We start from the raw sequence: 288358 nt of genomic DNA on the forward strand, positions 1-288358 counted from the left end.
ACATTGCTGGGGGGTACAGAGATCGGACCCCCTGCAATCTCTTACTTTCCCCTATCCTGTACATTGTACTAAGGAAATAAGCCTGAAATGCCTTATGCAAGTTGGAATAAATGGCTTGGTAATTTTGGGGTGTATTATACAGAAGTTCTGGATAGGTATGTAGCACCAGGAGCAAGAAAAGGAAAAATAAAAACGGCAACACTCATTATCCAATGTCCAATAGACATAAACTTTGTTTTGGGGCTTCTGATTCAATGAGAAGTAAATTTCACATTACTTGCAGCATATTTGGTTTCTTCTGGCCAAACACACCCTCAATGCTGTCGTATTTTTTTTTTTTTTTTTTTTTGCAGAAATCAATAGTCCAGGCGATTTTAAGAAACTTTGTAATTGAGTTTACTAGCCAAATATGCCATTATCTGCATTTAAAAAGCCTTTTCCCTGGCCCCCCCCCCTCCTTCCTCTTTTCCATCCACTGCAAAAAATCTGAAAATTGTGACTTGTTGCATCAGACGTACTCTGTCTGTTCTAGGGAGAGGGGAGGAGGGAGTTAGTCGACAGCAGAAAGCAGATGACAGAGGATTACAGGCAGGAGCTGGGTGACAGCTGTAATCAGGCTCAGAGAGGTCAGTGCTGACTGTCAGAGGAGATACAGGGTGAGGTATTTGTAGATTAACTCTTTGTTGTCCTGTTTTGGTCTTTTATTTAGCTCTCTCCATAGGAGAACAATGAAGACAGGGGGGAGAGCTTCAAACTGCTTTTCATGATAAAAATGCATTTTTCGGCTAATAAACCCAATTAAAAAGTTTCTTAAAATTGCCTGGACTATTGATTTCTGCAAAAAAAAAAAATTCACGACAGAGACATTTTAAGATCTGTAGTCTTTGGGGAAAGGATCTGACCTGTTGTGTTATAGTCAGATTTGCAGAGACTGCAGATATGATTGTTGCACAAAATGGCACCAATACCAGTTATGTTCCTAATAAACTAACATGGCAGTACCTTATTTAACCACACAGGGGCAAAATACTATGTAAAGTACTTTCAAATGCAGCAAAAGAAATAAACATTATGAGAAAATTAATAGTTCCACAAAATTTATTTATAGAAGATGAAGTAGAAAAAAAGGAAGGCATTCATTTCATGTATATTATATGGATCAAAATTGGTGTTTTTATTTTCTTCTACCCCTCAAAGTTCTGGGTTTTCTTCTGTTTCCCTGAAACACAGGTTTGGCTGCTACTAGCACTACTGCATCTTCATTGTCACTTGAGCTGCTCGTTTCCAGCGTTTCAGGCTTTACACTTGAACCAACATTGCTAGGTTTGCTTGGTTTTGTTGCCTTGTAAGTGTCTGTACATCTGTTGCATTCTTGTGTATCCTTGCCATCACCAAATGATTTTTCATTCTTAGGTGACAAAGATTTCCCTCTAGGCCCAAGAAAGCCACCTTCAACATTCTCAGATGGAGGACTATCCAATACTTTTTTCTTCCCTTTCTGGTTTGCATTTTTCTTTTCCACAAGTGCATACTCTTCCTCCATTAGTCCAGTGGCCTCTTCTACTTCTAGAGCTTCAATATCTCTTTCTTTTCTTTTCATGCAAGTCACTGCTCTGCGCAGTCGTTGACTCTTCACACCTTGAGACTCATGTTTCTCCACCCGAAAGAATGAATCAATCCGGAGCTGGGTCTGTTAACAGAGATGCCAGAAGAATACATCACCTGATAAGCATAAATGAGCACTGCTACCAAGATGGTGCAACTAAATGTCAGAATAATTTAATGATAAAAGGGATACTCTGAGCAAATCTACACAGGGAAGGCAAAGGGTGTGGGAACATAACAATCAGGTTATGCTTACCTGTCCTGGTGCCCCTGCTGCCACAGTGCCACTGTTCACAGTCACCCTTTGGAATCTCCTAATTCCTGTGTCTCCATGATCCCACAGTAACTACCCAGCCAGTCAGTGACTGCAGAGGTGTCCTGCCTGTAGTATCTAATTGTCTTCTGAACAGGGCTGTTACATCATGGAACCAGAAGATACAGTAGACCAGCGGGTGACCGTGAACTAGGTAAATATAACTGCATTTTTATGTTACCACCACCCCTTTCCCTTCCTGGTCTTTTACGTTTGACTGGAGTAAACCTTTAAGATCCTCACTTTTTACTACAGAAATTTTTTAGTATGTTCCCATATGATCTGGGATCTGGTAACACTCTTAATGGAATTGCTGAATACAACCATTTTAATTAATCCCAGTCCCACACCCAGAGTCCCCTCCAGAGTTATATAGGCTAAATTGGGTATGGGGATAGACCTATGGGCACCCATCAACTTGCTAAACAGAAAACAACACATGCATTATTTTTTTTATCCGTCCTAGCCATGCAGGATGGAGGCTTTGCTGGCTTGTTGGACATAACTGAATTCTCCTTAACTCTATTCAAGGTAGCAAATAACTAATGTATTTTGTTCTTGGTTTAGTGTGCAGCAATTTCAAATTTGGCTATGTATTTAAAAGAGCCACTATAAGCTACCAAAAATTCATCATTCATGACCACTAAAAAACTGAATGTGGTCTTGGCAGTATATTTATTAGCATACTAAAATCTAGGCTCTACAGTACATATACAGCAGTATGAGGGAATGTTCACACAGCAGTCTTTAGTAAACTTCCACTGCTGTTGGTTTCAGCAGGTTCATTAGAAGGCGAGCACTACCTAATAAATCTACCACTGTAGCTGATGCCTGCATGGTACATGTAAATATCTATGCCAGCGTAGATTTCCACACTAGTTCTTGCCAATTACTGGCGTAAAACAATCAAAAAGGTGTAACTCTAAGTGCAAATTCTCCCACTATATGTCTAATCAGGAAGGAATATACGAATAACTAAGCCATATCCTGCAGTGTAAAATCTACACAACCAAAATAATAAATAGATGTTTTGGATCCCTGTTGACACCATGATTTTTTTTTTTGCTGTCTTAAAATGTGGAGGGAACCTAGCCTAAGGGCTCTATTACACATAGCCTTTGCCTATGTAATAGGACTATCAGCACATTCGCAAGCAGATGCTTGTTCTTGTGGTTTTGACCAAAGAAAAAAAAACAAAAAAAAACAAAACAAAAAAAAAAAACACTGTAACAGGGGATATGTACCTGACAGCTAATAGTGGCAAAGGGCTGCGCGGCCCATCTGGCATAACTTTTGGGGGAAAAAAAATATTTTTCTAAATCAAAACAACACATTTAATCCACATCCAAAGGTCTCTAATAGGGGAATATATTTTGCAGTGAACAAAGATTTACCTGTTGTGTGTTTAACTGCTTCATCACTGGCAGTAAGATGTCATCAGTCTTGGATCGATACCAGCCAAAGTGGCTCTCGCAAAATGTGTTTGGAGTTAAGAAAACTGATTAACTTTAAGTAATATTTTTTTTACTATTAATGCTAAATCTATCTAACCAGTTATTTTTTGTGAATGCCATAAGTGGATTTAGCAACAATCTACCAAGTCCACAAAACAGAACATTAAAAAGGTCCATATGCTCCATCAATTTCACCTCATATTGTGAAACTTTAGGAGAGTTTATCACCTTATGGTCATGTTAGATAAAGGTAACTGTGCACGTGGGTGTGGTGCAAACTAAAGGAACTGCAGAGATTGGAAGAATAAGGGTCTATTTACACAGAAAGATTAGCTGACAGATTATCTGCCAAAGATTTGAAGCCAAAGCCAGGAATATATTTGAAAAGAGCAGAAATCTCAGGCTTTGCTTTATGACCTGATCTCTGTTTATAGTCTGTTTCTGGATTTGGCTTTAAATCTTTGGCAGATAATCTATCAGATAATCTTTTTATGTAAATGGACCCTAAGGAATTGATCTGCAATTGAATTCTAATGGGAGGTAAGGAATAAAAGTCCCCATACACAATAGTTTGGCCATCAGTTACTGAAAGTCTATGGGGGCTGTAGTAGAGAAGGGCATTTAACCCCCTAATAAACATGCCATAAAAGTAAAACCTACAGTAACCTTATCAACAACTACCCTTGTAAGATGCAGACACTGGCACCACTACCTCCATCCGGCAGGAATAGTGTGGAGGATGGGTGGAGTATTGCACTCAGTGAATTTCTAAGTGCACTAGTGGTGCTCTCTTGCAAGAGTTGTAGTATCGTAATCACATGAATCAATAGAGAGAGAAAAGGAGGCAATGGTACTCACCGTTACATGCTGTATACTTTATTTAGGGTGTAAACTTCACTTTCCATAGTTATTGCAGGTGGTGAGAATGCCAGACACATCCAGCAGACAGCTGTTTCGCGTTCAACGCTGACGAAGTGTAGAACGCAAAACAGCTGTCTGCTGGAAGTGTCTGACGTCGACGCCACCTGCAAAAACTATGTAAAAGTGTAATTTTCACCCTAAATAAAGTCTACAGCACGTAACGGTGAGTGCCCTTGCATCCTTTTTTCTCTCTATTGATTCATCTGATGAACTACATCTTGCATTGTAAAATATGGTCCATTATGTTGAAGAATAAAATACAAATATAATGTCATGTGAAATGAACAATCTCAAAGTGTTCCTGTCAATTCAGGTAGGTTTTAGGGACAGCTCTTGGCTGTGTACATGAGGGGTAGCCGGCTATTATAACTTCTCTTATTATCTCCCTTTGGAGTCTTCAGCTCTGAATTTTAAACTCTCCTTAAGATACTGGTTGAAGACTAGCTGCCAAGTCTTTCAGAAAAAGCACACACAGTAGTGGAGAGCCTGCTCCAATATATCTCTATAGTACACTCGTAAAAGCAGCAGTAGCATGGAAGATAATATAGAGCAGCACTAAGCAGTGGAAGCTGTGAATCAAGCACTGGGGTTAGATACAGCACTTACTACAAGTGGCAGACCTATGTCTGTGTGTGCCTCTCTCCAGCCAAGCTACTTCTCCCATCTCTATAGACCTCTATAGGCAGCTGTAACCTTAAAATACAGGAAGCTGATCAGAGATGGAGCCATCTTTGCAGAGTTTAGAAGTGGTGAGTGTTAGAAAAGAAACCTAGTAGGTGATAAAAGACATATACCCTACAGTTTCTTACATTCACCTGTACCACGGACTACTGCAGTCTACTAGTACCTATATATAAACTTCTCATTCAGAAATATTCTATTACAAAATGTAAATAGATAAAGGATATTCTCGGATTTCATCCAGGTCTGGCCGTCCCCAAGCAAAAGCTCCACTGGAATCATCTACCACAGGCTTCAGATATGCATCAGCTACAGCTGGATTAGGAAATGCAGGATGAAGCTCTAGATTCCGCAATTTCTTCTTCACTTTGGTATCGTGTGGATTAGGTCGGATTTTCTTATTCTCTTGTGCTTCTGCCCACCATTCCCTGCAAGAAATGTAGTCAAGACTTACTAACTAATTGTCTACCCTAACACTTTTCAAGACTGAAGGTACTTAAAAATTGACACTGTCACCACTTTTTGCATTCTGACTTCTTTACACAGGTGTAATGGGTAATATTAGCGGTTTTCATACCTTATTTTATATCATACGTCATGGTGCTTGATCAAGTAAAAGTGATTTTTTTTATCAACTGCAGATTGTGCTAAGTGGGCGAGGCTTCACAGCAACACCACTTATCCCCGCCAACCGTGCCACAGTTGACCCTGCCCCTCTGTGACATCACAGGCACATAGGCCCGCCCCCATAATGCCCATTGGTATGGGCCGACCTAGAGGGGGTGGGGCCTAGACCTTTAGTCCAGCCTGTTCCAATGGTCCTGAGGGGGCGGGGCCTATGTGGGGTGGGTAAACTGTGACGCTGTGGGTGGGGCTAAGTGTTGCTGTTGCCGTGAGCCCCGCCCACTTAGCACAATCGGCAGTTGATAAAAGATCATTTTTTACTTGAACAAGCACTATGATGTATGGTATAAAATAAGGTATGAAAACTGCTAATTTACCTTTTACACCTGTGTAGAGAAGTCAGAATGCACAAAGGGGGTGACAGTGTCACTTTAAAGACTGTTCACACATTGCATTTTTTACGCAATTGAGGGGAAGCTCAATTGATTCTTATGGAGCCACGTCACAGGGGGGCTGGGGTCTCCTCCCACTGGTGGCAGGCCAGCCCGCCTCCAATACGGCCTTCAAAAAAAGGACCGCTGATTTGTCTCTTTCCTTTTCTTGTCTGTTATATGTGATGTATTGTTGCATTTCATAATGTTGCTTACCTCTTCTTATATACGGCATACATTTCTTGCCATATTCTGCGGTGTTGTACTTCTACAGATGATGGTCCTAAATTGTTCATCTTACAGTATGTGGACTTTTTTAATGGACTCAATTTACTGTATGGACAATCTTATTTACTATACACAGACTGAAATTCATCTAATTCTTTCATGATTAGTATTACTTTGTATATTTTATCATTTACTATGGTACTGTATGTTTTCTTGTACTTTATACTCATTTTTGGGGGGTAAGGACTGTGGCACTGGCACCGTTCTATTCACGTGCAACACTTACAGCAAATGTACCTGATAGTACATTCACTTTACTATACTACATTACAGTGCTTTTCGGCATCTGTTTTTTTATTTTATTATGATCCACATCTGGTCTTAGCTTTACAAATTCATCACAACACGGCAACAAAACTGCTCTGTGTAGAAGCACCCTTAGAATAGATTGACGCAAACAGCCATCAACTTAGTTGTGATCTTTGAACAGGATTGGTGGGTGTTTGCCTCAGAAAAAACACAGACTATTCTATTAACTAATTCCATTTTGCAAACCGGTTTATATTTTTTGGCATACAAAAAAAACATCAAAAATGCAATTCAGCTGCATAATGAGAACACAGCCACAAAACCCATGCAGAAGCAGAACACATGGAACTGTAAATGGATACTAACAACACAATTTCAGGTTCACAACCTTTGCAAGTTTGTACCACCAAATTAGTCACAGCTTCTCAACTATGTCTCCAAGCGTCCTCTATAGCCTCCCCCCCACTGAACCAAACACTGTAAATAGTTTCATAATAATTTTTTTCTGACATCTGATATACCTATTATGTTTGATTTGTCTTAAAGGGAAACTAATTTTGATCTCCAGAAAACAGTACAATATTACACTAAAATCTTATCAAGCGATTTAATGATGAAATTTAGCTCACTGATAACTTAATTCAGATTAAGGCTTGGTTCACATGTCGTGCATATGCTGCAGATGTTATGTTATGCTCAATTATTTATATTGACTTACACAGCCTAAAATGTGCAGACAATAGGCAATGTGTGTGAACAAACCCTATAAAGCCTGTTTACACAACCATAAGATTATTGTACGAAAAAGGACTTACCTGAACTTTATCAGAGATTCTAGACCATGCCCAGGAAATTCATTCAGTATCTCCATGGCAGAAACATAGCCGACTGAGGGTATTCCTTCAGTATAGTCACTCCCCATCAGGTATGCTAAATTAATAAGTTTAGAGCGATCTAAGCCTGTAAAAAAAGAGGATTACGGTTAATGGTAAGAGACATAGGTCCTGACTGCAGAATTAACTACAGGATCCCAACTGCTTTACAACATTACCTTAAGGACTGTCTTACAGATAGTCTCTCTCTATAGGGGCTCATGCACACTGAGCGAAAGGCGAAGAATTGAAGAGGAATCCACTCTTAATTTCTGCTTGAAATTCCTCCTGTAAAATATGAACAGAGCAATGTCCCATTGTGTTTAATGGGATTTCCGGTGTTGTTCACACTGCAGAATTTTCAAGCAGAATTTTCTGCTGTGGATCTGCTTTTTGCCCAAAGGCCTCATTCACACAGAGCAAATGCGGTGGAACTCTCCGCTCAAAGAAGTGACATGTCATTTGCCCTCTAAATCACTGACAGCAGGACACAGTACGGCGGGATTCCGCAGTGGAGAGCTTTGCCGCATTTGCTCAGAGTGAACGGGGCCAAAGTAGTAACATGTCACTTCTTTGGGCCGATTCTGCAAGAGAAGTCCTATAGAAGTCAATGGGGCTTGAATTCTGCATGCATTCTGCTCGAATTCTGCTCAAATTCAGCTCCTATGCTACTCCTATTCTGCCAGAGCAGAATAGAAGAGGATTTTTCAAGTAGAAATCTTTCTTCTTCAATTCCTCATCTATTGCTCAGTACGCATGAGTCCTAATGGAGAATCTGCAGAAAGGTCTTCTATCTTCACAGGTGATGTAAAAGATAGTACCATTGCATTAAAATCTGTGCTTGACAAATGCCAAGTTCATGTGTTTGCCTGAATATCACCATTTAATTTATTTATTTATCAAGGACATACAGAATTGTATGTACTATAGTTCAGAGCCACCTCCCAATTTTGCAGTTACTGGACACACAATGGACAGTGGACTTGTTGGCAGAGACAAGCCTGCTGACTTTCTAGAATATAGTGGGGCAGTCTTTCTTACATTAGACTGCAGAGCCCAGAATGCAAATAACTAGAAAAGGCTATAGAAAGAACTCTAGCTCTACAACCTACAGAATTTTGAATGCCCCTATTACAACATAATCATATAACACATCAGAAAACTGATTACATTTATGTGCAAAATTATTTTATGTTTTATATAGATTAAAGCTGTATGTAATGTCTAATACCTGATTTTTTTTTTCTTGGAGTTAAAGGGAAACTAGCATTTTAGACATGCATATATCTGTGCTGCCAGTTTCCAGTTACCTATCACATGAGCATGGTGCAGGTAGCCTTAGCGATGCTCTGTGATCTGATGACTTTGTTTTCCGAAAAGTTTTATTAATTTGTCTAAAACCAGTTGGTATATGAACAAACAATTCCGGGCAGACAACATTAGCCTGTTGCAGCAAGTGAATACAGTTACATATCGAATAAAATGTATAAAACTCAGAACATTTTGTGTCACTCTTATTGCTAATAAACACAATAACTCCCATCATACAATAGCTATCAGTAGTCCGATTCCAGAACCAGAGGGCAACCACCCTTCTAACATCAGCCCAACTTCATATAAACTAAAACTTCTAGTTCCAACTACAAAGTGGAACCGAAGTAAAAGAAGAGAAAAGACGAGAGGAGAGAGAGAAAAGAAAGAAAAAAAGAAAGAAAAAAAGAAAAAAGGGGGGGGGGGGGGATTTTGTAAAGTTCCCTCGCACCTCCTCATGGGAGCTATCTTCCAAAAAGGCTATTGTACTGATCTGTTGTTTTTGGAAAAAAAAAACCCAAACATACTTTATTTTGCAGTGAGAGTGTCATAGAGGTGCGTCTATGACACTGTTGCTCCTGCCCCACTCTTAGGCCATGGCCGTCTCCAGGCTGTGCCTCCTTTTTCAAGAATGTGACAGCCGACTCCTTTTCAGCTACTCTAAAATCCAGTGCAGAATCAAGAATCATTCTCGGAGGAGGAGGGTGCAGCCCGGGGCGGGTGCAAACGGTGTCACAGATCTGCCTCTGTGACATTGTCAGCCCGAAATAAAGATGGCTTTATTCACAAAGCATTGCTAAGGGTACCTAAACGGTGCTCATGTCACTGGTTAGTGAAAGTGGCGGAACAGATATGCATATCCATACTGTTTCCCTTTAAACATCTATGTATAATACATACATAAATTACCATAAACATCACGCAGCAGTGTTAATGAATACATAATTAGGGACAATGCTGAAATCAGAGTATTTTACAAGACCCAAATTCATCATATGCAGAAAAATCCTGTTTAGATGTTGGCTCGAATTACAGATATTTGTTCAGCAGAAAATAAGAGCCCATAATGCTGCATGGACAGATTCAGGACAACAAGGTAAAAAGTGGGAAAAAGATGTTATTCACTGTTTCACATAACTCATGCAAAGAATCGGCTCTGTTCTTTACATGCAGACATGTACTAATTTTGTATAAGCTGCTATGTACAACACACAGTACCCTTCCAATAGTTACATAAACTGTGGATTTTGAATATAGAAAGAACTGGCTATGAATAAGGACTCTAGGCTAAAACATGTAAGCCAGGTGAATAGGTTCTGTGCAATAAATTCTAGCAATGGAGACCTAATAAATATTGTATTTTATAAAGAATACATCTCAGAGTGGGTCTATCCCCATTAGGGTTTGTGTGAAGACCGGGAGCCATACTTTACATTGTGTGCACAGTCTATTTCATGCAGCCGCTGTTCACAGAATAGCAGCCACACAAAATAGACATGACTGTTTTCTGTGTGGCCCCATAAAATCACGGCTATAATATATACAGTGTGTATACACTACAGCTGGCATTTCACAGGGGTTAATGCAATCAGCCGCTGTTTGCAACAATCGCATTTGTTTAATAAAAAATACATTGTGTGAACTTGGCCTTAAGGCGTAAAAAAAAAAATTCCTACTTCGAACAATGGTGGGTGGCTTCAATGTAAAAGGGTGTGGCTTAGGTGTAGTAATTTTTTAGCCAAATTATATGCATCTTTTTAAAAAGTTTAAAACATTTTGTGCAGCTAAACTCTATTCAATAGGTTGTGTTTAAACCACACGTAAAAAAAAATGTGTACATTTATCATACGTTGTTATATATTAACTGGCAGAAAAGTGCAAGCTTGAAAAGGGTTTTAAAAAAGTTGCAAATGATAAATGACCCCCATGACGTACTTAAAATGAGATTTTGCTTGACAGTTTGCACTGCCTACTGAATTATATGATGTGTGCATTAGGGTAAGCACTGTAGGAAGGATAGTGTGCAGCCATCCAATGTTTTAGTTGTTTATTTTACATAATATGGATTCACTAAATCCTAAAGCCTTCAAATGGTTAACAGTTAGTAAAGATCCTACCAGATATACATCTGTTTGGTACAATAAGCTAGCATCAGCTAGTAGAGAGACAATTTTGTAACCTTCCCTTGCTAAGATCTGGGCTCTGTATGCATTATAACCATTAGAACAGAATAAATTACCAATAAAAGGGTTGTTTCTTCTTGATGTTTTTGTCTCTTGCTACTACATTAACTATGTGGTAAGAAAACTTTAAAATCTATTTTAAGAATGAATGTATTCAAAAAGTAGTAAAATGCTTGAGGGGTGTTTTATCTAAAAAGCAATGTTTAACATACGATGGTGCTACACATACAATTAAATAGCAGGAGAAGTTAAGCAGGTAAATATATAGTTTTACAATGTACAAGTATACAATTATTATGTACAGTGTACAATTATTCAGCTTTTGTTGGAAATCCTTGCTCACTGTGGGTTTTGGAGTCCAGTGAGCGGTCCTAATCTACACAGATAGCTGGAAGTCGCTGATTAGGACCACCCACTGGACTCCTAAACCTAGAATGAGCAGGTATTTAAATTAAAACAATACATGTCATACTGAATTCTCCCCCATAACACTACATATAAATTTCCTTAGCATCTCAGGCTTTATAACAATGCTGCCAGATCAGACTGCTTGTTCAGTGTGACAGGTTCCCTTTAAGTATGGCCATAAGCAAACAGTAGCTCAAATGTAAACCATAAACAATACAAAAACTTAAGACAGAGCATGCCAAATACCACTAATAAAGATTTACACCACGAAACACAGTGCCATTTTACACAACAGCTGTTAGTCTTAGCAAGATTTTGCTTTGGATAAATGATATCCTTGGCCTATTTGCTAAGCCCCTTTATAATCAATGCCAACAATTTAGTGACAATGATGTCAAACAGGAACTTCAAAGCATGTCTTCAGTATACACATCATGTATATTTTGTTGTTCTGTAAATAGACTCTGTGATTATTTGATCTGGGACTGGATGCTTTTCCAAGATATTTATTAACAGGTAAGAATACCAATACCAACTTCTCTGCATACCACTAGACTGAAACATGACTAGGAATATTTTAGCCAAAATAGGTACCCGAATAGCATACAGTATAAAGTAAGCAGAGTTAACACTTGGTTAACACAGTCTAGTGGCCGCAGCCAAAAGTTAGAACTCCATCTATTAGCTAGACTTCCATGAGATAAAGTCTGAGGCATAAACATCCATGCACCATTTGCATGTACACCACCCCTCTAAGGCGTGAATCGGTAGATGTACTGTATGTGTGAACACACTGTAGCCCGTTGTTTTTCTTAAAGAGGTTGGCCACTTTATAGTTTAATTGTTCAGTGCAGAGCACTTACTGACAGTAGCTCCCTGTGTAACTCATAGAGCTAAAATCAGACTCCCCTCCTCCAGAGTGTGCTGTCCTGCTCTGTGGTGAGTCTATCCATAAAGTCGAAATGGAGGAGCATGTGACCATGCCCCGCCCCCCAGTGTCCACCACTGACCCTGTATATGCCTATGGAGGACACTGGGGGGCGGGGCATGGTCACATGCTTCCCCATGTCAGCCATCTTATGGATAGAATCCCCACAGAGCAGGGCAGCACAGCCTGGGGGAGGAGAGCCTGATAATAGCTGTATGAGGTACACAGGAAGCTGCTGTCAGTATATACAGTGAGTACAGTTACTAATACTGTACACTGAGCAATTTCACTATAAAGTGACCAACCCCTTTAACAAATACCCAAAATTGCAATAAATTAAGGTCATTTGGGGCAGTGGACATTACTTTTCTAAAAGCATGTACTTACCTAGCTGACTCTGGATATCAGAAAACTGAAAATATTCCACATATTTATTCTGAGAAAAGAAATTCTTGTAGACATGCCGTGCCCCAAACAGCCAGATATCACTATCATCTGTGATGGTGCCTGAGGTTTGGTCAGTCAGGTCTAAAATAGCACATTGAGCTTCTGCCTCCATAGGAGCTACAATGTACGGAATACCAAACAGACGCAAAAGTTCCTAAAGAATATAGATAAAGATATAAGGAAACTTTATTTTGGACATTTAGAATTATATGTAACCTGCTTCAAAAGTTGACATCTTAAAGAGGACCTGTCACCCCCCGTGCCGGGGTGACAGGCTCCCGACCCCCAGTTAGATCCCTTTATACGGACCTCATCCCGCCGAGTCCCGCTGCCGGAGCCGGTCCCGGGACGGAGATATCTCAGTCAGAAGCCAGCTCCATTGATTCTCTATGGACGCTGGACCTCTCTCCAGAGTGCGCGCCCGGGCTTCTGACCAGGATATCTCCGTCCCGGGACCGGCTCCGGCAGCGGGACTCGGCGGGATGACAGGTCTCCTTTAAAAAATTACATTTTTTTCTTTTGTTCTTTAATGAAGTATTCCCATCATGACTGATATACTTACACTTGTAATGCACATCACATTAAATATATTTGCAAACACATTCATACAGAAATCACCCCTCCCCCCCATTCCCGCTCTCCAGTAAAAAGTATCTGCCATGTAGGAAATTCTCCAGTAGGTAGTGCTCACTGCCACCCCCTCCCCCGGGAAATAATATCCTCCAAGTTGGTAATTCCCCTACTGGTAGCCCTCCCCTATGTAGCCAATTGTTTTTGTGAAGACTTTAGAAGAAAAGGATTTAGGGGTAGTGATTACTGACAGTGCAGCTCAGGGATAGAGACCATGGAGCACTTAGTATGTGACTGTTTATTTACAAAACAGGTCTGGGCCACACTGTCCTATGAGTGACAGCTCCCACACCTCAGAGAGCAGATATATGCCATGATAATGTATGGTCTGTTTTCTGAGGTTCTTACTATGTACCTTGTATGTTATTAATGCTGTGCGTATTGACCATCTATGGGGGGCCCGATGCCACCTGACAATGAGCAGAGAGGATCTGTCTGTAAGTACAGTCATCCAGAACATCAAGAAATCTCTACATGGGGTATATGAGACGAATAAAAAGATAAATTCTGACAACGTGTTCTGGAGACATGTTCACACCTCAGCTTTTGTTTAATGGCTAAAGAAGTTCTTTGATTTCCTTACTAATTTATTTTGAATATTTAAAATATTTTGTAAATATTGTTACAAATTTTCAAGAAAAAGACTGACTACTGACAGTCACAATAAAAAAGAGAAAATATATATATTATCTCGACAATCTTCTATGTTTTTATACAGCAGGGATACTGCTGGTGAGTTAGAATGACATGTTTTGCTGGAGTGCTTAATAAAGCAACCACAAACTAGTTTGTAAAGCCACAAAAACATAGATTATTAATAAATGAGTAAACATACTAACCTGGCTTTCTAGGTACATCTGTCCGGTCACAGAAGCAGCAACACGTTCCTGTTGCTGCCTCTGTGCCTGAAGTGACGTTTGCTGAACCAACAGATTGTTCTCCAGTGACTCTAGTTCCTCCTGCAAGAAAATGAAAGTTTTTTTTTAGCAATGTAATATAACACAATGGCCTAGAGTTATCAATCTACCTGAAACCAAAATGGTCTCGTGTTGCCCATAGCAACCAATCAGAGCTTAGCTTTCATTTTACCAAAAAGTCCATTCCATGTCATTCTCTATATGAGGATTTAACTAGTAATGTCTTTTTGTTTTCTTACATAATTTGCTGCCATTTTTACTCTTGGAACACAACTTTCACGTTCAGTAGAGATCGAACACAACATATGCTTATGGTTATGACATCTATAGTCATTCAGACCTTCTTCGGTGTAATGCCTTGTCCGCAGACAAAGGTATAGTGAAACCATTACCAGACTTATGTCTTGCCATTCATTAGGTTCGGCTTTCCTATCTTGGGATTCCTCAGCTTGCTGTGGTGCAGCATTCTGGACATCTGCCTGCTCATCTTCTTTGTGGGAGTTTTCTACCTGTGAAGTAGACATGGATGCTGCCTCCGTGGACTCATCCACTTGCCTTTCCACAGTATTCATGGGAGATTTAGTTGGTTGTACTAGCTGTGCATTGCTATCATCTAAATCACTTTCCACTTCAATGAAACTACCTATGAAAAAGAAGAAATATACATGTTTACAGGCATCTTCTTTAACACTGTTAAATTCTGATTAACATACTAAAAGGGTCTGAAAGCTTTCCTATAATGGAAGCTAATTTATTCTAACATGAGAATTAAAGGGGGTTATGTGGTTAAGTAAAATAGATGTTTAATAACATATAACATTTACGTTAATATAACATATAAAATTAATAACAATCTGTTCAATAGCTGTTTTTCAGTCTCTTTCCCCAGGTTCTGAGTGCGCTCCCTTCTGCTCAAGACACAGAAAACAGTGTCTGAGCATTCCTCTTTGTCCTGCCGCTGAACTCCCTCTTCCCCCTCCCTTCGGGAATGCTCATGTGGCCTTCAGGGTCAAGTTCCCAATTACCCCACTATGAATAGCTCTTTCTGGCATCACAGAGTGCAGAGACAGCCGGACAGGGATAATGGTCATATGAGTGTCCCCGAAGGGAGGAGGGAAGAGGGAGTTCATCAGCAGAATAGAGAGGAATGCTCAGACATGGTTTTCTGTGTTTTGCGAAGAAGGGAGCACAGTCAGAGCTCAGGGAAGGAGACTGATAAGGTAATAACTATTGAACACATTGTTCCAGGAGCGGGGAATTATTGAACATCTATTTTACTTAACTAACACTTTATCTGTCAAAAAGTGATCCCATTGGGCCCATTCACTTTCATGGCCTGAATGCAGCAAGCGACCAAACGGGGCACGTTCCACATCTTTATGTCAATGTAGTAGGATTAGACCTCACTAGAGTCCTGCTAAAAAAAATGTATACATGACGGATTGGACCTTCTGCAGTAGGCTGTGGTATATGTCAGATGCTGAAGAATACCTAGGATGCACTGCATTTGCAGAGTGTGAACACAGCCTTCCACTCTTGCTTGAGAAAGTAGTTGCATCTACAGTACAACAGCAAACCTTTCACTGTAAATAATCACAATCCGGATGTATCATATACACTTACATACTTGCATCATTCAAAAACTTAAAAAAAAAATCTCCACCAACTTAAACCTATAGCCTTAGTGTTAATCAACAAGAAGGGAAAAATAAATAAATAAAATATAAATATATATGTATGAGGCAGATGCCAACTGCTCCACAATAGGGGGCAATTTCCTTCCTAACTCCAAATATGATAATTGAAATAAATCCCTGGATCCAGAGACTTACCATCTGAGTCAGAGTCCATTTCTTTTTCTCTGTCCGGTTCTTCATCAATTATAGGTATGCTTTCGGGAGTCATAGGGACATATCTGATGTCTGAGACATTCGCAGCAGATTCTTCTTGGTTACTAGCTTCTTTCTGCTTAGTGGCTTTCTGCTGTGGTGGCAATAAGGCTTCCTGTTCCAGAGCTTCACAGGCCACCCGCACAGGACTACTCTGCATCAATAGTGATGAAGACTCTGAAGATGGTGAAGCATTAATGGTGGCTTCCTTTTTGCTGGGAGTAAGCTCAGCATCCATTTCTTTAACTAAGCTTGGTTTAGAGTTCTCCACTTGGGATGGAATTGGAGTAACTAGATTTGAGGCTGTATCCTGAAGGCTGCTCTCAGGTAAGGGTTTTATAGAATCTGGTAAATTAACGGGGCTGGAAATAGGCTTCACAGGTTCCCCAGCAGGTATATCGTTAGAAATTAAAGGCACCATATTAACCTCCTGCACATTCATGTCTTTTTGGCTTGTATGTAACGTGTGTGACAGCTCACTTTGCTTTGTATCAGGTGACTTATCATTGGCACTTGTATGTCCAATTGTAGAGCTCACTAACTTACTACTTGTCTCAAATATAGCAGGGGCCATTTTATCTTCGCTCTCAATAATCAAGGCATCATCTTCCTCATCTGAGCTACTAATAATCAGCACCTTGGCTTTAGGTTGGTCCATCTTTAATCCATCATTTATCTGAACAGGCCTTTTCCTCCTCAAACCTATTTCCTCTTCAGTAAGAGCCTCCTGAATTGCTTGCATGGTTCTGGGTGAGACACTGCCATCTATGGCCCCAGCAGACTCAGATGCGCTCTCATAGCTTTGTGCTATTCCACCTTTATGAGGTTCCTCATCAGAGCTGCTCTCCATCATTGCTTCTTGTATAGCAAATAGTGTTCTTGGCGAGGGTGGTGCCTCTTCTGGAACAGAATCCCTTGCTTTCTTAGGTTTATGGGCAGAAGCCAGCTTCTTATCAAGGTAGGTTTTTGGCATATCACTAGAACTCGAGGGCACTGCCTGCTCGGGCACCTCATCTTTCTTATCATCTGGCTTTGACTGAATTCCTAAAAATAATAAAGAAAAAAAGCTGAACACATTGCTGTGCAATTACTGTTACAAACAATGTTCAGAATAGGGCTGGGCGATTAATCGAATTAATTTGATTAATTCGCCCAGAAGGTTAGAATCGATTAGATTTTTTGTGAAAATCGTAAATTCGATTTTCACAAAAAATCATTGCGGGCAGAGAAGCGCGGAGAGTCAGTCGGGCGGGCGGACAGGAGGTGCAGGTGCCGGGCGGGAGATGGAGGGCGGGCGGGCAGCACTGCGTGGAGGTGCCGGCCGGGCATGAGGTGCAGGTTACGGCCGGCGGGAAGTGAGGGGGCGGCGCTGCGTGGAGGTGCCGGGCGGGCGGGAAGTGTGGCGAGGTGCAGGTCGGTCGGCAGTCCCCCAGAGCCGCGACCGACCTTCCCCAGCTGTACACATAGCGTTCCGTTCCCCTACCGGCCACACATGCAGGTCCCGGTCTCTGCAGGAGGCTGCAGGGACTGTAGTGGTGATAGCGTCGCTGCCATTACTGGAGCTGTACAGCAGGATCTTCACCCCTGATCCCGCTGTACAGCTCCAGTAATGGCAGCGACGCTATCACCACTACAGTCCCTGCAGCCTCCTGCAGAGACCGGGACCTGCATGTGTGGCCGGGGTGAGGGGAGGAGGGCTATGTGTACTCCTTTCCCAATCATTCCCAGCTGCCCCAGCCCCCCCAGTCCCCCTCCATCACCCCCAGTCCCCCTCCATCACCCCCAGTCCCCCTTCAGTCACCCCCAGTCGCCCTCCATCACCCCCACTCCTCCTTCAGTCACCCCCACTCCTCCTTCAGTCACCCCCAGTCCCCCTTCAGTCACCCCCAGTCGCCCTCCATCACCCCCACTCCTCCTTCAGTCACCCCCAGTCACCCCCCCATCACCCCCAGTCCCCCTTCAGTCACCCCCAGTCGCCCTCCATCACCCCCAGTCCCCCTCCATCACCCCCAGTCGCCCTCCATCACCCCCAGTCCCCCTTCAGTCACCCCCACTCCTCCTTCAGTCACCCCCAGTCGCCCTCCATCACCCCCACTCCTCCTTCAGTCACCCCCAGTCGCCCTCCATCACCCCCACTCCTCCTTCAGTCACCCCCAGTCGCCTTCCATCACCCCCAGTCCCCCTTCAGTCACCCCCAGTCCCCCTCCATCACCCCCAGTCCCCCTCCATCACCCCCAGTCCCCCTTCAGTCACCCCCAGTCCCCCTTCAGTCACCCCCACTCCTCCTTCAGTCACCCCCAGTCGCCCTCCATCACCCCCACTCCTCCTTCAGTCACCCCCAGTCGCCCTCCATCACCCCCACTCCTCCTTCAGTCACCCTCCATCACCCCCAGTCCCCCTTCAGTCACCCCCAGTCGCCCTCCATCACCCCCACTCCTCCTTCAGTCACCCCCAGTCGCCCTCCATCACCCCCAGTCCCCCTTCAGTCACCCCCAGTCGCCCTCCATCACCCCCACTCCTCCTTCAGTCACCCCCAGTCGCCCTCCATCACCCCCACTCCTCCTTCAGTCACCCTCAGTCGCCCTCCATCACCCCCACTCCCCCTTCAGTCACCCCCAGTCGCCCTCCATCACCCCCACTCCCCCTTCAGTCACCCCCAGTCGCCCTCCATCACCCCCACTCCTCCTTCAGTCGCCCTCCATCACCCCCACTCCTCCTTCAGTCACCCCCAGTCGCTCTCCATCACCCCCACTCCTCCTTCAGTCACCTCCAGTCGCCCTCCATCACCCCCAGTCGCCCTCCATCACCCCCACTCCTCCTTCAGTCACCCCCAGTCGCCCTCCATCACCCCCACTCCTCCTTCAGTCGCCCTCCGTCACCCCCAGTCGCCCTCCGTCACCCCCTAGCTGCCCATCTATACCTGTACTACTACAGCCCTCATCTGTACCTGTACTACCACACCCCTCATCTATACCTGTACTACCACACCCCTCATATACCTGTACTACCACACCCCTCATCTATACCTGTACTACTACTACACCCCTCATCTATACCTGTACTACTACTACTACACCCCTCATCTATACCTGTACTACTACACCCATCATCTTTACCTGTACTACTACTACTACTACACCCCTCATCTATACCTGTACTACCACACCCCTCATCTATACCTGTACTACTACTACTACACCCCTTATCCACTATACCTCCACTACTAAACACACAAAGAAGATCTCCTATAGTTTATAGGGGGGCCCAGAATGGCACACAGGGGGCTTGTCTACTACAGGGGAGCACTGTTACAGTGAGAAGCAATACAGTTGTCTCAAATGTCATTAAAATAGTATCTGATGCTGCAAGGACAAAACTATTCTGTTTATTTAGCAAAAAGGGAAAAAAAAAAAAAAAAAAAAAAAAAAAAAAATCGAGATTTAAATCGAGAATCGTCCAAAATTTAAAAAAAAAAAAAAAAAAAAAAAAGAGATTTTATTTTTTGGCCATATCGCCCAGCTCTAGTTCAGAATTTCACTAAAATATTTTGTTCATTTTTAATTTCTATCATCGTGGTAAAAATAACAGCGTTTGGAGTGTCTGGAACCAACAAAATCAAAGTCTGTATTTCAAATAATTTAGGGCTGTTCAGTAAAGTAGAAAATGTCACCTTCTACCATATGATGCTGTGCAGCTGGCAGCGTTCACATCAAGCATTTGCTGCCACATGTACCGATACCTTTAATTAGAATATAATGAGAAGTATCCTCCGAGACCAGACGGCGAGTTTCAACCTCCTTCATAAATCCCCCTTCTGTCTCAAACTGCGCACGGAGCTCCCCTGTGTGCTGCTGGTTCATCTCTTTTCGTACGTTATTAAGGCACCTGTTCAAGTTATTTTTTTTCAGCAGTCCTTTCAGCTGATACTGGGAGAAGTCATTGGAGTCCTAAGAAAAAGCAAATCAATGTCACCTCTGTGTGTGATGAAGGTGCAACTTCTTACCGACTGCTAAATACTACACTGAAACAAAACAATACTGATAATAAAAATCATAGACAAATAGGGGGAGATTTATCAAACTGGTGTAAAGTAGACTTGTCTTAGTTGCCCCTAGCAAAGAATCAGATTACACCTTTCATTTTTCAAAGAATCTATGAGGAATGAAAAGTGGAATCTGATTGGTTGCCAGGGGCAACTGAGACAATTCTACTTTAAACCAGTTTGATAAATCTCCCCCATAGAATATCTACCAATTTAACACTACATTGATGTGTGGACAAGGCTTAAAGTGTCACTGTCATTATAACTTTAAAAACCCCAAATCAACAGTAGACGTCATATAAAGCAAGGAATCCAGAGAGAAATGAAAACACGGACTGGCACTAATACTGACACGCACTGCGTCCTCGGCACACTGTGACTGACCTCGTGGGAGGCTGGAAGTGTATAGTGAAGATATAGGTGGTGCTCTGAACACAGCAAACAGTTCATGGATCAATATGGCATAAAGAAAATGAACATGCGGCATTCACCCGAACTCATCTTCAATCTTTATTGGGGTTCTTTGTACAAAACAATCCACTAGGACATCACGCAGGTGAGGGAGGACGAATAGGGGTGCATAAAGCGACAGCCTGCGATCTCAGCCTGCGCACGAAACGGCCGAGATCTGAGATCGTCTGACGTGTGTTAGTCGCAATGAAGTGCGCCTGCGCACGAAACGGCCGTCGCTTTATGCTCCCCTATTCGTCCTCCCTCACCTGCGTGATGTCCTAGTGGATTGTTTTGTACAAAGAACCCCAATAAAGATTGAAGATGAGTTCGGGTGAATGCCGCATGTTCATTTTCTTTATGCCATATTGTCATATAAAGCAAGTTTGAGACATAGGAAGTCCCATCTTTCCCAGGTCATCTGCGCTCACAGAAGGCAGTCATGTGATTGATGGACACATTGAGCAATGACACTCTGAACTGGCCAGTACATTGTGTATGTAGTCTCTTTTTTCAACCAGTACAAGCCTAAAAATCTGCCTTCAGGAGACTGAACCTGGATGCAAGTTAGTTCTGCTTTGTTTTATAGCAGCGGTGGGGAACCTCCGGCCCGCGGGCCGCATCCCGCCCCTGAGACCCCCCGATGTGGCCCGTGGCTCGCCTGTGATGTGCGCGCCACTCTGGTAGGGCAGGAGCTGGCATTCACAGCATCTTCCTCATAGGAGGATGCTGTGAATGCCGGCCCCTTCCCCACCAGAGCGGGGCAGGGACATGACTGGGGGGGGGGGGGGGGTTAACTAGGCTACCAGGGACATGACTGGGGGGGGGGGGGGGGGAGGGGGTTAACTAGGCTACCAGGGACATCACTGGGGGGGTTAACTAGGCTACCAGGGACATGACTGGGGGGGGGGGGGGGGTTTACTAGGCTACCAGGGACATCACTGGGGGTTAACTACAATAGCAGGGGCACTAGGGGAACAATACTTTGCCTTACCCCGGGTGCTGCAAAAAAACATGGCTTATTTTATAGGTTTTCCTTTTTGTGAGATCAGACATTAGACTGGGTCAAGGAATAACATTCAACCATCATCAAAACAGATAGGATGACACTGTGATCTGGTTCATACAAGCAAAAACCACTCTGACAGGACCACCTGTAATCAGTGTGGATTTTGAGTGTGGTACTCTCAGCACAGCTACGCTATGGAATGCCCTATTGCCCCCTGCCTCCAGCCTGGGCCCCTCTCCTGCTCTCTCACTCCCTGCCTTTCATGACTGCCTCCTTGCTGGGTCCAGCATCCAGACCCTGGCTCTCCTTGCTCCACTAGACTGGATTGACTGGATATAAACCAGGTCATTGAAATGAAAATGTATAACTCAACATCACCAGCTTCTGTGTGAGTCCTGTGCAAAGCTGCAACACAAATGCACAAAGGGTTACAAATGCACACAAATCTTTTTTTAAATAAAGTATACCTATTTAGTTATTATGGACCAACTATGTTATCTGCCTAAGAGCGTTGTTTCACGGAGCGTTAATCTGCCAAAATTAGCCTGATTCGGCAGATCATCGCTCTGTGTAATGGTGCGTTTACACAGACAAATTTATCTGACAGATCTTTGAAGCCAAAACCAGGAACAGACTATAAACAGGGATCAGGTCATAAAGGAAAGACTGGGATATATCCTCTTTTCAAATCTATTCCTGGCTTTGGCTTCCAAAATCTGTCAGATTAATCTGTCTGTCACTGTCCTGGTGATTGGCTGAGTGGCCTGTCACTTCAGACACTGCCAGAAGCGGGCCGAAGCTAGCAGGACATCAGGGAGCAGAAAGGTATGTATAGTTTACTATACAAGGGCTGCTAACGATATCTGTGAAGCCCGTGCTGCATAATTATTGGGCCATATATAGGCTCAGTAAGCAAGCACCAATCTAGCAGATCGGCACTCGCTTACACCAAGTTATCGGGCCATGTAATACGGTAAGGCTGCTTTGGTGTGACATTATTAATGCATATGCAAGTGGAGCCATCTGGTGGCACATTATGTTTTATTTGTATATACACAAAGCAACCATAACATTAAAAATGCTCCTTGGTGCACTAAACAATGATTATCTGGTGACAATGGCACTTGTCAAGAGGTGGGATATACGAAACAGCAAGAGAAACAGCTGCCTTGGCCTAAACTCCCCAGATCTCATCTGGATGAAATATCTGTGGGATGTGCTGAACAAACAATTCTATTCTCACCCACACTGAATTTACTGATCTGTTGCATCTGATGCTGCCTGTGAAATCACTGCTTGCAGGCGTAAGATGTAGTAAAATCTGTGCAGAGGAGGCTGTGCTCCCTTCACACCATGACAGCCCCAAACCCGCTCACTGGGCAAGCATGGCACAGACACTTTGTTTACACAAAATTCTGCAACTTTCTGACAGGATTGTGCTAGGCACAGCTTTGTTATCCAGCACTACAATAACATGGCCACTTTCTTCCAGAGACAACATGACTCTTGTCTCCAGTTCAGGGGTTGTTTTGCAATTAAGCTTCATTCACTTCAATGGAACGGAGTTGCAAAACCCCACCCAAACTAGAGACAAAGGTAATGCTCTCCACTGCAGAAAGTGACCATGTTTTTCTAAAGCAGGATAACCCCAATCTCCAATACGAGTGTAGAGTTTAGTTTTTCGTTTAAACGAAATGAACAGCATGCATATTGCCCATACCTCTGGCATAGCTTCATATAATGTCCTGCTGCGTTTTGCAAACTCCTTCATGTCAGTTAGTATCTCATGCTTTACCTCTGGAGGGAGATTATTAAAGTCTTCAGATTCTATGTCCACTGAGTTAGGATTAGCCAAGATTTCGTCCTGTATGAGAAATAAAATTCTGATTGAGCTGAATTACTACAAAGCGTTGTTTTTTTTGTACGGTTCTTGTGTGTGTTTTCTTTTGGCCAATAATGGTGCAGCGTATGTTCTTAGTATATTAGTATATTAGAAAATGTGTTAAAAACACTTACATAAATGAAGAATAAAAAAAAAACAAGCCTGACAGTTACACATTAACTTGACATGCCCTATGAGTGTACATGCTTTAGATGAAATGGGAATATCCCTTTAACCCCTCTTCACACCCTGTTGCTGGCTCGGGCCATATGAACACAAACACCATGAGAAGTAGTGCTTTGTTACAGAGGATAAAAGGTGCTGTATGATACGAGTTGATGGAGTGGGACAAGGAAACTAGAATGATAAATGACTGTTTTCCCCAGTGTTGGGGGATTTGTGTCTAATAATATACACTGCACTTGAAGCTGTTCCTCTTTTTGGCATGTCAATATAAAACTATTAATAAAAAAAAGCTGCATCAAAAAGCCTGAAAAATACCTGAAGTAGCCGTTTATGATCCATTCGTTCTTTCCATTCCCTTTCTTCTTCCTCTTCGGAACTAAAATGTACAACAAATACAACAAATTAAAATAATGAATGGAATAAAATTATTCTGTGCTACTGAAACAGACTACAAAAGCCTGTTACTGAATCTGGTCCAAAATGGATACTTAGTATGGCCTTGTTGCCACCAGTCTGAGCTATAAGCAAATCCAGGCCTGTTTGTTGACTAGGTGATGTTTTTTCTCAATTTCTCTGCTCTTTTAGAAATCACTTTCATCACACAGCAGTTTTCTAAGTATGTTAAGGGTGCGTTCACACGTACAGGATCTGCAGCAGATTTGATGGTGCAGATTTGCTTTGAATCTAATCTGGGCCTCAAATCTGTTGCGGATCTGCTGCAGATTCAAATCAGCACCATCAAATCTGCTGATCTGCATATCCTGTACGAGTGAATGCACCCCAAAGAAGTGGAAGATGGTGCGAGTCCAACTGCCCTGTGCTGATAAAGTTGACTTCATTACAAGGTATTTAACATGTAGGGGACAGAGGTTGTAAATGACTGGGTATAATACTGGGCTATCTTTGGAAGTCCCAGAGAGTTAATACAGCAAAGCCTGAGCATGTGCACTACAGCTCCAGCCACTTGTTGGAGTTACAGTAGTCAGACCCCCACCGATCAGCTACTGATCACATAGGATATCATAGGTGGCAACTTTTAATCCTCAGATAACCTGTTTAATAAAGGAGACACGCTTTATGAAGCAGTAGATGAACAAAGTGAAGTAACAAAACCGGGATTTATTGTAATCTACCTATTTCTTTCAGTCTCCTCCAAGGGGGGCAAGGCATAAATATCTTCCTCTTCCTTTCTCTGTACATGTGAGAGGCTGGGAAATTCTTCATTCCTTATAAAAGACAAAACAAAGAAGACAATTATTCGCTCAGTAAATATGACAACAAGGTGATCTAAGGGCTCTATTACACACACAGATTAGTGAAGCCAAAGCCAGAAACAGACTATAAACAGGGAACAGGTCGTAAGGGAAAGACTGAGACTTTTCAAATCCATTCCTGGCTTTGGCTTCAAAAATCTGTCAGCTATGTGTGTGTATAAAAGGGCCCTAACAGCCCTGTTATGGTATATACCTCTGTTTGTTCCCCGACAGGGCAGCTTGAATAGCTTGTCTTTTCAAGAACGTTTTCAGCAACTTCTCATTCGTTCTCTTGGCCTCACTAGCAGCTGTATCTTTCTTCTCTCTTCTTTTTGCCTATGTTTACAGATTAAAGGAAAGCGACTTTTTCTTCAGCAGAACTTGCCATTTGGGTAAAGATTTGTTTCCTTTTTTTTAGCACCAATGGAAAAAGAGATACTTACAAGTGTTTGTTTCTTTAGCAGAGGTGCTTCACCATCAAACACAAAGATGGGGCGTATTCTGAAGAACAGAAGCTTACACAGGCGATGGAATAAAGTCAGCAGATGAGCATTCTGCATAGCATTCCCATGCCGATCTCTCGCTCCCTTTACTGCTTGATTTAACCAAATGCTGATATCTTATGAAATTGTTAATGGAATAAAATACATATTTTGGACTGATGATATTTTGGACTGATTACATATGGTCCACCCTACCATATTTGCTTTTTCATTAACATTGTACATGCAGTATCCTTGCTGTTCATATTATTACAATGAATATTAAAATATATACTAATGCGTGCAAGGAATGAAGATTACAGATTACTAACATGGTTCAGTTGTCTAGGAAAAGAAGGTTTTATATAGAAGTGCCACATACCAAGGTATTCCTCTTTGTATTTATTCCTATTATGTTTTTTTTTTTTTAATCTAATATTTTTTATTAAAAAACGACCAAATATATATAATATATAATCGTCTGTCAAGTAGTATATAGGTTACAGAATATTTAAGAAATATATCAAATGTATCAAAGGGGTTATGGGGACCACATCAGTTTCTGTTTTTCTAGTTCTTCCAAGTTTGTTTCACTTATAGGACATTATAAGTTTAGGGGCCACTTTATGTAGATCTTTTTTGGACTACGAGTCATATCCTCTGCCTGTATCAGGCTAGGAAGCGGCAACCACTGCATACTGTTAATTTCCACACACTTCAAGTTGTTATTTAAGGGGTTTTCCGGCATTAGGAAAACATGGTCACTTTTTTCCAGAGACAGCACCACTCTTGTCTCCAATTTAAATGGGGCTTTGTAACCCAGTTCCATTAAAGTGAATGGAGATTATTTACAAACCACAACTGAGCTGGAAACAAAAGTTGTGCTGTCTCTGCAAGAGCGTGGCCATGTTTTTCTAATATTGGATAACCCCTTTAAGCACAATCACTCCAGGTTAGGGTCCGTTTACACACACACGGATTATCTGACAGATTTTTGCAGCCAAAGCCAGGAATGGACTATAAACAGGAAACAGGTCATAAAGGAAAGACTGAGATTTCTCTTTTTTTCAAAATCATTTCTGGTTTTGGCTGCAAAAATCTGGCAGATATCTGTCAGATAATATGTGTGTAAACAGACCCTAAGTGTGCTGCATCTTGTTTTTAACCAGGCATCGCCATTTATTTTTTCCTGACAGTCATAAAGGCCTCCTTATGTCACTATATTACAAGGATACCAACAGCAAGAATTTTTCCTTCTAAAGTCTCTGGATTTATAGGTCTTCCAGAACATTCAAGAAGCTTCCAAAGTCCTTGAACTCCCATGCTGACATTATATGTGGGGTCCTTCCAGATTTATCTGAAAAGAAAGCATAGAGTTACAAAAGGTTTACAGTATCTTTCCTGTCCATCTGTAGGTGAACTACATGTCCTGACACAAGATGATACAGTACAGACCAGAGGAGACTTTGTATCTTGATCTTGTATTTTACACTATACGGCATCAGTAAGGTACTTCTGTAGGCCACTATTTATATGGCCATTGTAGAGAATGGTTTATACAAACTCTGCATGGATCTTATCCTATGTAAACTGTTTAGCAGTATGTGGCACTAGGTTTGGTGTTGGTGGCAGTGTCCACATACCACAATTTACAGGGGTTATCCAGCAAAAACACTTTTCTTTCAAATCAACTGGTTTCAGAAAGTTATATAGATTTGTAATTTACTTCTATTTAAAAAATCTCTTCTTCCCATACTTATTAACTGCTGTATGTCCTGCAGGAAGTGGTGTTTTCTTTTCAGTCTAACACAGTGCTCTCTGCCACCTCTGTCCCAGACAGGAACTAACCAAAGCAGCAGCAAATCCTCATAAAAAACATCTCCTGCTCTGGACAGTACCTGACATGGACAGAGATGTCAGCAGAGAGCACTGTGTCAGACTGAAAAGAAAGCAACATTTCCTGCATGACATACAGCAGCTGATAAGTATGGGAAGACTTGAGATTGTGAAAAAGAAATAAATTATAAATCTATATAACTTTCTGAAACTAGTTGATTCGACAGAAAAAGATTTTTGCTGGACAACCCCTTTAATGTCTATTACATTAGAGGAATTCCAATGCCTCAAAATCTGCTGTATTGTTTATTGGTCCCACTAGTTAGAATAAGACTCATGCAGCATACTCTCTAAGTGTCTTGGCAATGTGATCTGCCAGCATTTAGCTATGTCTCTCCATGCCCAATGATCATACACACCTCCAGCAGTACATGTAGCAGCCGGTAAGATCATACACAGCCCCAGCAGTACATGTAGCAGCCCCTATGATCATACACAGCCCCAGCAGTACATGTAGCAGCCGGTATGATCATACACAGCCCCCACCCCCCAGCAGTACATGTAGCAGCCGGTATGATCATACACACCCCCAGCAGTACATGTAGCAGCCGGTAAGATCATACACAGCCCCAGCAGTACATGTAGCAGCCCCTATGATCATACACAGCCCCAGCAGTACATGTAGCAGCCCCCTATGATCATACACAGCCCCAGCAGTACATGTAGCAGCCGGTATGATCATACACCCCCCCCACCCCCCAGCAGTACATGTAGCAGCCGGTATGATCATACACACCCCCAGCAGTACATGTAGCAGCCGGTAAGATCATACACAGCCCCAGCAGTACATGTAGCAGCCCCTATGATCATACACAGCCCCAGCAGTACATGTAGCAGCCCCTATGATCATACACAGCCCCAGCAGTACATGTAGCAGCCGGTGTGATCATACACAGCCCCAGCAGTACATGTAGCAGCCGGTATGATCATACACAGCCCCAGCAGTACATGTAGCAGCCGGTATGATCATACACAGCCCCAGCAGTACATGTAGCAGCCGGTATGATCATACACAGCCCCAGCAGTACATGTAGCAGCCGGTATGATCATACACCCCCCCAGCAGTACATGTAGCAGCCCCTATGATCATACACCCCCCCAGCAGTACATGTAGCAGCCCCTATGATCATACACAGCCCCAGCAGTACATGTAGCAGCCGGTATGATCATACACAGCCCCAGCAGTACATGTAGCAGCCCCTATGATCATACACAGCCCCAGCAGTACATGTAGCAGCCCCTATGATCATATACAGCCCCAGCAGTACATGTAGCAGCCGCTATGATCATACACAGCCCCAGCAGTACATGTAGCAGCCGGTATGATCATACACACCTCCAGCAGTACATGAAGCAGCCAGTATGATCATACACAGCCCCAGCAGTACATGTAGCAGCCGGTATGATCATACACAGCCCCAGCAGTACATGAAGCAGCCTCTATGATCATACACAGCCCCAGCAGTACATGTAGCAGCCAGTATGATCATACACAGCCCCAGCAGTACATGTAGCAGCCGGTATGATCATACACAGCCCCAGCAGTACATGTAGCAGCCGGTATGATCATACACAGCCCCAGCAGTACATGTAGCAGCCGGTATGATCATACACAGCCCCAGCAGTACATGTAGCAGCCCCTATGATCATACACAGCCCCAGCAGTACATGTAGCAGCCAGTATGATCATACACAGCCCCAGCAGTACATGTAGCAGCCAGTATGATCATACACAGCCCCAGCAGTACATGTAGCAGCCGGTATGATCATACACAGCCCCAGCAGTACATGTAGCAGCCGGTTTGATCATACACAGCCCCAGCAGTACATGTAGCAGCCCCTATGATCATACACAGCCCCAGCAGTACATGTAGCAGCCAGTATGATCATACACAGCCCCAGCAGTACATGTAGCAGCCGGTATGATCATACACAGCCCCAGCAGTACATGTAGCAGCCGGTATGATCATACACAGCCCCAGCAGTACATGTAGCAGCCCCTATGATCATACACAGCCCCAGCAGTACATGTAGCAGCCGCTATGATCATACACAGCCCCAGCAGTACATGTAGCAGCCCCTATGATCATACACAGCCCCAGCAGTACATGTAGCAGCCAGTATGATCATACACAGCCCCAGCAGTACATGTAGCAGCCGGTATGATCATACACAGCCCCAGCAGTACATGTAGCAGCCGCTATGATCATACACAGCCCCAGCAGTACATGTAGCAGCCGGTATGATCATACACAGCCCCAGCAGTACATGTAGCAGCCCCTATGATCATACACAGCCCCAGCAGTACATGTAGCAGCCGCTATGATCATACACAGCCCCAGCAGTACATGTAGCAGCCCCTATGATCATACACAACCCCAGCAGTACATGTAGCAGCCGCTATGATCATACACAGCCCCAGCAGTACATGTAGCAGCCCCCTATGATCATACACCCCCCCAGCAGTACATGTAGCAGCCGGTATGATCATACACAGCCCCAGCAGTACATGTAGCAGCCCCTATGATCATACACAGCCCCAGCAGTACATGTAGCAGCCGCTATGATCATACACAGCCCCAGCAGTACATGTAGCAGCCCCCTATGATCATACACCCCCCCAGCAGTACATGTAGCAGCCGCTATGATCATACACAGCCCCAGCAGTACATGTAGCAGCCGGTATGATCATACACAGCCCCAGCAGTACATGTAGCAGCCAGTATGATCATACACAGCCCCAGCAGTACATGTAGCAGCCGGTATGATCATACACAGCCCCAGCAGTACATGTAGCAGCCGCTATGATCATACACAGCCCCAGCAGTACATGTAGCAGCCCCTATGATCATACACAACCCCAGCAGTACATGTAGCAGCCGCTATGATCATACACAGCCCCAGCAGTACATGTAGCAGCCCCCTATGATCATACACCCCCCCAGCAGTACATGTAGCAGCCGGTATGATCATACACAGCCCCAGCAGTACATGTAGCAGCCCCTATGATCATACACAGCCCCAGCAGTACATGTAGCAGCCGCTATGATCATACACAGCCCCAGCAGTACATGTAGCAGCCCCCTATGATCATACACCCCCCCAGCAGTACATGTAGCAGCCGCTATGATCATACACAGCCCCAGCAGTACATGTAGCAGCCGGTATGATCATACACAGCCCCAGCAGTACATGTAGCAGCCAGTATGATCATACACAGCCCCAGCAGTACATGTAGCAGCCGGTATGATCATACACAGCCCCAGCAGTACATGTAGCAGCCGCTATGATCATACACAGCCCCAGCAGTACATGTAGCAGCCCCTATGATCATACACCCCCCCAGCAGTACATGTAGCAGCCCCTATGATCATACACCCCCCCAGCAGTACATGTAGCAGCCGCTATGATCATACACAGCCCCAGCAGTACATGTAGCAGCCGGTATGATCATACACAGCCCCAGCAGTACATGTAGCAGCCGGTATGATCATACACAGCCCCAGCAGTACATGTAGCAGCCCCTATGATCATACACAGCCCCAGCAGTACATGTAGCAGCCGCTATGATCATACACAGCCCCAGCAGTACATGTAGCAGCCCCTATGATCATACACAGCCCCAGCAGTACATGTAGCAGCCGGTATGATCATACACCCCCCCCAGCACAGGTTACTCACCATTCTCTTATTCCCTAGTCATAATGCACACGGACAACACAGGAAGCTACAGTACACGAGCTGCTGTTATTATTATCATTGACACTTCCTGTATATCTGTCGCTCATTGGGTACTTTCAACCCACGTGATCATCGGGTTGGAAATGACTTCTGGGAACTGTAGTTCTGCACTGAAAATAAATATCACTTAGGGCGCTCTGCCAGACTACAACATCCACAATCCGATCAAATGACTGCTGTCTGATATAGTGTAAAAGCTGTAATGGCGGACCACGTGAACTCGTTTCCATAGTCTGTGATTTGACATCTGCCTTGTGTCTTTATTCTCCACAGCGCCCTCTATAGGCTGGGCTGACCTATAGCTGCCCACTGACAGCAGTTGTTGGCTCTGTGTCCGTGCACTTTATACCCGCGCGGTGCGATGTGCTGCAGGCAGAGCTGACAGTCCAGCACTGCTCGGGGCTCCTGTACACAGCACTGTGCGCTATCATGGCCGAGCAGGTGACAGTACTGAGTGGAGGCCTATCTACTGAGCTGGAGGCTGCTGGACTCCTGATACAGGTGAGCGGCATCCTCTCATCGCTATTATGCATCTGCAGATTGCTTTCCGACTGATGGAATGAATTCTTATTGATGGCTCTTGTAGCTTATTCCGGGACAGTGGGCATGCACATTCTCCTGTCTGACTGCAGGATGGGAGAGGAGAACAATATCAGAATACTGCAGGTCCTGGGACAGTTTCTGGGGCACCTAGGACCTGACAGGTTCTCTAGCCCCTCTGCTATACTTAAAGGATTTGTCCAGGATAAAACAAACGATAGCCAAATAGGCTGTCAATCATTAACTGGCGAGCTGCTATTACCTGGCACCCCAGCCCATGCTGTTCAGTGCCCCTACTATGATGAAAGGGGAGTCAGGAGCATTTGGCACAGTTACCTGTGTAAACAATAGGGTCATGGGGCCTGTGATTAAAGTGACTCTGTACCCACAATCTGACCTCCCCCAACCACTTGTACCTTCGGATAGCTGCTTTTAATCCAAGATCTGTCCTGGGGTCCGTTCGGCAGGTGATGCAGTTATTGTCCTAAAAAACAACTTTTAAACTTGCAGCCCTGTGCCCAACGGCCGTGGCTTGGAGTATCTGTGCCCTAACTTTGCACCAACCCTCTGTCCCTCCTCCCCGCCCTCTTCACCATTTTTCCGATTCCTCTGCAGTGAACATTGCACAGGAGCCCTAACGATCCAGCCCATGTGCCATGCTTACACAGGTGAGGAATAGTAGAAAATCTGCCTGGAGCATTCCTAATGATGAAGAGGGCGGGGAGGAGGGACAGAGAGGTTGTGCCAGCCTAATGCACTGACACTCTAGGCCACGGCCGTTGGGCATGGGGCTGCAAGTTTAAGTTTTTGCTTGAAAAAGATCTCAATGAGAGTCTTCACTTTATGCTGGAGTGCCGCCTCGTTCTACTTGTTGATGGTACAAGTCGTTGGGGCGGGGGGTGTCAGATTGTGGGTACAGAGTCGCTTTAAAGAGTGGAATTTCCCTGCAGATTTTCAGCCGCTCATTAGGTTGTGGACTTATGTTTTCATCACTTTCTGTGTACAGGGGTGAGATCCATTTAACTTTTGCTGCATGGAATTTTGCTTGTGGAATCAGTCGGAGTGCCTAGGGCGGCACAAGCTGTAAATAGCGGTCTGGCATACATCAGTGGTACAAGCACTTCCTTAAAGTGCTCTCTCCCCAGCTATATCTCCGGATCACAGCAGATCTGTGATCAATTCCTGGCTCACTAAAACAAGGAGAATTCCATTAATATTTCCTATTTCCTTTTTATTGTAGGGAGATCCACTGTGGAGTGCGAGACTTCTTCATACTAATCCTCAAGCCATTAAAACCGTACATACTAAGTAAGTATATGTTAGAACAACCATTTACTGTGTTTGTATCTTAGATTTCTTTTTCCTATTATAACAGGTGTGGAATGCTAAATGTTAGAGGGTTTAATTTTTTTTTTTTTTAGGTAAATCACCTTAAAGGGGAACTATCAGCTGGTACGATGCTGAAGAGGAAGGTATGTGTCTTACCTTCCTTCTCAGCGTTGGTCCTGCGCTGTTAGTCGAGGTAAACTCCACTGCAGAGAAGCGTTAGAAACACTGCCGCATCATCTGGCCTGCCCCTTCTAATGGTAATCAATGGAGGGGCGGGCCAGATGACAGGGCAGTGCTCCTAAGGGTGCTCCGTATCGGCGTTTACCCCAACTAAAGGCACGTAAGACACATACCGTCCTCCTCAACGTCCCTTGCGCTATAGGGTACAATCAGATTCGTCTAACTTGCTGATAGTTCCCCTGTAAAGGGTAACTGTTGTCTCATGAAATGTCTGACTTGATGTGGGGGGTGCTGTGACCCACACTGATCAATAACATGAACAGAAGCACTCCGCTGAGCAGTGAGTCTCTTTGACTGTGACCTGCTTGGAGAATTGATCAGAGCAGAGTGGAAGCTTATAGTAAGGCTCCTTTTACGCCATCTGATATGGGGCCATGCTAGCGACGCTGATCAGAGATATAGACACTTGTTTGCAGAGTCTGCAGAAGGCATGAATAAGTGCACGGACATTCTGCATGAGCGATCACTGTATCGTCTGTGAGCCCATTTAAATATAATTGTTATCAGCCGCAAGGCATTTTCCTGCTCCTTGGCTGATCACTGACACAGACCAATTGGCCGTGTAAAAGGGGCTTAAAGGGGTAGTGCACCCAAAAAAATTTTCTTTCAAATCAACTGCTGCCATGAAGTGCCAGAGACTTGTAATTTACTTCTATTAAAAAATCTCAAGCCTTCCAGTACTTATCAGCTGCTGTATGCCCAGCAGGAAGTGGTATTATTTCCAGTCTGGAGAGCAGGAGAGGTTTTCTATGGGGATTTGCTCCTTCTCTGGACAGTTCCTGACATGGACAGAGGAGGCAACAGAGAGCACTGTGTCAGACAGGAAAGAAAACACCACTTCCTGCTGGACACACAGCAGCTGATAAGTACTGGAAGACTTGAGATTTTTTAATAGAAGTAAATTACAAATCTCTGGCACTTCATGGCAGCAGTTAATTTGAAAGAATTTTTTTGGGATGCACTACCCCTTTAAGTCTATAAGTTTGTACAGTGCTAACCCCTTCTCTCAGAGTGGAGCCAACCACAGCCAGCAGTGCACAGCGTTCTGCTGAAGGATTCTGCTCATTTGCAGGAACAAAGTGTGATGAAAGTGTGATCGCCTGTACTCCTAAATAGATTGATGTAGTGTATGTACTTTTCAATTAGTAAAACTTCTCATTTAATTTAGTTTCTGCTTTTGTCATTTTAAATAGATTTTTGACCTTTAGAAAGTGTAGTCAGTGACCACTCATAATCTCAGTGTCTTAGAGTGCAGGAAAGATACAAAGAGGCAGAGAACATGCCGGCTACACATGATCTGCTCTTTTTTGTGTGTAAATTTCCTAATGTGTTGCTTAGGATTGATTCTCGTTTGTTCAGCTTTCTGAAGAGTGGTGCTGATGTACTGAGCACAGCAACGTACCAGGCCACTATCCAAGGATTTAGACAGCATCTTGGGCTGGACTTTGATGAAGCAGCAAACCTTTTTACTGTAGCCGTACGTCAAGCAAAAGAATCGGCTGAAGACTTCACAATCCGCTCCCCAGGTAAAAATGAAATGGAACCAATCTGCATAATTGTGGAGATTAAGTTCCCAGCAGCACCTAATAGATTATGTAAGAAGCCCCCTACCACGTCTGGGGATACTTGTCCAGTAACTTCATGTCAGGAGAAAACGTCTTTTAATGTGGCGCACGAGGCAGGACGTGCTGCAGTCCTCTCAGTGCTTCTTCTGATCAGTACGGGTCTGAACACTCAGACTGGGACTAATCAAAACTTTTGACATGTCTCTACGAAACGACAGGTTTCTAAAATGACAGGTACAAGTTAAGCAACAGAACTAAATATAATTTCATTACTATGATATACTGTTCATTTAATAAACACATGTGGTCTGTAAGTGAGTGAGTATTATTTTGACCTGACCCAAAAATAAACTTGTGATCCTTTGTAGAAAAAAGAAAGATTCTAGTTGCTGGATCAATAGGGCCATATGGAGCATTCCTCCATGATGGTTCTGAGTACACAGGAAGTTATGTGAAAGACATGAGTATTGAGGTAAGTTCAACAAATTATTGGCTAGTTTCTTAGTATACCCTCAGTATATTGTTACATTAATTGACATGTTGGCCCGGGTTTCCTCTATGTAATCCAATAATTTCTCTTGTGTCATTTGGAGGCAGGAGTTAAAAGATTGGCACCGGATACAGATGACGTGTTTGGCAGCGTCCGGAATAGACTTGTTTGCTTTCGAGACAATACCCAGTCAGAAGGAGGCAGAGTCCCTTGTACAGCTCCTCAGAGAGTTCCCGAATGAAAAAGCTTGGCTTTCTTATTCATGTCAGGTTTGTTATCAATAACAGACCAATATTGTGTGTATGCCATTATGACTTATTAGTTTCCTGGTTTAGAAAACCCATGTACCCATATCCCCTATTAGGACATTTATAACAGAAAGGGGGTCTTCAGGATCCTCATCTCAACAGTGAAGGGTAGTTACAGAAATTGTCTTCATCTCTGGAGGTCCTGTTTTGCGTTACACAGACAAGCCAGTAGGCACTGTATGTAATGGTATGTTCAAAAAAGGAAAACCTAGATGGCTTTTGGTACAGAAACTGCATTGATTTCTGCTTCAGAAACCCCGCTCTTGTTTTCTGTTTGAAAAAGAAGTGACATGTCCTGCATGGGTATGCTCTGAAGCACTGCATGATGGAGAACGCAGTTTCCTGGACAGCACCTTCTTGGATATAGACAGGCTTTTAGAAAAACTTAACTCAGGGGGACCTGGTGAGTAAGACCAGTTAGTTTTGGGGCATTTCATTCTGTAGCTCTTGGGTGGAATACCCCTTTAGGGTGCGTTCACACCTACAGGATCTGCAGCAGATTTGATGCTGTGTTCAGTTATTTAAATGAAATCTGCTGCAGAAAATCAGCTGCAGATCCCGTAGGTGTGAACGCACCATTAATCTTGATTTGCTCATCAGTGGGGACACTTTGTGAAGTTTATTGTCCAGGTACCCTAATAACAAGTAGGAATTGTCCACAGCGGAGAACCCCATAATGCCACACATAAAATGGTAATTTCTGTTGTGTGAAGAGCAGCTCTATGTATAATATATGCAGTCTGTGGCTATGTTCACACTGCGTATATGTCCGGCCGCATATTTTCGCGGCTGGACGTATACGCGGTAAACTCCTGCCGGAGATTTACGCTACTTGCAGCCGGCTACGTACGGACCGCGAACTTATGCCCGTAGTCTACTTACTCTTCCCGAGCGCCCTAGGTAGCGATCTGACAGCGGTCTTTTACTTGGATATCTTCGGCTAGCCCCGGACACCCCACAGAACCTTTTGGATCGGCACAAAAAGCTGCAAAAATGAAGAAATCACCACTACGTACGGGACCGCATGTAACGCTACGGGCGTAAGTTACAACATTTTCGTCCTCAAACAATGGTCTGGTTCATTTTTTACGGCGCCGCGTACGATCCGGGCATAAGTTCGTACGTAGTGTGAACTGTGCAGCCGTACATCGTATACTTTCCATTGTACGCAAACTACGTAAATCACCGGCCGCTTATTCACGGAGCGCGCTACGTCCGGAGACTTACGTAGTGTAAACATAGCCCGTGTGTGCAAATTCACTTAGCACTGACACTGTTCTTCATAATCCAATCTAGAATATATCAATGACAAGCTTTGGAGATAAGTTTGATGAAGCAGTAAGCATGGCAGCAAGATCCAACCAGCTGGTCGCTATAGGGGTGAATTGCTGTTCACCTGATTTTGTCAGTCCACTCCTAACATCCGCCAGCAAAAAACAAGGTCGAAAGATTGACTGGATTGTTTATCCCAATAGTGGAGAAAAATGGGACCACAACCTGGGGTAGGTACCTGGAGCAGGAAAAATATCAGTATATATTTTTTGCATAAGAATTTTCAATATACAGTAATATTTTTTTCTAAGTATTTTAATGGACAAATATTAAGCCATGCTTCTTAGTGAGTCACTGATGTTATGATAACATGGTGCAGATCAAAAAGTATGTAGTCCATTATACAGTAAGCATACTAAGTACATGCTTTCTCTTTATGCATGTAAAGTGATTTTCACATATTCCTTAATATTTTCTGTATTTTTTTCTATAGTTGGCAAGGCTCCAATACAGATAAGACACTATCTGAATATGCTTTAGAATGGGTTCAACATGGTGCAAGATGGATTGGTGAGTAGTCAGGTCTCAATAAACTGAGAGCCGTCTATAGCGCAATTAGCTTTACATTGCCCCCAAAAAGGAGGATCTATTTGTTCTATTATAATGTGTTGCTACCTTTGTACAATTAGAAACAAAACATAAAAGATTGTCAGCTGAAAAACACCACTGGGTCCATCTAGTCTGCCCTTTTAGTATTTCCCTTCTTCTTATGTTAGGATATATATACGTTTATCCCAGGCAGGTTTACATTCAGTTATTGTAGATTTGCCTACCACATCTACTGGAAGGTTATTCCAAGGATCTACTACTCTTTCAGTAAAGTAATATTTTCTCATGTTGCTTCTGATCTTTCCCCCAACTAACCTCTCACTTTGTCCTCTTCTTGAGTTCAGGTTTTTTTTTTTTTCTAAAAACACTTCCCTTCTAAACCTTATTATTAGGTCTTTAACATATTTAAGGATTTTGATCATGCCCCCTCTTTCTCTTCTTTCTTTCAGACTATACAGATTAAAATCCTTAAAGGGGTTATCCAGCTAAATTTTTTTCTTTAAAATCAACTGGTTTCAGAAAGTTCTATAGCTTTTGTAATTTACTTCCATTTAAAAATCTCAACTCTTCCTATACTTATAAGCTACTGTATGTCCTGCAGGAAATGTTGTTTTATTTACATTCAGACACAGTGCTCTCTGCTGACACCTCTGGCCGAGACAAGAACTGTCCTGAGCAGGAGAGGTTTTCTATGGGGATTTGCAACTGCTCTGGAGAGTTCCTGACATGGACAAAGGTGTCAGCAGAGAACAGTTTCTGAATGTAAATAGAACAACATTTCCTGCAGGACATACAACAGCTGATAAGTATGGGAAGACTTGAGATTTTTAAAAAGAAGTAAATTAGAAATCTGTATAACTTTCTAAAACCAGTTGATTTTAAAGAAAAAAGATTTTTCGCTGGATAACCCCTTTAAAGGGAACCAATCACACTAAAATTGGGCATAAAGCTAAGGAAACGTGCTGGTACATCAGCCAGCACGCTTCCTAACCATCCCCCTGTCCCATGAACATTCAGCCTGCATAGTTAGTTTAATCGTGTCCGGCGCTCTATGCAAATTACCATACAAGTAGTCACGGTGGACGGGACGGCTGTTCGAGTAGTCACGGTGGGCGGGGTCTTCGTCAAGTAGTCATTGGGTCCTGGGCCGGCTCCTGCGCTGTAATCACGGCCCTCCGGGCGTGTTGTAAAGCGGCGCCTGGTGACGTCACTCGGGGGGGCGGCATTGCACGTCGGCCACACCGACGTCTTTACTAAGCTGCGCATGCGCAGTGGAACCTGAGAAGACGCTGCTGTACTGCGCTTGCGCAGCGTAGTACAGCAGCGGCTTCACCCACTGTACTGCGCATGCTTCATAAAGACGTCGTCGTGGCCGACGTGCAGTGCCGCCCCCCCCCCCGAGTGACGTCACCAGGCGCCGCTTTACAACACGCCCGGAGGGGCGTGATTACAGCGCAGGAGCCGGCCCAGGACCCAGTGACTACTTGACGAAGACCCCGCCCATGGTGACTACTCGAACAGCCGTCCCGCCCACCGTGACTACTTGTATGGTAATTTGCATAGAGCGCGGGACACGATTAAACTAACTTTGCGGGCTGAATGTTCATGGGACGGGGGGGGGGGGGGGGGGGACGGGGGGGGGACAGGGGGATGTACCAGCATGTTTCCTTAGCTTTATGCCCAATTTTAGTGTGATTGGTTCCCTTTAAGTCTTTCCTGATATGTTTTATGCCTGACACCCTCTACCATTTTTGTAGCCCATCTTTTGACCCATTGGTCCAACCCGTGGTCCGGTTGCCTCTTGGCGCTGTAGCGAGAGGAGAGAAGCTTTGCAAGCCTAGGGCAAAGATGCCTTAGACCCTGCTTCTTTGACCCCATGGTGCCAGATAAAAAAGATGTTTTATTTTCCAGTAATAATGGTACCAGGCATGGATTGAGTCACGCTGTAGATCAGAACCAGTGGCTTGGTTGGTGCAGGGCTGGGATGTTTACAGATCCGCTTCAAGTTGCATGTTTTGTATTTTGTTACAAGTTTGAGGGCCAAAAACGCTGTATGGCTATGTCCCCACTTCAGGAACATATCAGGCAAAGGTCATGATCATTATTAGCAACCAGCTATATAACAAGATGGCTGCCTTCCCCCAATATGTTCCTAAAGTGGGAATGTAGCCTGTTTGTGAAAAAGTATATTTGATAACATGCAATTTACACATTTTAACCCCTTCCCGCATGAGGGCGTAATTGTACGTCCTCGCGCGGGTGGGGGTTAAGAGCGGGGCCGTGCGGCAACCCAGCTCTTAACCGCCGTAGTCCTGGGTGCCGCATGCAGCCCGGGGCCGCGGCTATTAGTGGACATGGTCCGATCGCCGTGCCCGCTAATTAAGTCTTCAGATGCAGCTGTCAAAGTTGACAGCTGCATCTGAAGACTTCAGAGCAACTTATGGTGTCTAGTGACTCGGCATTCGGTTGCTTCCGGCTGCACAGTGCCGATCTCATATATCTATGCAGAATAAATCTGAATGAGAGATCAATGCACTTATACTAGAAGTCCCCCAGGGGGGCTTCTAGTATAAGTGTAAAAAAAAAAAGTGTCATTATTACTAAAAAGCCCCCTCCCCTAATAAAAGTCAGAATCACTCCCCTTTTCCCATGTTATAAATAAAAATAAATAAATAAACATGTTTGGTTTCGCCGTGTGCGTAATCGCCCAAAATATTAATTTATCACATTCCAGATCTTGTACGGTAAACAGCGTAAGCGCCAAAAAATCCCAAAGTGCAAAATTGCGCATTTTTGGTCGCATCAAATCCAGGAAATCTGTAATAAAAAGTGATCAAAAAGTCACATATGTGCAATCAAGGTACCGATAGAAAATAAACATCATGGAGCAAAAAATGACACCTCACACAGCCCCATAGACTAAAGGATAAAAGCGTTATAAGCCTGGGAATGGAGCGATTTTAAGGAACATATTTGTTAACAGTGGAATTTTTTACAGGCCATCAGATACATTGAAAGTTATACATGTTATATATCGTTGTAATCGTAACAACTTGAGGAACATTAATAACATGTCAGTTTTTCCATAGGACACACTGCGAAAAAACAAAGCCCCCCCCCCCAAAGAAAAAGAATAGTTTTTTTCAATTTCACTGCGCATATAATTTTTTTCTGCTTTCGCAGCATATTTTAAGCAAAAATTCAGCCTGTCATTGCAAAGAACAATTAGTGACGCAAAAAATAAGGGCTCGTGTGGGTCTGTAGGTGTAAAAATGCAAGTGCTATGGCCTTTTAAGCACCAGGAGGAAAAAAACGAAAATGCAAAAACGAAAATTAGCCTGGTCCTGAAGGGGTTAAAAAGTAAATGTCAGCTAGCTTTTTCCCCCCCTAGAAGTAACTATTCTCAGCTGTAAATTTCAGCTCAAATAAGGTTGTTTGGATTGGGAACAATAGTGCCTTGCATAGTTCCGGGTTCAGTTTACTGAAATGTTTTAATCTCTATTGTGAATGTTCAGCACTTAGAATTCTATGTGTATTTATCTAGGAGGCTGCTGCCGGACCTCTCCAGCTGATATTGCAAGTATACGAGACATTTTGCGGAGAAGTCATTCATGATCATTTCTGCTTCTCAAATAAAGGGCTGTGTTTTATAAATGATGTGTATTTTTGAGGTAATAAATGAAGCCTACATGAAGTCTATAAATATTGGAATTAACTACAATACAGTGATCTATTAATATATTAGCCATTGGTATTGCAGGCAATATTGCAATATTGGAACCATAAGTCCATGTGCGGATGTGACCGGTTTGCTGGGGAATCTGCACTGAAAAATCCAAATCAGAAAAAACTTTCACATATCAGAGAAACATAATCAGAGATTATGTTTACAAATCTGCATCTAACCTGTATTTTGCTGCAGACTCTAGATTATACTAGACTGATCATCATATTGTCACATATACATAATATTGTATATAAGAAATTTAAAAAATATGAAAAGGGTTAAATAAACTAAATACACTGCAAAAATTATTTTTCTACCTTTTTCTTTTATGATCCTTTACCACAGTCATAATAAAATGGGATATTTTACAGCAATTGCGCAATTTGCAGCAAAATAGCTTAAAAATTGTGGAAAAATGCATCGGGGAACTCAATCGAAAAATAATTATTATTATTTTTTTCTTCAAATCAACTGTTACTAGAGAGTAGTGTGTTCTTTCCAGTCTGAGTGTATGTGCACACTATGGAATCCCGACGGAATACCCATATACTACATTCTATGGTTTGACAGATTTCGCCGTCTGTCCGAAGAATGAGCGGGTTCATTCTTCGGGCAGACGGCAGAATCTTCAAAACCAAAGAATGAAGCCTATGGGACCAGCGAAGATGCGCGCAGCTGCCTGAGTCTGTGAGCGAGTGCAAGCTGCGCAGTCCACAATGGGTATTCTGTCGGGATTCCGTAGTATGCACATACCCTCACACAGTAATCTCTGCTGCCACTTCTGTCTATGACAGGAACTGTCCAGAGCAGTAGCAAATCCTCATAGCAAATCCTCTCCTGCTCAGGACAGTTCCTAACACGGTGGGGTCAGCAGAGAGCACTGTGTCAGACTAGAAAGGATACACCACTTCCTGCAGGACATACAGCAGCTGATGAGTACTGAAATACTTGAGGTTTTTTTTTAAAAAGAAGTAATTTACATATTTACAAATATAACTTTCTGGTACCAGTTAATTTAAAAAAATAAATACATTCTCTGGAGTACCCATTTAATGCAAAATAACCCCCATGTGTGAACACTGCTATAGACAGGGCCAGATGATCCTTTTTGGCTGATTATTGTCATGTAATAGGACCCATGTAATAGGATCAGTTTACACTGTCTAGCTGTTATACAGCATTGATAAATCTGGGCCACTGTGTTTCTCTGAAGATTGGTTTGGGAAACCAGTGACTTGTACTACATGAACAAAATGTAAGACAACACCTGATGGTCTGGACTATCTAGTGGACAAAGTTTTGGCCTACAAATGTAGTTCTTCATTTAGGCATCTCTTTTCTGAAGATTATGAAAACACATTTTAATATTAAGTATATTATTTTAATGACAACCATGGATTAGGCTTTACTTTATTGTTTCCATTCTGAAAGAAAACGACATGTTAACTCAGGGTCTTGCATTTATAGATTTCATAAGGAAAAATATGATACAGTATCAAAAGGAAACAGATACAGTAACCAACTGCAACTACAAAAGTAGAAAATAAGTTTTTACTAGTAAGTAAAGTCAGTAAATAAGATATTCCAGAATAAATAACATACCTAGATAAATAGTTTGGTACGGTAACTACTTGCATGTGGAAAGATTTATAAAAGTCCATATACAAGTCTGTGAATGGAAAATAACCTGTCCTTGTCTAGAGGACTGTTTATTCCTTTACCAAATGTCTGGGTGACAAATGAAAAGGCCTCTATTCCTCACCAGGAAACCATGCAATTCAGTGTCATGCTGGGTAACAATATCAGTATATAGATTATATTCTTCACACACCTAAGCAATTCTGGCCTTAGAACAAAATCAATGTGAGATGAGTTACTATGATATCACAAGTGATAGAAATGTGCTTATCTGCTGTCTGATGAATCACAGTGTATAGAAAATATAAAGCTCATTTAAAGTCTTTATTCTGGTGTGTATGGCTTACAACCATGGGATTGCGTTCTACAATCCAGATTACAGGCAGTCCAGATGCTTGAATCCGGCTCTCTGCACACAGGCAGATGTGCTCAACGTGTACAGTACTGCTGAGTTACAACACATCCACCATCTTTCCTTCTATCTCATTTTTTTGTGGTGCAGTTTAGACAAAGCAATTATTGGCCATACTTGGCCGATTATTGGCCTTTCCTTCTGATAATCTTTTGTGTAATAGGTCATGTTTTAAATCAACAATCAGCCGACACAAAAATTGTTGATTTAAAACATGACCTAAAAAAACCAACACTGAAAAAGACAGTCTGCTGGCCGTAGCTCTGTGTTATAGGAATAATGGCAGCAGACCACCGCTCTCTCTTCAGGGCCACCCACCAGCCGCATTAGCAGCTCACCGTTGCCCCCCACTACTCTCTGCTTTGTGTCTGTGCGTGTAATAGCACAAACAGTGAGTGGGGAAGGAGGAGGGCTGAGTGGGGGTCGTACTCAAGAATTCAGTAGCCTTACATGTCACTGTCATGGGGCCTCCTTTTCGCAGAAGTCATCTGGTAGATCTTCCCTGGTCAACGTAAGTGCTATTACTTGAATTGGCAGTGTCTGGAAGTAGCAACAGCTGAGCCACAAAGTGGAATCCCTTGCAAATTCATAGAGTGGTGTTACCTAATGCTATAGTGCATGGTGTATATTATCTGTTGCCTCAAAAAGTGACATCAACAGAAGAACTATGCAGGTGAAGCTTCATGAAATGGGGTCCATAAATACATGGAAGAGAAACTTAAGTGGCCTGCACAGAGCCTTAGAACACCTTAATATGAATGGGATTGCCAAATTCTAGCCAAACCTTCTCACCCAACATCAGTACCATACCTTACAGATACTCCTTTAGCTGAATTTCCACATTACAAACTTCCCATGACAGTGGAGGTTGTTATAGCTTCAAAAAGAGGGCCCGACTCTGCATTACTATGCATAGTTTTATAGTGATGTCTAACAGGCTTAGGCTTCCACATATTGTGTCCCATCTTCCATATACATGGAAGAGAGATAAGATAGTGTATTATTGAGTTATACAATAACACAAATAACTTCAAAGTTGTTTGAGACCTCAGATCTTGATGATTTGGGATGCAACAATTTTAAGGGGTTGTCCACTTCGAAAAACTCCCTTCCAGTGACTCTGTTCCCCAGAGTTACATGCAGTTCATGGAAGTAACATATCCAGTACATATGCTAGTCATCTTAAGCTAGAGCCTCTCATTATACTGACTCTGATGTATACCTCAGATGCACTACAAGCATAAAATTCTAGTAGCCCTGCCATCTGACAATACATGGGTATTCTTTAAATCTTTCAGGAAAAACTGTAGGCTATTATTGCAATACCATCCAACATTGTGTTTGTTCTGGTTGTAGATTTGTGTGATCCTACACTATTCCAGCTCATAGTGATTGATACGCTGTGAGCTTAAAGTGAATGTACCATCAGGCCCAGGTTGAAGCACTGAGTTCGGCCTACCTCCAGTGCTACAGCCCGGGCCTGATAGTACATTCAGTTTAAATCACACCAGCTTTATAAGCTGATTTTTGCATATACACATCTTGATCACCTTGTAGCCATTGACTGCAGCAAACTCTTACCTTTTAGTCCACAGAAACCTACCAACATCATACAGCCGTAATATGAAAAGGTTACAATACCCCTTGTGATGAATGTTTAGCTGATCACATAACAATGAGTATATGTAGTCCCGAAACAGTATAGAACTGGTCAAAAACATCATCGGCAGAAATAGGGGAGGTATTTTCGTTTACTTCACATCCCTGGAATGCTTGTTCTCCAGTTCAACACTATTGCTATGGGCCTTAAATAGAATGATGGATTTTACTGGCATTTTATTGTTTCAGATTAGTCAGTTCCTTCCCCATCCGTATCACTTTCTGGAGATCCACTACCCCGTCTCTCACTTATGTTTCGGATTCTTTTCCATGCAAGCTCTTGCTGAAAGCTTGCACTGAATGACCTCCCTAAACGCCCATGCAGTTTCTTTGAGACATTATCTTCACTTTCTGATTTAGGAAGTCTTCGAGAATGAACAGGGGGTTGAGGTTCAGGTCTCAGGTTTCCAAGCTGCAAGGTCCATGGACCAAATCTCTGCCAGCTAAGTCTTTGAAATGCCAAAAGACAATGAAGATTTCCTCCAGCCTGAAAAATACAAGGGTAATATTTACAATAAATCTGCAAACAAATACAAATGTGTGAGTTATGGAATGATGTAAAATGGGATGCAAATACAAATCATATTATATGTAAGCAGAGATACCCCCCCCCCCCCCCCCCCAACATTTTTTTTAAATTTTTTTATCTTAATAAAATGGTTTATTTTAAAGTTTAGGACACGTCTTAGGATAAAAACTTACCTTTTTTGTTTTCCTGTACTGTAGACCCCTTTCTGTATGTCTTATATCAAAGAATTCAGGGTTTTGTGTGTTCAAATCAGTAACAATATCTGCCCACCTAAAATGTCATAAAAATAAATATTCAGAGTGGAAACAAATTATATACATCTAATTACCTATATACTAGTTTCTGCTTGGGTAGGCTATCAATCGTTTAGCGGTGGGGTACCGACTTTAATTGGGAGCTCAGCTGCAGTAAGGGCGGGTTCAGACTACGGAATTCGCGCGGATAAAATCCGGCGGATTCCGTTGCCCGTACGCGCTCACGGCCGTGCGCCTTTCTGCCGGCTCCATAGACACCATTCTATGGGCCAGCCGATTCCGCTATCTGCCGAAAGAATTGACTTGTCAATTCTTTCGGAGGAAAGCGGAATCCGCCCGTGCATAGAATGGTGTCTATTTTATCCGCCCAAATTCCGTAGTCTGAACCCACTCTTACCAAGCACAGCCACTGCACAGTAAATGGGGTTGATGTCTTCAAGCCCCGTTCTTTGTACAGATCCAGCCGGGGTGTGGGGTGCCAGTGCCCACCACCCAGCAGTGAGGCCTATCCTGAGGATAGGCCATCAACCACTTTTGCCTGAAAAAAACCCCCACTTAAGGCTATGTTCCAACATAGTATTTTGGTCAGTATTTTTCAACCAAAACCAGGAGTGGATTGAAAAAACAGAGAGCCTATGTTCACACACTGCTGAAATTGAGTAGATGGCCGCTATTTAATGGCAAATAAAGGCTGTTGTTTTAAAATAACTTAATTAAATGATGGCCATCCACTCAATTTCAGCAGTGTGTGAACATAGCCTTTCTGTGTTTTCAATCCACTGCTGGTTTTGGTTGAAAAATACTGAGCAAAAATACTGTGTATGAACAGAAGAGGACAACCAGCATGGTTCTATAAAAAGCATTTTACACTAAAATTTTAAATAACATATACTGTATGCTTGCTCCTTATCAGTGGCTTAGACTTACAGGTCATCATTCCTCAGCCGTAGGCCATATTATAGGGAGGACATAAAGGGTATTTGGCCACTACACATTAAAGCGACTCTGTACCCACAATCTGATCCCCCCCAAACCACTTGTACCTTCGGATAGCTGCTTTTAATCCATGATCTGTCCTGCGGTACGTTCGACAGGTGATGTTATTGTCCTAAAAAACAACTTCTAAACTGGCAGCCCCGTGCCTTATGGGCGTGGCCTAGATTGTATATGCATTAGGCTGGCACAACCTCTCTGTCCCTCCTCCCCGCCCTCCTCATCATTAGGAATGCTCCAGGCAGATTGTAATTTTTTTGCTGTGGCACAAGGATCCATTAGCAGAAGTGCATGGTAACACATTTCATTCCCCGGCTGGTACCGATCTCCGTCCGGGTAGCTCTATTACAAGTCTGTAGGGTGGCCTGGACAGAGATTGTCGATAGTGGTGAGTAGCTGTGCAATACTGCATGTGTCTCCTTGCCTGTTCTCCTGTCCCTGTGACATGACAAAAGTTTTTTTTTTTTTTTTGGTGACATGTATGATTTAAATTGTTGTCCCATCTCCTTGTGGCCTTTGTCCAATGTCTTGTCTAGTTCAGGAGTATCAAACTTTTGCCCTCCAGAGTCCAGCTGTTGTAAAACAACAATTCCCATCATGCCTGGACAGCCAAAGCTTTGTTTGTCCAAGCATGTATTGTAGTTTTGCAACAGCTGGAGGGCCATGAGTTTGACACCTGTGATCTAGTTTAAACCAGTCATGCTTTATATGATACTGTTATTACGTAGGGGACCATAATACTCTGGTACATACTTTTTACAGTGGATTGTTGGATGCTTCCTGCTTGGCTCTCCAATTAATATCCAATACTCAACTTCATGTTGGAACAGTTGACCCCTAAAAAGCATATAACACTATTGCATTAAAACTACAAAACACAGGTACATCTGAATAGATTTGCACAAGCCACAATATAATCCTGGACACCCACCTGTATGCTTTGCAAGCTTTTACTGGAGTGGCTTCAAATCCGATAGGGCAAAAATAATGATTCTGGCAATGATAAATGTAGGCCATTGAATCATCTTTTAAGCCCTGAGTTAACTTTGACAAAGCACCAACAGCTGAAAGCACAAATTGGAAACTGGGTCAGGATGGCACATTGTAATTATTTAGGTGAAACATATTAGGGTCCATTTACACAGAGAGATTATCTGACAGATTATCTGCCAAAGATTTGAAGCCAAAGCCAGGAATGGATTTGAAAAGAGGAGAAATCTCAGGCTTTCCTTTATCACCTGATCTCTGTTTATAATGTTTCTGGCTTTGGCTTCAGATCTTTGGCAGATAATCTTTCTGTGTAAATGGACTCTAAGGGAGGCATTTATTAAATCCGGCGTTTTTTACGCCGGACTTAAAAATGCCCCCGCAGCTCCGGCGGTACGGGGATTTATGTAGAGGCGGACTGCCTGTACATAAATCCTGTGCGCGCCGGTGCGCACCGCCGAAAACCTACGCCAGCTGAGGACTGGAGTAGGTTTTCGGCGTACATTTGGGCGGAACGGATGATAAATCGCGCAGACTCTGAGTCCGCGCCCTCCGTTCCGCCCACTTCCCGCCTACTTTCCGCCCCCTGGCGTACTCGGCGGAAAGTGCCGATTTGCGATTATTTTATTCGCAAATCGGCCATTTGCGTATAAAATACGCAAATCGGCACTTTCCGCCAAAAATCATCCGTCCGCCGGATGATACATGTGGCCCTAAGACTTCTTGCTATCGCAAAGAATGCAACACATTTATCTGTGTGTACTGTATATATAAAAGCTATATAAATATTGGAGTTACTTAGTATTTTTAGAATTAAAATTTACAATACCAAGGGACACAGCCCAAATATTAAATACTAGACATAATACAGCCAGTAAGAAAATCCCCCCCCCTCCCTACCCACCCAGCCCGAGATGCGCGGGAGAAAAAAAGAACACAGGGTTTACTATTCTATTGTCATTCAGACACAGATTGATATTACTGACATTTCTGAGAACAGCCAAAGAAAGCAAAGGGCATTATACTTGCTATAAAAAATATGCCTACTAATACAATTCTGTACTTTGTCCTCATCATTCAAGTTGGCAAAACTTCTATTAAGCTGTTTAATCATTTATTTTTAAGAAATCTGAGATATAACCAATAAGAATTCCAAAACACATCCATGTAAAATTGTCATCAAACTTTTCAGACTACTTAATGGCAGGTCTGACTAGGGTTGGGTTCACACTAGTGTAATACTGACACAAGTCCCAGCCTGACTGTGGGTCTGATGACTAAGTGACTGCTCTTTAGATCTACAGTCAGTTTGGGAGAAAAATGCATCCTTTTATTTGAGTGTGAACCTAGCCTTATAATGCAGTGCAGGATCATTCTGTATATGATCTGCCTATGTGAAAGGTTTTACTATTATGATCATGAGATCAGATCCAACTCCATTATTTTGACTTGTATCTAGTAAATCTAAATGATTTCCATATTACAGACACTTCCAGGAACATTAGCCCTATTTCATCAACAGACAAACCTTACTTACCAAACCCTCTATGTAACTTACAAAGATATTAAAAAGAACAGGTTCCAAAACAGAGCCTTGTGGCGCGCCACTTGTAACTAGTCTCAGCTCGGAATACACTCCATTAACTATGACCCTCTAATATCTATCCTTTTTTAAACTGCACATGCAGTTTTTGTGCCAAAACCAGAAGGGGATTCAAATGGGATGGAAACTATAAAGGGTGGACTTGTACTTCTCTATCCTGTTGGGTCCACTCCTGGTGTTTGGCATAAAAACTGCAGTGGCAGTTTTTCCAAAAAAACTGCCATGTGGGAAACATCTGAGACACTGGCCTTAAAAACAGCGGAGCTGAATCCATACAACTGCAGGCAATGCTGTGTCTGGCCATATTGTAATTGTGAATCTTTTCCCCTCAACTTCCCACCAGGAAGTGAAGTAAACTCATTCTTACCTAATGAATGTTGACCCCAGACTGCTCTGTGGAAGCCATTTTGTGACAATGACATCATCAAGAGGGAGGCGGGTCTAAGCCCTGTTAAGCCAGCCTTGCTTTGTCAGATGACTCAGGTTGCTCAGCTCTTATTGGCTGAAGAAGATGTAAGCTATCTAACAGTTTTACAGAGTCAGACATCACAGGAGACAAAGTGCATTATAGGAAAGCCCAAACCAGGAAGTAAAGAAAAGATGAAGCCACCAACTGGAGCTTCAGGGACCTGCAAACAGCGGGAAATTCAAACGGAGACAGACTCCAGAGGGATAGTTAATGTAAAAACTATGTTTGTGATTGATTGTTTTTTTTTTTTTTTTCATCAGAGCCGGAGTACCCCTTTAAAGGGAACCAATCAGCCTAATTGGGCTGATATGGTTCCCTGGAGCACTGTATAAAGCTCCTGAGCAGCCCGCAGTACGAACCGGCCTTGACTGCAGCAGAAGTTATATACTGGAGAATATGAAGTTATAATACCAGGGAGCGCGGCAGGCAGAGGTGAGCAGGTAGTTATCTGGGCAGCTCCCAGCCCGTGTGTAGTCAATGCTCTCTGTCAGCGTGTTCGGAGGGGATAAATGACAGGCAGAGAGGCCTGGTACTGGCCAATCTTTGGCTGATCGGGTCTTTAGAGTTTGATTCATAGTTTGTCGTCATTGGCCACACGTCTCCCCCGTGTAAACAGGGGATGTGGGGCAGATAACATTCAAGGCAAATTGACAGCACGTTTACATATATCAGTGCTGTCTGTTCCCGGATCACACAGCAGTACTTTCTTACCTAGTGCGCTGCTAGAGTGATCTGGCATCTTTTTCTCCAACTCCTGTCTAGCTGCTGTATGTTCAGGCCTCCCCTTCTCCAAAATGACTGACAGCCAGAGGAGACGGGGTCTGAAGACACAGCGCTGAATAGGTGAGCGAGAGAACAGGACGCTGGGTAAAGGAAACAGCGCACTAGGTAAGTGCAGCGAGGCTGCTCAATTGCATTTATGTCCCATATAAAATACTCACAGAACGTAATTTTTAGGCAAAATGACGGCCGTTGTTTGATAATGACGGCCGTAATTAATGTTCATGATTTTTATAGACAGCTGCCATTGTGAAATACCAGCCTTTATTTTAAAAACAACAGCCGTTATTTAGCATAAAAAGATAAAAAGATTGTAAACGTAGCCTAACAGTGTATTTTTGCCCTGTCAACCTTTATAATGGTTCACTCACCAGATTCTCCTGCAGTCTTATTCTTCCCATGAGGTTTGTAAAGGACATAGGAACACCCTTTCACATGAAAATGATCATTGATTTGCCTGAACCATCTGAATAATAAAGAGGGACACAAAAACATTAAGGTAAATTCAGGTAAAATACAAACAAACACATAAAAAAGGAAGTATGTGACGGATGACTGACACACCAGCCAGGCATACAAAATATTATGCAAAATACCCAAACCCCTTTAAGCAAGATTATGCATTATGGTACATACAGAACAAAGGTCTGTACAGCTTTGTGTTCTCTATTCAACTGTGCTGGACTAGTCATTAGGAGAAGGACCTACCTCATTAAGGTTGTATTTCCAGTAAATGGACCAAAGCGAATTTCTTCAAAAGGTGGCTGGAATCCCAGAATGTGTAAAGCTTCCTCTTGAGTTAATGGTGGAAGACTTAATATGAAATTTTTATTAGAATAAATTGCAGTTGGCATATTTTTTACAGTATTATAACGATAAGTCCAATGTCTTAATAAAATTCATCTACAGTACCTTCCTGATCCAAGAGTGCTGTACAGAAAGTTCCAGCAGGACACCAAGGAGGAAATACCACAGGATGTCTTATACTGGGGTCGGCTTATGCAGTACCTTTGTAGACAAGCAGAAAAACAATTTTAAAATAGTTATACACAGAAACAAGCAGACCATAAATGCATACTAGACGGAATAGCCATCGCCTGTCAGCCCACACAGGTTATAACCATATTATCTACTTAGGAAACAGTTTACCCTTGAAAAGAAAAAAAAAAGACGCCTCATGCCAACTTTAAGAGAAAATCCCAATAATGCTCAAAGGAATACACAGTCAGACCATTTGTGTCATGCCGAGGTTGCTCTTGGCTGCAACTCTCTGGAGTGGCTTAGAATAGCTACATTCCTATAAAAGTCATCAGGGACCTAGAGTTCTATAGCATTGCATTATGGAGATATCTTCTTCAAACGGCATTTAGTAATTCCTATTTTTTAATTCCTATGTAAGGTGACAGAAAAAATAGTTATGGCTCAGTATAACATTGGAGGCACAGGTAGTAACAGTAGGGCCATAAAGACTTTTATGAGTGCCATATATAAACTCTGTACACCTCAGTGGTTGTGCAGAATGATAATGCTTAGAGCATGATGAACACAGTTATGAGAGCTCATTCATAGAGAATGTTCTCAAGGTGCAGCCTTTTCTCATGCTGATACTAAATGTGACAAAGGTTAAAAAGAAGTGATAATCTATTTTTCTGATGCAGATGTAACTCTGACCAACCGTACAGCAACCAGCAGAAATGTGAAGGCTTGCCTCGGATTCCTGCTGTTGCTTCTGTGATGGACTTTTTCAACAGAACAAGACCTTTAAAGGGTTATCCAAGCTTAGAAAAAGATGTCTGCTTTCTTCCAGAAACAGCACACCTCTTGTCCTCAGTTTGGGTGTGTTTTTTTTGTCAGTTCCATTGAAATGAATGAAGCTGAATTGTAAAACCATACATGACCTGAGGACCCAACCCCTTTAAAAAAAAGACATGCACCTCTGTGCCCATCACATGATCAAGTGATGGGCACATCATTTTTCACACTTACAATATGTCTACTATGTCAGCATTATTTGGTAAAGGTTAGAGATCAGTGAATCACAAGCATGCTCTGGTCCGTCCAAACAGAGTGTGCAGCATTTAATTTACAATGGCTGAAGAAATTGGATGCCGCCTTAGGGAGCCCTGAAAAACATGGATACCCCCTAGGCGTATCCATGTTTTCTAGCCAGCCCTAGGACTGCATCCAACTTCTGCAGCCAACGGTAATCAAATACCACACACTTGGTCCGCACGCTCCATTGTGTGCAGTGGGGAGTTCTGATTGGGGCATGCACAGATGCGCCCGCATCAGAACTCAGCGGCGGCAAAGATCATCCAGCCGGTACTGCAGTACTGGCCGGGATGATCTTTTCTGAGACCGGCCGATCCGTGACCCGGCCAGTCACGGAACGTCCGGTCTCTTACGAGGTCTGAACATGGCCTAAGATGGGAATCCCCTTTTATGGATTTAGCACAGGAAGAAAATTAGATTTTTCGGCTGTGAGGGTAAAATTCCTATGAAATAGTTTAAAATTATTTGTAAGGTGTTGTAATAATGCATGGTGTGTACCATCGACGAAGATCAAGAACCTTTCGCTGCTTAATGTCATCCACAATGAAGTACTGGCTGCAGTCTCTTAATGGCTTCACCTTTCTATCTGGTTTCTTCTTGGAGACTTGCTTATTAACTGCTCCTGCAAAACACAGCAAATGGAAGAAACAGATACATTAAAATACACTGCAATGAAACCGTCATCTTGAACAATACTAGACCTGTACATCTAAATTAAGAGCCATTAACTTACAGCAGTTATAACTCTGGTCTTCAGGATTCCCAGTATTCATAACATTAACTGTCTAGTGAAGATGAATTAGCTTATCAGTGATGAATACATATACTATTAATTGTCAGCGATAAATTATTAAAGAGGAAGTCCCAAGAAAATTAAATCAAAACCAGGAGGGGGGGATAGTGAACAAGTGAACTCACCCTTCCTCGTGCCTCCTTTACACCCCTCCTTGCGTTCACACATCATGTACCCAGCTCTTCCAGCTGAAATGTCACGGCCCTGCTGGGTAATTGTCCGCTCAGCCAGTCAGTGACTGGAGTGGTGTCCCATCCCAGTCACTGACTGGCTGAGTGGGATGTGAACGGGACCCCGGAGTGGCGCTACAAAGCACAAGTTTTCGTGGGACTTCCCCTTTAAATACTCTTACAAATAATAATACAGTGCAGCCTTGGATTAATAGCATAATTCGTTCCGGGACCATGCTTGTAATCCAAATTCACTCTTAAACCAAAGCAAATTTTCCCATAAGAATTCATTGAAGTGCAGACAATTGGTTCTACACCCCCAAAATAATGATTTTTATATTCTGAATTACATGTAAAACAAATGAAACAAACATTTATAAACAGCAGAATACGTGATTTTATAAGTTACTGTACAGTATAGCCATCAGCATGTTGAGTATAATGTATAGTAAGTGCATAATCCTGAAAAAACAGCAGCAGTTTGTAGATAAAGGATGGAACTGCAGATCCCCATAATGTAGTAGCGTAGTACAACAGGCTAGACTAGAGAAGAAGGGCTGCTGTCAGAGGTCTGTGTGGTCACATGACAGCAATGGGGAAGGGGTGTGTGTTCAGCATGGACCAATCAGGACTGACAGAGATGCAGGTAGCATAAAGGAATGAGCAGGACATAAGTGGGCCATACATGCCTGGGGAGAGAGGGGTTACAGATATGAAGAGATTATATCCACAGTCCTGTCCCCTAATGCAAGCCCCAGCTTGAAGTGGATCTGCTATGATTTGGAAGGAAGGGAGACTTCCTGGGTCAGAGTACAGTGCTGTAAACCCCGCTATGCAGACCATGCCCCTCCTCCACTCGCCCTCCTACCCAGTACAGGGAACTCTTAAACCAAAACAGTGCTCTTAAACCAAGTCACAATTTTGAAAAACTGCGAGCTCTTAAACCAAAACGCTCTTTAACCGAGTTACTCTTAAACCAAGGTACCACTTGTAATTGTAATATTTCTATCATCCAGTCTATTGTATTGTAACCTGCATTCTGTCCTGAATGTTTGCTACACTATATCAGTTATTAGACAACCCAAAAGAAAGTCCTGCCTAAACAACATACAGTGCAACAAAACCATATAAAAAAACGAAGAAAATTGCACAATTATTTAGAAGTATAACAAAGTCCTTTATTTACATGTACAAAAAATTTATAAAAACTAGGGAATTTCATGGGAAAAGACACAGATAACATAAGGCCAGAGGGGGAGAAAGATCTCAGTGTGGTAAACCAATGTAAAATTAGAAATTATAAGTGCTGCAATATTATGTGTACCAATTGCAACACTACCATCTAGTGGTCACTGAAATTATGGCAATGACAAGTGTTTTAACCTGCAATGCAGTGACAACATAGATATAGTATAATATGATATAGTATAATGGAGGAGAGACTGTTTGTAACCCCTCAGCGGCTGGTCAGGTAATGAATAGAGCACCACAAGTAAGGCCCTACAGATTCCAATTCCTATACGACCACACAAGTCAAACAAACCAACACTGAGATCTTACCCCCGTCCAGCCCACCAGCCCGACGTACGTTTCGCTCACTTCATCAGGAGCTAATGAGCTAATTAGCTCCTGATGAAGTGAGCGAAACGTACGTCGGGCTGGTGGGCTGGACGGGGGTAAGATCTCAGTGTTGGTTTGTTTGACTTGTGTGGTCGTATAGGAATTGGAATCTGTAGGGCCTTACTTGTGGTGCTCTATTCATTACCTGACCAGCCGCTGAGGGGTTACAAACAGTCTCTCCTCCATTATACTATATCATATTATACTATATCTATGATGTCACTGCATTGCAGGTTAAACACTTGTCATTGCCATAATTTCAGTGACCACTAGATGGTAGTGTTGCAATTGGTACACATAATATTGCAGCACTTATAATTTCTAATTTTACATTGGTTTACCACACTGAGATCTTTCTCCCCCTCTGGCCTTATGTTATCTTTGTCTTTTCCCATGAAATTCCCTAGTTCTTATCAATTTTTTGTACATGTAAATAAAGGACTTTGTTATACTTCTAAATAATTGTGCAATTTTCTTCGTTTTTTTATATCAGTTATTAGATGAATGGGCATTTCCTATGTGACTAGATAGGACCAGAAAAAAAGAAAAATTGGTTGGAATGACAGTGGGGGATTAGTGATTTTTTTTTCTTTTTGTTTAACTCAGTATGTCGACCCCTCCCCCCCCCTCACAGAGTTTAGCCTTGATGGGGTGCTGAAATGGGATCTGAGGAGTATTAGGCTTGTATGAATGTTAAAAGTGTTTTTCAGGATAAACTATGTATCTAGGCTAACATCGCCGCATACTTATCATTCCCACTCTGCCACAGATGCCGTTTCCTGGGTTGCCCACTGTCCATGTTTTGACAACATTTGCTGACGTACCACTCCCTATGGCCTCACGTAAAGGGGACGCAGCCTATGCATGTGCCACATTTACTATTCACCCTAAAAAGTGAGTAAAATCTATGCAAGGTCTAAGGCCGGGTTTACATATGTCCGGCAGTGCGGCGGCGTTTACCTCCGGCGCAGGAGAAAAGCGCCGGAGGGAAATGCATCTTTGAACTGATCCCATTGTTTTCAATGGGATCGTTCAGAATGTGCGGCGGTGAACTAGTGGCCGCCGCATCGCCGGACCGTCGGTGCGTTAGGACGCCTCTTGCAGCGTCCTGGCGGACCGCCGCTCCGGTGGTGCGGCGCCGCACCAATTCAATCGAATAGAGCGCCGGATGCCTCGCCGGGCAGGACGCATGCCGTTCGGCTCTGGCATCCGGCGTTCAGGCAAATAGTAGCACAAAATAAACATATATCTCCCCCTGTGTGCTCTCCCCCTCCCCTATAGTCCCCCCTTGGTCCCCCAGTAGTATATCACCCCCCCTGTTTCTCCTCCAGTAGTATATAGCCCCCCTGTTGCCCCCCCAGTAATATTTAGCTTCCCTGTGTGCTCTCCCCCAATTAGTATACAGCATTGCTGTGCGCTCTCCCCCAATAGTATATAGCCCCCCATGTGCGCTCACCCCCTCCCATATAGCCCCCCTGTGCGCTCTCCCCCTCCCATATAGCCCCCCTGTGCGCTCTCCCCTTGTAGTATATAGCCCCCCTGTGAGCTCCCCTAATTTAGTATATAGCCCCCGTGCGCTCCCCCGCAAATCCCATTGAAAATGACAGGAAAACATACTGGGGAAAAAAATGTCAACTGATGAGCGCAACTTGTGACAACTGATGGGAACTGATGGTTTTTAATGAAAAGAAGGATAGAAAAACTGATCACAACTGATGCATTCTTCACATCAGTTGTGGTCAGTTTTTAGGCAAAAAACGCAACTGATGCCAACTTAGATATGTAAACCCAGCCTAAGCCGACAAAGATTTCATTGCATGTGCACAGGGAGGCTCCAGTGTGCATAAGATTTATGTAGAGGCATGCTACTCTAGGGTGAATTTTTAAGACCAGTGTGAGAGATGTTGGTCGTAATAAATCTCCTCCCATAGTTTTATGGTCAGTATTTTTTGCCAAAACCATAAGTGGAACAGACACAGATTAATACTATAAAAGAAAAACTTTCACCCTTTTTTGTGTTTTGGAGCAAAAAAATATCATTAACATGAATATACTACATATTTCACCTGGTTTGGTCTTTATCTTTGTAGTCATTGTGTTAAAGTCAGATGTGTCAATTTCCCAGGCAAGAGGAAGAGTCCCAAGATCACTAGGCAATGAATCCAAATGTGTGTCTTCATTATAAATACTCTCTGACTCACGAGCCTGATGATCAATGTAATTTGAGGTATTGTTCAAGACAGGTTTATCCTGAGAAGTACTTATTGGCCTTGGAGCTTTGCACAGAGATGTTGCTTGGTTCAAGAATGCATAGTCTGAACAGACAGTATAGAACTTTTCCCTTGTGTGGGTCACTGGACATCCCCAAGGATAATTTCTTTCTCCGCCAGAACCAAGGTTTGTAGAATCACCCAAGCTGAAGGACTTTACATTTTCCTGTAAATGATCCCCTGGAGACTTCCCCTTGGACTTGAGCTGGGTGCTGGAGGTACCATTAGCTTCTCTGTCTGCCTCTACGTTAGGCATTGAATGAAGAGGCAAGATGGAGGTTACCAAAGGCTTGAGATTAATAGATATTGCTTTGGTGAATATTTTTCATATGATAAGCTTCATACTGAATACATAACGCCTGTAAGATATAAGAATATTTTTTCAAGACTTACATAAATATATTTATTTATTCTGAATTCCTCTAAATCAATTCAACTGATACTACACAAAATATGTAATTATAAAAACTACACTGAACAGTCCATGTGGTTTATGGCACATATACTCACCACAGCTGATCGGTGTCCAGCGGCGCTGCTTCGTTCCGGTCCCGCAGCCTTCAAATCTGGTGCGTGCTTACATCCGCCTCTGCTGTGACTCCTCTTCTCTGTCCTGTCATTATACGCCGGATCTCACACGTTTCCATTTACTCTCTATGGAAGCGCGTGACTTCCGGCGTTCAATAACAAGGCAGGGAAGAGGAGTCACAGCAGAGGCGGATGTGAGAACGCGCTGGATTTGAATGGCACCGTGGATCGGAAGGAAGCCACGCCACTGGACACCAATCAGCTGTGGTGAGTATATGTGCCAGTGGTTACCCGAGGGGGCAATAAAAGTTTTTTGTGAACTGCTTTTTAAAAATCTACATTGGCTCTGAGCTGGCGCAGATCTTTTCGCCTGCTGAGCAGCAGCCTCCGCTACACTGAATTTACCAAGAATCGTGCACTTCTTGATAAATCCATTGGTGGGAAACCAGGGAAATGTAAAATTAGACATGTGCAAAAAAAAGCACATATTGATAAATGGGCCCCTGAATTATTTATTATTGTCATCTATCATCATCAATATTTATTTGTCTGGCGCCAACAGATTCAAGTGTTTTTTGTGGCACAATACAGGGATTACATTACAAACACAAACACATTACAGAATTAAATAATAAAACAAAAAATAATACAAAAGGAATGACGGACCTGCTCACAAAAACTTACAGACTGGGAGGACTGGGGGTGACACAGGAAGCAGTGAGTGCTTTATTTGGAAATGGTCCAGCTATTGTACATAGAATTAGAAAGTGCCTATAAGTGTGGGGAGAGCCAGTACAGGTACAGAGTGCATAGAATCATCAAAGATGCAGAGTAATGCTGCGTTTACACTGAGCGATAATTCACCTGATCGTACGATTAACGATTTTGAAGTCCAGATTTTTTTTTAAAACAATCAGCGTTTAGACAGAACGATATGTCGTGCGGAAAAATCATTTTGCGTATTAAGCCTATCTCGCACATAGGTTAAATCAGTGAACGACTGTTTACATGGAACGATCTGCGATTTTTTTTGCGAACGACGATTTAACAACATGCTGTAAGATCAAAATGAACGATTTCGTTCGCTGCGTTTACACGTACGATTATCGGTCGAATTCAATTGTTATTGTGCAAATTCAAACGATAATCGTTCCATGTAAACGCAGCATAAGTGTTAGTATTTAGTCTAATTTCTTTGGGTAGAGCATTCCAGAGAACTGGTGCAGCACGAGCAAAGTCTTGGAGGTGGGAGCTAGAGGTTCTGATTATCTGATTAAATCTGAAGATGTTAGTGAAAGATCATTAGCGGAGATAAATACAATAATTATTTAACCAAAATATCGGAACGTTTCTACTTTTCTCCTACCAAGTACAATGATTCATGTGTAAATGTTATGAAAAGTAACCATGATAATGACAGTCAAGTATTGAGCATACTTCTGTATAATCTGGCACTGGTCACTGTGTCTTGTGGACAGTGAATAGTTTTATTCTATATCTTCATCTATCCTCACAAAACTGTATTTTATTTTAACTGACCATTTTTAGTGTAAGAAACTTGCAGATTTTCTGGACATATTAAAGAGGTTATCCAGGATAGTCCATCACTATTAGATCAGTAGGGATTTGACTCTCAGCATCTTCTCCAGTTTATAGTTGGAAGCATCTGTGACACTTGTCTGAGTAGGAACAATATAAACAAAGAGGCACAGAAGTGGCTGCAGTGCTTTCCTGGGTGTCACAGCGTCTTCAACCATACAACTGGCAGGAGTACTGAGAGTTGGTCCCCAACCAGTTTCATATGATTGGCCTATCCTGATGATTAATCCTACAATTTAAAAATATTTTTATTTACCCAGAATAACACATCTGTGCCAGATGTGAATATTACTTTATAAAGTAGAATCCACACGGATGCCATGTGGAAACTGGTAATACAGAATCTGACGAACAGGAAACCGGAGAATCTGTAGGTAAGTCTATGTTTACACTGATATCCTGACTTTACAGAATACATTAACTATATAATTATAGGGTGGATCTATTTTGATCCAATATGGTCCATTTAGAAGCATATATTAGTTAAGTTTGCTTAAAGGGTAAAGGTAAAGGTGGTAAAGAATTATTCACAGACTAACACACATTACAAAGTTATACAACTTTGTAATGTATGTTATGTCTGTGAATGGCCCCCTTCCCCATGTCCCACCACCCCCACCCGTGTACCCGGAAGTGTGGTGCGCTATACTCACCTGTCACGTGCCGACACCAGTCTCCGATCTTCAGCGAGTGACGTCTTCTTCGGGCGGCTGGCGAACAGCTCCGACTGTCCTGAATGCCGGCCGCCCTCTGCAGCGTCATCCGATGCTCAGGCGCGATTGGCTGAGCATAACTGTGCTCAGCCAATCGCGGCTGAGCACAGTTGTGACGCGGCGGGGGGGGGACGGGCGGCAGCGACTCGGCCGTCCGTCCGAAGATGACATTTGGCACAAGATGGCGGACGGCCCTTGACACGGATCAGGTAATGTATAATGCACCACACTTCCGGGTACACGGGTGGGGGTGGTGGGACACGGGGAACGGGGCGATTCACAGACATAACATACATTACAAAGTTGTATAACTTTGTAATGTGTGTTATTCTGTGAATAATTTCTGAGCGCCGCACTACCCCTTTAACTAACATGTTTTGTAGGAGTAATCTATTACAGAAATGCAGGGCTTGTAAACCAACAAAGGAGCAAATAACCCATTTTTATTATTTTCCTATTGGTACAGTGCATTATGATGTAAATTTTAAAATATTATAGTAATTGTACCGTACAGCTTTCACAATGTATATAGCATCAGCCATAACATTAAAACCAACTGCCTAACATTGTGTAGGTCCGTCTTGTGCTAACAAAAGAGCCCTGAACAACTAAAGAATGGACCTCACAAGACCTCTGAAGGTATCCAGTATTCATTTCTTTCAACCCCCGCCAGGCTATGGGATCTCCTGCACTGCGGAAGTCACAACCTAGAAGATGGACTGGCCGCTCAGCCAGTCAGTGACTGGGACGGGACGCTGCTCCAGTCACTGATTGGCTGAGTGGCCAGTCCATCAGTCGTCACGTCATGACAACTCAGGGGAAAATGCCTTCCAGTGAGGGTCTTGTGGCCAGTCACGCAGTGGATCACAGACACAGGGAGAGGTAAGTAAGGACTGGTTGTTATGTTTGCCCCTACCAGCTGTTAGATTTTAGCCAGGGACGGATTTCTCCTTTAAACATGTCAGTACACCCTTTTATTTCAGAATTGAAAGGTAAAATTACATCTGGATACCCCAGCAAGAGGGGGCCTTGCTAAGCCTAATAATGCTATGTTTGGAGCATGGCTGCTATCTTAAAAGCCGCCATACTGGATCAAGGGCAAGTTTTTCCAATTGGAAAGTGGTCATGTAGCATATCAAAGACCAGAAATGTCTCAGAAATCGAATGCTGCAATCATATCTGCAACATCTCTTGTGGTTCAAAACTTTTCAACACAGAAATTTGCAACAACAAGCAGGAACATTACCGATGATGCACAGCTATTTGACTTGTTCATGGTGCTAAAAAAAAAAAAACATAGCTGAAGCTCAACACAAAGCAACTTTCGTTGTTAACTTTTGAACCACTACAGAATCTGACTTTGGCAATTGATTTCTGAGACAATTGTGGTCCTTTAATATGCTACATGACCACCCTCCCATTGGAAAAAAGTTTCCTTTGATGCAATATGGCAACAATATTCCACATACAGCTTAAAAAATAGGTCCATTATATGCTGGGGTATTCAGATATGTCATTTTCCCTTTCATTTCTGAAATAAAAGGGTGTGTAGAGACTTTTGACTCAAACCAGCTGGGTCAGTCCTTGTTTCCCCTGCATCTTTGACCTCTCCTGACCCAGTAGCCAGTCAACCAGGTGGGCTTCACTGAATCACATTTGGTAGGTACCAACTACTGAAGAACACCCTACAAGACCTACTATTGTCAGCTTGCACTGGCCGAGTCATTTAGCCGTTATAATTTCTCCCATGTCACACCCGCTCAGATCTTTACACTGCCCATTTTTTCTGCTTCTAGCACATCAATGTTAAGAATTGACCGCTTACTTGATGCTTAATATAATATATAATCAGTGTTATTTAATGAACCTGCCAGTGGTTTTAATGTTATGGCTGATCAGTGTATCTTACAATTACAGTAGAATGATTACAATGTATTTATAGACCCATACTAGTGACTAAATATTTTCTATTTCACAACTATACACATTTATTTGCAGGACGAAACAGGGTAGTAGAGTAAAATTTATACTTATATATACTATATACTATTTTTTTTTAAACAGATGAACTACAATAATAAACAATTGTTATTTAATAGTCAAGATGTATACATGGGGTTATAATCTACATCATTGCTCTGGTTACATTGTGTGTAGTTCCATGTAAATCAGAATTATTAGATTTTCTGAAATGTGACTATTTAAAGAGTGACAATGTAGCAGAAACAATGAGATCTAGCAGCAGAATCAGGATATGAATAGTGACGGAATAAGCAAAACATGGATGAAGGCCTGCTTCAGCAGCACCAAGACAACCTCACCACAACAAAGCCTGGGCAGATGGCTGATCCAGCCACCATTGTGTGCAGAAGGGATCATGCAGCAGCAGCAGCACTGCAGCCTAGTGACAGGGCCACTCCAGGCATCCTATCCCACCCACTGTGTAAAGCTGAACACTTACACCTTTCATCTTCAGCTATAAATGAATTCTAGCATTACACATAATCCATCTTACCTCCCCTATGCTTGTAGGCGCACAGCAGAGCTCAATAGGAGTCCTGATGTCAGATGGGATTGCAGAACAAACCAAGGCAGCACCTCTCAGCCCCTGTCCTCTTATCCCAGCACTCCCCACCCCAACAGCAATAACAAATCCTGCCCTATTCTTACAGAAAATCATCGCCACCTACTGTAGGGAAGACCTCATCTGTTAACTCTTTCAGTCCTGCCTTTATCCACATTGTAATTAGATCCGATTAGCTAATGACTGTGGTTATCTCAGTCATTACCATCTAATTTCTACTACAGCTTCTTCCAGACTAATGTATGATTGCTAAAGAAATGCAAGTCTATCTAGACTACCGGCGTTTGCTATAGTATTAGAGGATGTGTATTACATGTTTATTCTGTGGATTTGTTTGCCATTATTTGTTGGTAACCTATTGTGTGGTGCTGCACATACCAACTACTCCCTCACAATGGGCTCCATCCCTTTTTCAGGATATATATTTACTCATTTTATTAGAAAACCTTTTAGGCTAAAGCCACACAACAACACGAAGAATACAATGTCTTATTAGGATATCAAATCAATGAGATATCAGATTTCCAATGTGGCCATGATGCGACTTAAAACATAATGCGACTGTAACAAAATGGACACACAAAAACCATCAAGCTTTGTAAACCCTTCACAGAATTTAAAATAAAGTGAAATTTAAACGGGTAGTCTGCCCTTTTCTGTTTTTTTTTTTTTATACTGCTGCTGACTGAAATGGGCCAGTGATTGGCTGAGTCTCGGTAGTAGCGGCAGGAACATACAGTGGGGGACCTGACAACATTATTGGAAGACCCAGGGGAGCGTGGTCAGGTGAGAATAAGATGTTTCTCATTTTCTATGCAAAAGCAGCAAAATATAAAAAAAAAACATAACTAGCTGGAGTACCCCTTTAACCCTTTGAGGACCAGGCCCAAAATGACCCAGTGGACTGCGCAAATTTTGATCTTAGTGTTTTCGTTTTTCCCTCCTCCCCTTCTAAGAGCTCTAGCACTCTCAGTTTTCTATCTACAAGCCATGTAAGTGCTTGTTTTTTACAGGAATAGTTGTACTTTGTAATGGCGTCATTCATTTTCCCATAACATGTATGATGGAATTCCAAATATATTATTTATGAAGATATAAATAGGTGACATCGAAAAAAAGAATGCAATATGGTAACGTTTGGGGGGTTCCTGTGTCTACGTAATACACTATATGGTAACAGCGACATGACCCTATTATTCTATAGGTCAGCCCGAACACAACCATATGCAGGTTACACAGATTCTCTAATGTTATATATGTATTTTTTTATGAAATCCTTTTTTTGGCAATTAAATATTAATAAAATGGGCCTATTGTGACGCTTATAACGGTTTTATTTTTTCACCTACGGGGCTGTATCGGGTGTCATTTTTTCCGCCATGATCTCTAGTTTTTATTAATACCATATTTGTGAAGATCGGACGTTTTGATCACTTTTTATTGATTTTTTTTAATATATAACGTAACAAAATCGGTAATCTGCGCACTTTTTTCCCTCTTTTCATGTACGCCGTCCACCGATCACAATGACGCTTGTTATATTTTAATAGATCGGACAATTACGCACGCTACGGTATATTATATGTTTATCTATTTATTTATGTTTTATTTATATAATAGGAAAGGGGGGTGATTTCAACTTTTATCGGGGGAGGGGCTTTGGGGTAGTGTAATAGTGTTTTGAACTTTTTTTTTTTTTTTTTTTTACACATTTGAAGTCCCTTTGGGGGACTTTTACATACACTAGTTTGATTTCTACACTGATGATTGCTATGCCATAGGCATAGCATTGATCAGTGTTATCGGCGATCTGCTCATTGAAACTGCCTGTGCAGGCTCAGTGTAGCAGATCGCCGATCGGACCGCACGGAGGCAGGTGAGAGACCTCCGGCGGTCCGTTTCAACTATCGGGACCCCCGCAGTCACACTGCGGGGGTCCCGATCGGTAAGTGACAGGGGACTCCCCCTGTCACTTACACTTTAACCCCTGCGATCGCAGCGTTTAAGGGGTTAATGACACGCGGCAGCGAGATCGCTGCAGCATGTCATTACCGGTGAGGTCCCGGCTGCTCACTGCAGCCGGCCCCCACCTCCTTTGAAGCGCGCTCTGCTCCGGAGCACGCTTCATAGCGGGAGAAACACCCAGGACGTAGTTACATCATGGGTCGTCTGGGGACAGACTTCCATGACGTAACCCTACGTCCAGGGTCGTCTAGGGGTTAACATTTTTATTTTTTTGCAAATTTTTTATTTTATAAATTTCATTCTGTAACACAGAAAAGTTCAAGTCAAGATTTATTACCCTGATTCAGCAGTTTAAGATATACCCCATGTGTGTCCATGTGTGGAATTGCGGTGTAAAGACATAAAGACTACATTCTTATGGAATTTTTATAGGGGGGAGTGTGTTATTGACCTCCACAGAATTTTTATATAACTTATAGGAATAAGGACATAGAAATAAAAAACATTTTTTAAAATAAGGGTAGCTTCACACGTAACTGATCCGCAGCAGATTTTACACTGTGAATTTGCAGCGAAATCCACTGCAGATCCCTTATCAATGATTTTGAATGAAAAGATATACTCACAGCGGGGGTTGACATCACGCTGCAAGTATGTATGTCCCGGCCTCATTAACCCCCTGCCCCCAGGATGATACATTACCTACTTCATGATCCGGCTGCATCTGAGGCTCAGGGCTCCCGGGCAGCCAATCAGTGACTGCAGTGGGGCCATGCACTGATTGGCTGCGTGGGACCTCCAGGAGCCTCAGATGCCGCCAGACTGTGAAGCAGGTAATGTATCATCCCGGGGCAGGGGGTTAATGGGGCCGGGACTTACATTGTCATCACGCTGCGAGTATGTCTTCTCATTCAAAATCAAGGGATCTGCAGCTGGTTTCATAGCGTAAAATCCGCTGCGGATCCGTTAGGGTCCTATCACACTGAGCTATTGTTTATCGTTAACCTGAAATTGTTCGCCATATTACACGGTAGATATGACCGCTATTACGAATGTTATTGTGATCGTTTATTCCTTCTGATCTCAGGAAAACAATGGGCAATGTGCTATTACACTAAACGATTAGTGAAAAATACGGAACTTGAGCGAACGAACGTGGAACTTCAGCGAATGATTAACGATAATTTTAGGTTCAGATCTAAATCAACGATCAATGACATACGAACGATATTTCGATCGTTGCCTGCAATTTATCGTTTAAATTCGAACGATTAACGATTTTTCGCACGATTATCGTCCCGTGTAATAGGGCCCTTACGTGAGAAGCTACACTAATATGTAGTTTCAGCTTATATGTTCTCAGGCTGCCATGACAGTTCCTCAGAAGGGAGCCAATCCATTTATCATTGTTCTCTGAAAAATGTAAAAATCAATGTTCACTGACAAAGAAAAAACATTTTTTTCTCTCAATTCAAATGTTTTTAATTCCATAGCCAGGCAAGGGGGCCGAGTCACATAAAGTGCAGTCAATGTAATAAACCTCTGGAATGCAGTGTGTTGTAACTTTACCACTTGTGACTTGTTAAACAGGATATAAATGACTGTGTATGGAAATAGTAACCTACAGAGATATATATATGTTTAGTATTATTTTAGTTTACCAGTGTCACCAATGTGTGGTAAATACTTTCATAGTATTTTAGTTTACCTGGCACCAATAAAATCTTTTTAATCGGTCGTGGTCTGAGAGTTCAGACCGCCAGTGGTCATGATGAGTGGGGGAGGGACCCCTCTCTCCCTACTCTGTATATGTGTGAGCAAGATGGCCCCCATAGACTACCATCATCCAGTCATCTCAGTCACATGTCATGGGAAAGAATACGCTAAGTGCTGACTGCTCCTGGCTTCTTCTTCTGACTTGTTCTCCTGATTGGTTGTGATCATAACAGTCAGACCCAAGAAATAAAATCTTTTGGCACAGTTTTTTTTGTTTTTTTGTCCCGCTGCCCATTTAATCTATGGATTGCATATAACACCTGGTTGAAGAGGAAAGGAATGTAGGACATGGGTCAATAAATACAATGCAGAGCATTTGGCTTGTACTGTCTTGACAAGTCATTAGTAATGGTAGGGTAGGGACATTCACAAAGTAGTAGAGTTTATTGCACATGTGCATCACAGCCGTATTGCTACTTTTTACTTCTTTTAGCTCCTAGTTTACAGTTATTTCCAATATCTAAACAGGTAGGGTTATTCAAGAGTGACACCGCACATATAGTAGTGATATCCATGCTGTTATATGTAATGCCCCAGATGATGGAAACCTTTGTTTGTCTATTGGGGTTTTCCACTTTCATTGAAAAGCAAAATCAACTCTACTTTTCATTAGTGACATAAAAAACTGTACACAGCTGTTTCTTTAGTTGTAGGGCAAAAGGCCACATCAATAGCATGAAGTTTTCCTATACAAAACCTACCAGGGCATGAGATGATGTGTTTTGATCCTCTTTAAAGCCAGATGTTTAGTGTTAAAGGCATCCATGAATGTGGTGTGGAGAGCCATGGTGTGGGAGTCGGGATGGTACCTAATCTGTACCTAGCTGGTTTCTGACTGGTCAGCATAGGGAACGTTGCCCAGCATAGGGTGGCTGACGCTTAGGGCAGATCGTCTAAGTAGACAAGGATAGTGAACTGGATTTAAATGGACACTGTCATTACCAATAATGATAAATCATCAGGGGAGGTGATACACTATATTTTGGTCATTTTCATTTGTTTTCTTTATGAAGTATAAGGCTATAAAATCGGCAACTGGGTGTCTCACTTACTGGAAAACTGCAGTCCGGGCTCCATCACTAAGGACATTTGGTCTAAAAGCAAAAAAAAAAAAAAAAAAAAAAAAAAAAAAAAAAAAAAGAGATGCAACGCAGCAAGTGGTCTCAGTGTCCCCCGCTACTCTGCAGACCTCTGTACACTGCTGCAGATGAGTAAACCTACTGATCTAAAGCTGAAGCCTCGGGCACAAAGATAGACTACCAATATTACTGATATTGCACTGCAGTATTAGGCTATGTTCACATCTGGAATGAGACCGGCCATTCCGTGACCCGGCCGGGTCACGGAATGGCCGGTCTCAGAAAAGATCATTCTGACCGGATGATCTTTAGCGCGGCTGAGTTCCGATGCGGGTGCATCTGTGCACGCCCACATCAGAACTCCTCACTGCACACTATGGATCATGCGGCCAGAGCCACTCGCTTCATAGTGTGCACTGACAGGGTTTCCTGAGGCCGCTATTCAATGAATAGTGGACGGCGAAAACTGACATGTCAGTTTCTCGTTGGGGATCCCGGACGGAGTGTATACCATGTGTATACGCTCCGGCTGGGATCCCATGGCCGTCATTGCAATCGGCAACAATGGCCTTACTTTGACGTATATATATATATATATGAACATGGCCTTAGCCTGTGGATATAACTACAAACTACACAGGGGATGAAGGTAAGAAACTTACCCTCATCCTCAGCACCCTGAGCACATAAAGGACATATCAACGGGATATAGTCTTCTAACCTGCCGAGAATTTCCCTACACCTCCCCGGCATTCCAAGGAGAGGGATGTAACCTGCTGCTATGTCCCTATAGAATAAAGAAAGAATAGGATGGAAGCTTATACTGTAAACAATAGTGATATATAGGGAAGGGGGGGGGGGGGGGTCTATGTGCCGGAACTCCCCTATGTGAGGACCCCCCCGTGTGTGTGAGGAGCCCCCATGTATGTGAGGACCCCGATGTGTGTGTCAGGACCCCCCTGTGTATGTGAGGAGCCCCGTGTATGTGAGGAGCCCCTGTGTATGTGAGGAGCCCCTGTGTATGTGAGGAGCCCGGTGTATATGAGGAGCCCGGTGTATATGAGGAGCCCGGTGTATATGAGGAGCCCCCCGTGTGTGTGAGGAGCCCCCCGTGTATATGAGGAGCCCCTGTGTATGCGAGGAGCCCCTCGTGTATGTGAGGAGCCCCCCCCCCCGTGTATGTGAGGAGCCCCCCCCCCGTGTATGTGAGGAGCCCCTGTGTATGTGAGGACCCCCCCTGTGTATGTGAAGAGCCCCCGTGTGTGTGAGGAGCCCCCGTGTATGTGAGGAGCCCCCGTGTATGTGAGGACCCCCCTGTGTATGTGAGGAGCCCCGCGTGTATGTGAGGACCCCCCCGTGTATGAGGAGCCCCCCGTGTATGTGAGGAGCCCCTGTGTATGTAAGGAGCCCCTGTGTATGTGAGGAGCCCCCTGTGTATGTGAGGACCCCTGTGTATGTGAGGACCCCCCCTGTGTATGTGAGGAGCCCCTGTGTATGTGAGGACCCCCCCTGTGTATGTGAGGACCCCCCCTGTGTATGTGAGGAGCCCCTGTGTATGTGAGGACCCCCCCTGTGTATGTGAGGAGCCCCTGTGTATGTGAGGAGCCCCCCCGTGTATGTGAGGACCCCTGTGTATGTGAGGACCCCTGTGTATGTGAGGACCCCTGTGTATGTGAGGAGCCCCCTGTGTATGTGAGGAGCCCCCTGTGTATGTGAGGACCCCTGTGTATGTGAGGACCCCCCGAGGAGCCCCTGTGTATGTGAGGACCCCCCCTGTGTATGTGAGGACCCCCCCTGTGTATGTGAGGAGCCCCTGTGTATGTGAGGACCCCCCCTGTGTATGTGAGGAGCCCCTGTGTATGTGAGGAGCCCCCCCGTGTATGTGAGGAGCCCCCCCGTGTATGTGAGGAGCCCCCCCGTGTATGTGAGGAGCCCCCCCGTGTATGTGAGGAGCCCCCCCGTGTATGTGAGGAGACCCCCCGTGTATGTGAGGAGACCCCCCCGTGTATGTGAGGAGCCCCTCGTGTATGTGAGGACCCCCCGTGTATGTGAGGACCCCCCGTGTATGTGAGGAGCCCCCCGTGTATGTGAGGAGCCCCCCGTGTATGTGAGGACCCCCCGTGTATGTGAGGACCCCCCGTGTATGTGAGGAGCCCCTGTGTATGTGAGGAGCCCCCCTGTGTATGTGAGGAGCCCTGTGTATGTGAGGAGCCCCCCGTGTATGTGAGGAGCCCCCCCTGTGTATGTGAGGACCCCCCCTGTGTATGTGAGGAGCCCCCCGTGTATGTGAGGAGCCCCCCGTGTATGTGAGGAGCCCCCCCTGTGTATGTGAGGACCCCCCCTGTGTATGTGAGGAGCCCCCCGTGTATGTGGGGAGCCCCTGTGTATGTGAGGAGCCCCCCCTGTGTATGTGAGGAGCCCCCCTGTGTATGTGAGGACCCCCCCTGTGTATGTGAGGAGCCCCTGTGTATGTGAGGAGCCCCTGTGTATGTGAGGAGCCCCCCGTGTATGTGGGGAGCCCCGCTTACAGCCCATCCACAGCCTCCCTTCCCTGCCCTGAGCGGCTGTTGTGAGACTGCTCGGGGGGCGGGAGGCAATGTCTGGGATCTCTCCCACTCGTTCATGATGGCAGGCCGCCGGGATTAGCGCAGTCAGCGCAGTCACAGCGCCTGTGCAGACGGGATGTCCTCCGGCAGCAGGACCCGAGAGACGCCTGAGCCCGCTCCCGCCGTCCCTCCCATCTCCTGTGTAGACGGCGCACATCTGGCGCACAGTAGTTCCTACTTTCTTGGCAGCTCCGGTCCCGGCAGCAGCGCAGCACACAGCCGCATCCCCCTCATGTCTGGCGGCCGCCTCCGCTGAGTGTTGTCAATGTTCTGGCAGCTCCTGGTAGTAGCCGCTATAGCAGCCCCCCTGCGCTGCGCCCAGAGCCCCCCTGCTGTCAGTGCGGAGCTCAGCCGGGTATGGGGGCCGGGGCTGCGGGGACAGGCTGCCCTGCCTGCCCGCTACTTCTACATCCAGGCTGCGGACCCCCAGGGGAGCAAGTGAGTATACAGCTGTATACAGGGGAGCACGTGAGTATACAGTACATGGGGGAGCTACAGGGGAGCAAGTGAGTATACAGTACATGGAGCACACAGCTGTATACAGGGGAGCAAGTGACTATACAGCTGTATACAGGGGAGCACGTGAGTATACAGTACATGGGGGAGGGCACAGCTGTATACAGGGGAGCAAGTGACTATACAGGACATGGGGGAGCACACAGCTGTACACAGGGGAGCAAGTGGGTATACTGACATGGGGAAAGGCACAGCTGTATACAGGGAAGCAAGTGACTATACAGTACATAGGGGAGTACACAGCTGTATACAGGGAAGCAAGTGACTATACAGTGCATAGGGGAGTACACAGCTGTATACAGGGAAGCAAGTGACTATACAGTACATAGGGGAGTACACAGCTGTATACAGGGAAGCAAGTGACTATACAGTGCATAGGGGAGTACACAGCTGTATACAGGGAAGCAAGTGACTATACAGTACATAGGGGAGTACAAAATTGTATACAGGGAAGCAAGTGAGTATACAACTATATACAGGGGAGCAAGTGAGTATATACTACATAGGGGAAGGCACAGCTACGGAGGGGGAGCAAGTGAGTGTACAGTACATGTGAGAGTGCATAGCCACAGAGGGGGGAGCAAGTGAGTATACAGTACATGGGGAGTACACAGTAAGCAGTACATGGGGGAGTGCACAGCTGTATATGGGGCAGCAAGTGAGTATACAGTACATAGAGGAGTATACAGTACACGGGGAAGCAAGTTGGTATACAGTACATGGTGGCGGAAGTGAGTATACATCACATGGGAGAGAACACATTATACAGTACATGGGAAAGCAAGTAAGTATACAGTACATGTGAGAGTATACAGTGCATGGGGAGGAAGTGAGTATACAGTACATGGGAGAGTACACAGTATACAGTACATGGGGGAGCAAGTAAATATACAGTACATGGGAGAGTATACAGTACATGGGAGAGTACACAGTATACAGTACATGTGAGAGTATACAGTGCATGGGGAGGAAGTGAGTATACAGTACATGGGAGAGTACACAGTATACAGTACATGGGGGAGCAAGTAAATATACAGTACATGGGAGAGTATACAGTGCATGGAGAGCAAGTAAGTATACAGTACATGGGGGAGTATACAGTGCATGGGGAGGAAGTGAGTATACAGTACATGGGAGAGTACACAGTATACAGCACATGGGGGAGCAAGTAAATATACAGTACATGGGAGAGTATACAGTATACAGTACATGGGAGAGTACACAGTATACAGTACATGGGAGAGTATACAGTGCATGGGGAGCAAGTAAGTATACAGTACATGGGGGAGTATACAGTGCATGGGGAGGAAGTGAGTATACAGTACATGGGAGAGTACACAGTATACAGTACATGGGGGAGCAAGTAAATATACAGTACATGGGAGAGTATACAGTGCATGGGGAGGAAGTGAGTATACAGTACATGGGGGAGTAGACAGTATGCAGTACATGGGGGAGCAAGTAAGTATACAGTACATGGGAGAGTATACAGTGCATGGGGAGCAAGTAAGTATACAGTACATGGAGTACACAGTGTGCAGTACATGGGGGAACAAGTAAGTATACAGTACATGGGAGAGTATACAGTATACAGTACATGGGGGAGCAAGTAAGTATACAGTACATGGGAAGTATACAACTGTATATGGGGGAGAAACTGAGTATACATAACAGTACAGAACACACAACTACCCAACTACCAATGCACACAGTGATACAAGTGAGTACACAACTATACACAATGGGTGGGCTTAGCGGACGGTCGTGGCCCCCCACAGTCTGGCAGATGTAACATAACTTACCCCAGATAGCTCAGAGCTGGTGTAGTGTTCTTGTACTCCGGGGGCATATCTTTTACTAATATTATTTAAAACTGGGGCATGAAACAATGATCCTAAGAATTTCCCCTTTAGTGCACAATTACTTTATCCATAAGGAAACAAGTAGGTTCACACCTATGGGACAGCAAACCTCCGTACAAACTGCTGCTGCCAGTAAGGGACTGTGACCATGGCAACCACATGTATACAGCCTAGAAGTATGAAACTTTATACGGTAGCATGCCTCACCTATAGTCATCCAGATAATCAGGGCAGTATGTATTTCCTTTCCCTATGTCTCTGAATTCACAAGCTAGTCAACTAACTATGCTTTTCAATACAGCGAAAAAATAATAATAATAAAACAAAATACCAATGCATGCCACGTGGCTTATTTTCTTTTCTTGATTTCAATAGGGAAGAGAACATTTGCAGTAAAATGTATTGTTGGGGGTTTGATTACAAATTACATGTGAAACCACAACACTATTAGCAAGTGCCGATTTCAAGACTATTGAAGTTTTTTCTTTCTTTCCATAATATGCCGGAAAAACCATAGCGCCAAATACTCACCAAAATCCACAATATTTGGTGTTGAATTGTCTTGCAGATTTCTGCAGGAATTTTCCTCAGCAAATTTGACCCTTCAGCTGAGTGGACACTAGTATACTATGGACGAGGTCTAAAGACCCAAACTGACAGCTGGGTGGGGGTAACCAGTCCTCCAGGAATTTTGGAACTTACTGACTTTTTGGAACTAACTTTCTTATATACCTGCTGTAGAAAAACATTACCAAGAGGCAGAACTGCTGTGGAAGAATCCACAATAAATTTGCAGTTTCAATCCAATGGGTGAAATCTGCGGGATCTGCAGTAGAATAGAGCGGACTGCCGCTTTGGTCTCATTATGTGAATTAGATTTCTTTCTGAATCTCATTTACTATAATTGCACATCTGGCCGTTACCGTAAATTAACGCTCCCGATTTCATTTCCATCATGGAGAGAATTTTGTCTTGGTAAAACAGTGACTAAATGTACTAGACTGCAGGGAGATGCAGATGTACTATTGTATATGTTCACTCTTCTTCTGTCTTCTTCTCAGCTTCACATCTACTCCTCAGAGGGACCAGTTTCAGGTCTACATCACTGCACCAGGAGAGCAGTATACCAGAGTGGGGGTACAGTTACTTGACAGAAAAGATGGCTCCTTCCTTGTAAGATACCGACTGTATGCCAGCTACAAGAGCCTTCAGATTGAGGTCAAAGTAAATGGCAAACATGTTGCAAAATCTCCTTATTTTCTTCAAGGTATTTTATGTTCTGTATAACCTGTATAGCTCATGCTCCTAATAAGAATTCCCTTTTTTCTTCGGCATTTTAGATTGCACCTGGCCATCAGATTACTGTGAAGCAAACCCATCAATTTTTGGCGGTATTGGCCAATCATCTAGTGTGTATGGTGGCATCTCTCCTTATAGATGTCATATTACCTGTCATTATAATTTGCTGTCTTAGGTCATGTTCACATGTCATAAGAGACCAGCCGTTTCGTGACCCGGCCGGTCTCTGAAAAGATCATCCCGGATAATCTTTTTGGCCGTAGGGTTCTGATGTGGGCGCATCCATGCGTTGTACAATGCCCGTGGTTTTACGAAATATATGGTGTGTGAACATAGCCTTAAACAGAATAGTAGATAGCATCGTAATGATAGATTTGCTTTAAAGGGGTTGTACAGGCAAAGCAAAGAGTGAAGGACAGCAGGGGGTGGTGTACACATAATAAACATTAGTCCCTCCCAGTCCCCATGCTGCTGCTAGTTCTTAACTTGTCCCCTCTACCTCCCTATTCCTATGAAATCACATCACCACAGAAACTACCTGCTCAGCCAATCAGTGGCTCAAGTGATGTCACTGCAGAAGGTGGTGTAAACATAATGAACATTAGTTATATATCCCTGTACTGGTCCCCACAAACACTGCTGCTGCTCCAGATCCTTTTCTGGTCTCTGTCTCATGGTTCTCACAGTAACCATTTATTGGCAGAGTGGACATTTCCTGTGCTTATGTGAGGTCACGGGAACTGGGAGATAGTGGAGCCCAGTAAAGCACCAGGAGTGGAGGGAATCAGGATGGGTATGTATAACTAATATTTATTATGTTTACACTACCTCAGCTATCCTTCATTTTATTTTTTCTGGATAACCCTTTTAATGCAGGAAAAACTGTTTATAAGTGTTTAAAACTTAAGAGGTCTTTTATTTCTGGGAGAAAGGTGGATTGAAAAGTAGTTTAATAACACAGCAGATTTGTTGGGATTTTATTGTATTTCTGCTACAATAGAGGATGTTGTAAACCAAAGCATGCAAGCAGCTAACGGAAAGAGATATAGACTGCTCTCATAGCTAAAATGAGTTAGAGTAGTAATTTTCTGTTACTTTCTGTAAACGGCTGATAGATGAGGGGATGCCTTAAAGGGCTTGTCCAGCGAAAATATTTTTCTTTCAAATCAACTGGTGTCAGTTGTAATTTACTTCTATTTAAAAATTTCAAGTCTTCCCATACTTATCAGCTGCTGTATGTCCTGCAGGAAATGTTTTATTTTCAGCCTGACACAGTGCTCTCTGCTGACATCTCTGGCCGAGACAGGAACTGTCCAGAGCAGCAGCAAATTTCCTGTCTTGGTCAGAGATGTCAGCAGAGAGCACTGTGTCATACTGAAAATAAAACATTTTCTGCATGACATATAGTAGGTATATCTCAAGTAGACTTGAGATTTTTTAATAGAAGTAAATTACAAATTTATATAAATTTCTGACACCACTTGATTTGAAAGAAAAAGATTTTCCCTGGACAACCCCTTTAACTTTGTTTTCTTGGATTCTATTTATCATGGAGAGTAAAGTTTGGCCATACACTTTACATTACTGTAACCAAAACTCTTATCATTTCAGTGGTAACAGCTGGCAATCTAATGGGTATGGTGGCCTGGATCTCCCAGACACCTGCTATTTCTGCATGCCTGATCCTGTTGTTTTTGGGAAGATAACCTGTCACCAGAGAGGTGTCTGCCTTTGACTTTCTCCCCTCTCGCCTTCAGAACTCATGTATGCTAGGCCCCAGTGTATATGCCCAAGGAGCCATTAGAGAAGATAGCTCACTGTTTCTCAAATTAAAGAATGTAAATATGCAAATTATATGTAAATTATTTTATTACGGTCACATTAAGGATTAAAATCACAATGCTACCAGAGAGTTGTCAGCTTATGTGCCTGCTATAAAGACACCTTAGTAGGAACCAGTCACGTCTCTGTGATGCTCTGCCTGGTAATCTGCAGCGGGGTGGCATTTAAAAATAACACTTTCTTTGCCACTGTCTTCTCTAATGTACTGTGGCACTGACCTGTCTAATGTGCATTGCCACTGTCCTCTCTAATGTACTGTGCCTCTGGCCTCTTTAATGTACAATGTCACTGTCCTCTTTAATGTACAGTGCCACTGTCCTCTTTAATGTACAGTGCCACTGTCCTCTTTAATGTACAGTGCCACTGTCCTCTTTAATGTACAGTGCCACTGTCCTCTAATGTACTGTACCACTGTCCTCTGATGTACTGTACCACTGTCCCCTCTAATGTACTGTGCTGCTGTCCTCTCTAATTTACTGTGCCGCTGTCCTCTCTAATGTACTCTGCCACTGTCCCCTCTAATGTACTGTACCACTGTCCCCACTAATGTACTGTACCACTGTCCTCTAATGTACTGTACCACTGTCCACTCTAATGTACTGCGCTGCTGTCCTCTCTAATGTACTGCGCTGCTGTCCTCTCTAATGTACTTTACCACTGTCCCCTCTAATGTACTGCGCTGCTGTCCTCTCTAATGTACTCTGCCACTGTCCCCTCTAATGTACTGTACCACTGTCCCCTCTAATGTACTGCGCTGCTGTCCTCTTTAATGTACTCTGCCACTGTCCCCTCTAATGTACTGTACCTCTGTCCCCTCTAATGTACTGTACCACTGTCCCCTCTAATGTACTGCGCTGCTGTCCTCTCTAATGTACTGCGCTGTTGTCCTCTCTAATGTACTTTACCACTGTCCCCTCTAATGTACTGCGCTGCTGTCCTCTCTAATGTACTCTGCCACTGTCCCCTCTAATGTACTGTACCACTCTCCCCTCTAATGTACTGCGCTGCTGTCCTCTCTAATGTACTCTGCCACTGTCCCCTCTAATGTACTGTACCACTGTCCCCTCTAATGTACTGTACCACTGTCCCCTCTAATGTACTGCACTGCTGTCCTCTCTAATGTACTGTGCCGCTGTCCTCTCTAATGTACTGTACCACTGTCCTCTCTAATGTACTGTACCAATGTCCTCTCTAATTTACTGTACCACTGGCCCATCTAATGTACTTTGTCAAGTACTCTGCGCTGCTGTCCTCTCTAATGTACTCTGCCACTGTCCCCTCTAATGTACTGTACCACTGTCCCCTCTAATGTACTGCACTGCTGTCCTCTCTAATGTACTGTACCACTGTCCTCTCTAATGTACTGTACCACTGTCCCCTCTAATGTACTGTACCACTGTCCCCTCTAATGTACTGCACTGCTGTCCTCTCTAATGTACTGCACTGCTGTCCTCTCTAATGTTCTGCACTGCTGTCCTCTCTAATGTACTGTGCCGCTGTCCTCTCTAATGAATTGTGCCACTGGCCTCTCTAAAGTACTGGGCCACTGTCCTCTCTAATGTACAGTGCTACTGTCTTCTCTTATGTACTGTGCCACTGTCCCCTCTAATGTACAGTGCCACTGTCCTCTCTAATGTACAGTTCCACTGTCCCCTCTAATGTACTGTGCCACTGTCCCCTCTAATGTACTGTGCCACTGTCTTCTCTAATGTACTGTGCCACTGTCCCCTCTAATGTACTGTGCCACTGGCCCATCTAATGTACTTTGTCAAGTACTCTGCCACTGTCCTCTCTAATCTACTGTACCACAGTACTGACACAGCTGTGAATTATGGCGCTGGGAACTCCACATTCAATTCCCCAGCACATCATTCATATATACGGACTGTGCATGGAATGTGTGAATGCCCCCTTTGGGGGTTCTATAGAGACAATTTCTAAGCTGAGGGGTATTTATTTAAGAAACCTCCTTTTAAAAAGCGCTCTGACATCAACAACAGAGCCTGGCACCTTCCCCTGCAACAACAGAAAATGCAGCACATGTCCCCACATATTACAAACAAACACAATCCGCATCCCCAATACACAGCGGGACTACACAATTACCAATGCTTTCTCATGTACATCCTCCAATGTGGTCTACATGATAAAGTGTACACAATGCCCCACAGGGATTTACATTGGGGAAACAAAACAGAAGCTACAAACTAGAATGAACTTACATAGACATACAATAAAAAGAAGTCTCAACACCCCTGTAGGCCAACATTTTCTTAGGACTGGACCATAGAATAACAGATTTAAAGGTTATGGTCCTTAAAGGTCACTTCCAGAGTGACAGAGAGAGGAAAGTGTGGGAATTCAAATTTATAAAAACATTCCAGTCATTAACACATGGATTAAACCTGGCACCTGGATTTATGACCCACTACATGGACACACTCTACAGATAAGACTGAACTGACCAACAATCTTGGACTTCCAAATAAGCTTTAATTTACAACAAGTCCTTTTTATTGCCCTGGCTTATCTATGTGATGTATATACCCCCTCACCCCCCCCCCCCCATTCACAGATGTATCTCCCTTCTTGCTTGTAACATCCCTAAAATGTTGTGCTGTTTCTGTAAGTCATTCATTTGTAAACTTGTCTGACGAAGGGATCTTGTGAATCCCGAAAGCTCACAGCTCTAACAATTTTTTGTTGGCCAATAAAGGTATCACTCCTAAAATACTTTGATTTCGAGTATTTACCACGATATAAGCTGAGGGGTAAAACTATTCAGAGTGTCACTCATCCAATTTTTTATATCCTCTGTTACAATGCAAATTAGGTCTAGGTATTTAGCAGGCAGAGTGCTTGGCTACCTTCATAGTGCATGCCTGACTGCATAAAAAAGAAAAGCTTAGAGTGACCTCTGCAGGCCAAGTGGAGATACTACATAACTTCTCCCGCTGTATAAGCTTGTCTGCTCTAGTGTCATCTGTGTATGTAAAATTTGAAATAAACTAAACACAGAGAATAAAACATTGTCATTGTTGTATTGTCTGTTTATTCCAGTAACTGAAACACCACAGATAAAATATTGAAGACAGGCCACTAATATTAACATCCTGGAACAGCATTTTATGTTTTTAAAGGGGTACTCTGGAGAATAAAAAATGTTTTTAAATAAACTAGTGTCAGAAAGTTATACCGATTTGTAAATTACTTCTTTAAAAAAATGTCATGCCTTCCAGTACTTATCAGCATCTGTATGTCCTGCAGGAAGTGGAGTTTTCTTTCCAGTCTGACATGGTGCTCTTTCTCTCTCAGTACGCCTAGACATTGCACTTTATAGGAAGATTTACTAAGACAGGCATCTCATACATCAGTCTTAAACTGAATTTCATTGGAGTGATATGCCCCAAGTGTATTAGGAGGCGCTTGTCTCTTAATAAATGTTGCACATTTTACATTGTGATAAAGCCAGAAACTGAAATCTGCCCCTGCTATGAACAGTAATACATTTGCAATTTAATAAGCAAGATTTTCTGTTCATTTTGTCAGAAACTTGCCAGCCCACCTCCTTCTGGCTATTTCTACCCACCCTGTAAAAGTTACAAGAAAACAATGCAGGACATAATATGCAACTTTTTTTTTACACTGCATATGTAGCACAAATACTTTTAGAAATTCTAACCTGTATGTTTCACATGTTTAACTTCAGGTCCAATTTACAGTGAAGACTGTCACTGCCCTGAGCCTGTCAGTGATATCTGGTTAAGCCAAATGGGATGTAATGACTCCATTCCTCAAATTAAACGTGATCTTAAACATTTTCCAATGGTTGATCCTGACAAGATTGCCATAGAAATCCCACAAAGATTTGGTGACCGCCAAAGCTTGTGTCATTACACCATCAAGGACAATAAGGTATGCTCGGTGTAAGGGTCTTTTTAAACTGCCCAGCATTGGGACATGCAAGAACGAAAACAAGTGCCAATTAGCTGCTGTGTGATCTGGGATCCCCCTCTCATGTCCTGCTTTCCGGCCTAAAGATATAGAGACGCCCATAAAGCAGGACGGAGAGTCGGATGCTGGATCACACAGCACTGCAGATGGTATGTATGCACTGCTCGTGTGATCTGGAAACTGACAGCATGGATATATGTATATCTGTGCTGTCAGTTTCCCTTTGCTATGGGCTGTACAGTGGCCATGCTGAGCTGAGCTGTGGTATCTCAGCACGACCACTACATAATGTACAGAGCTGTCTGCTTCTGGGGCCATTCTCTTTTTATGCAGGCACTTTGGGAAAAACAGCTGAGCGGCAGTGGTCAGAATGCGACTGATAAGATATTAAAGATAATATCGTTTGTAATACCTTTTGTCACATTTTTTAGACGTGTCAAAAAATTAAGATCAGGTCCTGAAAGTAAATATGTGAGCTGCAATTCATGTTCCAAACTGCTGTCACTGTTATACAGCTGTTGGGTCAAAGAGACCCCAGGTACCTTTCATATATCCCGCTATGCTACCAGAATTCTCCAGTGCAAAATGCTTTTATTCTCTAGTGACCATCGTGAAGGGAAGCAAGGCGACATTCCAGTTTGCAGAAATTCAAAGGCTTAGCAACAGGAAATTAAAAGCATCTGTCTACAAGCACACACACAGTTATATGAAAGGTACAATTTACCTGTGAAAAGGTGCCTACCTTTACATACATTTAGAATAGACTCTAAAGTGAGTCTTTTGTTGCAGTATTGTGAATATAGCAGCAATGTTTTCTGTTCTTCTCTTATATCACTCCAGCTATCAGTGAGGTTGGTGACAACAGAATTAGGTGTACTTTAAATTTTCTATATATGCTTTTTTTTTTTTTACTTAACACTAGCCACTTAGATACTCCCATCTAGTGTGTTGGACCTCTGTTGACATTTAGAAACACAGGACTTGCGTCATAGATTCCACTAGATGCTAATATTATTCTGTTGGAATATGGACAGGCTATGGACAGTATAGCTTCTAACAGTTGCTGCAAATTTGATGAAAGTACTGAGATGTTCTAAACAACCCCATTCCAGAGATTCTCTATATGGTGAGAGGAAACGTCAAGGTAACGGCCGGTCTCAGAAAAGATCTTCCCGGCCGGTAATGCAGTACCGGACGGATGATCTTTAGCGCCACAGAGTTCTGATGCAGGTGCATCCGTGCATGCAAGCATCAGAACTCCCCACTGCACTCTATGAAGCTAGCGGCTGGAGTCTCTCTCTCCACAGTGTGCACTGGCAGGGTTTTCTGTGGCCGCTATTCAATGAATAGCGGCCGCAGAAAACTGACATGTCAGTTTTCTACTGCGCCGCTAGGGATCCCAGCCATAGTGTATACTATGTGTATACACTCCGTCCGGGATTCCCTAAAAAGGCAGCACTACCTAAGTTCCGTGGGAATCACGGCCATTGTAACAACGGCTGCGATTCCCCTGGAACTTACTTAGCCCTAAAGTGATTCACACTGAAACTGATCCACAGAAAACGTATCTGATTTTGTTGGATTCTGGGGTCACAGTCTGGGATACACAGTGGGTACAGAAAGTATTCAGACCCCTTTAGATTTTTCACTCTTTGTTTCATTGCAGCCATTTGATGAGTTGAAAAAAAAGTTCATTTTTGTTGCTCATTAATGTACACTCTTCCCCCCATCTAGAAAAAAAACAAAATAGATATTTTTGCAAATTTATAAAACAAGAAAATCGAATTATCTGGATAGTAAGAACTCTACCTAGTAGTACAATTGGTATTGGGGGTGTATTGTGAGTGCACTACTTGGTTGGCACCGGAAAACCAATAACTATATGTATTTTTAGTAGGCTCTCTAGCATACCCCCTTAGAACGGCTAAATCATAACTCTTTAGTATTGCGTAGATCAATATATATTATCTTATGAAACAATATGGCGTTACTGTGCTAGTGTATAAATGCAAACAATACTTGTAAATATATCAGTAAAATTTACTAAAGCGTATATCACACCATATACATGCAAAAATTATCACATAGAGCAAAAAAATTATTAAAATTATCACATAGAGCAAAAAAATAATTAAAAAACGTATAGGGTCACCTGTTTTGTCCACATTGGATGCACTGAGAATACCTCCATCTCGGCAGCAGCTACAGGAGAAACGCCCAGCAAAGGGTGATTACCTGGCCACACTGGGAGAGGCAGTCAGATTCCAAACACACTGCCTTGAATCTAACAGCTCCCAACATAAGAACTCTGCCGTACACCCTAAAAGAGAGCTCCTACCGAGACATCTACCAATGGGGGGAGCTGCAAATTCATCTATATGCTCCCCACAGTCTACGGCCGTAGACAGTGCAGACCTAGAGCCACGGGACTGGTGAGAGGTTGACATCCACCAATTCTTTATATGATATACATCTTATTTATTAACAGAAACAACAATCATTAACCGTTACAATATATACCAGAATATCAAATAGTGGACTGAGAACTAACCCAATACAAACACAGTGGTCATAAACATGGCGACCTGCAAGGGCCCTGCAAAGTCGCCAATAGATAAAACTATGTATTTCTCTATGGACATCCCAAGAATCATGCTATAGATATTTATTTTTTATACTTTACAGATACGTACGCTTTTAACCCTATATGTTTTTTAATTATTTATTTGCTCTATGTGATAATTTTAATTATTTTTTTTGCTCTATGATAATTTTTGCATGTATATGGTGTGATATACGCTTAAGTAAATTGTACCGATATATTTACCAGTATTGTTTGCATTTATACACTACCATAGTAACGCCATATTGTTTCATAAGATAATATATATTGATCTATGCAATACTAAAGAGTTATGATTTAGCCGTTCTAAGAGGGTATGCTAGAGAGCCTACTTAAAATACATAAAACAAGAAAAACTTTGCTTAGTATTGAGTAGAAGCCCCCTCCCCTTTAAGCTAGCCATGAGTCTTCTTGTGAATGATGCAACAAGTTTTTCACACCTGAATTTGTGGATCCTCTGCCATTCTTCCTTGCAGATCCTTTCCAGTTCCATCAGGTTGGATGGTGAACGTTGGTAGACAGCCATTTTGAAGTCTCTCCAGAGATTCTCAATTGGGTTTAGGTCAGGGCTCTGGCTGGGCCAGTCAAAAATGGTCACAGAGTTATTCTGAAGCCACTGATTTGTTATTTTAGCTGTGTGCTTAGGGCCATTGTCTTGTTGGAAGATGAACCTTCGGCCCAGTCTGAGATCCAGAGCACTCTGGAAGAGGTTTTCATCCAGGATATCTCTGTACTTGGCCACATTCATCTTTCCTTCAATTGCAACCAGTTGTCCTGTCCCTGTCCCCATTAGCATGATGCTGCTACGATCATGTTTCACTGTTGGGATTGTATTAGGCAGGTGATGAGCAGTGCCAGGTTTTCTCCACACATATCGTTTAGAATTAACACCAAAATGTTCAATCTTCATCTCATCAGACCAGCAAATCTTATTTCTCATAGTCTGGGAGTCCTTCATGTGTTTTTTTGGCAATCTATATTCAGGCTTTCATATGTCTTGCACTGAGGAGAGGCCTCCGTCGCCACACTCTTCCATAAAGCCCGACTGGTGGAGGGCTGCAGTGATAGATGATTTTGTGGAAATTTCTCCTATCTCGCTAGTGCATCTCTGGAAATCCACCACAGTGATCTTGGGGTTCTTCTTTACCTCCCTCACCAAGGTAAAGATGCATGTGGCCAAGTAAAGAGAGATGCTGAATAAAAACCTCTTCCAGAGTGCTCTGGACCTCAGACTGGGCCAAAGGTTCATCTTTCAACGAGACAATAACCCTAAGCACACAGCTAAAATAACAAATCAATGGCTTTAGAACAACTTTGTGACCATTCTTGACTGGCCCAGCCAGAGCCCTGACCTAAACCCTATTGAGCATCTCTGGAGAGACTTGAAAATGGCTGTCCACCAACTTTCATCATCCAACCTGAGGGAACTGGAGAGAATCTGCAAGGAAAAATGGCAGATGATCCCAAAATTCAGGTGTGAAAAACTTGTTGCATCATTCCCAAGAAGACTCATGGCTGTACTAGCTCAAAAGGGTTCAACCCAATACTAAGGAAAGGACCTGAATACTTATGACCATGTGATATTTCATTTTTTCGTGTTAAATAAATTAGCAAAAATATACATTTTTTTTTCTGTCAGGATGGGGTGCATTAATGAGCAAAAAAAATAAATTTTTGAACGTATCAAATGGCTGCAATGAAACAAAGAGTGAAAAATTTAAAGGGGTCTGAATACTTTCCGTACCCACTGTAGCCGAATGCAAATGTTAGCTAGAAAGCAAAGAATGTATAACTGGAAAGTTGGCTGACTCCATTATATGATGGTTGAGATTTATCTATGTGACAGCCTCACAAGTGTCCTGACACGATCTTTCAATTTGATTTTTATAGATTTATATAAAAACATATGGAGAACATGTTGGCTTCAGGATTTTCATGGATTCTCTCCTGCTTTCCTTAACAAATAAAGTGAGTACCTGCGGTAAACCTTGACTATTCTGACCATCTGATGATGAAGTGTAAGTATAATTTAGGGTAGTAATGTCTTTTAGATGTTATTACTGTCATTACAGAGTACACAACAGTACACAGAGAGATTTATCTGACAGTTTTCAAGCCAAAGCCAGGAATGGATTTGAAAAGAGGGGAAATCTAAGTCTTTCCTTAATGACTTGTTTGTAGTCTGTTCCTGGCTTTGGCTTCAAAAATCTTTCAGATAAATGTGTGTAAACGCACCTTTAGAGCTGTTTGTATCACTCAGGTGGCATAATACATTTGAAAGGGTTTTCCAGGACTATAATATTGATGGCCTGTGTTAAGATGGGGTATCAGATAATTGGGGCGGTGACTCCTGGCATTCGTTCCAATCCATGTTTCTAAAGGAGCTATGGTGTTTAGTGCTTCATTTGCAACAAGGCACCAGGCTGTTCAAGAGTGGTTAAACTTTATTGTAGTTAATGGGACTAAGCTGCAGTATGCAGCTTCCCAGGACTGGATCCATCTTTTCCCAGCAGCCTGGGAGGAGCGCTATAGAGTGGAAGTCAGTTAAAGTGATACTGTCACCTTCTTTCTGTATGAGGACTTTATAATAGATTTCTTGGTGCTTTTTTCATTGAAAAATGCTTTTTATCATTGGTGGATTGTGCCACCTGGGCAGGGCTTCACGACTGCTGTGCCACTTCACCCTCCCCATATCAGTGATGTTGGCCCCTCCCCGTGACATCTTCGGTGTCTAAGCACTGCCCCCCTGCGGCCAACAGAATGGGCTGACCTAGAGGGAGTGGGGCCTAGACCAGTGACCGATGAGGGGCAGACCTAGATGCTGAGAACGTCACGGAGGGGCGGGGCCTATGTGGGCAGGGCGAAATGGCACAGTGGTCATGAAGGCCCGTCCATTTGAAAATCCACCAATGATAAAAAGCATTTTTCACTAGACCAAGCACCAAGAAATCTATTATAAAGTAAGGTAAGAATTTAGGCTTTGCAGCTGTGTAGAAAACTCCTCATACAGAAAGGGGGAGACAATATCCCTTAACATGGAAGCAGGCAATTTTATTTATATAATGCTCAAATATTCTGCAGAACTTTACAATTCTGGGGCTTCATATATAGACAACATCAGACATTACTGAAATATCCATTTAAAAATCAACTGAAACGTGAGAAGTAAGGACCCTGTTCGCAAGAGCTTACAATCTATAGGGGTCAAAACAAAGCGCAGAGGAACTACAATTTCTACAATGGTCCAGCCATCTTTGAGTTCTCACACAATTCCATAAATATACTGAGTCGGTTTCCGGAGTTGGCAATATAGCAGCAGGTGTCAACTATAATGTACAGGCGGAACCCCACCGCAACAGACAAAATCGAGTTGTTTAAACCCTTAAACTCACCTTTCAGTAGTGACTGTGGCACCTACTGTAAGCCCATCAGCACCCCTACCGTGTCATTATGCCATGGGTTGCCATGGCAGCAGGTGGCCTTAAAAAGGCCCCAGATCTGCCATGAGTCAGTATAATACTAACTGGCAAAATACAGTGGATTACCCAAAGGATATGTTCACACTACGTTAAAAAAAAGAAAAGGCGGACGCTTTTTCTATTTAAAAAGACATCTGTTATTGCCGCAATTTAATTGATTTCAAAGCAATGCATTGAAGTCAATGGAATGACGGAGGTCCAATGCAAATAGTGTATGCCGACGTCAAAATAATGATCATGACAATTATTTTCGGACATCTTTTACAAACATCGGATATTATTTTTTAGTTGTTCACACAGTTTTTTTCTTTTTTCAACGTCCTTTGACCGTTCTTACTATTACGTTCAATGGACATTTCAACTAAAGACATACACAAAGGCCACTTAATCCACCTAAACTAGAATAATGTTCCAACAGCAGCCAAACAGCGAAATGACGGATGATGTTTTGAACTCAAAATGACGGACGTCATTTTGTCTTTTCCAAAACGGAGAGAAAACAACTTAGTGTGAACATAGCCCAATAGTTTATGTAAGCGATTAAACTATTACATGCTAAAGTCCTCTGGCTGTTTTTAGTCCATTAAAGGGGTAGTGCGGCGGTAAACAATTATTCACAGAATAACACACATTACAAAGTTATACAACTTTGTAATGTATGTTATGTCTGTGAATGGCCCCCTTCCCCGTGTCCCACCACCCCCACCCGTGTACCCGGAAGTGTGGTGCGCTATGCATACCTGTCACATGCCGACTCGTCTCCGATCTTCAGCCTGCGATGGCGTCTTCGGACGGCCGGGCCGAATCCCTCCGAGCGTCCTGAGTGCCGGCCGCCCTCTTCAGCGTCATCGGCTGCTCAGCCGCGATTGGCTGAGCATAACTGTGCTCAGCCAATCCGAAGATGACATCGCAGACTGAAGATCGGAGACGAGTCGGCACGTGACAGGTATGTATAGCGCACCACACTTCCGGGTACACGGGTGGGGGTGGGGGGACACGGGGAAGGGGGCCATTCACAGACATAACATACATTACAAAGTTGTATAACTTTGTAATGTGTGTTATTCTGTGAATAATTGTTTACCGCCGCACTACCCCTTTAAATGGGTTATCCGGTGAGGGAAATTTTTTATATATTGTTCCAAGTATGTGAGAAAACAATACAAAAGCTATGCTTACCTCTTCGCGCTCCCCTGCGTCCTCCTATGGGTCTCCTGGTCCCCTGCTGAAGGATCCTACCTCCACTTCTGGACAGCTCCCTCAGCCAATCACTGGTCAGTCCTCTCCAATATGTAAGTGTGGTCACCAGCGCTGATTGGCAGCTACCTATCTATACTGTGTGTATATATAAACTATACTGTATAGCAGCTGGGGTGGAGGGAGTGGCACAGTTCAAAGGCCATTCTCCTGCATATCAGGAGAACAGCTGAACAGAATGATTTAAGTAATACTAGTTTATGCTGCCCTAATTTAAGCCAGCATGAACGTGGTGACGGATTTCCTTTTAGAGTGATATTGTCACCCCCCCCCTTATTATACTGTATGTGCAGTTCTCTGCACCTTTCACAACCTAAGATGCTGCACATTTGATATATACCTATATAAAACTTTTCTGCGTCTCTCTTCTCCAAAATTGATTTATTTACTCGGTTGACAGTGTCAACTAGGCAGAGTTTCAGCGCAAAATGTGCACGTATTCCTATAAACCAGTGCTTCTCAAACTTCTTCTACTGGAGTCTCACCCAACAGACCAAGGCAATGCCTGGGCCTCACCAGACTGACCAAGAGGGTTCCTTGGCCCCACCAAAGTCCAATTAAAAGCTGAAAATAATGCTAGGGCTACCTGTCACCCATCTGCCAAGCTCTAGATACTAATAAAGCAAGTACAAAATAAATAAATGTTGTGGCTAAAATGGATATTTTTGCAAACAGCAAAAGGACTGTGCAGATCATAGTTACTTTTGTAAAAAATGCCTCCCCAGCTGGGCCTCACCAACAACTAGGGGGCGCCTTACTGGTGAGGCCCGCCTCACAGTTTGAGAAGCACTGCTATAAACTGCAACCATCAGTTCACTAAAAGCTGGTGTCGCCCTAGCGTATAAGGATCGCCATTAATACCTTCATATATATTAACCCCTTCCCCCAATATCATGAAAAGCAGTGTCAGAACGCATCATGACGTCCCTGGACGTCATGGCTTCCCTGCCTCCCCCCGCTGACCCTATCTAAGATCGAGCAGCAAGAGGAGGCTGTGTGACACAGCCTCCTCCTGCTGCCTCTGCCCGGAGGGGAGCCGCGCTCCCCCCGGGCAGTTAACCCCATAAACGCCGCGGTCAATGCGACCGCAGCGTCTATGGGGAGATTCCGTGTCCCCCCGCCGATCGGGAGGCGGGGGGAGGCTGCAGATCATTGCCTCCCCCCACCTCCACTAACAGTGTGTCCCCCGGCCCCCTCCCCTCGTCCTACGATACCGGCGGATCGGCGCTATTACCGTTATAGCGGCGATCCGCGGGTACCGGGCATTACCGGCGCCGCCTTACATCTTCCCCCACCGTGAGTACACGGTGGGGGGAGATGAAAATGTATCGCCCAGACCCCAGATCAGCCCCCCTAGTAGGCGATCACTATCCCTCCCCGGGCGGCCATCACATCCAAGATGGCCGCCCCCATCCCTGCGAACAAACGATGTTTGTTCGCAGGGATGGAAATGAATAAATGATCAAAGCCCCATGCTCTCCGCTACCTCATGGGGCAGTGATCGGGAACCCCCGTGTGGTCCCGGAGCAGGCGATCAGCGGTATATACTATATACCGCTGATCGCCTGTTCCCAGTGCAAAAAAGCACTTTTTATCCCCTGTCACCATAAATCATTGGTGACAGGGGATAAAAAGTGATACAGTGTCGCCCCCCCCAAGTCGCCCCCCACCCCCCCAGTCACCCCCGTCCCTTAGTCACCCCCCTTCCCCATATACATTACCTGATCCTGGAGCTCCGTCCTCCTCGGCGTCCAGGCTGATTCTGAAGTGCGCATGCGCTCCAGAATCAGTTATCTCGGAAAATTTTAAGTGACAGAGACCAATTTGGTCTCTGTCACTGAACTATGATTACTGTGATAGAAAATATCATAGTAATACAGTGAAAATGAATGTATAAAGTACAAAAAGTGAAAAACATACAAAAAAAAAAAACACACACTTTTTATTATAGTAATAATTGCAGTTTACTCCCAGATTACCCCTAACCCCCCAGGTTGCCCGTAACCACCGCAGGTTGCCTGTATCCGCCCCAGGTTGCCCGTAATCACGCCAGATCGCACGTAACCACTGCACGTTGCCCATAACCACTGCACGTTGCCCATAACCACCGCACGCTGCCCATAAGCACCGCACACTGCCCATAACCACCGCACGTTGCCCATAACCACCGCAAGTTGCCCATAACCACCGCACGTTGCCCATAACCACCGCATGCTGCCCATAACCACCGCACGTTGCCCATAACCACCGCACGTTGCCCATAACCACCGCACGCTGCCCATAACCACCGCACGTTGCCCATAACCACCGCAAGTTGCCCATAACCACCGCACGTTGCCCATAACCACCGCACGTTGCCCATAACCACGGCACGTTGCCTATAACCACCACACTTTACCCATAACCACCGCACGTTGCCCATAACCACCGCACGTTGCCCATAACCACCGCACGTTGCCCATAACCACCGCACCTTGCCCATAACCACCGCACATTGCCCATAACCACCGCACGTTGCCCATAACCACCGCACGTTGCCCATAACCACCGCACGTTGCCCATAACCACCGCACGTTGCCCATAACCACCGCGCGTTGCCCGTAACCACCGCACGTTGCCCGTAACCACCGCACGTTGCCCGTAACCACCGCACGTTGCCTGTAACCACCACATGTTGACCGTAACCACCCCGAATTGCCAGTGACCCCCTCCAGATGGTCCGTAATCAGCCCCGATTGCCCGTAACCCCCCAGTTTGCATGTGACCACCGCACGTTGCCTCTGACCACCGCACGTTGCCTCTAACCACCGCACGTTGCCTCTAACTCACACACGTTGCCAGTGACCCCTTCCAGATTGCCCGTAACCACACCAGATTGCCGTTACCACCCAAAATTACATGTACCCGCCCCTGATTACCTATAAGCACTTCAGTTTATCCGTAACCACCCCAGATTGTCTGTAACCACCCCATGTTGCCCGTAACCACCACAGATTGTCTGTAACCACCCCATGTTGCCCGTAACCACCGCAGATTGTCTGTAACCCCCCCAGGTTGCCCCTAATCACACGTAATTCCCCCCAGATTGCCTCTGACCAATGCACGTTGCCCCCGACCACCGCACGTTGCCCCCGACCACCGCACGTTGCCCCCGACCACCCCAAATTGCCAGTGACCCTCTCCAGATTGCCCGTAACCATGCCAGATTGCCTGTAACCACCCCAAATTACAGGTACCCATCCCAGATTACCTATAAGCACTTTAGTTTATCCGTAACCACCCCACGTGGGCCGTTACCACCCCACGTTGCCCGTAACCACCTCAGATGGTCTGTAACCACCCCAGGTTGCCCGTGACCACCCCAGGTTGCCCGTGACCACCCCACATTACCTGTAATCTCATTTTTTTATTGTATTTTAGTAACTGCGCTACTCTAATAACTATTACTAGCTGCGGTTTTGCTCCAGCAAATTGGCGCTCCTTCCCTTCTGAGCCCTGCTGTGTGCCCATACAGTGGTTTATGCCCACGTATGGGGTACTGTTTTACTCAGAAGAAGCTGCGTTACAGATTTTGGGGTACGTTTTTTCTCCCATTCCTCGTGAAATTGAGAAATTTTAAACTAAACGAACATATTATTGGAAAAATTAGAGTTTTTCATTTTTACTGTCCTATTTTGAATACTTTCCTCTAATACCTGTGGGGTCAAACCGCTCCCTGCACCCCAAGATGAGTTCTTTGAGGGGTGTACTTTCCTAAATGGGGTGACTTTTGGGGGGGTTCTATTCTGCTGACACTACAGGGGCGCTGCAAACGCACCTGGCGGTCAGAAACTTCTTCGGAAAAATCTGCACTGAAAATGCTAATTGGCGCTCCTTCCCTTCTGAGCCCCGCTGTGTGCCCATACAGTGGTTTATGCCCACATATGGGGTACTGTTCTACTCAGGAGAACCTGCGTTACAGATTTGGGCATGCAGCTTCTCCCCTGTTCCTAGTGAAATTGAGAAATTTCAAACTAAACGAACATATTATTGGAAAAATTCGAGTTTTTCAATTTTACTGTCTTATTTTGAATACTTTCCTCTAATACCTGTGGGGTCAAAATGGTCACCACACTCCAAGATGAATTCTTTGAGGGGTGTACTTTCCAAAATGGGGTGACCTTAGGGGGGGTTCTATTCTGCGGACACTACAGGGGCACTGCAAACGCACCTGGCGCTCAGAAACTACTTCAGCAAAATCTGAACTGAAAATGCTAATTGGCGCTCCCTTCCTTCTGAGCCCGGCTGTGTGCCCATACAGTGGTTTATGCCCACATATGGGGTACCGTTGTACTCAGGAGAACCTGCATTACAAATTTTGGGGTGCGGATTCTCTCATGTTCCTTGTGAAATTGAGAAATTTCAAACTAAACGAACATATTATTGGAAAAATTCGTGTTTTTCATTTTTACTGTCTAATTTTGAATACTTACTCTAATACCTGTGGGGTCAAAATGCTCATCCTACCTAAAGATAAATTCTTTGAGGGGTGTACTTTCGAAAATGGGGTGACTTATGGGGGGATTCTGTTCTGCGGACACTACAGGGGCTCTGCAAACGCACCTGGCGCTCAGAAATTTCTTCAGCAAAATCTGCATTAAAAAAGCTAATTGGCGCTCCTTCCCTTCTGAGTCCGGCTCTGTGCCCATACAGTTGTTTACACCCACATATGGGGTACCATTGTATTCAGGAGAACCTGCGTTACAGATTTTGGCATGCTTTTTTTCTCATGTTCCTTTTGAAAATGAGAAACTTTAATCTAAACGTATATATTATTTGAAAATTTTCATTTTCGATTTTTTTACGGCCTAATTGTGAATACTTTCCTTCAGCCCCTGTAGGGTTAAAATGCTCATTGTAACCCTAGATTAATTCTTTAAGGTGTCTATTTTCCTAAATGGGGTCACTTATGGGGGTTTTCAGGATACCAGACTTCTAAATCCATTTAAAAAAAGAACTGGTCCCTAAAAAAAACAGTTCTGGAAACTTTCACAAAATGTGATAATTTGCTAATAAATTTCTAAGCCCCATAATACCCTAAAAAAGTAAAATATGTTTCCCAAATTATGCCAGAATAAAGAGGACATATTGGTAATGTGATTTAGTAACTAATTTATGTGCTATGACTTCCTTTTTTAGAAGCAGAGAATTTCAGAAATTCATAAAATGCAAAATTTCCTAGTTTTTCATGATCTTTTGATGTTTTTCACAAAAAACACACAAAGTAGTGACCAAATTTTGCCACTAATATAAAGTGTCATATGTGACGAAAAAACTATCTCAGAATCGCTAGTATACGTTAAAGCATCACTGAGCTATAAGAGCATAAAGTGAGACAGGTCAGATTTTGAAAAATTAGCCTGGTCATTAAGGACAAAACAGGCTGCGGAGGCAAGGGGTTAAATTCTGTTAAAAGGGAATACATTGAAAAGAAAAATGCAGTAGCTGCATTTAGGGCTATAACCTTGATATCTATTTACTGTCTTTGCTACCAGCTGTTGGTTTGCATTGATAGTTGTAATTTCATGATATTCTCATTGATGGAGATTAGATAAAATGTACATTGTATGCTAAAGGCAGATGAAGAGATATACTGCTTGTAGATAAAGCCATGACACAACATATAAGCTGTCACTTTACTTGCTGCTGCTTCCAGGACTCTAGAGTTCTCTATATCCTTTACATGAATGAGCTGGGAAGATATTTCTTATAACTGAATCTAGTAACTAGCGTGGCCAGGAAATAAAAGAAACAATTCCTTTGCTTTAGAACCAGGGCAGTGTACAAATGGTAAGATTATAGGTTTAATAAGAATAGAAGGCCCCATGGAAAAGATGTCAGGATGTTTTAAAATAAATAATGTTCTGACTGTGCCCAGTCCCCTCAGCTCACTGCTTTCCCTGATGTTTCTGACATCAGCCAATCACTGGATGCAGCAGTGACGCACAGTAATTGACTCAACAAGCATTCCCTATGTGATGGCAATGTTAGAGGAAGTTGTAAGCAATGGGATTATGGCACCACTTAATGTCCATACCCTGAGAATCAAACAGATGACTATGCCTAGTTTTATTTTTAGACCACCCTTTTACAATGATTTCCCTTCTGGGAAAACCCCTTTAAAGCCTACATGTATATACTGTACTGAATATATGTATGCTTATTTGACACTTACTGCAGGGTCCTATAAGTTTATGATTTCAAAGTTCAATCTATGATATGGCATTACAATAGAGTTCAATAAACACCAGGACTTTGGCAGCAAATCTAAATTTGGTGTCATATGACCCATGACAAAGATTAGTTTCAAGGATCATATTGAGTATCTACATGTGTAAAGCCTGGAGAAAACGTACTAGTTCTTTTTGCATATCTCTGTCAGGCAGAATGGCTCGGCTTACATGTACACAGCTGGCTTTTTTTTAGCCACATAAACCACTTCAAAATCCACTCTATTCCAACAGATTCCATGTTGATTATGAGGGGCCTCTTTACAGAGTGTTTTTCTGTGTTAACATGTGCTCACAGGTGGTAAGAAGTCCCAAGTCTTTATGTACTTTCAATGTGCTTTGCATAAAATACCATTACATTATAAGTGAACAAGGTAATAATCATTGGTAAAGGGGTTATCAAGGCAAAATCAAAAGGCAGAGCAGCAGCGTGTGGATTAAACATAATAAACAAGTTATGTACACTTGTCTTGGTCCCCCACAGCCTCTGTTTTCTTCTGGTCTCAAGTAGCTTACAGTTCCATTGATTGGCCGAGCAGGCAGTTCCTGTAATGACGTGACATCCCAAGAACCAGGATATAGAGAAGACCAGCAGGGGACCAGGATCAGCAGCATGGCCGCTGCGGGGAACTGGAACAAGTGTGTATAAGGCTAGGTTCACACTGCGTTTTTGCAAATGCACACAAATGCATCCGTTTTTTTCATCCGTTTTTTGCAAAAAAACATGATAAAAATGGGTTGCAAAAACGCAGTGTAAACCTAGCCTAACTTGTTTGTTTTTGTTTAAACCACCCACTGCTGCCCTGCAACTTTAGTTGTTGCCCAGATAACCTCTTAAAGACACCTATTATGTGTTGGCAAGTTCTAGCTTACTATTTGTGCTGAGAGGTTCCTTTTAAACCTGCAGAGGGGAATACTAGTAAACAAGTTTAAATGTAACCCTTAGTGACTAAGTAATTTTCTTACTTTTTTCTTTGCTGCCCTCCAAGAGTCATACCGTCGATTTATTTTTGACAAAGTAGCCACATGAGGGCTTGTTTTTTGTGGTACAAATTTTACGTTGTATTGGGGCAATTTTGGGGTTCATGTAACTTATTGATTAAAGGGAAACTATCAGCAGGTTAGAAAAAGCATTATGCTGACATCTACACAGCCATGCCAGAGGCATGTGTAGCAGCATATCCATGACAGGCCCAAAGGCCTTCAGAAGGCACTGGGACTGCCATGGAGAAGGGTCAGAGACCAGACCTCTTTGCTGGACTCCTGACATAATCACCGGCGTATGAGGACCACTTAGGACTAACTAATACTTAACCTTTAATGATGCATTAAAAATATACAACAAAAAGGTCCACACAAACAACAAAAAGAATATCCACTAATGTGCTCTATGTACAGTGAAGTAACCTGAAAGGCCAGCATGCATATCTGGGAGATTATCCCATATCCCCGAAGGGATACTAATAGTTAGGGACTACAGGCCAGGTGTCAAGATACATAAAATACCGTCTATGAGAAAGGGAGAAAAAAAGAGGAGAGTAATGGTGCACCCTGCTCTCTATCCTGATAACCTCTTACCCTGCCTTTTGGGGAACCCACCTCCTTAATAGGGTGGCCCCAACCACGATGACGGTCCCTTCCTAATTGCACGTGCCCAAGAGGAAACAAGAAACACAGAAGACAGAAAAGAGTGAAAAAACAGTGTATACTCAAAACCACCTTAAAAACAAACAGCAAGAGATATCCTATTACATAGGTTATACTAATTCATACACAGCACCTATTTTATAAGCTGTGTTCGTTCCGACGCGTTTCAGCCATCCCAGTTGTGGACGGATTCATCAGGGAACACATATAGCACTCCAAAGGATGTGCTTAAGCCAATTCCTGCTGTGAAGGATATCCTCTCATCACAACAATATTCATGGACCTCTTAGGAATGGTACAAATAATGCAATGATAAGTCACTAGTACTCAGCATGGTGACAACAGATAGAAAAATGACAGGAGAATAGCCCCACATTAAGGCTGTTGTTATGCTTAGCTATACAGATAAACTCGGGCAATAAATAGATAAAAATAAACAAATGGAGCAAATTGTTGTACTTAGCTATACAGATGTACTAACGCGTGGCGTCCTTCACAGCAGGAATTGGCTTAAGCACATCCTTTGGAGTGCTATATGTGTTCCCTGATGAATCCGTCCACAACTGGGATGGCTGAAACGCGTCGGAACGAACACAGCTTATAAAATAGGTGCTGTGTATGAATTAGTATAACCTATGTAATAGGATATCTCTTGCTGTTTGTTTTTAAGGTAGTTTTGAGTATACACTGTTTTTTCACTCTTTTCTGTCTTCTGTGTTTCTTGTTTCCTCTTGGGCACGTGCAATTAGGAAGGGACCGTCATCGTGGTTAGGGGCCACCCTATTAAGGAGGTGGGTTCCCCAAAAGGCAGGGTAAGAGGTTATCAGGATAGAGAGCAGGGTGCACCATTACTCTCCTCTTTTTTTCTCCCTTTCTCATAGACGGTATTTTATGTATCTTGACACCTGGCCTGTAGTCCCTAACTATTAGTATCCCTTCGGGGATATGGGATAATCTCCCAGATATGCATGCTGGCCTTTCAGGTTACTTCACTGTACATAGAGCACATTAGTGGATATTCTTTTTGTTGTTTGTGTGGACCTTTTTGTTGTATATTTTTAATGCATCATTAAAGGTTAAGTATTAGTTAGTCCTAAGTGGTCCTCATACGCCGGTGATTACTTCAGTTTGTTTAGACCACTGGACCTCATGCCATTATGGTGTAACGGCACCTGTATTCCCGTTACTTGGATTTTTGGACTCCTGACATGTCACACTATCAGAACCCGTCGCATGCCACATTCATCATTTGACAGCGGTATGTAATTCCTTAAACTACCTGGTTATACTGTTGCTACGCTCTGGGTAGTTACAGCGGGAACCTGGCTATTATAATGACAGCTGATCTCACATGATGCGGCATATCCTTATTCTAATACTGCTGTGAAAAGTCATATGTATCAGAATCGGGCCCAATTAGTCACCGCCGTAAAAAGTCATATTGGTGGTTAACAAGGGGTTAAAATAAACCATTTTATGAATATATTTACAGTTAGGCTATGTTCACACTCAGTAATTTTTCAACCAAAATCTCCAGTGAGTTACAAATACAGAAACTGTGCACACCTTTCTAGTATAATTTTTCTCTGTTCCACTCCTGATTTTGGCTACAAATACTAAACAAAATACTGGCGGAAATACTAACCAAAATGCTATGTGTGAACATATAACACCTTATACTGTAGGTACGATTCCTGCATTTTCCCACAAAGCTGTTCTCTAGGTTCTCTGCCTTACAGTCCCTGAGTGCCTGTCAATGCATGTTACCCTGGCCTTATGGCAGTAACTCTCTTAGGCTATGTTCACATTATGTAAAAACAAAAATAACACCTATTGTTTGCACAACAACAGCTGCTGTTATGAAATACGGCCATTGTTTTTACATAGTGTGAGCATAGACTTACACTGGGTTCAAATGGTGGTCGATCCAGCATTGTTGCCATCCAGCATATTTTGATTTAGCACAACTACACCACAGGGCAATTATGCCAGATCATAGGTAGGTCTGGCACTGTGCTCCATATCAGACTTAAGGGCACTAGATGGGACTTGGTACAATGCAATGTTTCCTGCTTGTTGCCTCCAGCATTCCCATATTGGCCCTAGATAGCCAGACGTGTATGCTTTTTGAGAAATTTCATGGTAGTACCATCCATGTTCTCCAGTTTTCATGACAGCTACATGTATCTATTTACTTGAAATGAAACTTAAACCTAAAAAAATATAATGTAACATGGAAAGACCAGATCTACAGTCCTGACCTACAGGGCCTTTGATATGGTATTGGTTTTTCCTTAGGGCTACATGTAGTTCACATGACATTGGATGGAAAAATCTGGTGTAATATGTGTATATTGTAGCATTATTTCCTTATCCTTGTAAATACAATGTAACATTTCAGCAGGTGGCAGCAAACACCATTGTATGCACTGCAGAACATGCCTTGAGTATGGTAGGAATGTACAGTATGTGTAGTGTATGGTATAAATGTTACTGATTTGGAGGCTGCTCAGATTAATTGTCTATTTTTCCATTACCTAGCAGATTTGTATGACAATTATAATATCCATTACTGTTTATCTACAGCAAATATGAATTAATCCCAATGTATTCATCTTGCAGGTGAAAGTTCCAGATGTAGAATTTTTTGTCAATTTAGGGGACTGGCCATTAGAGAAGAGGAAGGTGGCGCCCTTTCACCCCATCTTCTCCTGGTGTGGTTCTCTAGAAACAAAGGATATTGTCATGCCCACATATGACCTGACGGATTCTGTTCTGGAGACCATGGGAAGGTAATTTGGTCCTGAATGGAAGTGTAAAAGAATTAGACTAGGATTTATGAATCTATTGGAGACTAAATTCAGACACATTTTTACCGCAAACAAATAGCAACCAATCACAGCTCAGCTTTCATTTCTCAAAATGGAATGTAATTGGTTGCTATCTGTCTAAGACAAAAAAAATGTGTGGGTCATTATGTGAACTTAGCCACATAGGAATAATTTCTTTGTTTGCTTCTTTGGTTAACCTCACTTGTATATTAGGAAATTATGACTGTTGCAACTATGTTTACACATAGAAAGTTTAAGTACATTTAGTACGTGGGTAAATTCTATGCTGCTACTAAAAAAACAACTTGTCCTGCAAAAACGAGCCCTCATATGCTTGTTATGGCAGTGATGACTGGAACGGGTTAACAAAGTAAATCCATTATAGACATTTATGGCAAGATATGTTATATTTTTATAATGGGAATGCCCTTTTAATAATGTAAATTGTTCAGTTTTATGTGTTTATTATATAATAGAATGTTACCCGCTTTTTATAACGTGTTTTGTTTCTTAGGTACTCCTCTTTTTCAAGCTATTTGTTTGTTAGTAAATCTATGTGGTAATCAATATGTTTGAGTCAAAAGACAAAAGTATTATGAGAGTGATAACCCTATTGGCAAACTAGAAAAATACATTTACAAACTTACAGAACACAGAGCTTAAAAAGGTATTCTATGCTAAAAATTATACAGGTCAGCAGCTTAGGCTGCTGTCAATTAGAAGAACAACATATACTCACCTTCCTCCATTCTGGAGTCCCATTTCTGCTGCCAAGTACTTCCAGGGTTGAGTTCCACACTTGGAATTGCTCGCTCAGTCAGTCAGTGGCCACAGTGGTTTCATGTCTCAGCCACTGATTAGCTGGGTGGGCAGTTTCACCCTGGAAGCGCTGCACACTGGGGTAGCAATGAAGGTAAGTATATCTTTTTATTCTATTTGATATCCTATAAACATTTTCCCTTGAAATGCCTCTTTATTTAGGCAATTTTACAAATGACAGGTAAGATAAACATTTAGTGACAAAGATGTTGGCTGATCACATGCGATGAAAGTCCAGGGAACCTCCTGACTTCTTGGCCTTTATGTTGGACTCTTGACTCTCCCCAGACAGATGTTGGAGCAGAGAAGGGTTGAGGATGTTGGATTTCAGCTGCTGTTCTCAGACTAACAGTGTCTAACAGTTGCTTACCTCTTAAGTGTTTTTGTGAATGTGAGGATCGGGCACTGTTAGGATAAGTTAAAGCAGGTGAATCTGTAGGCACTCTCAGCTCCCCTTAACCCCCATCCAGTAAGATTTCATTGCCATGGTCAATCCATGTCTGATCCTGGAATTGAAATATCTCCTGGTGCCTTCCTTTTTATAAAAAGACTTTTAATGCAACGTTGCGTCAATGGGGCGGGACCCAGAGCATCCAGGCCTAGGGCATGGATGCTCTGGGCCCTAACTCATAGACACTCCGCCGCTGGATTAGAAGAGTGTTTTTATAAAAAGAACAGCACCAGGAGATATATGTGGACCCCAGGACCAGACATGGATTGACCGCGACAACGCAACAGTACCAGCAGTCTAGGGGTTAGATACACTTTAAGATGGAAGAGCAATAGAGGACCTAGAAGGTCAGTAATTTGGAATCAGTCTGGTATAGGGCTGTGAGGTACCCCCATTTAATTGCTCATAAATCCAGGTATTAGAGTACTTGTGTCTATGACTGGAATTTTCTTAGCAGCTTTAATTCATAGACTTTTTTTTTATTTTCCTCAGTTACACTTTCTCTTAGGTCTTCCAACTTTACAGCAAAAAGTAGAGTGGTACTTTGTAGTCAGAAAAATCTATGTAAGGGTGTGTTCACACGTACAGGATCCGCAGCAGATCCACAGCAGATTTAATGATGCAGATTTGGTGCTGCGTTCAGTTATTTAGTGTCAAACATATCAATTTTTATTGTAAGCTTAGGACAAAGCATAATACAAGGCAAACGGGCCTTTTCGGCCACCAGAGGAAATATGAAGGAATAAACAAATAATCAACATAACAAACAAATACAGTGCAGTGTGACATCAGAAATAAAAATGGTTAGCGTACAGTGCCGTATCAGGTAGTAATATAATATGAGATATCTCTCACATGAGAAGAAGTGTACCAGGGTCTCCAAGTCTTCTCAATTGCATCTACTTTTTCCGCTCTAGTCGCGGTGATTTTTTCAGACAACATGATATCGTTCACACAGTCCTTCACCTTATCTAGGTAAAGATTAGTTTTTTTTCCAAGAGGAAGCTATATATATTCTAGCAGCCATTAGGATAAACTGAGCCAATTTAAATAATCTGTAAGGCATACGTGAAGGTTTGACTCCAAACAGACACATCTGGGGTGTTTTAGGGAAGGAATGGCCTACCCCGTCCACCACCAATTGGACCACTTGTGACCACAAAGTTTGTACCACTGGACACGACCACCAAATGTGGTGCATGTTACCAATGGCTTGACAGCCACGGAAGCAGAGGGGGGAAACATTGGGATAAATTGTATGTAGCCTAGCTGGGACATAAGATGTTCTATGGAGGATTTTGAGGGCAGTTTCAGTGAGCGCTACTTGCCAGCTTCCTTTGCTGAGTAATTCACTACTAGCTTGAAGGGGGGACAAGGTAATATGTAAATTTGACTCCCATTGGGTCATGTAAGGGAGTTTATGGTTGGGAGGGAGTGTATTCAAAAACCTGTAAAGGGTAGACAACATTCCAACCCTCTCAGAGGTATATAGGGCTGACCTCTCAAAGTCGGATGGGGAGATCTCAACTCCCACCGCTTTAAGGGAGGAAAAGAGTAAATTTGTTGTAGTCGGTATGTTTCAGATGGAGGTGGACTTAATTGGCGGACACACTCCTCCACAGCATATAATCGTTTTCTACACAAGAAATCCTGGAGTCTAAACAACTTGTTGGCTTTACACCAGGTGAACTGGGACCGCAGTAAACCAGGGGGAAAGTGAGGGTTACCAAAAAAGAGGGGCAACGGGGAAACAGCAGATTGCAATTTATACTTAAAGCGCACCTTTCTCCATAGTGCCAGAGAATAAAGCACTACCTGGGCTGAAGCATATATATGAGGCAAAGTGGGCAGACAAGACCACATCAACGCTGGTAAGGAATAGGGCGAGACTAAATCTGATTCCAATTGGACCCAGCTAGGAGCAGTGTTCGTGGCATTGATCAAAAGTAATTGGGCCAAGCGTGCAGCATTATAGTAGTTGCGTAGGTGTGGTACAGAAAGTCCACCCGAGCACTTGGATAAACATCATCCTTTTAGATATTCATGGCCGTCTGCCATTCCAAATGAATCGCAAAGGGTCACGTTGGAGGCTCGCCAAATCAGAGTTGGTTAACGGAATGGGCAGACAACTAAAATAATATAAGACGCGTGGCAACAGCACCATCCTGACCGCATTTATTCTGCCTATCCAAGAGAGATGGGGGATATTCCATTTCTTGAGGTCTGCACGGATAGATGAAAAAAAGAGAGGGATAGTTGGAGGAGTAAAGTGTAGAAAGTAAGAAGGAGAGCTTTATTCCCAGATAGGACAAGGTGCGAGATTGAGGTCAAAAAACAAAATTTAGATTTATCAATTGTTGTTGTGCTAGAGGGACATTGCAATATAAAGTTTCAGATTTAGATTGGTTGATCCGGAGGCCGGAGAGTTTTTCAAAATCACTAAGGGTAGCTAAAAGATTTGGGAGGGAAGTTAGGGGGGAGGTAAGAGTTAGAAGTGAGTCATCAGCAAAAAGATGTATCTTGTATGAGGAGTCAGCCACATCAACACCTTTAACCCTTTGAGGATGGGGCCAATTTCAATTTTTGCTTTTTTTTTTTTCCCTCCTTGTGCTTAAAAGGCCATAGCACTTGCATTTTTTCACCTAGAAACCCACATGAGCCCTTATTTTTTGCGCCACTAATTGTACTTTGAGATGACCGGCTGAATTTTTTCATAAAGTACACTGAAAGAGCAGGAAAAAATTCAATGTGTGGTGAAATTGTAAAAAAAAAAACACATTTTTTTTTCTTGAAGGGTATTTTTTTTACGCCGTTCGCCCTGGGGTAAAACTGACTTGTTATATATGTTCCTCAAGTTGTTATGATTACAACGATATTTAACATGTATAACTTTTATATTATCTGATGGCTTGTAAAAAATTCAAACCATTGTTAACAAAAATATGTTCCTTAAAATCGTTCTATTCCCAGGCCTATAACGCTTTTATCCTTTGGTCTATCGGGCTGTGTGAGGTGTCATTTTTTGCGCCATGATGTGTTCTTTCTATCGGTACCTTGATTCTGCATATGCGACTTTTTTATTACAATTTTTCTGGATTTGATGCGACCAAAAATGCGCAATTTCGCATTTTGGGATTTTTTTGCGCTTGCGCCATTTACCGTGCGAGATCAGGAATGTGATTAATTAATAATTCGGGCAATTACGCATGTGGCGAAACCAAACATGTTTGTTTATTTATTTTTATTCATAACATGGGAAAAGGGGGGTTGTTCACACTTTTATTAGGGGAGGTTTTTTTTTATTAAGGGGGTAGTGCGGCGCTGAGAAATTATTCACAAAATAACACACATTACAAAGTTATACAACTTTAGGCTATGTTCACACTATGTATGTGTGTGGCTGTATTTTTTATGCGGCTGGAAATGTGCGGCTGAAACTACGGCCGTGGGAAAAAATAGACATGCGGCTGAAAACATACGGTCATTTACTTGGAAATCTGGTTCAACTAAAAATAACAAATAAAATCTTTAGAAAGTGATGCAAACACCTCTGGATGCATCTGGGAAAGCAGGGAACACAGTTTACATGAATTGCTATTACCGGGATTTGCGATCCTTTGCAGTAATGCCGATGTCTCTCATGGTTAATATATTGAATTAATAAAACACATTTTCGTTGTAATAAAGTCCCTTTCATTGTTCAATAATTAAATTTAAACGAATCCATCATTTTGCAATTAAATATACTGTTAAAATAAAAAAAAAAATATATATATATATATATAAATAAATGTATATTTATATATATATATTTATTTTTTGACAGTATATTTAATTGCACAATGATGGATTCGTTTAAATTTAATTATTGAACAACGAAACTGATTTTATTACAACGAAAATGTGTTTTATTAATTAAATATTAATTAGTACAGGAAGCTCCAGTAAGCCGTTAATTCATATTTCCGGCAATAGAGCATTCTGTACTAATCATCACTTTACTTTAATTAAAACATCAAATGTTTCTTCTAATTATGTTATCACAATAGCATTATTAGAAGAAACATTTAGAATTATATGTGCGCTCAGCTGATTGGCTGATCGGCTGAGCGCACGTATAATTAGCGGGTCCGCAGCACAGTGACTTCATTGTGCTGCGGACCAGCGAAGAGACAACATCGGGGTGAGTACAGAGCTCTCCCCACCCCCTCCCCAGCACTGAACCCCTCCCAGCAAGGAAGGGGGGTCACTTAACCCCTTCCTTGCTGGGATGGGTGCAGTCTGACATCAGTCTGGCCCCCAAGGGGTTAAGGGGGATGCAATACATCCTCCCTTAACCCCTTGGGGGCCAGACTGTAAGCAGCGATCTGTAAAGATGCTGCATACTGTTAGGAGCACAACACCGCTCACAATGATGGGTGTTGTGCTCCTGTTTGTGTGTTTTTTGTGTGTTTCTCCCTTTTAGTTTTTGAGATATCGGTATCCTGTGGATTACGTCGGATTCCGTGGACTACGTCGATGACCAGCGGTTGTTTGGTGTTTTTTTTTAATAAAATGGTCAATGAGGGGTGTGGGGGTGTTTTTATTTGAATAAAAAAAAAAATTCACTTGTGTGTTGTCTTAATTTCTTTACTTTATAGACGGAATCTATTACTAAGTTGGGGCCTAGTGTTAGCCGGTATAAAATGGCTAACACTAACCCCCCATTATTACCCCAGTACCCAATGCCACCAGGGGTACTGGGAAGAGCCGGGTGCCAGTGGTCCCGGAGCGTCAAAATTGGCGCTCCTGGACCGGGCGGCAGCAGGCTGGTAAGATTTAGGCTGGGGAGGGCCTAAACCAATGGCTCTTCCCACCCTGGTGTTACCAGGCTGCTGTTTGGTTTTTAACCCGTCTGGTTATAAAAATAGGGGGGACCCTATGCGTTTTTTTTTTTAAATAAATAAATATTTAAAAAATCGCATAGGGTCCCCCCCTATTTTTATAACCAGCCGGGTTAAAAACCAAGCGACAGCAGCCTGGTAACACTAGGGTGGGAAGAGCCATTGTTTTAGGCCCTCCCCAGCCTAAATCTTACCAGCCTGCTGCCACCCGGTCCAGGAGCGCCAATTTTGACGCTCCGGGACCACTGGCACCCGGCTCTTCCCAGTACCCCTGGTGGCATTGGGTACTGGGGTAATAATGGGGGGTTATTGTTAGCCATTTTATACCGGCTAACACTAGGCCCCAACTTAGTAATGGATTCCGTCTATTAGACGGCTTCCACTACTAAGTCTATAAAGTAAAGAAATAAAGACAACACACAAGTGAAATTTTTTTTTTATTCAAATAAAAACACCCCCACACCCCTCATTGACCATTTTATTAAAAAAAAACACCAAACAACCGCTGGTCATCGACGTAGTCCACGGAATCCGACGTAATCCACAGGATACCGATATCTGAAAAACTAAAAGGGAGAAACACACAAAAAACACACAAACAGGAGCACAACACCCATCATTGTGAGCGGTGTTGTGCACCTTACAGTATGCAGCATCTTTACAGATCTCTGCTTACAGTCTGGCCCCCAAGGGGTTAAGGGAGGATGTATTGCATCCCCCTTAACCCCTTAGGGGCCAGACTGATGTCAGACTGCACCCATCCCAGCAAGGAAGGGGTTAAGTGACCCCCCTTCCTTGCTAGAAGGGGTGCAGTGCAGGGGAGGGGGTGGGGAGAGCTCTATACTCACCCCGATGTGTCCTCTTCGCTGGTCCGCAGCACAATGAAGTCACTGTGCTGCGGACCCGCTAATTATACGTGCGCTCAGCCGATCAGCCAATCAGCTGAGCGCACATATAATTCAAAATGTTTCTTCTAATAATGCTATTGTGATAACATAACTAGAAGAAACATTTGATATTTTAATTAAAGTAAAGTGATGATTAGTACAGAATGCTCTATTGCCGGCAATATGAATTAACGGCTTACTGGAGCTTCCTGTACTAATTAATATTTAATTAATAAAACACATTTTCGTTGTAATAAAATCAGTTTCGATGTTCAATAATTTAATTTAAACGAATCCATCATTGTGCAATTAAATATACTGTCAAAAAATAAATATATATAAATATACATTTATTTATATATATATTTATTTTAACAGTATATTTAATTGCACAATGATGGATTCGTTAGAATTAAATTATTGAACAACGAAAGGGACTTTATTACAAAGAAAATGTGTTTCATTAATTTAATATATTAACTATTAGAGGCATCGGCATTCGGCATCATTGCCGGCTATTTTGGAAGTACTCCGTACGGACCGCCTGTCCACGGCCGCATTTCCAGCCGCAAACAATGGTCTTGTTTATTTTTTACGGGTCCATTTACGATAGGGCCGTAGATTCATACATAGTGTGCACTGTGCAGCCGTATATCGTATACTTTCCAGCGTACGCATGAACCGGAAAAATCCGGCCGATGATTTACCGCCCGCAATACAGCCGCACAGATACAGAGTGTGAACATAGCCTTAGGCTGGGTTCACACTACGTATATTTCAGTCAGTATTGTGGTCCTCATATTGCAACCAAAACCAGGAGTGGATTAAAAACACAGAAAGGATCTGTTCACACAATGTTGAAATTGAGTGGATGGCCGCCATTTAATGGCAAATACAGTATTTGCTGTTATTTTAAAACAACGCTCCTGCTGTCCCTCATGCCCCCCCCCCTCTGCCGCGTCATAACTGTGCTCAGCCGTGATTGGCGGCTGAGCAGCTGATGACGCGGCACACGTCGACACAAATCAGGTATGTATATTGCACTTCCAGGTCCACGGGCGGGGGTCGGGGAACATGGGGAAGGGGGCCATTCACATACATAACATACATTACAAAGTTGTATAACTTTGTAACGTGTGTTATTTTGTGAATAATTTCTTAGCGCCGCACTACCCCTTTAATAATTACACTTTTTTTAAAAAACTTTTACACATATACTAGAAGCCCCCCTGAGGGAGTTCTAGTATAAGCACTCTGATCTCTCATTAAGATCTATGCTGTATAGATACACCCCTGGCGAGTTCCATGTGCTATATGGATGGGTTGTGCGTTGGAGGAAGGAAGTTTAAGATAAGCAGAGGGATTAGAATATAAAAGGTGAAGTAAGTGAGTAAAGGACCCTCCAAATCCTATGTTACGTAAGACTTCAAAGAGGACACACTATCAAAGGCCTTCTCAATATCAAGACCCAACAACATCATAGGCCGTGAGTAAGCATTTGACCATTGGATAAGGTCCAATACTTTGCGTACGTTGTCCGGGGCCTGCCTCCCTGGGATGAAGCCCACCTGATCCTTATGTATTAAGGAGGGAAGGAGAAGATTTACACGAGAAGAAAGGACTGAAGTAAGAAGTTTAGTGTCTAAATTTATAAGCGAAATTGGGCGGTAATTCCCAGTTCACGTGGAGTCCTTATGAGGTGTAGGGATTACCGTGATCAGGGCATCAAGAAATTCAGAGGGGACAGAGGTCCGATCATGTAGAGAGTTATAGAAAGAGAGGAGAAGTTTTAGGAGAAGGGGTACAAATTTCTTATCTGTATTCAGTTATTTAGATGAAATCTGCTGTGGATCCGAAGCAGAAAGTCCGCTGCGGATCCGGTATGTGTGAACGTACCATAATGCTAAATTCTTTTGTGTAAAAAAAAAAAAAAAGTCTGAAATATTATAGTAATGAGACCTTTATTGGTAACATTTCATAATGTAAATGTTATGCTCTTTTCTGTCATTCATCTGTTAACTTACCTCAGGGGGACTCTGTGCTTTAGGGGCTAAGGCTATGTTCACACTACATAAGAGTCCGGCCGTTCCGTGACAGAACGGCCGGTCTCTGGCCGGATCATCTTGTGTGAAAGTGTGATTTTTAATGTTCATGGGCCTCTTTTGCAAAAAACTGTGAAAAACTTGTGGGGTCAAAATGCCCACTGTACCCCTTGTTACGTTCCTTAAGGGGTTTAGTTTTCAAAATGGGGTCACTTGTTGGGGGTTCCCACTGTCTCAGCACTAGGGGGGCTCTGTAACTGTAACATGGTCTCCTACATTTATTCCAGCCAAATCCACGCTCCAAAAACCAAAGGGTGCTCCCTCTCTTCTGAGCCATGTTGTGCGCTTGTGCAACACTTTATGTCCACAAATGGGGTATTAATAAAAACTGCAGATTCAGAGGAATAAATGTTTTATTACATTTTACTTTTTATAGCTGGTTTGGTATGAAAAAATAGGATTGAATTGGGATCTCTGCAAAGAAAGTGGAAATTTTTACTTTTCACACTTTCTTTGAAGTTATTCCTGTGAAATGCGTAAAGGGTTAAAAAAAACTGTATGAATGTCAATTTGAATACTTGAAAGGGTAAAGATTTAAAAATGGGGGGAGTTATGGGTGTTTTCTAGTATACAGGCCTCTAGAATATGCTTCAAAACTGATCTGGTCCCTAAAAAAATCTGAGTTTAAATTTTCACAAAAATTTTGAAAGTTGCTACTAAACAATTACGGTCTCTAAAATCCAAAAAAAAGTTAAAGCATGTTCACCAAATGCTGCCAATATAAAGTAGACATGTTATAGATATGAATTAATCAATAATTTATGTGGTATAACTATCTTCCTTATTGGCAGAAACTTTCAAATTTAGAGAAATGCAATAATTTTTACATTTTTCACAACATTTTGGAGTTTTTCACAAAAAAATGCTAAAGGTATCGATCCAAATTTACCACTAACATAAAGTAGAATAAGTCACGAAAAAACAATCTGGGAATCACAAGGATTGATAAAAGCATTTCAAAGTTACAGAGGCATAAAGTGACACATGTCATATTTGAAAAATTTGGCTGTGTCATAAATGCCAAAACTGTCTGTGTCCCCTAAGGGTTAATAGATACATGTTATTTGTTTAATCTTTTCAAATTAAAAAGGTAAAATCTTACTAAATTTTAAACAGTCAAGTGTCTGATACTGCAGTATATCTCATAGCTCAGATACTAAAGTGTCTGATACTGCAGTATATCTCATAGCTCAGATACTAAAGTGTCTGATACTGCAGTATATCTCATAGCTCAGATACTAAAGTGTCTGATACTGCAGTATATCTCATAGCTCAGATACTAAAGTGTCTGATACTGCAGTATATCTCATAGCTCAGATACTAAAGTGTCTGATACTGCAGTATATCTCATAGCTCAGATACTAAAGTGTCTGATACTGCAGTATATCTCATAGCTCAGATACTAAAGTGTCTGATACTGCAGTATATGAGGGCATCTCATAGCTTAGATACTAAAGTGTCTGATACTGCAGTATATCTCATAGCTCAGATACTAAAGTGTCTGATACTGCAGTATATCTCATAGCTCAGATACTACAGTGTCTGATACTGCAGTATATGAGGGCATCTCATAGCTCAGATACTGTAGTATACTTTACCAACCTAAAAAAATGCTGTAAATTTGTGCTGTGCAATGTTCTCTGCATTATGGCCTTTATATTCAGACTGTGTGTTTTGTATTCAGTAGTTAAGCATATATTTTCCTCTCCTCACTAAATCCTTACAAGCATTCTTTTGTTTTCTTCTCAGAAGTAAATTATTCAGAATGTATCAGACAATAAAACATTGTTATAAAGCATTTATTGTTATGTAGAGACTAACTAATGTGAACATATTTTCTATTGCCATCTATATCTTTTTATTATGTTTTTGTGCCTCGACACTTAGATGCTTACATTAAACACCAATGAGGAAAGCAGTTTTGTTAGGATGAGCTATGTAATGACTGCATTGAATTGGATACATTTAACCAGTCGTTATTAAAATTATAATAGCCCTGCATATGTCATCAGTTATGGTAAGGAGCTTGTTGTACCCCCATAGCAGACAAGCATAATATGGGCACTGAGATAGATCTTATGTAACTGGTAGTTCAGTTACTTAGCACCCTTCTTGACAGGGCCGGGACAAAGAGTAGGCAGGGGTAGGCGATGGCCTAGGGCGCCAGATGACACGGGGCGCAATCTGGATGGGTAATTAATCTGTTTACCCATCCATGCTTCCCCCCTGCAAGGCTGGCACCCACGGCCCGCCCACCCCCTGCACTGTTACCAGGAGCGTAGGCAGAGGGGGCAGCTGCCCCAGGCGAAAGTCTCCCCCGGTTACATAATGCCTTCAGCAGCAGCTTTATCCTGACAGAGAGGAGGTGTGTTGGAGCCCTGCATGTACACAGCACCCTCGCTGTAATACTTCTGATGCAGGGGTCGGGTTGTAAGGAGCCCCCAGTCCCTGCTCTGTGCTCCCACTGTGAGACGGAGGCAGCAGTGATAGGTGAGTAGCTGCCTCCATCTCACACTGCAGTTCCCTGACAGAATGGCCTCTGACCTGCCTAACTAATCACTTCCTGTGTCCCCTGCTGTGAGGCCCCGAACTCAAGATACTGTGGGGCTGCAGGCAGCTACAGTCCACACAGGGTCCTGAGGCTGATCAGCATGAGGACCCCACAGGTGACTTTTCAACTTCCTGGTTAGTCCATCACCATTATAGAAGCAGAACGTATGAGTGCAGGTATGTGGCTGGTCAGATGTGTGATGACAGGGGGAAGGTGTGTGTGTGATGACTGGGGGCAGATGTGTGTGTGATGAATGGGGGCAGATTGTGTGTGTGTGTGTGTGTGATGACAGGGGGCAGATGTCTGTGATGACTGGGGGCAGATGTGTGTGTGATGAATGGGGGCAGATGTGTGTGTGTGTGATGACAGGGGGCAGATGTGTGTGATGACAGGGGGCAGATGTGTGTGTGATGAATGGGGGCAGATGTGTGTGTGTGTGATGACAGGGGGCAGATGTGTGTGATGACTGGGGGCAGATGTGTGTGTGATGAATGGGGGCAGATGTGTGTGTGTGATGACAGGGGCCAAATGTGTGTGATGACTGGGGGGGCAGATGTGTGTGTGATAACTGGGGCAGATGTGTGTGTGTGTGTGATGACAGGGGGCAGATGTGTGTGTGATGACAGGGGGCAGATGTGTGTGTGTGTGATGACTGGGGGCAGATGTGTGTGTGATAACTGGGGGTAGATGTCTGTGTGATAACGGGGTAGATGTGTGTGTGTGTGTGTGTGTGTGTGTGTGTGATGACAGGGGGCAGATGTGTGTGTGATGACAGGGGACAGATGTGTGTGTGTGATGATAGGCGGAAGGTGTGTGTGATGACAGGGGGCAGATGTGTGTGATGACAGGGGGAAGATGTGTGTGTGTGATGACTGGGGGCAGATGTGTGTGATGACTGGGGGCAGATGTGTGTGTGATGAATGGGGGCAGATGTGTGTGTGTGATGACAGGGGCCAAATGTGTGTGATGACTGGGGGGGCAGATGTGTGTGTGATAACTGGGGCAGATGTGTGTGTGTGTGTGATGACAGGGGGCAGATGTGTGTGTGATGACAGGGGGCAGATGTGTGTGTGTGTGATGACTGGGGGCAGATGTGTGTGTGATAACTGGGGGTAGATGTCTGTGTGATAACGGGGTAGATGTGTGTGTGTGTGTGTGTGTGTGTGTGATGACAGGGGGCAGATGTGTGTGTGATGACAGGGGACAGATGTGTGTGTGTGATGATAGGCGGAAGGTGTGTGTGATGACAGGGGGCAGATGTGTGTGATGACAGGGGGAAGATGTGTGTTTGATGACAGGGGGCAGATGTGTGTGTGTGATTGGGGCAGATGTGTGTGTGATAACTGGGGGTAGGTGTGTGTGTGTGTTTGTGAGATGACAGGGGGCAGATGTGTGTGATGACAGGGGGCAGCTGTGTGTGTATGATGACTGGGGGCAGATGTGTGTGTGATGACAGGGGGCAGATGTGTGTGTGTGATGACTGGGGGCAGATGTGTGTGATGACGGGGCAGATGTGTGTGTGATGACAGTGGGCAGATGTGTGTCTGATGACTGGGGGACATTGATGGGGCTGCAGTCTGTTGTCTATTAATAATAATCCTGATCCTGCACTGACCAGAGCACCATGGAGCACATAGACAATAAATCTCTGTATGCAGACACCTCATAGGGCTGATATTACAAGCTCCCATGGGTGCAGTGCAGGCATCTCATCATAGCACAAATGAGGGCAGAACATAGGTGGCTATATACTACTGAGGGCAGCACACAGGGGGTCTATATACAACTGTGGCGGTATTATTCAATGGTATCAATGTTGATATCTTTTGGTTTTGTTCAGAGGCAATATGTAATCACTGTATGGTGGTAAGAATGTTAAGGTAACTACCAAATGTATTGGGGCTCATAATACAGTGTGGGGGCACTTTCAGGGCATAATACTATCTGTGGCACACTGATTCTAATAACACTGGGTTGGGGGGGGGGGGGCACCATTTGCCTTCTCTGCCTAGGGCACCAAAACTCCTTGTCCCGGCCCTGCTTCTTGATATCCATAGAATAGGGGATAACATGCTTGATCAGTGGAGGTCTGACCGCAGGGACCACCACTGATTCTGAGGACAAAATTGTCCCTAGAATGAATGGTGTAATGGTGTATGACTGACACTTCATTCATTCTCTATTTGGTCCCTAAATATTTTTATGTTCAGAATTCAGAAATGTTTGGTGGCCCCATAGTATATAAATAGTACGGACTGCATGCGTGGTGGATGGATAATTGTGTCCCTGTTCTTGAAAATAATGGGGGTCCCAGCTTGTTCTCCCCAATTCTATGGATAGAGGATAACAATTTGAAATGGCAATTTATCCAACCAAATCATTGTTCTCAGTTGAATTAATTTACCAGCATACAAACATGACTACAGTGGCATGAACTAATTTGCAGAATGTCTGTATTCAGTTTGGCTAAAGTTCAGAAATGTCAGATTGGTTCTTAAAATGTATTCTAATGGGAAAACAATTGTGAAAGTCTGTCCTTTATATTATTTCTATAGGGTGAGTCTAGACATGATGTCTGTTCAGGCAAACCATGGCCCTAAATGGGAAGAGAAGAACAATACAGCCTTCTGGAGAGGACGGGATAGCTGTAAGGAGAGGCTAGAACTGGTGAAATTGGGCAGGAAGCATCCAGACATGATAGATGCTGCATTTACACACTTCTTTTTTTTCAAACATGATGAGAAGCTTTATGGTCCAATTGTGCAACCCATACCATTTTTCGATTTCTTTAAGGTGAGTTAAGAAAAAATCAGTAGATTAAACATAACTAAAAGGGTTGCTCAGAACTTTCCCCTGTCACCCAGGATGAAGAGCTGCTTGATAAGATCAGCCTCTGTTCTGGCAGACTCCAGCTGTGCTTGAATTATAGATTTCATTAAATAGTTACCATGTAATACCATGTTTATCCTCTATTGGCTGCTGCATCCTACCTCCATTGGCTGCTGCAAACAGACTCGGAGCATCAGAGCTTGAAGCCAAGGTCTTTGCAGCTTAGGCAGTTGGTTGGTTGTAAAGCAACTAAACATTTACCTTAAAGGGTACCTGTATCTTAAAGAAACTTCTGAATACCATGATAACAGTTTTGATTGGTGGGAGTCCTGGCTTTGAGATGCTCACATTTACAAATATCTGCTGAGTGCTGTGCTTGCTTAGTTCTCTTTGGGACTGCTTGGCTCTGCTCCTGAGTGTACAGTTATTCAAAGGAAGTCAGTAAAGTTTCTGTTGACTTCCTCTGAATATCTGTACACAGTGTGTACAGCAGTGCTAAGCCAAACATTTTTGTCAAATTGCTACCATATGATATGTAAAATAACTTAAATTTGTTAAAGGAGAAGTCCAGTCATTTGAAAAACTTCACAGCCTGCAGGAGCAGGGAGGAACATCAAACAATCATTGCTTACCGCCCCTGCTCTGGGACCCCCTTCGAAAGTCATTTTTTCCCAAGTTCTGATGATGTCCCTGCTCATGCATTGCCAATCAGTGACAGCAGCGCTCTCCCGCCCCAGTCACTGACTGAGTGAGTAGGCAGTCCATCAACCAGGACGGGACATCCCAGATGTTAGAGATCCCAGAGCCTGGTGGGGTCCCAGAGCGTCAAACCAGCGAAGCTATGGTATGAGGAGAGGTGAGTTTATGTTCCACCCTGACCCTGACGGATGTAAAATCTTTCAGTTGGCCAGACTTCTCCTTTAAAGCAAGGTTTCCTTTGCCTTTACTGTTACTTTATATTACAGACTTTTCAATTGTTGCTTGTTCAAATGTAAAAGTAAAATCTACACCTTTCCTATCTAGAGATCTCTCTACATTTTCTAAAGGTGATTGTATTATCTTTATTGTGGTAGTAAAACTTAGATGCATAAACCGATAATATAACACTTTCGCTATAAAAGATAGTGTCATCTTGGTTTATCTTAATAGAGATGTAGTATAACAATTATCAGCTGTTCAACTCTTGAGGGGAAACTGGCTCATAAAGTGGTGTTAAGGTGTTGCACTTACACAATGCAGACTTTGGTCAGTACCCTTAAAAGACTCACACTAAAGTGTACTAGAGAAAGTGGCATTGGGACATCAACAATGTGTTTTCCTAGTTTAAAGTTTTAAAAAAATAATAACATTTCTACAAACAGCTGGAGAATATTGGTGTAAGATCTGCATCTGAGTGAAAGAAAAGTTAATGACAGTTATGTCATTATGTGAGGAGTATCTCACTATATGAGGAATACTCACCGGGTATCTACCAAATGGCAACCGAACGTTTTATGTTGTTTGGCTGCTGAAATGCTGAATCTTGGAGGGGATATCCAGGATTAGAAAGACATAGCTCCTTTCCTTCAGAAACAGTGCCGCTCTTGGCCTCAGTTTTTGTGTGGTATTGCAGTTCAATTCAATCAAAGTAAATGGAGCCAATTTTTAATACCACACACAGCTTATGGACAAGACTTTTTATAAGAAAGCAGCTATGTTTTTCTAATCCTGGATATCCCCTTTAAATGGGTTTTCTATTTTATAGTAAAATAGTTCAGTATACAGTATATTAGTACGTGTACTCACTGTATATACTGACAGCAGCTCCCTGTGTACCTCATAAAGCCACAATCAGACTCCCTTCCTCCAGGCTGGGCTGTCCTTCTCTGTGGTGAGTCTGTCCATAAGATGGCCAACATGGAGGAGCATGTGACCATGCCCCACCCCCAGTGTCCACCACTGAGCCTTTATATATCTCTATGGAGGACACTTGGAGGTGGGGTATGGTCACATGCTCCTCTATGTCAGCCATGTTATGGACAGACTCACCACAGACCAGGACAGCACAGCCTGGGGGAGTCTGATTTTAGCACTATGAGGCACACAGAGAACTGCTGCTAGTACTGTATATACAGTGAGAACATATTTTAATACTATAAACTGAACTATTTTACTATAAAGTGGCCAACCCCTTTAAGTAATCAGGGTTGTGCAGTGGAGATAAAATCATTCCTCTAAAAGTAGGTATAGTGTAAAATATGGAATTAGACTGGTTGTCTGACTTTGGACAGAAGAGTTTGTTTGGCTCCCACTTTGTCCACTCCACTCCTGTTAGTTAGGGTTATGCCTCTTAGGAAATGCTCTCAGTCCAGGGAAGAGGCTGGCATGTTCAACTTGTGGGAGCCAAGTAAAAAAACAAGCAAACACTGTAATGCTGGGAGCAAGGCTCAGAATCTTAACAGCTATTATATGTGTAAGGCCAGATTTAGGCTCCTGTTTTTTATTGAGGGAATGCAAGTGAGTAGAAAGAAGTAAAAATTACAATCTAGCATTGTTTATGTAACCCTGGCCACACGATTATTAAAGGATACCTGTCACACCCTGTGCTGGGGTGACAGGCTCCCGACCCCCGTTAGAGCGCCCTATACTTACCTGATCCCGCCGGGTCCCGCTTCCTGATGCGGTCGGGTGACTGAGATTTCAGCTCCCGAAGCCTGGTGCACGCGCTCTCAGGAGAGTCCGATGCCCATAGAGAATGACAGAGCATCGGACTCCTCATTCATTCTCTATAAGCGTCGGACTCTGCTGTGTGCGCGCGTCGGGCTTCAGGAGCTGAAATCTTAGTGACTCGAGCGCATCCGGAAGCGGGACCCCGCGCGATTAGGTGAGTATAGGGGGATCTAGCAGGGGGTCAGGAGCCTGTCACCCCAGCACGGGGGGTGACAGGTCCTCTTTAAGCCTTGTAACAGCCTCTGTAAGCAAGCACTGATCTTGCAGATCAGTGCTCATATACAGTGCGACTCGGTATATGTTCAAACACAGTTGAATTAATTTACATGCTAGAGAAAGATCATTTGTTTTCTACCCATGCTTTTAAAAAAAAAAAAAAAAAAAATCATGTTGTTTCCTAAAGTGGACTTAAGTGAAAAAACGGGATTAGGCTGGAAAACACACAGAACATTTGCTTTAAAAAATAGCCCAAAAATAACATACTCTCTAAATGTTGTTTTTTGGGGGGCCAAAAATGCAGCCAGATGGGGGTCAGGAAATACCATACCTACCTGATGGCAGGGGGATGCTCAGTGTCCCTTCAGTGCTCTGTGTCCCTCAGTGTCCCCCTGCCATCATCCTCCCTGGCAGCCACAGCCCGCACAGCTCTGTGAGTTGGGTCGTGACATCACTATTTTACCCAAGAAGTGAAGCCTTGATGCAGTAGTAAGTGCAGGGAAAAAAGCACTTTATATGCATTTCCCATAATAAGTGTATATTTGTGATTTGTATAACTTTTGGGGAGCAATACAATACTTTTTGCCGGACTTCTTTAACCTCTTAAGGACATATGCAGTACCCGTACTGCATATGTCTGGAAGAGGAGTTCAGAGGGAGGCCGCGGCGCGACCCCGCTCTGAACTGCCGCGATCCCAACTGCTATCTGCAGCACGGGACCGCAGCTATTAGCGGGGGCTGGCCGATTGTCAATTAACACTGTTAGATGCAGCTGTCAAGCATGACAGCTGCATCTAAATGTGTTATTTGCAGCCCATCCCTGGTGTGATGCGATCGCGGAGGGGGGATCCCTTGGTCTTATCAAGCTGGGCCTCAGCGATGAAATGAGTCTGATCCCGCCTCGGTATTCTATTGCAATGGTCTGCAGGAGACCATAGCAAAAGAGCACCGATCTCATGGATCGGTGCTGTTTTATACAGCTACACTGATCTCTATCAGAGATCAGTGTAGTTGTATTAGAAGTCCCCCAGGGACTTAATGTACAATTTAAAAAAAAAAGTGTCTTTATTCATAAAAAAACCCTCCCCTAATAAAAGTCTGAATCACCCCCTTTTCCCATTTTCTAAACAAAAATAAATAAATAAACATGTTTGGTATAGCCGCGTGCTTAATTGCGCAAACTATTAATTTATCACATTCCTGATCTTGCACAGTAAATGGCGTAAGTGCAAAGACCTGCCAAAGTGCAAAAATTCCACATCCAATCCAGGAACATTGTAATGAAAAGTGATCAAAAAGTCACATATACTGTACGCAATCAAGGTACCGATAGAAAGTACACATCATGGCGCAAGAAATTACACCTCTTACAGCCCCATAGACCAAAGGATAAAAGCGTTATAGGGCTGGGTTCACACACAGTATATTTCAGTCAGTATTGTGGTCCTCATATTGCAACCAAAACCAGGAGTGGATTGAAAACACAGAAAGGATCTGTTCACACAATGTGGAAATTGAGTGAATGGCCGCCATTTAATGGCAAATATTTGCTGTTAATTTAAAACAATGACTGTTGTATTGAAATAATGGCAGTTATTTACCGTTATATGGCGGCCATCCACTCAATTTCAACATGGTGTGAACAGAGCCTTTCTGTTTTTAATCCACCCGTTTTAGGTTGCAATATGAGCACCACAATACTGAGTAAAATATACTGTGTGTGAACCCAGCCTAAGGCTGGGAATAGAGCAATTTTAAGGAACTTTTTTTTTCAGTAGAAGGTTTTATTTTTTTCAAAGCCATCAAATAATATAAAAGTTATGCAAGTTGCATATCATGTCAGTTTTTCCTTAGGACAAGCGGAGTAAAAACAAAAAAAACCCAAAGAAATTTCACAGCGCATATAATTTTTTATATGCATATTTTATGCAAAAAGTAAGTCTGTCATTGCAAAGTACAATTAGTGACGCAAAAAATAAGGGCTCATGTGGGTTTCTAGGTGAAAAAAATGCAAGTGCTATGGCCTTTCAAACACAAGGAGGAAAAAACAAAAAGGCAAAAATGAAAATTGGCTCTGTCTTTAAGAGGTTAATAAAAAAAAAAGTAAACCAAGCAATCAGTTTTCCATTGAGGTATTTCCATGTCTCTAGATGTTCCAGACAGGGTTAGGGGGATGACTAGCAAGGTTGCTGAGCCTTAAAACTGCCTTGTAACAGTCTGCGTTTACAATTGCTGCTTATTCCAGGCATATCCACACAGAACACCTAATAATGTAGCTGAGGAGATGTACATACTGTATTTCCAGGTATGAGCTATCAATAAGTGTTAATAGGGAGTGTTAAAAGAAAACTATCAGTAGGTTAGAGGCATCTAACCTGCTGATATGTCTCTATAACACACAGGGCGCTAAGGATGATGGTAATTCTTCTACTGTAATCCTCTGCCCCATTTTCTGGATATTAGCAGCCTACTTGTTATGCTAATGAGGTGGATCAGTGCACTGAAGGCGCTAGTGCCACTCCCAGTGCACCAAAACACATCATCAGCATAATTATTAAACTGCTAATATGCTAAAACGGCTCAGAAGATGAAGGTAAAAGAATTACCATCATCCTTAGGGCCCTGTGTGCTATAGAGACATATCGGCAGGTTAGATGCCCCTAACCTGCTGACAGTTTATCTTTAAGGCATTAGCTGCTCTTGGCCAGTAGAGATTAAAGGTAGCCTGATAGGTAGCCTGATTAGGAGCTCTTGGCCAGTAGAGATTAAAGGTAGCCTGATAGGTAGCCTGATTAGGAGCTCTTGGCCAGTAGAGATTAAAGGTAGCCTGATAGGTAGCCTGATTAGGAGCTCTTGGCCAGTAGAGATTAAAGGTAGACTGATATTATCATGGGTGGTATTCTTTACATCCAGGGTAATGTCTTGTTGCTAAATGCAGTTATTGTGCAGTATAGTTTATATGTCGTGAGAGGACATAAGCACAAAAAGATCTAAATGGAGAAGCTTGTTTGTTTGTGCTGATTTCTCCTTGAGAAACAAACTTCTGTCCCCGCTGTCAGATGTGAAAAGTTCTGGGGTCAGTGACCTTTTTGAAAGCATTTAAACACAAACTCCAGAATAATGACTAAACAAAACTTGTCTTCTGTTCCCCAAGCCATAAATCTAAATTGGTTCTTGGAAAATAAAAGAATCATTTACCCTTCCTTGAAGCAACACATAATTCCATTTTATGTTGTCAAAGCAGAGTTTGCTGACGTTTATAGATCAATATAGTCTTCTTCAGCTGAAATGCTTTAAGCTGTGTCATAATAGAAAAGATCAGTATGGGGAATATCTGCCTAGTCTGTGCTCATAGATCATTTTATCTGTCAGTATCTCAGTGGCAACTCAAGTCACCAAGGCTGATTTTCTGTCTAAACGGCTGCACGTTTTATGGGCAGCATAGAGTATCTTTGGTAGCATTGAATGGGATGTTATTATCACCGCCATGTCTGGAGCTCTCCAGTTCATCAGTGCTGCAATCAGGGTGCTGCTAAATTAACTATATAAAATCCAATTCACTCGCAATTAGGCGGAACTCATTTCTATGTAGATTAAATTACCATCTGAACATTGTTGTCCTAAGGATGCATGCTGTTTACTCGTGATTCTTCCAAGAGTAACAGGTACTTCAAGCTGAGATGCCAAAACATGGGGAGCATTTAGCAGTCCTGCTTATGTAAATGTCACCAAGGTTGGTCTATAAAAAGGAATGTCCCATTTCAGATCTAATTTGTGCACAGAGAGTGCTCCGCACTCACACTTCTCATCCACATTCAAACTTTTTCAACTTTGCTGCTAGATATACAAATCAAACTACAAAACTTTTTAAGCACATAGGGCATATGTAACTATTTTGAGTTAGAATGCATGTCATTGGATAATCATACTTTGTGATCAGTCTGTACAAGAAAGTGGTTGTCTTGGTTACTGAAAAGGATACTCTGGCTGGGACCCCTTTTTTCCCCAGGGAGAGGGTGGGTGAAACTGCCCACTCAACGAATGGCTGAGTAGGCCACCTCTCAAGTCCCATCTTAGATGAGCAATTGAAGGTAGGGTGGGCACTGCTATTCTAAATAATGCTGCTGGGTGCTACTGTTAACCCTATAGCATTACATGAATGTACCAAAACAAGAAGATAGAGGAATATAGAGTAAGAAAGCAACAGTGCTTAGTTTTGGTAAATTCAAGTCCCATCTCAGACCAATAAGCGACTGGAAACAAGGTGACTTGATGCAGGCAGCAGTGCTGGAGCCAGGGAGGTAAGTGGGTGTTATTGTTTCCACACACCCCCTTGCCGGCGATTGTGAAAAAAGAGGCCCCAACCAGAGTACCCTTTTAAGTAAACTAGCAGAGTATAAGTTAGGTATCTGTTGGGGTTCATGAACCCCTTTATCACATGATCACATAATAAAGGGCTTCTAACATCAGTTTTATGCTGCCTAAACCACGGACTGCATGAAGCAGGGGCAGACTTGCTTTATTACAGCTGTGTATATCACTCTGAAATGCTGTAGTGTTTTGTAGAAATTATAGTTGTAAAAAACATTTTTTTAAACAGGAACAGAGTTTCATGTGACCAGGGGGTCCCAATCAGCTTCTTTCGGATCCACAAGACCTGACTATACACAAGCAGAGAGATCTTTCAATTAACTTGTAGACTTTAGACAATTATTTCTTGTAAAGTTTTCCCTGCTGCGACCCCCAACAACCACCGATAATCTCTGAGAAATGTGGTTGTAAGATTTGAGTTAACCACAGTGGGGAAAATAGAGCATTACATGGCGTCTGACTAAATCAATAATCTGCCCATAAAATGCAGGACAGCACAGGTCTTTTAGATTGAAGGATGCTTTTAGGGTCCATTTACACAGAAAGATTATCTGACAAAAATTTGAAGCCAAAGCCAGAAACAGACTATAGACAGAGATCAGGTCTTAAAGGAAAGCCTGAGATTTCTCCTCTTTTCAAATCCATTCCTGGCTTTGGCTTCAAATTTTTGGCAGATAATCTGTCAGATAATCTTTCTGTGTAAATGGACCCTTAGATAGTGCTCTTAATAGTGCTGAAGAGAAAGGGATCATGAACAGATCCCCCCTTTTAAAGAAGTAAACAGCACCAAATCCACTGAACTTGCTAGTACCATGCAGTACGTTGTTGTGCCAAAGAACCAAAGGTGTATGCTGTGCCCTTTTATTTGGGACAATTTCCTCCAACCGCTGTGGTCGGATCCCCACGCTGAGTGTGTGTTCCCCTATCATGTGGACTTTTGATGTTGGGAACATACTTTTTAGTAGTGGCCATTTGTTTATTATGCCATAGCATTAACCTCATAAAAAGTTATTATAGAAGAACGTGCATTGTTAGGTCAGTAATATTTGTTGCCACACCCAATGGTATTTTTATGCAAGCCCTACCTTTTGAAGAATGTAATAGAGTGGCAATAAACTGCAATTGGAACATACTGTAATCATGTTCATGACCTTCATTTTTGTTCTAATGTATTTGTCTGTATACTGTATGTGAACTGGATCCAAGTCCAATAAACTTGTGAAATACCTGCTCTGTAGGTTGTAGAAATGCATACTTTCTGCTTAAAGGCACTGTAACAATTTTTTTAAATCCCTTAAGGACAGAGCATGAAATGGCCTTAAAGGGGCAGTGCGGCGCTAAAAAAATTATTCACAGAATAACACACATTACAAAGTTATACAACTTTGTAATGTATGTATGTTATGTCTGTGAATCGCCCCCTTCCCGTGTCCCCCCACCCCCGCATGTGTACCCGGAAGTGTGTGGTGCATTATACATTACCTAATCCGTGTCGAGGCTGTCCGCCATCTTGCGCCAAGCGTCATCTTCGGACGGACGGCCGAATCCCTGCCGCTGTCCCCCCTCCGCCGCGTCACAACTGTGCTCAGCCGCGATTGGCTGAGCACAGTTATGCTCAGCCAATCGCGGCTGCGGCCGCGTCATCAGCTGCTCAGCCGCGACTGGCTGAGCATAACTGTGCTCAGCCAATCGCGGCTGAGCACAGTTATGACGCGGCGGAGGGGGGACCGCGGCAGCGATTCAGCCGTGCGTCCGAAGATGACGTTTGGCACAAGATGGCGGACGGCCTCGACACGGATCAGGTAATGTATAATGCACATCACACTTCCGGGTACACGGGCGGGGGTGGTGGGACACGGGGAAGGGGGCGATTCACAGACATAACATACATTACAAAGTTGTATAACTTTGTAATGTGTGTTATTCTGTGAATAATGTTTTAGCGCCGCACTACCCCTTAAAGGACAAGTGCCATGAAAAACTTTTTCCCAGTAATTGAAGCACATTACAAAGTTATATAACTCTGTAATATGCTTCAATCACCTATCTGCCTCCCTTCCCTGTCTTTTCCCCCCACCACCCCCCACCAGGAAGTGTCCTGACTCACACAGACCTGATTACTGTTGTCACAGTCACCAAGCTGTTCTCTCAGCTCCTTCTCCTGTGACACTAGCCTCCCCCCTCCCCTGCCTTGTCAGGTGACAGGCTTGCTCAGCTCCCATTGGCTGAACAACTGCAAGCCATCACTTGTCACATCTCACTTGCTTATCTTCCCTCAGACTGACTCCGGCACATAGGCAGCTCCCCCCTCCCCTAATACCCTCTCCTGCTGCCATGGACTCAGTGAAGGAGTCATGTCACTAGAGAAGATAAGCAGAGTCACCTGACAAGGAGGGGGAGGGGGGGCTGGTGTAACAGGACCTAGAGCAGCCCTCCTGCTGATGACTCATCCTCACAAGAAGGAGCTGCTGGTGACGGTGACGACAGTAATTAGGTCTGTGTGAGTCAGGACACTTCCTGGTGGGGGTGGAGGGGGGAAAAGACAGGGAAGGGAGGCAGATAGGTGATTTAAGCATATTACAGAGTTATATAACTTTGTAATGTGCTTCAATTACTGGGAAAAAGTTTTTCATGGCACTTGTCCTTTAAGTACCAGGCCAATTGTCACTTTTGCGTTTTTGTTTTTTCCTCTTCGCCTTCTAAGACCCATAACTCTTTTATTGTTCCACCTACAGGGCCATGTGAGGGCTTGTTTTTTTTAAGGGGTTATCCAGCGCTACAAAAACATGGCCACTTTCTTCCAAAAACAGCACCACTCTTGTCTCCAGCTTGCTCAATTCTATTGAAGTGAATGGAGCTTAATTGCAAATCACACCTGAACTGGAGATAAGAGTCGTGTTGTCTCTGAAAAAAAGTGGCCATGTTTTTGTAGCACTGGATAACCCCTTTAAGGAACAGGTGTACTTTGTAATGGCATCTTTCAATCTCCCATAAAATGAATGAGGGAACCCCAAAATATCATTTATGGGGTGAATTTGGGTCAAAAAATGCAAATTTTGGGAGGGGTTCCATGTTTACGTAATGCACTTTATTTAATGGCCCTATTGTGACTCTTATATGGCTTTTATTTTTTCACCTACGGGGTCGTATGGGGTGTCATTTCTTGCACCATGATCTCTAACTTTTATTAGTAACATTTTTTTTTTTAGATCAGACGTATTGAAATTTTCTATACATAAAATGTGATTTAACAAAAGCAATGCCTGCGTTTTTTTACCTCTTTTTGTTTACTCTGTTCACCGTGCTGCAAGAATATTGTTTTATTTTAATAGATGGGACGATTACACACGCTACGGTATATTATATGTTAATTAACTTTATTATTTTTATGCGTTTTATGTATAAAATGGGAAGGGGGGTGATTTTCACCTTTATTGGGGGAGGGACTTTGGGGCATTTTTTAAAACTTTTATTGATTTTTTTTTTTACACCTTTTAAGTCCCCTTAGGAGACTTTTACATTAATACATTAGATTTAATACACTGATCACTGCTATGCCATAGCATAGCAGAGATCAGTGTAAGTTGCGATGTTTTGATAGAGCCTGCCTGTGACCTGTGGCAGACAGATCAGAAGATCAGACTGCACGGAAGTAAGCAGTATACCTCCATCAGTCAGGCAGGGTGATTGGGACCCTCTCAGCATGTCAGTAAGATGCTCCTGTCACTTACACCCTGCCATTGAGGGTGAGGGCCTGGCTGCAGATAGCAGCCGGTCCTTGCCCGCTATGGAGCAAGCTCAGCTCCTGAGCCCGCTTCATGGCCCTGGGCATACATTTGTGTCCTCCTGCGCCAAGGTCCGGGCTGCGGGGGGTGTAAATGTACACCCATGGTCCTTAAGGGGTTAAAGGAGAAGTCTGTCTGATGTTAAAATCTGGCAACCAGCAGGAGGAAATTTGATTAGAAGTTTGAACTTACCTCTCCTAGTGCCAGCGGTGAGCGGCCGGACCAGCCTCGGGACTCCAGGCGGGCTCCGGGATCTTCGGCACTGAGACATCATGACCTGGCTGATGGACTGGCCACTCAGCCATTCATTGCTTGGGGTGGAATGCTGTTGCATTCACTGATTGGCTGAGCAGCCAGTCCATTAGCTGAGGCAGGCATTTTCCCCCGAGCCGTATCAAAACTTGGGGGAAAATGCCTTCCGGCGGAGGTTCCAAGTCCGGTCCCACTGCTCTCTGCGGGCGAGGTAAGTTTGTATTCCTGATCAGATTCCCCCTGCTGACTGCCAGATTTTACAATTGGCCGGACTTCTCCTTTAAAAAATCAATAGGGGTTGTGATTGCTAGTACCTTTGCAATATACACTTTAATGTTTTCTATGTTTAAACCAACCTTAAAGAGTCACTGTCGTATTTTTTTTTTTGCAGAAATTAAACATGTGACCACTAGGTGTCTCCATTTTTCTTAAACTGCAGCCCATGTTTCTTATTTTCAAAAGATAAAAGAGCAGATATCATCAGGAGGAAGTGATTGTGCTTCTGGAATTGTGATTGCCTGGCATGATATGTGTCCAGCTCAGGATGAGCGTGTGTCTGTGGCCTATGCTAGTGTGAGCTGTATACCATTTTCAAGCTCTCAGCCACTGCTTGCTATGTGATTGTCCTTCTGACATGGCTAGTTTGGCAGTATCAGGTGTGCATGAATGGTCTTGATCGAAAGAGAAAAGTTTGCAAAGTTTCTATTTTATTACAGTGGATATTTTACTTCCTAATAAATCCTATTATGCCACAGCAGCTGTAGTGTAGTAGTTAGGAAACACAAACAATGTACAGCTGAGTAATATCTACATGTATATTGGCGTATTGCAGGATAGGGCTGTTGAACAACTACAACTCCTATCATGAACTGATATGTTTTGTCATTATAGGAGTAGTAGTTCTGCTATGCGTTACATCAGTGGTTATGGTAAGTTATTGGGGATATGACTGCTGTTTTATATGGTAATTTGCTTTACTGAGGTAGAATTAGATCATGAAGAATGAAGGTAATGTGTACCATGTGTGCTGCAGTTACTGTCTCTCTCCTGGAGCTTTCCTTACTGCACTTCTCTACTGCCCTTTCTTGGCAGCATGTGGGGGGCAGATGACATCACTTCCTGTACACACCAAAGTTTAGGAGAACGCAGATAAGGTTAGCAGAGGAATGGGGCTACAGTGATCGCTGCCAAAGCAGAAGATTAAAAAAAAAAAAATCTTTATATAGGGGGAAGTTAATGGGGTTATCCAGCGCTACAAAAAACATGGCCACTTTTGCACCACTCCAGTTCAAGTGTGGTTTGCAATTAAGCTCCATTTACTTCAATGGAACCATGTTTCAAAACCTCCACCCAAACTGGAGACAAGAGAGGTGCAAAAGTCGTCATGTTTTTGTAGTGCTGGATAACCCCTTTAAGGGTGCGTTCACACCTACAGGATCTGCACCAGATCTGCAGCAGATTTGATGCTGTATTCAGTTATTTAAATGAAATCTGCTGCAGAAAATCAGCTGCAGATCCTGTAGGTGTGAACGCACCTTAAAGATCCCTGTCCATCACATTCATATGTTGTAATAGGGCGATCTGGACGTTTGGTACACACCAGATAAAAATTATAATGTCTATACTGTATTGAAGAAGTGCAACCAAATATGAGGAATTCTATCTGTTATAAAGCTCAGCACAAGTCTTCATTTTGTCTTCTCAATATTACCAGTAGTAAATTATGGTATATTACTGAAGCAATGCATTGCAATTTGTGTTCTTAAAAAAATGGAGAACAGCGCTTTAAAATACAAGTGTGAACATACCCTTATACAATGTAACTTATGCTATAGTTTTGTTTTTTGCTGAAATGAATTGTATACCCACGCCATATGTTATTTTCTTTTTATTGTCTATTATTCAGTATAAATATCAAATACTTATTGATGGGACGGTGGCAGCATACAGAATGCCGTATCTTCTTGTTGGGAACAGTGTAATACTTAAGCAAGATTCCATTTACTATGAGCACTTTTATAATGAGCTCCAGCCTTGGAAGCATTATGTGCCTTTCAAGAAAGATCTCAGTGATTTGCTTGAGAAAATCCAATGGGTTAAAGATCATGATGAAGAGGTAAGTTATATAGCTAAGGTTGTGGGTAGAGGTATTATATTCATATACCAAGGATTTCTTGTAACAAACCTGTGGATACAAAAAATTAAAATTAAAAGGTGCATTTATATTGTAGAACTACCACCCAAATATCTTCAGTTTAATGTAATCATCATTAGATGACAGGGAACCTGTCAACAGTTTCATACAGTGTACAACAGGCAGCATGAAACGGACACATTATAACCATCTATGATCCACTCTCATGGTTCAGAAATCATCCGTGAACAAGGCTTTGAAGCACTGGGGCAGCCTTAGGGCCCTTTTACACGGAAAGATTATCTGACAGATTATCTGCCAAAGATTTGAAGCCAAAGCCAGGAATGGACTATAAACAGAGATCAGGTAATAAAGGAAAGCCTGAGATTTCTCCTCTTTTCAGATCCATTCCTGGTTTTGGCTTCAAATCTTTGGCAGATAATCTGTCAGATAATCTTTCCGTGTAAAAAGGCCCTTAGGTTCTCCCTGACTAGATGGGATTGATAGATCTCACATGTTTCCGGTTGTTTTTAAACACGCTGCAGAATTTCAGACTGCATCTTAGTATGTTTTATGCTGCGGAGAGGCAGAATGCAGCAGGATTAACCCTTCTTGTAGAGTACAGATAATTGTTTTTGCTTCCAGGGTGACGAATCTACAAAAATGCCATTACTGTTTCAATTTGTTCATACATTTTTGTTCGTTATATTTATTCCTTACATTTATTTTTCATATTTCATTAATGTAATCAATTCATATATTCATTGTAGGCTAAAAAAATTGCAGAGGCCGGACAGGAGTTTGCAAGAAACAACTTAATGGGTGATCATATTTTTTGCTACTATTTCAAGCTTTTCCAAGTAAGTTGCTCTTTTTTGCCCTGAAATACAGCAAAACTTGCTAACATTTTGGGGGATATATCAAGCAGATACGCCAGTTGCATTTTATTGATCAGTATAATCCACATGCACATGGTATTACCACATGCAGAGTTGACCAGACTTTCAAAATGTAACGTTATTAATTGTGCATCACGAACAGCATAAATAAAAAATAATACCAAACTCCAGAATTGCAGATTTTTGGTCATATTATATATTAGATAAAACTGAATAAAAAGCTAACAAAAAGTCCCATCTACCCCAAAATGATACTGATAAAAAAAAATATAGGTTATAGTGCATAAAAGAGCCATCATACTCTTCTGTAGACAAAAAAGTATCTAAAGTGTTTTACAGTAGTAAAACATAACACAAATTATATAAATTGTGTATTGTTGTAATCATGCTGACGTGCAGTATAAAGATAACATCAGTTTTACTGCAAAATGAACAGCATAACGCTGTGTTCACACTTATGTTTATATAGACGGCCGCTAATAAAGTTCATGATCATTTTTAGCGGCCGTCTATATAACGAGACAGCTGCCTTTGCCCAATATGTTCCAGAAGTGTTTCAGTTCACAAATAATTTTTTTATTTTATGTTGGTGTAAAATGAAGGATGTCTTTAACCCTTAGAGGACCGGGCTAATTAAAATTTTTGCGTTTTCGTTTTTTCCTCCTTGTGCTTGAAAGGCCATAGCACTTGCATTCTTTCACCTAGAAACCCACATGAGCCCTTATTTTTTGCGCCACTAATTGTACTTTGCAATGACAGGCTGAATTTCTTCATAAAGTACACTGCAATAGCAGGAAAAAATTAAATGTGTGGTGAAATAGAAAAAAAAAACCCGAGGGGTTTTGTTTTTACGCCGTTCGCCCTGGGGTAAAACTGACTTGTTATGTATGTTCCTCAAGTTGTTACGATTACAACGATATGTAACATGTATAACTTTTATTTTATCTGATGGCTTGTAAAAAATATAAACCATTGTTAACAAATATATGTTCCTTAAAATAGCTTCATTCCCAGGCTTATAACGCTTTTATCCTTTGGTCTATGGGGCTGTGTGAGGTGTCATTTTTGCGCCATGATGTTTATTTTCGATCGGTACCTTGATTGCGCAAATGCAACTTATTGGTTGCTTTTTATTACAATTTTTCTGGATTTGATGCGATAAAAAATGTGCAACTTTGCACTTTGGGATTTTTTGGCGATTACGCCGTTTACCGTGCGAGATCAGGAATGTGATTAATTAATAGTGTGGGCAGTTACGCACGCGGCGATACCAAACATGTTTTATTTATAACATGGGAAAAGGGAGGTGATTCAAACTTTTATTAGGGGAGGGGGCTTTTTATTAATAAAAACACTTTTTTTTACACTTATACTAGAAGTCTCCCTGGGGGACTTCTAGTATAAGTACACTGATCTCTCATTGAGATCTATGCAGTATAGTTATACAGCATAGATCGATGAGATAGGCACTCGATTGCTTCCAGCTGCTGCAGCCGAAAACAACCAAGTGGCGAGCCGGGATCAGCGCCATTACAGCGCAGACCCCGAAAGGTACCGTCGCAGGTCCCCACACTAGACACCAGGGAAGGGCTGCAATGAAGTCTTCTGATGCAGCTAATAGCCGCGGTCCCGGGCTACAAGGGTCCATTTACAAAGAAAGATTATCTGACAGATTATCTGCCAAAGATTAAAAGCCAAAGCCAGAAACAGACTATAAACAGAGATCAGGTCATAAAGGAAAGGCTGAGATTTCTCCTCTTCTCAAATGCATTCCTGGCTTTGGCTTTAAATCTTTGGCAGATAATCTGTCAAATAATCTTTCCGTGTAAATGGACCCTAAAAGGGCCAGTGATCAGCTGACAAGCGAGCAAATGCCTTCTTGTCAGCTCATTTAATCTTTTTGTGTAAAAATTATCAGTCTAAGCAGGAGTTGTGAGGCCGATAATCTATTTAAATGGCCACACAAATGATACAGTAATTGTTTGTGCTGCCTAGCAGCATGATTAGTTGTGCCTTGTGAAGGCACTGCCAGTAAGCACCACTTATTTTTTTATTCCATTGCTTGTTAAGTATTGGGAAGTATTTGCTATCTCTACGGCAACAGCTTTGTAACCATAATGTCACAACCTCACTGTTGTTAAACGCTGTGTTGCCACTTTGTCTAATTCTGTGATCAGTTTCCAGTTATATATTTTTTATGAAGCAACATTATTTATGCTCGACAGTAGTTTTATTTTGTTTTATCTTAAGTTCCATCAAGACACCTTGAACTTTGGTTATTATGTATCTTGCAAATATAGATTCATTCCACAGATTACGATTACTTTAACATAGTCACTTATGGGTTATCTGTACACAGTAGTCTAGATAAGATGCATATGATATGCTGGGTTTTCTGCTGTCTAGATGATACAGATATTCCAAAGTGGACCATTATGCTATCATAATCCTTATGAAGCCAAAAAACACTGCAATCCACATTATCTAGTGTATTGCATATCTAGTACAATGTACATTATTTAGAACAGACGTTTCAGATTAGTTTTGACATTATACCATAAATTAACCCCCTACTCCTAGATTATATCATGCTAATCCTTGGGAGGTGTCCCTCAGTGGTTACAGAGCCTGGTTAAGATGCAGTGTGTAAATGGCTGTATTATAAACCAGCCTTTTCATACATGCAGTAGGAGGAATTAACCTAAATTGACACTTCAGCCTTGTACATGAAGCAGACCCAAATTCTTGCAATGTAATTGATGTAGGACAAGAACTGTCAAAGTTTTATAGTTTAGCATTGTTCTCGTCTTAGAATACCAAAGCCACATGATTTGTTAGTCTGGTGGGGCTTCCTTGAAATATTTTTTTTTCTAAATGTTGCGTGAGAGAATATGTCCTCCCATACTAGTTATTCTGTCCTGTAGGTCACTGGCCCCATTCTTTGCTTAGTCTTTCTACTTTTGAACAATCAATATAATCTTTCACGCGATAATTTCGTCATACTTGTAACGTCTTTACCTGTACCAGGGAATCCAAGCAGTGTCTTCGTGAAGTGTAAACCTTCTTTAAAAAAATTCTCAAAAAACAAAGCTCAAAGCCAGTCCTCGCCTACATCCTATGGTGCCCTGGTTATAGCTCACTTTTACAGTACCTCCTTATGTTAAAAGCAAAGCTCCCAAACATGTTGTCCCTCCTCAAATCCTGAGACCATAATACCCCAGACTAGTCTTCCTCTAAAATGTAATATCATTATGAGGCATTGGTTGTGTAAATTAGATGCCTTGCCATTAATGTTTAAGGTTGGACATTAAGAATTCTACTAATATTTCTGCTGACTAAGCTCACTGTTACTACTTAACAACAGTGTTAATATTCCTTTTAGTTTTTTTATGATATATGTTGTAAAATCCATTACCTTGAAACGATTTAATATTTAACATCCTCCGTTTATTGGCTTAACCTTCACTTTTACAACACCAGGCCATGAAATACAGAGGCAGGGCTGATTGTGCTTGAAATCAAGGCCAAAAATAGGCGAAATGCCCAATTGTATTAAACCTGGGCAGTGCATTTGTTTAACTTTTATTTTTAGGAGTTACAGATTTTGTGGTGTACCATTACATTCTTACACTTTTACTGTATTGATGAACACATCCCAGCTGAAAATTCCCAGAACTGTGTCTACACCATGTCTGCCACTGGTGATTATACGCCATATCTATATATGGGATGCCTTCAAAACAAGTCTGCCTATTAATTCATTTTATTTTTACGTTGTGTGAACATAGTCCATTTATTTACCGTTAAACAAACAAAAGTCTTTGAATCGATTAAACATGTGGCTTGGAATAGTCCCATGTGAAATAAAACACCCTTAATCTTGTTTAAAATTTTAGATACAGTGGTCTGGAAACATAGTGATTCCATTATTATTTACTTTATTTAGGCTTATGCAAAACTGCAGGTGAGTAAACCAAAAATAAGAGATGGGATGGAAAAGGTGGAGAATACTTCAGATAATTTCTTCCCCTGTGAATGTCAAAGGAATAAGGTGAGAAGAAAATAATTAAGCTAGTCCATCCAATGTCACAGACTGATCTGTTTTTAAAATTATATTTAGTATTATTACAATATTAATTGAAAGTGGTGTAAGCTGGCCACAACAAGAACCAATCACAGCAGCTTTCATTTTACTCAGAGCTGAAAACTGAGCTGTGATTGGTTGCTGTGGGCTGTTTACACCAGTTTCTATTTTACACACTTTGATACCTGGGACAATATTATGTTTTAGGGCACCATTACGTGTATATGTTACAATACCTATACCAGCCATGGATCAACTGTAGTGTGTGTTTCACAAGCAGAATGTATATGTTTATTAAACAGACTGAATGTAGCCATCAGTAGACTATGTTTGGTCTAGTAAAGCTTGTGGTTGTGGCATAGGTACTGTGTTTCTCCCAAAAAAAAGACCTACGCCGAAAATAAGACCTAGTTTCATTTTGCAGGCTTTCTGGAGTAGGCTTAAAATATAAGCCCTACTTCAAAAATAATTCCTAGTTACAGTCAGATGGCCATATCCCTGACTCTGGGTCAGGGCCGTCTTAACAGCATTATGGGCCCCTGGGCAGAGGTGCGAATTGGCCCCCCACAACCGCCACCATCAAATCCCCCACATCTTTGCATATAGTGCCCCCCATAGTAGCCAATCCCCCCATAGTAGCCAATCCCCCCATATAGTGCCCCCCATAGTAGCCAATCCCCCCATAGTAGCCAGTGCCCACATAGTAGCCAGTGCCCACATAGTAGCCAGTGCCCCCCATAGTAGCCAGTGCCCCCCATAGTAGCCAGTGCCCCCATAGTAGCCAGTGCCCCCCATAGTAGCCAGTGCCCCCCATAGTAGCCAGTGCCCCTATAGTAGCCAGTGCCCCCCACAGTAGCCAGTGCCCCCCATAGTAGCCACTGTCCCCCATAGTAGCCAGTGCCCCCCATAGTAGTCAGTGCCCCCCATAGTAGCCAGTGCCCCTATAGTAGCCAGTGCCCCCCACAGTAGCCAGTGCCCCCCATAGTAGCCACTGTCCCCCATAGTAGCCAGTGCCCCCCATAGTAGTCAGTGCCCCCCATAGTAGCCAGTACTCCCCATAGTAGCCAGTGCCCCCATAGTAGCCAGTGCCCCCCATAGTAGCCAGTGCCCCCCACAGTAGCCAGTGCCCCCCATAGTAGCCAGTGCCCCCAAAGTAGCCAGTGCCCCCCATAGTAGCCAGTGCCCCCCATAGTAGCCAGTGCCCCCATAGTAGCCAGTGCCCCCCATAGTTGCCAGTGCCCCCCATAGTAGCCAGTGCCCCCCATAGTAGCCAGTGCCCCCCATAGTAGCCAGTGCCCCCCATAGTAGCCAGTGCCCCCATAGTAGCCAGTGCCCCCAAAGTAGCCAGTGCCCCCCATAGTTGCCAGTGCCCCCCATAGTAGCCAGTGCCCCCATAGTAGCCAGTGCCCTTCAAAACAACAAACCAGTTACTCACCTGTCCGGCAGCCCCAGCAGCTGATGTCTCCCGGCAGCGCGCACTCCCGACATCCTCCGGCACAGGCAGCGTGGTACAGAGAGACTGCCTGTGCCGGAAGTGTCCGGCTGCACGACACATCCAGGACACAGGCAGCGTCTCTGTACCCCGCTGCCTGTGCCGGAGGATGTCGGGAGTGCGCGCTGACGGGACAGGAGCTGCTGGGGCCGCCGGACGGGTGAGTTCCGGGACCGCCCGCCCCTTCTATCGCCGCTTAGCTGAGTCGATCAGAAGCCCAGGAAAGTGCTACTCATTGCACTTTCCTGGGCTTCTGATCGGCTGTCAGCTGAGAAGCGATAGAAGGGGCAGGCGGAGGGGGTGGCTCAGGGCCGCTCACTATGCATATGCATAGTGAGCGGCAATAGAGGGGGCGGGCGGGACGGCTTCCTTGCGGCGCTCGGCACTGCTTGGGAGCCGTCTTCGCTTTATAGGACGCACTTAGTTTTATAAGTGCGTCTTATAAAGCTAAAAATACAGGTCACAGAGGGCAGGGGCCCCCTAGGACGCAAGGGCCCCCGGGCAGCCGCCTACCCTGCCCAATGGATAAGACGGCCCTGCGCTGGGTGGCTGAGCATCAGAAAACTAGTGCCAGACTTGTTATTCTCTGCCCCCACCTGCTCAACACAAGCTGCAAGAGATGCACAGTGAGGTACATTGCATGGACCAACTATAGAGGGGACATACTATGTGTCCTTACCCAGAAAATAAGCCCTAGCCCTTTTCAGAGGAAAAAAAAAAAGACCGTCTCATTTTTGGAGAAACACAGTATTCTGCAGTATACATGTACATAGTACACAAGGTATCCTAACATATAACAGTGATAAACCCCCAAAATGTGGTGTGAATGAGGCCTTACAGAAGCTTCTTACTACACAGTTGTGCACAAAATCAGTAGTGAATTATGTTAGGTGCAATCTGCTTAGATCAGTAGCTGTACTGCCATCCTCCATTGATGTGTGCTGTTTTTAAGAATACCACACATTAGGCTCTGTTCACATTTTCATTGTGGATTCTGTTTATTACAAAAGCTAAAATGTTCAGCTAGACTTGTTGCACAATAGACACCACAGGCACTCTGTACCTGCCACTTCCATATAATAGGGCCTGTCGGGTTACAGAGTTAAGCATTGTTTTGGTAGGAAACATAACGGTAAGGGTCCTATTAGAAGAAGCAATTTTAAACGATTAACGAAAAAAAGATTGCAAACAAGATTGTTTATCGTTAATCTGAAATAGTTTACCATATTGCACAGAACGATAGTCGTTAGTTACGATTGTTACTATGATCGTTTACTCCACCTGATTCTAGCAAAAGAAGGAACAATGTGCAATAATGGTGCGTTTACACAGGCAGATTTATCTGACAGATTTTGGAAGCCAAACCCTGGAATGGATTTAAAAAAGGGAGAAATCTCAGTCTTTCCTTTATGACCCGTTCCCTGTTTATGGTCTGTTCCTGGCTTTGGCTTCAAAAATCTGACAGATAAATCTACCTGTATAAAGGCATCATTAGGGTGGGTTCATACCATGGAATTATCGCGGACAACGTCCGCGGAACTCCGTAGTGTCTCCGCGCGCACCTTTCCGCCGGCTCCATAGACACCATTCTATGGGCCGGCCTATTCCGCTATCCGCCGAAAGAAGTGACATGATAGCGGAATACGCCGGCTCATAGAATGGTGTCTATGGAGTCAGTGGAAAGGCGCGTGCCCGTGCGCGCGGACACACTACGGAATTCCGCAGACATTGTCCGCGATAATTCCATAGTATAAACCCACCCTTACACTGAACGATTAGTGAACAAATGTGGAACTACAGTGAATGAATGTGGAATTACAGCGAACGATTAACAGTGATTGTAGGGTCAGATCTAAATCGATGATCAACAACACTTGACCTATTTTTCTATCGTTGCCTGCAATTACACAGAACGATTATCATTTAAATTTAAATGATATAACAATTTTCCACATGATAATGATCCCGTGTAATAGGGCCTTAAGAGAGGCTCTGACATAGATGTGAACAAAACTTTACACTGCAGTTACTTACTGGCTTACCACTCGGTAGATGGCCCTCACTGTGGGCGGAATTTATCAGAGTAGTTCTAAATGTGTTTGTCTATATATTATGCCTTTTGCTGTACGAGCGACTTCTGTGATCCAAATTAATTAAAATTGTGCAGGGACTATCAAAAATTGGGCAACATGGCCACTTTTTTCCATAAATAGCACCACTCTTGTCCTCAGTTTGGGTCTGTTGCATTGAAGTGAATTAAGCTGAATTGTAATACCACACACAGCCCAGGGACAGAGGTGGTGCTGTTTTTGCAAGAAAGCAGCTATGGTTTTCTAGTCCTGGGTAACCCTGGGTAAAGCACCAATATAAAAGTGGTTAGAAAGTGTAACAATTATTGCTGTGCACGTCTAGATTCAAACTTTTGTCGTTTTTATCTTTGCAGGTCAAGGATGAACTTTGACATTAACAGAGGTTTAAGATGCCATATTTTATATTACACAAAGCACAAAATGGAGTTTTTGGGATTTATGTGCAATTATTATATTATATTATTTTGATACGTTTGTTACAGTCAGTACAGATGTCTTGCACAATGCTTAAAGCGTAACTGTCATGTTTTTTTTTATTGCAGAAATCAGTAGTATAAGCGATTTTAAGAAATTCTGTAATAGGTTTCATCAGCCAAAAAAGCCTCCTTCTGTACTCAAGAAGCAATCACCCAGCCTCCCCCTGACTTCTTATCTGTGCATTATCAGGCAAACACGTCTTCATTACAGAGAAGCCAGTGAAGACGGGTTCTGCTCTCTCCATTGTAAGCCTATGAAGGGGGGAGGGGCTGAGGGAGATGAGGGAGCAGGAAGAGGTGACATGAAGGTCAGCTGTCTGTAGACTCTCTGGGCACCTAAGACCCTGGATTCAGGTTTCAGAAAGGTCAGTGCTTATCTATGAACTTACTGAGAGAAGATTGCAGGGTGTTGTGCTGTGCTGGACTGCTCCGTGCTCAGTCACTCCTAACAGCCCCTCCCCTCTCCATAGCCACATAATGGAGACAGAAATCCTGCTTCATCTGCAGGGAGGGGGGAGGCTGGGAGATTGCTTTTTCACTACAGAAGGAAACTCTTTTAGTACATAAAACCTATTACAGAGTTTCTTAAAATCGCTTGTACTGTTGATATTTAATGTTTTTAGAAAAATGGCCCTGAAATGACAGTTACGCTTTAATGATATTCTGTTCCATTGCTATAAGTCTTTTAAATAAATAAATAAATCGTCTTGTTTAACTTTACACTTAAAGAAATATTATACATTTCTAATGATATTGATGATATAATAATGCTGATTGTTTGGTCATATGACTGTATTTCTGCCAGTATTCCTATTAATATTTCTAATAAAAATGGACAAATACAGTATTTATCATGTTGGTGATACAAGTGTCAGCATCATGTATTTTTTAAAGTGTCTGACAGTCAGTTGTCTGTTTCTATCAAAAGTGTTTCAAAAGCACTTTTGAAATAAAATGCAGCAAAGTAGATTTTTAACAGATGTCCTCAGGCAAATGACAGATCTTACTGGGCATCACTGCATCTCAGTAGGAGCACTCAGCTCTTTCTGGCAGCTCAATAGGGATGAATAGAGCCACAGGTCACGTGCAGTACCTGTTCTTTTGCTGAAAACAAACTGGCTTTACATTTTACATTAACAAACCCTACATTATGAGGCTGTGTTCCAACAATGGGACAATGACCACTGTCTTTCTGGACGGCAGGCATTTTAGCACCAAAAAACGGCAGTTCTATTGGTAATGACAGCAGCGGGTAAAATTCATGATCATTATTTGTGGCCGTCAGACTCATTACCAACAGATGGCCGTCTTTTAGCGCTGAAATGCCTGTTTGAGAAGGAACTAAATGTCGTCACTTGTAGGCTGCACCCAGTTCATTGAACTCCATAGGCGAGTGGTTACTCTGTGGTATTTCTGCCAGTAAGCTGACATATACTACACCCACAGAGCCCTTTAATATCGCAAACCCAACTTTGTACTACTAAAGATTATTGTGTTGCTCTGCATGGCTTGTGCTGCGTTGTGGCTAAGCAAAGTAAATGGGTTTGTACTACAAATCACAAGTAGCCAGGACCAAAACCCAAGCGCTGCTAATAATTCATTGGGGGTGCATTCACATGAACAATGGGGGAGGTTTATCAAACATGGTGTAAAGTGAAACTGGCTCAGTTGCCCCTAGCACCCAATCAGATTCCACTTACATTCTGCACAAACTTTTTGGAAAATGAAAGGTGAAAGCTGATTGGTTGCTAGGGGCAACTGAGCCAGTTTCACTTTACACCATGTTTGATAAATCTTCCCCAGTGTTTAGCTGCATGGATTCAATGCTGTGCGTTTTGCCGTTTGTAGCACGTTTGAAGCCGAAAAACATGCAGCTGAAAATGCTGTAGGTGCGAGTGGACCCTCAGGATGGATTGTGACTGTCAGTTTGCATTTGTGGCCACTTGTCAGTTATAACGCACTAACCTTAGCTATGACCAGCCCGATGCAGTCGTGGGAGCGCGACATGTCTGGGCATCTGAGGCCGATGGTACATCAGCTGTGAGCCTTGTACGCTGCATCACTGACATAGCAACAGAGTGAGAGTTTATTCGCCCACGATAAGTGTGGTGCGATTTGGAAAAGAAACTTGCCTAAATGATGACAGTGAGATGGGGAGATACCTGTTTAGCTGGATTTGGTGAAGTCTGGTGGTGCGGAGGTAATGACTGAGCAGTGCAGACTAATTCTGGTACGAGTTCAACGCAATGCAATACAGTGCAGTGTTACAATTTTAGGTTGTACGATCTTGTCACTACCAAAATCACCTTGTAGCCCTTGCCTTGGAGTATGTGCACACTACGGAACCAAGCGGATTAACTGCCGCGGATTCCGCAGCTTGCCCCCGCTTGCATCTCCGCCTGTGCCACAGACTGTATTCTATATGGATTCTATGGCACAGGCGGAGATGTGTGTGACCACGAGTGGGGATGAGCTGCGGAATCCACGGAGGGTGATCCACCCGGGTTCTGTAGTGTGTACATTCCCTTAGGGTGTATGCACACTACGGAATATGCGGATTCCGTCGCTGGCCCCTGCTCGCGGGGGTGTGCATCTCCATCTGTGTGTGTCAATTCTTTCGGCAGAATTGGCCTGGCCATAAGATGATGTTTATGGCATGGGCGGAGATGCATGCTAGCGCGAGCAGGGGCCAGCAATGGAATCCGCAGTGGCCTTTACACGCGTATTCCATAGTGTGCATGCACCCTTAGGGTGGGTTCATACTGAGGAATTCTCGCGGATATCAGCGGAATTCCGTCGGCTCCAAAGACACCATTCTATGGGCCGGCGTATTCCACTATCCGCTGAAAGAAGTGACATGTCACTTCTTTTGGCGGATAACAGAATATGCCCGCCTATAGAATGGTGTCTATGGAGCCGGCGGAAAGGTGCGCGGCCGTGCGTGCGGACAGACAGCGGAATTCTGCATATATTATCCGCGAGAATTCCTCAGTATGAACCCACCCCTAGGGTCCATGCATACTACGGAATTGCCGCGTATAACACGCGGCGTATTCCGTCGCTCGTCCCCGCACACAGCGGCGTGAATTTCCGCCTGTGCCATAGACACTATTCTATGCACAGGTGGATTACGCATTCCGCAAAAAGAAGTGACATGTCAATTCTTTCGGCGGAATGCATAATCCGCCCGTGCATAGAAGTGTCTATGGCACGGGCAGAGATGCGCGCTGCCACGTGCGAGCGACGGAATCCGCTGCGGGTCATACGTAGGAATTTCGTAGTGTGCATGCACCCTTACATAGGATACAGGCTGTGAAAACTAGCCCCATTTCCACATGAGAGAGGGAAACCCACTGCACTTCTATGACCTGCTGCAGATTGCTAAACCCTACTCGCATATACAGTACTGTACTGTGTCACAGGATTTCTGTGTAACCCACTATGTAATGTGACGCTGCCGGTGTACATCACAATAGTAAGTGATAAGACCTGGGAAGCCCCCGTGCACAGGAGGACAGCCTCTCAGGGCGCCCTCTGCCGGTCAGGATAGGGACTGTCACCCCAACGCCTCTAGGTCGGGATAGTACAGCACGGAGACGACACGTCCATACAGTCAGCAGTATACTGTGTGAGGGGATGACGCCATCACCGGAAACAATGTGTAGCCTCTCCCTTCCCGCGTCTACTCTCCGCCAGCGGTGTGTGGGGGCAGCGGGTAGTGGAGGCTATGGGCTCCTACACCGAGGTACATGCGGAGCTGGTCATCCTCAGAGGATAATAACGCGGGGTGCAGGCTACAGTGTGAACACTGCACGGGAATGCGGTGTAGTCACATTGTATTGTGTGACTGTAGTCTATGTACCACACTGTTGTGACACTAGTGTAACCATCACTGCACTGTGACCAGTGCTCTCATCCCTGCCGTGTATATGTGGCTGCAGTGTGAGCACGTCTGATGGTGTCATGTCTCCTGTGTGGAGCTGCCTGCAGTGGCGTAGCTACAGTGAAGGCAGGGAAGGCGACTGCTATGGGGCCCCTGCATGAAGGGGATCGGGCGTACAGGATTTATGGGGCCCCATGAATCCTACCTACGCCCCTGGCTGCCTGCATGTCTTCTTCATACACCAGAGCTGGAGGGAGGGCGTGCCTGCTTGACTCGCTGCTTCATTGAAAACAAACACTTTGTGCTCCATTGTGGAGATTGCAGAGATCCCAGCACTGACATATATAGCCGTATTTTCAGTTATTTTAACTAAGAATACCCCTTTTATAGGAGGTTTGTGGCCCTCCCTGACACACCAGACTTGCTATAAGGGTATGTCTAGAATGAAGCTGCCTGCCAGCCATAAGAGGATGCAGGAGTCTCATGCTCCCCGCGGTTTCTGTGTGCTGCAGCGAGGCGGGGGGAGAAGGAAAACTTAAAAAAAAACAAAAAAAAAAAAAAAACTGTCTAAGATTAGGTCGGTTAGTAGTTTTTTTTTTTTTTTTAACAGTTTACCATCCAGCCTTACTAATATTTAAATATTTTGAGGCTGGATTTACATATATCTGGCGGTCCGGCGTCCTTCTTTTTTGACAACTGATGGCAGAAATACATCAGTTGTTGTCAGTTGTCTTATCCTTTTTTTACATTAAACATAAAGGCCATATGGCAGAACACAGCAAGCAGCGTTCTGATCATCTGGCGCGTCCTGTGGCACTATTAAGGGTATGTTCACATCTCGTTTTTTGTACTCACGTCTGGCTGCACGTCAGGAATCAGTGCAAAAAGGATGCTGACCTGCAGCCCGGCGTGCGGCCGATGGCCACATTGACTTAAATGAGCAGGACGGAGTCATTTTGTGACTGTGTTCTGCTCATTTGCGGGACGTACACGGCTTTTGTGCAGGACTCAAAAGCGTGGTCGACCAATACCGTTTGGTGACATGTCACTTCTTTCGGCGGAAAGCGGAATGCGCCGGCCCATAGAATGCTTTATGAGTCCTGCACAAAAGCTGTGTACGTCCTGCAAGTGAGCAGAACACAGTCACATAAAGACTCCGTCCTGCTCATTTAAGTCAATGTGGCCGCCTGCCGCGCTGCATGTCGCATCCTTTTTGCACTGATTCCTGACGTGTAGCCCGGCGTGAGGACAAAAAACAAGATTTGAACATAGGCTAACATGCCAGATGCTCTAAACTGTCTTATTGAAATGAATGGGATCAGTTTAAGGGTATATTCACACGAACGGGCTCGAAGCGAGATTCTCGCTGCGAGCCCGGCAGGTCCTGGCAGTTCCCATACACTACATACTTGCTGCGGTCTAAACGACCGCAGCGAGTATGTAATTCTGCCGCCCTTAACCCCTTCTGCTCCCGCCCGGCTCCCCCGCTGTAAGCATACTTTACCTGTCCTTGCTGCACGGGGTCCCGGCGTCCTGCTCTCCCGTCCGGCCAATCAGTGGCTGGGCTGGGCAACACACTAATTGGCCGGACGGGAGAGCAGGACGCCGGGACCCCGTGCAGCAAGGACAGGTAATGTATGCTTACAGCGGGGGAGCCGGCCGGGAGCAGAAGGGATTAAGGGCGGCAGAATTACATACTCGCTGCGGTCGTTTAGACCGCAGCAAGTATGTAGTGTATGGGACCTGCCGGGCTCGCAGCGAGCCCGTCTGTGTGAATATACCCTAAAGATCCGTTTTTCTCCTGTGCCGGAGGCTTTATCTGGTTGTCCAGCCTTTGTCCATTCTGATGGACAGTCAGGTCCAACAATATCCTTGGCTTATTGGGTTGCTATGCATGTTGCCAACTCACTGTACTAAATCACAGATACCCTATGTCACACAGGGCTGGTGTCAATGCACAGTGATACAGCAAGACCATTAAAGCCTTTGAAAATGCATTTTTCATGTTATGTGCCTGATATTTTTCATAAAGGAAAAGCCACAAGCGTCTTGAAGGGGCTATACGTCGTAGATAGCCAAGAGATTAACTTTAAAGCCCTAGTCACAGCACCATCATGGTGCTATTCATATCAAAACTAAAGCAATGTACCTGATGGACTTGTATAGTGCTGGGTCACTGTCATGTGAACATTCCTCTTTAGGGTGCGTTCACACGTAACGGATCCACTTTGGATCCCTGCCCTGTACACATATGGGCAGACAAACTCATGAGTATGTCCACAGCTCGCTACGTTAACCCCCTGCTGCCGAAGCGTATGGATCACCTGGTCCCCGCTCCGGCTTGCTTCGGGGCTCCCGACACGTTCCGCTCGACCAATCAGTGCTCTGCCCCGCCACAGCGCACTGAATGGCTGAGCGGGGCGGGCTGTGGACATACAGCGGGATGTGCATCCCACTGTGAGTTTGTCTGCCCATATGTGTACAGGGCAGGGATCCGCAGCAGATTCGTTACGTGTGAACGCACCTTTAGGAAGTGTTAAATTTGTTTTTTTCAGGAAAAGATTACAATACCGTTTGGTGAGAAATACCTGGACGCAGTGCTCTGTCTTCCAAGAAACTACAGTGGAGTTAGATATGGAGTTATTTTGACACATGGTGCTGGAGGTGACATGAATTTTCCACAATTGGTGTCCTTGGCAAATTACTTGGCTTCTCACGGACTACTCTGTCTAAGATTCACCTGTAAAGGGCTCAATTTAGTATACAGAACAAAAGCTTACAGCGCAGTACTGGTATGTATGTACAGGAATTCCTGATAAGAAAAACAGACAGATTTTACTGAAGTGTGAAGAGGGCCTCGACAAATTTTTATGTAGACATCTGCACATTCGTAACAATGTTATTGATGAACATAATGGTTTCACCCAACTTTTACAGTAACATATAGTAGAATTTTTTACAACTGAACAGAAGAGGACTGAAATGTAAATGCTCCACCTAAAATGTAAAAAAAATTTAATGTTTTTCAGTGAAGGATAAATGTTGGGTCCAGACTGCGCCTTACTGTCTCTCCGGTGTACAAGAATTCTCTACTATGTGTTTTGGTCATGGCTGCTAGGGCTTGTATTCGATTATTTAGGAAGCAAACTACTACTTTTTTTCTGGTGTCATTATGGATCTTTAAGGTGAACGATCTGATACTTATGGAGGATCTCACATGTTTGCATCTTGGACTTTAATAAGAAATTCACCTAGACAGGGTTAGATGCTGTCACAGAGATCTTTCACCTTGGAGGTTCCTTGGGCATGATGATAGCAGCATGGAGCCCGATAGGGGATTGACTGTAGACCTCCCGGATGTTGGGAGTTTATTTCTCTATTTGTAGCTATCCTTAGTGGCACTGGTCCGCTCTCCTGCCTTCCTTTTACCCTATCTCTCCTCTCTCTCTTTCTCTCTCTCTCTCTCTCTATCTATCTATCTATCTATCTATCTATCTATCTATCTATCTATCATATATATATATATATATATATATATATATATATACCTCCTCTACCCCTTTCTGCTCCTTCTTGGGGTTCTGCCTCTTTTCTTCTCTCTCTGGCTTTTTTGGAGTCCACCACGGTTCCCTGGAGCCATTGCATTTTTTTATGAATAAACAAGAATGTCTAGAAAATGAATTTCTGAGAGCACAACTCACATGAACAATACAATCACAGAAATGTCTGCAAAACATCTGTCGCTCATAAACATACCCTAAAGCATTATATAGCATATACACATGCTGTGCTATATTCCAATAGTGGAATAACATTTTTTTTTTTGCTTTCATTGTAGAACTACCTGAAGTCTGATGAAGAATATAAAGTTGCCGGTGTCTTTCTTGCAGGTGAGGTTATTTTTATATACTGTAAACTGATGTGGTAAGTCATGTATGCTAAATTTTCTCAAGGAGGGAAGGGTTTAAAATAAAAGTAGTAATGCTACAACTTAGTTACCTGTTACCATGACACAATGAATGGATAATGTGGCCTCCTTCTGCGGCTATGGCTGTATCAATGTTTTCCAGGACTTTCTAGGATGGATCGTATAATGTTGCTGATCATGGACAGATCGCTTGACACTATTCCCCAGTCAGCACATTGTGGAGTTTTTAGTTAGTTGTGCTTTATTTTCAAATCATATTACATTTTTAAGCTTCACTATAAGAAAATCAAGTATAAGAGTACAGTAGGTAAAAGTAAACTTGCATTAGCATATACAATACAGGAACCTACAGTATATATTGACATTTGGGCAGTAAAACAGTATATTCTCACATTGTGACACAGGACGATCAATGGGCTCCCGTGCTGCTGCCTCTCTAGTAAGAACAGCTTGTGAACAAGATGACAGCTTCATCCAAGGCCTGATCTGTCTGTCATATCCCCTGCATCCTCCCAAAGCAAAAAGCAAGCTACGAGATGAAGATTTGTTAATGATAACCAAACCAGCCTTGTTTATCTCTGGGTCAGCAGATGAGATGTGTGACAAGGTAAGAGTGCTTTTGTTTATATTGTAAGCCTTGTGACTCTAAAGCTTTCATCACTGAAATGACTATGTAACTATTTAAAGAGGCAATGTCAGTATAAAAATGAAAAAAAAAACTTTTGACGAGTTAGAGAGAACGAGTAGTGAGAAGCAGTGCTAGCGCAGTCCTCTCACAACATGACAACACATTCTCATATTAAAAATCTATAGGGCATCTCTTTTCTCACTGGCGTGGAGTGGGAGCTCATCCTATTGGATATGTCAAAAGTTTTTTTTTTTTGTGACAGGTACACTTTAAAGCATTTTATATACAATAGTTCCAATGGACACACACCATCAGCATTGGTCTCTGCCCCACAGAGTTAATTAACCACAACATAACAGGTCCAAAGAATATATAAGGGATTAATTAGCTTTTATGAAATAACAATTACACAACACAAAGCTACATTTCAAATGTAACAATTTTATTGGCATGATTTAAAATCAATTAAAAAATCTTTTTAGTGCAAAAGGGAATCCAATAGTAAATGACGACCAGAACACCTCGGTCTAACAAAGTCCTATTATATACCACTATGCCATGCAAGCGTCTAAGTCAATATACAAATAACCATGCAGTGTATCCACACAGCCTTGGATGGCTAAAAACAATGTCAGCCCATACCCGCAAATACTTAGAATAGTCTAATGAGACGCTTACCCATCGTGGTGTCTGGCATCAGTAACGCCGACGCACGTTTCGCGTACAGGTCGCTTTATCAAGGGGTGTATCTAACTCCTGTCTCACGCACTGTATATATTACCGGTGAGGATTCCTTCCGGGGAGCGACGCGGGTCATAGGAGTGGCCAGGAATCACGCAGCTTCCTCCCGGCCTACGTCACTGAAACGCACGCCCGCCGGTGGAACGCTTTAAAGCATACCATCTCTTATGATATGTTATTAATAAATTAGTTATACATGTAAATATTTTAGGGAAAAGGCATGCCCTTCACATTTCAGTAACCTGTAGTTCCTCTTTCTGTACCTACAGACTCCAGAGTTCCCCAGTCACAAAAAACCTATGTTCACACAGTTAAACAAACACCAATCACCTCTCTGAGGGAAAGTGATTTGGCTTACAGTGTTCAGCACTGGGCTTTGCATTAAGTTCCTAGTGCTAAGGCTGCCAATTGAGTGTGAGTGGCTGAGGCCTTGCGGAGGCAGCCTGACTACATGTCACTGTGGCTCTGCTCTCATGAAAAGTTACCGGGTGCCGGGATGGACAATTGAAGATCAAGATTTTGAAATTGTGGCTGCATTGGAGAGCTGTTGCCATCAGCTGTAAGGCACTGGGGCCAACTCACTCTCCACCATGGAATGATTGGTTCTCTTTAATAAAAAGCATGTGGAGAAACAGCTTGCAAACCCCTGCCCTTTTTGTGGTGGTCTAGTGGAGCGATCGTGGAGGGGCGATCCCAGCTTGTTGCCTAGCCTCTGGGCCGTTCCCTAGGGAACTTCTATTATAACTACACTGATCTCTCATTGAGATCGGTGCAGTACATATGCACTGTACTGATGCATTGTTCTAGGCTTCCGGAGCCCAGAGCAATGGAGTGCTGAGCCAGGATCAGCACCATTATAGCCCAGAGCCCTCGCCCGGCAACAAGGTGGGATTGCCCCTCCGTGATCCCTCCACTAGACCACCACAAATGAAGGACACGGGCCATTTAAATGCAGCTGTCAGTTTTGACAGCTACATTTAAATGGCTAATTAGTGGGCGCCACGATCAGACCATGCCCGCTAATAACCGAGAACCACATGTTCACCCCCCTTTGAACTCCCCTACCTGACCCAGAACGTACAGGTGCACCCTGGGCCGTCAAGGGGTCCCATAATAAAATTTTAAATCACCCCCCCTTTTCCCATTTTAGGGTGCCTTCACACCTACCGGATCAGCAGCGGATCTCACTTTTGCGAATTCGGAGCGAGATCCACTGCGGATCCGGTACCATTCACCTTAATGCTAGTACATACCCGCAGCGGGATTGACATCCCGCTGTGAGTATGAGCTTTAACCCCCTGGCGCCCGCAGCCCCGCCGCAGCTCCGCCGCTGCTTCCATCAGCCCCGGCGCCCGCATCCCCAATCGGCGCCCGCAGCCCGCATCATCCCCGCAGCCAGCACGCATCCCTGATCGCCGCCTGCCCGCATCCCCCATCATCCCTGCAGCCCGCACGCATCCCCGATCGCCGCCTTCCCGCATCCCCCATCATCCCTGCAGCCCGCACGCATCCCCGATCGCCGCCCGCCCTCATCCCTGCAGCCCGCACGCATCCCCGATCGCCGCCCGCATCCACGATCATCCTCGCAGCCCGCCCGCATCATCCCAGCAGCTGCGCCGAGGAGCAGGTAATGTATGCTCTCAGCGGCGGCTGCGGGGATGATGCGGGCGGGCTGCAGAGATGATGGGGGATGCGGGCGCCGGGGCTGATGGGGGCAGTGGCGGAGCTGCAGGAGGCGGGGATACGGCGGGGCTGCGGGCATCAGGGTGTTAAAGCTCATACTCACAGCGGGATGTCAATCCCACTGCGGGTATGTGCTATCATTAGGGTGAATGGTACCGGATCCGCAGTGGATCTCGCTCCGAATTCGCAGAAGTGAGATCCGCTGTGGATCCGGTAGGTGTGAAGGCACCCTTATAAATAAAAACACATAAATAAAACACCTTTAGGCCGCATTCACACGTCCGCAGTGTGGTCCATAATTGCACGGACCACTGCAATTAAGATAGTGATCTGTGTCGTAATTGCAAATCCGCACTAGGACCTGTCCTTTTTTCTGCGATATGGATCAAGGGTATGGTACAAACGCGTCAAGGGTATGGTACAAACGCGTGAACAGGGCCATTGAAATGTATAGGTCATTTACAGACAGAAATGCTGATGTGTGAATGAGGCTTTAAACCTACTATGATAAACCCCTCCTCCCCTTGTTTTTATTTAGCATGAGAACATACAAGGATGATTTTACACACAGCATTTTTCTGAAAAATTCCTCAATTTTCTTAGTGTTTTCCATTTTATTAAAAGACTTGACTGATTCTACATACTGATCTGATTAAAAATTGGTGTGTGTAAACCAAGGCATGTTCACACTGTACATTGTTTAATTATTTCTTTTACTAGAACTATGGCATCTCAGGAACATACATTAAGTCACATTTTATATCTTTAATCTCAATCCTTTTTTAGACCTTGATGACAAATGTAATTCGTAAAATCAAAGCTCCAGTAAAGATCCATTGGGTTGAAAATGCAAATCATGGACTGACAGTCAAGGGGAAATCATTGGAAGATGTATTGCCAGAAATTAATGAACAGACTTTTTTGTGGATTGATCAAATGTTAAAACTGTAATCATCTGATCAATATAAACCTTTAAAGGCTTTCACACTGTAAATGACATTGACATTGTACATAACTGGTATTGGCAATAAGTGCTAAAGGCTGATGCTGAAGTAATTGGTTTTACATCTATTTATGATCTGATTAAACCCAGTGTCCTATTTCAGAACACCTATATGGTTATACTGCTAAAGTTTTCAATCTGAGCTGCTGTATGAAGTCCTGTATTGGTGAACCCCATTGGCTAGTAGGCTTGTGTTCTTTTCATACGCATTGGTAATATTTTGGTTTTCGAAGCAAATTGCTTAGGGTCCATTTACACAGAGAGATAATGTGACGGATTATCTGCCAAAGATTTGAAGCCAAAGCCAGAAACCGACTATAAAGAGATCAGGTCATAAATGAAAACCTGAGATGTTTCCTCTTTTCAAATCCATTCCTGGCTTTGGCTTCAAATCTTTGGCAGATAATCTGTCAGATAATCTTTCTGTGTAAATAGACCATTTGTCAGCTTGGCAATCTGCTTATCAGCCGGATGCTCCCCTAGTGCTCCACCCTTGGTGCCTGGAAAAGCTGGATCCAGTCCTGGGAATCTTCTCCCAGGACTGGTCCAGCTTTTCCAGGCACCCAAGGCAGAGCAGCATGGACTTCAAGGGCAGCCAACTGACTAGCAGATGGCCGAGCTAACGGAGCTATTTGCTTTGTTTGTACTGTAAATCATCTCAAGTAAAGTTACCCATGGTCCTACCTTTGGCAGGACCCTAAATGAAAAAGCTTCTTTTTGGTACTGGTTATGCAATATTGCAATACTGAAATGATGTAATTTGTAGGGGTTGGTACTGTACTAATACACATGCGATATACTGTAAATAGTGCCACATCTCAAAGATGTACATTGACCTATGTTCTTCAGACACAGTTCTACTTGTCCACACCCAGAATGACTTGTCATATAATGTAATAACTATGAGGGATGTGGAAATAGATAGATATAAGTACTGAAAATCAGCAGTCCTCAAGACATCATATGCAGATGGACAGATATTTTAACAATATGTTAAAAGCTTGAGTATATGTAACTCATAAAAGGATATTTATTCAATGTAAAAAAACTTCTGTTCTAAAAATGGTATATCTTACATAAACAAAATAATATGCAATAAAACAATGCTGTCCATTGCGGCGCACACTCATTCTCCCATCTGCAAAGGGGAGACAAGTAGCCTCATTCTGTGTTGCGCAAATGGTGAACTGCTGCCTGGGATTAGCGTAGCGTTGTCTATAAAAGTGCTGGTGATTTGCTCCAGACGTATCTCTCACTGTCATAATGTAGTAAACGATTCTTTGTGATTTGGTGAATGTGGCCACATTTGTATATGTTCAAATATAACATTTTCTACATGTTCTCTTAATACATTTCTTTACATTGTTGTTCTTGACACTGTTACATTTTTGTGTTGACAAAGAATTCTTTACCACGTGTAATTAAAAAAAAAAAATTAAAATATTTACTTGCTTCTCCCTGCTGCGTCGATCTGGATGATACTTTGTTCCTGGTGAGCAGCACTTCCTGCTCTCATTTTAACATGAATCATATGTAAGGAAGTCACTACTATGGTCAGTGAGCTCAAAACCATATCTTTTTAAAAACTTTTTCACTTAAAGGGACTGTGCCAGCGGTAATTCATGTTCCAAAGTGCTGACACTGTTAAATAGCTGTTAGGTCACAGTGACACATGGTTCCTTTATCCAGCTGTGCTGCTAGAATGTAGAAAAATGATTTCATTCTCTGGTACAGAGTCAAAGAAACTTTCCTGAGGTCCTGATCTTCTGGAATGCTTCCTCTCTCCCCTCTTCTTGTATAATAGACACCTGTAAGCTGAGTCTAAGGGTACGTTCACACTTACCGGATCCGCAGCTGATTTTCTGCTGCGGATCCGCAGCAGATTTCATTTAAATAACTGAACACAGCATCAAATCTGCACCATCAAATCTGCTGCGGATCCTGTAGGTGTGAACGCACCCTAAAGCAGGGTTTGGTATGGGAAGCAGAGTAAGGTGTTACAGCTTGCTGCACTTCTGGACATCAGGAAAGACTCTTATACTATAAAATAAATGCATTTTTCTAACTTCTGGAAACACTGATGGATATATGAAAGGTTCCAGGTGTCTCCTTGACCTAACAGCTATCTAAAGCCCCTATTACACGGGGCGATCGGAGGGAGCAAGCCAGGGCTAACCTGTCTGGTCAGCGCTCGCTTGCTCCTCATTCCCTGCCGGTGCTGTAACACGTGCTGGCAGTGAGCGGGTAAGTACAGTGGGGGATACCGGAGGATCTTTACATTGTCCGGGGAGCCCATAGGAGATAGCAGCGGTCTGCTGCCACTGCTCCTATTACACGGGGCGACGGCAGCAGATTGTTGCTATCTTAGGGTCCATTTACACAGAAAGATTATCTGACAGATTATCTGCCAAAGATTTGAAGCCAAAACCAGGAACAGACTATAAACAGAGAACAGGTCATAAAGGAAAGCCTGAGATTTCTCCTCTTTTCAAATCCATTCCTGGCTTTGGCTTCAAATCTTTGGCAGATAATCTGTCAGATAATCTTTCTGTGTAAATGGACCCTTATGGTGCGTTTACACAGGCAGATTTATCTGTCAGATTTTTTAAGCCAAATCCAGGAACAGACCATAAACAGGGAACGGGTCATAAAGGAAAGACTGAGATTTCTCCCTTTTTCAAATCCATTCCGGGGTTTGGCTTCTAAAATCTGTCAGATAAATCTGCCTGTGTAAACGCACCATTAGTCGTTTGTCTTTCAACATGTTGAAAGACGACAGGCAACAATTAGTTGACATTGTTTTGTCGGCTGATTTTTGCCTTTTATTACACAAAGCGATTATTGGCCAAATACAACCAATAATCGCTTCATGTAATTGGGTCTTAAAGGTGCCTTTACACAGAGAGATTTAGCTTAAAATTTTTTTGAAGCCAAAGCAAGTAACAGACTATATACAGAGAACAGGACATAAAGGAAAGACTGAGATTTCTCCTCTTTTCAAATCCATTTCTGTCAGATAAATCTCTCTTATGTAAAAGCAGCCTAACGGTGTCCACAGTCCGGTATGTAAATTGCAGCTGACAGATTCACTTTAAAGAGGATGTACCACCAGGGAGGGAATTCCCTCCCCTGTATGACGCGGCTCCCTTAGAATGAATGGAGCCGCGTCATAGAGAGGAGGGAATTCCCTCCCACTGGGGGCGGCTCGGCCAGCCTCCAGTGCTTGAGCACCGTCCGGTTCCGGTGCATAGAACGGCGACGTGCACAGGAATCGGGCCGTGGTCCGAAAAACGGACGGCGGCACCGGCTTCCCCGTGACGTCGCCGTTCGATCCGTCGGTTCAGATTAAAGAGGATGTACCTGGTGCCAGCACTACACGATGGATGGCGCACGACAGCCCCAATCACTGTAGGGGGCGTCAAGGTGCAGCTCTATATTGGGGAGCAGCATGAAAAGTTTTCATTCCTGGTTGGGTGTGCATGGGGGAAGGGGAAGCAATAAGTGACATCTTGAAAAGGATGGCAACCTGTTCCTGTTGTGTCTTCCTCTGTGCAGGCCTGGGAGTGGTGGTGGAGGGATATAAAGCAGCATTTGTTTGTTATCATCTCCTTTCCGGTCAGGGAGGATATGATTTTATTTTGCACAATACTGGCTAACAAAAAGCCAAGAAATTCTTTTTAATAGAACATTGTTAGCAGGTATCTCAGAGATATGACTGATATATTTAGCGTTCATAATAAGTTGAGCTTAGGGAATAATAACTGACTGCTTGAAGTTTGCAAAGGAAATTTTCTGAATGTCATTCCTAAAGAGATTCTCTTGCAGATACATTTGGGTAACATCTGTGCTACAAAATATAACCTCACAATCACTTCATTAACTGCAAGTAGGATACTGAGAAAACAACTGCACACGGTATACCCAGCAGTGAGTGATAAATGTGCCATATGGATGCAAAGGGGGAAAAAACCCATCAAATAAAAGATTCCTTTAAAAAAATTAAGGAACATCCTAAATGCACAGCTGTTCACCATGAATTCTGTTAAAGGACCTCAAAACACAAGTCTGCTTCAGGGTATATTCACACGAGCGGGCTCGCAGGGAGATTCTCGCTGCGAGCCCGGCAGGTCCTGGCAGTTCCCATAAACTACATACTTGCTGCGGTCTAAACGACCGCAGCGAGTATGTAATTATACCGCGCTTAACCCCTTCTACTCCCGCCGGCTCTCCCGCTGTAAGCATACATTACCTGTCCTTGCTGCACGGGTCCGGCGTCCTGCTCTCCCGTCCGGCCAATTAGTGTGTTGCCCAGCCGCAGCCACTGATTGGCCGGGCGGGAGAGCAGGACGCCGGACCCGTGCAGCAAGGACAGGTAATGTATGCTGCTTACAGCGGGTGAGCCGGCGGGAGTAGAAGGGGTTAAGCGCGGTATAATTACATACTTGCTGCGGTCGTTTAGACCGCAGCAAGTATGTAGTTTATGGGAACTGCCAGGACCTGCCGGGCTCGCAGCGAGAATCTCGCTGCGAGCCCGCCTATGTGAATATACCCTAAAAGCATTCAGTCTCAGTACCTAATTGTGCCAGTTTTATAAAGGAAATATGTAGCTCCAACATGCAGCGCTATACAGAGATTGTGTAATAGCTCCTTTATGCTGTGTACACACAGATTGATCAACCTGCTTGAAATCAGTCTGCCCACAGCAACAAATCACAGCCCATCTTTCATATCTTAAAAGAGATGTCTGGCGAATGAAAAAAATTTGCCAGCCGGCAGGGGGAACGTATTAAACAATCATTGTCACATGCTCCTCCATGATGACCATCTTATGGACAGAATCACCACAGAGCAGGACAGCACAGCCTGGAGGAGGGGAGCCTGATTTTAGCTCTATGAGGTACACAGGGAGCTGCTGTCAGTAAGTGCAGTGAGTACACTGTGGTCCAGTGGTCAGCACTGAGAGTTTGTATGTTCTCCCCATGTTTACATGGGTTTCCTCCAGGTACTCTGATTTCCTCCAGGTACTCTGATTTCCTCCCACACCCAAAATATACAAATAGGCTAATTTAGACTGTGAGCCCAAATAGGGGCAGGGACCAAAATTGACAAATCTATCTGAATGGCTGCGGAATCAGTTGGTGCTATATAAATAAATACATACTTATACTGTACATTGAAACATTTTACTATAATGTGGCCAACCCCTTTAAGTGCTTAAATATGGGGCTTGTGTGCAGCAAGTGTGGAATTGTTTTAAAAAGTTTTAAAAAATTTTATTAACATGATTATAAAATCTACAACATAAATCAGTATAGTGCAAAAAGGATCCAGTGAAGAATGACAACCAAAAGCCACAGTATTAAACATCTCATATTAGCATATACACATAATAGTAAGCATTAGAATCACTGTTCATAAACATGCAGTGTATCCGCATGGTCTCCCAGGTGCCCTACGCATCAATATGCATCACCTGTTGCTGCTATAAGCCCTAGATCCAACACATGCTTACCCATGGTGGCTGTAGTGTCACTAACCCCGACGCACTTTTCGCGTTCTTTCGCTTTCTCAAGGGGCGTGTCTTAACTCCCGTCACTTCAACTATTTATGCTGGATGTTAGGATCCCTTCTGGGGGTTGACGCAGGTCACAGGAGGAGCCAGGAATCACGCCCCTTCCTTCCGGCCTACGTCACTGGAAAGCAGCGAAAGACGGTGAAGACATGACTCTATTGAAAACAATTCCCCGACATTTCAGATTGTATCACAATAGTGATCCGAGGTCTTTTAAAGTAAAAGGAATTGAGAAAGTAGTGGGCGGCATTAGAGGAGGAAATTTAAAGAAGATTCTAGCCCAGAAAGAATGTCGGTGAATACATCTGTTAGGTAGTCTGGTCCCCCAGGGATTAAATGAACAGCGAAGCTTTGCTTCATTCCTGTAGTTTTTTCTGTGTATCAATTTTAAATGTATGTTTTTAACTCTTGCTGTGTATTTTAATTTTAGTCATTATGGACTAGGGATGCACGATGCACCGAAATATCGATACTACTACTACTCGATATTTCGGGCAAAAAACGATTCAATACCAGGATTTCCTGGTATCGATACTTCATGTTACGCTGCATAATAGTGCAGTGCATAAAGTATAGTGCAGAGAACACAGCCGGCGGCTATCTGAGCGCCGGCCGTGTTCTCTGTATGCCTCTCCCTGCCCCCAGCGGTCACCTCCGCTGCGCGGCTCTCCCTCAGCTCCCAGCGGCGCCATTTTCAAATAGCCGCCACTTGTGTAGATGCGGCTGTCACACTGACAGCGGCATCTAACCACTCCGTATGCAGCAGGGGTCGGCTACTGTGTGTAGCAGACCCCCCCGCTGCCGGTGTCTCTCTGATAATAGAGTTCGGCTCGGCCAGACTCTGTTATCAGGGAAATGATTTATGCAGCGGAGCCGGAGCTGCACAGAGGTCTGGGGGCTGGGGAGAGAAGACTGAGAGCAGGAGGTCCCGGAGAGGAGGACTTAGGAGGCGGGTGGAGAGAGAAGACTGAGAGCAGGAGGATCCGGAGAGGAGGACTGAGGAGGCGGGTGGAGAGAGAAGACTGAGAGCAGGAGGTCCCGGAGAGGAGGACTGAGGAGGCGGGTGGAGAGAGAAGACTGAGAGCAGGAGGATCGGGAGAGGAGGACTGAGGAGGCGGGTGGAGAGAGAAGACTGAGAGCAGGAGGTCCCGGAGAGGAGGACGGAGGATGCGGGTGGAGAGAGAAGACTGAGAGCAGGAGGATCCGGAGAGGAGGACTGAGGAGGCGGGTGGAGAGAGAAGACTGAGAGCAGGAGGTCCCGGAGAGGAGGACGGAGGAGGCGGGTGGAGAGAGAAGACTGAGAGCAGCAGGATCCGGAGAGGAGGACTGAGGAGGCGGGTGGAGAGAGAAGACTGAGAGCAGGCGGTCCCGGAGAGGAGGACGGAGGAGGCGGGTGGATGTGCAGCACATGTGAGGATCCAGCCGGCTGGCTGGTGGGGGAGGTGGCCGGGGCTGTGAGGAGCAGACATCAGTGATGTGGGGGGTGACAAGGGGGGGGTCGGCCTTGCTCTGGCTATAGTCTGTGTGCGATCCTGTGTGACCTCCTCTTCCTCAGCAATTTTGGTGATTGGTGCAGATAGCAGCTGTGTGGGCAGTCAAGGTAACTGATGCAGCAGAGCTGTCTTAGTGTTATCTGATGTAGCAGAGCTGTCTTAGTGTTATCTGATGTAGCAGAGCTGTCTTAGTGTTATCTGATGTAGCAGAGCTGTCTTAGTGTTATCTGATGTAGCAGAGCTGTCTTAGTGTTATCTGATGTAGCAGAGCTGTCTTAGTGTTATCTGATGTAGCAGAGCTGTCTTAGTGTTATCTGATGCAGCAGAGCTGTCTTAGTGTTATCTGATGCAGCAGAGCTGTCTTAGTATTATCTGATGCAGCAGAGCTGTCTTAGTGATAGCTGATGTAGCAGAGCTGTCTTAGTGATATCTGATGCAGCAGAGCTGTCTTAGTGATAGCTGATGCAGCAGAGCTGTCTTAGTGATAGCTGATGTAGCAGAGCTGTCTTAGTGTTATCTGATGTAGCAGAGCTGTCTTAGTGATAGCTGATGTAGCAGAGCTGTCTTAGTGATAGCTGATGTAGCAGAGCTGTCTTAGTGATAGCTGATGTAGCAGAGCTGTCTTAGTGATAGCTGATGTAGCAGAGCTGTCTTAGTGATAGCTGATGTAGCAGAGCTGTCTTAGTGATAGCTGATGTAGCAGAGCTGTCTTAGTGATAGCTGATGTAGCAGAGCTGTCTTAGTGATAGCTGATGTAGCAGAGCTGTCTTAGTGATAGCTGATGCAGCAGAGCTATCTTAGTGTTATCTGATGCAGCAGAGCTGTCTTAGTGATATCGGATGTAGCAGAGCTGTCTTAGTGATAGCTGATGCAGCAGAGCTGTCTTAGTGTTATCTGATGCAGCAGAGCTGTCTTAGTGATATCAGATGTAGCAGAGCTGTCTTAGTGATAGCTGATGCAGCAGAGCTGTCTTATTGTTATCTGATGTAGCAGAGCTGTCTTAGTGTTATCTGATGCAGCAGAGCTGTCTTAGTGATATCGGATGTAGCAGAGCTGTCTTAGTGATAGCTGATGCAGCAGAGCTGTCTTAGTGTTATCTGATGCAGCAGAGCTGTCTTAGTGATATCGGATGTAGCAGAGCTGTCTTAGTGATAGCTGATGCAGCAGAGCTGTCTTATTGTTATCTGATGCAGCAGAGCTGTCTTAGTGATATCGGATGTAGCAGAGCTGTCTTAGACAGATATCACTAACTTTATTTTTAACACAATAAAATAAAAATAGTCCAAAAATTGGTATCACTGTAATAGTGCAGGGGTATTATATTTCTACCACTGTATTTTTTTTTTATTTTTTTTTTATACTTTACTAAGTATCGAACTGGTATTGAGTATCGAAATAAAAAAGTTAGTATCGGTATCGAACTCAAAATTCTGGTATCGTGACATCACTATTATGGACTCGAAGCTGTAAATCTGGGATTCCTTTTTTTGATGGGGTTGAAAAAAGAAGGAAGAATATGAAAAAACAGTGAAGGCTAAAAAGAGAAGAAAGATACGCAAAAGAAAGCATATATGACATGATATGTAGGGAAACGTCACTAATGAAATTAGTGTATTTTATTCATAATGTGGTTTTGCACTGTCACTTTAAGGAGATATATTATGCTTAGCACTTTATATTAATATAATCATGGTTGGTATATATAATATATGTTTTTGTTGTTTTTGGTTTGTTGTGTTACGATTATTAATTGTGCAGTGAAGATTTTGACACTATATGCACTTTATCAATTTGGATATTTTGGTAATTGTAGTTTTGCAACAGCTGGAAGGCTACAAGTCCTATCTTACTTGGACAGCCCGGGAATTGTGGCCTTCCAGCTCTTAAAAAAATAACTACGCACTGGCTGTGTGGCTAGTGATTGGCTGAGTAGCCTGTCACTTCAGAGACTGCCGGGGACATCAGGGAGCGTGTAAAGGTATGTATAAGTTTATTATATTGTATTATTTTACAAGGGCTGCATGGACATCACTAATGATGTCCGTGCAGCCAATTGAGCCGTATATTGGCTCAGTAGCAGATCGGCATCCTTTTACATCAAGTCATCTGATTGGGTAATTCGGCCCTCAGAGTGTAACTTTACAGTACACAGGATTTAATGTAGTTTGTTACCACGGCTTTTTTTCTATTTATAGAGAAGATGAGCAGTTGCACATACAATCACTTCACTGTTTACTGGTATCTGGACGGTAAAAATGTTTGGTGTCTTTTGTTTAGATGACTTTATGAATATATGAGTAGAAATCCCGGCAACTCACCACTAGGTCATCATATAGTATAAATTTATTTCAGTTCCATAAACCAAGTGTGAACATAGTAACAGCAGAACGCGTTTCGGCAATACGCCTTTATCAACTGCCTGGGACTGTGCTCCTTTCCTCGTGCACCACCCATCTGCCACGGAGTGCCGCTCTGATCTTTTGCCTTTATGAATATATGAACATGGTGACACATAAATGAACTCAGCACTAAAACTTTTATGTTTAGGCCTTGTGCGCCTCTGTTAAATTTTATGCATTTGTTTTTCAAATATTATGCTTCAAGATACTGAAATCATATCAACAAACTCCATTAATAACTCTACCACTGAACATTACAGCTGAAGTAGAACATAGTCTGGTTGCTGCAATTGGTAAATCTCAACAAAACCTGGCTGCCTTGTATAAGGCTAAGACTTTATTGTGACATGAGGCCCCTGAAAGCAAAAGGGTACGTTCCCATGTACCACAGATGTCACGCTGTTAGTTTCTTGCAGTGAAATCCGCTGCAAATCTGATTACTAATAAAGTCTATGGCACTTGCAGCAGATTTTCATTCCACTGCAATAATGGAGTGATATTGTCGCCCGTTTTCCTGTGTGCTTTTATCATTGTTGGACTAAGGTGGGGCTTAGTATCTGTTGAGCCCCCTTTCCCTGCCTTGTTCCAGTGCTGTTATCCACACTCCCGCCACTTTACAGTAAAATTGTTCAGTGTACAGTATTAGAAACTGTACTCACAGCACTTACTGCCAGCAGCTCCCTGTGTACCTCATAGAGCTAAAATCAGGCTCCTCTCCTCAAGGCTGTGCTGTCCTGCTCTGTGGTGAGGCTGTCCATAAGTTGGCTGACATGGAGGAGCATGAGACCATGCCCCACCTCCAGTGTCCACCATAGGCATATACATCAAACAAAAAATAGATCCACAACGGGACCATAAAAAATGCAGGACAATAAGAAATATTATTGTAATCTTTATTCCAAAAATTCATATCAGATAGAATTTATAAAAAAATGGAAAACATGAAACAGAGCCATACACTAAAGAAATCAGTGAGAAGACATCCACATATAATTCATATAATCATATATTGCACATGCACAAAGTGCTTGATGAAAATAAATCAATGGGTATTGCAATACAGGCAACCTCCACAAGATGGCAGGTTAGTAAATACAGAAAAAAAACTATAGATGGTATTAAACATAGGATAGAGGCAAGCACAGCCTAATACAATCCCATGGAACCAGAGCAGGTCCCCACACAAATGGTGAAATCACCAACCAAAACTATACATAAAAATGCCAGGGAGGATGCATATATTGAGCCAAGTCCCACTCACCTGCCCTACGCGCGTTTCGCGTTGCTTTGTCAAGGGATAATGAGTAGTGAGGGGAAGCCTGTATTTTATATCCAGTGCAGCCAATGAGAAAATCCTCACCATAATTACCTACGGAGAGAGAGAAGAGAGACTGGGCGTCACATAGAGTGTCCGTTCAGATCAAGTGACACATTGCGTCACTCGGCACCGGAAGTGACGACTGGGTGTCGGATAGAGGGTCTGTTCCGAACTAACGCTGTTAGTTTTTTGCAGTGAAATCCGCTGCAAATCTTATTACCAATAAAGTCTATGGCACTTGCAGCAGTTTTTTTATTCCACTGCAATAATGGAGTGATATTGTCGCCCGTTTTCCTGTGTGCTTTTATCATTGTTGGACTAAGGTGGGGCTTAGTATCTGTTGAGCCCCCTTTCCCTGCCTTGTTCCAGTGCTGTTATCCACACGCCCCGCCACTTTACAGTAAAATTGTTCAGTGTACAGTATTAGAAACTGTACTCACAGCACTTACTGCCAGCAGCTCCCTGTGTACCTCAAAGAGCTAAAATCAGGCTCCTCTCCTCAAGGCAATGCTGTCCTGCTCTGTGGTGAGGCTGTCCATAAGATGGCCGACATGGAGGAGCATGAGACCATGCCCCACCCCCAGTGTCCACCATAGGCATATACAGGCTCAGTGGTGGACACTTGGGGGCAGGGCATGGTCTCATGCTCCTCCATGAAAATCTGCTAAGGGAATGCTGAATGGACACACCACCGTGGCCTGGTGAGTAAAGCATCCCTCTCAAAATCTGGCATCTGGCAGTTCCTTAAGGCATAAGATTGGTAGTGTGTATGGGTGTGGGGGGTCAGGTGGGGTAGTGTGTATGGGGGGGTCAGGTGGGGTAGTGTGTGTGTGTGTGGGGGGGGTTCAGGTGAGGTAGTGTGTATGTGTGTGGGGGGATCAGGTGGAGTAGCGTGTGGGGTAGACTACAAAGCAATCAGCAAAACCATGCAGCACCAGAAGTCACATTAATGGTAAATGGTAAAGTCACTTTGGTAGCAACAGCATAACAATATTATAAATAAGAATTCCGAGACTTATTGTACTTTCAAAGTGTTGGTTTTACATAAAATGCAGACATTTACTTTTAATTTAGTTATATTCAGATTGCATGGCTCCCGTGGAATTGCATTTAAAAAAAAAGGCATTCATGGCTCTCTCAGCCAAAAAGGTTCCTAGGGCTACCTCTAAGCCCTAAGGCTTCCCTCAGAGACAACTTTTGCTCAGCATTTTCTGGCATTTTCTCATTTTCATGTAAATTACTATAGGTGTTTTTATCTCTGGTGTTTTGTCCCATGTTTTTTTAGTAGAAGTTATGCATTTTTTAAAATCCAGAGTTGCAGAATTTATGTTGTTGAACTGGGAAACAAAAGCCAGGAAAAAAATCCAATATGCATACAGACATGATGTTTTTACCCCCCAATGTTTCTGTGGGAAAAAGTTGAACACAGGTCCGCAATTTAGAAAAAACAGCAAACGCACTGAAGCACACCGAACTATCTTAAAAAAAGGCCATAACTAAAAACGTCATTGGGTATTGTGTATCATGTTTCATCTTTGACTCTTAGCTAGCCGCAGAATTTTTGGCCCTGAAACGCTCCATGCGCCAAATTTGGTGTTTTTATTATCTGATTTCAGTCTCAAAGGGTATGTATCGAAAGGATAGGGAAATTTAACCTGCTGATAGATTCTAATAGGAAATGTGGCAAAGAAGTATATGGTACATCTATCATGGCTGTTGTGGGACTTTGTATAGTTGTGATTTAGCCAATTCATAAAAGTCGTATCCACATTATGATGACAAATTATGTATGGAGGATGCGGCAGTCGTGTCACCCCTAGGCTGGAGGATGAGGCAGTCACGTCACCCTAGGCTGGAGGATGCGGCAGTCATGTCACCCCTAGGCTGGAGGATGAGGCAGTCACTTCACCCTAGGCTGGAGGATGCGGCAGTTATGTCACCCCTAGGCTGGAGGATGCGGCAGTCGTGTCACCCCTAGGCTGGAGGATGCGGCAGTCATGTCACCCCTAGGCTGGAGGATGCGGCAGTCATGTCACCCCTAGGCTGGAGGCTGCGGCAGTCATGTCACCCCTAGGCTGGAGGATGCGGCACTCACTTAACCCTAGGCTGGGGGATGAGGCAGTCACGTCACCCTAGGCTGGAGGATGCGGCAGTCATGTCACCCCTAGGCTGGAGGATGCGGCAGTCATGTCACCCCTAGGCTGGAGGATGCGGCAGTCATGTCACCCCTAGGCTGGAGGATGCGGCAGTCATGTCACCCCTAGGCTGGAGGATGCGGCAGTCACGTCACCCCTAGGCTGGGGGATGCGGCAGTCACGTCACCCCTAGGCTGGAGGATGCGGCAGTCATGTCACCCCTAGGCTGGAGGATGCGGCAGTCATGTCACCCCTAGGCTGGAGGCTGCGGCAGTCATGTCACCCCTAGGCTGGAGGATGCGGCACTCACTTAACCCTAGGCTGGAGGATGCGGCAGTCATGTCACCCCTAGGCTGGAGGATGCGGCAGTCATGTCACCCCTAGGCTGGAGGATGCGGCAGTCATGTCACCCCTAGGCTGGAGGATGCGGCAGTCATGTCACCCCTAGGCTGGAGGATGCGGCAGTCATGTCACCCCTAGGCTGGAGGATGCGGCAGTCATGTCACCCCTAGGCTGGAGGATGCGGCAGTCATGTCACCCTAGGCTGGAGGATGCGGCAGTCATGTCACCCCTAGGCTGGAGGATGCGGCAGTCATGTCACCCCTAGGCTGGAGGATGCGGCAGTCATGTCACCCCTAGGCTGGAGGATGCGGCAGTCATGTCACCCCTAGGCTGGAGGATGCGGCAGTCACGTCACCCTAGGCTGGAGGATGCGGCAGTCATGTCACCCCTAGGCTGGAGGATGCAGCAGTCATGTCACCCCTAGGCTGGAGGATGAGGCAGTCACGTCACCCTAGGCTGGAGGATGCGGCAGTCACGTCACCCCTAGGCTGGAGGATGCGGCAGTCGTGTCACCCCTAGGCTGGAGGATGCGGCAGTCGTGTCATCCCTAGGCCGGAGGGTGTGGCAGTCGAGTCACCCCAGGGTGGGGGGTGCGGCAGTCACGTCACCCTAGGCTGGAGGATGCGGCAGTTGTGTCACCCCAGGGTGGAGTAATCAAGGTGACCACACTGGCAATGATTAGATGTGATGTCAGGATGCAACATCATCGAAGTAGTGATGCAGACAATGTAACCTTTGGCTGTCATATAAGCGTTACCTCACATCCTGTGCCATCATGGCATCATAACTACTCGCATACCTCCCAACTTTTTGGACGGCCAAAGAGGGACACATGTAGTTCACTTTACTTTTTAATTCAAGCATGCATTCACACATACAGGATCCACGGCAGTTTGATATATGCATTTAGTTACATTGATATCTGCAGCAGATCCTGTATGTGTGATGCATCCTTAGGTCTCTTTTTACACATCAGTAACCCTGTCTGTAATTGTGGACCCGCAACTGCAGGCAGGATTACAAATGTGTTACAGTTAGTGTCTGCATTTGCAGGGACCCCCTGTCAGATACGTGACACACAATGGCTCCATCATTTTTTGTGTCATGGAACTGGTAACACCTACAGCTGTGTGTATGTGGCCATATGATCTCCATGTGTGATATGATGTGTGACAGGGCCCATAATGTCTCATGACTCATCTGAATATAACAATTTTTAGGATCCAACTTGCACCACATGATGGAATAATATGCAAGTTTGGGCCTATTATACAGTAAGGCCCCCTTCACAGGTCCGGAAAAACCATCCGGATTTCTGGACCCATAGACTTTAATTGGTCATGGACACACTTCTGGATTTTTCCGGAAGGGTGTCTGTTCCAGAAAATAGATCCGGAAAAAATAGGACATGTCCTATTTTTGTCCGGAATTCCGGCCCGGACGCCCCATAGAAGTCTATGGGAGAGCCAGAATCACGGGCACTTTCCTGTGCCGCACCCAGACCTCACCACTGCGCTCTGCCTTCCCGACACCCCAAGCAAGCCCGCGCGTTCGCCACACCGCCCTCCACCCCCTGGCAGCACTGTCCATACGCCGCCCGAGCTCCCCCGGATCCTGGCAGCGCTGCCGGCCCGCCTCCCGACACCACCAAGCGAACCCCCACCCCCACGAAGCCTGCCAGGACTCCTCGCCTGCAGCGCCCCAGCCCCCTGCAACCTGTTGCAGAACTACAACCCCCATCATGTCCTATTGGCAGGTAATAATGGGAGTTGTAGTTCTGCAACAGATTAGAGGATGACACCGTATAGGAGGGGGGAGGCAGTAGCACAGTAGAACTACATCTCCCAGCATGGTGTGTGTGGTAATATGCAGGACTACATCACATAATGGGAGTTGTAGTTCTGCAAGATTAGAGGATGACACATGGCAAGAGGGGGAGACAATGATAGGGTACATGAAGGGGAGACGATGGTATGGTACATGAAGGGGAAACGGTGGTATGGTACACGAGGGGTGACGGTGGCAGGGTACACGGGGACGCAGTGGCAGGGTACACGAGGGGTGACGGTGGCAGGGTACACGGGGACGCGGTGGCAGGGTACACGAGGGGTGACGGTGGCAGGGTATACGAGGGGTGACGGTGGCAGGGTACACGAGGGGTGACGGTGGTAGGGTACATGAGGGGGACGCAGTGGCCGAGTACACTAGGGGCGATGTGGGTACTTGTGATGTATGTTGGCATACTAGACCATATTGAAATCACTTTTTTTTTTTCTCATCAGGAAATCCTGAAGGCTTTTCCTGATGGTAAAAACGGATTACTGTCAGGAAATCCTGATACTTTCCTGAAGTCTTTTGAGGCCTCCTGATCAGGATTTCCTGACAGTAAAAACTGACACGGACGTGTGAATGGGGCCTAAGAGACCAGACACTTTCTAGAGCAACAGAAACAAGTTTATTAACGCAAATCTAATGTCTAGGTCAAAAAGAGGGACATGTAAGGGGCAAAGAGGGTCATGGGTCAAAAGCAGGGACTGACCCACTAAAAGAGGGGTATGTACTCGCATCGACACCAGCAACCTAGAAAGTTCCGATACTTCATCTCATCGCAGCCTGTACCTTACCGAATATCTAACATGTTACTCCATTTCCTATGAAATAACCATATTGACTTCCCGCCCAGCTGCCCGGTATACCCGGTACCGCGTCCTGGCACACACGGCTGCGGTTACCATGGTTTTAGCTTGTGTACATACCGGAATCGCTACCCGGAAGTCGCTCGCGCACGATGGGACTACTTCCGGGGCAGAGTAAACTCTCCTGCACGTTGCTGCACGGCTGAGAGTATATAGCTCGCGGCATGGCGCCTGAGCCCTGGAATCGCAGCTGTATCCCCCGGCCTGCCATTCAGTGCCAGGTGACCGTGCCCCTCGGAGACAGCACAGGTGATAGAAGAAGCTAGGGGGATCTCTGCCCCACTATAGTCCTGTGTAATGCGGGCAGCTAGAGAAGCTTCACTAGCTGGAAGCATGGAGTGAGGCAAGGGGCATGCGCAGAGATACCGGCACTGCATCAGTAAGGGGAGGAATGTCCTGCCGCTACCCTCACTGGCCGCTCCCTTAGTGGGGGCACTGCAGGCCATGGTGGAGCAGACAGTCATGAATAATCCCATTGATTGCATGCCAAGGTGTATGTGTGCATTTCTGTGCCTGGCACTCATACCCGATCCCAAAGAAGTAGACATATTCTGATTATTTCATTATTTTCCTATCATGTCTATTAATCCTGTGATTTCCGGAACTTTACGGCTTTTCCGAATGTATTCTCCGCTTTGGGAATAGAGTGTACTTCTATCAGCGGGGTCGGGGGACAGATTGACCTGTCATTGGTTGTGGTGCTGGTTTTTGGCATATATGACTTATAACATACACCTGTATAATTCTACCAAGTGTTCTCCTTCACATCCCATGTCAATGCCATCACATTTCAGATCCACAGCTGAAAGATAATCTGCCCTATTGCCAGCAGTGTGAACTACGCTGCTGATCCCCATTGAATTTAGTGCAATGTGTATTTCATAGGGTTCTCGTAGAGATTCTGACCTAAAATACATGAGAAAAACGCTTCACATAACAGTGAAGAAATTCTCTTAGGTTATAGGCAAGATGGTTTGTTTCCATTGCATCTGACACCTTCTATGTTGTCATTTTTTTATAGCTATGCTTATTATGTATCACTGCTATCCCAAGTGTTGTACAGATCAGATTTTCCATACATAATATCGACAAAGGCTTTATTATCATTATTTTTTTTTTTTAGAACAATGTATTCGGAACCTGTTGGATAAATGTTCTGCCGTCTACTCATTTTTGAAGAGTCAGACATTAAATGCAGAAGTGGCAACACTGGATTCCATACTGTATGTGTATCACCATCAGCTGAGCTGTCATAAACCATATCTAGCTTTGAAACAGGTATGTTTGTTTTAATGGTAAAATGGTGTTTAACATTTTAACACCCATACGATAAGCAACTAGCTTACTTTCTCCAACAGTTTGCATGGAATTCTTATTAGTCAGTTTACTGACAACAGCATATATCCCTTTAAAGTGACTGTACCACCAGGCCCAGGCTGAAGCACTGGAGACGGGCCGACCCACCCCCAGTGGGAAGAAACCCCAGCCCCTCCATGACGTGACTCCATTAGAATCAATGGAACCCTATCATAGAGGGGCTGGGGTTTCCTCCCACTAAGGGTGGATCGGCCCGCCTCCAGTGCTTCAGCCTGGGCCTGGTGGTACAGTCACTTTAAGAAGTTATATTTATAAGGAACTAGAAAATGTACCCAGCGCTGCCCGCGTATAAAGTGTCAGTGTGTTAATTAGATTTGTTCTAAGGTGCCCAGGAGGCCAATCTATGTCTTTGGGTTTTTTGTTTAAGGGCAAATCGCCAGTAGCCCTTCATTCCCGACAGTTCTGCTCTGTTTATGTAAATTTGTAGCTTATGCAAATAAATAAACTAAAAACTTCAAACATCCTAAATACCTAATAGCCAAACTGAGATGTCATGTGATCAGACTGTATACAGAGCTTGGTTATATACAACATTGGCAGTTTTATTTACAGCCTGGCTATATACAACATTGGCAGTGTTATATAAAGAGCCTGGTTATGTACAACATTGGCAGTGTTATATATAGAGCCTTGTTATGTACAACATTGGCAGTGTTATATACAGAGCCTGGTTGTGTATATACAGAGCCTGGTTGTGTACAACATTGGCAGTGTTATATACAGAGCCTGGTTGTGTACAACATTGGCAGTGTTATATATACAGAGCCTGGTTGTGTACAACATTGGCAGTGTTATATATACAGAGCCTGGTTGTGTACAACATTGGCAGTGTTATATATACAGAGCCTGGTTATGTACAACATTGGCAGTGTTATATACAGAGCCTTGTTATGTACAACATTGGCAGTGTTATATACAGAGCCTGGTTGTGTATATACAGAGCCTGGTTGTGTACAACATTGGCAGTGTTATATATACAGAGCCTGGTTGTGTACAACATTGGCAGTGTTATATACAGAGCCTGGTTGTGTATATACAGAGCCTGGTTGTGTACAACATTGGCAGTGTTATATATACAGAGCCTGGTTGTGTACAACATTGGCAGTGTTATATATACAGAGCCTGGTTGTGTACAACATTGGCAGTGTTATATATACAGAGCCTGGTTGTGTACAACATTGGCAGTGTTATATATACAGAGCCTGGTTGTGTACAACATTGGCAGTGTTATATATACAGAGCCTGGTTGTGTACAACATTGGCAGTGTTATATATACAGAGCCTGGTTATATTGGCAGTGCTATTGCCAGGTGCATAGACATAAAGATTTTTATCTGATACGACTCTGGAGCAGCAACATACAATTGTCCATGCGTAAAACATGCAGAATCCAGATTTATGCCGCCACCTGCAGTGATCGGTTTTGGGCCTTGTTTATTGTCATTGCAAATGGTGCTTAACAGGAAACTCCAATCTTCTAAAAGGTATTGTTTCATCTGAGTTAATCAGTGGAATTAGTGTATACCTGTAGTGCATAGTTGGAGGGGTTCTGTATACCTAAAGTGTATAGTTTTTAGGGGTCCCATATATCTGTAGTGTATAGTTGGGGGGGGGGGGGGTGGGGGGGGGCTGTATACCTATAGTGAATAGTTGAGGGAGGTCCTGTATACCAGTAGTGTATAGTGCGCGGGGGGCTGTTTACCTGTACTGTATAGTTTGGGAAGTCCTGTATACCTGCAGTGTATAGTTGGTGAAGGTCCTGTATAGTTTGGGGTTCCTGTATACCTGTAGTATATAGTTGGTGAAGGTGCTGTATACCTGTAATGTATAGTGGGAGGAGGTCTTGTATACCTGTAGTTTATAGTTTGAGGGTCCTGGATACCTGTAGTGTATAGTTGGTGAAGGTCTTGTATACCTGTAGTATATAGATTGGGGGTCCTGTATACCTGTAGTATATAGTTGGTGGAGGTCCCGTGCACCTGTAGTGTATAGTTTTGGGGTCCTGTATACCTGCAGGGTTGTATTTACCATTAGGCACCCATGGTCTGGTGCTTAGGGCAGCACCTTGCAGAGGGGCAGTACCAGGGAGCAGGGGGAAGGAAACAACTTTATTTTTTTTATTTTTCTATTCTCCCACCTCCCGTTCAGAGTTGCCAGAAAATCTGGTGTCTTTTCGAGGGGGGGTATGGCGGTATTGGTCAGGTCTGGTATAGTGGTGTTATCCAGTCACAGTATGGCGGTATAGGTCAGGTCTGGTATGGCGGTGTTATCCAGTCACAGTATGGCGATATTGGTCAGGTCTGGTATAGCGGTGTTACCCAGTCACAGTGTGGCGGTATTGGTCGGGTCTGATATGGTGCTGTTAAATGTGACGTCTGGAGCTATTACCTACCAATCCTGATGCTAATTAGTGAGTGAAGATGGGGCATCTTCAGGTTTAGTGCTTAGGGCAGCAGCAGCTGGTAATACTGCCCTGTATACATGTACTGTATAGATGGAGTAGGGGATCTACCAGTTATTACTGTGGATGTTGTGAGGCAGCTGCCCTAGCAACCACAGCTCCCTGTGAAAATAAAAGTAGTAATCCTATTGGTTGCTAAGGCTTCCAACTGCCGTTTCCTCTGGGCATCTGCAGCTAATTATATCACCTGTGTGTGCAGTGTGAAGATTTTCCCATTCATTTCTATGGGGCGCTATTCCCCATCCCTCTCCCCTCCTGTACATCTGGCGGGGACGGGACCTTCGCTCTAACTTTCCCGGGCACCCAATGTATCTGAGTGCCAAATTTGGGGTCAAACGGTTCACAGGCGTTTGGAAGTCTATACGGGACAGACAGACAGACTTCCATTTTTATGATATAGATATTTATACTAGCACCATGGCCCCTTTATGCTCAGTATTGGTGAGGGACATATCTAATCATAAAGCTAATGTATTTCCTAGCAATATGTATTTTTCCTTAGAGGATGTACCACCAGGTACATCCTCTTTAATCTGAACCCACGAAAAACGGACCGCAGCGCGGTTCCCGTGCACGGCGCCGTTCTATGCACCAGCCGCTACTCAAGCACTGGAGGCCAGCCGGCCGGCCCGCCCTCAGTGGGAGGGAATTCCCTCCCCTGTATGACGCGGCTCCTTTAGAATGAATGGAATGAGGGAATTCCCTCCCACTGGGGGCGGCCCGGCCGACACCGTTTAATCCGTGGGTTCAGATTAAAGAGGATGTACCTGGTTGGTACATCCTCTTTAAGGGTGCGTTCACACGAACAGGATCTGCAGCAGATTTGATGCCACAGATTTTAAAGTGACTGTACCACCAGGCCCAGGCTGAAGCACTGGAGGCAGGCCGACCCACCCTTAGTGGGAGGAAACCCTAGCCCCTCTATGATAGGGTTCCATTGATTCTAATGGAGTCACATCATGGAGGGGCTGGGGTTTCTTCCCACTAAGGGTGGGTCGGCCTGCCTCCAGTGCTTCAGCCTGGGCCTGGTGGTACAGTCACTTTAAGTTGCAGATTTAAAGTAAATCTGCGCCATCAAATCTGCTTCAGATCCTGTATGTGTGAACGCACCCTTAAAGAGAGACCAGGTAGCTGTCTGATGCAATCATCTGACATGGTGAATATCACGTGTGGCTCTTATTCCAAATAGATGGATCTGTCTACATTACTTACTGGGCCTTGCACAGTTGCCTCAGCAAAAGGGTAATCCGGTGTTACAGAAACATGGCCACTTTCTTCCAGAGACAACACGACTCTTGTCTCCAGGTCAGGTGCGGTTTGCTATTCACTTAAATGGAACTAGGGCTGCTTTTACACATTCAGATTATCTGACAGGTTTTTGAAGCCAAAGCCTGGGATGAATTTGAAAAGAGGAGAAATCTCAGTCTTTCCTTTATGACCTCTTTCCTTTTTATAGTCTCTTCCTGGCTTTGGTTTAAAAAAATCTAACAGCTAAATCTCTCTGTGTAAAGGCATCCTAAGTTGCAAAACCCCACCCAAACTAGACATATGTGTGGTGCTGTCTCTGGAAGAAAGTGGCCATATTTTGGTAGTGCTGGATAGACCCTTTAACCACTCAGCATGCATGCAGTTGACTCTCTACAGGAGAATGAACCAGGACAACCCCTTTGAACCCCTGCCTTAAAGAGGCAAAGAGGTTCTACTTGTAAAGAGAGATATTCATGTTATAGGTGTGAATGCTGTATAACATATTCCCACTGAATCCATTCAGTAATAAGAACTTTTTTCTTCTCCAGGTACAACAATGTACAAAACGAATAAAGGCAATGGACTTAGAAGGTTCCTTAAAAGAAATGATGGATTTGTGCCCAAAGTATGTTTTACTTGAATAATTTCATGCTTGGAATGTTTTCTAGGAGAAAACTATTGATAGCCTATCCACCTTTCTCTATATTCTTAGGCCCCGTTCACACTGAGCAAAAACAGCAGAATCCCGCCGTGCTCAGTGTCCTGCAATGAGTGAATGGGGATGGCGTCCGCTCCTGCCGCTCTACGCTCAAGGAAATGACATGTCAATTATTTGAGGGGAGGAAGCAGACGTTCACGCACTCCCCCATTCCCACTGCAGGACACTGCAGTGAACTGAGAGGGTGAAGTAACCAGAGTATCTAGAGCAAACCACCCAAACACAGGAAGAACATACAAACTCCATGTAGGTGCTAACCACTGAGCTACATTTGCAGTATAGGTTACAATAAAGTATAGCGTGATGACGTTTTCTACAAGTCATTTTGGTAAAGTAGCCAGCAGGGTTATTCACCCGCCTCCTACCTCAGAGTTCCCAGGAGCTTCTGGCTGTTATTGGTGGGGGAAATAACATTGATTCAATCACAATCTCTCAAGGTTGAAGCCGTACCATTAAACGCTTATATGACTGACTGGACATAAATTTTCACATCCTCACTTTAAGAATATGGAGAATGTTATAAAGTGGATGCTCTACTGACAGGAAAGATGTTAAACTGGGATGTAAAGCAGGTGTATATGTCCAGTTCAGGTGACCCTTGCTATGAGCTATGTTGTGAGTATCAGTATGAATGCATATTGATGCACTGTATTTGATATGTTTTCTTCCCTTATCCTATTTTTAACAACTTTTTTAATTTGTTTAGGGAAACCGAGCTTGTAAGTGCAGAATATTGCACTGTCCCAAGTCAGCCTATTTTGGAGCTGGTGTCCATGAAAATTTTGGGTGCCTGCAAGTTACTAGTACGTCTCATGGATTGCTGCTGCAAAGCCTTTCAGTATCCTTTATGCATAGTTGTGCCTGCCTTGGTTTTTCAGCCTATTGCAGGACTGCTACAAGGAGTTGGTGAGGTGACTTTATTCTATTGATATATTATCTGGTAATCTATTCATTTGTGTGGTTGTCTGAAGTAGGAGAAATGCATGGGCATGCAAAGGGGAATCCATAATATGTTGCCAGGATAACCGCTTCAGTTGCATAAGGTTGTAATCAGTTTTCACTTGTAAGTTACACGTTGCACAATAAAGATTTATGTTACTGGTTATTACATCCCTGGGATCAGCTCGTATTCTGTTTTGTAATAGATTGAGGCTTTCACACTCAGCACTTATAGCCTTTAGTATGAGAGTCAATGGGCCTATCCACCTCGTTTGCTGGTCATTTTTAAAGTCTTCACTTGATAAGTTTGATAGGTTGGCGGTGTAAGGGGTTATCCAGTGTTAAGGCCCTATTCCACCAACAGATCTGACGACAGATTATCTGCCAAAGATTTGAAGCCAAACCCAGGAACAGACTATAATCAGGGAACAGGCCATAAAGGAAAGACTGGATTTCTCCTCTTTTCAAATCCACTCCTGGGTTTGGCTACAAGTCTTTGGCAGATAATCTGTCGTCAGATCTGTTGGTGGAATAGGGCCTTTAGAAAAACATGGCCACTTTTTTCCAGAGACAGCATGACTCTTGTCTCCAGGTCAGGTGTGGTTTACAATTAAGCGCCATTGACTTTGATGGAAATGAGTTGCAAAACCTGCACCTAACTTGGAGACAAGAATCACGCTGTCTCTGGAAGGAAGTGGCCATGTTTTTGTAGCACTGGACAACCCCTTTAAGGCAGGGTACTTGAGTTTCTCCACAGCAATTGGAATACCAATTGTGAGCCAGGTTTATCTGAATGCACACACATAGGGCAGGCCAAAATATTGAGAAAATCCTTATGGGCAAAAAATGTCAAGTTTGTATGGGTAGTATGTGGGCTTTTAAAGCCCCCCCCCCCCCCCCCCCCCCCCCCCCAAATACACTGGTACCGTTAGTTTGCTGACAAGAAATTCTTCCTGGTCGTGTCTTTCAATATGTGCCTGGTGCTGTGGTTGGGGTGAAAAAATCTCTTATTCTTCAGAAGGGATGTCAATAAGAAGTGGGCTAAAGCATCCATGCCCGTGTCTCCCCTGGTTGGATTTCTCCTATTCATCCCTGGTATAAATACTGCGCATGCGCCGCATCAATCAGAAACGCACAGACACGTTGAAGCTTCTTGATCAAGTGCACCTGCGCTGCATCCACCAGCGCTTGCCGTCACTTTCACAGCATTGGCCCCACACCAATGACCGATCCCAAACGCTGGTGAAGTCTGTGCAGGCGCACTGACATAGTAGCCTGGATCGAGAAGCTTTACTGTGTCAGTGCACTTTCGCCACTTTGGATCGCTGTGACACATGCGTGGTATTTCAACCAGGGCTAAATTGGAAAAATAAAGCTGGGCTCATTCACATAATGGAGAGGACTTATTGTCTATGTTATTCAGAAGGATATTTCTGGATCAGCTGCACAGAACAGTGCAAAGGAATACATCATTTTGTACAGCTTCTCTGTCACTAGTTTATGCTACTCTGTGATAGGACAGCAAAAAGAGTCTCTTTAAGGTGGGTATATTTACCCTGCACCATTGTGTATTCCAGTGACATCACACATCATCTTTAAATAGCACTCTTTGCTACAGTAAGCACAATTGTGGCAAAACTGCATAATTTCTCACATAAAAAGCCGAGCATGTCCAGGGCACGTAGACCTGTTTTCATTTGACTATAAAATTTATTTTGTATTTTACCTTTCTTCCTTTACCACAATAAACAGTTTATGTTTACAGCATCTGAGCTTAGATGAGTTTATTGTCATGAACGTTGTGCTGCTGGGATTGTCAAGCCGCTTATGGTTTGTATACATACTACTGTAGTGTACCAAGACTGTTATGTGCTCTGTGTTTTCCTACTTCATGCGCTTTTCATCTCTATTGTAGTTCCGAAAATGGAAGAGAAATGCATTAATGTTTAGAGCTTTAACTCTCAAACAACGTGTGTAATATATGGCATGCCTGAAGTGTATAACATCCTCACCTATACATTTAAATATGGTCTGCAGCTTATTGGGCTGTGTTCACACTGGTATCTGCCTTGTGGGCAGTGTGCAGTGTGCACAAGTATAACCAATAAAAATACTTAGCAGACCCATTGTCGGTTTTGTCTGTTGCAAAATATACTGAATGCCATGGATGCCGTAAAATGAAGGCCAAGGTCCCAGCTTGAACAAAAAGACAATGGAAAATTACTCCCTATGTAGTATTTTAGGTTGCCTTTAAACGTACTGTATCGCTACGTATTTATTGCTGCGAGTTTCTCGCACATACACTCACCGGCCACTTTATTAAGTACACCTGTCCAACTGCACGTTACCACTTAATTTCTGATCAGCCAATGACATGGCGGGAACTTAGGCATGCATTTAGGCATGTAGACATGGTCAAGACAATCTCCTGCAGTTCAAACCGAGCATCAGGATGGGGAAGAAAGGTGATTTGAGTGCCTTTGAACGTGGCATGGTTGTTGGTGCCAGAAGGGCTGGTCTGAGTATTTCAGAAACTGCTGATCTACTGGGATTTTCACGCACAACCATCTCTAGGGTTTACAGAGAATGGTCCGAAAAAGAAAAAACATTCAGTGAGCGGCAGTTCTGTGGGCGGAAATGCCTTGTTGAGGTCAGAGGAGAATGGGCAGACTGGTTCGAGCTGATAGAAAGGCAACAGTGACTCAAATAGCCAACCGTTACAACCAAGGTAGGCAGAAGAGCATCTCTGAACGCACAGTACGTCCAACTTTGAGGCAGATGGGCTACAGCAGCAGAAGACCACCCGTTACTAGCATGGTGTACCTAATAAAGTGGCCGGTGAATGTACATCCGCAGTGATACTGATTGCTATAAAGTCAATGTATGTGTATTCTCGCTGCGTGTTTGGTGCGATTTTAAAATGCGAGTTTTGATTTTCACAGGAGAGTTTAACACCACAAAAAACACAGCTACTTTCATGCGAGTTTTGTGTGATAAATACGCAGCGATACGGTATGTGTGAAGGCACCCTTCGGGTCTGTTCACACGTACAGACTCGCTGCGTATTTATCGCTGTGAGTTTCTCGCACATTAATCCTCAGTGATACTGATTGCTATCAAGTCAATGTCTGTGTATTCTTGCTGTATGTTTGGTGCGATTTTTACATGCGAGTTTTGATTTTCACATGATTTTCACAGGCAAGTTCAACACCACAAAAAACGCAGCTACTTTCATGCGAGTTTGATGTGAGTTCTGTGTTTTTCGAGTTTTACGCAGCGAGTCTGTACGTGTGAACAGACCCTTAAAGGGAATCTGTCAGTTCTGGTATGGGTCTGCTGACATCTGTACTTGGCTTAGATTGAGCTAAAACTATCTATACCTTTTTGTTAATGTGGCATATTATAAAAGCATAGTATATTGTAAGATTTGCAGAGGCATGCCTCCTGCCCTGCTTCTACTAATTTCCTTATGGGTGGAGGGAGCAGACACGCAACTTAAGCTTAACACCACCTCATTGCACTTTTTTATCATTTCACAAACTGCTGTCATGTTAAAAGGTATTTCGTTTTTGCTCAGTATGGGCTAAGTGCGGATCTCTGCAGCTCAGTAAAAGGTACAGAACTGACAGATTCCAGCATCTACTAGTAGGTAACTCATTTGCATTGACGTTAGTGTAATTGTCTCAATGCGTGTGTTATTAGGGGACTCAATCTATAAGATTCTAATAGTAGTAGGAGGAAGATTGCTGCAGAGAAGGTCCGGCACCATTCCTGCTCTAAAACCAAGCATTGCTCACACTTAGAAATGCATTATCCTTTTATGCGTTCTTGTTATAATTATGTATATTGTTTTTCTTACTAGGGTTATGTACAGAGGACTGTTAAATCATCTCATTGCCTTCTATAGCTCGCACATATGTCTGCAGAAACAGGTGTCAGACATTCAGAGAATGCCATACGTTAAAGACTTTGTGTTCCCTGCTACTATTGAAGATCACATTGGTTCGGTTTTCAATGATTTATTTACACATAAGCAAAAAAACCTGCTTGTCAAAAAAAGACAAATTTTTAGCAAGATATTTGCCACCACTAAAAGGGGAAAACTGAGCAAAATCGGAGACATTGACACCAAAACCTTTGTTGATGTTGGACAACCCATACAAATGCAAAGATTTAATAGAGGTGAGAAAATAGGTGCTATATTCTCCATTTGTTAGTTTTTTATTTATTTTATTACATTAAAGAAGCAGTTCACTTTTTATTTTTTTCGCCCCCCCGGGTAGCCGCTGTCAAGTATACTTACAAAAGATGATCGGTGTCCCGTTCCCGTCGGTCAGTTCCGTCCCGCGGTGCCGTTCACATCGGGCGCGCGCTCACTTCCGCCGGCTGCTGCGAGTCCTCTTCTCTGCCCAGTGATTATACGCCGGAAGTCACTCGCTTCCATGCATTCTCTATGGAAGCGCGTGACTTCCGGCGTTCAAATGACAAGGGAGAGAAGAGGAGTCACAGCGCCGGCGGAAGTGAGCGCACGCCCGATGTGAACGGCACCGCGGGACGGAACTGACCGACGGGAACGGGACACCGATCATCTTTTGTAAGTATACTTGACAGCGGCTACCCGGGGGGGCGAAAAAAATAAAAAGTGAACTGCTTCTTTAAGACTTGACAGGTCTTTTATGATATTGTATAGAAAGAATGAGGAGCCAGTTGCAGAATGTATAATAGAGAGTAGTTCAGTTTTGGTTAGCATCTTATATGTCTGGTTGCTTATGAAACATCTAGTCCTTATTTATTAGTTTAGCATTTGCTATTGCTATTTGGCTAGTTTCTGTAGAGAACTATACTGTAATATTAGGGAGAATCGGCAGGTTAGTGCATCCTAAAAGATCCTTATAGGGACCTGGCACAGGGGCATATAGTGCCTTTCAGTATGGCACTCTGGTGTGCATTTATATGAAATCAACATTTCATAAAAATATATAAATATTTATAAAATGCTGATGCCAGAAAAACTGTGCACCAGAGCATGTTATTAAAGAAGCGATCTGCCTCCACATAATGTTCCTTTAAGGATCTATTAGGATGCCCTAACCTGCAGATAGATTATCTTTTAAATGGCGTACAGTATGTGCAGACATTATGTCATTTATCTGCCTTTTTTAACAGTGCGATCAACTTTCCTAATAACCTGATGTCTGCAAACTGTTAGGGGATGCTAGGAGTGGTAGTTCTGCAACTAGATAGATAAGTGTGTTCCTTGAAGTAACGTATACTCATCTCTCTGTCTTGTGCAGGGAAGCTGGACAATTATGATGTTAAAGCTTTATTTCTACCAGTGAAGACAAGCAGGCTACAAGTAAGTTTCAGCAGGTACTACATGCATATACTGCATATTATGGTTTATAGTTTATGGCTTAATGGTTTCAGAGGAATATGCACTTTAACCTCCATATTGGCCAGGTCCTTTTGCACTTTAATGGTCATGAGACCTTATTTTATGCAGGAGAATTTTTTTTTCTAGCTCTGTTTAGGAAATTATATCACCAACTAATTAAAGGGAACCTGTCACCCCCCGTGCCGGGGTGACAGGCTCCCGCCCCCCTGTTAGAGCCCCTTATACTCACCTAATCCCGCCGGGTCCCGCTTCTGGAGGTGGTCGAGTGATGAAGATCTCAGCCGCTGTAGCCCGGCGCGCGCGCTGAGAGATGAGTCCAACGCTCATAGAGAATGACGGAGCGCTGGACTCTCCTGTCATTCTCTATGGGTGTTGGACTCATCTCTCAGCGCGCGGACTCATCTCTCAGCGCGCGCGCCGGGCTGCAGCGGCTGAGATCTTCATCACCCGACCACCTCCAGAAGCGGGACCTGGCGGGATTAGGTGAGTTTAGGGGGCTCCAACGGGGGCTCGGGAGCCTGTCACCCCGGCACGGGGGGTGACAGGTTCCCTTTAAGTAAAATAAATGTATAATTGTACAATTTTTTTTTATACTGTACACTTTTTACACTGACTAACCTACTAAAGGATAGGTGATAAATGGGACCCCCACCGATCACAAGAACAGTTTTCCAAGCCCCATGTTTGAATGAAGCAGTCAAGGAATATGCTGCTACTTCATTCAGTCTCTATGGGGCTACCAGGATCGATGAGCATAATACTCATACCCCTATTTTTGTTATTGATGCGGGTTTCAGCAATCAGACGACTTGTGGATAAGTTTAAAGTTTTCTTGTAAAAAGCCCTTTAAATTAAAGGGTATGTGTCCCTTTAAAAAAAGACGTCCAAAGTTTTGATCACTGTATTGAGTTCCTGTGAATATCCATATACCACGTGTCTTTCTTAGAGCAGAATCTATAGGAGCTAAATGAAAACTAAGATGTCCATTAATTTTAACTACAGGTGGGATTCTTGGCACAGGGACCCCCACTGATCAAAATTTCTGACGTGTTGCTATGACATGGACAGGTCATGCTGACATATCAGAAGTTTGGCGGGGGTCCCAGTCGCTAAAAAGAAGGGCAACAAGACATAGCTGAGCGCTGTGGCTGTTTGTGTCTGCCCCTCACCGCTCTGCTCTTATAAGACTTTCTATAAGTCCATACACAATTTGCACCACTCTTCAAGCATAACTAAAGATCCGTGAATGGGCACAATGCATAGCCGAGCACTACTGCTCATTCATTTAAGCAATCTGTGGGTGTCTCGACACCTAGACACCACCAATCTAAATGTCTGACATGTCAGAAGTTTTTTTTTTTTTTTCAAACTTTTTGCTATGTTTACACTTTTCCAGATTCTTTTCCCCCTAATTCTGTATCCTCTATAGAAATTTATATATTTTTCCCCACAGGGTGTTGGTAGTAAAAAGGATGCAAATGAGTCCAAGAAAAAACTTAGTTTATCTCTCCATAGCAGAAAAGAGGAATGTGTAAGACACTTGGTGCCTAAAATCCAGGAATGTGAGAATTTTAGAGCTCTTTCCCAACAGCTGCTTTATGCAGTAAAATGGTGTAAAGAGAGGAAACTGAAAGCAGAGGCTATGTTCTTTAAAAAGAGAAATCTGCGATGCAACAGACTGCAGCATGCCGAAGCCTTAGGATACAGGTATGTTTGACTACAGCTGTGTAAACATATGCATTGAATCACAATGACTCTAGTACATCCATTATCTTAAAAGGGTTATCCAACCAAAATCTTTTTCTTTCAAATCAACTTGTTTCAGAAAGTTATATAGATTTGTAAGTTACTTTTATTTAAAAATCTCATAGTTAACTGTCAGTCCCTGCTCACTGTGCTACACTCTGCCTTGGCTGCATTAGGGGAGGCTCAGTATCAATAGCATGCATGCAGTAATCTGCTGTTCCTCTTTAGGGCCCTATTCCACCAGGCGATTATCGTTCAGATTATCGTAAAATCGTTCAAATCTAAACGATAATCGTTCGGTTGAAATGCAGTTAACGATTAACGACAGAACGAGAAATGGTTGATCGTTTTATAAGACCTGGACCTATTTTTATCGTTGCTCGTTCGCAAAACGTTCGCAAATCGTTCGCAATGAATAAGACATTGTTCAGTCGTTCGCAATAGCGAAGAAATAGCGAAGAAAAAACTATCGCAAATACGATCATAAGTATTGGAAATGGAAATGAGTGAATGTTTTCAGGTCTTTCGCAATAGCGGTCGTTTGAAATCGTTAACGATTATGCGAACGATAGTCGTCCGGCGGAATAGGGCCCTTAGACTGATAACAGTGGACATAACTCTTGGACTAGGACTGTTCTCATTGCAAGCATCTACCCTGTGTTTTCTGAATGTGCCCAGTTTGACCTAAGGAGTGTGATTGGCATGTTTGGTTTGGTTTCTTCTTTACTTGCACCATTCACTGGTATTTGTCTTCTATAACAGTTTTTTGCTTCACCTATCTTCACAGTTTAAATAAAAAGCTGCACTGTTGGAAGAAATCCTTGTGTCACAATTTACGTGAACAGACTCAACCAAAGCCATGTTTAATATTGCGAAGATCTCAACAAACTTGGAAACGCTTTGCCCCTTTTTCACAAAGGCACAGAAGACTCAGAAGGAGGGATCTTAAAAGATCTCCTCAGTGTTTAGATCTGGTTTCTGAAGAGCAGATGACGTCTTCCGCTGCCACCGATCCAGCCACAGGTCCGACATCTGCCTTCCAAGATTCCAGCGCTGTAGCGACTGACCAATGTCTTACTGATGTAAATGACATTGATGATATATTTTCATCGATTGGAATCTAATGGACTATTCTATGTGAAAGATAATGAATTGTTTTGTGGCGCAATAAATACACAATGTTTATTGCCAACATTTATTTAACATTGTGTAGTCAGACAAATAAGCTTTATGTCTCAAGTGTTCCTTTTTATATGGCAGATTCTGCTGTTTGGTGTCTGGCTATAGTGATCTGGTGCTTGGGATCATTTTTTTCTATTACTGGTAATAATAATTATACATTAAAAAAAAAACAAATATTGTTTCCTACTATTGTTGTACAATTAATCAAAAATCAATATGCTCAGTGGTTGCCAGCACTAAATAATGCTAATCCCTCCTTATAGACTCAGTATGGAGCTGTCGGTATAATCTAGTGTAAGATATTACAGCACTTCATTATGTACTGCTGCTTCCTATAGGCAAACTCCAGGAGACATAAACTGCAGATTATACTTTTGTTTAAAGAAGATCTGACATTTGTTTTTTCCCTCTTTTTGATGTGCTTCTGTCTTCCCCTGGATCAGTACTGTGTGAAACTAGGTTTAGTTTTGCTGCAAAGTCGCAGCGTGAAATCTGTTGCGGATACGGTACGTGTGAACACACCCTAAATGTGACCTTCAAAAGCTTCATCCATATCCTCTGGCTGAACACTTCTGCCTAAAGCCGTAAGCAATACTATTGAATTGCCTCCCTTTGCCACAATTAGGGATGGATAATTTTACTCCATGCACAAATCATGCATTTTTGCAAATGTAAAATTTACATGCGAGACATTATGAAAATCCACCTTCTGGCTATTTTCACACACATTTTGGGGATTCATTTTGAGGTGAAAAAAAAAGAAATCCCCATAATGTCTGTTTTTTCTTTTTCCACTGAATACAGTGGGAAAACAGCTGTTAGTTCACTTGTAGTTTTATGTTATGTGTTAAGTGCAAGTGACTTCTTTTGAAAAGTTAACCACAAAAGAGAGCTGGTATACAAACTACATATTAGCATTTGGGGTAGCCCAAAAATGGCTAAAAGAATCTATAAATCTTTTCCAAATAGTGGCATGTAGCCATTGACGCTTGATTGGCAGCCTGAGCACTTGAAACTTAAAAGGGTATTCCGCTCAAACATAACTATTCATTAAAAAATGAGAGGCAACACCTTTTTACTTCAGGTTGTTTTTTAAGTCTTTATAATCTTCCTAGTCTAAAGACCCTATTACAGTAAATGATTATTGGCCTTATTTACTGACCATTCAGGATGTTAATCGTTTAGTGTAATAGCGCATGTTGAAAGTCAACAATCAGCCAATATGCACAATTTCACCTGATCATGCTCTTTTAGCATTCAAAGACCATGAATTTGTTAGCAACGGTCTACAGTGCATTGCTCCGCGTAACAGAAGTGGTGGCGGCAGACCGCCACTGACTATAATGGGCCTCCTGCTTGCTGTCTTTGTATGTAATAGCACAGGCAGCTTGCGAGGAAAGGGGGAAGTGAGCACTGAGCTGACTGGTCGGTGCTCACTTCCCCCGGAAAATGATGCTGTGCAATACAGCCTTAAAGGGGTTTTCCAGCAGTAGGAAAACATGCTCACTTTCTTCTAGAGATAACTTGACTCCTGTCTTTAGTCCAGGTGTGGCTTGCAATTAAAGGGAACCTGTCACCCCCCGTGCCGGGGTGACAGGCTCCCGACCCCCCGCTACAGCCCCCTATACTCACCTGATCCCGTCGGGTCCCGGAGATATCAGCCGCTGCAGCCCGGCGCGCCCGCTGAGAGATGAGTCCAACGCTCATAGAGCATGACGAAGCGCTGGACTCTCCTGTATAGGGGGCTGTAGCGGGGGGTCGGGAGCCTGTCACCCCGGCACGGGGGGTGACAGGTTCCCTTTAAGCTCTATTCATTTTAGTGGAACTGAGCTGCAAAACCCCGCCCAAACTAGAGACGAGTGGTGCTGTGTCTGGAAGAAAGTGGCCATGTTTTTCTCAGGTTTGATAGCCTCTTTATGGCCTGTTCCACCACTTTTGCTCAGTGTGAACTTCATGCAGAGCCCCCACCGTGGATACTGCTTGAAGTTGCGCCTGTCCCATTGTTTCAATAGTTTTTCTCATGCGCCTCTGCTCTCCGCCCAAAGAATTGACATGCTATTAGGATGACAGAAGTGATGGGGGCATGATTTTTTTATTTTTTATTTTTTGTTTTACATGGGCAAATGGTAGATACCCTTTAAGCCAAATATGTACACCAAAAAAAAAGCATTTTTCTGCTGCCTGCATTTTTTATATTGTTACACTTTATTATATATCAGCATAGATGCTACCATATGACACATTGCAAACTATTTACATAGGGATAAAGTAGTAAATGTTTACAGCTAACTATATACATAAGACACTTAAAGGGACTATCTGGCACAGTATAAAAAAGGGCTCAAACCAGTGGTTTTAGGGCTTTAGGACTGTCATGTGCTTATTGTGACTAGTGATGAGCGAATTTGCAGTAGAAACGAAGCGAAACGTTTTGTTGCTACTGGCATTCTGCTTATCTGGTTGCAGAGTTTTGAAGTCTGCTCTGCTCCTCCCCAGGTGCTCAAAAAAAGATGGATCCAGTCCTGGGAAACTGGGAGAAGTTTTCCAGAATGTGATCCATCGTTTCCAGCACCTGGGGAGGCATAGCATGGAGTGCAGCAGACTTCAAAGCCCCGCAGCCTCATGAGCAGAATCGAAATGTTTTGCTTTGTTTCTACTGCACATTCGCTCATCTCTAATTGTCACCATAATGTGCAGCTCCAACACCCCTGAATACCTGTCGTCACAGGATGTAAAGCTGCCTTTCTTCTGTATTGGACTGCACGGCACATGATGTACATTACTGTAGCTTCTACCACTCCCTGCAGATGTAATTGGTGCACTATGGCCTGCCCAGCTTTCTGGATCATGTGTCTTCCAGTCTGTTCAGCCAACAAGTGCTGTGCTTCCAAAGATGTGATTCAGCAGACTGGCCTGAATAAGGGAAGTGGACCTTTTGAAACACCCTGACATGACTGAACAAATGGCAGTGGTATATAATTACACAACTTTTGGTGGTTAGATGGGAGGTATAAAAAACACTTTAAGCATTTGGAATCAGCAACAAACGTACATTAAAAAAATGGTGTTAAAGCATATATTCAAGTGCATCTCAATAAATTAGAATATCATCAAAAAATTATTTTCTTCAGTAATTCAATAAGTGAAACCCCTGTAGAGTCATTGCAGAGTGAAGCTTTTCTAGTCAAGAAAAACCCAAAATTTATTATCTCAGAAAATTAGAATATTATATAAGACCGACTGTAAAAGAATTTTTAACACAGAAATATTGGCCAAATTCAAAGTATGTACAGTAAATTCTGCATAAATTACTTCATCAATCCTTCTACATAAATGACTGCATCAATGGAGGCGATCAGCTGATGGCACTTCAGAGGTGTTATGGAAGCCCAGGTTGCTGTGATAGCGGCCTTCAGCTCGTCTGCATTGTTGGGTATGGTGTCTCTTGACAATATCACATAGATTCTCTATGGGGATAAGGTCTGGCGTGTTTGTTGGCCAATCAAGCACTGTGGTTATTGAAAGGTATTGGTACTTTTTGTAGTGTGGACAGGTGCCAAGTGGAAACTTCACACTAGACCTCAAGCAGCTTGGATTGTTTGCCTCTTTCACTCTTCCTCCAGACTCTGGGACCTTTATTTCCGAATGAAATGCAAAATTTACTTTTATCTGAAACCACCACCTCTGACCGCTGGGCCCAGATAAGACACTTCTGGCGTTTATTGGTCAAGAGTGGCTTGTCACATGGACTTTGACGCTTGTAATCCATGTCCTGCAGACGTCCGTATGCGATGGCCCTTGAAGCACTGACTTCAGCAGTAGCCCACTCCTTGTGAATCTCTCCCAAATTTTTGAATGGCCTTTTTTTTAACAATCCTATCAAGGCTGTGGTTATTCCGGCTACTTGTGCACCTTTTTCTACCACACTTTTTCCTTCCACTGAACTTTACATTAATGCTTTAATACAGCACTTTTTTTTTTTTTTTTTTTTAAGCAATGGCCTTTTGGGGCTTCCCCTTCTTGTGGAGTGTGTCAATGACTGCCTTCTCAACATCTGTCAAGTCAGCAGCCTTCTGCATGATTGTGTCGCCTACAGAACCAGACTAGGAGACCTTTTTAAATGCTTAGGAAGCCTATGCAGGTGTTTTGGGTTAATTATTCTAATTTTCTGAGATAATGAATTTTGGGTTTCCCTTGGCTGTAAGCCACAACCATCAACATTAACAGAAATATACACTAGAAAGTTCCCTATGTTTGTAATATAGGTGTTTTACTTTTTGAATTGAATTTCTGAAAAAAGGAATGACTTATAATACAGCCTATATGCACTGGAGTACTGCTTTAAAGGGGAACTGTCTAAAACGAAAATTTGGCTGCAGCGGGGAACATAATAAAGAAGCTCTATTTACCTGTTCCCGTGTCACTGCCGCGCAGCATCATAGGCTCCCGGATCCCTGCTGGGTTTTATTGCCACGACCCGGGGAAAAGTACCCAACTAGGGTGATGGATTGCCTGCTCAGCCAGTCAGTGGCTGTAGCTGTGTCCTGCCCAAGTCACTGACTAGCTGAGCGGGCAGCACATTGTAGAGGCTGTAGATGCAAATGTTAGCAGACTCTTTTAATAATAAGACCATAATAACTACAAAGAAAAAATATGCTTTTTAAATGTTTCAGTACCTATACTGCTTTCTGATCTAATAGCTTTCCACATGTCTGCCATGTTGTAGATACCAATGTAACAGAAGACCGCCTCTATGTATGAAGGTATAGGTGTAGCAGCGACCCCAGAACTTCCCTTAGTATATAATAGGTAGGTACCTGATATTATCTTCTGTCTAGTAAATTAGTCATCTGTACTGTATCATTATGCCATTGTGATAAAAGTGAGCTCTCCTCATACTGTAATAGACTTGTCTTTATATCCAGCAGCCAATCTGAGGGGAGAAGCCTGAATCAATGCTGAGACAGAAGGTATAGTCCAGACTACTGTGGGGACTGTAGATGAGCTGTAGTCACAGATCTCAACTCTGCCCTAAAGGCCCCCATACAGTTTCAATAACTGATTTATAGCTATAATATAAATCCTAATACATTGAATGAATACATTTATGCAATACTTTGGGGAGCAGGGACACTTGCTCCCCAAAGTATTCCATAGATGTATTCGTTCAATAAAGCACTGTACACTACACTACACTACATTACATTACATTACATAGAAATCCATAGAAACAATAAAGTCCCATAGACTTCTATATAGAGAGCGCCCCCTGCTGGACACTCCATAGGAATTACACCTTTCGTTGTGACGTCACTGGATCTGAGAGAATTCTAACACTTTCTGATCTACTAAATTAAGGGAAATAGCCCTATATGTGCATTTCCCATAATTAATGTACATTAGAAATTTGTATAACTTTTCATAAGCAACAACATATCAAAAATTAATTTTGGCCAGACTTCTCCTTTAAGGGCCCATGAACATTACAGAAGCACTAACTAATTTAGTCATTTGGGTGTTCACTAATCTTGATGTTCATCATAGATTTCACATCCAAAAATATTAAATATTGCACTTAGGAACGAATACTATTCCACAATGTGAATGAATTTTACATCCTGCCAGGCTATCGTCCATCTTGTGTCGGGTGTTCTTCATCTTATCTGTTATTTCTTAGTCTCATATATTTGACTTTTCATCGAGAGTTGGCTTTTCTCCAAGATCAAATCCCTCATTTGTCTGTTCACAGGGCAACTCAGCTGAATCATCCACTGCAAGTTTTTTGCCACATATCCTTTTATATATTTGGTAACCTGGGAGTGAAAAGCAAATAAATGAGCTATATAAAACTTATAAGACTGTGAGCACAAGGAAAACCAGTCAAAAACCATTTCCTTTACTCCCCAGCATTACTATTTTAAAATAAGACAGATGTCCTCCTCCCTATCTTATTGGTTGGCTTTATTTCCACAATACTTGGCCAGTTCCTGCCCTCACTTCTCACCAGTGTGACTGACTCATTCACACAGCGACTAATGTGTGGACCAGATGTCACTCTTACAGGCATGCATCTAGAAAGTGACCTCCAGTCTACATAGCAATCAAACAGTCCGGCTGGAGAGCAGTGGTGACTAAAGTCAAGCGCAACTGGAGCAGCCACCATGCCACCACTATGCTTCACTGTAAGGTACTAATGGTATTGTGTAGGTTATGAGCAGTGCCTTGGTTCCTCTAGACATGATGCTAAGAATCGAGGCCAAAAGCTGAATAAAGAAAAGTACACAGATATTTTTAACTAAAACCTGATCCAGATTCCCCTCAGACTGGGCTGAAGGTTCATCTTCCAACTAGACAATGATTATTTACACAGCCATGGAAACACAGGAGTGACAACTGAATGTCCTGCCAGACCCCTGACTTAAAGGAGAAGCCTGGGCACAGACTTTTTTTCTCAAAACTGCTGAGGAGGAGGACAGTTGCACTTACCGCACCTTCTTGGCTCCAGCACTGGAGTCCACTGTCCTTCACTCCAGTGCTCGGTCCCTGGCCGCTTTTAGGTATGATTGGGACTTGGTACGGGATGTGTCAGGCCTGCTCAGCCAGTTAGTGGCAGAGGTGAGACACCGCTACAGCCGCTGTCTGGCTGAGTGGGCTTGGAACATTATGTCCCAAGTCCCCTCTTTAGACCGGGAGGCAGGGAGGGGACCAGCGCTGGAGGAGGGAAGGTAAAGGCCCTATTACACCAACAGATCTGACGACAGATTATCTGCCAAAGATTTAAAGCCAAACCCAGGAACAAACTATAATCAGAGAACAGGTGATAAAGGAAAGGCTGGATTTCTCCTCTTTGGGTTTGGCTTCAAATATTTGGCAGATAATCTGTCGTCAGATCTGTTGGTGGAATAGGGCCTGGTGGGAAGGTATGTTGTTTTGTTCACACATCCCCTACTAAATCCAGGTGTGTAAACCTTGTTGCATCATAGCCAAGAAGACTGGAGGCTGTAATCACTGCCAAAGCCTACTTCTACTAACTACTAAGGGTCTGAACACTTATGTCAATGCAATATTTTGTTTTTCCTTTTCACCTTTTTAATAAGTTACCAAAGAGATTCTAAGATTTCTAAGATTCTGATTTCACTTTGTCATTATGGAGCATTGCGTGCAGAAGAATGGCGGGAATTGGTCCCCATCATAACGAAATGTGAAAAAAGTGAAATGGTTTGAAGACTTTTCAAATGCATTGTGTACCTGTAATTTGTCATGCCTAAAGTGTTCTTTCCTTATTGCTAAAAGAATAATAAAATAACAGCTGGTACTTACATATGAGAAACAGGATGGCAATCAGAATTTGGAAAATACTGTATATCAATGGGAATGTGAAGATCAGTCCCAGCTGCTGAGGTGTAAATGAAAGTTGTACAATGGTAGAACATAACTGTGTGTTCTGCATCCCAGTCTCCAACGCCACAGTGCGACACCTAAATACATTGTTTAGTATATATAAGTTGTATGAGGTGAAAGTAATGCAGTTATATAACCCACAGTACAATCAAGTTCATGTCCATACTCTGAACTAGTTTAAAAAGCATATGTCATCTCAAACACAGTTTAAAGGGAACCAAGCAGCACATTTATGCGAAATTAGGCTCCCAGAATGGCTGCACACACCTTGCACTCTGGTCTCCTATGGTGGCGGCGGTTTCGGGCTCTATAGCTTTAGAACCCCGTAACTCACTTTTTAATAATACACGAGGCAGGAGTCGGGACTAGTGATCGGATGATCTGTCCTGTGGATGTGACTGTCCTGTAACTGATGAGCTGTCCTGTGGATGTGACTGTCCTGTAACTGATGAGCTGTCCTGTGGATGTGGTTGTCCTGTGGTTGTTACTGTCTTGTGGATGTGACTGTCCTGTGACTCGACTGTGACTGATGACCTTTCCTGTGGATGTGACTGTCCTGTGACTGATGAGCTGTCCTGTGGATGTGGTTGTCCTGGGGTTTTTACTGTCCTGTGGATGTGACTGTCTTGTGACTGATAAGCTATCCTGTGGATGTGACTGTCCTGTGACTGATGAGCTGTCCTGTGGATGTGACTGTCCTGTAACTGATGAGCTGTCCTGTGGATGTGACTGACCTGTGACTGATGAGCTGTCCTAGTGGATGTGACTGTCCTGTGACTGATGAGCTGTCCTGTGGATGTGACTGTCCTGTGACTGATGACCTGTCCTGTGGATGTAACTGTCCTGTGACTGATGAGCTGTCCTGTGGATGTGACTGTCCTGCGACTGATGAGCTGCCCTGTGGGTGTGGTTATCCTGTGGTTGTTACTGTCTTGTGGATGTGACTGCCCTGTGACTAATGAGCTGCCCTGTGGATGTGACTGTCCTGTGACTGATGACCCGTCCTGTGGATGTAATTGTCCTGTGACTGATGAGCTGTCCTGTGGATGTGACTGTCCTGTGACTGATGAGCTGCCCTGTGGATGTGGTTGTCCTGTGCTTGTTACTGTCTTGTGGATGTGACTGTCCTGTGACTGATGACCTGTCCTGTGGATGTAACTGTCCTGTGACTGATGATCTGTCCTGTGGATGTGACTGTCCTGTGACTGATGACCTGCCCTGTGGATGTGGTTGTCCTGTGCTTGTTACTGTCTTGTGGATGTGACTGTCCTGTGACTGATGACCTTTCCTGTGGATGTGACTGTCCTGTGACTGATGAGCTGTCCTGTGGATGTGGTTGTCCTGTGGTTTTTACTGTCCTGTGGATGTGACTGTCCTGTGACTGATGAGCTGTCCTGTAACTGATGAGGTGTCCTGTGGATGTGACTGTCCTGTGACTGATGAGCTGTCCTGTGGATGTGACTGTCCTGTAACTGATGAGCTGTCCTGTGGATGTGACTGTCCTGTGAGTGATGAGCTGTCCTGTGGATGTGACTGTCCTGCGACTGATGAGCTGTCCTGAGGATGTGGTTGTCCTGTGGTTGTTACTGTCTTGTGGATGTGACTGTCCTGTGACTGATGAGCTGTCCTGTGGCTGTAACAGTCCTGTGACTGATGAGCTGTCATATTCAGCCCCAGAAATCCCTTTAGGGCCCATTCACATGTATCACTATCAATTTGTTACAGTCATTGATTTTATGTTTTGAGATACATATTTTTTTATTGAATGACAAAAATGTCTAATTATACTTAGTGGAGATTGTATGTGTCGGGGGATTAGTCTTCCACTGTTAGGGTGCTATTACACGGGCCAATGAAGGCCAGTTCAATAGTGTAAACAGGCGCTGAACTGCTAGATCGGCCCTTGTTTACTGAGCCAGTTACACTGCCTCACAATCGTTTAGCAAGTGCTGCACGGACATCATTAGCGATGTCCATGCAGCCCTTGACCAAACAGTTAACACACAACCTGTCCAGGCTCCCGGCGTTCTCCTGCGTTCTGCCTGCTTCCTGGTCCCGTGGCTGCAGCTTCAGAGTAGTTTCTGAGCTGACAGGCTGCTCAGCCAATCACTGGGCAGGAAGCATGCAGAGGGCAGGAGAAGACCAGGAACGTGGACAGGTAATGTATGAACTGTTTGTTCAATCGTCAGTCCGATGATTTTAGGTCAGGGCCTTAAGAAATGATTCATCAGGTGATCTTTGTCTCTATTACACAGAACCATAATCAGCCAAATCATCCCGATTCGGTCTATTATCGCTCCGTGTATTAGGGCACTCAGTTTCTTTCTTTCTTGCTTCCTTATTGTATTGACATATGTCTAAATTAAGATAGCACTGGATGATAATTATAGTGCAATAAAAGTTGGGGAAAAAACTGTTTAACATCAGTTTCTTCAAGACAAGTATTCCATAATTCATTTCCATATTTTGTCAGATATACGTAACACTTAAATGCATACCTTTGCCATGATAAATTGGCCATGGCTGCTAGGATGAAGCCCATTGTGAATCCTATAGCTGGAAATACAGTTCCTACTATCCACAATTTTGGATCTATGATCCAGGATCCTTTGTACAATACTCCTCCAATCACAGCTATAGTAACTATGAGAATACCTCCAGTTGCTGACCCCACCTATGAAAAAAAAACATCTTTCATTTCTTTGTTCAGCAGCAAAACTTCAATAAAAGATTTATCCTATGTTATTATTATTTATTTTTAAAACATTCTTGGTTGCAGAGCACTATACAAGCAATAAGTGTTAAGAAACAGAACATTACAACATCAAAGCATGAGAATGAGGTAAGTGGCAGACTGGTACATAGGGATAGAGGACCCTGCCCACGAGGGCTTACAATCTACAAGGTAAGGGTAATGGTCAGCCAAAGTGTAATGCAGAATTATTAAAAGTTGTAGTCTAGTTGAAGAGATTTGTTTTCAGGTTACTTTTGAAGGTCTTGATTGTGGACAAGAGAGTATGGCGGAAGCTTAGGCAAAATCTTGGAGGCGGTTGTGTGAGGTACGAACAAGGGGGGAGCACAAAAGGAGGTCATTGGAGGATCGAAGGATGGTAGTGTAATATCAGGTCAGAGGTTTACAGAGGTAATAGGTTGTGGATGGCCATGTATGTCATAGTCACAATTTAAAATGAATTTGTTGGGCAATTGGAAGCAAGTGAAGGGATTGGAAGAGTAGAGGGGCAAGGCGAGGGGAGAGGTTTAATAGTCATGCAGTTAAGGATAGACTGGAGGGAAGCAGGAGTGCTTGATGGAAGGCGGAGGATGTTACAGGAGGATGTTACAGTAGTCCAAGCGAGAGATGATGAGAGCATGTACCAGCAGTTTAGTTGAGTCAGGGTTGAGAAAAGAGCGGATTTGGGGAATGTTTTTGAGGTGAAGGCGGCAGGAGGTGGTCAGGTTCTTAATGTGCGGTTTAAAAGACCTAGTAGAAGGAAAGGTGTCCCCAAGGACGGGGGACAGAGTGCAGCCATTGATTGTGATTGACAGATTAGATAGAGGGGTGAAGCGAGATAAGAGAAAGATGATTAGTTCTATTTTGTCCATGTTGAGTTTTAGAAAACAGGCGGAGAAGAAGGAAGATATAGCCGAAAAATGTCAGGAGCTGTTCAGACATCATTGTTGGACTTAGAGGGATACTCAGGGTGGGAGGCGTTTTTTCAGTAGCACAGGGGAGGGTTGGATAAAGACAATGAAGTCCGCTTACTTCCCGGGGTCAAGCAATGGGGCCCGCTTTGTGCTGCTCCCGTCCCTTGGTCTTCGGCCTCTCACTTCTCAAAGAGAACTTGAGACATGACATTGGCAGGCCTGCTCAGCCATTTAGCAGCAGAGGCGTGACCCTGCTACAGCCACTGAATGGATGAGCGGGCCTGCCAACCTCATAATGTTAATTTCATCACCAAATACTCAAGCAATCATACAGCCATAAAAAATATTTTAAAGAAAAATTGGTTGATTTTAATGAGGGATCCGTTCTTGAGTGAGGTGATCGGTGAGGGTCCCAGCATGATTTTTAAAAGAGCACGAACAATTGGACAACAGATAGCACCATCATACCCAAGATTAAAATCAGGAAAAAGAAAAAAAGAAAGTATGGGGGAGAAAGTAGGAATATATAAATGTAGGAAAAAAATGTGTAAAACATGTCCTTATATTACAGAAGGCACTAAAGTGGTAAAAGGGGAAAGATCAGAAGAGGAGATAATTATTAAAGATCATCTAAACTGTGGTTCAGATTTTGTTATTTACGTTCTGGAGTGGTCCTGTGGCCTCCAGTATGTGGGAAGAACCACTCAATCTCTACGACGGAGAGTCAATACACACAGATTCAATATTAAACATAGATTCCCCAAACATAGTGTTTCCCGTCATTTTTCACAATTTCACAATGGAGATGATAGTGGATTAAAAGTATTTCCAATAGAAAGGATAAATTTTCAGCTGCATAGATTTAATAGGTTATGCAAAAGAGAGAGCTTTTGGATATTCAAATTAGACACTTTGGTACCCAATGGACTTAACGAGATGATAGAAAGGGTATAAATTTTATTGCTATATATGTGTTTGTTGTCTAATAGAGTTGAGATATTTATGTATATGTGTGTTTTTATAAATGTATGTTCTATGAATTAGATTGCAAATTTTGCCTCGGCAGTGATATAAAGGGGAGGAGGAATAAGGAGCTAGTGGGATTTTTAAAGTGTATGTCAGTTATTTGCTACTATGTCCCTGATGAAGGAATTGGGTATTCCGATACGTGTTGGACAAAGAATAAATTTGTTGTTTTAATATTATCACCGAATTTATCTTCAAATCACTGTGATTGAGGAATTTGCTCCGGTCCTAGCTGTAAAGCACGACAGAAGACTCAATAGGCTGCGCATAGAAGATCTGGGGAGAAATCCTGTCCTTCACTGAGAAGTGCAACATCGACTGGCTGTATTGCGGCTAAGAGATTTCCTGGCGGCGGGGGGGAGTTTGACCAATCTCCCCTCCGAGACATGAGTTACCCACTTACTTCAACGATATCACGGTTAAATGTTGGTTGCTAGAGAATAGATCGCTCCCCAATTTTTCTTTCTTTTTATGCCTTTCCATGTTGGACCGGTGACTTGGATCCTCCGGAGGGTGTAGCGATCCCGACAGAATTGTGTTATTAATCTCTTGGGCGTTGGTCTGCAGTGAGTGGTGAAGCTTCACCACTCACCAATTGTGAGTGTTTTATTTCCTAGAGTCCTGTTCAAACCATAGGAACGTTACCACTCCCAAAGTGCGTTTTTTTCTTTCTGTTTTTACATAGTTTTTCAAAATTGTGACTTGGTTTAAGAGCATTGCTTTGGTTTAAGAGCTCCCTGTACTGGGTGGAGCGCGAGTAAAGGAGGGGCATGGTCTGCATAGCGGGGTCTACAACACTGTACTTTGACCCAGGAAGTCTCCCTCACCTTCCAAATCATAGCAGATCCACTTCAGGCTGGGGCTTACATCAGGGGACAGAACTGTGGAGGTAATCTCTCCATAGCTGTAACCCCTCTCTCCCCGGACAGAGAGCGCTGCATGTATGTGCCACATCTGTTCTGCTCATTCCTTTATGCTCCCCGCAGTCTCTGTCCGCCCTTGTGTTTCCCATCCTCTCCATTACTGTACAGTAACTTATAATATCACATATTCAGCTGTTCAAAATGTTTGTTTCATTTGTTTTACATGTTATTCAGAATAATAAATCATTATTTTTGTGGTGTGGAACCAATTGTCTGCATTTCTATGATTTCTCATGGGAAGATTTGCTTTGGTTTAAGAGTGAATTTGGATTACAAGCAGGGTCCTGGAACGAATTATGCTCGTAATCCAAGGCACCACTGTACTGTAAATGATACATTGCATATGTATAAAAGATTGTACGAGCCATTTATAAAAACCGGAAAAAAAAACCCCATCTCATTATACACTCACCGGCCACTTTATTAGGTACACCATGCTAGTAACGGGTTGGACCCCCTTTTGCCTTCAGAACTGCCTCAATTCTTTGTGGCATAGATTCAACAAGGTGCTGGAAGCATTCCTCAGAGATTTTGGTCCATATTGACATGATGGCATCACACAGTTGCCGCAGATTTGTCGGCTGCACATCCATGATGCGAATCTCCCGTTCCACCACATCCCAAAGATGCTCTACTGGATTGAGATCTGGTGACTGTGGAGGCCGTTTGAGTACAGTGAACTCATTGTCATGGTTAAGAAACCAGTCTGAGATGATTCTAGCTTTATGACATGGCGCATTATCCTGCTGAAAGTAGCCATCAGATGTTGGGTACATTGTGGTCATAAAGGGATGGACATGGTCAGCAACAATACTAAGGTAGGCTGTGGCGTTTCCGCCCACAGAACTGCCGCTCACTGGATGTTTTTTCTTTTTCGGACCATTCTCTGTAAACCCTAGAGATGGTTGTGCGTGAAAATCCCAGTAGATCAGCAGTTTCTGAAATACTCAGACCAGCCCTTCTGGCACCAACAACCATGCCACGTTCAAAGGCCCTCAAATCACCTTTCTTCCCCATACTGATACTCGGTTTGAACTGCAGGAGATTGTCTTGACCATGAGTTGCTGCCATGTGATTGGCTGATTAGAAATTAAGTGGTAACGTGCAGTTGGACAGGTGTACCTAATAAAGTGGCCGGTGAGTGTACTTTTCACCTCATTTAGATGGAGACTGTGTTTTTTTTATTTTGAGCCAAAAGCATTCCTGAGAATGATCTGATCTCTGCTGCAATACACCAGTGTCCTTCTGGGTCTTCCTTATCTGGTCTGGTGTTTTCTTTATTTAATCTTTACTCGACTGTGACATTTCATCTTTACATCCTATGCCTCAACCCATACTCCAAAACATCATACTTTATGGAGAATAACAAAAAAGTGTTGACTACAACCTAGTGCCCATGCCTGCTATGTTGTGTTTTCTATGGTGTATGTAGTCTGTACTTTAATTATCTACTTTTTCTTCCTTTTTTATTTACATTTTTCAGAAAAAGTTCTCAAATCAAATGATATAACAAAGAAAATTGCAGTAAAGTTACATGACCAATATAGCAAGCAGTCCGATAAGGTAACAATAACCGGGGATATGGGGTATAGGGGTGGGGGTACATAAGGAAAGGTTAGACTCTGAATAATATATCTAACAGTTAGGAGGTGGGCACCTTAAGACCTGGGCATGTGCTGACTGTGAATGGAAGAGAATTGAACATTGATTTTAGCTCTATGAGGTACACAGGGAGCTGCTGTCAGTAAGTGCGGTGAGTACACTTACTAATACTGTACAATGAACTATTTTACTATAAAGTGGCCAACCCCTTTAACCAAAATCAGAAGTGGAACTCACAGGGCAAAGTTATAATGGAAACAATTGCACTGACAGGCTATGCTGACACTACATTTTTCCTCTCCTTTTTTGAAAAGAAAAAAATGACATTATTCTAGTTAAGCTGGATTAATTGGCATTTGGGTGTGTGTTTAATTTTTCAATTAAAGACACACCAAAGGTCTAACCAAACTATAATAATTGAATTTAATAGTAAAAATGGTGAAAGGATGGTGAAAAAAAGAAAAAACTGTGTGTGAACAATTAAAAAAATAACATCCAGTGTTTGAAAAAGTCAACCGAAAGTAATTGTCATGATCATTATTTTGACGTCTGTGCAGACGATGTCCGTTATTTAATACAATGTGTGCATTGGACGTCAGTCATTCCATTGACAAGTCAATTAAGTTGTGGCAAAAACAAACATAATTTTAAATAGAAAAGGCTGCTTTTCAGTTTTTTTTTAAACATAGTGTGTGAACATTTTCTGCCTTTTCTGTGTTTTCAATCTACTCCTGGTTGTTGTTGAAAAAAGACTGAGCAAAATACTATGTGTGAACATACCCATAGCCTCATCTAATGGAAACTACACAGGCCCCAGTCACTACAGCAATATATGCAGTCTGGGGTTTCTAGGCGCCTTTGTCAAGGGTGCCTTAGTTCTGCAGCATGTGGGCCTATTCAAAACTGATTCCACAAAATGTGGTAAATATGCATGCATCAATTTTACTTTTGTTTTCCATACCTTCAAAATAATTTTTGCTTGTTTGGGCCATTTATAGTTTACAAATATTCCAATCGCAACAGGAACTACTAGAGTTACCAAAGAAATACCTAAGATAAAAAGTGAAAGATAATTATTAATATCAGAAGAGTCATCTTATCTGTCATGCATCAGTGATATGGCACATTCCTATATAGTATTATACATAAGTCACTACTATAATGATTTAGCTGTCTGTGGAAATGCCTCATTCATGGAGAAATAGTAAAAACTGATAAATAAAAACATAAACAGAACATATACTTAGATGTGTATTTTATTTGGATTAGCACTCTAAAGGCAGAAGGCCATAAGACCTACGTGAAGTGGCAGGGCCACCGTTTTATGACCAGGTTTTGAAGGGCAAACAAACCAGGTCACAGAATGTCCGGTATTAGTGAAGATCATCATCTTCATTTGGGCTTAATTTTAATTCAGCTGCACTCTCCATTGTGTGACCTGTTAGGCTTGTGCGGCCGCTATGTCAGTTTTTTGTACTGCCGCTAGCGATCCCGGACGAAGTGTATACTATTTGTATACAATCCGTCCTGGATTCCATAGATGGCATCACAACGGAAGTTTTCTATTAATCACGGCTGTTGTTACAAATCGGTAACAACGGCTGTGATTAATAGGAAACTTACATTGTGTGAACATAGCCTTATAGTAGGCATTTTACACTTTGGGTTTCTGGCATGCAACTTCTATGAACAGACAAATGAAGATCCTAAGACACAATTAAATATTCCTCTCCCCCCCCCCATCACTTAAATCTCCAGTTGGTAACCCAAATTAATATAATGAACTGAAACCTGATCTAGAGCAGGCTGCACTAAGTTAGTGTTTCTCAGTCCCAGTCCTTATGGCCACAACAAGTCAGGTTTTGAGGATTTCCTTAGTATTTCACAGGTGATACAATTATACTGCATCAGGTATTATCACAGCTGTTCTTTGTATGGGATATCCTCAAAACATGACCTGTTGGTGGATCTTGAGGACTGGAATTGAGCACTCATATGCCTGCGACCATAAAGAAATTGTCCACTATGTAGGGGTCAGGCTGATGGAGCTGCAGTCCACTATGTCCAGTAGTTTATCCTACCCCCTGGGAAAGCAGAAACATAAATAAGTACTGTATTTTGTGCATATTTTACTTTAGGACAGTCCTGTCTCTTTGTTAACCTTTTTGTAAGCACTACACGTTTCTTGGTAAGTTAGGTCCTTATATGCGCTAATCCACAGCCATAATAGAGTATTTAACCTTTTGATGATAGAGAGTAGTGTATGCGTGCCAGGCCTTCAACTGTATTTGACAAGTGGTGGTAGCATGTAACTAGGGTGAGTAGACTTAGTTGGGGTCTAATTTATGATCATTGACAATCTAAGTATAAAGTTGAGAGTAAGATTAAGTGAGTGGATATACACGAACCCCTTGTAGTTCCAACCATGTGCTTGGGATGCGTGACAATACATATACAACCACCATTCCAAATAATTAACATCATAACTAAAAGAGTATTCCACAGGATAGGGGAAAAGTAGAAAATCGCTGGGGTCAGACCTCTGTACCCCCTGCCAATCTCTGTATCAGGCCCCGCCGGCTCTGACGGAAAGAGCAGAGTGAATTTTTCCTGGAATACCTTTTTAACACAGTAATAAACATAAATAAGAACACAATGCAATGATTTGCAAATCTCATAGACCTGTATTTTATTCACAATAGAATAAATATAAGATGAAAGTGAGACTTTTAATAATAAAAAAAAATTACTTCACTTAGAATTTGATGGCAGCAACACATTTTAAAACAGGGTTCTGCCTACTGTTGTGCGGCTTCCCTCGTTATTTTGCTAACACTTTATAAATACATAGGATTATAGCTGCTCAACAGTCCCAGGTCTGAGTACCAGGGAGGCCAGTTCAGCACCCAGACTCTTTTTCTGGGAAGCTATGCCATTGAGATGGATGCAGTATGGATGCAGCACCTTCCCTGAAAGAGACGTTGTCAGGATGGGAGCATATCTTGTTAAAAAAAACTTCTATATACAGGTCAGCATTGATAAGGCGTTTCCAGATGTGCAAATTATGCGCTCTAAAGGCACTAATGCATCCCCATACTATGAGAGATGCAGGGCTTGGTACTGTGCTCTAATAAAAGCTGCATGGCCCCTTCCCTCTTAAGTCTTTAGGACACAACATCCATGGTTTCCAAAAAGTTTCCCAAAAACTGTGTTCACAAGACAATGATTTCTGAAACTGTTCCTGCACATATGCAGTGATTTCCAATACAGAATCATTCCTGTATTTAATGCACTGCCATTTGAGGGCCTGTAGATCATTAGAATCCAACATTCCCTGAATATTCCATGATATTGTGTCTGTAGAGGGTCGAAAGTCTTTGCAATTTCATGATGAGGAATATTTTGCATATATGTGTGTAAACCTCTTCCTATCTTTGCTTCTGAGAAACTCTTTCTCTTTAACATGATATTTTTATACCCTGCTATGCGACTTGGTTGCAGATTGCTTATCCAACTGTTTTTATTAGTACTACTCACTTTTCCAGCTTTTTGTTGCTTTATCCCAATTATTTTTTTTAAATGTGTTGCTGGCCTCAAGTTCTAAATTAGTTAATTTTTTCCAACTTGGTGTTTCATGATCTATTATGAATAAATATGAGTCTTTGAGATTTGTAAATCATTGCATTGTGTTTTATTTAGATTTCGGAATTGGGGATGTATATTGTTTGGTGTAGCATTTGTAATTTTGTGTTAGAAACCAGTGTTTCTTCTTCAAATCAACCTGATCAGTATGCAGAGAAGATAGCCTTACCTCTCAACTCACTTAATTTACCTCGTCCACTAACCTCAGGCAGGCGTTAATCAGTTGTAATAATACATACCTTTATCTGTTCTATTTATCACCTGAACTTGATTTGCTTCTACTATTTCCTGAAGTCAATATCATAGTGCCCTAAAAAATCACTACCTGAATAATGTAAGTGCACAATGTGATTAGTCTGCACTTTTCAAGGAAAAACTTTAAAATAATGGATTCTAAGCCATTGAATGTAAAGTGTCAAAGATAACACAGTAAAGAATGAACTACTAAATATTTTACTGCTCCTTCTGTTGATTCTACGACCATGTTTTCAATGGATTCTATGTTCTCTATGTAGAAATAGAAGTGGAATTTTAGTTCAGAAAAAAGTTTCATTTTCAAATATCCTCTTAGGGAAGTCTGAGTTGACAGAGGAAGAGTTCCTGTTTATGGCCCTCATGTTTTAACCAATTATAAACTAGTATCTGATAAAAACAGCATCTCTTGGTCTGAAGGGTCAACATGTCTGTGCATTAGAGATGTTGTGTGAACATAGCCTATAGCTGATCCCTAGGCATCTCAACACCAGGGCACCCTCTAATCAGATTACCAATTATGTGTTCAGCCCAGATGTTCCAGCATTTTTTTTATTCATTACAAAGAACCTACCAAAATATAAAGATGGCAGCCAACAGTCCGGTACAGGGACATGCACAGATTAAGAGGTGGATTCATGACCACACCTGCATACCAAATGAACACAAAGGACCAGAAATATTACTGTGCACCACTTTACAGTAGTTTCCTTTTTGGCTTTTTTCTAGCACACAGCTCTGTGCACAATTATGCATGTGCACCATAAATGCTGCTTTTGCTACTACTTTTATGAAATGTTTAACCCTTTAAGGTTCACACATAGTATTTTGTTCTGAATTTTGGTATTTTTTCTCCCTAAACCAGGAGTGGGTTAAAAACATAGAATCTCTGGAAATCTTTTTATTATAATTTTCTCTGTAAGTTCTAGACCTGATTTTGACAACAAATACTGACCAAAATACTGATTTGTGTGAAAATAGTCTAACTGCAAAAAATTATTTGTGGGGTGAAATAAAAAAAATGCAATTTGTGGGGGGCTTACAGTTTTCACTGTGTGGTAAAACTGATTTGTTATCTATATTCTTCAGTGTTATATGCAATTTATGTAGCTTTTATTTTACCAGACCTCCATAATATTTTTATTTTTCAGTCTGCTGAGCTGTATAGGGGCTTCTGCTAATGGCCAAGTTTGGAACCAAAACATTAAATCGATACTGTATTCACCAGTGCCTTGGTCAGGGTAAAAAAATATCTTTTACTCTGCAGCATCCAAGTCAATAAGGCTTGGCCTAGAGTGTCTCTATTCTTCCTCCCCTCCCTCCTCGTCATTAGGAACGCCCCTGGGCAAGATTTCTCCCATTCATCGCTTGTCTTAACAGTGCACATGTACCTTAATAATCCAAAACAGCACATGTGCACTGTTTAGACAAGCAATAAATAGGAGAAATCCTTCCCAGGGGCGTTCCTAATGATGAGGAGGACGGAGAGAAAGAGAGGAGAGGCGTCGCAGGCCTAGGGCACAGACACTATAAGCCAAAGGCTTTATTACCTATGTGGCTCCTATTTAGGATTGCACTACCATTTGGGTGTTAGTGAGTCTCTCTAAAATGTGGACCATTTTGTCCCCTGTCAGCATTACCCTCTCCTCAGTTAGCTCAGGCCATCATTAATTAGATTTTTCACTTCTGTGGTCCCATAACTCATATAACTTCTCATCAAGGAGTGCAATTTGTCTCTAAATTCTAGAGTGCACAGTGTAGGGTCTCTAGACTTTTCATGTTGTTAGAGTCTTCAGAATAATGGCCAGAAGGAGTGGATCAAGCATGTCGTTGAGCAATATCCTCATACATACAGTATATGAATGCCTATCCGGATAAATGCTTCTAGCTCCCCTGATAAATCAACATTCAAATGTCAATATCCAGGTCCAAAATTTGTCCAGAAGAACATCCATTTAAAACTTATATTGTGCAAGTTTGAACTGAAGCAGATTAAGCCATGCTATTTTGCCTTTAGTTGCCACCTTCCCCAAGAATCCCCATTAATTTTCATATATCTCTTCTGAACCCTATGGTCAATAGGTTTTTTTATTAAGAAAATGTCTGCTTCTGCCCTTCAACTGATTTTTAGACTTATCTACCTTTCATTTAAACAAACTTCTGACATGTGTAGTGACATATCATAAGTTTATATCAGTGGGGGTCTTGGAGCTGAGACCCATGACATGACATGTCAGACATTTGTTTAAGTGGTACGCTTTAAGGTCCTTTTGCATTAGATGACCTTTGGCTGTCTGTGGCCACAAACAAGTGCACATCTGCGAGATCGGTAGTCACTTGCAGTGCCTTTACATGGCACAACTAATAGATGGCCTGAAGAAATGGAAGTTGTCTAGCAACTGAAGTTCTAATCTGAAATGTCTTTATTGCAACACAAAGACACTCCACAACATTAAGTTAACATGTTTCTGTCACGCAGGTACTTAGTCATAAATAAGGACCTGCGTGTCTGAAACATGTTGGCCTAATCTTGTGGACTGCGAAGTGTGTTCATGTTGCAATAAAGACATTTCAGATTGGAACTTCGCAGAGTTGCGAAGTTCCACGGACTTCTTCCATTTCTTCACTTTCTATTTGGGCTGCCTTGCCATGCACTGGATTTGAGCAAATTCTGGTCCTGAGTGAAGTGGTGAGCTGGGATTCTTTCTTTGAACTAATAAAAGGTCAGGCTGCACAAATAATCCTTGTATCAGTCGTGTGGACTTTTCAATACATTGCTATTGGATGCACATCCCTTGTTTACTCAGGGTAAACAAAGATTTTTTGGCATGCTTAAAATATGCAATCAGCCGATGAGCAGGAGTTTTCCCACTCCTCAGCTGATCGATGACACTTTTACATGGACCGATTCCTGGCCAAAGAAGTGTTTCTAGCAACACTCATTGCCAACAAGTGACCTGTGTAAAAGGGCCCTTAGCAAATTCTGGATAGCAGGAAATTCCATGGAAAACTATTTTTCTCTTATTAATTGGAAGGTATTTTGCCCTAAACAGAGACGTTAGGTTCCCAACAATTGTTTATGTTCCAAAGCTTTTAAAGAAACCCCACTTAAAGTGTTCCCGCAACCCTTTTGAAGACCCTTCAGAGAGTAGTCCTAAGAGGTGGGTACTATTACCTAATTAATTTGCTTCTAAAACGGTATCCCAGCAAGTATCCATGACAACTACATCCATGACAACGACATCTTACAAAGCCAATTTGAGCCTTATTGCCCAAATTGTTTTCTTAATTTTTTATAGTCACATTTGGCCACATGAGTGCATATTTTTTCAGCTATATTCTTAAGCTGAAGCTGTATTCTTTGTTGCTGGATATTGCTTCTGCCCCACCTTTGGCTGCATTCCTGACTATACAAGTACATCTGTCTTTTCCTCTGGCCTGTCGTATCTTGACTACTCTCTTGGTGACAACCCTAGGCCGAGTTCCTGACTAGGCTGTTAATGAATGAGCCCTACTGCTAACTATCCAAAACTATTCTGGGTATTGTGGTCAAGTGCGCCTAGACCCAGGGATGCCATAGATACAAAACCCCAGTCTAGGCAGCACTGTAGGGACTACATCTTAGATAAACCACATTTACAGTATGTGACCATAACAGTGCCTGCTTTATGTAAAACAGAGTAGGAGGGAGAGGGATCACCTCACTGGCACCATGGCACATTTCCTCCAAAGTGATCAGCTGGTCAGGGGAGAATTCTCAGTCAATCAGCCATGAAGGCAGGTTCTTCCTTATAGCTACCACATTTGGGATCTTGGGGAGACTTGCAGTGGATCTAATAGTTTTAGTTACTGACTCTGCTACATAGTCAACAGGGTATTTATGTTTCTACTTACCAATGGTATCATATGGTATTACAATGGCATTAGAATCAACCCATTTTTTGGTGTATAGGAATAGGCAAAGAGGCATCATACCAAGTGCAAACAATGTGGAACAAGTGGTCATGCTCAAGCTGCAAAAAACAAACAAACACATATAAGATTCAGACATTAGAAAATGTAAGTTGTTTCACAGCAGTATAATATGCTGTACAATCATCGGAACTTACATTTATTAAACAATAAATACAGTGAAATGCAAGGAACCTGGTAGTAGCCCATGGGAGGTGCCAGACCATAGTACAAAACATGGAGCTCAGCATTGGGCTACGTATGTATTCACATTGGTGTCTGTCAGCTGGAAAAGGGGTCAAAATCACAAATGACTGAATAGACTGTGTGAACATAAAAATGGCAGAAAATAAGGCTCAAAAAACAATGTGTAAATGTAGTCTATTTTCCTGTTTGTTGGCAACTTTCCTGCTTCAACTGTGCCCAGATATCACTGAAGTAGAAGGTGTTACCAAAAATGATCAGACAAGGGAAATTGACCATATGAGGTTAGACATTTTTACTTCAGTATACACCGAAACCTTGGATTATGAGCATAATTTGTTCTGGGAATGTGCTTGTAATCCAAATCTCTGGTATAGCAATGGACATTTTTTGAAAGAGAAATTCAGATGAGTCCTTCCACAACCCAAAAATAAGATAGGTCAAATGTTCTTTATCAATAAAACAAACACTGTATTAGTAAAAAAGGGGTTAATCAGTTGACCTTCCCTCCAAACAAAAGTTCCCAGGTGGCTGTTGCCTGGAGAAGCTATCGGTGAAGGGAAGCAGCGGTCACGTGGACGCGCACTGGAGGAAAGCCGTAAGGCATCCGATTACCGGCAGAGTTGATCAGGTAGCAGTGGGTTAAAATGAGAGGGCTTTCTAGCTAGTATAGTATCAGGATGGGCTTGTATTAAGAATTCTTGCTAGTTTACTAGGTTACAATTTATTTTTTTTTAAATGTCAGCTTGTCTTGCAAAGTGCTTTCAAACCAAGTTACTTGTAATCCAAGGTTTCACACAAAAAAAATCCATTTTCTGGTTGTACATTATTATAAGTGTAACAAAGCCTGATCACAATTAGAAAAAGATAAGTTTCCCGCTATCTTATCTCCATATCTGATCTTTGGGGAGATATGACCATATTTACATGTATGCAGTAGATAAGTTGAAATGGATTTATCTTACACATTATCTCTTATCAGCTAAGGAGATAGTAACTTTGATAGGGGTTTGTATTAGAAGTGCTTAAAAGGAATCTGTCTGCTGACACTGTTAGATAACTGTTAGATGAAAGATCCCATGTGTTTACTTGACCTATCTGTCTGTACTTCCAGAACATAGAAAAATGCTTTGGTTCTTCAGTGCAAAGTTTAAAAGTGACTTTCCCAAGCTTCTGAAATGCTGCAAACTGGAATGCCTCCTCACTTTCCCTACCAGCCCTGCCTTGGCTTAAAGTGACTCTGTACCCACAATATGCCCACCCAAAACAATTTCTAACTTCAGATAGCTTCTTTTAATCCAAGATCTGTCCTGGGGTCTGTTCGGCAGGTGATGCAGTTATTATCCTGAAAAACACCTTTTAAACTTGCAGCTCTGTGTCAAACTGGCGTGGCCTAGAGTGTCTATGCATTAAGCTGGCACAACCTCTCTGTCCCTCCTCCCCGCCCTCTTCATCATTAAGAATGCTCCAGACAGGAGTTCTCCTATTCATCAGCTGTGTGAGCAGGGCACATGGGCTGGATCTTTAAGGCACCTGTGCACTGTTCAGACAAGTGAGGAATAGGAGAATACCTACCTGGAGCATTTCTAATGATGAAGAGGGCAGTGAGGAGGGACAGAGAGGTTAGGCCAGCCTAATGCACAGACACTCTAGGCCATGCCAGTTTGACACAGAACTGCAAGTTTAAAAGTTGTTTTTCTAGACAATAACTTCACCTGCCGAACGGACCCCAGGACAGATCATGGATTAAAAGCCACTATCCGAAGGTACAATCGGTTTGGGGGGCAGATTGTGGGTACAGAGTCGCTTTAAGTAAGAGTCAGGTTGAAGCTAAGTTTCAAGTAGAATCAGGTATTAGGTTGGGGAGTGAGGAGGCAGTCAAGCTTGCAGCATTTTGAACACTTTGACACTTTGTGATGAAGTATAAAGCATTTTTCTATTTTGTAGAGGCATAGACAGATGTATAATCAGTACCCTGTGTCTCTTTGACCTATCTAAAAGTGTTAGCAGTTTGGAAAGTGAATTGCAGCTGACAGATCCAATTTATTGTTCATTTGCAGTCTCCCAATACTAATACCTATATAGCGTTGTTGTTTATCTATGAAACTATTTTGTCCAAATTAGTGCGGTAATGCAGTATGTAGAAATTGTTCTATAACTCAATTTGGACAACAATACTCTGCTTTTGTGTCTTGTGGATGGATATGTTCTCTGGCCAAGAAACTTATTCAATAATAAACTGAAGTGTAAAATCTCAAAAGCAAATGTATAAATATAAGCAAATGCTATGGAAAAAAAGGTTAATGATTCTCAGTTGTAAATGTTTCAGCTTAAAGTGTAAAACATTTACACCTGGTGTGAATCATATTTTCAAACCAGCAAGCCAAGGCTGGATTCATATGAGGCAAAATAGAAAAAAAATCATATGTATATTTAAAGGCAAAAAAGCTTCAGAAATATGTTTTACGCTTATAACATTATAACGCCATGTAAATAATGGCTTGTAGTTTTCAATAAAATCAATGAGACGTAGTATAGTATCCAAATATTTAGGTTTAGAATTCACATATATTCTGCTCTAAAAGACAACAAAAAATTGCACAAAAACCATTTATGTGATTTTTTTTTAACATTTAAATTTGTGAATTGATTTACTTAGTTTTTGTTTTTAATTCGGTAGTTAAAATTTTAAAACACAGACTTTAAAGTCAGCCCCTAAAAGTTAATTTTAGTAGGAAGGCAGCCTCACATACATGGTACCATCCGTCTTTTCCGATTATGCAGGATGATATCCAAAATGTCTGATATTATCTGTCACTATTGACACAACCCTTTTTACGTACCTAAAGCAACAAACAAAATTGGTTAAATATATTACATATACAATTTGATTATATAATCTTACCTTAAGTCCATGTCTCCATCCACCCAATATGACAAAACATTGGAACCAGTGCCTCCTGGACAACATCCCATTATAAGAATTACAATAGCTTGAAGTGGGTGGACATTAAATGCAAGTGCTAGCACAAAACCAGCAATTGGCATGACTCCGAACTGACAAAGAAAACCCACTATGATACCCCATGGCCATCTAATGTGACCCCAAAACTTCTTAAACTCCACACTGCAGCCCAGGGAGAACATGACAAGAGCCAACAAGATTGTGATTGTGGTACTCAAAATAGTGTTAAGAATCTTATTAAAGTTGTCCGGCGGCAATAGACAGTCTGCACCATTGCAAATGGTGGCATTTGCTGGACAAAATGACATATTTTGAGTCATGGCTATTCAGATTTTCCTAAGTCTTCTTCACCTATTAAACAAGAAACTACTCAGCAGCTGCTGCATGATATCTAAAGTCTGAGAATGGCCTTGTAAGATCACCTGTATATATACATTGGAAATCTAATAAAAAGTGACAAAAATGCATTATGAAGTCAGCACTCCATGGTACAGCCGAAAGAACAGGAAAGACCAGAGTTAAGAGGTTGTGTTCTTGAGATATATTTAGTAAGATTTTACAAGACTTAAGCTTAATAATTTATGGACACTTTGCAGGTTACTGGAGCTATTTAGACTGGTGAACTTCAAGCTAATGTTTTGTCACGTTCCCTCTGTGTTTTTTTTTTTGCAAAAGATTATGACTTGGGGCATTGAGTTTAAGTTATGGCATATAAAAGCCCCACATTTTTGCATCTAGCTAAATGTACACAGTATATACCACTTGTGATTGATTGGTCTAAACTTATCAAAGAGTGAAAATAGGGGTAAATTGCCCAAATTACTGGGGTAAGTTGCCCAAAGCAACAATGTTTCTATTTTACACATATTGAAAAATTAGGGCCATTGTTGTGGGCATATGAGACAGTTTTTGTCCCCAGACAGACTGATAAATCCGGGCATGTTTCACGTAATAATTTGACACATTTTGCTTCAGGGCTCTTAACCTTTAAACCTATGTAGGAAATGTGTATTTTATTAAAGGGGTTATCCAGTGCTACAAAAACATGGCCCCTACTGTTGTCTTCATTTTAGGTGTGGTTTGCAATTAAGCTCCATTTACTTCAATGGAACTGAGTTTCAAAACCCCACCCAAACTGGAGACAACATTAGGGGGAAAGTGGCCATGTTTTTGTAGCACTGGAAAACCCCTTTAAAGAATAAGCGTCATACTTAGCTCCCCCAATCCACTGCAGCTGCCATTCTGATGACTTCTGGTCCCCACCCATCACTGCTGATTCTCGTGGCAGGTTATCTCAGTAGTAACTGCCTGCTCAGCCATTCACTGCTTGAGACAAGAGTAGTCAAGATAGAAGGACGGCACACCGAGGGGTGCTGGTGCTAGTGGTGGAGGATTCTAGCAATATGTAGATAAATGAACCTAGCACTTACCAGACAGTTCAGTGATTTATTCAGTGCAGAAATGCATCAATATTTACAGCAGTACGTGTTTCGGCCAAGCATTGACTTCATCAGCTTTAGCTCAGACAATACACTGCTGTGGCCATAGATTGGTTGGGCTGGCAGACAGCTACAGGGGATTGGGGTAGTTAAGTATGACTACTTTTTTATTTTTATGCTTGTATTCTTATGCAAAAATTTCATGCACCTGGACAACCTCTTTAAAGAACACTGGTCAGAATGCTCTGTGCCGACAGACTTCTCTATAAATGTTTGTCTGTGTTTGCATGTCATTTCATCAGGAGACTTTTATTGTGCCTGATCAGCTTCCCATGAAATATCCCCTGCTAGAATGTCCAATACTTGCTTTTCGTACATTCATGTCATTGCACATAGTGCTGAATACTATATATTTTTTTGTGTCCCTACCTGTGAAAAGAACCTCAATTCCAATAGTTCAGGACAAGAACAAATTGTAAAAAAATTAACCGATACACTTTAAATACATTTCAATCTCATAGCACAGTTATTTCTAAATCCCGGCCCATTATAGCCAGCTTGTTACTGTTTTGGAAATAATAATTCTGTGGATACACATGATGTTTTAATACCAGGAAGCTGCCCTTTTTTCTTCTCAGTGTCTCAAAGCTTAATAGGAAACTTCAAAGCCAACTGGAAATGGATTAGAAATTTATTAAAAGCCAACTGTGTTAAACAATTTTTTTCAGAAATGCTTTAGAAAACTCAGATCCCCACTGAGTTGATTGATTTCAACTTTTGCCAAACATACTCTTTGTAACCATTTGAATCTTGGCTTTTAAAAAGTTTTTTTTTTTTTTTTTCAGAATTACTTATTCTTTGGCCAGAAAAAAACAGTAGGTGGCAGCAACATGACTGTATAAACCATAACTCGGCTGCTCTCTTGTATGTGTTTCAGCTGTTATGTAGCATTTGTTGCCATGGAAAGAAACCAAAGTAACTGAGATAGATTATTTGTCATTCTGGTTTCTTCCCGACATTCAGGACAATCTATTTTTTTAATAGAAGGCGCTCTCCAAGCGAATTATTATACTGTCTTCATGACAATGTAATACAGGAGTAAACATTAGATTATTGACTTGATAAAGGACCATCTGGGGCCCATTCTGGATTTGTGCTAGAAGGAGAAATGATAACTGACTTCTTACCTCACCTGAGCCTTATCTTTTATCTAATTTACTGTAGTGAATTTACCTGCTTTATCTTTTACAAATATATATATATATATATATATATATATATATATATATATATATATATATATATATATATATATAAAGAGAGAAACAGAGGAGAGAGGAGTATTTGTGTTCCATACCAAAACCAAGGGCATGCTTAGGCTATGTACACACACAGTAAAATAAAAGCTAAACACAAACATAATTTTAATGAAAATAAAAAGTGTGAAAGTGAAAAAAAAGTCATATTTTGCAAAAGCAGTAAATAATAAGCATGTTCACTAGATTAATGGTTGCAATAAGTTACAGCCATTATTCTTTACTGTGTGTGCACTGACCTACAATTTCCAATTAACTTCAATGAATTGCATTATTATATTAAAATACAGCCATATTTTTACCCCAAAATGTATTTTACTGTGTGTGAACATATTCTTAATGTCCAACAAAAATTAAAAATAATTTTCAATGATTTGTTTCAAACTTGTGCATACCTATTTATCTCTGCAATTCCATCAGGCTTTAAAGGGGTACTCCAGCGGGGGGGGGGGCACTTTTTTGCTGGGACCGGGAAGGAGGTGGCTGAGGGAAAAGACGTCCACTCACCTCCCCGGTTCCAGCGGCGGGTCCGGCATCGCGGTGCTCTGGTCCCCGGTTCCCGGCCGCTTTCTGGTGTCTGACTCGATGCGTTTGAAACGGATCCCGCCGCCATCGCTGACTGGCTGAGCGGACCTGAGACGTCACGTCTCGAGCGGCGTCAGACACCAGGAAGCGGCCAGGAACCGGGCACCGGAGCGCCGCGATACGGGACCCGCCACTGAAACCAGGAGGGGAGTGGACGTCTTTTCCCTCAGCCACCTCCTCCCCGGTCCCAGCAAAAAAGTGCCCCCCCCGCTGAAGTACCCCTTAAAGCTATCATATTTATCATATTTAAGCTCCCTCCAAATGTCAGATAAAGGAGCATGGACTTATTTATCTAAAAAGGTGACACCTTTTTTTCATGGGAAAGTGGCTTTGACCTAATCAGTAGTTACTGATCAGGAGTTATTCCAAGGTTATAACTCAAAACCTTTTCACAGAATAGTTAATACGTAGCTGAATAATGGCGACCCACTGCTGGGACATCACCAATCATGAGAACAAGATCCCTTGTCCCTTGAGCAGATGATACAAAGCACGCATGCTCAGTCACTGCTCCATTCACTCACAATGGGACAGTTAAAGATAGCTGAGTAGAGTGCTCAGCTCCTGTGGATAGTACATCGCTATTATCTTGTTCTCTTAGTCACTGTCGTGAATTTTTTTTCCAGAAATCAATAGTACAGGCGATTTTAAGAAACGTTGTAATTGGGTTTATTACCCGAAAAATGAATTTTTATCATGAAAAAGCAGTTTGAAGCTCTCCCCCTGTCTTCATTGTTCTCCTATGGAGAGAGGGAAAAGAGACACCAAAACAGGACAACAAAGAGTTAATTAAAAGCTATATTACCCTCTGTCCTCTCTCCTCTCTCCTCTGATGTCACCACTGACCTCTCTGACCTCTGAATAGCACTCTGAATAGTTGCCCCACTGAGTAATCCTTTGTTCTCTGTTTTCTGCTGCCGACATTTCTGCTCCATCTCTCCTCCCCCCTCCCCTCTCCATAGCACAGGCAGAATGCGTCTGATTGAGATTTCCTGATTCTGAGCAGTGGATGACCGAAAGGAGAGGAGGGAGGGGGGGACCTGGGGAAAGTCTTTTTAAATGCAGATGATGGCATATTTGCCTAATAAACCCAATTACAAAGTTTCTTAAAATCGCTTGGACTATTGATTTCTGCAAAAAAAAAATTTCACGACAGTGACTCTTTAAGGCTAAGTTTACACAACGTAAGAATTTATTAAACAAGGGCCGTTGATGCAGTTGTGCAACTACGGACGTTATTTAATGAATTTGCCGATTGGGTTGAAGTCAATAGAATTTATTGAATAGCGTCTGAACAAAACTGACAATGTAAGACAATGTAAATGTGGCTCTGGATGCACTTTACATTGTCTGCTATTGTTAATTGGAATGTGGGCACTAATGAAGTTAGTCTGGCCGGTACTGCAGATGAACTTCACAGACAGCGGCCGTTCTGTGACATGGCCGTGTCACAGAACGACCGCCCTCTTACACTGTGTGAATCTGGCCTTAAAATGGAACTATTATTCTTTGCTGGCAGCAGGATCCGCTGTCAAAATCCTGCACTTCCTGTTAAGGTGCACGCCAAAGACGGAATTCTTCCATCAGTGTTGCTGTATACAGTAAGGTCAATGGCATTGTTGGAAGAATTCCGTCTCCGGCATGCGCCTGAACAAGAAGTGCAGCGGCAGGATTTTCACAGCGTATTATCATGACAGCAAAGAATGATAGTCACACTTTAACCCCTAGACGACCCTGGATGTAGGGTTACGTCATGGAAGTCTGTCCCCAGACGACCCATGACGTAACCTTACGTCCTGGGTGTTTCTCCCGCTATGAAGCGTGCTCCGGAGCGGAGCGCGCTTCATAGCAGGTGGGGGCAGGCTGCAAACAGCAGCCAGGACCTCACCAGTAATGACACGCTGCAGCGATCGCACTGCCGCGTGTCATTAACCCCTTAAACGCCGCAATTGCGGCGCGACCGCGGCGTTTAAGTGTAAGTGACAGGGGGAGTCCCCTGTCACTTACCGATCGGGACCCCCGCAGTGTGACTGCGGGGGTCCCGATCGTTGAAACGGACTGCCGGAGGTCTCTTACCTGCCTCCGTGCGGTCCAATCGGCGATCTGCTACACTGAGCCTGCACAGGCAGGCTCAATGAGCAGATCGCCGATAACACTGATCAATGCTATGCCTATGGCATAGCAATGATCAGTGTATAAATCAAAGTACTGTATGTAGAAGTCCCCCAAAGGGACTTCAAAAGTGTAAAAAAAAAAAGTTCAAAACACTATTACACTACCCCAAAGCCCCTCCCCCGATAAAAGTCTAAATCACCCCCCTTTCCCATTATATAAATAAAACATATAAAAATAAATAAATAGATAAACATATAATATACCGTAGCGTGCGTAATTGTCCGATCTATTAAAATATAACAAGCGTCATTGTGATCGGTAAATGGCGTACACGAAAAGAGGGGAAAAAGTGCGCAGATTACCGATTTTATGTTACATTATATATTAAAAAAAATTCTATAAAAAGTGATCAAAACGTCCGATCTTCACAAATATGGTATTAATAAAAAGTAGAGATCATGGCGGAAAAAATGACACCCCATACAGCCCCGTAGGTGAAAAAATAAAACCGTTATAAGCGTCACAATAGGCCCATTTTATTAATATTTAATTGCCAAAAAAAAGGATTTCATAAAAAATTATATATATAACATTAGAGAATCTGTGTAACCTGCATATGGTTGTGTTCGGACTGACCTATAGAATAATAGTGTCATGTCGCTGTTACCATATAGTGCATTACGTAGACACAGGAACCCCCCAAACGTTACCATATTGCATTCTTATTTACGATTTCACCTATTTATATCTTCATAAATAATATATTTGGATTTCCATCATACATGTTATGGTAAAATGAAAGACGCCATTACACAGTACCCAACTACTCCTGTAACAAACAAGCACTTACATGGCTTGTAGATAGAAAACTGAAAGTGCTAGAGCTCTTAGAAGGGGAGGAGGTAAAAACGAAAACACTAAGATCAAAATTTGCGCGGTCCACTGGGTCATTTTGGGCCTGGTCCTCAAATGGTTAAGGGAACTCCGGGGTGTGTGGTGCACATCATTAGGGCTAAAAATTGCAGGGGCTCTAATGCTTTGTAACAGAGCCCTGCAAAGCTTGGAGTGCTTCTTTAAGTGACCATGTTACATAGAATTACATTATAAAATAATGGCACTAACCATACTAGAAGAGAAGTAGGTGTAGTATGTGGCTGATGCAAAATAATCAATTTACAATATCTATCCTGCATCCTAAATATAATATTTATTTAAATGCCGCTTCCCTGAATTTTGAAAGCAAAAAATCAGGCTTGTTTTACACATACTTCTGTTTTTCTGTTGAGATAATATCCTCATTGATATCTGACAGAGATATCTGAGAGAGATTTTATTCACACCCCAAACGGAAAACAGCGTCCGAGCCACATGTGCAGCTGTTTACGTATATATATTTCTGTAATCTTCTCCTGACACAGCAGAGATGACAGTCATCTTGTGTAAGCAATAGGTAAATATAATATTGGGATTCACCTTTCAACTGAATGTCAGGTGGATTCCATTTGTTTACACTGATTTCCACATCACATAAGTTTTCACTTTATCCCTTTAATCCATTCACCTTTGCAGGCATTTCCAGAAGTACAAGGTTTATGGATCTTACTGGATGACATTTTCTCATATTTTGTTTGCATATTGTTTCTAACTTATTATCTTTGTGCTTAGGTTGCAGACAGGTTAGACAAGAACCACACTTGTTGCTTTCTCTAAATTAACTTTATTTGGAGTCACATAAGAATGGGATCTGATTTATACTAGACCCTTCTTGGACTGGTTGCAGCAAAACTCTGTATGACCAGGTGGTTATTTCCTGACATGTTATCCACTGCCATATAGAATCCCCATAAGCAAGAGTGCTGTTGTACAATTGTTAGTTGCTTGGAAAACTTTAATGGCTTACACACGAAAGCTACACTAGCTAGCTTACTTTCATGGATTCAGTCGCTGACTGGTGGCACCAATGCAGTTAGCAAAACATGTACTCCACATTACTGCGTGCTGACTCCACGCACATATACTTTAAAGGCTATGTTCCCATAATGGCTGTTATTTTTGCTAACTTTTACATTGTGGGAACACAGCCTAAAGGTGATCATAAAACTTCAATAGCTATCGGACGAACATTTACTTGTAATGGTAAATCTTGGGCAAAGTCCTTTAAAATCTTTCCCCATTTATAGCCAATCTTAGGACCTCTTATGTTATTAGTATAATTTTTTAGATAAAGACCCCAGAACTGGACACAGTATTCCAGATGTGGTCTCACTATAGCTCTATACAACGGGATCACAATCTCCCTCCTCTTACTGGTTATACCTCTAGCTATACAACCAAGCCTTTGACTTGACTTTTCTACCTCTTGGCCGCACTGTTAATTCATTTGAAAGCCATCAGAAATTACTACCCCTAAATCCTTCTTTCCTGAAGTTTTCACTAACACAGAACTGCCAAAATAATACTCAAAGGATCCATTCTCCTCAAGAGCATTATTTCACATTTGAAACTGCAGTTTTGCATTGCTTTGACACCCTCTTCCAACAAAGCTAAATCATTTTCTATGGTACAGACTCCTCCAGGAATATCTGCCTCATTGCACACATTTGTGTCTTCAGAAACCTTATCAAAACTTCTACTTACAAACATAAAAAAGAATAGCACTTAAGCAGACTCTTGTGGAACATGCCTTGTAACCATATACACCATTTACAATACCCATCTGATATCTATCCTTCAGCCAACTGAAAATTCATTTAACTATCAAGGGATTTAGCTCACACTGAAAGCATGCCTCTATATTTGTCAGACCTGAAGGTAACTGGCTACCATAGCATCATATTGGCACCCTGTCATCACATCATGGGGGAATCCAATAAAGTACAACAACATCTAAGTGGTCCCTCATCCCATCAATCAGTAGCATACCCCACCTTCAAATGCATGTAAAGTAGCTATCCAGGACCCCCCCCCCACCACCAAAACATGTCCTGTGTTTGTGTTTGGTATTAGTTCAATTGAAATGAATGGAATGGAGTTTAGGTACAATGCTGTCTATTAAAAAATGTAATTATGTTTGTTTTCTTTTTAAATCCTGACTAACCCCTTTAATACCTGCATGTAGACAGATGCTGGCTGGGTGACTCTACATAATCTACACTGTTTTTATAAAGCATGGCTGGACCATTGAACTATACAGGTTGTATAAACATGTACGGCTTTTTACCAATCTGCACCAGGTGCAGCCATGACAGTTATATGAATATCATAGGATGTTGTACAGAAAGACATGAATCACATATTGTTGTACTGTTTATTTTGCATTATCAGTGTGTTTATAAAAATATGAGAATAATTTTACAAATGGAACTAGGGGTATTCTGCTCACTCATAACATTTTATGTGTTGCTGCCCATGCAGAGACTAACAATTCCTTTCATACTTCTATTCAGCCCCCTTCCCCTAGTTTTGAGCTGCTGCTTTCTGCTAAAGACACAAAAACTGTGTCTGAGCTGTTCAGCCTGTCTCTGCTCTCAGCCCCCTCCTTCCCACTGCCTACCAAGATGGCTGATGTAAATATCATAGGGAGTTCATCAGCAACTTGACCTGAGATTAACCCTAGCATTACAAAGAAGCTAAAAAGTTGCAGATAAAGCCTGCTAGGGACTTGTTTACATCAGCCGTCTCTGAAGGGAGGGGGAGAAGAGGAAGGCAGAGAGAGCAGCTCTCGCAGTTTTTTTTTTTTTTTTTTTTTGCAGAAAGCATTAGCATAGATAATAACAAGTATGGAATGAATTGTTAGTCCCACCATGGGCAGCAACATATGAAAAGTTATGTTTGAGTGGAATACCCCTTTAAATATGGTGTTATGATTCCAATGAGGTTCCAATAAATTAACATTCTATACATAAAACATCATATACAATAAAACAGCATTGTAGTTCTGTATGTGGAATTGTATCAACAGTACATGTTTTTACAGAAAAGCGTAAAAGAAAGACGCTGTCCGGACGCTCATCTTTGCTATAAGCTGGATCCAAGGATTGACTGGTTAATAGTGATGTCTATTTTTATTTGCATAATTTCATATTATTTTTTAACCATTTTTGTATATGACACAGAGTCCTGCTCATATGTCCATGTTCTTGGCTATATAGCAGCATTATCTTGAGTTGCTAAATCCCATTACTTAGCTTGTCATCCTTTTCATCCAACTGGAACTCTAAATTTGTCTCTCCATTAAGTGACTCTGGTTTATTTTCTTCATTATCATTATCTGTCTTGTTTTTAGAAAGATACAAGATCAGACGGTATCCTAAGAGAAAGGTTAAAATTCATGTTAGATGACAACTGTTTGTATAAAAGTTTGCATAAAAGTCCTGCACATATCAGTAGTAGTGTATGCTGTAGACTGAAGCCAAGCAACATATTCCACGTTATAGTGCTTTAAATGTGCTTTATCTCTTTATTGTTTTTCTCGTGTCTCACATCTATTATCTGCAGAATGTCCCCTATATGTTTTAGAATGTAAACAGAAAGGTATTCAGACATACTGTATACTGCAGCATGACCATAAGGTTCAATAGACCAAACCTAGTCTCTTTGTGACTACGCCTGCTTCAGGCTATGTTCACACAACATAATATTTAAGCAAGGAAAGGACGCTGATTGCAATGGAAAAAGCCTCCGTTCTTTACTGCAGGGGCGGAATTGCATTAAAGTCAATGCAATGCCGCCCGCTGTGTTCACACATTATTATGTTAATGCCTGTTCTTTAGAACAGGCGTTAAAATAATGTACCTGCCTATTATTTCCAGATGCTGTTTAATGAACAGCGTCCAGAAATAATAGCTACTCATACAATGTTTGTAGATACAGGAATGAACTGCAGATTCCCATAATGCAATAACGTAGTGAAACAGGCTAGAATAAAGAAGCACGGCTGCTGTCAGAGGTCTGTGTGGTTACGTGACAGCAATGAGAAGGGGTGTGTGTTGAGCACGGACCAATCAGGAAGTGAGAATCACAGAGCTGTGCAGGAGGACAGTGACAGAAACTTTTCTATACAGCAGTGTGTATAGCTGAATGTAAGTGCAGGCACATTATAACAGTAGTGTGTATAGATAAGTGTGAGTGCAGGCCCATTATAGCAGCAGTGTGTATAGCTAAGTGTAAGTGCAGGTACATTATAACAGCAGTGTGTATACCTGAGTGTAAGTGCAGGCACATTATAGCAGCAGTGTGTATAGCTGAGTTTAAGTGCAGACACATTATAGCAGAAATGGAGAGGATGGGAAGCACCAGGGCTGACAGAGACTGCAAGGAGCATGAGGGAATAAGCCAGGCATGTGTGGGCACATAAATGCAGCACTCTCTGACCAGGGAGAGCAGGGTTACAGCTATGAAGAAATTACCTACACAGTCCTGTCCCCTGATGCAAGCCCCAGCCTGAAGTGGATCTGCTATCATTTGGAAGGTGAAAGAGACTTCCTGGGTCAGAGTACAGTGCTGTAGACCCCGCTATGCAGACCATGCCCCTCCTCCACTTCCCTCCCACCCAGTACAGGGAGCTCTTAAACCAAAGCAATGCTCTTAAACTATGTTACAATTTTGAAAAACTGTGAGCTCTTCTTGCAAAACTTTCAATCCAAGGTACTCTTAAACCAAGGTACCACTGTATATAATATGTAATATAAAAGATGTAAGATACAAGAAACTGTACACAGGGCAATACCACCTTAGGCCTCTTCAAAGTAGACACCTTGGGACCTAACACAGTGATTTTAGTTTTGGGAAATGCCACGGAAAATGAGCAGACTGTGACCTTCTCCCTGGTGTACCCCTGCTGTCATCCCAGCTCGCTTGATGGACGGGCAGGGGGCAGCGCAGGTCCGCTGGGATAACTAAGCATGCACCTCATAGCGAATGCTCCGGGGTAATTAGAGGCGGGGCTTATATTAAGTACACCGGTCTTAAATTATGTCCCCCTATATGTAGATTCTTATCCATCTTTGATGGTTTTGTGCCATATTTGAAATGTTCGAGCTGTGGCTGGTATAATGCGGTCACTATGACTAGCACTTGTTTTAGTGGTAAATAAAAATCAACATGTTATGAATCAGAATTTCCATAAAAAAGAATGATTTCTTAGGACAATAACCTAAATGTAGTGCTGTGGACTCACGTAATACAGTGTGACTGCATTCACAAGTGTCAGATTGTATTGCGGAAATTTCTGTAACTGTCCCATTTGTCAGAATGGTATTCTCTGAAAACTATTGATGGAATTTATCAATCACACACCTGGGGGGGGGGGGGGGGGTGGGAGATTTATCAACCTGGTGTAAAGTAGAATTGGCTTAGTTGCCCCTAGCAACCAATCAGATTCCACCTTTTATTCCTCACAGAATCTTTGGAAAATGAAAGGTGGAATCTGATTGGTTGCTAGGGGAACTGAGCCAATTCTATTTTACACCATGTTTGATAAATCTCCCCCCTGGTGTACCCCAGGGAAAAGGTACAGATTTTTGTACAAAACACATAAGGCCTCCTCCCACACCTGGTAGCAGGCGTAAATCTAAACCTGCTCAAGGGCAGGCATAGATTTCTGTGCCTGCCGTGCAACAGTCACAGATCCTCTGGATTTACTAAAAAGTGTGCAATCCGGCATGAGGCATGGGGGTTAGGGATTCAAGTACAACAGTCTTAATAAATTCCCCCCAAATGTTCTTGCAAAAAACCATTTATATAAAAGCCACTGATTTGTAGCCTCAGAAATGTATGCTGCTGTGTGTGAATCCACTGCGATACCTTTCAGTAGTGCTATTCATAGACTGTAATTGCCAGTAGGGCCCTCATTCCTCTTGTTTTAGTAATTAGTATGTGATTCTGTAATGTCTGCCTGTTTATGTGCCCCAGAATTGTAAAGTGCTGCGGAATTTGTTGCAGCTTTAAATAAACCTTATTATTCAAATGGTGCAATAGTTAGATCATTATAAGTGCATTATGAAGCTACTTGAACTTCCCGCTATATGAAAAGAGACTCACCTAACAGTAGTAATGCAGCAAACAGAATCTGGAAAATGCTGTAGATAAGTGGAAAGGTGAACATCAAGCTAAGCTGCTCTGGAGTAAAGGAAAGTTGGACAATTGTGGTACAAAGTTGAGTATTTTGCATCCCTGTTTCTAATGAGACTGTTCGACATCTAAATACAGGACACAAAAATTGTTTTTAGTAATCTATATTAAATTTTATCAACTCAATTTAATGCCTATTATCAAAATGTTTTCAATGTTTCTTGTGCAAAACTGTAGATTTAAGGTTTTCCTAGGCAACCTTAGCTTTAATGAGGAAGAATATGTGTAAGCCTATTTAACACCTAGAGGGAGATTTATCAAACTGGTGTAAAGTAGAATTGTCTTAGTTGCCCCTAGCAACCAATCAGATACCAGCTTTCATTCCTTACAGATTTTTTGAAAAAGGAAAGCTGGTATCTGATTGGTTGCTAGGGGCAGCTAAGACAATTCTACTTTACACCAGATTGATAAATCTCCCCCATAGTATTTTCTGGTAAAACACAATGTTATTTATCACGCTTTTAGCATAATATATATATATGTTACAAACAATGCTTTTTTGCTGCAATTTTTCTTCACTTTAGCCGTGGTTTTAAATAGTTTTTCCCCCCAAAATGCAGTATCCACATTGGCATTTTTTATGCAGATTGTTTTTTTCCCCTAAATAGAGATGTACCCAACAGAAACAGCACTGTTTGCTTCAAGTGATATTGTCACCTCCCTACTCTATGTTTTGTTCTCCGCACCATCCACAAGTATAGATGCTGCATAGTCAATATTTACCTGTATAACACTTGTCTGTGTCTTTTTTCTGTTCTAAAATTGCTTCATTTTAATCAGCGGACAGTGGCACCTAGAGGGGCTTCATGACCGTTGAGCCCTCTCTCCTATTAGGACAGTGTTATTTAGGCCAGTTGAATAAACAACAACAGAAGGTGCAACAGCAACCCACAGGTGCAAGGGCTTACCGTATATACTCCTCCCAGCGTACACACGATAAACACCTGCTCTGTAGATATTAAAAAGTTAGGATCTTAGCAAACTATTTGATCAAACAGAGTTTACCATGTTGCCATGTTAAGGTGTCCTCAGAGACATGGTCCCTACTCTAGCATTTTCACACTAGAAATGGCCTCTCCTGGGCTGAATAAGCCTACAACTGGGCAGATGGGAGCCAAATGATCTCTTTTTATAGCACCCTTGGGACATGGGTGGAGTGCAAGCCAAAATGAGATGCCACACACCCCACATTCAGCAGAAAAAAAGGAAAAATTGGCAGCACATCTATGGTTGCACGCTGCTTGTGGCTTAAGTACAGACAAAAAACAGAAGGTGCAACAGCAACCCACAGGTGCAAGGGCTTACCGTATATATTTCTCCCAGTGTACACACAATAAACCTTAACGTTGGTGACATGGTACACTCTGATCAAATAGTTTGCTAAGATCCTCACTTTTTAATATCTACAGAGCAGGTGTTTATCGAGTGTACACTGGGAGGAGTATATACGGTAAGCCCTTGCATCTGTGGGTTGCTGTTGCACCTTCTGTTTTTTTTGGTCTGTTTTTAAGCCACAAGCAGCGTGCAACCTGCAGTGTGAACAGAGTTGATTAGATGTGCTGCCAATTTTTTCTTTTTTTCTATTTAGGCCAGTTGAGCTCCATCTCCTGAGGGCCATCTGCCATGAAGTCCTATCTAGATGACACTGGCCACAGATAAAATGAAGTGATTTTAGAGCAGAAAGAAGCCACAGACAAGTGTTATACAAGTATATATTGAATGTGCAGGATCTAAACTTGTGGATGGTGCGGAGAACCACACATAAAAAAAGAGGATGACAACATCACCATAGGGCTATGTTCACACTTAGTATTTTTGCTCAGTATTTTGGTCAGTATTTTGCAACCAAAACCAGAAGTGGATAGAAAACACAGAAAGGCTATGTTCACACACTGTTGAAATTGAGTGGATGGCCGCCATTTAATGGAAAATAATGTCTGTTTTTTAAAACAAAATTTTTAAATTTTAAAACAACCGCTGTTATTTTGAAAAACAGACATTATTTTCCATTAAATGGCAGCCATCAACTCAATTTTTAACAGTGTGTGAACATAGCCTTTCTGTGTTTTCTATCCACTTCTGGTTTTGGTTGCAAAATACTGACCAAAATACTCTGTGTGAACATAGCCTAAAGCTGTGTATATGACTGGAGATGTATACACATCGCCGGTCACTTACACAATAGTTTTCGTGGTGCCCTAGCTATTAATGGACAGTGACTTTAGTGAAACAGACTGGAGTCCCTTCTCATTGTGCTGTACAGTAAGCCAGAGATGCTTTAGGCATTGCCAGCAAACTGTCTGTGGACTTGTTGGGCTTGACGCTCTGAGTTTTAAGTCATGGCCTCGAAAACACACCCTAATACACCCCCTGCCAAAAATGCAGTGGCAAACTAAAAAAAATAAACTACATTTTTAAAATATTTTTATTGCATTTTTGAGTTAATAACATAGATAAAACTTTTGGCATACATACCTGCTCCACGACTGATTGGATATATAAGCCAACACAAAGCCAAAAAGAAAACCAGCAGCTGGAAATATTGTTCCTAAAATCCACAATTTCGGGGCAATGTCCCATGAACCTCTGTATAGAACTCCTCCTACTACAGCTATAACTACGATAAGGATTCCTCCGGTAATAGATCCTATCTGCAAAAGAAACAACAGTATTTAGTTTGATCCTGCAAAGATTTCAGTGATTAGGAGGAGCTGGGTATGATAATAAAGGGTAACACAGAATATACTACCGACATGTATGCTCTTTTTGGGCGATACAACTATATGAAATAAACAAATGCTTATTTAGTGTATGGATCAGGGATAATTGAAATCACTCAGGGTCAGCGAGGAAGTGTTTGTCACAGAAGATTTTTTTTTTTTTCAATGACATGACTGAGCTTATAAAAGTGGTTATCCCAATCGCCATGCTTATAAAGTGAGCAATAATATTAATATTAAACTGTATGGTCCTACGTGCCGATTGTTCGGGTTCGTACGAATGTGAACTTCGGCGCTGTTCAATCATTTCTATTTAGCACTAGAACTAACATGACTTTATAGAATCTGTCTCCTGCAGTGAAGAAAAAGATGGGGAGAGAAGTGCTTAGCCAAGCACTTCTCCCTACGTGTTCTAGTGATGGTGACTAATGAAAACTTTTGGCATATCTATGACATTACAAGTTTTATTTAATGTCAGTGACACATGTTGCATTTTTTAAATATGAACTAATGGCCCCGCCTCGGCTGCTGAATGGCAGAGCTGCCTTGAGACGTCACGTCTCATGCAGCAGCTCTGACCAGGAAGCGGCCGCAAGACGGGAGTACCGGGCGGCGCGATCCGGGCACCGGCACTGGAACGGGGGAGGTAAGTGACCTCGGGCTTCAATTTCCACCCCCTCCCTGGCGATCCATAAAAATACCCCCCTAGCCCGGAGTACACCTTTAAAGGGTCCCTGCTAGCTCTGTACCTTAGATCTACACAACTTTTTATATCTTTGCTTCCCATAACAGCTCTTTATAATAACACTCTTTTGTTTTACAACATAAAGAGGTACACCGTTAACAAAAAATGTTTTTACATCAAATAGTGTCAGAAAGTTATAAAGATTTGTAAATGATTTCTATTTAAAATGTCAAGTCCTGCAGGAATTGGTGTGTTCTTTCCAGTCTGACATTGAGCTCTATGCTGCCACCTCTGTCCATGATAGGAACTGTCCAGAGAGGTTTTTTATGGGGATTTACTACTGCCCTGGACAGTTCCTTTCACTGACGGAGGTGGAAGCAGAGAGCACAATGTCAGACTGGAAAGAATACATGACCTCCTGCAGGACAAACAGTAGCTGATAAGTACTGGAAGAGTTGAGATTTTTTAATAGAAGTGAATTTCTGTCACCAGTTAATTTGAAAACTTTTTTTTCTCTGGAGTATTCCTTTAACCTCTTAGGGACATATGACGTACCCGTACGTCATATGTCCCCGAGAGGTGTTCAGAGCGGTGAACCGCCGCGGCCCCGGCTGCCGCGTGTAGCCAAGGGCCGCGGGTATTAGCGGGCACGGTTCAATCGCCGTGCCCGCTAATACAGTAATCAGATGCAGCTGTCAAAAATGACAGCAGCGTCCGATTACCGGCTGCAGCACTTCCCTAATGTCTAGTGGCCGAGGTCTCCGCCAAAATGGCGCTGAACCCGGCTCGGCACTCGGATGCTTTTGGCTGCAGCAGCCGAAAGCATCCGAGTGCCGATCTCATTGATCTTTGCTGTATAACTATACAGCAAAGATCTCAATGAGAGATCAAGCCCCAGGGGGGCTTCTAGTATAAGTGTAAAAAAAAAAAAAAGTTTTTTTTAGTAAAAAGCCCCCTTTCCTAATAAAAGTCTGAATCACCCCCCTTTTCCCATGTTTTACATAAAGGTAAATAAATAAATATGTTTGGTATCGCCGCGTACATAATCGCCCAAAATAATAATTTATCACATTCCTGATCTCGCACGGTAAACGGCTTAAGCGCAAAAAAAATCCCAAAGTGCAAAATTGCGCATTTTTGGTCGCATCAAATCCAGAAAAAATTTTATAAAAAGCGATCAAAAAGTCGTATATGCGCAATCAAGGTACCGATAGAAAGAACACATCATGGCGCAAAAAAATGACACCGCACACAGCCCCATAGACCAAAGCATAAAAGCGCTATAAGCCTGGGAATGGAGCGATTTTAAGGTACATATATTTGTTAACAATGGTTTGAATTTTTTACAGGCCATCAGATAAAAGAAAAGTTATACATGATATATATTGTTGTAATCGTAAAGACTTGAGGAACATGCATAACAAGTCAGTTTTACCCCAGGGCGAATGGCCTAAAAACAAAAAACCCCTAAATTTAAAAAAAATGCGCTTTTTGTTAAATTTCACCTCACTTTGAATTTTTTCCTGGTTTCGCAGTGTACTTTATGCAAAAATTCAACCAGTTATTGCAAAGTACAATTAGTGAAGCAAAAAAATAAGGACTCATGTGGGTCTCTAGGTGGAAAAATGCAAGTGCTATGGCCTTTTAAACACAAGGAGGAAAAAACGAAAACGCAAAAAACGAAAATTGGCTCCGTCCTTAAGGGGTTAAAGTCAGAGAGCTAGTGCTGCGCTCTATTGGCTCACCTTCTTTCGGCCTTGCTCAATATGACTGTATTATGCTGGTGCAAGTGCTATGGGACTTGAGTTCAGAGACTATGGCCTGTTTTAAGTTCACTCAAACTTTATTATGGTCCCGAAAAGGAGGGCTCTAATGGAGAGTGAATGCAAAACATACATGGCCACTGCATGTTAGGGCCCTATTACACACACACACACACACACACACATTATCTGACAGATTTTGTAAGCGAAAGCCAGAAATGCATTTGAAAATAGGAGAAATCTCAGTCTTTCCTTTATGACATGTTCTCTGATTATTATTATTATACAGGTGACAGGGGTAACAAACAAGAGCATTACATGATCAAAACACATTACATGAAGGCAGATGACAGACTGATACATGGGGAAGAGGACCCTGCCCGCGAGGGCTTACAATCTATAAGGTACTGGGAGAGAAACAGGAGGTAAAGTGCAGCCCTTCAAGTGTGATGCAGAGTTATTGTAGGTTGTAGCCTTGTTTGAAGAGATGGGTTTTCAGGTTACTTCTGAAGCACTTGATGGTGGATGAGAGCCGGATGTGTCGGGGTAGTGAGTTCCAGAGTATGGGGGAGGCTCGGGCAAAGTCTTGGAGGCGGTTGTGCGAGGTAAACAAGGGGGGAGTGCACACTGGAGGATCGAAGGTTGCGTGAGGGACGGTAGCGGGATATCTGGTCGGAGATGTACGGAGGGGACAGGTTGTGGATGGCCATGTATGTCATAGTCAATAATTTAAAGTGAATACGTCAGGCAATGGGGAGCCAGTGGAGGGATTGGCAGAGGGGATAGGCAGAGGCAAAGCGAGAGGAAAAGTGCATTAGTCGGACGGCAGAGTTAAGGATAGACTGGAGGGGAGCAAGGGAGTTAGAAGGAAGGCCAGAGAGGAGGATGTTACAATAGTCCAAGCGGGAAATAATGAGAGCATTGACCAGCAGTTTGGTGGAGTCAGGGGTGAGAAAAGAGCGAATTCTGGAAATGTTTTTGAGGTGAAAGCGGCAGGAGGTGGTCAGGGCCTGAATATGCGGTTTAAAAGACAGGGCCGAATCAAAGGTGACCCTAAGGCAGCGGACTTGGGGGACAGGGGATAGAGTGCAGTCATTGATAGTGATTATCAGATTAGACGGCAGGGTAGAGCGGGATGGGGGAAAAATGATAAGTTCTGTTTAGTCCATGTTGAGTTTTAGAAAGCGGGAAGAGAAGATGGAAGATATGGCCGGCAGACACTCTGGAATTCTGGATAGCAAAGAGGTGACATTCGGGCCAGAGAGGTAGATCTGAGTGTCAGTGTAGAGGTGGTACCTGAAGCCGTGGGATTCTATGATATGTCCCAGGCCAGAGGTATAGATGGAGAAGAGAAGAGGCCCAAGTACAGAGCCATGGGGAACACCAACTGTGAGCGGACGAGGAGAGGAGGTGGTGTGAGAATGGGAGACACTAAAAGTGCGGTTGGAGAGGTAAGAGGAGATCCAGGAGAGGGCTGAGCAAGTGATGCCAAGGGATGAGAGAATTTGTAAGAGGAGAGAATGGACGACTGTGTCGAAGGCAGAAGATAGGTCAAGGAGAAGGAGCACAGAATATTGGCGTGAGGTTTTGGCAGTTAGCAGGTCATTGGCCACTTTGGTTAAGGCAGTTTCTGTGGAGTGGTAGGGGAGGAAGCCAGATTGCAGGGAGTCAAAAAGCGAGTTGGATGCAAGGTGGGAGGCTAGTTCATAGTAGACATGCTGTTCTAGGAGTTTTGAGGCAAAAGGGAGAAGCGAGATGGGGCAGTAGCTGGATAAGGAAGTAGGGTCAAGGGATGGCTTTTTAAGGATGGGTGTTATGGTTGCATGTTTGTATGGAGATGGGAAGATTCCAGAAGTTAGTGATAGGTTAAAGAGATGTCTTAGTGCTGGGACAAGTGCTGAGGAGAGGTTGGGTATAAGGTGGGATGGGATTGGGTCAAGTGCGCAGGTGGTGAGATGTGATGTGGAGAGTAGTTTGGAGAGATGTTCTTCAGTGATGGTGGAGAGGTGATCTAGTGGGGAAGAGCACTGGACGGGCATAAGGGGGAGCTGAGGGGACTGTAAGGGGAAGCTTACTATGATGTCATCGATTTTATGCTTGAAGAATGTGGCAAAGTCCTCAGCAGAGATGAGAGATGTGGGGGGTGGCAGTGGGGGGCGGAGAAGAGAGTTGAAGGTGTTAAACAGTTGCCTAGGATCGTGAGATAAGGAAGATATGAGGGAAGTAAAGTAGTCCTGTTTAGCAGAGCTGAGGGCAGATTTGAAATCAAGGAGTGTTGCCTGCTAGCCTGTTCCTGGCTTTGGCTGCAAAAATCTGCCAGATAATCTGTCAGATATCTGTTGGTATGATAGGGCCCTTACTATACCACAGATGACGTGTATGACAAATGCATCAATGAAAAGACTAAAGGGAGAATTATTACACTTAAAGTAAGATTCTCCATGTTGCCCAGAGTAACCAATCACAGCCCAACTTTTATTTTACCAGAGCAATATGAGAAACTAGAAAATGTACCCGGAGCTGCCCTAGTATAAAGTGTCAGTGTGTTAATTAGATTTATTCTAAGGTGCCAAGGAGGCCAATCTATGTCCTTGTTTTTTTTGTTTAAGGGAAAATCGCCAGTAGCCCTATATGCCCCTATATACAGTTCTGTACTGTTTATGTAAATTGTAGCTTATGCACATTAGAAATAAACTAAAAACATCAAACATCTGTCCTGTATACCTGTAGTGTATAGTTGGGGTGGGGGGTGGGGGACTGTATACCTGTAGCATATAGTTGAGGGGGTCCTGTATACCTGTAGTGTGTATTTGGGGGGCTGTATACCTGTAGTGTATAGTTGAGGGGGTCCTGTATACCTGTTGTGTATATTTGGGGGGGGGAGGCTGTATACCTGTAGTGTATAGTTGAGGGAGGTCCTGTATACCAGTAGTGTATAATTGGGGGGGGGGGGCTGTATACCTGTACTGTATAGTTGGGGGTCCTGTATACCTGTAATATATAGTTGGTGAAGGTGCTGCATTCCTGTAATGTATAGTTGGTGGAGGACTTCTATACCTGTAGTTTATAGTTTGAGGGTCCTGGATACCTGTACAAAATGCTTCTCAAAACATCACTAGAAACAACTTTAGAAAACTGCAGGCATTTTTACTTGCAGAATTTGATGCAGATTTACGCCACGTTCACACATCGTATCTTTTATATTAATCACAGCTAATGTTGCCAATTTGCAACAACGGCCGTGATTAATACAAAAGATACATTGCATTGAAGTCAGAGGAACACGTAGTATACACTCCGACCAGGATTCCTATTGGCCATATGAAAAACGGACATGTTTAAACAGCGGCTGCACAGACCTGTCAGTTCACACAATGCCGCACTCTCCATTGTGTGCAATGGTGAGTGGGGATGGGGGTGCACACGGGTGCGCCCCCATCCCAATTCAACATAAATTAAGTTCATCTGGCCGCTACTGCACTGATCTTCACTGACACCGGCCGTTCTGTGACACGGCCGGGTCACAGAATGGCCTGTTTCATGTGTTGTGAGAACGTGTGATAATAGCCTACTACTACTAATACTAATATTACTATTACTACTACTACTGCTACTACTTTATTGCACATGCAATGCCTTGATTTTTGTTAGATGGGGCAATCAAAGTTATTTGTGAGCTGTAAAGTTTGAGTAATATTTTAAAAAAATCTCTTACTCACCTTAAGGATTTTCTTGGCTACTCTTGGCCATTTGTAATTAACACAAATTCCAACTCCAACTGGCACAACTAGAGACACTAAAGCAATACCTGCAAGAAAGAACAAAGTCAGTTTATTATACAATATTTAGGAATCTTCGATGTAACTAGCCTAATAACATGTAAACTGCATGGGTCTTGTCTTTTTTGCCCTGCTTTGTTGCCCTATGATCAGTGAGAAAATAAAAAATTCAAAGGTGTAAAAACATTTTACAGGCAGCCGTCCACGGTGTCAAGCTGAAGAGACCTTGACCTTGAATATCTGAAAAAAAAGGTTGAGCTCCATCCTGTCAAGATGTTTATGCAGTAAAAGAACTGTATTTTATTAATTTATATAACAAGTGTCAAACAGCGGCCCTCCAGCTATTACAAAACTACAATTCCCATTGTGCCTGGACAGCTAAAGCTTTGGCTGTCCAGGCATGATGGGAATTGTCATTTTGCAACAGCTGGAGGGCTGTATGATTTACATGAATTATGTTTGTCTATAATTTTCACTTATACAACAATTATGGCCACATTTTCTTTGAAATATCTTGGCAACAGAAAATGTAGTGAAGGCGGCACTCACCAGTAGCGGTTAAAAGATGCTTTATTGGGACAGAAAAGGCATCAGCAAAAGGTGCTCAGCTCACTAACACTACATATACATATGTCACTTTTAAGCTGCTGCTCACACACTGGTCCCACCCACAGCTCAGGGCAGTGGCCGTCGCTCTTTAATTTTTGTGGAAAGCATCTTTTGCTGATGCCTTTTCTGTCCCTTTCTTACTGCTTGAGAAAGGCTGCTCCTATAGCCGAAACGTTGCACTGGTGTGATTAAAGTGAAGATTTTTTGGATGTGCAGTCTCCTCTACATTTCTTTGGATTTCTGTCCCAATAAAGACTCTTTTAACCGATACTGGTGAGTGCCGCCTTCACTATATTTTCTATTGCCAAGATATTGCTGGACTTGTTTAAGCAGAGCACTATGAGTGGTCGAGTGTTATTACATATGGGAGTGGTCTTCGTGTGGGTTCCTGTGCTGAGACGGTGCCGACAGTTTTCCTTTTGTAACTATATGATTTTCTTTGAAATCAGTGCAGAAACCAAGGTAATTCTTAAAACGACTCTGTACCCACAATCTGCCCCCCCCCCAAACCACTTGTACCTTCGGATAGCTGCTTTTAATCCAAGATCTGTCCTTGGGTCCGTTTGGCAGGTGATGCAGTTATTGTTATTACTGCAGGGGGTGACAGGTTCCCTTCAATGATCCAGCCCATGTGCCGAGCTGACACAGCTGAGGAATAGGAGACAATCTGCCTGGAGCATTCCTAATGATAAGAAGGGCAGAGAGGAGGGACAGAGAGGGTGTGGCAGCCTAATGCATACACAATCTAGGACACGGCCGTTGGGCACAGGGCTGCAAGTTTAAAAGTTGTTTTTTTAGGACAATAACTGCATCACCTGCCAAACAGACCCCAGGACAGATCTTGGATTAAAAGCAGCTATCCGACAATACAAGTGGTTTGGGGAGGTCAGATTGTGTGTACAGAGTCGCTTTAAGGATCCGTTTCCTTGTTCTGTATAGTATATATGCACACTGACATTTTTGCCTGGTTCTCCTTCAGCTGTCATTCTTAAAGGAGCCAATGGAGGGCTTTTTAATTCATCTTTACTACATTCACATTAGAATTTAAGCACCTGTCAGGGAGTCCTGGGGTCCAGGAAGATGGCAGCCCCTTCTCTCGACTCGCAACCCCTGTCCCTGCCTACTTGCCCCCCTGGGCTAAACCCCAGGGCAGCAACTGGACGACAGTCCCTAGCCTAACTAGGGATACAGGGCGGTAGACAGAATACACAGACAGGTATACAAGAACAGGTCAGACAGTCCGAGTCGGCAACAGGAGGTAACGTCAAAATCCAAATCAGTAAGCAAAGGGTAAACAGAGTCCAATCCAAGGTCGAGCACAAGAGGTAACGTAGTACAGAGGGGTGAGGCAGAGGAAAAGTCCAGGTCCAATTCCAAATCCAAGTGTCAAATAACAAACAGTATAAAGGATACGCTGGTGTAGCTGGAGACCAAACATACACTGGCAACTTCTGATAGAAATGGCCAGACTAAATGCTGCAGGAACTCCCGCCCCACCCCTGATAGGAGCAAGGAGTCTGACTGCAGTGGTGCAGACCAATAGCAGCCAGGGAGCCCTCCCTGTGTTCTAAATGGAGCAAGCCTCAGGAGCAATGCAACACCTGAAGGCTTAACCCCACAAGCACCAGAGAGGAATCGGGAGAAGCATGAAGCCGGGTGTCGGCTCCCTGGCAGCACAGGAAGAAGTGTGTGAATCAGGTCAGAGAGATAGAGCGTCGGCTGGTTCTTCCAGCCGAATTCACACACAGGGAACGAAATCTAACGGCACCATTACAGTTCCCTTATGAAGAGTAAGCAAAATATATCACCAGGCTGTCAAACAGATGGATGACTTTGGAGAAGAAAATTGAGATGGTGCAATATGCCTAAGCTTGTAACATTTCCAGATGAGTCATTTCTTTCTTAAAGTTAAAAAATCTGTACAGTTTGCTGTACAGTTTGCTTAATGTGCATTAATAATTATATCTGATATTATATTATGCCAAATAAATGACTTACCAATACTGTCATAAGGAATAACAATGGCACTAGAATCAACCCATCTTTTAGTGTAGAGGAAGAGACAGAGTGGCATCATGCCCAATGCAAGGAGTGTGGAACAAGTCGTCATGCTTATACTGCAAAACAAATCAATATTCAGTTATAGTTAACATACATAATATCTGTTAAAACCAAATGTATAATAACAGCCAGAACACAGAGCAAAAACACATGGAGAAAATCAGATTTTATACTAAAGGCTGGTAAAGCAATGCATTGGCCTTTATCATTGTTTGTATTCAGCTGCCATAATGATACATGGGGAGTGTGAGTTAATGTATTTTTATATACTGTATAACTTCAAACATATTTAAAATATAATGGGAGGGGGTTCCGTCACACTGGGGGCGGGTAGGCCCGCCTCAGGTGCTTGAGGCTAGGACAGTGCCTGGGAATAGTAAATGTAGGAGACAGCACTTCTTGTGAAAAACTTCTTGATTTTTTTCCACTTTTTCCAGTGCTGTCTCAGTTTGATTTTTTAAGTGCCTGGGAATAGACCGGCGCCAGTCTATTGATGGTACATTTGCTCTAAAGTATTACCTTTGTGTAATTTGGCTGCTTCTTTATTTTAGCAAAGAAAACTTTTTTATTTGTTCACAGTGTCACATTGTCTATGACACTGCCACTGCCTGTCTTGCATTTTTGCCTCACAATGCACCCCCTACCTTCTTACTGACTGACAAGCAGGTCTCACACAGGTCTGCTGATATCCCATGTAGTCACTCTGGAATATGTGCTTGACACACATGAGTTTGCACTGACATGCTGAATGCTAGAGGAGTGCATCAGCAACTCCTCTCCACATGCCATGTATACTAATGTACTGTGTAAATCATTCTCCAGTAGTCTATGTAGCCTGTTTAGTACATGTTCAGCCAAATGATGTCATGGAATTCAAGAGTGGAGTATGTGATTGGCCAGAGAAGTAAGGGGAAGAAAATCCCTGCATGTGTACTACTTTGAAACAGCCCAGCTCTGGTCCAGTCCCAGTCACTCTGAAGGCCACTCTTCTGTCTCTGATCTTATGGAAGCACAGAACCAAATTTGGGGCTACATTGTATTTTCTTACTGAATTGAATTAAAATGTATGCCATATAATGCAAAACTTCAAGTGCTCATTATGTTTTATCAACATACCCCCAAAACCCTTTTTTTATAAAACCAAGTCAAATGTTTTACCTTTATTATGTTTTTGTAGATAAATATGTGACTCTTCAGACATTGTGCTAAACTAAGCTGATCTCCTGCTGTAACTACCCAGAGCTGTAGTTTATCCCCTTGGGTAGTTTAACCTATTACATGCAGCTGTCAAATCAAGACAGTGGCATGTAATGGGTTTTGATTGTGTAAGTCTGTGATACTTACTAGAGATGAGCAAACCTCAAGCATGCTCGAGTCGATCCGAACCCGAACTTTTGGCATTTGATTAGCAGTGGCTGCTGAAGTTGGATAAAGCCCTAAGACTATGTGGAAAACATGGATATAGTCATTGGCTGTATCCATTTTTTCCAGACAACCTTAGAGCTTTATCCAAGTTCAGCAGCCCCAGCTAATCAAATGCTGAACATTCGGGTTCCGATCAACTCGAACCCAAACCCGGTTTGCTCATCTCTAATTCTTACCGATCGGAAGTCCACAGGCAATGTCCTGGCTTCCGAACTTCTAAGTCTCGGGGGTCTTCTGAAGGCCCCTGGGCCTGCCATGGATATGCTTCTACACAGAAATGCCAGACATGGCTGTATATATTGCCTGTCAGCATAATGCACTACAGTGGTAGTGAAGTTGGTCAATGTATACTAATGTAAAGGTAAAATAAAGGGCAATAAAAGATAACAGAATAACTCCCCCATATAATAAAACTACACTGTATTCCTCTTACAGAATAAACTAATACATCAAACATTACAAAATAAAAAAAAACTGTGCAAGTTTGGTATTGCCACGTCTGTAATGACACAAGCTGTACAACTACTGTATACCATTATTTATACCACATGGTGCACGCTGTAAAAAAAAAAACAAAAAAACACAGCACAAGAATTGCTGTATTTTGTCAATCCGCCTCATTAAAAAACAGTCATATTTATGTAAAATTTGGAATCAACCAAAACTATTCATCTCCTGGGAAAAAAATATTCCAATACCAGCTGCTGAGCAATTTCAGTTTTTCTATTGTCTAACTACTGGGTGCAAAAATATTTTTACTTTATGTCTTTTTATCTGATGTTATATAATAATTTACCAGAACTTGCTTTTTTGATGGTCAGACTAGCATAGCAGGCTACGCACTTTGAGGCTGGGTTCACACTACGTATATTTCAGTCAGTATTGTGGTCCTCATATTACAACCAAAACCAGATCGGATTAAAAACACAGAAAGGATCTGTCCACACAATGTTGAAATTGAGTGGATGGCTGCCATATAACAGTAAATAACTGCCATTATTTCAATATAACAGCCGTTGTTTTAAAATAACAGCAAATATTTGCCATTAAATGGCGGCCATCCACTCAATTTCAACATTATGTGAACAGATCCTTTCTGTGTTTTTAACCCCTTCAAGACCAAGCCTATTTGCACCTAAAAGACCAGGCTCATTTTTCAAAATCTGACCTGTCTCACTTTATGCTCTTATAGCTCAGTGACGCTTTAACGTATGCTAGCGATTCTGAGATTGTTTTTTCAGCACATATGGCACTTTATATTAGTGGCAAAATTTGGTCACTACTTTGTGTGTTTTTTGTGAAAAACATCAAAAAATCATGAAAAATTGAAAAAAATTGCATTTTATGAACTTTGAAATTCTCTGCTTCTAAAAAAGAAAGTCGTATCACATAAATTAGTTACTAAGTCACATTACCGATATGTCCTATTTATTCTGGCTTCATTTCATCAACATATTTTACTTTTTTAGGGTGTTACGAGGCTTAGAAATTTATAAGCAAATTACCACATTTTCTTGAAAGTTTCCAAAACTGATTTTTTTAGGGACCAGTTCTTTTCTTAAGTTGATTTAGGAGGCTTGTATACTGAAAACCCCCATAAGTGACCCCATTTTGGAAACTAGACACCTTAAAGAATTAATCTAGGGGTATAATGAGCATTTTAACCCTACAGGGGCTGGAGGAAAGTATTCATTATTAGGCCGTAAAAAAATGAAAAATTAAAATTTTCCAATAATATATACGTTTAGATTAAAGTTTTTCATTTTCAAAAGGAACATGAGAGAAAAAGCACCCCAAAATTTGTAATGCAGGTTTTCTTGAGTACTACGGTACCCCATATGTGGGCATAAACCACTGTATGGGCACACAGCGGGGCTCAGAAGGAAGGGAGCGCCAATTAGCTTTTCCATTGCAGATTTTGCTGAAGAAGTTTCCGAGCGCCAGGTGCATTTGCAGAGCCCCTGTAGTGTCAGCAGAGAGAAAACCCCCCATAAGTTGCCCCATTTTGGAAAGTACACCTCTCAAAGAAATTATCTTGGGGTAGAATGAGCATTTTGACCCCACAGGTGTTAGAGGAAAGTATTCAAAATTAGACAGTAAAAATGAAAAACTCTGTGGGCATAAACCACTGCATGGGCACACAGCAGGGCTCAGAAGGAAAGGAGCGCCAATTAGCTTTTTCAATGCAGATTTTGCTGAAGAAGTTTCTGAGCACCAGGTGTGTTTGCAGTGCCCCTGTAGCGGAGTAAAATCTCACCATAAGTCACCCCATTTTGGAAAGTGCACCCCTCAAAGAATTCATCTTGGTGTGTGGTGAGCATTTTGACCCCACAGGTATTAGAGGAAAGTATTCAAAAGTAGACAGTAAAAATGAAAAACTCGAATTTTTCCAATAATATGTTCCTTTAGTTTAAAATTTCTCAATTTCAAGAGGAACAGGAGAGAAAATTCACCCCAAAATCTGTAATGCAGGTTCTTCTGAGTAGAACGGTACCCCAAATGTGGGTATAAACCACTGGGCACACATCAGGGCTCAGAAGGGGAGCGCCAATTAGCATTTTCTCTGCAGATTTTTCTGAAGAAGTTTCTGAGCACCAGGTGCGTTTGCAGCGCCCCTGTAATGTCTACAGAACAGAACCCCCTCAAAAGTCACCCCATTTCGGAAAGTACACCCCTCAAAGAATTCATCTTGAGGTAGGATGAGCATTTTGGCCCCACAGGTATTAGAGGAAGGTATTCAAAATTGGCCAGTAAAAATTAAAAACTTGAATTTTTCCAATAATATGTTGGTTTAGTTTGAAATTTCTAAATTTCACAAGGAATAGGAGAAAAAAATGTACCCCAAAATCTGTAACGCAGGTTCTCCTGAGTACAACGGTACCCCATATGTGGGCATAAACCACTGTATGGGCACACAGCAGGGCTCAGAAGGGAAGGAGCGCCAATTAGCTGGAGCAAAACCGCAGCTAGTAATAGTTATTAGAATAGCGCAGTTACTAAAATAAAATAAAAACATTAGATTACAGGTAATGTGGGGTGGTTACGGACAGTCTGGGGTGGTTACGGTCAACATGGGGTGGTCACAGGCAACTTGCTGTGGTTACATCAACCTGGGGTGGTTACAGGCAACCTGGGGTGGTTAGAGGCAACCTGGGGTGGTTACAGGCAACGTGGGGTGGATACGGACAACCTGCTGTGGTTACAGACAATCTGGTGTGGTTACAGGTAACCTGCTGTGGTTAGAGGCAACGTGGGGTGGTTAAGGACAATCTGGGGTGGTTCTGGACAATCTGGGGTGGTTACGGACAATCTGGGATGGTTACGGACAATCTGGGGTGGTTACAGGCAACCTGCGGTGATTATGGCAACCTGGGGTGGTTACAGGCAACCTGGGGTGGTTACGGGCAACGTGGGGTGGACAATCTAGGGTTGTTACAGGCAACCTGCTGTGGTTACAGGCAACCTGGGGTGGTTACAGGCAACCTGGGGTGAATACGGACAATCTGCTGTGGTTACAGACAATCTAGGGTGGTTACAGGCAACCTGCTGTGGTTACGGGCAACGTGGGGTGGTTACGGACAATCTGGGGTGGTTACGGACAATCTGGGGTGGTTACGGACAATCTGGAATGGTTACGGACAATCTGGGGTGGTTACAGACAATCTGGGGTGGTTACAGACAATCTGGGGTGGATACAGGCAACCTGCTGTGGTTACGGATAAACTAAAGTGCTATTACGTGCGGTGGTCATAGGCGACGTGCGGTGGTCAGAGGCGACGTACGGTGGTCATAGGCCAGGTGCGGTGGTCAGAGGCGACGTGCGGTGTTCAGAGGCGACGTGCGGTGGTCATAGGCGACGTGCGGTGGTCATAGGCGATGTGCGGTGTTCAGAGGCAAGGTGCGGTGGTAGGAGGCAAGGTGCGGTGGTCAGATGCAAGGTGCGGTGGTCAGAGGCGACGTGCGGTGGTCATAGGCGAGGTGCGGTGGTCATAGGCGAGGTGCGGTGGTCAGAGGCGACGTGTGGTGGTCAGAGGCGACGTGCGGTGGTCAGAGGCGACGTGCGGTGGTCAGAGGCCACCTGCGGTGGTTGCGTGCAATCTGGGGGGTTACATGTAATCTGCCATGATTACGGGCAACCTGGGGGGGTTACAGACAATCTAGAATTGTTACGGATAGACTGAAGTGCTTATAGGTAATCTGGGGTGGGTACATGTAATTTGGGGTGGTTACAGGCAATCTGGGGTGATTACGGACAATCTGGAAGGGGTCACTGGCAACGTGCGGTGGTTACGGGCAACGTGCGGTGGTTACGGGTAATCTGGGGGGTTACAGGCAATCAGACGTGATTACGGACAATCTGGGGTGGTTACGGGCAACGTGCGGTGGTTACGGGCAACCTGCGGTGGTTACGGGTAATCTGGGGGGGTTAGGGGTAATTTGGGAGTAAACTGCAATTATTACTATAATAAAAAGTGTGTTTTATTTTTTTGTGTGTTTGTCACTTTTTGTACTTTATACATTCATTTTCACTGTATTTCTATGATTACTGTGATATTTTCTAGCACAGTAATTATAGTTCAGTGACAGAGACCAAATTGGTCTCTGTCACTTAAAATTTTCAGAGTTGGCTGGTTGTGGAGCGCATGCGCACTTCATAACCAGCCAGGACGCCGAAGAGAAAGGAGCTACAGGAGCAGGTAATGTATTAAGGGGTAGGGGGGGTGACAGGGGGGGTGGGGGGCGACTTGGGGGACATCACTTTTTATCCCCTGTCACCAATCATTCATGGTGACAGTGGATAAAAACTGCCGGGCTCCACATGGCACAAGCGATCAGCGGTATATAGTATATACCGCTGATCGCTTGTACCGGGACCCCACAGGGGGGGTCCCGATGACTGCCCCATGCTCTCCACTACCTCCGGTGCCGGAGAGCATGGGGCTTTCATTCATTTTTACTTTAGATCACTGTGAACAGACATTAGTCTGTTCACAGTGATGGCGGCGGCCATCTTGGATCCGATGGCCGCCGCGGGAGGGGGGGTTAGTGACTGGGGCACTAGGGGGGCTGATCTGGGGTCTGATTTTACTTATTTCATCTCCCCCACCGTGGATTCACGGTGGGGGGAGATGAAATACAGCGGCGTTTCGGCGGTCACTAAGGGGTTAATGGGGGTCAGCTGCGGGATCGCAGCTGATCCTCATTATCTCCGGTGCTGTACTCAGATGAGAGCGGGATTGCTGTCCCTGCAGCGATCCCACTCTCATCACAAAGCCCCTGTCAGTCAGGAACGTATATATACATTCCTACTGCACGGGGCATGTGCAATAGGAACGTATATACAGATTGCTGACGTGAAGGGGTTAATCCACTCCTGGTTTTGGTTGCAATATGAGGACCACAATACTGACTGAAATATACGTAGTGTGAACCCAGCCTAAAAAATAAAAAAAAAAGGAAATCTGACCGACACATGATGAATCCTTTATTAAATATACCCATTAGTTAGTTAATTGGGGGAAAATGTATATTAATAGATCTTTCTTATCTGCCATGGATCTCGTAAAAATAGAAACCACAATGCCACACACCATGGCTTTGGTTTTCTTTTCAGAGCTTTTTCTAGAGTAGAATGTATTTTAGGGCGTTATTAGTGCTGTATTAGGAATGTAAGTGGAAAAAATATAAAAGGAATATAAATGCTTTGGCTTCGGAGCAATGAGGATCTATCTATCAATCTATCTATCTATCAATCTAACTATTATCTATCTATCTATCTATCTATCTATCTATCTATCTATCTATCTATCTATCTATCTAGAGCAGAGTAACAGACGCACGTCCAGATCCAGAGCGGTGGGTGCTGTGCAGTGAAAGTCCTATGGCATAGGATCCCCAATGTAGAAACGGCAAGAGACTGCAGCACACCGAAGTAAAGGTGAATAGTGTTTATTCCATCATCAAGGTACATACAACGTTTCGATTCAATCCAGAATCATTATCAAGCATGCTTGATAATGATTCTGGATTGAATCGAAACGTTGTATGTACCTTGATGATGGAATAAACACTATTCACCTTTACTTCGGTGTGCTGCAGTCTCTTGCCGTTTCTATCTATCTATCTATCTATCTATCGATCTAGAGAGTTTGTATCTTGGAACAGCACTACCAGATGACTCGATGTGGGTGCCAGCGGGTAGCCGAGACCACGACTCCACCTTGAATATATTGTAGAAATACCCACAGCACTCCAAATTGGCAAAAGCAAACGTGATTTATTGCATAGTGAAACAGCACAACAATGTCAGAAGCGACGTTTCAACGACCTCCATCGTCTTTTTCAAGCGTGACAACACATCAAACAGCAGATCTTCTTATACAGGTGAGTGAATTAGTGGCAAACAGTGATTGGTGCATAAGTGCACTTGATTAGGGTTTGACAAGCAAACATAATATGTTTCTAAATCATTACATGTGACTACAAAGTACAAAAATTCATGTACAAGTGTTCAAGTGTAGTGAAAGAAGCTTGGGCCAGACGGCGAAGCATCCATAAAGTTCATAAGTAAGTCCATAAGAGTCTCTTAGTTATTTAGGTCATTGCAGCGGTTACGGCTCACCACCGGTTGAGATAGAGCTTGAACTTCGGCAGTTGTGCGCATGACCTCGCTAGATGGAAACTAGTAATACCCATCGTGCATGGGACTCTTGTGGAGATTGTGGGTAGTAGTAGCAGTGATGGAACTTAGGTACTTCATACAGCCATCTGCATGGCGGCATCACCCCGGATCACTACATGGTCCGGTACCACCGCCTTAGCATCTACGGCTGATTATTCCCATGTCCATCACTACATACACATAGTGTGAACAGTCACCACAGATTAATAAAGAAGCAATCATACCGGTACTTGGGACGGTTGTAGGAGAATTGCATCACCCCAGATCATACAATTGGTCCGGTACTGCATCCAATTTTTTAAGATATCTCAGTTGCTGCCTCGGTTCGTCTTTACTGCGGTGGGTGGTGAGTCTGTCCGCTGCAATCCAACATTCATGGTACATACGCTGGATCTTCTGCATATTAATTTTGATTTTGTATTACAGATAACAATATACCATGAATGTTGGATTGCAGCGGACAGACTCACCACCCACCGCAGTAAAGACGAACACTTGAACTCTTGTACATGAATTTTGTACTTTGTAGTCACATGTAATGATTTAGAAACATATTATGTTTGCTTGTTAAACCCTAATCACGTGCACTCATGCACCAATCACTGTTTGCCACTAATTCACTCACCTGTATAAGAAGATCTGCTGTTTGATGTGTTGTCACGCTTGAAAAAGACGACGGAGGTCGTTGAAACGTCGCTTCTGACATTGTTGTGCTGTTTCACTATGCAATAAATCACGTTTGCTTTTGCCAATTTGGAGTGCTGTGGGTATTTCTACAATATATCTATCTATCTCTCTATTCTTCTATTGAGAGAAAAATATGGCTTCTTTAAATAGGGAATAGTGTTAACTATATGTCGTTATGGAAGAGTTAACTGAGAAATTCCTAATATGAATGCAGTTTATATAATGCTGAAGGAAAAATTGTTCATTGCCTTTATCTAAAATGCTTCTTTGTTTTTTTTTTCGTATAGAATGTGAATATCTTTTTATACAAAGTTGAAAATGTGCATAATGTGGATTTAGCAATATTATAAGACACAATATAAATAAAATTCTGAATATGGCTGGTAAAAGAAGAGGGCAATTTAGAAGTGATATATTTTATCCTAAAACAAAAGGTCTCTGAGGATACAAACCCACACTCCGTATACGCAGCTTATTTACTGCTGCGATACGCAGCAAATACGCAACAAACACGCAACAAATACGCAGCAGATTAGATCTAAATAACTGGACACAGCATCAAATCTGCACCACCAAATCTGCTTCAAATCTGCTGCGTTTTTGCTGCGTATCTGCTGTGTATACGGTGTGTGGGTTTGTACCCTAACCCGGGTGCGTTCACACCTACGGGATCTGCAGCAGATTTGATGCTGTGTTCAGTTATTTAAATGATATCTGCTGCAGAAAATCAGCTGCAGATCCTGTAGGTGTGAACACACCATTAAGCTAGATTTGTCTTCCTTACTTAGAACTTGGAGAGCTAATGTCTATTGAAATCAAGGACACAACTTACTTAAATATTTCTATACAACAGCACAAGTATTATATAAAGGCTTGGAAAAATACAAAACAAGCTTGACGTCCATATATGTATCTTACCTTAAATCCATGTCTCCGTCTACCCAGTATGCCAGGATGTTGGAACCAGTTCCACCAGGACAACAACCCATAATTAAAACTACAACAGCTTGAACTGGATGAACGTCAAATGCTATAGCCAATATAAAAGCGGTAAGGGGCATTATCCCAAACTGGCACAGGAATCCTACTGCTATGCCCCAGGGGCGTTTTATGTGACCCCAGAATTTCTTTACCTCTACAGTGCAGCCCATTGAAAACATGACCAGCGCTAACATGACTGTAATGACAGTACTTAAAACTGTGTTTAGAATAGCATTGAAATTGTCATCGGGCAATACACAGGATGTTCCCTCACAAATGGTTGCCTTTTCAGGACATGTATCATTTTGGAGGAGAAGTTTGGAGGGTGAAAAAATACTGTAGCGTTCCATTCTGATTGTCAAAGAAAATGACTAATATGGGACTTTGTAAATCAGTACAATGTATGATCCATTGAGGTTTGTTCCTTCCATTTATCTATTTGCTTCTTCTGCTAAGCTTCCTATTTAAAGAGCCCCATGTGCAATAAAAAAGCTGTAAATAGGCCCAGTTCCAGTATCACCAATCATACTGTATGAAGTGTAAGACTCATACCATAAAGTTCCACAATTGTGCATTTTATCTTTATGGTTTAGGATTAGGTTTAACTATTTATTTAACAGCCCGTAATTATGTCATCTGTTCAGGTCTCTGACCTGCCTGGTACAGCTATATAGGCAGGAATCTCTTGTCTAGATGCCCACTTATTCTGAATGGAAGTTGTTCTCTGGGCTTTGTACTTGGTGGTATCAGAGGCTGCCAGCAATTGTAAAAGCATTTGGACATATATACATTATATGGACAAAACCATTTGAACAGCTGCAAGTCCGGCGAAAATTTTAATTAAAGTATTGTATTTCCCCCAAAAGTTATACAAATTACCAATATATACTTATTACGAGAAATGTACATAAAGTACTTTTTTCCCTGCACTTACTACTGCATCAAGGCTTCACTTCCTGGATAAAATGCTGATGTCACTACCCGACTCCCAGAGCTGTGCGGGCTGTGGCTGCTGGAGAGGATGATGGCAGGGGGACACTGAGGGATACAGGACACTGAGCATCCTTCTGCCATCATCCTCTCCAGCAGCCACAGCCCGCACAGCTCTGGGAGTTGTGACATCACCATTTTATCCAGCAACTGAAGTAGTAAGTGCAGGGAAAAAAGCACTTTATGTGCACCTCTGTAATAAGTGTATATTGTACAATACTTTAATTCAAGCTTTTGCTGGACTTCTCCTTTAAGACATTTCTGTGGGCCAGTTAAGTTCCTACACCCCAAACTTCCCTAACCATGCCTTTATGGACCTTGCTGTGTCATGCTGGACCAGAAAAGGGCATAACCTAAACCATTCCAACTAACTGGAAAGCAATTGTCCAAAATGTCTGCGGTAACTGTTTAACTGTGTAACTTATGGAGTTATTTTAACAACATAACTCATGCACTGTTTGTGCAAGTCCCATTAAAGTTGTGGTGACTGGGGAACCCTCAATCTGAAGATAGATCTCAGAGGTGGGATCTCAGAGATAGGTCTCAGAGGTGGGACCTGCATCTAGGGGCCACTTAGGATATATCCTGTGGATATGCAGCATTATATAAAAAAAAATCCTAATGCTGATAAATCCTTTAATGTTCCATTAATTTACCCCAGGACTGAGCAAGTATTCTGTTTTAATTTAAATAATAAATTTTTCATAATTTAATTTAAATAATTAATTAGTAATAATTATTAAATATTAATTCTGCCTTCCAGTTGCTTTTCTAGGGGACAATGTGATCAGAAGCACAAGCCTCCACTTGAAAACTTTTTGAAATTTAAAACTTTGTCAATAAGATTGTAAAATGACAATCTATGCAGATTGTGGTGGCCTACAATCAAAGTCTCCCTTCTTCAGCATGACCTATAGCAACAGCAAGACTAGCTTTTGTGTTTCTGGCAAATCAATATGCAGTACCATCTAGTGGAGGAGGAATGAAGTGCATCACTGCTGCTCTGTATAGTTACTGTATAAAAAATACAGTGCAATAAAAATGCAATGCAGCTAAGTAATATTATTTATTGGCATAAAGCAAAACTTTGTCATATTTTTAGGGTTTATAACTATAATTGATCTGTACATGGTGTTTGTTTTTATTGGGTTAGAGTTAGAATATATGTGTTTTATACTATCCATTTCATGGTATTGTTTCTGTTTCACTCCCTTAAAGGGAACCTGTCACCCCCCGTGCCAGGGTGACAGGCTCCCGACCCCCCGCTACAGCCCCCTATACTCACCTGATATCTCTGTGACCCGACCGGTTCCAGAAGCGGGACCCGGCAGGATCAGGTGAGTATAGGGGGCTGTAGCGGGGGGTCAGGAGTCTGTCACCCCGGCACGGGGGGTGACAGGTTCCCTTTAAAGGGAATCAATAACTAAAACAATGCCTATAACACTAATGCATATGATTTTCTTCACATTTATTATGTATTTAGGTCACTTTAAAGACACTTTTCTGCTGTGTTTGAAGGGTGTGTGGCCTCAGAATCAAAGGGGGCATGGTCTAAGTTGTGTGACTGTGTGCTAAAGTTTTGTAGAAATCTGGCTTTAAAATTCTGGCACATATTAAAATATACCTGACATGACAGCTTGCTGACGAGTCATCTGAGATTTCCTCTATTAATCTCAAAGTTTGGGTCTGCGTGGTGTAAACATGCCATGAGACTGCAATGTGCGCTACCCCCATTGGATCCAAAAATGAAAAGCTCCCAAACCTAGCTGTTCTTACTCACCATGTCCCCGCGAGTATTTTAAGCCATCTACCGTCTTTCTAGCTGCCACCGTTTCTGAGTTACAATTTTTTCTAAAAGATAGTCTATATCCATGATGGGACCCAGTGATGTAGCAGAGGCGATCCAGTGACGTAGCACAGGCGACCCAATGATGTAGCAGAGGTGATCCAGTGATGTAGCAGAGGTGGGGGGTCAGTCAGGGAAGTGCTGAAGGTGTGTGTGTGTGGGTGGGGGGGGGGGCGGATTGTTGCGGACGGCAGGGAATGGTGTCCAAAGGGCCGACTGCTGCGGGCGGTGGGGATAATGTCCGGGAGGGGCGGCAGTCAGGGGCAGTGTGGGGGTGAGCGTCTGTACTGGAGGCTGGTAGTAGATGTGCCTCTTTGTGTGTGTGTGGGTGATCGGCTGGACCAGAGGCTGGTGGTAGCTACGCTTCTGTGGGGGGCATAGGGGGTGAGCGGCCCGACCATAGGCTGGTTAGGGGTGGAGCTGCCAGCATATGTATCTGGGGGGCTATGAGGATGGATTGCGGGGAGCTACTGCTGGGGGTGCTGCCATGCTGTCAGGCACTTGTGTCGGGGGGAGAGCTGATATAGCTGACCTCAGGACGTGGTGGTGAACAACATGGCAGGGGTTAGAGGATCATTGTGATGTTTCCTATTGGCCGAGTTAGCGCTTATTGGTTAGCTTACCCTGCCTGCGGATCACATGACCCCGTCTTGGCTGGAGGGATGAAAAAAAGAGGAGCATGTCAGAGTGGACCTGGATAGAAGCAGATTCCTTCATCTGAAAGGGAGAATCGGAGCAGCAAGCTCAGGAATGGTGCAAGAACGAAAATAGAAGTATATTACAGAATGCAAGTAAGTATGCTTCTACATTTTACTAACTAATAAAAGTTTTGAGGGGAATACCCTTTTAAGCAGCCCCAGGGGGAATTACAAGAACCATCATCACCAAACACCTAGTTGCAGTCCCTCTTTTTAACCTCTGTGGCAGTATTCACCTCAGGAAGGGAGAGAGCTATTACCACTTGGCTTGTGAAAGGATAAATCTTCATTTATTCAGCATAACCTCTATCCTCCCAGAATTCCTCTCCAGTCTGCTACAGGATCCTTCATACATAAAGTCAAAAACTGCAGACAAACTGCCAGAAAAAAATGCAAATGCATGGAAAAAAAAACACACTGACAGTTTTTCTGGCTTTTTTTGGAGGCCTGAAAAACACCCCAAAAAAAGGACACGTGAGGACACTCTTATGCCAAACAACCCCCCCCCCCCCCCAAAAAAAAAACCCAACTCACATTGAAAAACTGTTGCAGGTGTACAAATACATGGTATTTGGAAATAAATTTCATAGTATGAAAAGTACAATAATAACAACTAACCTTTAACAATTCAACACAACCAATAACTATTGGTACATGGGTACAGTCAAAAAACAGTATGTTCCCTCCAAATAATGGCTCCCATCAAGGAGTAATTGTACCATCCCCATGCACAAGGGTTGAACGCTTAGCAATGGGCTCACCAAACAAGTCTTAAGAGACAGAGGAAACTACCGAGAGCTGTGATGAATTCCATTCTTCCCATATCTTGGCAAAATTATTTGGGCATTCCCTATTCTGATAGACCACTTTAAAAAAAACAACAACAAAAACAGTATAATGAAGTCAACTGTTTCCACATTTGTAAGGTGGGAGGGTGGTTGTTCATCCATTTTGATACAATACTTTTAAAAGCCATAAATACCCTTTCTCTCAAAAATATATGCATAAGGTGCTGTCATTAAAGGGGTTGTTCAGCAAAAATCTTTTTTTTTTTTTTTAAATCAACTGGTGTCTGAAAGTTATATTGATTTGTGATTTATTTCTACCTAACAATTTCAAGTCTTCCAGTACTTATTAGCTATTGTATGTCCTGCAGGAAATGTTGTTTTATTTTCAGTCTGACACAGTACTCTTTGCTGACATCTCTGGCTGATATAGGAACTGTCTCGGCCAAAGATGTCAGCAGAGAGCAGTGTCAGACTGAAAATAAAACAACATTTCCTGCAGGACATATAGCAGCTAATAAGTATGGGAAGACTTGAGATTTTTTAATAAAAGTAAAATACAAATCTATATAACTTTCTGACACCAGCTGATTTTAAAGAAAAAAATTTCTGCTGGACAACCCCTTTAACCCCTAGATGACCCATGATGTACAGTTACGTCATAGATGTCTGTTACCAGATGACCCTTGACGTAACTCAGTGAGCAGTCGGGTCCTCATCGTTAATGACAGGCTGCAGTGATCGCGCTGCGGCCTGTCATTAACCCCTTAAGCGTGATTTTAAGTGTAAGTGACAGGAGAAGCTCCTGTCACTTACCTATCAGGCCCCCACAGTGTGACTGCGGGGGTCTTGATTGCTTTCATGGACCGCCAGAGGTCTCTTACCTTTCTCCATGTGATCCGATCGGCGCTGTACTTATTGAGCGTATGGCATAGCAATGATCAGTGTATGCAATCTGATGATTGCATGAAAAAAGTCCCCCAAGGGGACTTAAAGTGTGTAAAAAAAAGGAAAAATATTTTTAAAAAGAACCCAAAGCCCCTCCCCCTATAAACATTAAAATCACCCCGTATCCCATTATATAAATAAAACATCTGAAAATAAGTAAATAAAAAAACATATTATATACCATAGCATGCCTAATTATCTGATCTATTAAAATATAACAATCGTCATCCCGTACGGGGAATGGCGTAAATGAAAAGAGGGAAAAAGGGACAGGATTACCAACTTTTTGTTACATTATATATAAAAAAATTAATAAAAAGTGATCAAAATATCTGAGCTTCACAAATATGGTATTAATTAAAACTAGAGATCATGGTGCAAAACTAAAACCGTTATAAGAGTCACAATTCTATTAATAATTAATTGCAAAAAAAAAAGGAAAAAAAAAATATATATAACATTAGAGAATCTGTGTAAACCTGCATATGGTTGTGTTCGGACTGACCTATAGAATATTGGTATCATGTCGCTGTTACCATATAGTGCATTACGTAGACACAGGAACCCCCCAAACGTTACCATATTGCATTCTTTTTTCCAATTTTACCAATGTATATTTTCATAAATAATATTTTTGGGGTTCCATCATACATGTTATGGTAGAATGAAAGATGCCATTACAAAGTACACCTATATCTGAAAAAAACAAGGGCTTACATGGCCATGTAGATAGAAAAATGAAAGTGCTAGAGCTCTTAGAAGAGGAGTAGGAAAAAAAGAAAGGGCAAAAAAGAAAATCGGCGCGGTCCACTGGGTCATTTTGGGCTTGGTCCTCAAAGGGTTAAGCAATGGTGGTAGGCATTCATTGATGATATTTTAAAAGTTTGCTATAACCAGTAGAAAAAATATAAATGTCTTTATATATCTGCAGTAAGGAGAACTGTATTCATGAAAAACATATGTTACATGTATTTCTTGTCTATTAATAGAACCATATAACCAACTAACACTGGAAATTTGTTCCAGAGGATTCCGGAGATACAGTTATTGGGATTTGTTTATGGAGACACAAAAGATGTACCATTAAAATATGATTATGTGGGACTAATACATGTTTTGCTTGGCTCCCACTGTAATCTTCATGTTGGTCCAGAAGGGAAGGTGATGCAGATGTGTGTTGAAACCAGAACAGTTTTAAGGAATAGGCCAGCAGGGATCCTGCATTCCTTATTAACTATGCCTACTACCATGGGAGATATAATAAAACTGCTAATCTAAACATGTCTGTTTAATTCTGATTACACTGATGTTCTCCCAATGAAGAGGTCTCATAATTTTTTACTGCTATTTTACAAAAATTTTAATGTGAAGATTTGAATTCCCATTTAACACTGACTGGATAATTTATTTTGGTATGTAAGTGAAAAGTGGCAAAAATATCCCTTTCAACCCATTAGTTGACCTAGGTAATATTCAAAAAATGTTTTTTGGCCTGGTAATAGCCATAGGCTGTATCCCAGTTTTCTAGGTGGTCCTCAGGCTGTATCCACCTTCTCCAAGGAGCGGGCAGACAGCGGGAATCAGAAGCCGAGAGTTCAGGTTCATACAAACCCGAACCTCGGCCGTTTCGCTCATTTCTAATTTATACCTATTCACTACTGTCTGCTTATATTTAACCTAAAAAAAATCAGTAAGGAGTCTAAAATAAATATACTCTTTTATTAGGCCCTCGTCCATAACTAGAATGAGTGGGTTGTGGGGCCCTTTAGGGAGCCATGCCTCTTCAGATCATATTTTTCTTACTTACTATAGACAATAATTGAAAGTATTCTTCATAAGGCTACATTTACACATTCTGCAAGTAAGTCATTGCAGACAATTTTAGGGCCTATTTATTTGTTCACACTGTTGTCTGTCTGTTGTTTTTAGGGTCCATAATCTGTGCTGCAACAATTACGGCATGAACACACCAATAGAAGTCTCTGCCATGTGTGATTCCAGCCTTAGGGAGATTGATATAGTTAAAACAGGTCTATTTTTTGTCTGTAATTGCGGATCCACAATTACAGACAAAGTACATTCCCATAGGTTTCTATAGCCCTATTCACATGTCCTTAATTTTATGGAGCTGTGATTTGGCTGTAAACCGTGCCGCTGTATGTTGTAGTCTCTATAGAAATTATTTTATGATACGTGTATTAAATCCTACACTTTTTACCGTTTGGTAAAAAAACATTCTATTTAAAAAAAAAATATATATTTCCCATTACAATCAAAAGTTTACTATGGGGCCCAGCCATTTTTAGCTATGTCCCTACCTTTATGTGCCCCCGTGCTACAAGCCATGCTCCAGCGTGTGTCATCTAGGCACAGTGACTCTTTCTTCCTAATGCCTTATTTCCACAAGCTACGCGTCTGTGTCAGTACAGTCCCATGAAGAACTGTTTTAGAACTCCTGATGCTGGGAGTTTGATAATCCGTTCCTCTGCATACTGTCCGTATATACAGTGCATGCACGGAAATAGAAATAAGGCCTAACTGAGGCATGCTGAAGACAGCTACAGAATAATCTAGAACTTCCAGAGCAGGCCTCACTGGCATCCCATAAAAGAAAATGATTCATTTTTTTTTTTTGCGTGGTGAATAGCATCAAAGAGAAGTGACTTAGGGTGCCCTGTGCCCTAAGACTGCAGTGCCTATTTACTACGTATGCCCACCCCTACCTGCCCCCTGTATAATGTGCGAGATGCATGTGTACTTGCAGAACCCATATCCCACAGTGCACTAAGGGTCCAGGCACAATGAGTTACCAATGTCCTGTCCTAAACCTGTGCAGTGTCCAGGACCCTGCTTTTACCGTTGCTGAATGTATGTATTTGTGTAGTATGGCACTGTCTATTTCATATCTACAGGGTATTCTGAGGATGAAGGGCAGTAATACTGCATTGCTATGTCTTTTTATGAGATTTTCTATTCACTGACAGCAAGCCCATGCTGAAAGGCTGTAAAGGGTTAAGTTTGGAGTACTGGTTGTCTCTTTTCTATTGTCTCTTTCAAATTGACGCAACTGACCCAAGGTTGTTAGGACCCTGTCAGTACCATACTGTATGGACAGTCCCTCTCATAGTAGTCTGCCCTGTCACTCTTCTCACCTCTGTCTAAACCTTACTAGACAGATACTCTCTCAAGTATTTCAAAGTCTCCTGTGCTAAATAGTACAACAAAGTCTTAAAGGAGAAGTAACTGACAGATTTGCTCCAAAGCGACATATTCTTGTGAACAAGTATTGTTTCTGCAAAATACTGTTACTGAATGCTGTACCTGCACCGTAAAGAGCTGTTCAGTGAAGATAGCTGTTCCCAAGTTACTCCTGAACTCCTTGTGATTGTGTCTTGTGGCAACACAGTGCAGAAAGGGGTAATAGGAGCATACTACAAAGTGTGTGTTGGGACTAAGGGAAGAGATAGTTATCACTGAGGCCTAGAGACAAATGCAGGCTAGCTCCTGCTAATGCCGTCTGGCAGCCCCTTGGTCACCACAACTGCACCGCTAGTGCACAGCGCCAGCATAGGATAAACGTTAGGGCCCTGTATGTAGCTCATAATACAGAGGGGCAGTCAGAGGTGGGGATAAACAGGAAAGAGGCATTACGATTCTACGGCACAGGGCACCCTAGAACATACCTTTTTGATACTATCCATCACTGAATAATAAAAGTGTCTTCCAATGATATTAAGGCAAAAACACATGTTTTAAAGGTATTACATGAAAACGTTTATCAAGTATGATGCAACAGTGCAGCCAACTTCATTGCCTTGCTGGGGGTGACACATTCACTTTAGGCTAGGTTCACACTTTGTATCTGTGCGGCTGTATTGCAGGCGGTAAATCATCGGCCGGATTTTTCCGGTTCATGCGTACGCTGGAAAGTATACGATATACGGCTGCACAGTGCACACTATGTATGAATCTACGGCCCGATCGTAAACGGACCCGTAAAAAATGAACAAGACCATTGTTTGCGGCTGGAAATGCGGCCGTGGATTGACAGGCGGTCCATACGGAGTACTTCAAAAATAGCCGGCAATGATGCCGAATGCCGATGCCTCTAATAGTTAATATATTAAATTAATAAAACACATTTTCTTTGTAATAAAGTCCCTTTCGTTGTTCAATAATTTAATTCTAACGAATCCATCATTTTGCAATTAATTATACTGTTAAAATAAATATATATATAAATAAATGTATATTTATATATATATTTATTTTTTGACAGTATATTTAATTGCACAATGATGGATTCGTTTAAATTAAATTATTGAACAACGAAACTGATTTTATTTAAACGAAAATGTGTTTTATTAATTAAATATTAATTAGTACAGGAAGCTCCATAAGCTGTTAATTCATATGCCGGCAATAGAGCATTCTGTACTAATCATCACTTTACTTTAATTAAAACATCAAATGTTTCTTCTAATTATGTTATCACAATAGCATTATTAGAAGAAACATTTAGAATTATATGTGCGCTTAGCTGATTGGCTGATCGGCTGAGCGTACATATAATTAGCGGGTCCGCAGCACAGTGACTTCATTGTGCTGCGGACCAGCGAAGAGGACACATCGGGGTGAGTATAGAGCTCTCCCCACCCCCTCCCCAGCACTGCACCCCTCCCAGCAAGGAAGGGGGGTCACTTAACCCCTTCCTTGCTGGGATGGGTGCAGTCTGACATCAGTCTGGCCCCCAAGGGGTTAAGGGGGATGCAATAGATCGTCCCTTAACCCCTTGGGGGCCAGACTGTAAGCAGCGATCTGTAAAGATGCTGCATACTGTAAGGAGCACAACACCGCTCACAATGATGGGTGTTGTGCTCCTGTTTGTGTTTTTTGTGTGTTTCTCCCTTTTTGTTTTTCAGATATCGGTATCCTGTGGATTACGTCGGATTCCGTGGACTACGTCGATGACCAGCGGTTGTTTGTTGTTTTTTTTTTATAAAATGGTCAATGAGGGGTGTGGGGGTGTTTTTATTTGAATAAAAATTTTTTTTAACTTGTGTCTTGTCTTTATTTCTTTACTTTATAGACTTAATAGTGGAAGCCGTCTAATAGACGGAATCCATTACTAAGTCGGGGCCTAGTGTTAGCTGGTATAAAATGGCTAACACTAACCCCCCATTATTACCCCAGTACCCAATGCCACCAGGGGTACTGGGAACAGCCGGGTGCCAGTGGTCCCGGAGCGTCAAAATTGGCGCTCCTGGACCGGGCCGCAGCAGGCTGGTAAGATTTAGGCTGGGGAGGGCCTAAACCAATGGCTCTTCCCACCCTGGTGTTACCAGGCTGCTGTCGTTTGGTTTTTAACCCGGCTGGTTATAAAAATAGGGGGGACCCTATGCGGTTTTGTTTTTTTAAATAAATAAATAAATAATCCCCCCTATTTTTATAACCAGCCGGGTTAAAAACCAAACGACAGCAGCCTGGTAACACCAGGGTGGCAAGAGCCATTGGTTTAGGCCCTCCCCAGCCTAAATCTTACCAGCCTGCTGCCGCTTGGTCCAGGAGCACTGGCACCCGGCTCTTCCCAGTACCCCTGGTGGCATTGGGTACTGGGGTAATAATGGGGGGTTAGTGTTAGCCATTTTATACCGGCTAACACTAAGCCCCGACTTAGTAATGGATTCCGTCTATTAGACGGCTTCCACTACTAAGTCTATAAAGTAAAGAAATAAAGACAAGACACAAGTTAAATTTTTTTTTTATTCAAATAAAAACACCCCACACCCCTCATTGACCATTTTATAAAAAAAAAACAACAACAAACAACCGCTGGTCATCGACGTAGTCCACGTAATCCGACGTAATCCACAGGATACCGATATCTGAAAAACAAAAAGGGAGAAACACACAAAAAACACACAAACAGGAGCACAACACCCATCATTGTGAGCGGTGTTGTGCTCCTTACAGTATGCAGCATCTTTACAGATCGCTGCTTACAGTCTGGCCCCCAAGGGGTTAAGGGAGGATGTATTGCATCCCCCTTAACCCCTTGGGGGCCAGACTGATGTCAGACTGCACCCATCCCAGCAAGGAAGGGGTTAAGTGACCCCCCTTCCTTGCTGGGAGGGGTGCAGTGCAGGGGAGGGGGTGTGGAGAGCTCTATACTCACCCCGATGTGTCCTCTTCGCTGGTCCACAGCACAATGAAGTCACTGTGCTGCGGACCCGCTAATTATACGTGCGCTCAGCCGATCAGCCAATCAGCTGAGCGCACATATAATTCTAAATGTTTCTTCTAATAAAGCTATTGTGATAACATAATTAGAAGAAACATTTGATGTTTTAATTAAAGTAAAGTGATGATTAGTACAGAATGCTCTATTGCCGGCAATATGAATTAATATTTAATTAATAAAACACATTTTCGTTGTAATAAAATCAGTTTCGTTGTTCAATAATTTAATTTAAACGAATCCATTATTGTGCAATTAAATATACTGTCAAAAAATAAATATATATATAAATATACATTTATTCATATATATATATATATATTTATTTTAACAGTATATTTAATTGCACAATGATGGATTCGTTTAAATTTAATTATTGAACAATGAAAGGGACTTTATTACAACGAAAATGTGTTTTATTAATTCAATATATTAACCATGAGAGGCATCGGCATCGGCATACTGCAGAGGATCGCAAACCCCAGTAATAGCAATTCATGTAAACTGTTTCCCTGCTTTCCCAGATGCATCCAGAGGTGTTTGCATCACTTTCTTAAGATTTTATTTGTTATTTTTAGTTGAACCAGATTTCCAAGTAAATGACCGTATGTTTTCAGCCGCATGTCTATTTTTTCCCACGGCCGTAGTTTCAGCCGCACATTTCCAGCCGCATAAAAAATACAGCCGCACACTTACATAGTGTGAACATAGCCTAAAGGATAGATTTTCTTCACCCAGGGAGCAGGGGCCAAACACAAAATCCTGTTAACTCCATTCTTCACAGTGAGCAGTATACATAATTCCCAGAAGTTGTCTGGCATTTCCATATCCCGTACGCTTAAGCAGAAGAGAACAGAACTGACAAAATTTTTTTGCTTGGATCCTGCTATCGGGGTAAAATGAGAGGCTCCCTTTAATCTTACAGATTTACCTGGTTTGGAAATCACTGGATTGTTCAGCTTAATCTCATTAATAACCCCTGTTTTCTTTTTTAGGACCTTAGGACCTGCTTTAGGACCTTATAGAACAATGCAGGTTTTCTGGAAAATAATATATAGATAGTAAATAGGTTTGGGATAAAAACACAGTGTTGCTAATTTGGTCCATATACACAGAAGGTCAACAAGTTTATTTTTCTAGTTCTTCTCCAAAAAGTCAGAAAATATCTCTCTTCTATTCATCCAAGTATACATGTTTGGCAGGAGAAGGTCAATAAGATAATAGAAGGTTTTGAAGGACTATGAAGCCTCATAGGATAAAGCAATCAAATATCGTACAAGTGCAAAATATTTTTTCCATTTCTTTTTTCAAAGAGACCAGATGGTGCTAGGAGTTTGGGATATGGGAATAGTTATTTAGTATGTAACCTCTATAAAAATAGTGTTACATAGTTTATTTTATACATTTTTTTAAAATAAGGAGAAACATATGGAATAATATCTTGTATTGTATTGCTACATGTGTCTTGTTGTGACTATATAATGGTAAAAAAACACTAAAAACTAAAAGATAAAAACAACTATGACTTCCTTTATTGTATGTGATTTTATAAATGTATCGGTGATGTGACTACCAAAAGATTGCAGCTGGATAGTGTAAATTACAAGAGACTGGAGAATTGAATGGATACTGTGCATAGCATATGTCACAGTGTGTTATTTGTTTGTTCCAGACTTAAAATAACCACAATATCCACTTTAAAGAACCATAACACAGGCTGTCCATTTACAGCAGAAATACTTACTTGCCTTTGGGACCTTGATACACCACACAGGAATACCATGCCGGGATCTGTAACATTAAAGACTCAGTAAGAAACAGTAAGCATTCTCTTGCAATATATACGCACCAGTGGCGAGACTGATCAAGGGGGAAACTGGCATGATTCCATTTACACGGCCATTTAGATTTCACATAAATATTGGAGCACTTTGGATTTCAAACATTATTTGTTATTTTTACAGAAAAAGAAATCTCATGGACAATAACCTCTACATTTATAAATGTGACCTTGCGAGGCTGCATAACATGATGGAAAGAAAACTTTAATGGGTCACCAAGACTATGATGGAAGTCGAAAAGAGCTTCAAAAGACATGTACATTCTTACTCTAACTCCTTATGGAATTCTAAAGTATTTAACCCTATGACGCCTCAATTATTTTGATTTGGACATGTTTTATATCTTTGTGCCTGCTATGGGTCTAACAGCCCCTTTTTTTAATAATATTTTTTGCATAACTTTTAAATGACATATGGGGCTGTTTTATATGCCATTCTTATAATAATATTCTGATTTAGATTTTATTCAGTTGGAGCTAATTGTTTAAAAAGTATATATTTATATATACATACACACTGCACCTGGGCAAAGTAACTCACTCAGGTTCCCAGAGGTTCTGTGTTTTCCCCACTAGGGGTCACTACAGTGTTTTTGTATGCCTTGTGTTATGTACAGCTGAAGAAAGCATTGGGTTAACTGTGTTTGTCACATGTATGTTTGCCTCCTATTACAGGTACAGGTCTGTTTTCCCTCACTTTTCTACCTATCCTCTTTCCCCTTTTTTGCAGCACACAGCCCCACCAATCACAAGTAAGATAGTTTGTCTCTATAAAAGGTTAGTTAGTTCCGGGTGGGAGGAGTACTTTCTAGTCAGTTCAGCCAGAGTGAGCAACACAGATATAGTTCCTGCTGCAGGGAAGCTAGGGCCTGGCACAGGGACCAAAAGGCTATTCTATTTTTATGCAAGTAATCACCGCTAGCATGCAGTGCTAGACCCCTCAGGAGGAAAGGATGTTCTCTGAGGGTCCCCTTGCCCATGCCAGGGATATTCTCAACAAGATACAGGGCAGTATACCTTTGGTATGGACCCCAGCAGGACGAAGCTGCAGATTACGCCTACGTATCCTGCTGTAACGCACTGCTGTTTTGAAAAGTTTCTGGAGGTCTGCTCAACCCAGCACAGGGACCTCAGACCTCGTACTACTCTAATAGGACACTTATTCCAACTTTGTAGGGCATAGGGCAGTCAAATACGTGAATACAAGTAGCTTTTTCTTCTCCTCTCATCTACGCTATATTGGCAGAGTACACGGCTACCTTGGACAGGGCCCTCAAGACGCTCCTCTACTCTCACTTCTGCAGTTACTAGTTCTTCTACCTCTTGCCTGCACCTGCAGTTACTGAAGCCTTGATTTTGTGTATTGCACTGAAGAACTTAAGTAAATGGACGTTACTCTGGTTAAGCTACTGGACTCTAACATTCTGCTCCTACACACCAAGTTACACTTGGGTTATCCACACCTGCAGAAGCAGTGCCTGTCTGTCTGGGGGTAGGTACTAACACCACTCCAAGTTACTGTGACAAGTGCCCAAGTGACCCTACACCTACCTAGCAGCCACAACACCGCCAAAGCTACTCTGACCAACATCACCCCTTACTACTTCCCTGTATATATATATATATATATATATATATATATATATATATATATAAATAGACACACACATATATTTATTTATTTAAGTATATTTTACTGGATATGTCCCTAGACTTTCATGGGGTAGATACCTTAGACAGTAAATGAACAGTTAGTTCTTGAGAGTCATGCATTGTTAGAAGGAAATATGGGCAAGCATAAGCATATGAGCAACTTTCACAAGGAATAATGGATAGATGACTTGATCACAGCATTTCTGAAACTGCAGGGCTTGTGTTCCTGTATATAGTACCCAGTGTATAGTATACAGCTACTAAGGAGCATAGAATGCACAAGGCGTCCGCTGGCCACCAGGTGCCAATGCCCGATGGTGTGAAAATATTAAGCAGTATCACTGAAGAGCACTGTGAACACACCCTAGGGCTGAAACTTAACCTTTAATAGACGAAAAATAGAAAAATCCACACCAAGTCCAAAGAAAATTAGTGCCCAAACAGTACAATTAATTATTTACTTAGTAAAGATACATTAATAGGAAGAACACGGAAAAGCAGGGGACAGGGTAAATGTTCAGGGTGGCCCAAACCACGGTGCAGGTCCCTCCCTTTTAATTAGTGCAAGGAAAAAAAACAAAAAAGAAGGTGACAATTGTGTTGCTAAAAACACCACCACCATTTATACAGCAATCTATATACAAATATGAAGCAGTACTCCTGTCTTATGACACAGGTTCATAATAATATGGGGGGGATCCTTTCTTTTTCTCTCCAGAATACCCCTTTAAGTCATCTGAAACATGCTCCACAGGTGGTCTGCTTTACTGGATACAAACTTGTTTCATGGGGGCAATTACTGTAATACTCTATGCATTTTTCATTACTTCTATAGTTTCATTGTTTACCCTGGTTTCCTTTGTCTAATATTGCATTGGAAAGAAACCATTCAGTGTAGCAAATATGCAATGATAGGAGACATCTGGTAAACAGAAGATACTTTTCACAGAACTGTGTAGGTTTATTTACTAAAACAAACATCATCGTGATTCAGTCATTAACTTTTAAGGTAATTTGCTGCATGAAGTTTCATATTAGGGAGAGATAATGATGTGTTGTAAAATATCACAATGCACTGGGATGGAGAATGTGTTGTCTTGCCAGGTGCTAATGATCTCATTACATATTTCGGAAAGCTTTTTGGTATCATTGAATATAATATTTGTTTCATTTGTCTGTAAGTTTCTATGATTTAAAGTAAATAATACAAATAGGAAATTGTCAAGAAAATAAACTGGTATTGTATATTTAGTTGAAGCTAAAAGAGGTTCTCTGCCTAAATTTCTGTCTGTACTGTAAATTCCCTCATCTCTAGTGGAGATATGTATATTCTGAGGTAGTCTAGTTGTTTGTTGTGTTATATTTAGTACCTATGGGGCGTGGAGAAGTAATAGCTGCACTGGCGCCCTGGTGCTTGAAGGGGGGGGGGGGGGGCTTATTAGCCCCTCCTGCTGCATAAGAAGACAGCTTTATGATAAGGAGCTTAGAATGATGAGCATGGATCATTCTGTTACAGCTTTTGCATTAGGCCTTGATGCTTTAAAGGGGAACTCCGATGAAATTTGTTTTCTTTCAAATCAGCTGGTGTCAGAAAGTTAGACACATTTATAATTTATTTCTATTTAAAAATCTCAAGTCTTCCAATACTTATCAGCTGCTGTATGTCCTGCAGGGGGGGGTGTATTCTCCCCAGTCTGACAAAGAGCTCCATGTGAGGAACTGTATAGAGAAAAAGCAACTCCCCATAAAAACCTGTCCTTCTCTAGACCATTCCTGTCACAGACAGAGGTGGCAGCAGAGAGCACTGTGTCAGACTTAAACGAAAAGAACATTATCAGCAGGACATACAGAAGCTGATAAGTACGGGAAGACTTAAGATTTTTAAATAGAAGTAAATTACACATCTATATAACTTTCTGACACCAATTGATCCCCCCCCCCCCCCCCCGCTGGAGTACCCTTTACTTTACAACTTTATGTATGATACTTTTGATACCACTGTTTTGGAGACAACAGGATGATTATGGCCTGACATCAGAACAGGCTTCTGACAGTACTATTATGGAGGCCACTGGTCATTACTGCTAGTATTCTAATAATGAGAAATCATAAATTAATATTCTTATATAAATTTACCCCTTCATACACAGACATAAATATGGACAGATGTATATGTATGTCTGTTCCGCGAGCATTCTCCCAATAATTCCTTGATCATGTTTTTATTATACGGCAGGGTATTGGCACAGATTAGCTTCTATCATGTGTTTGAGTAAGTATCAGGCTGAGTTGTCTTGATTCCCATCTTGACCATTGCAATTCCTTACTAAATGGCCTTCCCTTCTCTAAACTCTACCCTCTGCAGTCCATCCTTAATGCAGCGGCCAGGCTCATCCCTCTGTCCAGCTGCTATACCAATCCCTCCCCTGTGTGTCACTCACTACACTGGCTGCCCATTCAGCTCCGATTACAAAATGAACTCCTCTTGCTCACCCACAAAGCTCTCCAGAGTGCTGCACCTCCCTATATCTCCTCCCTCATCTGTCTACCACCCTACCTGTGCTTTACGCTAACCTAATGACTTACGACTAATATCCGCCATAATCCACATCTCTGACTCCCATCTCCAGGCCTTTACCAGTTACTGCACCGGTTCTCTGGAATACATAATCTCAGAAAGTCAGACTCATTCCTAATACACAAAGCTTTAAAATGTCACTGTTGTTTAATTTTTTTTTTTGCAGAAATCCATAGTATAGGCGATTTTAAGAAACTTTATAATTGGGTTTATTAGCCAAAAAATGCATTTTTATCATGAAAAAGCAGTTTGAAGCTCTCCCCCCTGTCTTCATGATTTTCTATAGAGAGGGAAGAGGTGGAGAGAGATGAGGCACCAAAACAGGACAACAAAGAGTTAATTTACAGCTACATCACCGGCTATCTCCTCTGACAGTCAGCACTGACCTCTAAATAGATGCTTTCAGGCAGCTCCCACTGTGTAATCCTTTGTTCTCTGCTGGCGACTAATCTCCCTCCTTCCTCCTCCCCCCTCCCCTCTCCATAGCACAGACAGAGTCCGACTGATGTAAAAGAGTCAAGATTTCCTGATAATGAGCAGTGGATGAGAGAGAAGAAGGGAGGTGTGTGTGTGTGTGTGTGTGTGTGGGGGGGGGGGGTTACCTGGGGAAAGTCTTTTTGAATGCAGATAATGGCATATTTGTCTAATAAACCCAATCACAAAGTTTCTTAAAATCGGCCGGACTATTGATTTCTGCAAAAAAAAATAAAAAAGATAAATAAACTGACAGTGACACTTTAAACGTTCCCAGAAGATATATCTTATTAAGCAGGCTTATCAGGTTCTCTAAATGGGTCATCCCATCTACACTCCAAGCACTTAGACCTGGTCGGTAACTGGTTCACCCTCCCATCAGCCTATTCTTTCCAACCCTTTCCTCATAGATTGTAGGCTTATTAAAAGCAGGGCCCTCACTCCTAATGTATGACTTCGTAGTTACATTGTGTATCTCTGCAATGTCTGATTTTGTCTATGTATGTCCCCACAGAATTGTAAAGTTCTGTGGAATGTGTTGGCGCTATATCAGTTAAATTATTATTATTAGTGAGAGCCTCTACAGAAAAACTCATGGCAGGGCTTGTCATGCGGAAGAATTATGTCAAAAGAAGACGTTCCATCGATTCTATTTAAGGTGTGTAAATTATGCTATAAGTACATGCAATTTAACTTTGAAGTTATCATACATAAATAAGGTGAAAAAGTTTGCATGCTGAATAACAAAGCAAGGTAAAAAAATGAGATCTTATAAACACAGCTGAAGGAGTTTTAGAGAACAATTAATTATTTTTGGCCATTTACAAAGAAACATACTGTACTTGCTAGGTAATTAGTTTTAACAATGGTTAATCATAAAGAACATTCACAATTATCAAGGTACTTATAATTGTTCAAACATGACTGTTTATTGCATTATAAAATAAAAAAATGAACAATAAAACTGCCAAAAATGATGTCCATAAGATATATGATGTACATTGCTGTGTGTTCTTGATGTCTTTCTGGAACTATGAACTTTTGTGAACTATATAACAGCAAAGTCTACAAATGATCCATTTTCTAAAGCAATAAAGCGTTAATAACCAGTTTAAGATTAGGTCACCTTCTGGTATAGGGGTTGCCTGGGACTTTTCAATGAACCGACTGCATTGACTTTTTTTAGTGCTTCTTGCTTGTACAGGCTGGGTCATATGACCACTCCACCAGTGATTTTTTTTCTTTTTTGTGATGTCATGTTAGCTCTGACTTCCTGTTCCATCAGCATGACGTCAGAGGATGAATCAACAGGTGAGCGAGGGTAGGAATCCCTCGAATGAACTGGCTGTAATTCCACATGGATTTTACCTCCACTCCTGTAGGCAGAACTAACATTGGAGCATAGTGGGATCTGTAACAATAAGGGCAGCATGATGTGGAGAAGCCAAGTGGTTGCTTCCATTGCTAGAGCTGTATTTTATCACCATGTTTGCATGGGCTTTACTCCATAACATACTGATTGGTCAATTTACAGTTTAGATTGTGAGCTTTATTCGGGACAGGGACCAATGTGAGTGATGGCCATCTATGTATGCCGTGGCCTGGGGTACTGTAGCTGTGAGGTGGTGGTACAGCAACGTGGGCTTGGGTACACTTGGGCACTTGTCACGGTGGCCAAGAGTGGTGTTGGAACCCACTCCCGGAGACACAGGTACTGCGCTTGAAAAAGAGGGTAGCCCAAGTGTAAGGTGCAGGTGCAGGTGCGATGACACAAAAATAGGACAGAGTCCAGCACTTAACCAAGAGAATACTTTCACTTTAAAATCTTCAGTGCAATAGAAGTGAAGGCAAAACTCACATAGGTGTGGGTGAAACAGAAGGTGAAGAGTAAGTCGGAGTAGCTTGTAGGTAAAGTAGGCTTGAAACTAAGTTGAGAGGAAGTAGTGGTCTGATGGTAGGCTTAGGGTAGAGGGGCCCTGTCTTGACGCTGTTCTGAGCAACTCATGGTTAGAGTACCCCCTGTAGACTTCTGAGCAGTGTTCCTTTAGAGTACCTCCTGCAGACTTCTGTGCAGTGACTTGTAGAAGAAGAAGCCCCTCAGCATAGACAGGGTGCTTGCCTTTGTCCCTGGACTGCAGCCTCACAACCTGTGGCACTAGGCATTGATGCCCCTTTCTGTACTGTGGAGAAAAGCTACTTTAGCTCTGTTTGTGAGTATTTCACGTCACCATTCTATTTACTGCTAAGGTAACCATGCAACAGAATTCTGGGTCATTTAACCCTTCTCCAGGACTATTTAGGAATTTGGCTGAGGTCAATGATGCTTGCTAGGAGGCTATGTGGTCATCCGAACCCTATGATCCAGAATTACAGGTTACCTACCAGTATATTGTGTATGTATTTCAGGTTTACAATTAGCATGCAAATGGGGGGGGGGGGGGGGTTGTAGTCATACAACAGCTAAATGATGCAGTACTCAGGGAAAATAGTTTATTGGATAATCAAAGTGATTGACAGATACTGTAGTGGTTGCAGATATCACTTGGCATAAAATTATTGCCCACCACCCTACCACCCCCATCAAATTTCTCCTGGGGTCTTTATCAACCATAATGTAACCTTATCTACACTGGCAGTGGCTCCAGTTTTCTCCTGGTGAACAAGAAAGGATCTGTATGTTAAAATTCAACATGCCAAGTAATTTTTGCCCCTGACATATGCTGAACAGCCAAGCATTTAATAGAGATTAGATGGCCAGTTACTTCAGCTAAAATACTGTCATATACAGAAGATATGCGATCCCTATTCTCATTGTATAATAATGTCCATGGTTATACAAAGAATGTCTGTCATTTTAAAACAATGGCTGTTATTTGGCCTCAAATTAAGGACATAAAATGGCCAGGAAAAGACAGTATGGGAACATAGCCTAAGGCTGATCAGAATTTCTAAGCATTAAAAAAAGTCCAGTTTTCATGAAAAACTACGAAATAAATGGTCGATAAATTAGTCAAAAATCTGGCAAAAATAAAGTTTGTGTGTGAGAATGGCCTTAAGGTGTTTTCACACTTTGCATTTTGATTTCAGTGTTTCAAGGGATTTTCTGGGGAGCAGAGACGGCTAAAGTCTTCTGTTCCCCAAAGCTGAAACTTTTTCTCCCCCCCACCTTCTGAGATGTGGAGGGGTGGAGCCCACAATCATCGCGTGCAGATGAAATACACCCACTCGCAATGTCCAATAAGTGCACAGTGTCTTCGTAATATCAGAGATACTGTACAGCTATACAAGGTAGTTTCACCTGCAAGCGATAATCATAGCTGCAAGACCTGCCCCTCCACTTCTCAGAAGGCTTACTTCTGAGATGTGGAATCTGAGGACGGGAGTGTCGGGAAGCAGAAGGCTTCACTCATCTTCTACCCCCTCAAGAACCCCTTTAAAGAGAATCTGTCAGCACCTATTTTGGTTCTGAGGTGCTGACAGTGTGATGAAGGTCTGTGTCTGTTAGTGTGGTGGGTTACCTTTCTTTTTCAGATCGGTCCTGTACCTCACCACTACCTCCTCCCAGCTTGTCTTGAATATTCATGGCGCCAGTCCCCCGGCCTCCTGGCGACGTCATCTGTAGCTTCCTGGTTCTGTGTACTGCGCGCGCTCCCGTGGCCTGATTCGCGCATGCACCGTAGTGTGTCTGAGAGGTGCAGGCGCACTGAGGGGCGAAGCCTATGCCCTCAATGGCTTTGCTCAGTGCCGCTCTGACGCACTATGGCGCATGCGCGAATCAGGCCGCGGGAACGATCGCGCAGTACACAGAACCAGGAAGCTACAGATGACGTTGCCAGGAGGCCGGGGGACGGACGCCACGAATATTTAAGACAAGCTGGGAGGAGGTAGTGGTGAGGCGGCCAAAGTGCGGCACGAAGACATCACCATTCCTTGTCTTTGACAGTTGTGAAGACAAACTACAGCACCGATCTGTCAAAGTACTGGACCGATCTGAAAAAGAAAGGTAACCCACCACACTAACAGACACAGACCTTCATCACACTGTCAGCACCTCAGAACCAAAATAGGTGCTGACAGATTCCCTTTAAAGCCAGATCTAAAAATGGATTAAAATAGAGAAAATTCCTACTTAAAGGACAACTCCGGCGGTAGAAAAAAAATACTGACAGACAAAGATCTTATACTCAGCATCCCTCCTGAGTCGATTGCCATTCGAAATTCCTGTCGGCTGCAGTCCCTGTCAGCTCCGTCTGCATCTTTGCTTCTTTTGCATTTCCTGGCATGAAAGGGAGAGAAAATGCTACTGTGCATCGTAAGCCTTTTATTGGCTGTATCGCATCACATGGCTTCCAGCTTGCTTAGCCAATCAGAGATAAGCAAGCTGGAAGCCATTAAAAAGGCTGTTGGTGCACACGTGCATCAGTAACCTTTTCTGTCCAATTTATTACAGAGGAAGAAGCTAAAGAGGAGGAAGACTAGGCCCGCTCGTGATGACATTGACACAAAATGGCAGCGGGAGAAGAGGACGTGGTTGACAGTGAATGTGTAAGGTTTTTTTTACCCATAAAACAATGTATAGATGCAGGCATTGCTTGGGCATTAGTGCATTACATAAAATAGACAGTTGCAATCTTGAACAGATTGTTGTATTACTTACATCGTTTTGTTCAGCCGTTCTCCTAATATGCAGGAGGATAGAATTCCTACCACACCCCTCCGCCCGCCCTCCAGCTGCTGATTGACAGTTGACTGTCTATACACAGCATAGACAGATAACTGCCAATCAGCAGCTGGTGGGCGGAGTTTTCTGCTTTTCATGAACATTGATGACTACCTGGCTCCTGCTTATAATGGAGAGGACTACTTATTGTCCATGTTGTTCAGGTGGATATCTCTGGTCAATGTAAGTGATACATCATTCTGTTACAGCTTCTCTGTCACTAGTTTATGCTACCCTGAGATAGGACAGAATAAACCTGATAGAGTCTTTTAAACTTTGTTCAAGTCAGCTCAAGTAGGTATTCTTCACTGTGACTTTTTGGCATTTTAACCAAGTTATCAAGTTCACTAAATTATATGAATAGCTTTAATGAACTTTGTAACTCTGGTGGACATTATGTTCCTGGGATCTCAGGAGGTCTCATGATATTTTACTTTTGTGTTATTCATCAACTAGCTGGTTAAAGCTTGACTTAAATTGACATATCTAAATCTGTTCTTGTGAGAAAAATCAATAGTCTCATTCTGGGTGAGTGATACAAAACTTCTTAATTACCTCCCACAGGAAGTTTTAGGGGAATTAGCTCAATTAATAAGATAAAATAGGACATCTAAACAGCAGGTTGTTTAAGGAAATGGAGAAGACAGTGCCACATAAAATGCAATTGATTTTCATAACCAGCCTGAAGCATGTTGAGTGTTTTAATGCCATCTGCCCCCTTCTCAGCAGGGCAGCTCTACAGAATGCCAGATCTGTTTAGAAATTAGAAATGCATGGAAAAAACAGCAAAACTTCTTTCACAGTGACTGCCTGCAAGAGCACCCTGCAGACCAACAACTGCTGGATCTGGGGCTAGCAGTTCTATTCAACATCAGCTAAATAACCTGCTTTATTTGTTTTTAACAAAGTCCAAGTACCCCATGTTTAACATTTTATATTTTTTCCAATGATCTTTTTTTAATTAGAATTAAATAAAAATAAAAGAACAAGAAGTATAACAGATACAAGAGACACCTTTAAGAGTTTGTTCACATTACAAAATGTCTAATTCTGCATAAACTGCCAAAAAAAATTCAGATCCCATTGTTTTCAATGACAACAAACAATAGCAACCCAAAATCACTAAAGAAAGTCACTGGCAGTAGAGATTCATAGCATGGGTGCAGGCTTCAATTGGGGGTCTGTTGCTTTGTCTTACAAGGTTGGCGCATCGGTCCTATTCTGTCAACAATGTGGGATGTTGTGCAGAACTTTTGGCCAAAGATTGGAAAGTGACCATCTATAAATCCTGTTTGGTTTAATGTCTCTCAGGACATCCAGGCCAGGCATCAGCAAACAAGATATTATTGTTATAGTTTAAGGCTGGGTCCACACTACATGAAACACTGGCCATTCTGAGACCCAGCTGGGTCACAGAACAGCCGGTGTTAGTAAAGATCATCCTGGCCAGTACTGCAGTACCGGCCAGATGATCTTAATTTGTGTTTAATTGGGAATTGAGATCCATCCCAATTCACTATAGCTGACAAAGCCGCACTCTCCATTGCCGGTGACATGTTATCAAACATGTCAAAGGTTATTGATCACAGCTGGTCTCACTCTGATCAGAAGATATAGCCGGAGAGAGATTGCGGCAATGCAATGTACTCTTCAGCTGGCCATGCATTCCATCAATATTTTCAATGTAAGTCTATGACAAAATAATGGCGGAATGAGTGGCTGGCCAGGGAGAAGATATTTTTAGTTACTGCACCCATTTAAATCTGCTGACGATGCTAGGTAAATGTGGACATGCAAGCAATGTCCCTGGACAAAAGAGCTAATTAAGTCAAGCACATTGAAACGTACCTGTCTTTTAGGTAACTTTTCAGGATCTGCTGTTATGTGTGTGTTCATGAGTAGCAGCTGGTTATTATACATCGTGTCGCTAACACCTTGCAATTTAATTCCGGTGCCCTGGATCTCCAGGTGGCTGTCTCCTCAACTGCTTTTGTATGGCAGATCTAGAGCTGGCAGCTACTTGCTCCGCCATTCACTCCCTATGAGCCACTGGGACATGCTCACCTTGCTGCCTGGCGCAATGATATGACATCATCACGCCTGCCTGAGGATCCCTTCCCTTCAGCTTACAGGCTGGAGGCCTAATGAGAGAGATATAATCCAGACAAGATGAGTATTATTACTATATGGGAGGGGAAGGGGCGGAATATTCCCCTTTTCAGACCATAGCAGAACCCCTGTAGTTTGTATAAGGAATATTCACCAGATTGCTGCTTTGCAGGCTCTAGGTAGAATTTTTTAGTTGTCCCTTAAGGCCCTATTCCACAGAACGATTATCGTTCATAAACTTGCTCCAACGACCGATTGGTAACGATCACTAAACGAACGATAACACATAGCACACGTGGGAACGTGAACGATATATGTAGTGTAACAATTATTTTGCGGTCGTTACATGGTCGTTTAAAACGTTCGCTGGGGTGATCATGACCATACAACACACCTACTTTTTTTAAACCTTTTTTATAAACAACTGAAAGAGTTCTAATTTTGCGAACCGATTAGCGAATTATCTTTCAAAGACCAACGATTTTTTTTTTTTACATGCTGAAAAACTATTTTAAACGACCATTTAACGATTTCGCCTTTGTCGTTTGCTTGTTTACACCAATTCCACGAAGCGATTATCGTTAACAAGTGGTCGTTGGAGCGAGTTTATGAACGATAATTGTTCCGTGGAATAGGACCTTTAGCTAGTGAGTGGAGTCTAGCCTCTATGATGGCTTTTCACACACTGCATGCACAGAGAAAAGGAGATTATGCTCTTTTGTGTTTTTTTTTCCAGAGTAAATGAAAGTTTACCAGGGGAAGAGGAAAGGTTTCTTTTACGTGTATAACTGATTTATGCAAAGTGTGTTGAAACAACAGTGACTGTCTAAGATGAAGATGTGCACCATGTATTTATAGTAACAATCCACACTTATTACTGTAAATTTAGGCTGTGATAGTAGACTTAAACTGTATAATAGTTGGCTTGATGTCATTTTAAAATATTATATTACATAATATTTCAGACCGAAAAATATGTTGTGCCATTTTTATATATCTTAAAAATCAATACATCAAAATATGAAGTGAAAAGCGAGATGGTTTTAATTTCCCAGAGGATAAATGCATGTATTTGTTGTGGAAAAATCACACAAAATTTCTGCCCACGGTAAAATTAGTGGATTAACTTGAAAGCTGCAGTATATAAACACTTACTTCAGTTAGACCATGGAGGGCAGTGAATGTGATAACCTGCAGGATTTGCAGAATAGCTGCCTTGAGCACACCATTCCATTTCCACAGCTGTACAATTCATCCTCCAGAAAGCTCAAGTTGTTTTTTATCTAATATTGCACAATTATATTTATGTTTTTAATTTACCTGCTGTAAGTCTCGCAGAAAGATCTTGATATTGTAGATAAATGAGGACTTCTTTAGGTCTTCTTCAATGTAACATGCAGAACTAACCATGATACTAGTGACTTAGGCACTTGGTGTATATTAAGCAAGAAAAATAGAGAATTTCTATTTAATGTTAACCCATAAGGTCCCTGAATTAAAGCTTTTGGGTAAAATGTTTGGGTAAAAGTGTATTGATTCATACTGATGACTATACCAAAAGTGGACTTATTATAATAGAACAATCACTGAAAACTTCAACTATATTACATAATTGGGTATATTTTTAGGATGTGTTGACTGTTTACTGGGGCAGTTGTGGAACTAAAAAAATGGCATACTATGACAATGCTGAAAGTCAATGAGTTATCAGTATGGCTAGTTCTACTACTAATATTTATCTAAATAAGATGGCTAAAGAGTTGAGTGTGTATACCTTAGTCACTAAATACATGGGTAGGGAAAAAGAATTATTTCTTTATTTATATGGCACCAACATATTCCACAGCACTGTAGCTTGACATCAATCACACAGGTCCCTGTTCCTAATGGGGCTCACAATCTGTTGTAGGTATATGGTATATGGTAATAGTTTCTGCAAGTAATACAATGTATATGTCAGGACTGGCAAGCACAGACAGGACAGAGACAGTGGGACAGGAATTAGGATGGGGTTCGCAGGAATAGGACAAGGGGAGCTGGGATCAGAATGAACCTAATAGCGATTAGAGGCTGGCTCTGACTTACTATTATACTGGATCAGGAGCCCGGACCAAAGGCTGATTGGTCCGGCCTCCTGAATCCAGACACAATTCAGCTGCAGCACTGCAGGCTGAGTGGCAGAGCTATCCGTCACTCAGCCTGCATTGAAGCTGCTCAGCTGAGTCCCGGCCGGCAGTCACGTGACCACAGCATCCCTGGTTGTCAGGGACGCCGTCGGGTCTCCGTGACGTCACTCGGCTCTGGCGGGCGGAGCGATGGCACGCTCCTGAGCTGGCCGCCCGAGCCGAGCTGGAGACAGACATCGCTGGGTCCCAGAAAGGTAAGTTCCTGACATTACCCCCCTCTTATGAGGGGCCTCAGGACCCTTATCCACTGGACCGGGCTTAGACGGATTCTGGGCATGATATCGTCGGATCAACTGGGGAGCATGTATGTCCCTAACCGCCACCCAAGTATGTTCCTCTGGTCCAAAACCCCTCCAGTGGACCAGGTACTGTAACGAGTCCTGTACCCAACGAGAGTTCAGAATTCTTTCCACCTCGTATTCTAACTCACCCTGAATGACCAGCGGAGCAGGGGGAGACAATGGGGACACAGGTGGCACATATTTTTTTGTGAAATACGGAATGAATTCTAAGAGAGGTTGGTAGTTTGAGTCTGAAAATAACAGGGTTAATGACCTCCGTGAGGGTATATGGCCCAATGTATTTGGGCGCCAACTTCCCTGATTGCACCCTCAGCTTAAGATTCCTAGTAGAGAGCCAGACCTTATCACCAACTACATATTGATGGCCAGATATGCGTCTTTTGTTAGCATATTTTTGGTAGGACTCTTGGGCTTTAACCAAGTTCTGATGAGCCTGGGCCCAAACTGTGCACAATTTTGACAATATAGCTTCGGCTGAAGGGTTTACGGATTCGGTGGAGTGAACAGAGGAGTATCTAGGATTAAATCCATAATTACAAAAGAATGGCGACATGTTAGTAGAACGTTGCTCATGGTTATTGATTGCAAACTTAGCGAGAGAGATAAAATCGCGCCATTTGTCCTAGGTATCAGACACAAAACACCTAAGAAATTGCTCCAACGACTGGTTGACCCTCTCAGTCTGCCCATTCGTTTGGGGGTGAAACGCAGAAGAGAAGGACAATGAAGTACCTAATTTAGCACAAAACTCTCTCTAGAATCTGGCTACAAACTGGACACCCCTGTCAGAAACAATGTTTTTCAGGAGCCCATGCAGGCGCAAAATATGGTTGACAAATAGCGTGGCTAATAAACGGGCACTGGGGAGTTTACACAGTGGGATGAGGTGACACATCTTTGAGAATCGATCTACCACCACCCAAATCACAGTTTTACCCTTAGATACTGGCAAATCCGTAATAAAATCCATCGATAAGTGCGTCCAAGGTCTCGTAGGAACCAGCAGAGGGTGTAACAGCCCCTCCGGTGGCCTACGGGGAACCTTGGACCTAGCACAGACTTCACAGGCTTCAACAAATGACTTAACATCTTGGGCACAGGTTGGCCACCAGAAATGACGCGACAGCAAGTATTTGGTACCTGCAATACCAGGATGTTCCGCCAAGACGGAACTATGGATCTCCTCCAGAACTCGGAGACGAAGATTCGGCGGTACAAATAGGAGAGCTTCAGGAGTGTTATGGGGGTCCAGATCTTGTGACTGCGCGACTAGAGTCACCAGGTCGGGTTGGAGGACAGATACTACAATGCCGGGTTTTAAGATCATATCGAACGGGTTTTCGGAGGTGTCTTCGAACTCAAAGCTGCGGGAGAGGGCGTCAGCCTGGATATTACGAGAACCAGGTCGATAGGTGATCTCGAAGTCGAATCGAGTGAAGAATAAGGCCCACCGGGCCTGACGTGGAGAAAGACGCTTGGCAGTATCAAGATAGACCAAATTTTTGTGGTCTGTCAGCACAGTAATTTTATGTTTGGCACCTTCTAGAAAATGCCTCCATTCATCAAATGCCATCTTGATGGCTAGCAGCTCTCGATTACCAATATCATAGTTGCATTCTGCTTGAGAGAACTTCCTCGAGAAGTACGCAACTGGCCGAAGATGGGTAAGGGTGTCCGATCCCTGTGACAAAACTGCTCCCACCCCCACCTCAGACGCGTCTACTTCAACAATAAACGGGCGCTCGAAATCTGGCTGAGTCAATACTGGAGCTTCTGAGAAACAGTGCCGGAGGGTATTGAATGCCTGGAGAGCCTCTGTGGACCAGTGTACCAGATCCGCCCCCTTTTTGGTTAAATCCGTAAGATGTTTGGCTATGATCGAAAATCCCTTAATGAATTTCCTATAATAATTTGCGAAGCCTAAGAACCTTTGTAGAGCCTTCAGGTTGTTAGGTCGCTCCCAATTTTCAATGGCCGCCACCTTGATAGGATCCATACTAAATGAATTAGGGGTAATATTATAGCCCAAAAACGAAACCTCTTGTATACCGAATTGGCACTTCGATAATTTGGCACAAAGACTATTTTTTCTGAGAAGCTCCATCACAGTATGAACATGCGTCACATGAGAAGACCAATCTGAGGAAAAAATTAAAATATCGTTGAGATACACAACAAGAAAACCTCCCAGGTGCTCACGAAAAATTTCATTAACGAAATGTTGAAAGACCGCCAGAGCATAACATAACCCAAAGGGCATGACTAGATACTCGAAGTGGCCCTCTGGGGTATTAAATGCGGTCTTCCACTTGTCACCCTCCCTGATGCGGATTAAATTGTATGCTCCCCGGAGGTCCACCTTGGAAAACCAATTGCCGCCCACAATTTGGTTGAACAGATCGGAATTAGTGGCAGTGGGTGTTGATTCTTTACAGTAATTTTATTTAGCTCCCGGTAATCAATACAAGGCCGGAGACCCCCGTCTTTTTTACCGACAAAAAAGAATCCTGCCCCCATGGGAGAAGAGGACGGGCGTATGTGGCCTTTACGCAAACTGTCCTTAATGTATTCCCGCATGGCTTCTCTCTCAGGGCAGGATAGGTTAAATATGCGACCTCGAGGGTATTTGACACCGGGAACTAAATCAATGGCGCAGTCATATGGTCTATGGGGTGGCAACCCTTCCACCGTCTTCTCATCAAAGACATCAGCATAATCAAATAAAAACTCCGGAATCTCCCCCTCCCCCGGGGAGCATTGCACGAGAGACACAGTAATACAGTGGGAAGCACATCCAGGCCCCCACTGTACCAGTTCTCTACTGGACCAGTCAAAGACTGGATTGTGTGTTTACAGCCAGGGCAACCCCAGTATCACATCAGACAACAAATTATGCATAAGCAGAAAATCAAGCCTTTCAACATGGATAGAGCCCACTTTGACCTCCAGACAGGGGGGTCACATATTGCACGTCCCCTTGGGCAAAGGAGGCAGAAACTGCTTCAGTGACATTTACAGGACGCTGGAGCAGCAGAGGACATACCTCCAAACCAGAGAAAAACATGGGATTCACAGAATTAGCTGAAGAACCAGAATCAATCTGAGCATACCCATTAATAATTTTACCGCCCACAGTCAAGGAAATTGGCAACAATAACTTATTTTTGAAGGTAATCAAGGGGGTCTCTCAGGCGCTGGAGTTTTCCGGCGATGGACCCGGTCTGGAAGGGCATTGCCGAACTTGGTGTCCTGTCCTTCCGCAATAAAAACATAAGTTATTTTGCAAGCGATGGGCACGCCGGACTTTAGCATTGGTGACATCCACCTGCATAGGCTCTTCGGGTGATGGTAGGGCAGGGAGGGAAGGCTTGGGGTGTGAGAGCGGTGACAGGGAGGTTCTAGGGTTGTCAGGGGTACCCTTCTCTCTCTGTTGGTCCCTGAGTCGCCAGTCAACTCTGATAGCTAGAGTCATATTGTCCTCAAGCGAGTCAGGAGTAGGGTATGCCACCAACATATCCTTCAATCCATCACAAAGCCCCACCCAAAACTGATATCGGAGGAATGAATTGTTCAACGTGTAGAGACCGCTCCACTGCCGTAACTCTGAGCAATACTCCTCCACTGGACGTCGGCCCTGTCTCAACCCGGTCAGCTGACGTTCAGCGTTAGCTGCACAGTCTGGGTCATCGTACAGTAGACCTAAAGCTGAAAGGAACTGGTCGGGGTTCTGTAGGTCAGGGGAGTCAGGTGATTGGGAAAATGCCCACTACTGTGGTGGCCCTTGGAGGAGAGACATGATGATGCCTACCTTCTGAGCCTCATCCCCTGAGGAGTGAGGACGCAACCTAAAATACAATTTGCATCCCTCCCTGAAGGCACGGAATTTCCTCCTGTCCCCTGAGAACTTATCAGGAAGCTGAACGGGTGGCTCAGGAGATGTGGGGGAGGTCACCGTGAGCTGTTGGGGTGCTGTCTCCTGTTCCTGGACCCTTACAGCAAGCTCCTGAACCATCGTGTTGAGTCCCTGCATTTGGTCCACAATATTAGTCATGGCTGTCCGGTTGTCCATTAAGGCAAATGGCGGTATAGGGCTGGCTATTCTGTCAGGACTGGCAAGCACAGACAGGACAGAGACAGTGGGCCCTGGATCTGAACCCACCCACTAACCCTACCTACTTGCCTCGGTCGACCCTAAACGGTCGCGGACAACCACAAAGGCGTTCCCTACGCTGCATAAGTGAAACACAGAACAAGAAGGACAGACAAACACATTATGGAATAGTAAAACAATCGGGGTCAAACCACACGGGCAACACAGTACGCAATCAGTAACACAAGGGATAGTCAAAAGTCAGGCGGAGGTCAGAACACGAGTAAGTCAGGCAGAAAGGAATTAGGACGGGGTTCGCAGGAATAGGACAAGGGGAGCTGGGATCAGCATGAACCTAATAGCCAGCGATTAGAGGCTGGCTCTGACTTACTATTATACTGGATCAGGAGCCCGGACCAAAGGCTGATTGGTCCGGCCTCCTGAATCCAGACACAATTCAGCTGCAGCACTGCAGGCTGAGTGGCAGAGCTATCCGTCACTCAGCCTGCATTAAAGCTGCTCAGCTGAGTGCCGTCCGGAAGTCATGTGACCAAGGGATCCCTGGTTGTCAGGGAAGCCGTCGGGTCTCCGTGACGTCTCAGGTTACTCAGGTACCTGTAACTTATCTCCCTGTAAGAAGCAGCTAGACTGTGTGGGTGCTAGGAAGCATTTCATCAGTGTTTCTGATTTCTGATGTTTCTTTCTGTTGGAGTTTACTGTATTGAGAATATATCTGATTAAATCCTGTTAAACTACACTACAATAGAGCCTGCTTAACTTCATAGAGTGTGTTATAGAGGATACAGTTATGGGAACTGGCCCAAGGCACCCCCTCCCCTCAATACCCTCAGGATCTTAAAGAACTCGCAATACCCCACACTGCCATACCATAAGAGTGGCTGTGGATGACAGATAGATAGATAGATAGATAGATAGATAGATAGATAGATAGATAGATAGATAGATACAGTATTTGTTTACAGTGTAAAACAGAAGTGGATTGAGCCAGCACTGGGAAGATACTACAAGATGGCTGGTGCCATCTTGAATATAGACCAGCTTTTAGAAAAACGTATAGCTCAGGAACGGAAGTAGCTAGAAAGAAAGGAGATGGCTCAAAATACTCAGAGGGACTTGATAAGTAAGACCGGCTTGGTTTGGGAGCATTTAATTTAACTTTAGCTTGGGTGGAATTCCCCTTTAAGCTTCAAGGGATGCACTAGGGAGGGATGCCCATGATCCCAACCCTGGCAACCTGATTGCTGGAGACAGCATAGGATCAGATTATGTTTCTTTTACCTATTAGAGCAAACCAGCAGCACATATCTTTATGCACAGGCACAACATATTGGCATACATAAGTATGGTATGTTAGTATAATGTAATTTAACACTTTAGCTATAATTCTTTTAAATAAATTAACAAAATACAATGAATCAAACACTTTTAAACACACAGCATAGACCTTGTGCAGTAAATATTGTTGTAGATTTATATCTGGTAGAGATTTTACATCTGTTGTATAATGTCATCACTGCAGTTATTTAGCATGAATTTGTTTTTTTTTCTGTCTGAATACTGCATTTATTGTGCTTTATTACCTCAATAACCATTTGAAAACTTGCAGGCAGTATTTTGGAATTCATTGCCGCAAGGTGTCTAAATTCAAATATCTTTTTTTTTGCCATAAAATTCAGTATTTTTCCTTTACTAAAATGTCTACAAATCCAAAGAAAATGCAGTCATTACAAGATATCTAAACCAGATTAGGGCCAGACCACCCACCCTTTAGTCCCTGAAATTTTTCAATTTTTATTAAATCCCTTAGCAGAAGACCTGAGCTTTTAGTTGGCTTTGATTTTCTTTACTGTGGAACAGCATGACTTTGGGCTAAATATCACCCTATCTTTGAAACATATGTTGCTACAACTCTTTTCATAATGGTATTAGTTTTGTCCTATTTCTTATGGTTGCTACAATTTTAGAAAAAAAATGTGTGTTCCGTTGAGATTTTCCAGGAAAAAAAAAGATGCATTGTTTTTTGCTTATTAAAAGGAGACCTTGTTTAGCTCTTTAATGGAAATCAAAATGCAATGTGTTTTTTTTTCTATGTTCCGTGCTGTTCTGCGGATTCATTTTGATCAATGAACACACTCTAAAACATAACACTCTTTCACCAGCTGGAAAGGGCACATAAAAACCTTTTGACAACTTGACAATGAAGACCTTTTAACTAAAATAATTGCATGGAATATCTTCTTTTTAGAGCTCATTCTAGCTTTAATATTTTATTCTGTCAGCAGCATATGGCTGAATTAAGAAGCTCTGTATTCGTCATTTTTACTGCCGCTGGAGGGATTACATCTTCTCTGTCTTCTCAATCTCCTTGCTAAAAAATGGAAGCAGCACTGCTGAGCGTTTTATTATCCATAATTATCATACACAGTATTAATTAGGTAGTTGCTTTGGAACTCTGACTGCAACTTAGTTTTAAAAGATTAGAGACCTTGGGAATAGAACACTTTTCCATTTTTGTAAGCGTCACCATGGGAGCGTACCATTTCTTTCATATGCATAATTATTACTAACTTGAGAGTCCGTTGTTTGATATCTTTATATCTGTTTTCTTTATCATTTTGGTAGTAAACTTTGTTAAAGGGCCACCAAAACCATAGGAGCCCTTTTCAATGTTCTACAATAGGTCAGGTGCTGATAACAAATAATTTTATATAGGTTTAATCTCTGGCCCCCATTAATCCACTGTGCTGCCTTAGTGCTTTGTTACTATTGGTTTCTATCACAGTGACGCCCAGACAGGAAGCAATGCTCCATTCCATTGCAAATAATAAGGCAGGTATGTGTATGTGTGCTCATGGAGGCCACTCATGCAATGGGATGCAGCCCTAGAGTTTAGATCATCTTAACTTCAGGAGTGCACTGAAACATCTTACTGCTCCAGGGATCAAGATAAGACACACAGGCAGAAAAATAGAGGTAGTGAATAACAGAGGCAACTGCAGAGAAATTGTGGCATTTGCCAAAAACTGATGTGGCTCAAGACTGGCATTGGCTGCGTTGACTGACCTGATAATTTTCTAGGTGGCTCCGGACTGTTTTAGCCTGTGTTTGTAGGCATATAACAGTTATATATGTACTTATTGCCAAGGATAGCAAAGGTTAAATGGGGGAGAATATGTATTACTACTTTGTGCCACATCACTTGATTAGTTGTGTGTTATATATTATTTGTTCATTGGGCTGTGGTACATCTGAGTAGAAAGTTCCTAGCTTAGTCACACCCAGTTAAAAAGGGCAGCCTATGGAACATGTGAATTAGGACTTAGGGCATTGCCCACTGTATGTAGCCTCCCTTTATTTAGGGAGTTCAGTCTTGGAAGAAAGAAAGAAGCACTCCCCACTCTCCAGTTCTAGGTGCTACATATAGATCACTACATAGTGATGTTATATTGACTGGTAATACCTGTAAACGCCTGGACAGCACAGGGGATTAGTAGCATTGTTGCCTTGCAAAGCTGAATCCAATCAAGGACAACATATATATAAAGTTTGTATGTTCTCCTGTTTTTTGGCGTTTCCTCTAGGCACTCCAGTTTCCTCTCAAACTGTAACCACATTGTAATCCAGTGAGCACAGGGACTTATGACAATTTCTATACAGTGCTACGGAATATGCTGACACTATATAAATGAATATCATTATTATTATTTGGATCTGTAGTGATTAGATAATTGCTACATCACTTGCATTTTTCTGATGATACAATTACTTTAAGGATGGCTGTGTTATGTGTACAATTATGATTGTCACTTACTAGCATTGCAGCATGTAAACATTCACATGTGACTAGTTCAGTTCAGTAAGCTTTTCAACCTCACACAGTTTCCTACAAGAACATTATACAAGAATATTAGTGAGACAGAATAGTCGAGTGACAGGTTCTCTTTACATACTAAAAATTCCAACAAGGTAGTTATCTTCTTTCCTGATATGAAAAACAATGAAGAATGTGTTAGATTTGCATTAATAAATTACAATGTATATAATGGTGTACTGATTTTAGTGCACTCTATTATATAGGGAGGATTTTATTGTTTTACTATAGTCTGCAATGTGATGAATATAAAAATGTAACATTTATAACTGGAACCTTATTAGAACTGTTTGTCCCAGTACCAGATAACTGCGGCCTAATTGTGGTTCTCAGACATACGGCTTCTACATTCCGGCCCAATACAGATACTCTAGGGTTGTTCAGTTCAGTTAATTGAGTCTAGTACAAAAACTGTCAGCTGGTGAAGAATAATCCCTCATTCTTATGTATAATACATGTAACTTTTCTATTCTGAGCAATAATATAATGCAGTTTATCTTAATCGCTACGGCTGCACTAAGCTGCAACTAATTTCTACTGAATTTAGAAGTGGTACAGTATTTTGCTTGTAAATGGCTTGTAGTAAGTTTCAGTGCATGGTCATTTTTTCCAGTGTAATTAATCTGATAAGTAAACACTATGGTGGGAATTTATTATTAGCACCTTTATCACTTCACTTTTCTAACCTGCGTTTTCTCCCTATGCCAGTATAAAATACATAAAATGTATCATGTTATCACACATTGTATGATAAATTTGGCGGCTTCTGCAAATCACATTTTTGCATGTGAATTTTTGTGCCACTCATTGAGTGTGTGATTGTACAAAAATGTACCTGTGCCTTTAATAAAAAATAACTTTAGACATGTCATTAGCACACCTACTATTGATCACAGCGGGTGTGCTCTGCTCAGGAGATACAGCCATCTCTATCTCCCATACTGCTCTGTCTGTCAATAGAAAACTATAAGACTACTTTGACAGTCAGAGCATGCGGCAGGGGAGTGGATTACGCTGCTGCTGCGTCCTCTCCTATATCTCCTGATCCCAGTGGTTCTCAGCAGTGACATCTGGTGGGAGCAATAACTTTTGATATGCTTAATGACAGGTTAAAAGTTATTTTTAGTGAGAGGTACAGCAAATTCCCCCTATGGCTGGGATGATGAAGAGGAGGAGCTAGGTGTGTTTCTCCGTCCACCCACCACGCTTATATGTTTGCCTAGGCTACCATGAGTGCTGAGCCCATGAGCTTAATGCTGGAGGCGAAGAGAGCCGGAGCTGGTCCAGAGCTGAGGGTCCGAGTGGTGGAGGCGGAGTGTCGAGCGGAGGCAGCGTGTGCTGACAGCCCTGTGTCTAGTAAAGGAGACCGGCAAAACGCTGAAGCTCGGTGCTGGGGAGCTCGCCGGTATGGGGGCACGGCCGTTGGCTAGTCCCGGTGAGTTGGTAGTGTCAGGTGTGAGAGGCCTGACGCACCACAGGGATAGCGGCCGGACAGAGCGTCCAACCCGGTGGTGCTGTACAGCGGTGAGAGCGCTGCAGGGTGGCAAGGAAAGCCTAGGGGGAGGGCATCAGCTCGGCTGCGGGACCGGAGCACCTCCATCAAAGGGGGAGAGGTTGCAGGCTAGTCCCTCCTCCCTGATAAAGAAGAGGATTTAGCGGCCTCAGCAAGGAGGTGAAGACAGGTGATATCCTCATATGAGAAAACTCTGGCTGTATACTCCTGGTCAGCAGACTTTATGTTTTAGTTATTTTCATATATGCCCATGATAAGCGCTGGGTGTTAGTTTTCTGCTAGTAATGAACTGTTTTGTCTTTTCCATTGGAAGTATACCGCCTCTCCTCTCCTGAGTGTTAACTTAAAGTGTGTGAAGTATAGCCTACTGTGATAACAGATCCTCCTGTGCTGGATGATCTAATCTTTAGAAAAAGTACTGGCGTGCGATGAATTAAACAATTTGGTTTGTGCTAAGCCATTTTTTCCACTACAAAAAACTTGAACTATTTTATAACCTGAAGGCCTGGACCCCGAGGCGCTATATATTGGATTGGACCTTCGTATAACAGGACTATCTGGATTGTGTGGTTTGATTCTAGATGTCCAGTGTGAGAACTTGTAATTTTCTGTTAGTTAATCGGGGTCTGGACTTATTGTTGTATGCTTGGTGAATTTAATCAGAGCTTGCAGAGTTGCAGTATATGGTTTATTGACATATTGACAGTGTGTGGGGAACTCTGCACTCGGATCTAATTTGCTGGACCCGAGAGCAAGAAACCTGAGGCTAAATTTGGTTGGGTGCTAACCCACAGGAAGCCTGAGGCCGGGCCTCTGCGCTCATTTCTATGTGACACGCTGGAGATGAGAGCAAAAGAACCAGGTGGCTTATAGAGATTGGCTTTAAGGGGGGGCTCTTTGGTCAGATCTGTGTGAAATAACTGGTCCCAATGGCAAGAGACCCTGTAGGAGTCTGGGGAAAGTGGTTCGATGTAAGGGGTTGGTAAGCTACTCCTGAGGGTGTAACTTGGTGTTAGTCTCTGTTGGTCCTGATCTGATGGAAAAAGGATCTCTAAAAAAAAGGGGGGACCTTGGGAAAAGCAGGTAATAAAATGGATAAGTTTCTTTCCCCAAACCAGGGATCAGCTAAAAGTAGGTCGACCACCGCGAAAATAGCTAATAAATCAGTTTTGGAAAAGATGGCTGTGGGGGAATGGATGATGTGGATCCGAACTCAGTACTAGGGTGCAGTCACAAAGAGTAATAGCACACTGGATGCCCTGACTGAGCAGGTGGGGGCTCTGCAGCAAGACATCTCTCTCATTAGGGAGGATGTCCAGAGAATCCGGGACAGATGTACGGAAGTCACGGATCAGCACAGTAGAGGATGATGTAAATAAATTAAAGCAGGAGATGGTATCAATTAACAAATCCCCGAAAGATAAAGTGGTGGATTTGGAGAATAGGTCCCGTAGAGCCAATCTAAGGATAATGGGTATACCAGAGGGAGAAGAGAAAGGGGGGACATGTGTATTTATGGAGGACCAGTTTGTAGAGTCTTTCCCCTCTCTTCGCAGTAGAAAGGGCACACAGAGTACCAGCCAAAGCAATTGTGAGTAATAGTCCAAGAGTTATGATAGTAAAAGTGTTGCTGTCAAGAGACAGGGATGTCATCTTAAGAAAAGCAAGGAACATGGAGGAGCTGCATTATAATAACTCTAAAAAAGCAGCAAATTACAAGTACTGTATATCTCAAAACCTTATACCGGTAAAGCCACAGCACCAACATCTGTCAGAAACCCAAACAGGCTAGCAAGATGCAAATGTTCCCAAAAGTAATGCAAATGCATAATAGATTTAAGTGAAGATGAAGAAGTTTTTAAGTCTCTTTATGCACAATCATTTTTGAATCTCATATGGCAATTTCTAATGTAAATGTAAATATAATTATAAATACCATTTATATATCAAACTGATGATAACATTGGTCAAGATTAATGACAAACTAGATTTTTTTTAGTTATCAATGCCTACATTTCCTGTAATTTTCCTGTAAGATTCAGCAAAATATTTGCAAGTTTGAAGTTAAGACCTTTAACCCCTTAAAGACACAGTCGATTTTTGATATGTGGATGCAGTCAGTTTTTAGTTTTGCATTTTTGTATTTTTCATTCTCATCTTCTAAAGCCGTAACTCTTAGGCCATGTTCATATAGCGTATGAAACTAGAATGGCCGGTCTCAGAGAAGATCACGCTCGCTGGTACTGCAGTAGCGGTCGGATGCTCTTCATTTCTGTTGAGTTGGGATTCGGGTGCATCAGCTTGCATGTGTAACATTTGTGCGGCCAGATGGGAGTCAGGTCATGACATCACCATTTTAGCCAGGAAGTAAAGCCTTGAGGCAGTAGTAAGTGCAGGGAAAAAACACTTTGGGCGACATGTATCATCCGGCGTATGGATGATTTTCGGCGGAAAGTGTAGAGGCAGTCCGCCTCTACATAAATCTCCGTAGCGCCAGAGATGCGGGGACATTTATAAGTCCGGCGTAAAAAAACGCCGGACTTAATAAATGTCCACCTTTATATGCATTTCCTGTAATAAGTGTATATTGGAGATTTGTATAACTTTTAGGGAACAATACATTACTTTAATATTTTCACCAGACTTCTCCTTTAAACAAAATAAATATGCTTTAAATTGCTCTATAACCTTACTTTTGCAGTTCCCCTTAACTAGCAGATTGCTGAGTAGGAGGCACAAAGGCCTTCAGCAAGCCTCTGGCTGCTATGGAAATAAATCACCACACTAAGGTGGTGATGATTGATCAGTGACAGGGTCTGCAAATGTTAAAGGGGATATTCAGAAATCAGGAATCTACTCTACAGTCGTTCCACTTCCCCCCTCTGCCCATTCATTCAAGTACCTTCCACAGACGAGAGGAGGGAGGGAGCATGTTGCGGGCAGTGACCAATAGCTACCTGATGTTACTCTTCTCGCTGCAACATCGGACAACTATTGGGCATTTCGTAGGGTGTGATTTCACCCGCACAAAATGATTACTGATGCAGTGCAGGTGCTGTCGGTGTTACTGTGTGGCCGCACTGCTATGTGTTCCATGTTGTTTGCCACCTGCTTGAGCCTTTCCTCCAGTTCTCCCCTCTTCTGCACGGTCTGTACCGACTGCACTATAGAATGAGGTGTGAGGGTCTCTGTGTGCACTTTTTTTTTTAGCATGTATAGTACTGTACTGTAGTGATAAAATTGTACATTTTTTTATTGAAACATACAGGTAGAGTGCTTATCCGTTTGTGGATGCTGGAACAAATTAAGCATATTTACATTTACATACTACTTATGGGAAAAAACTGCTTGGTTCACAAACGGCTCAGTTCTCATCCAGCCTTCCAGAATAGATTGTGAGGGAGAACAGAGGCACCACTGTATTTATATAATCATCCAGATGGCCAATGGCCTGAACATGTGCTGGTGTGAGCCTTGCAGGATTATAATCTATGACGGTGTAGTGTGTTACTGACTGTAATTCTTAAACTGTGGTCCCAGCTGTCTTCAAATCATTGACCATGTCCTTCCATGTAGTGCTGGGCTGATTCTGATTCCTTTTTAGAATCACCCTTAGTAGAGATGGGTGAATCATGCACACTCGGGTTTATCTGAATGCTTTGCATTTGATTACCAATAACTAAAGAAGTTAAACATGGCCACAATGCTGGATACAGTCATCCATAGCCTGTATCCATGTTTTCCTGCGCTCCCTAGGGCTTTTTCAGCCACTGGTAATCAAATGCAGAACATTTGGATTTGGATGAACCAGAGCATGCTCGAGATTTGCTCATGTTCAATCCTTAATTCATGAGGCAAGAGCTTGCATGATGCCTCAGACTGGCAGTTATCTTGTGTTTCCTCCATTTTCTGATAATAGCACCAACAGTTGTTGCCTTCTCAACAAGCTGTGTTGTCCTGTAGCCCATCACAACCTAGTGGAGGTTTCTAATTTTGTCCTTGGTGTCCTTAGGAGCCCTTTGGTCTTGGCCATAATGGAGAAGTTGGAGTGTGATTGATTTTTTTTTTTTTATACAGGTAACAAGTTCACACAGGTGCAATTAATAGAGGTAGTGACTGCAGAGTAGGAGGGCTTCTTAAAGAAAAGCTGACAGGTCTGTGAGAGCCAGAATTCTTTTTTTTTGGTGTGTGATGGTATGTGAATTAATTATTTAATTAAGATTCTGTCAGTGTATCAAATAGTTACTTTCCCCACAGTATATTCGAATTTGATTGTAATTCATGGTATGCAATTTATGAAACTGTCAACTACATGATTCTACCCAGTAGAGTGGAATGCTACCTTCTGATCTGCCTGGATGACCAAGAAAAATTTTGGTCACCTGACTGTTGCCTTTGCAAGTGACCAGAAAGTAGGCTTCTCAGGCTAGGTGTTTGAATGTCCTTGTATTTAATATCTCTAGCGCTTTCTCCCAGGTACTGTATAATTCCCTCCCTGACCTCTGTATATGTCTGTCACAATTTATTTATGGCTCTAAAAGTCCCTTTTTATATACACTTGTATAAACTAACAGCAAATTCCATTCCAAACAGACCAGATACCATATAAACTTATTGTAGAATTATGTAGCAGCCATAAAGAGGAAGTGTTCTGAGGATGCATTTACCAGTGTTATCATCATAATGTGCACATTTAACAGGAAAAGCTGCAGTGAATCAGATACCAGAACGGGTAAAGTGGTACATCATTTACTTGTACTGCTAACTAAGCAAATTCTCCCTAAGTATAAATGCCAAGTTCATTGTCCTTTCCAGCTGTATTAAATGCTACACTGCTCTTTCTACAGCATCTATTAAATCCTGCTAGATTGTAATTAAAGGAAACAATAGTACATTATGGGATAGTTCTTTCTGCTTTTCAATAATGGGAACCATGTAGCTTGTTTAGCCCGGCAATGTGCAATTATAACCATTATTAAATCATTCACAACAGGTTTCATTTTTGTCACAAAAATAGACAATTTAATGGATTGCATTAAAGTATCAAAACACATCCCTGTTTTCAAAATATGAATAAATTGCACAGTGTCTGTGGTCGGGTTACTCACAAACCATAATTTTCAGGTGCTGTTTAGATCATTGTGTATTCATTGCATTTACTGTATATTGTGAGCAATAGGCTTTTCTTCCCCTTGTGGTTTGGTAGTTTGTAGTTATTTTTGGCTAGGTGTAGTAATAAAAGGAATATGTACTATGCTTTACGTAGACTCAGAAAATATAAGAAACAAACAAGCAATAAAAGAACAGCGGCAACAATCCACCCACCTAATATGAACAACAGATGGAAAGTTAGGAAGGTAGCTAATATATCTGTTTTATGTTAACATACTATTGAAGGTGGTTAAACGCTATGAAGGGGTATACACACAGATTTTTGTGGCAATTTTTTTTTATTAGCTAAAGCCAAATGTGGATGTAAATAGAATAAGAAATATGAATGAAGGACATATACTGCTCCTTTCTCCTGGATTCACTTCTGGCTTTAGCTGAACAAAAACGAAATAAGAACTGCCAAAAAAAACAGTAAGGCCTTATGCACACGTTCAGTATTTTATTCAAGTCCGTAGATTCCTCTCGCTATCCACCCGTGCAATCCGCTAAAAATTACAGATTGGTTATATGTAGTGCTTCTGTAAATCCTTTTTTTTTTCAACATATCAATTCCTCTCCATTTTTTCCCCGGAAATTCAGATTCCAAACAGTTTACCATCTGTAAAAAATAGCGGATCCAATTGATTTCTATGAGAGGAGTAAATAAATGTAGGTCCGCACTGGGACATGTCCATTTTTTCAGCATTGGTTTGGTCCTTGTGACCATGTGAATAGCCCAATAGACAATGATGTGCACTAACTCAAATATGGAAATACGGAACCGTAGATTACGGGACGGCCTTATTGATAAACTACATAAAGACTTTAAAGGCTGTCTCTTAAAGACATGTCAATGCCCTGGTAGGGATCCTCTTCATGAAAGAATAGAGAAATGCTAAGTGACAGTAGCTCTCCCTCTGGTACACCTAGCATAGAAACATAGAAACATAGAAGATTGTCGGCAGAAAAAGACCGCTGGGTCCATCTAGTCTGCCCTTTTAGTATTTTCTTTTTTATTATCTTAGGATAGATATATGTCTATCCCAGGCGTGTTTAAATTCTGTTATTGTAGATTTACCAACCACCTCTGCTGGAAGTTTGTTCCAGGTATCTACTACTCTTTCAGTAAAAAAATATTTTCTTACATTGCTTCTGATCTTTTCCCCAACTAACCTCTCACTGTGTCCTCTTGTTCTTGAGCTCAGTTTTTTACTAAAAACATTTCCCTCTTGAACCTTATTTAGTCCCTTAACATACTTAAAGGTTTCAATCATGTCCCCCCTTTCCCGTCTTTCCTCCAGACTATACAGATTCAAATTTTTAAGTCTTTCCTGATATGGTTTATGCCTCACACCCTCCACCATTTTTTTAGCCCGTCTTTGGACCCGTTCTATTTTATCAATGTCCTTTTTTAGGTGAGGTCTCCAGAACTGGACACAGTATTCCAGATGTGGCCTCACCAGAGCTCTATACAGCGGGATCACAATCTCTCTCTTCCTACTGGTTATACCTCTAGCTATACACCCCAGCATATGATTTGCTTTCCCCACCGCCTGGTTGCACTGGTGACTCATTTTAAAGCGTAACTGTCATGTTTTTTTTTTATTGCAGAAATCAGTAGTATAAGCGATTTTAAGAAACTCTGTAATAGGTTTCATCAGCCAAAAAAGCCTCCTTCTGTACTCAAGAAGCAATCTCCCAGCCTACCCCCTGACTTCTTATCTGTGCATTATCAGGCAAACACGTCTTCATTACAGAGAAGCCAGTGAAGACGGGTTCTGCTCTCTCCGTTGTAAGCCTATGGAGGGGGGAGGGGCTGAGGGAGATGAGGGAGCAGGGAGAGGTGACATGAAGGTCAGCTGTTTGTAGACTCTCTGGGCACCTAAAACGCTAAATTCAGGTGTCAGAAAGGTCAGTGCTTATCTATGAACTTACTGAGAGAAGATTGCAGGGTGTTGTGCTGTGCTGGACTGCTCCGTGCTCAGTCACTCCTAACAGCCCCTCCCCTCTCCATAGCCACATAATGGACACAGAAATCCTGCTTCATTTGATGTGAGGGGGGAGGCTGGGAGATTGCTTTTTCAGTACAGAAGGAAACTCTTTTAGTACATAAAACCTATTACAGAGTTTCTTAAAATCGCTTGTACTGTTGATATTTAATGTTTTCAGAAAAATGGCCCTGAAATGACAGTTACGCTTTTAGGCTATGTTCACACTACGTATATTTCAGTCAGTATATTTCAGTCAGTATTGCAACCAAAACCAGGAGTGGATTAATAACACAGAAAGGATCTGTTCACACAATGGTGAAATTGAGTGGATGGCCGCCATATAACAGTAAATAACTGCCATTATTTCAATATAACAGCCGTTGTTCTAAAATACCAGCAAATATTTGCCATTAAATGGCGGCCATCCACTCAATTTCAACATTGTGTGAACAGATCCTTTCTGTGTTTTTAATCCACTCCTGGTTTTGGTTGCAATACTGACTGAAATATACTGACTGAAATATACATATACTGACTGAAATATACGTAGTGTGAACGCAGCCTAAGGCTGTCAGAAATCATTACCCCTAAATCCTTCTCTTCTGAAGTCTTTTCCAACACAGTACTGCCGATGTGATACTTGGAAACGTTGAACTTCAATTTCCACTGTTTGGACCACTTATCTAGCAAAGCTAAATCATTTTCCATATTACAGACACCTCCAGGAATATCAACCCTATTGCACACTTTTGTGTCATCAGCAAACAGACAAACTTTACCTACCAAACCTTCTCCTATGTCAATTACAAACATATTAAAAAGAATAGGACCCAGAACAGACCGTTGTGGCACACAACTTGTAACCAGTCTCTGCTCGGAATATACACCACCATTAACAACAACCCTCTGATATCTATCCCTCAGCCAACCACAAATCCACTGAACTATCCAGGAATTTAGTCCAATTTTCTCCAACTTCTCTATCAGCTCTTTATGGGGAACTGTATCAAAAGCTTTGCTGAAGTCCACATAGGCGATATCCACAGCACCACCTTGATCCAGCACTTTTGTGGCATAATCAAAGAAATCAATCAGATTAGTCTGACATGATCGGCCCTCAGTAAAGCCATGCTGGTTTGGATCCATCAGATTGTTGATTCTTAGGTGATCCATTATCTTCTTTTTTAGAAGAGTTTCCATCATTTTCACTACTACAGATGTCAGGCTCACTGGCCTGTAGTTACTGGGCTCTTCTCTATTCCCCTTCTTGTGGATTGGTATAACATTGGCTGTTCTCCAATCATCCGGGAAATCTCCTGTTAGCAGGGATTGGTTATACAGATCTGTCAGGGGGGCAGCAATCACAGATCTGAGTTCTTTAAGAACCCTGGGATGGATCCCATCTGGACCCATCGCCTTATTCAGCTTTAAACGGGCAAGTTCCTCTGCAATTTCAGACTCTGAAAATACTGGAGCCGAACCCATATAGCTGGAGGCAATGTTGTGTCCAACCATCCTGTGATTGTGAAGGCCGCCTTCTGAAAACACTGAGCAGAAGTAACTATTCAAATAGTCAGCGACCGCCTTATCTCCATCAATAAACGTATTCTCCCCATTACTTATTTTAGTAATGCTGCAGCCATTCTTCTTCTTCTTCCTGTCACTTATATATCTGAAGAAGGTTTTATTCCCCGCAGTAACAGATTTTGCCATTTCTTCTTCTTTTGAGGCTTTAGCAGCATTTATAATCTGCTTTGCCTCCTTTTGTATTCTTTTATACGTCTCTCTGTCAGCTTCATTCCCAGTCTCCTTATACTTCCTATACGCTGCCTTTTTTCCTTTTACAATAGCCTTAACCTCTCTAGTAAACCATAATGGATTCTTCTTCCTTTTACTTTTGCTAACTTCTCGTATATATAGTCTAGTTGCCTTTAATATGGCATTTTTTAATTCTGCCCACTGAGTGCTCGCTCCCGATGTTTTATCCCACCCTCTTAATTCTTTATCTAAATACTCCCCCATTTTATTAAAATCTGTCTTCCTAAAATCCAATACTCTTGTTGTAGTATGGGATTGAACGTAGTCAGTTTGTACGTCAAACCATAGACACTGGTGGTCACTGGAACCTAGATTTTCTTCCACTCATGTCTGTGATTTACATGGTCAGCCTTTTATTTTAATAGCAAATGTGTAATGTTATATACTATTTACAATACTACACATCATGGCAAGGCATTTTCTATTGATGACCTGTTGGTCCCCTTTAAGAATGTTGTCAGAGCCTAATGGTTGGATGAATGACGTTTCTTAATGACAGAGGCACAAATGCTTTGTGTTTACAAACACACAGAATGGCACAATAAGATGTGTTGTGTTGGCAAAGGTTTTAGAAGAGAAGGATTTAGGGGTAGTGATTTCTGACAGCCTTAAAATAAGTCACCAGTGCAACCAGGTGCTAGGGAAAGCATATTGTATGCTGGGCTTTATAAGCAGTGTCAAGAGGGAGATTGTGATCCCGCTCTATGTTTCTAAGATGGATTGTTGAAGGTCACATATGTCTATATGGCTGTATACTACGGCTGTATTCTTGTTTTTTCCCTAGGGCTGCATCTAATGGTCATTCTTCGGCCACTGGTATTCATATGCCGAACAATTGAATAATGCTTCTTCTCTTCAGTTATGCTCATCTCTACTTTTAACTTATTTACAATTAAGGTTGGGTTTCAATTGTTGACATACTGGTTCAATATCAATGATTTATAGTACAGTAAAACCTTGGATTATGAGCATAATTCCCTATGGGAACATGCTTGTATAATTTCCCTTTGGTGTTGTGCTGTGATATGCTGAGGGGTTGTGTTGCTGTGCGGTGTAGTGCAACCTTAGGGCTCACCTTTTGAAACCTTCCTGTCACGGTGGGGTCCGAGGGTGCTGGGGCCCTTGTCTTCTTCAGCATACACACAGGGACATATAATTTTTAATAAAAGTCTTCACACAATAGCAGTGAAAGTATAAAGACTTTACTTGAAGGATAACTATATACAATCCAATACAGGGGCATCTAATGACGGTAAACTGTTGGCTTGATCAGAGTCCTTAGCTTCAGGGGGAGGGTTACCTTGGTTACTATAGCTTAGACTTGGTGGATAAATAGGGTTTCAAGTAGACAGACCTGTTCCAGAGACTTTGCGGTTTTCCAGCCTTTATAAGGTATGTGTGAATAGGTACTTGAAGTTACTGAAAAGACTTGACGCTGTCAACGCTTACTATCATGTAGGAGGAAGACGCATGGACACACTGACTTGGAAGCCAGGAAGATGTGGACGGTGAATGGGAGACCCTCTATCACTTCACCAATCCGACAGCAGGCACTAATAAATACAGAGGATGTCCTGCTGAGACTTTGAAGACACGTATTAGTCCTTATGGCTGACTGGAAAAAGGTTAGGGGGCTGAGGATGGAGTCTGACAGGATTACTGAGGTGACGTAGGGAGGTTAGATGTGACTCTGGCAATGCCAGACTACCAACTGTCACTGACAAGACCGCACAGCCCTTCTGGGTAGAAGGTGGGCGGAGCTAGCTTTCCCCTGGCCAATCACTAGAGTGTGATAGGTTGCAGGGGAGAAGCACTGATTAAGCTCAACACTTGTCTAATTAGAGATTAATACATAACAGCATATTGAATAAATATATGACAGAAAACACTATCTCAATAAGAGAGTTAGGCTGGGTTCACACTGCGTTTTTGCAATCCGTTTTTTTCATCCGTTTTTTGCAAAAAACGGATGCATTTGTGTGCGTCTGTTTTGATCCGTTTTTCCATTGACTTCCATTGTAAAAAAAACGGATCAAAACGGATCCGTTTTTTTAAACGGACACAAAAATAGTGTCAGCTACGTTTTTGTGTTTGTAAAAAAAAAACGGATCCGTTTTGATCCGTTTTACAATGGAAGTCAATGGAAAAACGGATCAAAACGGATGCACACAAATGCATCCATTTTTTTCATCCATTTTTTTGCAAAAAAATGATGAAAAAAATGAATTGCAAAAACGCAGTGTGAACCCAGCCTTAGGAAAAAGCAGCAAATACATAGGCCCTAATACAGACTGTCTAAGGTTGCCAATATCAACAATACATCTCCAGACACCTGACAATAAATACCTTTCTGGGCCATTACACTTGTAATCTGAGTCACTTGTATAGCAAGGCACATTTTCCTATAAAAAATAATTGGAACGCAGATGATTTGTTCCACAACCACATGGTTTTCCAGCTGTTATTGGCGTAAAGACGGCTCTCTGCTCACTGTAACAGAGGGCCTCCTGGAGTGCATTCCCTTCAGGAGCAGAGAAGGGGGACCACTGCAATATGGAAAAACAGGAGGAGACAATCAGCGATAGAGGATGGAAATCCTGGACAGTTGACCACTCTCTGTGGGCACTTGCTACTCACAGTAATTTTTAATTACTCAGTTTCAAAGCAGAAGTTCACAAATAAATTTATGCCTAGTATTTTAACCCCCATCCAAATCTGTAAATAGTTTCACTAATTGAAGCCATCTAATAGATTCACTTTAAGGCTCCTTTCACATGGAGGAAAACTGGCAGAATTCCGCAGCGGAATCCCGCCAGCCCCCGTGTCATACTGACTGTCTATGGGAGGCTTGAGCGCCTCCTCTCTCCACGCGGAAGAATTGACATGTTCATTCTTCCGTGCTGAGAGAGGAGTCGTGCAAGCCTCCCATAGACTGTCAGTATGACACAGAGGCTGGCGGGATTCCATCCTGGAATTCTGCCAGTTTTACTCTGTGTGTATGGAGCCTAATTGTATAGTCTGCTCTTATTGTTAGGGTGGCCATACACCTTAAAAACCTCTGTCAGTATTCGTTGGGGAGAAGCCCATACAACTTAAATTGGTGGTGGACCCCTTCACCACCAGTTAGTGGTACCATATAATAACCCTTTTTTGGAGGGGGGCTACACAGTATTCCTTCTTCCTATGTAAATCAGTTGTAGTAAATGTAGAAATTTAGTAAAACAAATTCATAGCCCACAATGAAGTAGGGTCAACTGTAACTATTTAAAGCCATCTTTTATACTGAATGTCAGTAAGTTTAAAATTAAAAATATCACTTGGAGAAAACATTTTTAAAATCTAAGGTTTTCTAAAGCTTGGGTGAATAACTGGTTATATTTAATCTTGTGCTTTAGGCTAGAATTTATTTTCTTATTTATATCATCTAAAATAATCTGTTATTATATGTTATTATGGTATGAGAATGCCAAACAAAAATTATACAACCTATCACTAAACTAATTTAAATGTCTTATTTACTGTACAACATTGATTTTCATATTAGCCAGTAGATGGCGCCTATTTTACATGGAAGGACTTATTGACTCACAGTGAGTGATTTACATCGCTCATAGTCTGAAAATGCTCCATATATCACAACCATCCTTGAATTACTTAGCTTAATTAGTCTGTAATTCTATGAATGCTTAGTCCTTCTGGGTAGCTGTATGTCATCTCACTTCTTCTAAGTACACTGTTTTCTGCTATGATTCTGTTTTAAAAAATATTACTTTAAAACCCCATAGACAACCTATGTTGTAAGGGTATGGCATGGGTGCCTGTGATCATGCTGCAGCCTGTCATTAGCCCCTTAAATGGCACTATCATGGCTTTTAAGTCTAAAGGCCCTATTACACGGGGCGATGTGGAGAGCAAGGGAGCACTGACCTGTCAGTTCAGTGCTCGCTTGCTCCTCATTTTCATTCTATTATATGCGCCAACAGCGAGGGTGGAGGAGTGAGTAAGAGCAGGGGGAGGCTACAGGGAGCTGTGTGTGTGGGGAGGGGCTGTCTGGGCGATCGTCAGATCATCCAGCTGTCCGGGCAGCCCATAGAAGACAATGGCGGTCTGTTGCTGCAGCTCCTATTACACGAAGCAACGGCAGCAAATTGTTGCCAGGCTGATCATTGGCGTTTCAGCCTGTTGAAAGACAACGATCAGCCAACATTGTGCATGTCAGCTGATCATTGTCTTCTATTGCACTAAACGATCATCGTCTCATTACGACCAATAATTGCTTAATTTAAGAGGGTCTTTAGTAAGAGAAACAGCTCCTGTCACTTAATGATTGGGACCTCCATAGTGTGATTGCAGGGGTACCGAATAATTTCACTTAGTGCCAGAGGAGTTCTACTTACCTTGTGAGGTTGGATCGGTAACCTGCATATAGGGTCTGCCACAGGAAGGCTCTATGTGAAGATTGCCAATAATACTGATTAGTATATGTAATCCAAATAAGTGTTAAAAAAAATGTATATATGCCATAACCCCTCCTCATGAACATTAAAATCACCATCTTTTCCATTATACATTTATATGTAATTGTCCGAACTATTAAAATATAATAATATTTTTCATTTATGGTGAGCGTCAAAGTGCGATCAAAGAGTGATCAAATATACACAAATATACTAATAAAAACTAGAGCTCATGATGCGAAAATTACATCCCATACAGCCCGTAGGTGAAAAAATAAAACTACAATCACAATAGAGCAATTTTAATGATAATTATTTGCAAAAAATCATATTGCTTAGCCAATGTGATACCAATATTCAAGAAGGGTCAAAAAGTCATCCTGGAAACTATAGGCCTTTCTAACATCTATAGTGGGTAGAATATTTGAGGGTTTTAAAGCGACTCTGTACCCACAATCTGCTCACCACCTGACACCACCCTTCCGTTCCTCCTCCCCGCCCTCTTCATCATTAGGAATGCTCCAGGCAGATTTTCTACTATTCATCAGCTGTGTGAATACTGCACATGGGCTGGATCGTTAAGGCACCTGTGCGGTGTTCACTGCAGAGGAATAAGAAAAATCCTGCCAGTGGCATTCCTAATGATGAGAAAGGTGGGGAGGAAGGACGAAGGGGTGGTGCAAAGTTAGGGCACAGATACTCTAGGCCACGGCAGTTTGTCACAGGGCTGCAAGTTTAAAAGT

At 42.7% G+C, this 288358-nt stretch overlaps 8 protein-coding genes and 1 long non-coding RNA gene across 18 annotated transcripts; 5 read left to right on the forward strand and 4 right to left on the reverse strand.

Moving 5' to 3' along the window:
* Positions 1–1080: 1080 nt before the first annotated feature.
* ERCC5 (ERCC excision repair 5, endonuclease) lies at positions 1081–31371 on the reverse strand. Its single transcript, XM_069970733.1, has 16 exons — positions 31033–31371; positions 26691–26812; positions 25417–25592; positions 25188–25309; positions 24854–24946; positions 24036–24096; positions 23373–23516; positions 19891–20098; positions 16095–17195; positions 14655–14905; positions 14185–14304; positions 12656–12869; positions 7382–7526; positions 5200–5402; positions 3313–3395; positions 1081–1690 (listed from the first exon to the last, which is right to left on the reverse strand). Exons 2-16 carry the CDS (start codon positions 26776–26778, stop codon positions 1175–1177), a joined length of 3525 nt encoding a protein of 1174 aa, XP_069826834.1. The 5' UTR covers positions 26779–26812; positions 31033–31371; the 3' UTR covers positions 1081–1174.
* A 19-nt stretch (positions 31372–31390) lies between these two features.
* Positions 31391–41099, forward strand: LOC138792816 (uncharacterized). The gene is made up of 8 exons (XM_069970746.1): positions 31391–31593; positions 32873–32940; positions 34561–34727; positions 35135–35238; positions 35364–35525; positions 36861–37066; positions 37330–37406; positions 40990–41099. Exons 1-8 carry the CDS (start codon positions 31522–31524, stop codon positions 41058–41060), a joined length of 927 nt encoding a protein of 308 aa, XP_069826847.1. The 5' UTR covers positions 31391–31521; the 3' UTR covers positions 41061–41099.
* A 2220-nt stretch (positions 41100–43319) lies between these two features.
* BIVM (basic, immunoglobulin-like variable motif containing) lies at positions 43320–85808 on the reverse strand. Of its 7 annotated transcripts, none has more exons than XM_069970739.1 (11): positions 70430–70708; positions 67619–67660; positions 57198–57760; positions 53047–53170; positions 51409–51504; positions 51205–51309; positions 50868–50962; positions 47589–47721; positions 47411–47494; positions 45584–45680; positions 43320–45368 (listed from the first exon to the last, which is right to left on the reverse strand). In XM_069970739.1, exons 3-11 carry the CDS (start codon positions 57655–57657, stop codon positions 45072–45074), a joined length of 1491 nt encoding a protein of 496 aa, XP_069826840.1. In that variant the 5' UTR covers positions 57658–57760; positions 67619–67660; positions 70430–70708; the 3' UTR covers positions 43320–45071. The 7 variants fall into 7 exon arrangements, with proteins under 7 accessions (XP_069826840.1, XP_069826841.1, XP_069826843.1 ...); XM_069970740.1 differs by lacking the exon at positions 67619–67660 and adding an exon at positions 68308–68432; XM_069970742.1 differs by lacking the exons at positions 67619–67660; positions 70430–70708 and adding an exon at positions 85740–85808.
* POGLUT2 (protein O-glucosyltransferase 2) lies at positions 70275–134961 on the forward strand. 2 transcript variants are annotated; one of them, XM_069970736.1, is made up of 10 exons: positions 70275–70689; positions 73691–73896; positions 79480–79685; positions 84238–84315; positions 97622–97791; positions 112079–112316; positions 125592–125801; positions 126590–126679; positions 130665–130769; positions 134738–134961. In XM_069970736.1, exons 1-10 carry the CDS (start codon positions 70517–70519, stop codon positions 134753–134755), a joined length of 1494 nt encoding a protein of 497 aa, XP_069826837.1. In that variant the 5' UTR covers positions 70275–70516; the 3' UTR covers positions 134756–134961. The 2 variants fall into 2 exon arrangements, with proteins under 2 accessions (XP_069826837.1, XP_069826838.1); XM_069970737.1 differs by lacking the exons at positions 70275–70689; positions 73691–73896; positions 79480–79685 and adding an exon at positions 80345–80437.
* A 3306-nt stretch (positions 134962–138267) lies between these two features.
* TEX30 (testis expressed 30) lies at positions 138268–147198 on the forward strand. 2 transcript variants are annotated; one of them, XM_069970748.1, is made up of 5 exons: positions 138268–138335; positions 141299–141535; positions 142582–142633; positions 143076–143278; positions 146510–147198. In XM_069970748.1, exons 2-5 carry the CDS (start codon positions 141413–141415, stop codon positions 146672–146674), a joined length of 543 nt encoding a protein of 180 aa, XP_069826849.1. In that variant the 5' UTR covers positions 138268–138335; positions 141299–141412; the 3' UTR covers positions 146675–147198. The 2 variants fall into 2 exon arrangements, with proteins under 2 accessions (XP_069826849.1, XP_069826848.1); XM_069970747.1 differs by lacking the exon at positions 138268–138335 and adding an exon at positions 138362–138605.
* Positions 147199–162791: 15593 nt separating this feature from the next.
* Positions 162792–177757, forward strand: NEPRO (nucleolus and neural progenitor protein). 2 transcript variants are annotated; one of them, XM_069970734.1, is made up of 9 exons: positions 162792–162930; positions 163805–163959; positions 168316–168392; positions 169192–169323; positions 171177–171254; positions 173287–173606; positions 174719–174780; positions 176273–176526; positions 177353–177757. In XM_069970734.1, exons 1-9 carry the CDS (start codon positions 162846–162848, stop codon positions 177687–177689), a joined length of 1500 nt encoding a protein of 499 aa, XP_069826835.1. In that variant the 5' UTR covers positions 162792–162845; the 3' UTR covers positions 177690–177757. The 2 variants fall into 2 exon arrangements, with proteins under 2 accessions (XP_069826835.1, XP_069826836.1); XM_069970735.1 differs by lacking the exons at positions 162792–162930; positions 163805–163959 and adding an exon at positions 166735–166960.
* A 1851-nt stretch (positions 177758–179608) lies between these two features.
* Positions 179609–184121, forward strand: LOC138792819 (uncharacterized). Its single transcript, XR_011363185.1, has 3 exons — positions 179609–182556; positions 182673–182717; positions 183497–184121. It is a non-coding gene; the product is annotated as an uncharacterized lncRNA (long non-coding RNA).
* Positions 183218–203678, reverse strand: LOC138792815 (ileal sodium/bile acid cotransporter-like). Its single transcript, XM_069970745.1, has 6 exons — positions 203299–203678; positions 200133–200251; positions 193306–193394; positions 187647–187822; positions 185068–185225; positions 183218–183560 (listed from the first exon to the last, which is right to left on the reverse strand). The coding sequence occupies exons 1-6, from the start codon at positions 203676–203678 to the stop codon at positions 183427–183429; spliced, it is 1056 nt and encodes a 351-aa protein (XP_069826846.1). The 3' UTR covers positions 183218–183426.
* Positions 203679–212106: 8428 nt separating this feature from the next.
* LOC138792820 (ileal sodium/bile acid cotransporter-like) lies at positions 212107–237790 on the reverse strand. The gene is made up of 6 exons (XM_069970750.1): positions 237274–237790; positions 227499–227617; positions 224832–224920; positions 218420–218595; positions 215855–216012; positions 212107–213122 (listed from the first exon to the last, which is right to left on the reverse strand). The coding sequence occupies exons 1-6, from the start codon at positions 237684–237686 to the stop codon at positions 212983–212985; spliced, it is 1095 nt and encodes a 364-aa protein (XP_069826851.1). The 5' UTR covers positions 237687–237790; the 3' UTR covers positions 212107–212982.
* Positions 237791–288358: the final 50568 nt, after the last annotated feature.

This window comes from Dendropsophus ebraccatus, chromosome 5, assembly GCF_027789765.1.
Source record: "Dendropsophus ebraccatus isolate aDenEbr1 chromosome 5, aDenEbr1.pat, whole genome shotgun sequence".
Classification (NCBI taxonomy): Eukaryota; Metazoa; Chordata; class Amphibia; order Anura; family Hylidae; genus Dendropsophus; species Dendropsophus ebraccatus.

Bases quoted from the DNA above. Each gene is read 5' to 3' on its own strand.
- ERCC5 (XM_069970733.1), bottom strand. From the start codon at position 26,778: ATGGGAGTTCAAGGACTTTGGAAGCTTCTTGAATGTTCTGGAAGACCT. The intron at 20,099-23,372 runs GTATGGGCAATA...GCTTTTTCTTAG, and splicing joins TATATGAAGCTATGCCAGAG to GACTCCAATGACTTCTCCCA. The intron at 7,527-12,655 runs GTAAGTACATGC...CTTTTTTTACAG, and splicing joins TGATATCCAGAGTCAGCTAG to GCTTAGATCGCTCTAAACTT.
- LOC138792816 (XM_069970746.1), top strand. From the start codon at position 31,522: ATGGCCGAGCAGGTGACAGTACTGAGTGGAGGCCTATCTACTGAGCTG. The intron at 35,526-36,860 runs GTTTGTTATCAA...AATCCAATCTAG, and splicing joins GGCTTTCTTATTCATGTCAG to AATATATCAATGACAAGCTT. The intron at 37,067-37,329 runs GTAGGTACCTGG...TTTTTTCTATAG, and splicing joins AAATGGGACCACAACCTGGG to TTGGCAAGGCTCCAATACAG.
- BIVM (XM_069970742.1), bottom strand. From the start codon at position 57,657: ATGCCTAACGTAGAGGCAGACAGAGAAGCTAATGGTACCTCCAGCACC. The intron at 51,505-53,046 runs GTACACACCATG...TTGTCTACAAAG, and splicing joins GTTCTTGATCTTCGTCGATG to GTACTGCATAAGCCGACCCC. The intron at 51,310-51,408 runs GTACTGTAGATG...TTTCATATTAAG, and splicing joins AGCACTCTTGGATCAGGAAG to TCTTCCACCATTAACTCAAG.
- POGLUT2 (XM_069970736.1), top strand. From the start codon at position 70,517: ATGTTCTGGCAGCTCCTGGTAGTAGCCGCTATAGCAGCCCCCCTGCGC. The intron at 73,897-79,479 runs GTATTTTATGTT...GTTTAACTTCAG, and splicing joins ATCTCCTTATTTTCTTCAAG to GTCCAATTTACAGTGAAGAC. The intron at 126,680-130,664 runs GTAAGTTGCTCT...TACTTTATTTAG, and splicing joins ACTATTTCAAGCTTTTCCAA to GCTTATGCAAAACTGCAGGT.
- TEX30 (XM_069970747.1), top strand. The intron at 142,634-143,075 runs GTGAGGTTATTT...ATTGTGACACAG, and splicing joins TGCCGGTGTCTTTCTTGCAG to GACGATCAATGGGCTCCCGT. The intron at 143,279-146,509 runs GTAAGAGTGCTT...ATCCTTTTTTAG, and splicing joins CAGATGAGATGTGTGACAAG to ACCTTGATGACAAATGTAAT.
- NEPRO (XM_069970734.1), top strand. From the start codon at position 162,846: ATGGCGCCTGAGCCCTGGAATCGCAGCTGTATCCCCCGGCCTGCCATT. The intron at 173,607-174,718 runs GTGAGAAAATAG...TGTCTTGTGCAG, and splicing joins AATGCAAAGATTTAATAGAG to GGAAGCTGGACAATTATGAT. The intron at 174,781-176,272 runs GTAAGTTTCAGC...TTTTCCCCACAG, and splicing joins TGAAGACAAGCAGGCTACAA to GGTGTTGGTAGTAAAAAGGA.
- LOC138792815 (XM_069970745.1), bottom strand. From the start codon at position 203,678: ATGACTCAAAATATGTCATTTTGTCCAGCAAATGCCACCATTTGCAAT. The intron at 200,252-203,298 runs GTAAGATTATAT...TGTTTTTTGCAG, and splicing joins GATGGAGACATGGACTTAAG to CTTGAGCATGACCACTTGTT. The intron at 187,823-193,305 runs GTATGGAAAACA...TTTTTTTCATAG, and splicing joins AAGCAAAAATTATTTTGAAG to GTGGGGTCAGCAACTGGAGG.
- LOC138792820 (XM_069970750.1), bottom strand. From the start codon at position 237,686: ATGGAACGCTACAGTATTTTTTCACCCTCCAAACTTCTCCTCCAAAAT. The intron at 227,618-237,273 runs GTAAGATACATA...TTTGTTTTGCAG, and splicing joins GACGGAGACATGGATTTAAG to TATAAGCATGACGACTTGTT. The intron at 218,596-224,831 runs GTGAGTAAGAGA...TTTCTTTTGCAG, and splicing joins TAGCCAAGAAAATCCTTAAG to ATAGGATCTATTACCGGAGG.